Source organism: Miniopterus schreibersii (genome assembly GCF_964146895.1).
Source record: "Miniopterus schreibersii genome assembly, chromosome: 12".
Taxonomy (NCBI): Eukaryota; Metazoa; Chordata; class Mammalia; order Chiroptera; family Miniopteridae; genus Miniopterus; species Miniopterus schreibersii.
The window spans coordinates 1,206,545-1,441,173 of NC_138112.1; the positions used below are offsets into that span (position 1 = coordinate 1,206,545).

The following is a 234,629-nucleotide window of genomic DNA, read 5'->3' on the forward strand; positions in this document are numbered from 1 at the left end:
CTTATGACTCCTAGAGTCCGTCTTTCATACCCACCGTTTCACATGGGATGATTGTCACCTGAGAGGAACTCAAAAGAATTAAGCAGGAGGCTCAAAGGCAATCCTAGGTCCTGGGGGAGGTTCCCTAGAAGAAAACAGAAACTGAATAGAACAATCTTTTCCCACAAACAGGCCAGAGTGGAACCTGAATACTTCCGCAGGTAGGGATGCATTGAACAGTTTTTACCCCTACTTCCTAGCAGGCCTAAAAAGGGTGTCTAGAAAACCAATTAACCTATCCAAAGTAACTGCAGTTTCCCAAAGCCCTAGAAATCGCCCACAGCATTTCTGGATATGTTACAGGAAGCCTATCAAGTCTACACTCCAATAGATCCTGCCACCCCAGAGAAGAGCAGGGCAGTCGATCTAGGTTTTGTCACACAATCAGCACCTGATATTAGGAGGAAATTACAAAAATTAGAAGGATTTCGGGGAATGAACTTAACTAGTAGAGGTAGCTCAGAAAGTTACCTCTGAAAAACAAGAAAAGAGACTTGCGAGAGTAGTAGTAGTGGCCCTAAAGGAGTCTAGTAATCAGCAACCAAGAGAACTAAAGGAAGAGGGAAGCCAGGGCCTATAAGCCAGAAAAAGAGCCCTCATAGCCAAGGGAGTCCACAACTAGGGGAAAAACAGTGTGCTGATTTTAAGGAAGAGGGACTCTGGAAAAACGAGTGCCCGGACAAGCCAGAGAAAAAACAAAAGATCCTAAACCTGAACACCGATTGAAGAGGCCAGGTGTGCATTCCACTAAGCCCCAAGGAACCGATGGTAACTCTTAGCATAGGGGGCAACCCGGTAGAGCTCCTAGTAGATACTGGAGCTACACACTCTGTTCTCACCACTCCCCTAGGGCCCCTTTCCAAACTCTGCACAATACCTTGGACCCCCCAACCGAGTGTTGACCTAGGAAAAAGTACTGTTACGCAGTCTTTTCTTATAATCCCAGACTGTCCCTACCCACCTCTAGGAAGAGACCTCCTCCCAAAAACTCCAGGCCACTATATCTTTCACAGAGGATTCAGCTACCCTAAACCTTCCAGAACAGCAGGCTACCCGAATCATGGTTTCTCTTCCCCTTTCTGAGGACTCTTTTCTACAAGGTAATTCTCTTACTCAGACTAACACTGATCCTTATCTGTTAGAGCTGTAGCAGCGCTACCCTAAAGTCTGGGCCGAGACAGACGCCCCGGGGTTAGCTACACATCAACCCCCAGTACTCGTTCAGTTCCAGGCAAATGCCACACCAGTCAGGATACATCAGTATCCTATGAGTCAGGAGGCAAGGCAGGGAATAGCCTCACACATCAACCACCTGAGGCTGGCCGGAATCCTAGTTCCTTGCCAATCCCCATGGAACCCCCCATTACTACTGATACCCAAACCTGGGATGAATGACTATCAGCCAGTACAAGACTTACGGGAGGTAAACCTTTGGGTTGAAACCATACACCCCACTGTACCCAACCCATATGCCCTCCTCAGCCTCTCACCGCCTAACCAGCATCATTATTCCGTTTTTTACCTCAAGGACCCTTTCTTCACTGTCGCAACCTCCTGTCAGCCAACCAATCTTTGCTTTCCAATGGTTAGACCGTGTTTCTGGATTCTCTGGTCAGCTTACTTGGACAGGGCTACACTAGGGATTCAAAAATTCCCCTACGTAATTTGACAACGCACTAAGCCAGGACCTCATTGATTTCAGGGAGAACAATTCTCCCTGTACCTTACTACAGTATGTAGATGATCTACTCCTAGCTGCAGACTCGAGAAAAGAGTACAAAACAGCAACGGAGGATTTGCTACAACACCTACAGGCTCTTGGATATCGTGTCCCAGCCAAGAAGGCCCAACTCTGCACCGCATCAGTAACAAACCTTGGCTACCAGCTCCAGGGAGGTAAGCGAACACTTTTGGACAGCCGAAAGCAAACCATCCTCCAAATTCCTACACCTACCACCAAACAACAGGTACGGGAATTCTTAGGAGCTAACAAATATTGCCGACTCTGGATTCCTGGATTTGCAGAGTTAGCAAAACCCCTTTATACCCTAACTGGAGGGGAAAAGCATCTAGACTGGACTGAGACTGAACAAAAGGCTTTGGAAAACCTAAAGCAGGCCCTTATATCAGCACCAGCCTTGGCCTTACCAGATTTATCTAAGGCATTCCAATTGTTCATTCATGAGTCAAAAGGAATTGTTAAAGGGGTCTTACGGTAGACTCAAGGACTGTGGAGAAGGCCTGTTGCTTACCTGTCAAAGAGGCTTGATCCTGTAGCATCAGGACAGGCGGCTTGCTTAAGGGCAATAGCAGCTACAGCTATTCTAATTAAGGAGGCTGATAAACTGACTCTTGGGCAACAACTCACCCTCACTGCCCCACATGCAGTTGAAACTCTTCTAAAAGGAAGCCCAGAGAAATGGATATCCAACTCACGGGTAGCCCAGTACCAGGCTCTCTTCAATCAGCTGTTCATCCACTTTAGTAAGACGCAGGTTCTGAACCCAGCAACCCTGATGATAATCCAGTACCCCCGATACAAAACTGTGAGGATCTCCTAGATTTCACTCAGCAGGTCAGGCCAGATCTTACAGATGTAGCATTCACCAATCCTGACACAGAATTATATACAGATGGAAGCAGTTTTATAGAAAAGGGAATTCGGTTTGCCGGGGCTGCTGTAGTCACACAGGAAGAAACCATATGGGCCCAGGCCCTACCTCATGACACCTCTGCCCAAAAAGCCAAATTAATCGCCCTAACACAGGCGCTCAGATGAGCAATGGACAAAACTGTCAATATCTACACAGACAGTTGGTTTGCTTTTGCTACAGCCCACAACCATGCTAATATTTACAAGGAAAGAGAACTATTAACTTCAGGGGGAAAGGAAATTAAAAACAAGACTGAATTCTAGCCCTCCTATAAGCTATATGGCTCCCTAAAAGGTTAGCCTTAATACACTGCCCAGGGTATCAGAAAGGACAATCCAAAGAAGCAAGGGGAAAGAGAGCCACTGACCTGGCAGCAAAGAAGCTGCAAAACTCCCCATCCTGTCACTAGACATCATTCTAACCTTACCAGACCCAGTCCTACCTGAATGCCCCCATTATTCTCCAGAGGAAGTAAAACTAGCCACACCTAGGCAGGCCACTAAACATAGAGGATGGTTTCACTAACCTTCAGACCAGGTATTTCTATCAGAAGCTCTAGGAAAAACACCTGTATCCCAATTATAACAGAGCTCTCACCTACGGCAGTTTAAGTTATCAGAGCTCCTCAGAGATAGATACTTCTTTACTAACCAGAAGTCCATAACTGAGTCTACCACTTCCAGGTGCCTAGCCTGCACTCAAGACAATGCTAGACAAGGAAAGCCTCCCCGGTTAGGAATACGGTCACGAGGATCCACATCAGAAGAACACTGGGAGCTTGACTTTACTGAAGTCAACCCCCCGTCTGACAGGAATAAGTACCACCTAGTACTTGTAGAAAACTTTTTGGGCTGGGTCAATGCTTTCCCCACCTGAAATGAAACCACCATCACAGTACTCCAGAAACTCCTATCCGAAATAATTCCGAGATTTGGCTTACCCTCTTCCCTCAGGTCAGACAACAGATCAGCCTTCACAGCCAAAATATCCCAACTCATAACAAAAGCCTTACAAATTAATTGCAAACTCCAATGCTCCTACCGACCTCAGAGCTCAAGGTAGGTTGAACACATGAATAAGACTCTAAAAGAGACCCTAACTAAGCTCATTCTAGAAACCAGTGAAAATTGGACCAGTCTTTTACCCCTAGCTCTCCTATGAGTCAGATGTACTCCCTACAAAGCGGGCTTTACCCCCTTCGAGATTATGTTTGGGAGATCACCCCCTCTTCTCCCTAGGCTACAGGCAGAGCTGTTAGCTGAAATCCATAACACCTCTCTACTCAAGTTTCTCCAATCCTTACAGGATACACAGACTAAAGTACATCGTTAAGTTTGCCAGTTCCTCCCCCTACGTTCCTTGGACCCTGTACACCCGTTCCAATGCTGGGACTTGGTGTGGGTTAAAACTCACCTAAAGGACAAACTACAACCTACCTGGAAAAGGCCCTTCCTCATCATTTTAACCATGCCTACAGCAGTCAAGGTCGAACACCTCTCCACCTGGATCCATCACTCCTGCCTCAAGGCAGCAGATTCCAGATGGACATCCCAGCCGACTGGCAACCTACAAAAAATAAGGCTCAAGAAAGGGGGTTCTCCTTCTTAATATCTATAACCATCGTTTGTCTCACTCGGTCCTCGGTACCTACATCTGGAATATCCTATTATTGGGAAGTTTGAAATGGAATTTCGGGAGCAATTCTAGCTAACCAGACAGATCCTAGCCCCAGCACAAACCTCACCATTCAGATTGAGCTATATGCCCTTTTCAAAAATTTTCTCCCCTCAGATACCCTTAGCAACCCATAGTACTAGTACTCCTGGGTGTGGGCACCCCTTCCCAGAGTGAAGTTTACAATCTATTGATTAATCCCTCACAGTACTGCTGCCCTAGCTGGGGTTGGGAAACTGTTGCTCCCTGGAGTAAAGACATGGACAAGTTTCTAAAACTTAGGAGAACCTCAAGACCCACCAAATGCATGCTAGGACAATGTAAACCTCTTTCCCTCCATCCCCAGGATAGAAGCCACTCCTTTTGGCTCACAGACCGGACGTGGGGAATCTGGTTCTGTTGAACTGGTTATGATATTGGGTCCCTTCTTACCATCCAGAAGAGACCATGTCTCTGACCGAAAAGGCCCATAGGTCCCATAGGCGAGCTATAGCATGACCAAAACCTACTACCCTAAACCATCTAAGTCAACAGTATAGGGCTACTAATCCAGCACCTGCAGAGGTGCCTCTACACTCCCTCTTGACACCTATACACCACATAATCAATTCTACACACCCTGACTTAGCATCCAACTGTTGGCTATGTTTAGCCTCTAAACCCACTTACTATTCAGGCATAGGGGTATCTTTCCCTCTTACCTTGACTTCAGATCAGTCCAATTTCCATCAAGAGCCCTATCGACTTACATTAGGAGATACACAAGGCCCAAGACTATGCCTCCTCACTGGAAACAGTGATATTCCCAAACCATATTCTAGCCTCTGCAACACAACATTATACGTCAACTCCTCTTTCCCCTCCTCTAGACAGCATTTTCCGGCCCCAAACAATACATGGTTTGCATGCACCATGGGCCTAACTTGCTGTCTCAATTCTGAGGAACTACAAGACCCCCGTAATCCTGTTTCTTTGTCTCCTTCTGTATGTCTTACCACAGGTCTCTATTTACAGTGAGTAGGAAGGGTCCACCCTTAATTTTCCACCTGAAAGTTTAACTCTTTGGATACTAGTGATGCTCCTCCTCCTGCCTGTTCTAGCTGGACTCAGCATAGGTGGATCCACAGCCATAAGTTCAGCTGCCAGAGTGACCTCTGATCTCCACATCTGCAAACTAATTGAACAGGTTAATACAGATCTTAGCCACTTAGAAGCCTCAATATCTGCCCTTAATGACCAGATAGAATCCTTAGCAGAAGCAGTCCTCCAAAACCACAGGGGGCTAGACCTTCTCTTCCTATAGCAAGGCCGCCTCTGTGCCGCCCTAGGGGAAACATGTTGCTTCTACGCCAACAACACTGGTATCATCCAGAAATCTCTATCCCTTGTCTGGAAAAATATTGAGGAACACAGAAGGCAGCTCGAGAGCTCGCAATCTTGGCATCACCGTGTATTGAACGGTCCCCTTGGATCACAACCCTTTTATCTGAAACAGCTGGAACCCTAGTCCTCCACATACTCACCCTTATCATAGGTCCCTGCCTCCTTAATTGTCTGGCTTCTTGCGTTAGAGATAGAATCAACTCTGTAAAATTAATGCTTCTTAGAACCGAGTTTAATTCTCTACCCCCCAAAGAAGAATCAAGGATTTAATTCTCATCAAAATTTAGAAACAGGACTGGGGAATGAAGCATGTAACTGTCATTTTTCAATCATGAAGCATGGAACCCTCATTTTTAATCTGTCAACCCTGTTCTATAGCCCTGAACAGAGTTACAAGCTTGTGCCAGGAAATAGCCAACCGTAAAGGTTAAACAATGCTCACCTTGGCTTCTGTATGTTGCTTTGCTATGTTCGTACCCCTCTCCATGCCAACCAGGGTGCAGTTTTGCCTTTAAATTATCCCTGTGAAGACAGTTTGGGGCTGCGAGTTTGTTTACGGCAGGAGCCCACTCGCAGCCACCAGCTAATATATTTCCAACACTCAATATGGTCTCTGTGAATTAATCTCTCGAAAACTGGGAATAAAAAAACTATAGAAAAACTATCCTGAATAACCAACTGCAACTGAAGACAAGCTGGAGAGCACCCTCATAACCAAGGGGGAGAAGGAGAGACCACATAGAGAAGTGTAGGAAGTGCGGAGGCAAGAGAGGGCTGGCTGGGCTCTCACAGGCAGCAGCTGAAGGTCCGCAGGGAGATCTCAGCTGTGGGGGATTCCCACTGAGGACTCTGGGGCCTAAACCCATGGTGAGGATCACCAGACCTGAGACAGGGGCCCACATAACATCTGGCCCTGACAAGCATCTGGGTTTCTATCTGCTAGGGAGAGATGGCTGGAAATGCAGGCACCCTCTTAAAGAGCCAACACACAAAGTTTCATGTGCAGCCACTCACCTTGGGTTCCAGAAGAGGGAGGGAAAAGTGGACTGGACCTGTGTGAGGAGAACCTATGGCTGTGGGCCCTGGACATGGAGCTCAAAGGGCACCCCTCTGGATTTCTGTGCTGAGTCACTCCCTCATACTGCAGAGGCACATTTTCCTTCCCAGCAGCTTTTGCCTGAGGAGGAAGCAATTGCCCCACCCTGCAAGAAAACCTCTAGTCCTACCCCCTGGACTTTCTACAACCTGAGGCTCAATAAGAGAATCAGATTAATCAGCGTGTAGGCAGAGGCAGAGCTCAGAGTGCTTTGAGTCTTTGCCTAATCTGCTTCTGGATGTGGGCCGTGGAAAAGCAGACTTTGGTGTGCATCTCTGTCCTGTCCAAGCACACTCAGCTCCAACAGAGGGGACTTCAAGCTGTGGGTTGCCGATAGCTCCAAACAGGACACTCAAGGCCACTCACAAACAGCGTCTAGCATTGGCCTACGTTATAGACCCTCCACAAGGACAGCTTGCCCTAGGAGGCCAACCTAATGAATAGAAACAAATAGGCAGCTATTACGGCAAGCTTCAGTGGCTAACTGACCCTGACATGGACCCTAACACAAAACCTAAACCAAACTTTTATCCTAACACTAAACTAACCTTACCCTAAACACTATCCCTAAACCAAAACTTACCCCTAGACGTAAACCTAATTCCAACTCTAACCTTAAACCTAACCCTAACACTAGAAATAACCATAACACTAATCCTAACCCTAAACCTAGCCCTGACTCTAACCCTCGCACTAGACAAACATATAGCCCTAGCCCTAGCCCTATCCCTAAACCTAACCCTAGCCCAGGACTGCAGTATACCTAACCTTAAAACCTACCCCTAACCTTACTCCTACCCTTAAGTCTACCCCTACCCCTGACCTTAAACATACCTCTAACCCTAACCCTAGCCCTAACCCTAAACCTAACCCCTGAACTTAGCCCTAGCCCTAACCACAATAGCCCTAACCCTAACAAAAACCCTAACCCTAACACTACCCTAACCCTAATCCTAACCCTAACCCTAATACTAACCCTAACCTATCCATAACCTTAACCCTAATCCTGACCCTAGCCATAACCCTAAGCCTAAGCCTAGCCCTAACTCACATTATAGCCCTACCCCAAGCCCTAGCCTTAGCCCTATCCTTGGCCGTAGCCCTTATGGTTGTCTTAACCCAAAAAATTCTAACCCTTATGGTTGTCTTAATCCAAACACCTAGCCCTAGCCCTTGCTCTAGCCCAAACCCTAGCCCTAGCTCTGGCCCTAGCCCTAACTAACCCTAATGCTAGCCTTACTCCAAACACCTAGTCCAAACCCTAGTCCTAGCCATAACCATAACCCTAACCCTAACGCAAACTGTAGTCCTCACTCTAACCCTAACCCTAACTTTATCCCCAGCCCTAACCCTAACCCTAACCCTAACTCTAGCCATAACCCTAGGCCTAAACCTAGCCTTAACTCAAACTATAGCCTTAACCCAAGCCCTAGCCCTAGTCCTATCCTTGGCTGTAGCCCTAATTATAACCCTTACAGTAGTATTAATTCAAACACCTAGCCCTAGCCCTTGCCCTAGCCCAAACACTAGCCCTTAGACCTAGACCTAGCTCTGGCCCTAGCCTTAACTCTAAACCTAATGCTAGCCTTAGCCATAATCATAACCTTAACCCAAACTATAGTCCTAACTCTAACCCTAACTTTAGCCCTAACCTTAACCCTAACCCTAACCCTAACCCTAACCCTAGATGTAGCCATAGCCCTCATCTTAGTCCTAACTCTAACCTAAACTTACTCCAGCATGGGGCCTAAAACCAAGCAGGGGGTGAACAGATTCATGTTCAACATCAGAGAACCATTGAATACCCTGCCTTCCATTCAACTGTTACCCTTCACATCTATTCCTTATGCTTATCTACGCCACTCGATTGGAAAATAGGCTCCCCAGACTTCACTGGCCTCTAGCTTTCAGCTAAGTTTGTCCAACAGGAGGCACTGGCAGGGGTCTCCTAAACAGGAGGATGGGATGACGTGGAACATTTCTTTCCTGCTCTACTTTAGAGGATTCTCTGGAAGCTTCTGGGCCCCCTTTGGTCTACTTTGGTGCATTCTCTGGAAGCTGAAGGGGACTAGAATCTTCCAGAGAATCCACCAAACCTGCAGTGGCTCCTGCTTCCAGGAGTGGCTTCAAGTTCCCCAGAAAGAACACGTCCTGTGCCTCCTTCCCCCCTCAGTCCCTCTAGCCCCAGGGTCACTAGCAATCCCTTCATTGTGCAGATATCTGCCTTCAGTCACATCCTTTGTCTAATTTTCAGCTCTTTCCTCTCATGTACCATTATCTGTGCTAAATTTACTGGTGAAAACCACATAAAATTGCTGATACTAAATTGAATGTTTTCAAAAATTACAATCACGGCTGTTTGAGGAGACATCCAGGGAGATGGGGAGGGCTCTCTCTCAAAGAGGAAACAAGGGAGAAAACAAGTTCACTGTAATTTTGAGATAGATATTGTTTGAGAGATAGGAATGAAAGGTAACACACTTCTTGGGTTTTGATAACTGGAATTTGGAAGCCCATGCAGAGCACATCCCTGGAGATCTCCAGGAGACCCTGAGAACATGGGGTTTGAGCTCAGAGGGTAGATTTCCTGTGAACCACTCCCATCTCATTTTCCACTGTGACTTAGGGTGAAGTACTTGGCTTTCTCAGCTGCAGGTTTCTTATCTGTAAGATGTGGTGGTCAGAAAAGTTTCCATGGCTTGTTGGAGGATGAAAGATAGAAGCCATGTAAAAGAGCTTAGTGTCTGGTGCTAAAATTATTTACTATCTGGTGTTTGTCATCATGGTTACTACAGCTGTCCTGAGCAAGTCGTGTAAAACGTGAGGTGGGATTCTTCACTTCCTCCCTAAATGTTCTCCTTATTCAGGTGTGCAGCAAAGAAATCCTCAGAAAAATGAGGGCAGGAAAACAATTCTCAGCAAAAGGATTTAAAGGGTATAGAAAATTTAACTTCAAAATAAAAATCTAAGGCCCTGGCTGGGTGCTCGGATGCTTAGAGCATCTTCCCGCCACACCAATCGTCAGGGCACATACAAGAATCAATCAGTGACCTCGTAAATAAGTGGAACAACAAATGTATGTTTCCCTGTCTCTCCTTCTCTCCCTTGCTCTGTCTCCCTAGATCTGACTTGCTCTCTATCTAAAAATTAATAAAAACATATCCTCGGATGGGAATTAAAACAATAAATAAAAGGGATTTTTGAGTAAAGAACTTGATGAAGGGTAAATGACAACTTCTGTACATTATTAATTTGTTGCTAGAGTTGAATTGATACATGAGCTAGAATGGTTTCTACTTCTTCACAATGGTCCAGTCCTGAGAGAGTGCTCTTAGACGGATGCGTGAGATCGTTGAGTTCAACACTGTGCTCTTTGGACTATAATGCTGAATCTTGAATGAATATTTTGAATATTGCAAAAAAGTCAAGATATTTCTGTAATTTTTTTGGTGTGGTTTTATTTGTTTTTCAATTTATTTTCCTTCCTTTTCTTGAAAGTGTAATCGAGAATATCTAGCTATTCTGTTCTTCTGCATCATAACATTTTCTCAATAATCAGTGCTATTTTAATCCTCAGACTTGGTACATTTGTTCTTGTGCAAATACACACTAATTATAAATAATTAATGTGCCCTTGCCTCAAAATGTACCTATGTGTAATATGATAAGTATTTGGCACTGTGAAATCCAAACCTCACATTTCTGTATTTCCTCTCTACAAGGAGATGAATGGGGTGCTCTTCCCTGCCATCTCCACTGAAAACAAATTCTCTAATGGCAGTATACAGGAAATAGCTGTCCCAACAAGGACCAAAATGGTACCCAGAGAGGCCGAACCCATGGACATGCACTCTCCCCATCATCAACAGCATCTTGCTACCCAACAGAGATTTAGTGATGTGTGCTCCCTTGTCCTGCCTTGAGCATGTTCACCAGTCAGCCTCTGGTCAACCCATCCACTATGTCTGTCTTCTGTGGGGAGAGTGTGGGCCACCTTCCATTGTGTCCCAAGAGGGGTTCATATAGGCCAATGGCCCTGTGTGAGCCTACAGGTGGGTCCAGCTGGTCAGGAGGATCCTCTACCCATTATTGATAGTGTGTTCACTTCTGAAAACACCTTGGAACCGCATGTGGGTTAACTCTCTCTCTCTCTCTTTTTGAGTTTGTTTTTTGTGTGGATGTGTTTATTTTTCTCCTCAATCACTCATTCCACCCCTTCCTACCCCCCTCCCCAGTCCCTTTCCACACCATTCTCTATGTCCTTGGGTTGTGCATATATGCATATAAATTCTTTGGTTAATCTCTCCCCCTCCACCCATCCACCCTCCTCTGTCGCTCTGAGATTTGTCAGTCTGATCCATGCTTCCATGTCATTGAATCTATTCTGTTCATCAGTTTATTAAGTTCTTTAGATTCCACATATAATTGAGATCATGTGATGTTTTTCTTTCTCTGCCTAGTTTATTTTGCTTAGCATAATATTCTCCAAGTCCATCCATATTGTGCCAAAGGGTTTGAGGTCCTTCTTCTTTACAGCTGCGTAGTATTCCATGGTGTAAATGTCCCACAGCTTTTTATCTACTCGTCTACTGTTGGGCACTAGGGCTGTTTCCAGATCTTAGCTCTTGTAAACTGTGCTGCTATGAACATAGGGGTGCATATATTCTTTCTGATTAGTGTTTTAGGATTCTTAGGATATATTCCTAGAAGTGGGATCAGTGGGTCAAAAGGCAACTCCATTTCTAATTGTTTGAGGAACCTCCACACTGTTTTCCATAGTGGCTGCACCAGTCTGCATTCCCACCAGCAGGGTACTAGGGCTCCCCTTTCTCCACACCCTTGCCAGCACATGTCGTTTGTTGATTTGTTGATGGAGCCATTCTGACAGGTGTGAGGTGATACCTCATTGTGGTTTTAATTTGCATCTCTGATGATTAGCGACGTTGAGCATTTTCTCATGTGTCTCTTGGCATCTGTATGTCCTCTTTGGAGAAGTGTCTATTTCAGTCTTTTGCCCATTTCTTAATTGGGTTGTTTGTCTTCCTCTTGCTGAGTAGTATGAGTTCTTCGTACACTTGGAAATTAGCCCCTTATCAGATACATCCTGGGCAAATATGTTATCCCAGACCGTGGGGTTCCTTTGTATTTTGAGGCTGTTTTTTTTGTTTGTTTGTTTTTTTGCTGTGCAGAGCTTTTTAGTTTCACGTAGTCCCATTTGTTTATTTTTCTTTTGTTTCTCTTGCCCTAGGAGATGTATCAGTGAAAATTCCACTGCGTGGGGTGTCTGTGACTTTACTGCCTTTGTTTTCTTCCAGGAATTTTATGGTTTCGTGACTTACATTTAAGTCTTTTATCCATTTGGGTTTATTTTTCTGTATGGTGAAAGTTGGTGGTCTAGTTTCATTTTTCTACATGTATCTGTCCAATTTTCCCAGCACCACATATTGAAGAGACTGTCTTTACTCCATTGTATGCTCTTGCCTCCTTTGTCAAATATTAACTGACCATAGCGGCATGGGTCTATTTCTGGGGTCTCTGTTCTGTTCCATTGATCTATGTCTTTTGTTGTACAATACCAGGCTGTTTTGATTATATGATGGCTTTGTAGTACAGCTTGAGGTCCAGTGAAGTTATCCCTCCCACTCTGTTCTTTTTCTCAAGATGGCTGAAGCTATTCGGCGTTGGTTTTGGTTCCATATAAATGTTCAAAATGTTTGTTCTAGGTCTGTGAAATATGCTGTTGGTATTTTAATAGGAATTGTATTGAATCTATAAATTGCTTTGGGTAGTATGGACATTTTAATGGTATTAATTCTTCCAATCCATGAGCATGGTATATTCTTCCACTTGTTTATATCTTCCTCTATTTCTTTTTTCAGTGTCCTGTAGTTTTCCAAGTACAGGTCTTTCACATCCTTGGTTAAGTTTATTCCTAGGTATCTTAATTTTTTAGTTACAATGGTAAATGGTATTATTTTTTTAGTTTCTCTCTCTGAAAGTTCATTGTTGGTGTATAAGAATGCCATTGATTTCCAGATGTTGATTTTGTATCCAGCTACCTTGCCAAATTCGTTTATCAAATCTAGAAGTACTTTGAGGGAGTCTTTAGGGTTTTCTATGTACAATATCATGTCATCTGCAAATAATGACAGTTTTACCTCCTCCTTTCCAATTTGGATGCCTTTTATGTTTTCTTCCTGTCTGATGGCTGTGTCGAGGACTTCCAGTACTATGTTGAATAAGAGGGTGAAAGTGGACATCCCTGTCTTGTTCCGGTTTTTAATGGAAGTGGTTTTAGTTTTTGCCCATTGAGTATGATGTTGGCTGTAAGGTTGTCATATATGGCCTTTATTATGTTGAGGTATGATCCCTCTATTCCCACTTTGCTGAGAGTTTTTATCAGAAATGGGTGCTTGATTTTGTCAAATGCTTTTTCTGCATCTATTGATATAATAATATGATTTTTGTCCTTCATTTTGTTTATGTGATGTATCACGTTTATTGATTTGCAGATGTTGTACCAGCCTTGCATCCCTGGAATAAATCCCACTTGGTCGTGGTATATGATCTTTTTAATATATTGCTATATCCGGTTTGCTAGTATTTTAGTGAGGATTTTAGCATCTATGTTCATCAGGGATATTGGCCTGTAATTTTCTTTCTTTGTAGTACCTTTATCTGGTTTTGGGATTAGGATGATGCTGGCCTCAAAAAGAGTTTGGGAGCCTTCCCTCCTCTTGAATTTTCTGGAACAGTTTGAATAGAATAGGTGTTAAATCTTCTTTGAATGTTTGGTAAAACTCTCTTGTAAATCCATCTGGTCCAGGACTTTTGTTTGCTGGGCGTCTTTTGATTACTGTTTCAATTTCATTAGTTGTTATCGGCCTATTCAGGTTTTCTGCCTCTTCTTGATTCAGCTTTGGAAGGTTGTATGCTTCTAGGAATTTGCCCATTTCACCCATGTTGTCCAGTTTGTTAGCATATAGTTGCTCATAGTATTTTCTTACAATCTTTTGTGTTTCTGTTGGGTCAGTTGTTATATTGCCTCTTTCATTTCTGATTTTATTTATTTGGGTCCTTTCTCTTTGTTTCTTAGTGAGTCTGGCTAAAGGTGCATCAATCTTATTTATCTTTTCAAAGAACCAGCTCTTGGTTTCATTGATTTTTTGTATTGTGGTGTGTATTTTTTGTTTGTTTGTTGTTGTTGTTGTTTTTAGTCTCTATGTCATTAATTTCTGCTCTGATCTTTATTATTTCCTTCCTTCCACTTCCTCAGGGATTTTCTTGCTGTTCTCGTTCCAGTTCTTTTTGTTGTGGTGGTAGATGGTTCATTACAGCTTTTTCTTGTTTCCTGAGATAGGCCTGTAATGGTATGAATTTTCCTCTCAGGACTGCTTTCCCTGTGTCCCATAGTTTTTGTGTTATTGTTTGTTCATTTTCATTTTTTTTGAAGAAGTGTTTGATTTCTTCCTTGATCTCATTGGTAACCCATTCATTGTTTAATAACATGCTATTTAGCCTCCATGTGTTTGAATATTTTTGAGTTTTCTATAGTGGTTGATTTCTAGTTTCATGGCATTGTGATCTGAAAAGATGCTTGATATGATTTCAGTCTTCTTGAATTTGTAGAGACTTGCCTTGTGCTCTAACATGTGGTTTATTTGTGAGAATGTTCCACATGCACTGGAGAAGAATGTGTATTCTGCTGCTTTGGGGTGAAATGTTCTGTAAATGTCAATTAAATCCCTTAGGTCTAGTGAGTCATTTAAGGTCTGTGTTTCCCTGTTGACTTTTTGTCTTGATGATCTCTCCAATGCTGACAGTGGGGTGTTAAAGTCCCCTACTATGATTGTGTTGTTGTCAATCTCCCCCTTAAAGTCACCCGAGAAATATTTTAAATACTTAGGTGTTTCTATATTGGGTGCATAAATGTTTATAGGGTTATTTCCTCCTGTTGGATTGATCCCTTTAGTATTCTGTAGTGACCATCTTTGTCTCTTGTTATGGTCTTTGTTTTGAAGTCTATTTTGTCAGAAATAAGAATTGCTTCTCCAGCTTTCTTTTCCTTTCCATTTGCATGGAATATTTTACTCCATCCCTTCATTTTTAGCCTGTGTGTTTTGCTCTCACGTGGGTCTCTTGTAGACAGCATATATTTGGGTCCTGTTTTCTTATCCATTCAGCTACTCTATGTCTCTTGATTGGACCATTTATTCTGTTTACATTTAAGGTTACTATTGATATCAACTTATTTAATGCCATTTTCCCCCATATGCTAACATACCTTTCACTATTCCTTCCTTTTTTTTAGAGCAGTCCTTTTAGCATTTCTTGTAGTGCTGGTTTGGTGGTACTGAATTCCTTTAGTCTTTTTTTGTCTGGGAAGCTCTTTATTTCACCTTCAATTTTAAATGATAGCCTTGCTGGATAAAGCAACCTTGGTTGCATGTTCTTGCTTTTCATTACTTTGAGAACTTCATGCCACTCCCTTCTGGCCGGAATAGTCTCTGTTGAGAAATCAGCTGTCAGCCTTATGGGGGTTCCCTTGTAGGTAACTGCTTGTCTCTCTCTTGCAGCCTTTAATGTTTTCTCTTTGTCCTTGACACTTGCCATTTTAATTATGATGTGTCTTGGTGTGGGTGTCTTTGGGTCCCTTTTGTTTGGAACCCTCTGTGCTTCCTGAACTTGTGTGGCTTTGTGTGTCACCAGCCTAGGGAAGTTTTCTGTCATTATTTCCTCCAAGTTCTCTATCCCTTGCTCTCTTTACTGCCCCTCTGGCATTGCTATAATGCGAATGTTTTTTCACTTCATGTTGTCCCAAAGCTCCCTTAGACTGTCCTCATGCTTTTTCAGTGGGGGGGTAGGGGTGTGTGTGTGTTTTTGCTGCTCTGATTGAGCAATTTTTTCTATCTTGTCGTCTAAGTCATTTATTCTCCCCTCTGCTTCATTGAGCCTGCTTTTAATTCCTTCCAGTGTATTCTTGATATCAGATACAGCATTCTTTATTTCTGTCTGATGTTTACATTATGTATCTATTTTTTCATGTTTTCACTAAGTTCCTTGATCTTACCATTTTTTGCCTTGTTTTTCTCATTAATTTCCTTGAACATCTTTATAATCATTATTCTGAATTTTGTTTCTGATAACTTGCTTAACTCCATCTTATCAAAGTCTTTTTATGGCAATTTTTGTTTTTCTTTAATTTGGGGGTTGTTTCTTTGTCTCCCCATTTTGGTGGCTCTTAGTGTTTGTATCTATATATTAGATATGTTTGCTGTCTCCCAGTATTATGGGGAAGGATTTTGTATTGTGAGTCCAGTGGAGCCCAGAGACGTGTTTTTCTTATACTTCTGAGCTCTTTGTTCTAGGTGTGTCCCTCTTGTGGGTGTCCCTTTTGTGGGTTCTTTGGGCTCTCCTGTTGTAGTCGGGTGTAGATTGTTATTGACCATCCTTGGGAGGACTCTTCTCTCAGGTTGGCTAACTGTGTCTCAACCTCAACCTCGTCGTGTAAGCTGATGTACAGGTGCTGGCAAGGCAGGACAATACACAACTAAACTTCCAGGAAACAAGGGGTATCTTACAAAATATCTTGACAATCACAATGAAGGCAACCCAAGAGAAAACAGAACTGGATGAAGGGAGAACACAAACTCTCCAGTACAAAAAAAAAAAAAAAAGGTTAAAAAAAAAGAGAGTAAGAAAAGTAAAGCTTAGAGAGAGAAAAGTATATTGTTGCTAATAGTGATGAAAATTTAGAAAATAATAATAAACTAAAATGTAAAAAATAGAGAAGCTAATGGGAGATAATAGAGGCAAAGAAAAGATTCTGAAAGAAGGGCCAGCAAAAAATTAAGGGAGAGAATAAGAATAGGATAAAAGTTGAAAATGAAAAAATAAAAATACAATAAAGAGAGTAAGAGAAACTAACAATTGAACAAAAAGACTGGAAGACAGAAGGTAGAAAAACAAAAGAAAGAAAGAAAGAAAGAAAGAAAGAAAGAAAGAAAGAAAGAAAGAAAGAAAGAAAGAAAGAAAGAAAGAAAGAAAGAAGAAAGAAAGAAGAAAGAAAGAAAGAAAGAAAGAGAGAGAGAGAGAGAGAGAGGGAGAGAGAGAGAGAGAAAGAAAGAAAGAAAGAAAGAAAGAAAGAAAGAAAGAAAGAAAGAAAGAAAGAAAGAAAGAAAGAAGAAAGAGAGAGAGAGAGAGAGAGAGAGAGAGAGAGAGAGAGAGAGAAAGAAAGAAAGAAAGAAAGAAAGAAAGAAAGAAAGAAAGAAAAAATAATTAAAAATTATACCAATGGATTGAGAGAAGAGAGAGAGAGATGATGCCCAGGCAGGGAGGGAGTCCAATAAAAGATTTGGGGGAAACTATATAGGAAAGCTGTAAACTTGGTTATAAAGTCCCAGCAATTAAGCAGGGATATCAAGAAAGTCTTGATAGTAGAAGCAAGGGTAAAACAAAACAAAACATAGAAACAAAACCAAACAAAGAAACAAAACAAAAAAAGGTAAGCAAAATAAAAATCTTTAAAAAAAAGAAAAGGAAAAAATGTTAAAAATTTTTTTTATTATAAAATTAAAAAAAAAAAAATTTCCCCCTTTCTCTTCTTCCTAAGGGAAAAGGAGAAAATAATTTAAAAAATTAATAAAAATAAAAATAAAATAAAAAATAGGGAAAAAAAAGACAATCAGGTGAGTCTTTTCTGGGCAGCTTGTGTTGTCTGCGAGTCACTGTTTTGTGGGCTGATTTCTGTTCTCCTGGGAGGTGCTTGTGTATCAGCCAATGTGAGGAGCATCCAGGTTTGGCTCTGGTGTCCTTAGGTAGATGGTTGATCTGAGGCTCTCCGTGGACCATCTCCTCTTGTCAGCTATTTTGCAACCTTGTAGTTGCCTGGTCTTACTCCAGAGCCTTCTGTAGAGTCTTCAGGGTGCAGGGTGGCTAGTGTAGCCCAGGGTATCACTCCCCTTAGAGGTGTCGCTGTCAGGTGCTCACTCTGCGGGAGTTAGACTCTGCTCCACCGCCAGCTCCTCAGTCCCCACCCTGTCCTCTGGTTCTAGTTCCCCAGGCTCTGGCCTGCTGCAGCTTCAGATTGATTTCAGCCTGTTGCCTTTTCTGTGTGGGTCGTTTCAGCAGCCTGGGCTCAGGAATGTTAAAAAACATTCCAGTAAGCCCTTTGCCTGCCCAGCCCCCAGCAGGGGTTTTCAGCGTTTCCTCCAGCTCCCAAACAACAGTCCCTGACAGTCTTATTCTTGTGATGTCCTCCTGTGAGCTGCTTGCCCTTCCCCCTCAGGACTGTGCCCTGTGGGGGTGTCTGGGGCCTCTGTGACCTGGGCCAGCCCCTTTCCTGTTGGGGGTGGTGCTCCTGGCTGTGGGAAAGGCCGTGGGGCTCTGCCCCTCCCTGCTCAACTCTGGTTGGCTGGTCGCACCAGGCCCCCCTCTCAGACCGTGTACTGTGCAGACCCCAATCCCAGCCTCCGCTGGTCTGGGCGCAGTGCATCCTGGGAAGGTGGGAGCCAGTTCAGCAATCAAAGCTCAAAAGCTCGCAAAGCAACACACAGGCAGAGAGTCCGCCCTGCAGGGTCCCACCGTCCGCGTGCCAAGGCCCTCAGCGGAGGGGACGCACAGTCAGCTCCACGCAGCTCCCTGCATCACAGGTCTCAGCAAAGCTCAGGTGGCTTCACTCGCCATCATGGCATCCTCAGGGCTGGTCACAGATCCCAGACTCTCCGCACTGGGAGCTCAGGGTGGGAGGGCTTCTCCCCTCCCCCGCGCCATGCAGGTTCAGTGCTTTCTGGGGCTCAACACAATGCCTTATGGGGGGCAGAGGGTCCCCGTGTGCGGCTGCTCAGTGCACCTCTGGTTCTTTACTACTCGGGTGCCACATGCTTTGGCACAGCCTTTCCTATCGGCAGCCTGAGTGTAAGATGCCGATCCTGGCCACCATGAGAAGCTTTGTTTCCTAGGAAGGTGCCGTCCCCTCCTCAGGGACACCCTGCTGCCCTTGGTCGCTCTGCGCTCCGCAGGGCGCTCCTTCCCCTCTCCTGCGCTTGGGGTGTGAGATCCCTGCTTGGATGCCCGTCCGCCCTCCCGAAGGGGAGGGAACTTTTCAGCCTCCAAAGCCTCGGGGCTCAGAGCCCCGCATAGGCTTCAGGGGAGGACTCCCCCTTCCTACGCCCCCCCCTTTACCAGACTCTATGATGTTTCTTCAGTGCACCCCACTTGCAATATGTCCACTCACGTATGTTTCTCTATAGTTTTTCCAAGCTGGTTATGCAGTATTTTAGGAGTAAATCGAGTCCGTGGCTGGGAGCAGGGGCGCTCTGCTTCTCACAGTGCTGCCATCCTCCCTCTTCCATGGACTATTTCTAGCTCCATTTTATGGCCTCTGTTGACCTATTACCAATAGTTTTATTAGGAGTATTTATATTGTTTTTAGGAATATTATTCAGTCATTGGTCTAAGGTTTATCATATTTGTCTTTAACTTATTGAAGCCTATCTTCACATAATAATATGCTACTTCACATACACTATTAAAAACTTATAATACCGTACTTCTGTTTTCTCCTGCATTGTCCTTTTTGCTGTATCTTACATCTATATATGTGATAACACCATGATTTGTAGTTATTTTAAATTTAATCAGCCAATTTTCACTGAAAGATAGTTTAAAAAAATAATTTTTAGTTTCCACATTTTACTATTTTTAGTGATTCATATTTTATCATTTATGGCACTTTTATTTTTAAATTTTTTTCAGTTTAGACTTTTTGTCAGAATATAATAGTTAATGTATACTTCACATTGTGTTGTGACAAGAGGGATGCCGAGTTTGATAACTTCATTAGGTGGCTCCGTCCAGATTTATACATTAAAAAATACCTTGAGTTTATTAATATTTCTGTTCCCCAATTAACTTGTATCCACTGGCTATAGCACCCACTGATGATTCTTGCCTGAATAAATTATGATATCAGTGATTGCAAAAGGGTGATTTTGTAATATCATTAATTACATCTTTTTTCACCCAACATTCTTCTGGAGCAAAACATGTTCCCTTCTCCCTCCCTTCTCTCTGTTGGTGGGTTCCTAAACTTATTGTTATTCACTGTGTTAAAATTCATTGTAACTAGGTTGTTTTTATATTTAAATTCATTTTCTCCATTTTCTGCATTCTCCAATCTCTCCTCATTCTCTCAGTGCAGTGTTAGAATTAGGGTTAGGACTAGGTTTCAGGCTGTGGTTAGGTTTAGAGTTAGATTTAGTGTTAGGATTAGGGTTATGGGATGGTTAGTGTTAGGTTTTGAGTTAGGGCTAAGGCTAGTGTTACTGTTAAGGTTAGGTGGTTAGGTATAGTGTTAGGGCTAAGGCTATTGTAAAGGTTAAGATTAATGCTAGGCCTAGGATTTGAATGAAGGTTAGGGCTAGAGCTAGGTTGTATTCAGATTAAGGTTAGGGTTAAGGCTAGGGTTAGGGATAGGTTTAAAGTTAAGACTAGATTTGGTGTTAAGATTAGGACAAGGTTTAGGGTAGGGTTAAGGTGAGGGCTAGGGCAAGCTCTATGCCTAAGGCTAGAGTTAGAGTTAGGGTTAGGGCTAGGGTTAGGTTTAGTGTTAGGGTTACAGCTAGGGTTAGGTTTACGTATAGGGTGAGGGCTAGGACTAGGACTAGGACTAGGGTTTGATTTAGAGTTAGAGCTAGAGTTAAGGCTGGGCCTACATTTTAAGTCTATGGATAGTGTTAAGAGTTAGGGTTAGTGTTAGTGTTAGGGCTAGGGCTAGGCTAGTATTAAGTTTACAGTTATGTTTAGGTTTGGGGTTAGGACTAGCATTAGTGTTAGGATTATGGTTAAAATTAGGTCTAGGCTTTAGGTTATAGTTAGAGCTGGAACTAGTTTTAGGTTTAGTGTTAGTGTTAGGATTAGGTTTAATGTTAGGTCTGGGGATAGGTTAAGGGCAAAAGCTAGGGCCATGGTTAGATTTAGGGTTAGGTTTATAGATAAGGATAGTGTTAAGAATGGGGTGTTAGGGTTAGGTCTAAGGTTGTTAGGATTAAGGTCAGGTTTATGGCTAGTGTTAGGGGTATTGTTATTGTTAGGGGTATTGTTGGGTAGGGTTAGGTCTAGGGCAGGGTTAGTGTTAAGGTTAGGGTTAATTTTAAGGCTAGGGCGGGAGCTAATGTTTGGTCTTGGGTTAGGTCAAGGTTAGGACTAGATCTACGTTTAAGATTAGTGTTAGATTAAGGCTAGGGCTAAATTTAGGGTTAGTGTTAGGGTTAGAATTTGGGTCAGGGTTAGGTTTTGGGTTAGCCCTAGGTATAAGGCTAGGACTAGGGCTACGATTAGGGTTAGTTTTAGGGTTAAGGTTTGGTTTGGGTCTATGGCTAGGGTTAGTGTTAAGATTAGGGTTAGGCCTAAGGATAAGGATAGGGTTAGGGTTAGGGTTAGGTTTTTGCTAGGTCTGTGGTTAGGTTAGGGTTAGTGTTAGTAATAGGGTTAGACATAGGGTAACGGTTGTTAGATTTATGTTTATGGTTAGGTCTATGGCTATGGCCAGGGTTAGGGCTGGAACAGGGTTTCGGGTTAGTGCTCAGTTTTGGGTTAGGGTTAGGTTTGTATTAGGACTAGGGCTAGGGCTAAATCTAGGATTAGGGTTAGGGTTAGGTATAGTGTTAAGGTTAGGCCTAGGGCTGGTGTTAGGTCTATGTCTAGTGATATGGATAGGGTTTTAATTAGATTTAGGTTTAAGACTAGGTCTAGTGTTAGAGTTAGGGTTAAAGTTAGACCTTAGAGCTTGAGCTAGTTCTAGGGTTAGGTTAGAGTTAGGATTAGTGTTTGTGTTAGCATTAGAGTTAGGGAATAATTTGGTTAGAGTTTGTACAGTGTGAGGGCTAGGGTTAGGGTCATGTTAAAGTTAGGTTAAATTTTAGTGTTAGTGTTAGGTTATGGCTATGACTGGGACTAGGGTTAGGTTTAGAATTAGGGTTAGGTTTTGGTGTAGAGTTATGGTTAGGTTTAGGGCTAGGATTAGGATTTGTTTCAGGTCTAGGGCTATAGCTTGGGCTTGGGTTAGCATTAAGGTTAGAGATAAGTTTAGGAATAAATCTAGGGCTTGTGCTAGGGATGGGGTTAAATTTAGGGTTAGGGTTAGGTATTGGGTATAGTGTTAGGGCTAGGACTAGGTCTCAGATTATGATTAGGCCTAGGGTTAGGGTGAGGGCTAGGGGTAGGTTGTGATTAGGGATAGAGATAGGGCTACAGGTAGTGCTAGGATTATGGTTAGGTTTAGGGTTAGGGCTAAGGTTAAGGTTAGTTTTAGAGTTATAACTAGGGTTACAGTTAGGGTAAAGTTTATGGTTAGGAATACAGCTAGGGCTAGGTCTAGAATTAGTGTTATGTTTATGGTTAATTTATACCAAATGGGATGTGTGTTTATTTTTATTAATTCTCACCTGAGGATTTTTATTTTATAGAGATTTTAGAGAGAGAAAAACATCTATGTGAGAACATTGGTCTGTTGCCTCCTATACATGCTCCCAGCAAGGACAGAACCCTCAACCTGGGCATGTGCCCTGACCAGGATTTTGCAAACCATTTCAAGCACAGAATATAATCACTTAAAGAAACCTCTGCTAATTATGTAATACATATCCCAACATGCTCCCTCATTAAATGGCATTATATTGTAATATTTCAAAAAAGATACCAGCATTCCATACACTAGGTTTAGCAGAGCATTCTTTCACAGTGTGAAACACATTCCCACTAGGGAATGCATGTGGTAGTCTATGACACAATGTATAATCAATACTTTTATAAATGCTATGAGCTGTGTCTAGAACAGTTTACCTTTAGTATTAAATCTGTTTTGCACTGTGTAAAATCTGTAGTGAATTGTTTGAACACTCTTAAAATTAATCCATACCAAATGAGATGTTGGCAAACTGTTTCCAGCCCAGAATACAGTCACTGAATGAAAGTCCTACTAATTACGTAATGAATGCTCTAAAATGCTCCCCCAGTAATTGGCATTACATTATAATATTTCAAGGAAGCTAACAGCATTTCAACATTAAGTTCAGTTGTGTATTCTTCTGATGCAAAAATCCTCAACAAAGTATTAGCAAACTAAATTCAGCAATACATTAAAAAGATTACACACCACAATCAAGTGGTTTTTATTCCTGAGATGCAAGGTTGGTATAATATCTTTGAATCAATGTGACACACCTCATTAATGAAATAAAAAATAGAAATCATATGATTGTCCATAGCTGCAAAAAAAGCATTTGACAAAATCCAGCACCTATTTATTATTAAAAATCTCAGCAAAGTGAGAATAGAGAGGACATACCTCAACATAATAAAGACCATGTACAACAAACCCACAGTTAATATACTCAAGGGGTAAAAACTAAAATCATTTCCCTAAGATGAGGAAGACAGGGGTGTCCACTCTCACCACTCTCACTCACACAGGACTGGAAGGCCTATCCACAACAAGCAGACAAGAAGAGAAATAAAAGGCAACCAAATTGGAAAGAAGTAGAATTTTCATTATTTGCAGATGAGATAGTACTGTATATAAAGGACCCTAAAGATTCCACCTAAAAACTACTAAAACTGATGAAATTTAATAAAGTATCAAGATACAAAATAAATATTCAGAAATAGGTTGCACTTTTATACACCTATAATGAACCATCAGAAAGGGAAATTAAGAAAATGATCCCATTTATAATTGCCTACAACAAACAAACAAAAAACGTGGAATAAATTTAACCAAGAAGGTAAAAGATATGCCCTCAGAATATTATAAGACACTGAGAAAAGAAATTAAAGAAGATATAAATACATGGAAGCATATATCATGCTCATGGATATAAATTAACATAATTAAAATGTCCACACTACCCAAAGCAATCTATAGATTCAACACAATTCTTATAAAAATACCAATGGTGTATTTCACAGAACTAAAACAAACAATCCAAAAACTGACATGGAATCACAACAGACCCCAAATAGACACAACAATCTTTAGAAAGAACAAAGTTAGAGGAATCATGCTACCTGATATCAAAATATACTACTAGTCTGCAGTAATCAAAACAGCATGGTACAGGCATAAAAAACAGACACGTAGATCAATGGAACAGAATGGACATCCCCGAAATAAACCAAGAACTATATGGTCAATTAATATTTGACAAAGAAGGCATAAACATACAATATGGTAAAGACACTCTATTCAATAAACTGTTTTGGGAAAGTTGGACAGGTACATGTAAAAAACTGGAACTAGACCACCTTCTTACAATAATAAATGCAAAATGAATTAAAAACTTAAATGCAATACCTCAAACCATAAAACTGCTAAAAGAAAACAGGCAGTAAAATCTCAGACATTTCTCTTAGCTATATTTTTCTGACATATCTCCTCTAGCAAAAAAAAAAAAAAGAAGAAACAAACAAATGGGACATCAAACTAAAAAGTTATTTCACAGCAAGGAAACCATCAGCAAAACAAAAAGACAGCCTACCAAATGGGAGAACATATTTGTCAATGATACATCTGATATCGGGTTAATATCCAAAATTTATAAAGAACTCAGAAAACTCTACACCAGAAAAACAACCCAATTAAAAATGGGCAGAAGACCTGAATAGACACTTCTTCAAAGAGGACATACAGATGCCAAGAGACATATGAAAAGTTGGTCAACATCACTAATTATCAGAGAGATGCAAATCAAAACCACAATGAGATGCCTTTTCACACGTCTCAGAAAAGCAATCATCGGTAAATCAACAAACAAGTGTTGGCAAGAACATGAATAAAAGTGAGCCTTTGTGCACTGCTGGTGGGAATGCAGACTGGTGCAGCCACTGTGGAAAACAGTGTTGAGGTTCCTCAAAAATGAAAAATGGAGCTTCCATTTGACCCAGCAATTCCACTTCTGGGTATGTTTGAAGAAGCCCAAAACACTAATTTGAAAGTGCACTCCCATGTTCATACTAGATATAGAATCAACCCAAGTGTCCATCAATAGACCACAAATAGACAAGTAGATGAAAATGTTGTGGTACATAAATACGATGGAATTTTACTCAGCCATAAAAAGAATAGAACCTTACCACTTGCAACAGCTTGGATGGACCATACAGGGTATTATGCTAAGTGAAATAAACCAGACAAAGTTAAATGCCATATAATATCACTTACATGTGGGATCCAAAAAAATAAACCAACAAACAAAATAGAAAGAGTTACAGATACAGAGAACAACTGATGGCCAGGGGAAAGGGGTGTTGGGGGAACACCACCACCACCACCACCACATGTTGGAATTGAGAAGTAGTAATTGATAGTTACAAAATAGGCATGGGGATGTAAGGTAAAGCTAGGAAATGTAGTTAACAGTATTGTAATAACTACCTGTGGTGCCAGGTGGGCACCTGAATTATTGGAGGGACCCCTTTGTAACTTAAATGAATATCTGTGCACCTGAAGCCAATAGAAAAAGGTGTTGAATACAAACTGTAATAAAAAATAGAATTAAAACAATTATATAATTGGATTTTTTTTGCTACACACACAGAACAGTATTAGAAGAAAAAACATTTACATCTATGGAAGTATCAGAATCATACTCAGATTTACAAAGAAACAATAATCTGTTTATTGTGTAACTAGCCATTTGTGAAATTTTAACAGTTAATAGAACAAAATTTTTATGAACATAGTACTAATGTGTAGCAAATTACACCAATTAAATAAGCAGCTCAGATTTATAAAGGGTAAAAACCCAACATCCCTGAATTTCCAAGCATTTGCCTGAATGTTAACTTTGTTTCATCTAAATGTTATGTGTTTAGAAGAGATGCTTAAACATTGCTCCCCTTACATTGCCATACTTTCAGAAGTGGAAAGGGAACAATTCAGTTTCCCTATCATTTTTACCATTTCCATGAATCTGATATTAGTTTTATTGCCATTTAGGCAAAATTAAGTCCTCTAAAGTATCCTGTGAATTTAATATCTTGGTTCTGAAATTAAGCCTGTCTATCAGAAATCCATGTCCCTGGTTGAAACATTTCCTGGATCATTGATTGAGAAGCTAAGGCCAGCTGCCAATGAAGACAGTCTCCTGTCAGCTGAGAGAGAGAACTTTTCTATCACATTAAAATTTCTTAGTGAACAGGATTATGTCTCATTTTTTTCCTGTATCCTCTGTAGCACCTACTAAAGTGTTGTGGGCCTGAGGACCACTTGGTGGACAATATCTGGAAAAGGATTTTTCTTTTTGCTTCAAAGAAAACACCAATCCACCATATGAGATACTTTAACTCCAATAACACAACTTACAAATTCATTAAAAATCAAATTAAATAGTATCCATAATGATTCTCTCTGACATCACTTGAAATTCATTTCAATATTCAAACATTGGCATGAGATATAAAATAATCCACAGAGGGAAGTATCCTCAAAATACTGAACTCAGTTTAAAGCCATTAGCCGGGAGGGAAGTGAAAAGATACAGCTTAATGTATTCTGAAAAAGGAGAATACATATTGTAAAATATTCATAAAGATTATGTAACAGATGTTTTGTTTTAGCCATCAAGTTTATGTTGCCATTTTCCCTAAATCACCTCGATGGGAATATAGGGCCTCTTCACTTGAATAACTGATCGAATATGAATACAGGGTTTAAAACTCTAGCAAGATAAAAGAAATTATCCACATTTAAAATAATGTACTTTTCATAAACTAGCAGCACTCCACTGTACCAAAACATACAGATTTTGCTTCATGGACAAGGGAAAATGTGTATAGGTCCAAAACAGCTCACTGCACAAGGGAAATGTGAGGCTACAATTTTTCCTTAATAACTCTCTCAGGTGATGTGAAATTACTGAGACGTTAACTTGCTGGTAGAGAGGCGGGAGCGTGCTGAGGAGGGCTGTTTCCTGCCACAGTGGCTTTACAGAGGGGATTTTGTAAAGTGAACAGTAAAATTAGGGACAGTTGAAAAATGCTGACAGGAATAACTATGGCATCACCAGTTTTCCCAGCGGTGGAGGCAGGCATCGGACGGCACTCCAGCACACGATGGTTCCTGTGCAGACTAAGATTTGAAAGCATTGCATCATAACACTTTTATGCCAAGGTGTGCCGGTTAGAAATGTTAAAACAGCAAAAATTAGGAAGTGCTATATAGTTGAGGGCTAATAATATGAAATCTTTAGTACAATCTAAACATAGGGAAGGTAACCAACTTGTCACAAGAGAATTAGGAACTTTAACACACTTAGGAATATGACAACTATGAAATAAACATAAGGCTCACACAGCTTGAGCTGAGTTTACTAGTTTGGTCCCAGGTCTTAGGAAAGACTGTCTGCCATGAATGCCATCTGTTTTGCCCAAGCAGTTGTATGCTCTGGACAACTTCAATTTGAGGTATTCTATAGGCTGGGATGTCCAGTCAGGCAAATGAGGTGCAAGTTTTTTAAGTGAAAAACATAAATCCATGAATCAATTCTGTTTAACTTTGCAATGCAGGGATTTTTTTAAACATTGCTCATTGTGTTCCCTTCTAGGGAGACGGGGGTGAGCCCTTGTGGAGATATTCCTCTCCATGGGCCATATCTCCAGATTTGGGGATGCACCGTTTGGTGTCCTTGTTTACCAGGAGTATGCTGTGAAAGGATTGCTCTATAAACTTTGAATTAATTTCCAGAGCTTTTCTAAAAAGTTCTTCACAAAGTCAAAAGTTATTAATAAGGCAGATTTGTACATTCCCTGATCTAGCTTCATAGTTGTTACAGTAACAATTTCAAAATGGACATTTGATGTTTACCTAAAGGAGTAGATTTTAAGTTAAGCAATACCAAGAGAAGGACTTTAGGATAAGGCAAAGTAAGAGTTAACAAGTTTTGCCCATTGTATTTTAACTACCTTGTTGGTTTGCTCTATAAAACCAAAGGACTGGGGATGATAAGTGCAACAGAAATGTTGCAATTTTGGCCAAAGTTTGCATACCTGGTTTAGAATTTGTCATTTAAAGTGGGTCCGCTGATTGCTATGGGGCTCTGAAATTTTCAAGCAGGAAGAATCCTTTCTGAAGTATTTTAGCGATGCTGTGGATGTGCCCTTTAACATGGGAATGCCTCTATCCAACACGAATACTTGTACATGCAAATCACCACCAGTACATCTTTATTCTTGAAACGGTGGAAAATGAATTGAAATCCACTTTCCAAACCTCAAATAGGCCGACTTATATTATTTCACCCTTTTGTAGAGAGAGATTCCTTCTTTTATCCATTTAATCATGGTGACAAACACATGAAAGCAATTATAAACTTTTAAATGGTTAGAAGAAAAATTTAGTTCTTTTGGAATTAGAAAGGTTTGGTTTACCCAAGCAAAGATCTGATGAGACAGAGCATAAGAAATATTCAGACAAACACAAAATCTTTACTTTTCCCTTACCCAGAACACACCATTAGTACAGGAAAACTTTGTCCTTTTAACAGAGAAATAAACTCAAATTGTATCTGTACCAGTGTATTTTTTGAAATTACAATCTTGGCCAGTCTGACCATACCCAGTATTTCTTCCATCAAGACCCTTCCCCACGGACCTGCAACTCGCACAAACCTTTCAACTGCTGTCCATTTTCCTTTCTCATCGTAGAGCAATCATTTTATTCTAGAACAAAATCATTCTCTGTTCCTTTAACAAATGCACATCTGTATTCATTATACCTTCTCTTACCAAGCACATTGCTTATTTTCCATATGCCATTTTTTTCACTCACCATAACACCTCAATCAGGTCTCATCACTAGTATCTGGATCTTAATGAGACATTTTGTGGCCCCATAGCCTTGCAAGATGACACACAGTTTCCAAACTTGTTATCCCACTTCTCATCTTGTCTGCCAGCTAGCAGAGCAGTGGACAACCAGTATTTTTAAGCTTGTTTTTATTTACTAAGGACTAATCGTAGATGACATGCACTTGAAAAGCAACTGGGTTAGTTTCTGTTATTTCTCCAATTTGTATGAGCACTAATTTGTTTTAAGCCAACTGAACAGGGCTCCTTTAAAACCTCATTTTGAAATTACAATTTTGGCAATGCCATTCAGCATCATAAATGTACCTTACCTATTACATGCATACATAGACACACATAAACACAGACAGCACAACAATACAAAACTCAAAAGAAAATTAGATCTAAATTATATTTTCTGGTTGATTAAGTTAAGGTTTTGCTGAGATGAAAGTTTTTGTATGTTATGAGAATTCCTTTAAAGATATTTTAAAATAAAAATGCATTATACTGTCTGAGAGGCCTGAGCCTCTTGTTCAAAAGTGCCCCTTAACAGGTAGGTGGGGGGAAGTGTTGAGCAGGTTCAAGTGTTGTTGGGTGCAGAAGGGCTATAGAAACTTGCTAGAGCAAGAACACCCACAGACAATACTTAAGGTTAGAAAGAATATTAAATCCTTCTATACCTGTCACACTATCATGAGGACAGAAAAAGGCTGTGAAGATGGCAGCAGATTAAGTGGAAGCTACTCTGACACTCTTCCAGGACCAAACTGAATTACAACTAAAATAGAGAAAAAACATTCTGAATAATCAACTGAAGACGAGCTAGGGAGCACACTCATAACAGAGGACCTAAAGCAGAAACCATATAGAGGCTAGTAGAAAGTGCGGAGGCACGAGAGGGCTGGCTGGGCTCCCAAAGGCAGCAGCTGAAGGTTCAGAGGGATATCTCAGCTGTGGACTCTGGGGTCTAAACCACAGGCTGGGTTCCCCAGCCCAGAGCAACAGAACTAAGAAAAGTACCCACATAATACCTGATTGTGAAAAACAGTGGGGGTTTCTGTCTGCCACGGAGAGATGGCTGGAAATGCAGGCACCCTCTTAAAAAGCCAATGCACAAAGTTTCATTTGCAGCCACTTACCTTGGGCTCCAGCAGAGGGAGGGTAGAATGCACTAGAGCTGTGTGAGAAGAATCCATGTTAGGGGGCCCTGGGGACAGAGCTCGGATTTCTGTGCTGGGTCATTCCCCAAGACTGCAGAGGACATCTTTCTCAGGCAGACTTATACCATCCAGGAAGCTTTTGCCTGGGGGGGTGGGGGGGGAGTAAATGCCACACCCTGTTGGAAAACCTCTTGCCCTACCCTGTGGAGTTTATTCCTTGCTGTGGTCTACAGCATGGGGCTCATTCAGAGACTGAGAATAACAATCAGCCTGCAAAAAAGTGTGGATCTGTGGGTGCTCTGAATCTTTGCTTAATCTGCTTCTGGACCCGGGGCTAGGAAAAGCAGACCTTGGTGCACATACTGGTCCTTCCCAAATGCACACAGCCACAGCAGAGGGAGCCACAAGCTGTGGATCACGGACAGCTCCAAACAGGGTATTCAAGGCCAGTCACAAACAGCATCTGACAATGACCTGCACCACAGATCACCCAAAAACACTGGGAGGCCTACAATCCCTACCTAATACATATAAACAAACCCAAACTCGCAGCCAAAATGGGGAGACAAAAAACAATCCATAAATGAAAGAACAAAAGAATTCTCCAGGAGAAGAGCTAAATGAAATGGAGATAAGCAATCTATCAGATACAGAGTTTGGAATACTGATCATAAGGATGCTCAACAGCATGAGAAAAGATATGGAAACTATGAAGGAATTAAGAATGACATAGAAAAAATAAAGAATACATTACAAGGAATAAACACCAGATTAGGGGTAGCTGAGGATTGGATCAGCAAATTAGAAGACAGGGTAGGAAAAAAAATCACTCAATCAGAGACTCAAAAAGAAAAAAAATTAAAAACAGGTGGACAGCTTAAGGGAGGTGTGGGACAACATAAATCATAAAAATATTCACATAATAAGAAACCAGAAGGTGAAGAAAGTGAGCAAGGTATAGAGAACCTGTTTGAACAAATAATGGCAGAAAACTTCCCTAATCTGGTGAAGGAAAAAGTCACATGAGTTCAAGAGACACAGAGAGTCCCAAGCAAGAAGAATCCAAACAGGCCCACACCCAGATATATCATAATTAAAATGCCAAAAATTCAAGACAAAGAGAGAATATTAAAGGCAGCAAGAGAAAAGCAATCTGTTACCTACAAAGGAGTTCCCATAAGGCTGTCAGCTGACTTCTCATCAGAAACTCTACAGGCCAGAAGGGAATGGCATGAAGTATTCAAGGTAATGCAAAACAGGATCTGAAACGAAGACTACTCTATCCAGCAAAGCTATCAGGCAAAATAGATGTGAAATAAAGAGCTTCCCAGACAAAAAAAAAAAAAAAAAAGGCTAAAAGAGTTTATTACCACCAAACCAGCATTGCAGGAAATGTTAAAGGGACTGCTGTAGTAATAAGAAGAAGAAATAGAGAAACATAGGCATAAAGAATTAAAATGGCAATAAATAAGGACCTATCAATAACAACCATAAATGTAAATGGATTAAATTTTCTAATCAGAAGACATAGGGTAGTTGAATGGATTAGAAAACATGACCCAAATATATGCTGTCTACAAGAGACCCCCTCAGAACAAAAGACACACAGGATGAAAGTGAAGGGATGGGAAAAATTTTTCCATGCAAATGGAAACCAATAAATAAATAAATAAATAAATAAATAAATAAATAAATAAAGCTGGGGTATCAATACTCATATCTGACAAAACAGATTTCAAAATGAAGGCTATAAGAAGATACAAGAAAGGTCACTATATAATACTAAACAGATCAATCCAACAAGAGGATATAACTCTGATAAACATATAGGCACCCAATATAGATGCACTGAAATATATGAAAAAACTTCTGGAGGACTTTAACACCCGCTGACTTCACTGGGTAGATATTCCAGACAAAAATCAACAAGAAAACAGTAACTCTAAATGGCACACTAATCAGATGGATTTAACTGACATTTACAGAACATTCCTCTGTAGCAACAGAATATACATTCCTCTCAAGTGCATATAGAACATTCTCAAAGATAGACCACATGTTAGGGCACAAAACAAGTCTCTACAAGTTCAAGAAGATTGAAATCATATCAAGCATCTCAGATCAAAAGGGCATTAAATTAGAAATCAACTACAGTAAAAACACACAAAAACATTCAAACACAGGGAAGCTAAATAACATGTTTTTAAACAATGAAAGGGTTATCTAAGAGATCAAGGAAGAAATAAAAAACTTCCTGGAAGCCAATGAAAATGAACACAAAACAATCCAAAATCTATGGGACATAGCAAAAGCAGTCCTGAGATGGAAGTTCATAGCACTGCAAGCCTATCTCAAAAAGCAAGAAGAGCCTTAGTCAGTTTGGTTCAGTGGCTAAAGCATTGGCCTGCAGGCTGAAGGATCCCGGCTTCAATTTCAGCCAAGGGCATGTACCTTGGTTGCAGGCTCAATTCCTGGCCCTGGTTGGGAGGCAACCAATTGATGTCTCTCTCTCACATCGGTGTTTCTCTCTCTTTCTCCCCCTTCCACTCTCTCTGAAAAGCAATGGAAAAAATATCCTCAGGTGAATATTTAAAAAAAAGCAAGAACAATTTTTTAAAAACTACTGAACTCTACAACTTAAAGACTTAGAAAGAGAACAACAAGAAAGAAAGTCACAGAGATAAGAGCAGAAATAAGTTACATACAGACTAAAAATCAATATAAAAGATCAATGAATCCAAGAGCTGGTTCTTTGAAAAGATAAACAAGACTGATGAACCTTTAGCCAGATTCATCAAGAAACAAAGGGAGAGGACGCAAATAAACAAAATCAGAAATGAAAGAGGCGATATAACAACCAACCCAACAGAAATACAAAGAATTGTTAGAAAATACCATGAACAGCTATACGCCACCAAGCTGGAAACCTGGATGAAATGGACAAATTCCTAGAAAAATACAACCTTCAAAAACTCAGTCAGGAAGAGTCAGAAAACCTGAATAGTCTGACAAATGCTGATGAGGTTGATGCAGTAATCAAAGGGCTCCCAGCACACGAAAGCCCTGGTATGGATGGCTTCACAGTGGAGTTCTACCAAACATTCACACAACTAACACCTGTCCTCCTCAAACTATTTCAAAAAATCTAAGAGGAAGGGACACTTCCAAGCTCTTTTTATGAGGCCAGCATTACCCTAATTCCAAAATCAGATAAAGACACTACATAAAAACACAATTCCAGACCAATATCCCTGATAAACATAGATGCTAAAGTCCTCAACAAATATTAGCAAATCGAATCCAGCAATACATTAAAAAGGTCATACACCATAACCAAGTGAAATTTACTCCAGGGATGCAAGGCTGGTACAATATTCACAAATCAATAAATGTGATAGATCACATAAGTAAATTGAAAAACAAATATCACATAAAGATATCAATAGACTCAGGAAAACCATTGACAAAATCCAGGCCCCATTTTTGATAAAAACTCTCAGCTAAGTGGGAATAGATGGAACATACCTCAACATAATAAAGGCCATATATGACAAACCTACAGCCAATATCATACTCAATGGTCAAAAACTAAAACCATTTCCCCTAAGAACAGGAACAAGACAGGGTTGTCTGCTTTCACATAGTAAATTCAACATAGTACTGGAAGTCCTTGCCACAGCCATCAGACAGGAAGAAAACATAAAAGGCATCTAAATTGGAAAGGAGGAAGCAAAACTGTCGTTATTTGCAGATAACATAATATTCTACATGGAGAACCCTAAAGACTCCACCAAAAAACTACTAGATTTAATAAATGAATTTGGCAATGTAGCAGGATACAAAATTAACAACCAGAAATCAAAGGAATTTTTATACACCAATAATAAACTCTCAGAAAGTGAAGCTAAAAAAACAACCCCATTTACCACTGCAACAGCAAAAAAATTAAGATACTTAGGAATAAACTTAAACAAGGAGGTAAAAGGCCTCAGAAAACTTCAGGATGTTGCAAAAAGAGATAGAAGAAGGTATAATCAAGTGGAAGAATATACCATGTTCATGGATTGGAAGAATTAACATCATTAAAATGTCCATCCTCCCCAAAGTAATCTATAGATTCAATGTAATTCCTATCAAAATACCAATGGCATATTTCACAGAACTAGAACAAATATTCCTAAAATTTATATGGAACCAAAAACAACCCCGAATAGTCTCCACAATCTTGAAAAAGAAGGACAAAGTTGGAGGGGTCACAATACTGGATATCAATTTATACTACAAAGCCACTGTCATCAAAGCAGCCTGGTACTGGCACAAGAACAGACACATAGGTCAGTAGAACAGAACAGAGAACCCAGAAATCAACCCAAGCCATTATGGTCAATTAATATTTGACAAAGGAGGCAAGAGCATCCAATGGAGTAAAGACAGTCTCTTCAATAAGTGGTGCTGGGAAAATTGGACAGATACATGCAAAAAAATGAAACTAGACCACCAACTTTCACCATACACAAGAACAAATTCAAAATGGATAAAAGACTTAAATGTAAAACATGAAACCATGAAAATATTAGAAGAAAATGTAGGCAGCAAAATCTCAGACATCTCTCATAGCGATATATTTGCTGATATATCTCCTAGGGCAAGGAAAACAAAGGAGAAAGTAAACAAATGGGACTGCATCAAAACAAAAAGCTTCTGCACAGCAAAAGAAACCATCAACAAAACGGAAAGGGAGCCCACTGTTGGGAGAACATATTTACCAATGACACATCTGATAAGGGGTTAATTTCCAAAATATATAAAGAGCTCATATAACTTAACAAAAAGAAAACAAACAATCCAATTAAAAAATGGGCAAAGGACCTGAATAGACACTTCTCCAAAGAGGACATACAGGTGGCCAAGAGACATATGAAAAGATGCTCAGTCACTAATCATCAGGGAGGTGCAAATTAAAACCACAATGAGGTATCACTTCACACCTGTCAGAATGGCTCCATCAACAAGTCAACAAATGACATGTGCTGGCGAGGATGTGGAGAAAGGGGAAGCCTAGTGCACTGCTGGTGGGGTGCAGACTGGTGCAGCCACTATGGAAAACAGTAATGGAGGGTCCTCAAAAAATTAAAAATGGAGCTGCCTTTTGACCCAGTGATCCCACTTCTAGGAATATATCCTAAGAATCCCGAAACACCAACCGGAAAGAATATATGCACCCCGATGTTCATAGCAGCACAGTTTACAATAGCTAAGATCAGGAAACAGCCCAAGTGCCCATCATTAGCTGAGTGGATAAAAAGCTGTGGGACATTTACACAATGGAATACTATGCAGCTGTAAAGAAGGATTTCTTACCCTTTGGGACAGCATGGAAGGGACCTGCAGGATATTATGCTAAGTGAAATAAGCCAGTTACAAAACGACAAGTATCACATGATCTCACTCATATGTGGAATCTAAAGAACAAAATAAACTGATATAAACTGATGAACAAAATAGATCCAGAGACATAGAAGCATGGAACAGACTGAGAGATCTCAGAGGGAAGACAGGGGGTGGGGTGGGGTGGGAAGAGAGTAACCAAAGAAAGTTACATGCATATATGCATAACTCAGACACAGACAATAGTGTGGTGAAGGCCTGGGGTGGGGTGGGTATGAGGTGGAGGGGGTCAATGGGGGAAAATGGGGCACATCTGTAATACTTCCAGTAATAAATTTAAAAAAATAAAAAATAAACAAAAGTGCCCCTTAAGGTAGACTTTTCAACAAACACAAACAAAATAATATGGACAGCAAGTGTGCGTAATAAAGTTAGAAAGCTCAGAATGCAGAGAGCGGCATCAGAAGGCTTGAATTTAAAAGGAGGACTTCCCTCAAGGAAGGAAGGTGGCACTCGGGGCAGAGCCTGAGCACAAACAGCTGCTGCTAACCTCCCCCTCTGAGAGGCAGAGAATATGGGGGGGCGCTCAGAAGCCATTTAAAATATGCATAACACTTTGTTTTACTTTAGAGCTCTGGAAGTACTAGTTTAAAAAGACTTCTCATTGTTTTGGGAGATATAGTATTTCCTTTGTTCTGATTGAGAATGCAAATAAACAAGCTCTGGGGTTCAAAAGGAGCCTCATTTTGACCAACAAAGCTTAAGATTGTTCCATATAGTTTTCCCAGAGGTCTAGCCAATTACAATTCTCTGGACTTAATTTTTGCTGTACATGTAATCAGCCAAATACCCCACTGCTGCCAACAGGAGGCAGCTGACTAACATGAGAATTTTAAAGCATGTGTACCCATTTGGCAACTCTCCTTATGGGTGGCATCCCCACCCCTTGGTGCTCCTCAGCATGAGAGTCCCACAAACCTTATGGACAAGGCCGAATCTTAATCTTCAGAACCCTCCCAGGTACCAAACAAAACTGGAGGATACCCTCTCTAGGCACCAAATGCAATGGAATAAAGGTGAACCTGAATCTTATGGAGGGGCCTTCTTTGTTCAAACATATGAACCATGTCGCCAAATGAGGGTCCCCTACCTAAACTGAACAGAATCTCTAAGACTTCAACCAAAAGCATGGGAGATCCTGGATCTGAGAGGACTTATCCAAAACCCTCCCGGTGCTGCTGGGAATATAACTGAGCTCAAGGGGCCATGCAGATGCCAAAGCACCGCTTTAAGGTGGCCCTGAGAGGAAAGTCTAGCTGTCACTTCAGATCCCACCACTGCCACCTTGTAATGTCAACAGATGGTCCTTGGTGCCAACTCAGTGCCAACAAGAATCCCCAATTTGGAATGTGGTGAAGGGGGAGATATATTCAGTGCAAAGAGCTCAGTTGTGATACAGCTCAGTTGTAGAACAGCATGGCTATGAGGCAGCCCTGGGCATGAGGTGGTCCTCATGGAAGGCGGCCCTTGAGCAAGGCAGCCCTGGTGTTGCAACTCAGCCCCTCTGGTGAGCTTCCCTCTGCCCCACTCCAGTGAGAGAGTTTTGGTGTCACAGCTCCAGCAAGGGTTCCCACAGCAGAAAGGAGGGCTGACTTAGATGTCCTCACCCTGGTAGAAATTCGGTATTAGGAACTCCCTTATAAAGGTTGTCTCAGGTGGCGGGAGCACAGTGCAGGAGGCAGGCAGCCTGCTCTGTGGCTCCACCCTGAAATGCAGCCTGCATGAGGGACCTCTGTAATCAATGGCTGATAGACTCCAGTTATGAATTTGAGCCCCGTTAACCACAATGAGTTCTTTTTGACAGGTAATTTTTCGCTGGGTCAACAGAAAGTAACCTACTTAGTAGTAAATTATGAACCTTCAAGTTGTATTTTCTGATATAGGCCAGAAAATTACCCTCCTGCTGTGGCTATGTTTAACAACCACTCTGCCATTCTGTTTTTGTTTTTTAATTTATCGTTATTGTTGAGAGTATTACAGGTGTCCCATTTCCCTCCCCCCCAATTGACCTCCTCCACTTCACTCCCACTCCCTCCCCAGGCCTTCACCCCGTTATTGACTGTGTCCATGGGTTATGCATATATGCATATAACTTCTTTGGTTAATCTCTTCCCACCCTCCACCCCCCTTCCCTCTTTCCTCTGAAATACGATTGTCTGTTGCCTGTGTCAATGTCTCTGGATCTATTTAGTTCGTCAGAGTCTTTTGTTCATTAGCTTCTTCTTAAAGAAGACCCTTCAACTTTTCCTGTAGTGCTGGTCTGGTGGTGATGAATTCCTTTGGCTTTTCCTTGTCTGAGAAGCTCTTTATCTGACCTTCAATTCTAAATGATAGCTTTGCTGGGTAGAGCAATGTTGGTCGTAGTTCCATGTTTTTCATCACTTTGAATATTTCTTGCCACTCCCTTCTGGCCTGCAAAGTTTCTGTTGAGAAATCAGCTGACAGTCTTATGGGAGCTCCCTTGTAGGTAACTGCTTTTCTCTTGCTGCTTTTAAGATTCTCTCTTTGTCTTTAACCTTTGCCATTTTAATTACAATGTGTCTTGCTGTGGGCCTCTTTGGGCTCCTCTTGTTTGGGACCCTCTGTGCTTCCTGCACTTGTAAGTCTATTTCTTTCCCCAGGTAGGGGAAGTTTTCTGTAATTATTTTTTCAAACAGGTTCTCAATTTCTTGGTCTCTTCCTTCCCCTTCTGGCACCCCAATAATACAAATGTTGGGCCTCTTGAAGTTGTCCCAGAAGCTCCTTATGCTATCTTCATATTTCTGAATTCTTTTTTTTTGCTCTTCTGGTTGGGTGTTTTTTGTTTCCTCATGTTCCAAATTGCTGATTTGATTCTCAGCGTCCTCTACTCTACTGTTGATTCCATGTAAATTATTCATTTCAGTTCGTGTAGCCTTCATTTCAAATTGGTACTTTATTATGTTTTGATTTTCTCAGTTATTTCCCTAATAGTCTGCTTAAACATCCTTATAAACAAAATTCTGAACTCTGTATCTGTTAGCTTGCTTGGATCTATTTCATTTAGTTCCTTTTCTAGAGATTTCTTGTTATTTCCTTTGTGACATGTTTCTTTGCCTCCACATTTTGGCTTCCAGGTGTTTGTTTCTAGGCATTAGGTAGAGCTGCTATGTCTCCTGGAATTTGTAGAGTGGCTTTGTGTAGTAGGTGTCCTGTAGGGTCCAGTGACTCAGCCTCCTCCGTCCCCTGAGCTGGGCCTTCTAGGTGCTCCCCTGTGTGGGCTGTGTGCACTGTTCTGTTGTAGTTGAGCCTTGGTTGCTGTTGGCATCACTGGGAGGAATTGACCCCCTGGCCAATCAGCCGTGAGGACCAGCTGCAACTACAGCCAGAGAGCTGCTGTGCTGGAGACACCCCTATGGAGCAGGATTTACTTCAGTGGAGCTTTGGTGCTCACCAGTGCACCCCTTGAGTGTGTCACTCGTGGATGTGGTGGGGCTGTAATCCAGCGTGGTCAAGTCTGACCACCGGGTGCACCGTCTCTGGGGCCTCCTGGGAGGTGCAAAGTCAGCCTGTGCCAGTGCCTTGCCCAGGGCCACCCAGCATGAGCTACACAGCAAACCGTAGTTGGCAGCTACTTGTGCTGGGCTTGGCGGTGTCCAGGAGAGGCCAAGCTATGAGCCAGCGCAGGCTGCCGCTAGTGCAAGGCCTGGGGCCGCTTATCAAGCTGTATGGGGCCTGCTGCTGCTTGTTTGAGAGATTTTAGGAAAGTCCTAAGCAGGACGCTGGAGAGGCCACTTGCACAGAAAAGCCCCTGGAAACAGCCTTGGTGAGCCTGCAGGTGGGGAGGGGAGGGGCCTCCGGGAATCACGGGGCGGGGCCAAAGGTGAGAGTCAGGTGCTGGAGACTCAAATATGACGCCTGCCTGCCGGCTGTGGGTGGGGGGGGGCTCGCCAAAGGAGCCAGGGCCTCTGCCAGCTCCTCTGTCTGGGAGGAAGCTACCCCTCCGCCTCTTGCCCCAATTTCAGGCAGGTTAGTTCCTCCACAAGTGTCCCAGGTCCTTTTAAGCTGCTGGCCCGTGCTGGGCTCAGTGGCAGCGTGTCCTAGTGAGTCCGTGAGCGAGCCCTTAAGCCTGGGGATCCAGCAGCCTCTGCAACCCTCAGCCACAGTCCCCACTGGTTTCACAGCCCGGAGTTGTGGGGACCTCTCTTCCCTGTCCTGGAGCCCAGGGCTGGGACCCCTCCCTCCTCCGGGAAACCTCCGCCCCTGAGATTCCCTCCCGGGTTTAACCCCGGCACTGCGTGTGGGCCCGGGGTGAGTCTCCAGGATTCAGCCCTGATCCGCCTGCGTCTCCACCCCTCCTACCGGTCTTGGTGTTTCTTCAGTTCCCTGGTTGTAGGGCTTCTGCGCAGCCAGATTTCAGAAGGTTCTGAGTGGTGGAGGTTCTGTATTTTAGTTCTAATTCTGATGTGGTTGCGGGAGGGGGCGGGTGCAGCTGTTACCTACGCAGCCAGCTTGTTCCTCCCCCGCCATTCTGTTTTACTACATGTATAACCTCAGGTACAAAGTATTTAACTTAACAAAACTATGCCATTTCTTGTCTAAGCTACAATCCAAACTCGTGCTCCTTCAAGTTCAAGGCTTTTTCCTTGTAATGCAGCCAAGTCACTCACTTTCCCTTGGGCCAAATAAGATCTGAACATTTTTTTGGGAATGAAACACATAGGTAAAACCAAAATAGCTGAAAAATTCAACCTAATAGCAAAATTCAATCTAAGAGTAAAAATTAAACCTTCTAAATCTTACCTTTAAAGTAAATTCCAGTGCATTTTAGTTATCTCCCTTATTTAATGCCTTGTTTTAAGTCTCCTCTAGGTGCAGAGTTTAATGTTTATTAACTTAACAGAAAACATCTGGAAACATCCCCTAGGATGGCACACACTGCATACACTACAGTTTTCAATCACTATGGCTGGAACTAAACTCACGTGCATCCTAGATTCTTAACTGAGGCAGAACCATGCTATTCTTTGTGTTTAGCAGAGCATATGGTTGATATTTAATAAATGTTAGATAAAATAAAAATAGAAGCAGTACTTCAAAGTAACTATTTTAAGAATCTCATTAATCACAAAGTAAGGTAAACCAGCTACCATCGCCCATTTGGATTTGTAGACAGGGACATTCCTCCAGCTATTACAGGAGCTGGAATCCCACCAGACATGCTGGACAGTATTTCTTACCCAATAACATGGAGGGAAAAAGAAAACATAGGCTCTTTTGTTCAGGTCTCTTTCCTAATTATACCCTGGATATAAAAAAACACAGTATACATAATCAAAAATAATTTAGAAATGAAAAGCAATGCAGTGGAGGGTTTAATTACATTATCAGTGGCAGGGTTGGAGGAAATGACAGAAGGGAGTGTCAAATTATGTACAATGACATGAAACAGAGACAGGGATTAAATATCAGAGATGAGTCAAGAAATTAAGCTTGGTTTTCATGTTAATTCAGAACTGTTTGTGGGCTGAAGCAGCCCTGAAAATTCCAGCAGGAAACCTGCTTATTAATATCCTAGCAAAAACAATAACCTTACAAAGTGGGAAATAGTATGATGTCTCCAGAGAACAGAAAGAAATTCATGTTTACCCTCCCTCCATGGAGTTCAATTAATAGAGCATACTCAACAGAGCTGAATAAATACCAACAAGGTTAAAACACTGATTAGGGGAAGTACTTCCCACTGGACATTTGGGAAAACACGAACCAGCTGAAAAAGCCAGCGGGAGATTTAGGTTGTTCTACTCCTGATTTGTGGCTGCAGCTGCCCAGGGGGGAAATGAGCTCTGGGTGGGAAGCAGAATCGGAGGGAGGGAGAGAGGAGGGGACACTCCTCTGCTGCAGAGCTAAGAGGCTGCCACTGTTGGGTCAGTGTTTATGCAGCAATACAAGAGACTCCCCAGGCACCGTCAGCTAACACCAGGAGTGCACTAGACACTTAATGTAACAGACAGCTTACAGAAGGTTACCACATCATACAGGTAAATGAACCTAAATAAATCGCCTCCTGTCCAGGACTTGGGTAACCACATTATGGTACTTGTCTAACCTTAGCTGAAGCAAGGATAATACGTCTGCGGTGAGGACAAGAATCTAGGAAAGAACTCCTCCTTACTTTAACACACTTTACAAACTATCTTTCTGTTTATATCTTTTAGTAACCAAAGAGCATTGAGATATTAGAAAAGTTTGGGTCAGCTGCCTTTGCTAAATGAGGCTGCTCTCATCTCTCCACATCCCTGTATCTGTTGTGGATGGGGAGACACTGATGCTGAATGCAAAGGCGTCTCTCAACTATCATGCTGCTGTGGAGATCCAACATCACCCGCCTCTGGCCACACTGCGCACATGCCTCAGGAAGGAAGAAAATTCGGGCAAGTTGACCTCACTAACAGTAAAACATCAGTAGGTTCTATCAAGATTCTTAAAAAACAAAACTACTAACAAACCCTGTATTTTCACAGCTTATTCAAAAAGTGTCATTGCCCTATGCTTCTTAGCTTGTTGCTGTACTTTTTGGGCGATGGGACAATGGAAACACAAAGCAGTCATTGAGCTCTCACTAGGGATTGGGTGCTGTATGTAGTAAAGGGCAGGCAAGCAACTGCAAAAAACTCAGTTACCACTTACCCAGGGTTTACGATGTGCTAGACACTACGTGCTGTACACACATCGTTTCATCAGTAAAACCCCAGGAGGGAATGACTGTGATTACCCTCATTCTGCAGATGATAACACTGAGCCTTGGTGAAGTTAACTAACTTGCTCAGTGTCACAGGAGTGAGTGGCAGAGCCAGGGCTCTCTAATGTCTGAAATCCATGTTCTTTATCCGCTATGCCAAATGACACCAACCAGAGCCCAAGTGGAGCTGGTTACTGTGGGAGACAGCTCCCTACAAGAGATGTTCAAGCATTTTCAGTGTACGGGTGGGCAAAGGCATTGTACCACTGGCATGGGGACAGAGTGGGTGATCTCTTGGGGTAATTTTTTATTCCGTTTTAAAGATGTAATTTACATGCCAACATTCACTCTTTTAGACTACACAGGTCAATGGATTTTAGAATATCTGCAAGGCTGTGTAATGACCTAATTCCAGAACATTTCCATCACTACCAAACATTCCAGACTATTTTAACCCCTTATATCCATTAGCGTTCTCTCTTGTCTGTACTCTCGGTCTGAACAGATTTACCTGAGGGCATCTCACGTAAGCGAGCATGGAGCACGGGGTCCACCCTGTAAGGAAGTGCCCCCCTCCCTGTAAGGACCTGCCACACTTGTTGACCCCCCCATCAGTTGGTGCACTCTAAGCACTTTCAACTTTTGAGGTTTTTATGAATACAGTCTCCTGTCCTCACATTGTATGACCCAACTCAATTCAGCTCCAGGACCCCGTGTGCAACTTCTTGGACACCCTTAAGTTGATATGCTATTGCCTGACACTCAGCATGGCCAAATTAAAGGAATCCTCCCCTCAAAGTCGATCTGTCTTCTGTGTTTCCCCACTTCCATTGTCAGGTTCATCAAAGTCATTTTTTTCTACTCCTCCCTCTCCTGTATGTTGCATATTAACTTACATGCAAACATCTGTAAATTCTACTTCAACAATATCATTTTCCCCCAATTCTTCACTTTACCAATTCTTAAAAGTTTTTACTTTTAGTTTAGAGAGGAAGGGAGGGATTGACAGAGGGAAGGAGGCAGGGGGAGAGGGGGAGAGGGGAAGACGGGGGAGGGGAGACGGGGAGGGGGGCATCAATCAGTTGCCTCCCTTAGGCACCCTGCCCCAGAATCTAACCCACCACCCTTCTGGTGTAGAGGACGACTCTCAACTGAACCACATGGGCAAGGGCTCGCCTTACCATTTTAAGCCTCATATTGGACGTTACAGTAGCCTTCCATTAGTCTACCTTCTGACTGTCCCTTTATGCTCTATCCTACTCATGGTAATTCAGTTGCAGAATTAATCTTTATGTTCGGCTGTGTCCAAACCACTCCCAAGATCAAACACCTTAAATAAAGAGCAAATTTCTGCCTTAGTCCAATGTAACTGCTATTTAGAAAGGAATGAAGGAAGAAGAGTGATGATATTCATGTAATTGTTTTCTCCATTTGAATTGTAAATACTTTTAAGGGCAGAAACTATTTTCACAGCAGGGTAATAAAGACAAAGCTCTGGTGGAGGTTAGACGTTGTCTTAAATTCTGGCGGTTCCACGAAGGGCATCGTAATCCCCACTAGCTTCACTTGTTACCTAATCTGCAAAGAAAGGAGAAAAGCCACTTACATCAGAGGTGATGTACATAAAGGGTGCAGCCCCCGACATGCTGCTCACACTCCATAAACGGCAGCTACCACCTTTCATACTCATCGCTGAAACCTCCACAAGGTACTAACCTGCACAAAGCGTGTCCTCAAAAATACTTACATTGCTAAGTGGAAATGCAAGTCAGGTGTGGTGTGAGGGAAACCACAGCTGCAGGGGGAATTAGGCAAAGAGGCCAGTAACTAGCGGTTCAGGAACTGAAAAGGTGAACTTGAAAAGATGAGTAGAATATGCACAGACAGGGTAGGAGGAGGTCACTTAACAGACATAAAAAGCAAAGGCTGAGGTAGAACCTGGAATGGTAGGCGAGGGAGACGTGGAGGGAGCTGAGGCCCACGGGAGGACAGCTGGAGATGCCTAGCAGAGGGAAACAAAGCTGGTTAAACCATCTCCAGCGGCAATGACCTTAAAGCCATTGTAAGTTCTTGGGCAGCAAGTGACATGAGGGGTCGTGCTTCTGGAAAACCAGATGGGCAGCCGTGTGCATAACGGGAGGATGGGGGAGGCCGTTAGGAGGCTGTCTTAGACCCACGCGAGGCAGAAGAGGAAGGGTAGAGCAGGCAGGCACTTTTTGGGGGGAAAAACCCCACAAAACCATATGCCCTGGTACAAACACTGTAAATGATCCTAACCTTTAGCCTCCTTTCCCTAAGGCCTACATTTTATTTTTTCTCAAACCATCTTCGAACACCGTTTCTCCAAGTCTTTGTTTTTCTAAACCAAACTGGAAATAAGTTAACCAATTACTTAAACAACTTTTTAGCCACTGCTGCCAATGTATTCTGGTGCAAGACAGAGAGATTCCTGCTGATTTTACTCTGCCTAGGTGAGCCTAGTCTTAATTGTAGTTTGGCTCATACTTTCTCTGGAGAGGAAGAAAGCTGAGAACGTAAGCAAACCAATCATAGCCCATGTTTAAAGAATCTTCCCTACTTGGTCCTATGAATATTGCTAAAATAGTCCCACGGGAAGCAAACTCTGTATGTAATGCAGCTAAATGTCACTAACTCAGGTCAGAATCTGTCCCAGAGGCCCACTTCTAAGAGGAAAGCAGCAGGATACTTGGATGTGCCGTCTTCTACTATCAGGAGGCGGCAGAGCAGCACCTCACCCCACCTGCCGGCCTTTCACTTGAGCTGTTGGTTGATAAAAGCTTCGGAGTTCGCTGGGATTCATTCTTGCTGGCTAGACGAGTATTTCTGATGGTGCATTTGCTTGCTAAGTAATGGACCCAGCTAGCTCATGTTCTGGGCACTCAGCTTTTGTGAATTCCCTAAACTTCATAAACTTTTCGGAACAGGCCATTGCTCAGGACATGAGCTGGAATGGAGATAAAAGCTGTCAGTCTCTCCTCAGCCAACATTCAAGTCCCTTCTGAACCAGAAATGTAAAATCTTCTTGCACAAAAGCCCCCATTTCTTGTAAACTGGTAGTGAGATCAGGATAAAAGAAAAAATTGAAAATAATGCTGTCATTAGACTGTAGGTAATAATGAACTAGAGAAAACTATCAAAAGAAAGAGATTCCACAGAAGAATGAGACATTTCCAGGGACAAACTTTAGCAAATGATATTAACATTATACCCTTATTTGGAGCAAGCGCCAAGGTTGATTAGCGCTTACCTGACACTACCCAGTGAGCAGGAGGTAAACTCCACCTTGATGTCCCTGTTGTCTCGGAGAGAATCGCCACCCAATCTCTTCAGGAGGCCCAGATAAAGTAAATGGCTGGTTCTAAGTGTGATGGCCAGCTAGTCTCAGAACAGAGAGCTCAAAGGCTCATTTCATTTCGTCATGTTCCCTTGTTCCTGTCGACGGCCCTCTCCCAGCGGGCAAGAAGGGAAGATGGAGAAACCCCAGAAACCCTGCCACACCCCACTTCAGGCCATGATGTCTGGGCTGTAGGGCTTGGGGTCTTCGGAAACAGTCTCAAAGTGCAACCGGGATTTGAATATGAAAACTGCTTAGATCTCTAGTGCAGGAGACATGTAGTCAATGCATTTTTAGTAAGTAAAATACAACACTCACCAGTAACCACGCTGTGACTCAGTCTCCTATTAATTAAAAAGAATGAAAGCAGTTCATATACTTTGAGAATAAAAATTGTTTCAAAACTGCCAAGATCTAGCTTTGACTGGAAGATAAACCCATATTAGCACAGAAGTTTCTGGAACATTTCCTACCACCACACTCCCCCCTATAACAGTAGCCCCCAAACAGCACAAATCCAATGTACAGGTTTCTCAAAAGCCGATGTTCTTACTGAACCATATAGTTTTTTCTGTTACATTTTAAAGAACAATTAGGTTAGTATGTTATTACAGGTCAGGATAACTTTTTACAAAATGCACACACCACATACATCCACACCCCGAGCCCACAGTTTAGACACATAAAACCATTATAAAACATGAAATATGACTGCATTAGTAAAAGATATTTACATATTCTACATTCACTAACCATTTTTCACCTTTCCTAAGTACTCAGACCCCAGGATGAAAAATAAACTTTGGAGACACACCAATCACATCCTTGGTAATTTATTCCGCACAACTCTAGTGGATTAAGTATTATTTACCCTAATTTATAGAGGAGAACATGAAAATCGAGAGGGTAACCTTCTCAAGGTCACGCAGCAAGAAAAACTGGAGCTAAATTAGTCTTTCTTTGCCACATCAACAGTTTCCAATGTGGTCCGCAAAGCCCTGGGATTTCCGACTCTTGAGGGGATCCAAGGAGTCAAATCTATTTTCATAAGGCTACTAAGACACCATCTGCCTCTCACCGTGTTAACATCTGTACTAACAGTGAAAGGGCAACGGAAGGCGAGGCTGAGGGGCTGAGCCAGAATCAGGCAGTGGCACCAAACCTCAGGGACAGTCTTCACTGCTCCTCACTTGCAGTGTAGACAGGGCCAGGTTCAGTTAGGGATGCCCTTGATCCAGCAGCAAACATTAACAGTAATTCTATTAAAGCTGAACCCCGGGCTACATGTCTTTTTACTACTTTGTGACTGAGAAGCATGTGTAAGGTACCTTGGTTGTGCCTGGAGGAAAAGACTGTTTAGTAGTTAGAGCCAAGAGCTAAGCTGGCTTTTTTGGTATTTCAAACGACACTTTACAGAACGGTAAGCGATGGCTACTCAGACTTTCTCAAAAGTGAAGAAAGTGAGCCTGTTCTTGAAGGAAAATAACTGTTAGTATTTGTTGCCAATGATAAAATCTGAGCTTTCAAGCAACACTTAGTTGTTTTAGAAATATGCATCCAACACCAGTAGACTTTTCTGATGAGCTAGGTTGCTGGTATTAACAAATGTGATTTTTTTGGTATTATAAACAGAAGTGTGCCAATATTTGGAAGACCTGCATGATTCAGTAAACCAACAATACAGGTATTACAGAACCATGCATGGGCAAAGGATTCCATTCTCCACACACGTACAGCATGAAAGGGACGGGTGAATTTTAGAGGGACCCAGCACAAACGTTTCATTGATGTGGCTGCCGATCCTACTGCAGCAACAGGACCTACCATGTGTCAAGTTTCAGTGTAGCGTCAAGAGTAACATCCATAATGACCGGAAAAGGTTATTAATATTCATTCCCTTTTTAAAAATGTGTTTGTGTGAGGCTGGATTTTCTTCACAGACTTCAACCAAAACAACATTATCACACCAGACTGCAAGCAGGAGAAATGGGAGGGAGGATCCACTTGTCTTCTGTGATGCGAGACAGTAAAGAGACTTGAAAAACTATAAAACACTCGTCTCAACAAACATTTTGATTGTGGAAAATAGAGTAATTTTTCATAAAAACATGCAATGGGTTTACCATTATTTTTAAATGAATTCATATTTTTATAAATTTTCTTTTTAATGTCTAATAAATATACAGATACAATCCACATGAAGGTTAGCTTCACCATATGGTCCCCAATAATTCTTAAGATGCAATGCTGTCCTAGATGAAAAAAGATTTGGAACTGATGCATTGCGTCATACTATCTGCCTTTAATATGTATTTAAAATAACAGTGGACATTAAAAAAATACTCTCCATATAGATAGTTCTCCAAAAACTTTTAAAAGATTACCAAGATGTAACCTAATTATTGTTACTGTTCATAACGTGTTAAGGCAGCCCCAATCCTGTGGTCACATGTACAAAGAAAGGGATTCCCTGAAATAAAATGCTATAAAGGAAGCCTTAAATTGTAGGCGGATCCAAAAACACTCTCATCAAATCAGGAGAAAAGACCAGAATAGAGAGAGAGCTAGACCTACCTTACATGATTTCAAACCAAGGCCTCAGCTGACATCCAGGGAATGATTTCTCACTAGAAATAACAGGCGGCCAAGCAAACATATTCCCTAACAGCTAAAATCGAGGAAGTGTTTTCAATTAGTAACTAGAACTATACCTGACACTACAGAAAAAATGAGAACACTTACATCTAACTGTTTATCTGTAATGTTCTATGACATTCATCATAGTAGGGAGATGTCAAGTTCAACTGAAAAGCAACTTCATCAGGATAGATCCTCTTATCTTTCAAGTCGGTATTAACCTTTGGTGAACCAGTCACTTGGAAGCAACTGCTCACATGCAGACAGACTTACCTCCTCCATTCCTAGTACACACGGCCATCTAGGAGCAAGAAGAGATGATATAGGTCTTTATTTGTTCTACTAGTTATATTTGTAAACAGAGAACTAAGAGTATAAACAGGTTAATTCTGCAAAGTACATCTGAATAATACTTAATTTTTAAAAGTTCAAACTAAAAGACCACACAAAATACTAAGCATTTTTGTTATGCTTATTAGATCTATCAGCCAAATGTGCCCGAGTGACTGAAAACTAAAATATCATCCCACAATAAGTCAAGTTATCCCTCTATGTCAGAACCAACAAAAAAGCTTCAGCTCAGCGAGTCATCTGAGCTGGAATGAAATCCATAACAGGATCCAGCCCTGGGGATAAGAGTGGCAACAGACATCATGCTTTCATTCAGGGGAGCACCAAACAAAAGTTACCTTCAAGTGAGTCATAAAGACTGCCCCATTAGCCCCACTGAATTGTACACTTACAAATAACTCAAAGGACAAATTTTACGTTACATATATTTCACCACAATTTAAAACACATAATGTAATATACCCAAAGTCATTGCACTGTACACTTTAGCCGAGTGAATTTTATACATGAATTATATCTCAATAAAGCTGTTTTAAGAAAACAACAAAGTTGCAAAGATGGTGAGGCAGTCCCAGCTCCTGGTGTCCTCACCGAAGCTTACACACTGCGGGAGCCTCACTAGTAAAGATGCTCTAATAAGCTGGAAGATGCTGAATCACCACTGCCAGGCAGGTTAATTAAGACCTCCTTTGCACCTAAACTTTTCTGGAATTTGTGTAAGACAAATCAAGAATGCAAATAAAAAGTCACATACTTGGTTCCTTTAAGCATATTTAATATTTGAACTTTCATTTTCTATTTTCCCAGACCCCAGAAAAAAAGTTTTTAGATGACCAGTATTTTGTTCCAGAAACATACAGCCTTATCAGCTAATTCATAAAAGAGCTATTTTACAAAGGTACATCTGGACAATTAGAACAATAAAGTCTTTTAGGTATTTCAAAATATGATGAGTAAAAATACATGATTATTAATAAAGTTTTTTTGAAGATAGTTCCAGATTTTTACAAGTAATTTCTGTTAAGAGCACATGATTGTAGGCTGAACAAGGAGAACCAATGTTCTGGGAGGAAGAGGAGCACTGGCCACCAGCAGGGCACCCACAGCTGTCCCGCGGCACCTCTGCCTAGGTGTGGGCCTGGAGCCCGCAGGCAGCGCTTCCTTGTAGGTCCATTTTTCCCGCCCAGTTATTATCAACACCATCAGAACCAGTGGGGAGGCATAAGGAATGAAGCAAAGGAACTCTTCTCGAGGAAAGAACAATTTTGCAGAACGTTTTGAAAAGGGGCAGGAAAGTGTGAACAAAACATGATTTACAAAACAAAAATTGTAATATTAGGAAGGAAAAGCCAGCAGAGATGATAGAATGCCCTGTGATTGTCTGTTTCCAGGTCCTCTGTGCTCAGTTTCAATGGTGCCTCAGTGACCTCCAGGGACGGAAATACTGACCAGAGCTCCAGCAGTTCAGAGTAACACCGCACCACCCACCATCAGAGCTTCCGGCCACCACACAGGAGCTCGTGTAGCACACCAAATGTACCAACATCAAAAAGGAAAAAGTATACAAACTAAAGACAACCCATAAAACGTATTTTCTTTAGCTTCTAAAAATAAGAAAAAACAGATTTTCCTCCTCTGCTCTCACCTTAGTTCCCTACCCTCGCCTCCAAAATCAAATAAAAACTTCTTTCCCTTTGTGCCGAAATTGTAACTGTTTATTACTCTGCAAGACAGGTACATTTCATAAAAAAGCAAAAAGCTTATGAGATATACCTCCCCTGCCGGGCAATAGTTACGGTTTAGGCTCGACAAGCCAAGATGACTGGAGCAGTGCAGGGGAGTGGGCGTCCAGGTCTGTAAGGCGCGCGGCGCCCAGGGCAGTCGTCGTATCTTCAATTAGAGCACCCTGAGTGCTGACGGGCCTGCTTTGACTAACTCTTGTTCTCTGTTCTTACTTAAAATGTAACTTGCCACTTAACAGCAAAGGAGCCGCTAGGCCCTGACGTGAGCGCACAGGCCACAGCAGCCCGCCAGGCGCTAAGCCCCTCTCCTGCCTGGGGACGTGGCTCTGCCCTACCCTGGGATTCTTCTGTATGGAAGCGATTCCAACTGCTAGTCTTGTGACTTTGAGAAAATGACTCTGATTACCATTTCCACTCAAGGACAGGATGAATCCCATCATCCTGAAAGGCAGATATAATGTCAAAGTAAAATGGACGTGATTACAGTGGCCAAAATAAAATGGAAGGTGCGGGCGGCCAGGCTAGAGAGAAGGAGGGAAGAAATTCAGCTGGTAAGATAAAAAGAACACTCAAAATTGTGGGATCTTTTCAAAATTAGACTTCACTTTGGGACTTTGTTTGAAAATCTAGATATAAATTTATTTGGAAGTACTAGAGCTGTGGTCAAAGTATGTTCCCAGTGAGCCCTGTTATGGTTCCAAGGAAAGGCTAAACTGCAGGGAAAGGAAAGCAAACCGTTGCAAAAGACAAGATATTGGTCGAGCCAGAAGAGAAACCAAAACTTTGCTAACCTACAAAGTTTCTTAAATGCATGCTAGGGAATTATGTAATTTCCCTGTAGTGTCTGAAGGTAAGATGAAAGTTCTATTTATATTTACCTTTCTCCTGATTAACTGTCCATTGATGGCATTAGTGTCAAGTGGCGAAGGTGGAACCCTTTAAGTTGGGAGTGAATGCATTATCTCCAGCAGCACAACATAACCATTTAGTTTCTACTTGCTTCTCTTAAGAGATCAGAAAGTTCAAGTTCCACTTACATAGGAGTTTCTGCTTCTAAAATTTTAAATCCCACTCTGATGTAATTTATACTTGGTCTACAATCCAAAATATGATTCTAATTTATAAATGAGGGTCCAACAATTCAAGCTGGTCAGTCTACTTAAAAACAGATCAGTTTTGAAAAGATAAAAGCAGGAATCTGGACACTGATGAGTCTATTATAAGTTGTAGTGGTGTTTATAAAAGTAATGGGAATCCTTACCATTTGTGATGAGTACACACACACATACACACACATTTGGACTGCAGAGAATAATAAAATTACATCCTGACTACCTGGAGTTCAGAGGGCACAACTGAGAGATAAGAGCAGTGGATGAACTCCCTGCATATTAACTGAATTTTAAGATTTGATGAATGATTTAGTTTTAGTTGGCAAAACTACTCCAAAACATATATACCTGATGCACCAAGAAAGTCACAGAAAACCAATATAATTGAAGGAGTTCTCGAGTTACAAATCTGAAACATTTATCCCCTGTAGGGCGGTTACCAACACCCTGCCTGCAGGGTCCAGTGTGTCTGGTTTGCAATGTTCACCGTTGGTCAGGCACCAGTGTGGACACAGTTCCAGCAGCAAAGGCAGAGGAGGTGCTTCTGAGCTGGTCTGAGCAGCACTGCTTTCTCCCCACATCTCTCCACTCCACTCTTGGCTCTCCTTCTAACTCAAAGAGCCCTTTGGCACCATCAGTGCAAAAATTAGAGTCAAACCTCCAGGTACTAAAATTTTACTGGCCATATAATCAGCAGTACCTGTGGCTAATGACAGCCATTGTTCAACTCAGTAGTGATTCAGTTACATCAGCTTCCCAAACCCTTTTACCTGCTCCCACCCCACCCTTCCTCGGCAAACCCCCCCCCCGCCGCCACCATCTGAAACATCTCTATTTGCTTTTTATTTTTACTTCCTGCACAATCTGCAGGAATAATTGTACACAAGTGCTGAAGTCCAATGTATAATTATAAAAAATGAAACAATGTTAAGAAAAACAAATTTACAGTCAAGAAAATAAAATTTGCTTTCCTTTCCCTCCCAAATCCCAACCCTCAATAGAAAAGAAAACAACAGAAGAAAACACCCATTTTCAAGTGTCTGCTGTTTAGTACATTTGAGGATTCTTGTCACTGGGGGCTGATTCCAGCTAGAGAAGAGGTGCTTGCCTCAGATGGGAGGAAACCACCTACTCTCCGCCCACCTGGGTGGCAGACAGCTCAAGGCCCCTGCACACACGAGCCACAGGCACTAACACGCCTTTGAGGTCAGGGTCAGCAAGCAGCCTCCGGGACAGCAGAGGGCATGGGGTACAGTGCAGAAGGCTGCTGCTCCTCCCTTCTCACTGCCTTCCCTTCTCTTCCTCTCTAGTCAACCTCCTAGTATCCCGTCCTGAACTCTCTGCTTCAGGCGCGACTGATTCTTGGGTGTACTAAATATAAAGGGCTAAAATTCTCACTATGCAATTAAAACAAAACACAGCAAAATTAAAATTAAAATGTGCCTTCAAATTTGGAATGAAGTCAAATAAATACATCTGATTTTATCATTTTCTTAAGTCTAAATAAAATTTCATATCCTACACCCAAAAATCTATACATTTGGTTTTTGTTCTGAATCAAAATGAATTTCTGATAGTGAGGAGAGCAGAGTAGGGAATGGACTCCCTCAGTGACAGAGCAGTGCACCTGCCAGGCTGTGAAGAACTAGTCCTGCTTGGGCCCCTGGGCATGGCCAACCCCAGGGGCTTCACAGGCAGATGCTCTGTCACGCTCTCTGTTCATCCACGCTGGGGCCAGGATGTGCTGGTACATGGCCGATGCGCAAAATCCGACAGCTTCTAGGACACGCAGCTCTAGCTTTTTTCTGGGAAGAATAAAGATAAATGGGGATAAAATTAAGAAGAAACAAATCAACACTCAGAGAATACCTATGAAATCTGTGGGCGGGGTTATATCCTCGTTTCTGGATCACAACAGCCTCATCCAAGAGCAAATGAATACAAATGGCTACACTGGACACATCCCCCTGCAGTCCTGGGGAGACAAACGGGCAGCAAGGCCTGAGGAGGCCAAGCTCCCACCGCCAGGCAGTGACCGGAGCACTGGCAAACCTCATGGGGAGTTAGCGTCACCAGGCTCACTGCCACTCTGCCTTCTGCTTTGCCAACGAGAAGAGGGGGTGGTTTTTGATGTTTGGAAACAAAGTTTTTAAAGACAAAAAAGAAAAGGAATCTCATAAGGCTTCTGCTTTAAAGAGAAATCATTTCATCCAATGTATTGGTTCAGGCAGAACAATCCTAGAGTTGGAATCGACAACTTCCACGTACCTGAGTGTTTGTCTGTGAGGGCTGATCCTGCGAGCCTTTGGCAAAGAATGGTATAACTTTCCTCCACCTTCTGCAAAGTAAAACCCATAGGTTTTTCATCTGAATGCCATAAAAAATTATTTTTGAAAATAATAAAAATGTTTTTTAATATTACAGGTACGTATGCTTCCAAATTTTAACATAAACACATATAAAATTTTGTTAGTGGAGGAAAAAAGTAAATTTCTTTCCTTTTCCCTGTTTATGCCTTAAACGAGTAACCTAAAAAGAAAGTAGAGGAGAGAGCAACTGGTAGAAGTGACCAGTGACTCGCCCACCCCCAGGAGTTGCATGGCCTTTTTAGATGCCCCCTCTCATCAGCCCCAGGATGGCACTCCCACGTGAAGAAGGGGAATCTATCGCTGGAAGTTAAAAGAAATACTAACAGAGACCAGCCTTTAGCTACAGGCTAAGAACATTTTTAACACTGTCCCTCAAGCCTACAACTGGATGATGTGATGAAAAGACAGATGGGCTCTGGCAGCTGTCCTCCTGACGCACACTTTAAATGAAGTCCTTTCCTCAGAAGTCACCAAGTCTGTCAATTTTGAAAAGGAGGCTAGTGCATTGACAACTTCAACTACAAATTTACAAAAATCTCATTCATGCCCAGGTCTTTAGATGACGGGAGCCACAGGGGCTGGTTGCTATTTTTACAGCCTCTGGGAAACCAGCACTATCACCTGATAACTCAGCCTAGACTCGTAGCTGCACAACCCACTGATCTCAGCTATTTGTTCACCTCTTCTCACCGTGGCCGGCCAACAACCTCAAAAGCACTTAGGTTCTTAAATTTAGACCCCACCCCTCCCATAAATAGTTGACAGTGCTACAACTTTTTCTGTTTTTGTGATTTGTAAACAGATGAACAATGCTAATTTCAGCTTTTCATGCTGGCCCTTCCATGGCTAACGGTCAGAGAAAACATACAAATTCACAATCTTAACGAGTTTATTACCATCCTATTTCAATCCCTCTATCCTTCCTCTCTATTAAATGTGTTTTGCCTAACTGAGTCCTAAGGATGCTGGAGTCTGAGGTACCTTTAGGTGTTCGAGGTCAGCTTCTATCTTACAAATGTACTCCAGGACCTGGTCTTGTGAAGCTGCACAAGTGGGGGGCCTCTGCATCTCAAAGCAGGAGTCCCCTGTTGCTCCCCAGTGCTGCAGAGCCAGGGATTCTGGGGTGAGTGGTGAAGTTGTGTCATCAGAAAAAGCATTCTGGGGAGAATGCTGCTGCTGCTGAGTAGGGTCCACAGAGGGAAGGCCTGCGGTGGGCTGCAGGGTGAGTGAGGAAGCAGCCTCCTCGTCGGTGCAGCTCTCCTGCACTGTTTCATAGCCATCGAGGATCAAGTAGTTTCCTGGTGACAGAGACAGAACAGTTTGTGAGATGAGCGGTGCCATCCACACCCCAGAAAATAGAAATAGGGTGATATGGTGACAACTTTAAAAGCTATTAAAGAGGGTGAAGGCATGAATTCCCAAATTCCTGTTTACTTTTAAGTACTAACAGAATTTTCTCACTTCAGGTTTAAGGTAAACTTAGCGAACTCTCATGGTACTTTTTGAACAATTTCAGGTAAGTTAGCATTCTAGAAGTTAAAAGCTGAAAACTACAAAGCCCTTATATGATCCTGCTACCACTTCCCTTGCCAAATACCTCTCTTGCCTCACCTCTACCATTTTTTCTCCCGCACCGTGTCCTCCAACCACGAAGCGCCTGCTCTCCGCACAGCCTGTACTCTCCTTGGCTGGAGCTCTGCTCAGCCACCGGGAGCTTCTTCCTGGGTCTCCCTCCGCTCCCTGCTACCTCATCAGAGGCCCCTTCCCCGGTCACCCTGTCTGCCCCCGTTACTCTCTGCTCCCGAGTCTGTGAGCTATTTTTCCTGTGAATACTTCTTCTATCTTACGTCTACTTACTTGTTTACTTATTTATCATTACTCTCTCCCCTACCAGCACTCAAGCTTCATGAGAATAGTTGATTTTTATGTTTACTGAATTCTGTATCTCCCAGCACCTAGAGTCGATTCAATAATTATGGAGTGAAATAAAGAATGCCACACACACACACATAGCACTCGCAGGCCCAGTGTGTGGCAATCAAAGTCAAGGTGTAGATGAAAGAACTCGCCTGAGATGTGTAGGGTAACACCCTTCTCTTCCTTTTGAACTGCTCCATCGCCTCCTGGTGAATAATCATCACTATGCACTTCACGGGCATCAAAAAAGTGCTCTCCACTCTCATCCAGACCTCCTTCTGGCTCTGCAGGAGGAGCCTCTGGGGTCACCACCATGGGGCTCGTTACTGAAACGCCGCTTGCCTGGCTATGGTGGAACGCCAGTGCCACAGAATCCCGTGGAGCACAAGACTCAGCTGAAGTCCGTGGACTGTAGCAAGTTGAAATGACACCAGTTCCAGTTCTAAGGGGCATCTGTCTTTCACCAGGAGGATAGGCCTTAATCATTTCACAGTTCTGGGTTCCCCTGTCTGCCTGCACCCCTGGAGAGGCCATTCTGTATCTTGAGAACTGTGGCCAGTCTTCTTGAGTGCTCTTCTCAGCGAGACACAGCTTCTGTACCAGCAGCTGCTTCAACAAACCCACTGAAAGATTTAGGAAGGAGGGAAAATGCAGGTTCACAGCTGTAAACTCAGACTGCCAAAACTAAATCAGTGCAATTAGCAGTTATCTCTAAAAGTAAGCACCTTTTAGTAACACAGAGTCAAAATATTAATTTCATATATTATTTGTTTTGTTTGAAAAATGAAATAAAGCACCATCTACAGATAATAGAATATTAAACGAGGCTCGAAACACCTAGATATTTGTGACATGGAGGGCTTCTCCTCAGACCTGCTCAAGAACCAATACCATGTCTTCTTGTATTTCTTTCTTCCATGTAACTGAAATAATACCTAAGGATGTTGAAAAAGTTTGTTAAGCTAGACAAAAATACCCTGAAAGTTCTACTTTTCCAGAAGCAGACACTATACACACAGGCATTATTTTTTCTAATTTTATTAGACACACAGAATATAAATTTTATCACTTGTAATAACCTAAAGAATTTCCTTAAATGGTGAAGTAGAAAATAAACTTTCCTGAAAAGAAAAAAAAATTAATTCTAATGATTTGGCAGTGTGTATAATTTCAACAGATAAGGAAATATTAGGTTTTAAAAATGACCTTACTCATGGTGTAGCTTCCTTAGGTAGTTAAAAATAGAACCAATTTAACTTTGAATGGGCAAGTGTAAGCTGTAAGGTCATTCATACAATAATAGTTACTGGGACAAGGTCCGTCAAACCATCAGAAATCCTAATTGTACTTATAAATGCCTAACCACTATGTCATACACCTGAACTAATGTAATACTAAATGTTAACTGGAATAGATTAATAATAACAAAAATTAAAAAAAGAAATCATTATCAATGTTAATTCAGGAGAATCTAGAATTAGTCAGGTTTTAGAGAACTATACTAACTCCCTACTTTCAACTTTGGCTTAATCTCTATCTTCTGTTTCTCCCAAAGGTCTGAGTCTCTGACCCTGTCTTTCTGCCTGAGAGGGGCCCAGAATGCTTACGGCTTTGACATGCAAATCCATCCCTCTCACTAGCCCCTCTCCAAAGTTCCAATCTTAAACTCCAATTTCCTGCTCATCACTTCCTCTTAAATGGTTCGCCATGCATTATCTTAAACTCGACATGTTTTAAAATTAAGCCCATAATCTCTGGCAAATTAAAAAATGGGGGGAAAGGGTGATGGTGGGCAGTGGTGGTTCTTTCTTTTATTTCCGATAACAATACTAAAATTATCTCTAACTATTTCCTTTCCTTTGTCCTCACATCCACACAAGTCAATTGTTCTGAATACCTGCTGAACCCTCACTTTATGTTTATCCCTCGGACACAGTTCTAGTTCAGACCATTCGCCTCGAGCCCAGGCTACTATACAAGTCTAAAAGTGATGGTGTCACTTCAACCTCCTTCCATTAATCTGTTCACAGCTCTCAGTCACACTAACCTTTTTCATTTGTCATAACCTTAAGAACTTAAAGTGCATCTCCACAGCTAGAGCACTCGTTCTCAGCCTCTCTCCAACTCCAATATGCCTGAGAATGTGGCACACTCCCACTTGTAACTGACTGTCAACGGCTGGAAAGGAAGGGGTAGCTCACAGAGCAGCCAGGACCATCCACACTCCTAGGGATGTGCACGTGCACAGATGCGTGTGTATGTCTGTGTGTGAAAAGGGTGGGACTTGGCAGAGGTCACTACAATTTCCACAAGAATATTAGAAGACTAATCTGTAGTTTGAAAAAGCCCTCTAAACAGTGTGATGTGCCATCCTAAAGTTCAGAAGACTCAATCTCATATCAAGGCTCACCAGCTGGGCTCAAAAACACATCTGGCTGCCTTTACAACCTTGCCTCCCACAGCTCCTGTGACAGACACGTCTACCACAGGCAACTGGTCCACTCACCGCTCCCGGAACACCCTCAGCGTCGCTCTCCTCTGTGCTTTTGTCCTACCATTATTCTTGTCTGAACAACTTCTATTCTTCTAAATACCCATCAGTAACTTCCCCATTCTCCAAGGCATTAATCACACCTCTCGTTTCCTGACGCTTCTCTTCCCTGGTCACCCCAACCAGATCACCTCTGACACACCTGTATTGTCTGTTTACGTAAAAAGATGGGCAAAGTTTCTATCATCTTCCCAACTAGATTGTGAAATTCTTGCAGAAAAATGTCAGTTATACTTCTATGGATTCTCCCTAAATGACTGCAGAGTACATTATACAACTCTGGTACTTAGTATCTGTATTAACTTACAAATAAAACTTACAATTCCGTAGTGCATCCAATGCCCACCGCTCTTCTGAGATGGGTAAGTGTGGATCTGGGATTGTGACTTGATAATTTACTCCAACTTCCTTTACAGTTCCATCTGCATGCTGCTCCTTTGCGAAATGTCTCTCAGCCACAAAGAGATCGTCTATCTCTGACTTCCCAGAGAAGCCTAGTGAATGAGAATGAGGTTTCCATGATATTAAGGGAGACTCTAATACCAAATCTCTGTCTGTTCAATGGAATAGAAAAAGTAAAATATATCTTTTAACTTTTAACATGAAGCATTCAGGAAATACTTGGAGGAAGATAACCACACAAACTACGGAGCTTGTCTGTTGAGTGAGACACAGTGAGAACAGGGCTACAGTGGCACACAGAAGGGTCATAGGCAGAGTTTGCTAAAGTGAACAGCTGATGCCAGAACCTGCCTAAACACAAAGAGTTAAAGGTTTCTGTGCATTTTAGTAAGTAATACATGGACTGAACTCTCCCAGGTAAATAAACAGGCACGTTTACCTGGGCTCTGCGGGCCAGTGACCGACGCGCCCTGATCCTCCACTTTTAACTTTGGAGGCTCTTCATCATTGTCTCCTCTGCAGAAGAAACAAAACCATCTTTAATCTTCACCAGGTGCCTGAATGTCATCGCAACAAAACGCAAAAATTACCCATTCCTTTTCTGACCAAAAGAGGACAAACAAAGTCAGTCCTCACACAGGGACACTCACTCGCAAGGTGGCGGCTGTGGCAGTGGGATGGGCCTCGTGGATTGCTCCTTCACTGACGCAGCCATCTGGCAGATTAGGTCCTGCCAGCTGTGGGATTGTGAAAAGAATCCAAAATACAAAGGGGGAAGGAGAAAAAAAAAGTCCTTTAAATACACTGAGAAAGCAAAAATAAAAACAAATATACCAGAAACCAAAACAAACCAAACCAACAAACAAAAAACTCTACTTCTGCCAGAGAATATATTTATTTTGGCAATAACTATTAAGCAGAGATTACAAATACTCTACACTTTAAAGAAAAACCTAACGATATAATGGATATACTACCCATTAAAAAAATCCACTTGGCCCTTCTGAATCTTTTCTTTAGAAAATATACTTTCAGTAGAACAGAATCAAAATAAAAAACATCAATCTAAGAAGTAACAAGTTCTTAGAAGAACATATCTAAAAGAATATAGAGAAACTGCTTGTTTTTTGGTTTTCAAAGTCCTATTGCAAAAACAATGTTAAGTTTGTAAAAGATTATATTCAGGGTATTACAAATTTTAGAGCACCAGGGGTGGGGGTAGGAGAGGGTAAAGGGGGTCAAATACATGGCGATGGAAAGAGACCTGGCTTTGGGTGGTGGGCACACAATGCAGTATACAGATGATGTATCACAGAACTGTACACCTGAAACCTATACAATCTTATTAACCAATGTCACTCCAATACATATAATTAAAAAATTAAAGAAATGTATCTATATTTAATACATACACAGTTTTTTCAGAAACTGTCTGTGCCACCAGTTCATAAATTTGGGCTCCATTGTCTGACATGGAGATGACGAAGAAAGCTTTGTTATCTGGAAAAAACACGACAAAAATTACTCTCCTAATATGACCGACAGAGGCCATTTCTAGGGTCCTTATTATTCTGCATCTTAATCTAGGTAAAGGTTACATATGTTCACTTTGTGAACATGTGTTCACTCTATAAAAATTCACCAAGCTATAAACTTAAAATGTGTGCAACACAGATGTTATACTGTGTTTATTATACTGCTATAAAGCAAACATGATACAAACTAGCGCTGATTTCTCAGTAATTTATTCTAAACAAAAAGTCAAAGTATCTACATTACTAAACTAAACACTGATTCTTTTGCATTTATTCTGAACTGCCCTTTTGCTAAACAGTTGGTTAATATTCAGTGTCTGTTAGAAAACAGAGGTCATAAATCTACCCTGCCATCATGGAACTAACGCGTTTTATAAAGGATCTCATTTTTAGTACTGTTAATATATAATCTGCTAAATTAAACTGATTTCAAAAACCCAAGCTACACACACCTCTTCAGGTTTTGCCCTTTTTTCCCTCCACCAAATCAAAATGCATACCACTCTAATGAAAGGCTTTTGTCTGTCAATTACCTGAACATGGAAAAAAAGGTCAAAGTGATATGCAGAGATTTTTTTTTTTCAAATGCCAAAAATTACTGAGAGTCTAGGTATCCTCATTTGGGAGTATAAACTCTCTGTTAATTTTTCCAGGCAGTCAGTAAATTTCATTTAATTTGCATAAGAATATATAAAGAACAAAACTTGATGGCAGTTGTTCTATTTAAATAACACTAAACATCTTATGCAACTTTACAATGAACCTGAAGGTCAGCAACACTCAGACACACTCGCCTGTGGCCACCTGTCGAACCAGCACTGTGCTCAAGGTAATGACAGGGCTGAAGGTGTGCCTGCTGTCACCCGTGGATGCCAGGACCTTACTGTGGCACCTCAACACCAGCCTGTCATCCTGCTTCTGTAGCAACACGAGGATGTCCTCCAGCAGCAGTGTATACAGATCTAGACAGAAAAGCGCAGGAAAAGGTGATTCGTACAGAAATGGAGATGCGTTTTATAAACTTTATAAAAATTCGACATTTCTGTAAAAAAGTGATTTGTTATTGTCTTTTTAAATAATTCTTTTTTACTGTGTGACACTATTACACTGAAGTATTAGTCTGTGACCCAGACGGCTTTAGATTTTGTGATCTAATGAAATCCCAGACTTATTCGAATGCGAGAATGATGGAGACAGGACTGATGGAGTTTCCTGCTTCCCCCTTAAACGACTACACAACACACTTCACATATGACAAAATCGCATGAATGATACAAAGTAGCACTGCTAGCTGCTGTAACTGGAAACTGAATGGCTCTGTCCTTCTAGAAACTTTCCTACTCTCCTTTCTTCACTCTCCCCACAGCGGACAGACACCAGACCTACCGATGGTTTTATCTCTGTTCACCTTCCAAACCAATGGCCCTTCATGAATCATCTTCCTTTTTGTTAGATCCAAATTCTGTCAAAATAAAAAGAATTATACACAAGTTATTTCCAAGCACTTAGTGAGAAATATTTCAGTCTCTTTTCAAGAAATTCTTGGTATAAAAATACCATTTACATTCACTATTATTATTGATATCTGACAACTATTGAAAATGAACTGAAGAGCAAGTTAAAAAGTTAAAGTAAGATGCATAACTTTTTCTAAACAGGAAAGGTACCCTAACGACCATTCGGGAGCACTGCCTTCTAAACCTCACTCTAAACAGGTGACGTGAGCTTATAGAAATTAAGCTGTAAGCAGTCAGGCGTCAGATTCTCAGCCCACCTTGAATTTCTCTGTACGTAACTAGACGAGGGTGATGCACAGCTGGCTTGTGAGAGGCTTCTGAGTTCCAGACTCTGGTACCAAAGAAACTTCTAAGGAATAGCATTTAGAAAAAGTCCGGGGAGTACTCAGGTTTGCTCTAAATATTATTAACTTAGTAAGAGAATCATCTTTTAGAATAAGCAGCTCCAGAAAAACCTCGTGCTCTGGTCAGGGCGCAGCGCATTAGCAAGCTTCTTGATGAGCTGCTCTATGTGACACAGAACTGCATTTTAACAGCCACCAAATAAATCTGTCAAAACCACCACCTCGTCAGACAGTGTAAGGAAGATTAAAAATCCTAAGTAGTTATCAATAGAAAAGCCTCATGTACTAGACGTGACAATCAGTATTTTACTATCACTCCCATAACGGTTTCAGCTTTCTGAAGAGCTTCATGGAAAAATAATTGTTACCTTGCTTTACTCAATAATCTGGAAAGTTTCCATAGTAAACAGCCCTACTCGTCTTTAAACTATACAACACAATAACATTAAACTTAATAAGAAATGTTTAGTCTTCTGCAAATTTTTGTCAAAAAAGTTAGTCTCACAGAAAATATTCCTTTAGTGAAAGACTAAAATATTCCTTTAGTGAAAGCAACCCTCACACAGATGAAACACTTGAAAGAAAGAAGAGAATCATGGTACAAGAGCTCCTTCAGCTGATGTTCCCACTGAGATGTTAGTAAATTTTATTTAAAAAATTATTGTTAGACCATCTCTCACCCTGAGCTCTTCAACATTTAGGTACTCTGAGAACTTCAGATTGGAGGTATCAAGGCGACGCTGGTAATCTTCTAAACGCTGAAAATCAGACAGGATAGAGTGACGGTTACCGCTTTGGATATCAATGACCTCCCTGTTCCTAAATCAAATGGACATTCTAAAACTACATCTTACTAAGCTCTGTGCAGTATTAGACAAAACTGACAACTTAATCTTTCTTAAAGTTTTCCTTTGGTTTTGAAAAGTCTCTCCTAGTTTTTGTCCTATCTCTTTGGCTGTTCTTTTCCAATCTTTTCAAATTCACTGGCCTCTAACTAGTTTGTATTTATTTTCTGAACATGTAAATCACCTACATGGTACAAAAATCAGAAGGTGCTGCAAGGCGCACAATAAAATGTCAGCCTCCCTCCAACCCTGTTCTCTTGCCTCCCCACACCCAATTTTCTCTAAAGGAATACCCATTTCTTGGGTAGCCTATGAGACAAATAGAACACATGTGTATGCTTGTCTCTGTAGGTGTTGTGTGTATATAGCCTTCAACAAGAAGATATGGCAGCAAATATACTTGTATACACCTTTCCCTGTCTGTCTGCCACTGATCACTTTCTCTGGGAGACTGCCCACGTTTACCACCCAGACAGCGCTCCTGTGTTTTAATGGCTGCATGTACTCAGCTCCGAGCGAACTACAGCTTATTTAACGACAGCTTACTGATGGCAATGGGGTGACTTCAAATCTCCTAAACCACCAATACTACAGTGAAACGGTCTCACACGTGTACTTCTGTGCACGTGCAGACAGAGCTGTAGAATAAATCCCTGAAGGAAGAACTGTTACATCAAAGGGTCTGTGTATTTCCCCAAGATTATAAAAAGTCCCACACACCCAGGGAAGTTTGGATGTGTACACTGAATACCCACCGCCCGCCTTGTATAATTAACACTCGCTTCTGTTCTGTCGTCTGTCCATCCACCTAGTCATTCCTCTACCTACCCATCAATCCATTTTATATTTTGGATGCTATTTCAAAACAAGTTACAGACATAAGCATGCTTTAGCTCTAAACATTTTAGCATTCCTGTAATTAACAAGAGTTCAATTATTTGTTCATAGCTTTTTATAATAAAATTTACAAACAGTGAAATGCACACATTTTAAATGTACCTTCCCACAAGTTTTTATACCTGTGCAAACTCCTATGAAGATATAAAATATTATCACTGCCCTCACACTCTTTCCTAATTAATATCTGTCCCCACATGCCCAGTGACAACTACTTTTCTGACTTTTTCCCCCTACCAGATTAGTTTAGCCTGTTATGGAAGTTTATATAAATAGAATTATATGTATAGACTCTTTGTTTTAATCCTTACCTGAGGAAATATTTTCATTGATTTTAGAGAGAAAGGGGAAGGAGAGAGAGGAACATCCTTGTGAGAGAGACACATCCATCAGTTGCCTCTCGTACGCGTTCCAACTGACTGGGGGTCAAACCAGCAATCCAGGCGTGTCCTGACTGGGAGTCGAACCTGCACCCTTTCAGTGCAAGCATGATGCGCCAACCAGCCGAGCCACCAGGCCAGGCTGTGTGCACCCTCGAGTCTGGTGTCTGTCACTCAGGGTCGTGTTTGTGGGGTTCATCTGTGTTGTTTCTAGCAGTGGTCACTCCTTTTTATTGCTGGTATTACTTTCATTTATGATTATGCCACATTTAGTTTATGTTACAAAAATTCTTGTACAGGTCTCTGGGCGTAACTTCACTTCTCTTGGGTAAGTAAGCAGGAAAAGAATTGCTGGGCCAAAGAATGTATGAATATGTGTGTGTTTAATTTAGATAAGTGTTGCCAAATTATCCTCTGGGGTTTAATTATTTTATACTCCAAGCAATACAATTGGAAATACCCATTTACCTATAGCCTCACCAACAGAGCCGTCATCACACTCAATTCCTGAAAGCTATGCCAGGCCCATGGCCATGCTGCCGTCTTACCTCCAGTGCTGTGCTGAGAGGCGGGTCCCTGTGGCATTGTCACCTGATATCACAAACTGCACTCAGAACCTGCCTCACAAATCTGGGGCTTCTCCACTCATCCTGTTCATCCAAATGTGCACACCAGAGACCTTGGATTTATTCCTCACACCACCTCTCTTCAATCCTTCTCTAAATCAGGCACCAAGTACTGTCAATTTTGTCTTCTAAATACTTTTCCAAGTCTTGCACTTCTCTGAGCCACCACCATCAATCCTGGACTGCTGAGAGAAGACTAAGGGAGCTCTTCTGTCCATACTTCTCTCTTTTCAATCCACCCTCCACAGAGTAGATGCGTGATACTTATGAAGTGACGAACCTGAGCATGTCACTCTCCTTCCAGAATGTCTACAATGAAGTCCTACCGTTCTTAGAATAAAAACCAAAATCTTTAACATAGTCTACAGGGCCTGTAGGTCTGGCCCCACCCTACTGCATCTCACTTTATATCACTACGACTGCGTTTCAGTATGATGCACACTGATCTCATCTTGCAGCTCCTCAAACAGACCATACTTCTTTTCACCCCAAGACTTTTCTACAGGCTGTTTCCTCCACCTGTAAGGCTGCCCCTTCCACATCATTTTGTTTCATTGCCACTCATCCTTCAGAGCTTGGTATATGTCAATTCCCCAAGGAAGTTTTCTCTGACAACCACCACCTACCATCCTCAAATGAGATAATCCTGCCCCCCAAGTTATACTCCTGGCATCCTGAAATTCTCCTTCACAGCAGCCATCGCAACTGATATAAAATACTCACACTCTACTCTGTCCAGTGACATTCTATCCTGCTGGAAAACAAGCTCCGTGTGGGCAATTTCTGCACTCCTTTTTGTAAGCACTCTATACCCCACCCTCAGCAGACAGCTATCGTCACCAACTCAATGAATAAATGAGCAGACATGCAGCTAGAGAGGCTCACAAAGGTCAAATAAAACGTGGATGTTCTGTCACAAGTTGATAGAGACCCATCTGCTACATGAACAGTTGACAAATGTCTACCTTCAATTATGTAATGAGACTTTCAGTTATTGTTGCCAGACTGAGGGCAACACTGACCTAATATCCTCACTGCATCTTTTATTTTCCCTTCTTACCTGCTTGTTTTCTGCCTCTTTGACAGCCTGATTTACATAATTTAAGATCTGACGACAGTGATCTGCAGCTTTCTTGACCTTCTCTCTTTCTGTCGGCCACTCTAAATAAGGGCAAGAACCAGAAATATAAAATGGAGGAAATCAGAAAAAAAAAGCATATATGTGATATCATTTTAACAGTTATAAGGCCATAATAAGACCTTGAATATTTTTATACCAGGCTGAACCTATGTCAGAATCTCAATTCAGGTAGTCTTTAGACAGGTAAAACCTCTTACGACAGTACTTCAAAATGTAAATACTACTCTTTAAAAAGAAACCATAGTATAGAAAACCAAACCCAAGGACAGACACTTTACATCAAGTATCAAGCCCACTATGTTTGTTTGGTTTTTTTAAAATATATCTTTATTGATTTCAGAGAGAGGAAAGGAGAGGGAGAGAGAGAGGTAGAAACATCAATGATGAGAGAGTCACTGATCAAGCCCGCAACCCGGGCAGTGCCCTGACCGGGAATCGAACCCCGATCGCCTGGATCCCAGGTCGACCCTCAACCGCTGAGCCACGCCCGGCCGGGCAAGCCCACTATGTCACACACTCCAGGGAGTGGGTCTCATTACATTGTAAGCAGTGTAAGTGGGGCCCTCCCCCTAGAATTTCAGTGCACAGCCTATGTGATTATGTCCAGTGCACTTGTTAAGCAGTATTTTTTTTTAATGGAAATACAATTCAAAGTAACTCCAAAATAAGTTTATTTGAATTCGAGGTTATATTTGAAGAATGAAAATACATGAGGACATTCATATCATTAAAAGATGAAACTCCCCACAATGTGGTGTGGTTACAAGGAGGTCTACAATGTAAATACCAAAATCAGAATATTCGAAATTACAATCGTCCAAACACAGTCCAACTATAATGAGCAGATATATTAAAGTATAAAATTTAACGTGTATGATCGTTTTCAAATTCTCAGGCATAAGAAATAGGAATTTGATTGTACAGAATTATTAATGAGTGGGGTGGGGTGGGGTTGATGGGGCCAATGGAGAGAAAAAGAGACATCTGTAATATTTTGAATTAAAAAAATTTAAAAAAGCGCCTAAAGCTCAACTGACAAATTTGAATTCATTACATGCTTTAAAACAGGAGAGTTGGAATTATGAAGCTAATGAAAATACATGTATAGACACAAAATACCTCTTCAATCCAGTACAGGCCTTCTTCAAAGGAAATACGATACATGCTAGAGGAAGAACTGGCAACTTCCATGAAGGGCCAGTAATAAATATTCTACAGTTTGCAGGACAAATGGTCTGTGTCGTAACTACTCAATTCTGCCGTCGTAGTGCGAAAGCAGTCAGAGTCCAAGGCCAACAAGTGAGCATGACCAGAGTCTAATAAACCTCACAGAAACAGGTGAAGAGCTAGATCTGGCCCACAATCCACAGACTGCCAAACCCTGCACCAGACTCACTAATGGAGTTCATTCAATCAAATACCCTGAACTGGACTGAATCTTATTAACAAATTTTGCTCTACTATTTGGAAACCTCCAGGCACCAGAATGCTGTGAGAGAATTCTGGTTTTTTTCCCCTAAGCTTTTTAATTTCCACGAAAGTGCTGTACCTGTGTATTTAGCAATGTTGTCCAACAGAAGAGGGTACTTGGTGAGCCTCTGCATTTGGGTGGGAATGATATCCTTGAGCTGCAGACGACGGCACAATGGATTACTCTCAGCATCCTAAAATTAAAGTGAAACAAGTGAATTTATAACTGCTATTAGGAATATACCTAACGCACCATATATTCATCATATAAGTGTCTACAGCATCACAGTTCAGCAATTAAATAAAACTTACAACATGCCGAGACAGACCACTGCCACACTACACTTCTGCTTTCCCTTTCTATCACTAACCCAATGGATTCTTTGTCATCTGTTTAAACAATGACTTAGAGCATCCACAATCAACGCGGAGAATCACTTTCTCAGGATAAAACAGTTTTATCTTCACATGTTCAGGAAATCTAGTCACATCTGCTTACAACTGGCATTCCTACCGAAGTCATGTTAGCTAATACGCTGGCCACCATTCCAAGTAGGCACAATGGATCCCGTCTGGATATACCAGCTCCTCTAGAACAGGTCTGCAGCCTTTTCAGTCAAGTGCCAGACAGTAAATACTGCAGGCTCTGCAGGTCCTACAGTCTGTCGCAACTCTCAACTCTGCTGTTTTAGAACAAAAGCAGCCACAGATAATACGTAAAGGAATCCACATGGCTAAACTAAGTGTATTAAAAGTTCTAACATGGCCCCCCAAATTCCCTCTCTAGTATACACAACCTACATAACCTTTCCCTCACATGTGGACAGAACCTGGCATATGATGGGATATCACACCTGTGATTAGGTTACTATCAGTTGACTTGAAGACTGTCTTCGGTGAGTCTGACTTAATCAGAGGATCTTTGCTTTAAAAGAAAGCTCTGTCAGGGAGATGCATCCTTGCTGGCTTGGAAGAAAGCAAACATCCATCTTGTAAACTGCCTACAGGGGCCGTAAGGCAAACAAATATGGGCCTTCTCCAGGAACCAAGAGTAGTCTGTAGCCGACAATATCAGGACAAGGATCTTGCTTACACACTTAGGGCGACGTGAGCTCTGCTAACAGCAAGGGAGCTTAGAAGAGGACCCAGGTCCCAGGCAAGAGCCACAGCATGAAAGGAGGGCCCACCTGAACTATACCTGCCCTCCTCTCCACAAATAATACGTTTGCATTGTTTTAAGTTGCTATGCTTATTGTAATTTACTATATGGCAATAAAAAACTAGTACTGTTTTCCAATAAAACTGTTTACAAAAACAGGCAAGAGGCTGGATATAGCCCATGGGCTGTAGTTTACTGACCCTAGATCTATACCAATATATACTTCGACAAGTATGAGTGCTGTTATGTTCTTCCCTGGGCTTGACATAAACCCATTCTCAGGTTTTGATGACATTATTTTAGTAGTGTACATGGACCATTTCCGGACAATGTCTCCATGGCAATGTGAATGGCTATGTCAGGCATTATGATCAGGTTGTATTCTCTTTATTTCTCAACATTCCAAAATCTTTATACCATCTAGTAATTTAAGAGAGCAGTGATAGCTTTAAAAAACATTAACATAAATATAACCCTTGTAAAAGACTTTAGTCTTAGAATTCTCCCAGTTTATTCTATAATTGATTAAAAAACTGCATTATTTTTTCTCTTCCAGGACACACACAACTCACTTGCACAAAAGTCTGGAATCGAGAATCCTTTTTCTGACGAGATTTGATCATTTCCAGGGCAAAAGGCTGGTTACTGCAGAAGGTCGCTGCTGCCTGCTTCAGCCTCTCCTCCCCCGGCCCACTGAACTGCAGGGAGGAGGAAAGAGCACAACAGGGAAGGGGGTGCAGAGCTGATCAAAAGGCCAGACAAAGTGAGAGAGAACCACAATCCTTTTGAAACTCCAATAAGTATTCTCAAAAGACAGGAAACAGAGCTACATGTACATGTGGAGTATGGCTGTGTCTATCAGAAACACCTGACACACCCAAGCCTTTTCTAATTATATTCTAATGTTTTCCTCCTTGCAGCCTCCCATACTTATAACCTGTTCAGCCTACACCACTTCTCTATTAGACAGAAAGGCTGACACTGGGGAATTATGAGACATAAAACACTTAAAAAAGACTTTGGGTGGTGGGCACACAATGCCACATACAGATAATGTGTCATAGAGATGTACACTTGAACCCTATATAATTTTATTAACTAATGTCACTGCAATAATTTTAATTAAAATAAAGTGTAAAAATAATGAGATTATAATTTCATTTTCTTAGAATCTGACACTGTCACAAAAATGACTCTCCTGTTGCTCTGGGAAGAAAATCCTCAAGATCAGAGCTGCCTTCTTACTGTGAAACCTAGGTCAGGTTAAAACTTTTTGAGGTTGCAATAAAACTAAATCACCCATTGTTTCACTGTGCAGAGTCCAGACATCCATGCCACCCACCTCTCTTGGGGAAGATCCATGAGCCTATGAATCTCTTTTGCTAAAAATTATACCTTTTTTTTTAACTGATATTTTTAATTTATAAATTTAAGTTTGTATATGCCCTAATTTTAAAGTTTCTGATGAAACATCTGATAGTGCTTTACTCATAATAGGCAATCTTATAAGTAGAGGTCAGATAAGTTTTTTTAACAGGCTTTATATTTGTAACAATTGCTTTTATGATTTACAAATGAACTTTTCCTACAACCTTCCCTTTAAATCCGTATTTCCAAAAGTTTGTACATGAAGATATTTTGTTAAAAATCTTTTTGTAGTGCACTTGCAGATAAATTCAGAGTATTTTTTCAACTAGGACACATACAAAGTGACATCTTAATAGGCTGCCCCAATGCTGTATACATACTCTATTGCAAATGTGACACTCAACATATTAAAAGGAGAGACTGACAGCACTTTGGAATTTTAATTCTCTCACAAAAATATGAACAGCAGCTGGGTTTACAAAAGAAAATAAATGCCCCTCAAACTCAAGCAGTTTTAGAGTAGTTGGTATCCCTAAGGTGATATTAATGGATAAGTACAAAAAAAATAGTCTCCAAAAGTACTTCAAAACAGAGTAAATTTAAAGGTCTATTTATGATTTTTGCTTTTACTATTTCTGGCTGTTTTCCTCTAAATTAACCATCTATACCTAACAGTTACTAACTAGATTGGCTGGTCCTTTCCAATATTTTTACAGGTACATCACACTGGTCAAAAACGCACTTCTCTTGGGAGAGCCAAGATGGTGGTGGAGGAGGTGAGAGTAACACTCACCTCCTCCCAGGCCCAAACCGGAATCACCGCTACATCGCAGAACAGTCATCCTGAATAACCAACTGAGAACCAGCTGAACACAAGTCTTATAACCAAGGATTTACAGAGGAAGCCACATGGAGACAGGTAGGAAGGCTGGAGATGCAAAAGGCTGGCCCTGCTCCCATGTGCAGAGGTTGAGAATCTGGAGGAATGCCACAGCTGCAAAGTCCCTCAAGGAGTGAGGGGTCTCAACCCCACACTGGGTTCCCCATCCCAGAGCATCAGAGCCGGGAAGCAGTGCCCACATAACATCTTGTGTAAATCAGTGGGGATTCTGCTAGAAACTCAGGCACCCTCTGAAAGGTCCAACACACAAAATCTTGTTAGCGACCACTCTTCCTGGGCTCCGGTGGAGGGCAGACAGCTTGGAGTGGACTGGAGCCATAAAGGGAGAGACTGAGTTATGTGGCTTCAGGGAAAGGGTTGAAGGGACAGCCACCAAGGTCCCTGTGCTGAATTGCACTCCAACATGGCCCACAGATGCCATCTGTCCTGGGCTGAGCACTCCCTCCATAAAGCATTACCCTGCAGAAATGCAGTAGCTCTTCCTACCGACTTCCTGTGGCCCAGCCCTGCCAAACTGGTGTCCAGCAGAGAAGTATGCAGGAAGTGTAAAACCTGGACCCACAGTGCACACTTTCTTGGAAGGCTCTTGAGGAGGTTGGGGAAAATGCAGACTGTGTCAGAGACTCACAGGGCAAGACTGAGTAGTGTGGCAATAGGGAGTGGGCCATTTCCCTTGTCCCACTGACCAGCACCACTCTTCCAATGCAAAGCCCTCCTTCCATACAGTCAAATCTTTGTCTCTTTCAGCCTGATGAACTCTACTGGCTTCATGCTAACGAATCCCGAGATCCCACCCAACCACAAAAGTCCACGGGTGGCGCTGGCCTTGGTGTACCCTGAAACTTTTGCTGAGTGACCTCAGACCCAACACTGGTGCCAAGTTTGAATCTGTATCAACCTAGTGGGCACCACTTGTCCTACCTGATACTCACTAAGAACCTATCTCATACAACTCGAGGACTGCCAGAGGCTCTTTCAGTGATGGCCCAACAAGCAGCCAGTAGGTAGAGATAGACCTTGGGCTGTCCTGGGCCTTTTGCTGAACTGCCCCTGGGCTAGGAGCCAACGGAAGCTGGCTTTGTCACACAGTTCTGTCCCTCCCCCACACACAGGCCCAGCGGCAGATACAAACTGTGGATCTCTTCATAGCTCAAAGCAGGTAATCCAGAGCCAGTCACAGACTCTGATACTGACCTGCACTGGATTCCCTACCAAAATCCCCATAAGCAAACACACGGTGGTGAGCTCCAGACCAAATCAGAGCATAGTCGAATTGGCTCCACAAGAAGCTCACCCAAAAGGAGATCTCTGTAAGCACCAGACCCTGATGGGGGGAATTCTACTTCATGGGGTCAGACCCAAAACAGCAGACCATACACTGTGGGTGGGGTCAATTCTCACAGTCGGCGAGCATGAGACAACTCCACAGCAGCAGAGAAGTGAATGGGAGCCAGTGTGCCGTCAAGCAGCGGGAATCGGCGGGGATCCCGTCCACCCAGGAGACTCAGACCACAGCATCCCAGACAGAGAGGGTGGTCTTTGTTCTACCACCAGCCCGGGAAGTTAGCTCCAATCCGGGACTGCTGGAGGAGCCAGGCAGCAGAGCTCTGGGCCAGCCAGAGGGGTCTGCCTGTACACCCAGGCGGCTCTGAGGGGCTTCTGCTGTCTGGAGGCACTCTGGGAAGGGGTGCTGGACTGTGGCTTGGGAAAGGGGCGTGGCCTGCCGCTCGAGGGCACGGGCAGCACGGCGCCCCCCTGCCCAGCGGCTGGGTCTGCCCCCCCTGCCCAGCGGCTGGGTCTGCCCCCCCTGCCCAGCGGCTGGGTCTGCCCCCCTGCCCAGCGGCTGGGTCTGCCCCCCTGCCCAGCGGCTGGGTCTGCCCCCCCTGCCCAGCGGCTGGGTCTGCCCCCCCTGCCCAGCGGCTGGGTCTGCCCCCCCTGCCCAGCGGCTGGGTCTGCCCCCCCTGCCCAGCGGCTGGGTCTGCCCCCCTGCCCAGCGGCTGGGTCTGCCCCCCTGCCCAGCGGCTGGGTCTGCCCCCCCTGCCCAGCGGCTGGGTCTGCCCCCCCTGCCCAGCGGCTGGGTCTGCCCCCCTGCCCAGCGGCTGGGTCTGCCCCCCCTGCCCAGCGGCTGGGTCTGCCCCCCCTGCCCAGCGGCTGGGTCTGCCCCCCTGCCCAGCGGCTGGGTCTGCCCCCCCTGCCCAGCGGCTGGGTCTGCCCCCCTGCCCAGCGGCTGGGTCTGCCCCCCCTGCCCAGCGGCTGGGTCTGCCCCCCTGCCCAGCGGCTGGGTCTGCCCCCCCTGCCCAGCGGCTGGGTCTGCCCCCCCTGCCCAGCGGCTGGGTCTGCCCCCCTGCCCAGCGGCTGGGTCTGCCCCCCTGCCCAGCGGCTGGGTCTGCCCCCCTGCCCAGCGGCTGGGTCTGCCCCCCCTGCCCAGCGGCTGGGTCTGCCCCCCCTGCCCAGCGGCTGGGTCTGCCCCCCCTGCCCAGCGGCTGGGTCTGCCCCCCTGCCCAGCGGCTGGGTCTGCCCCCCTGCCCAGCGGCTGGGTCTGCCCCCCCTGCCCAGCGGCTGGGTCTGCCCCCCTGCCCAGCGGCTGGGTCTGCCCCCCCTGCCCAGCGGCTGGGTCTGCCCCCCCTGCCCAGCGGCTGGGTCTGCCCCCCTGCCCAGCGGCTGGGTCTGCCCCCCCTGCCGAGCGGCTGGGTCTGCCCCCCTGCCCAGCGGCTGGGTCTGCCCCCCTGCCGAGCGGCTGGGTCTGCCCCCCCTGCCCAGCGGCTGGGTCTGCCCCCCCTGCCCAGCGGCTGGGTCTGCCCGGCTGGGTCTGCCCCCCCTGCCGAGCGGCTGGGTCTGCCCCCCTGCCCAGCGGCTGGGTCTGCCCCCCCTGCCCAGCGGCTGGGTCTGCCCCCCCTGCCCAGCGGCTGGGTCTGCCCCCCTGCCGAGCGGCTGGGTCTGCCCCCCCTGCCCAGCGGCTGGGTCTGCCCCCCCTGCCGAGCGGCTGGGTCTGCCCGCCCCGCTGCGATCGAGACGGGGACGCACCGGGCGGGGATCTGAGGGCTCCTGGGGGCCGAGCATCTGGCCCAATTGTCAGAGGCCTTGTCCAGCAGGGAGCCAGCCACAAAGAGATTAGAGCGCTAAGGGGAGCCAGTTATTTCTTTAAGTCCACAACCAAAGACACTTTTCATTGACTTGAGAGAGAAACATGGATCAGCTGCCTCCTGTACACACCCCGACGGGGGACTGAACCTGCAGCCTAGGTGCGTGCCCTGACTAGGAGTCAAACCTGCAGCCTTATTGGTGTACAGAAGTACACTCGACCAGCGGAGCCATCCGGCTGGGTGCTTATTTTTTTGATCCCCTCCTACTCGGTTTGGTGGCAAAGGAGGGTGCCAGGGAGCCAGGAAGAGCTGTGTCTCCAGGTGGGCTTCTGTCTGGGAAGAGGCAGGAGTGTGCTGGGCCCTGTGGTAGAATTACGGGGACGCAGATGCGAGCTCCCCAATGAGTTCAGGCCAAACAGCCCTGGGAAGGAGAGGAAGTACCCGCCCCTCCTATGGGTTACAGGCACCACTCCCACCAGGGCACAGATACCTCCAGAGTGCAAATCTGTGGGGGAAGGTAGCACAACTCAGAACAGGGACATTCAAGGTGGGAGGCCCAAGGAAGATCGAGCCTCTGGGCTACAGAAGCCCCACTCGCCTGACGATTAGGGCTCTGCCCTGCCAAGCTGCAGACAGGTTAGTGAGGGCCAGGCAGGGATAGCAAGTGACATTGGTTTGCACCAGATAACTACCCAAGGGCCCGGGACTGGCTGGCACACCGGGTGACCAGTTTCAGACGACATTTGAGAATGATCCTGCGAGTTCCACAAGTAACCTATCCAAAGTGTGATCACAGGAGGCACCAAGATCTGCTGAGAAAAACCCTGCCTTTTATTTCTACACTTCTTATTTTCCTGCTCTTTCCAGTTTTCTCTCCATTCTTTCCTCTCTTATTTCTCTTTCTTTCCTTATTCCATTTTCCTTCTTTCTTACTTTTTTACTGTTTTACTTTTCCTACTCTACATTTTATTATTACTTTAAAATTATTTCATTATTTATTTATTTAAAATGCCATTAATACATCTACTTTTAATTATTTTTTTGCTAATCCTCCCCAGAGGATTTTTTTTTCTATTGCTTTTTCAGAGGGTGGGGTGGGGAGAGAAGGAGAGAAGGAGAGACAGAGGCAGAGATATCGACTGGTTACCTACCACATGCGCCCCGACTAGGTCCAGGTATTGAACCTGCAACCCAGGTATGTGCCCTGCCTTTGACCAGGAATTGAACCCATGACCCTTTGGTGCAAGGGTCAACACTCTAACCAGAGACGCACCAGCTAGGGCTTTATTTCTTATTTTTATTATTTTACTTTCCTTTTTCCCTTTATATGCTCTGTATTGCTTTCTTTTATAAAATTTGTCTTTATTGTTTAAAGTATTAGATATCCCCTCTTTTTCCCCTCCCATGATCCCTTCCACCCCACATTCACGCTGCCACTCCCCCCAGGCCTTCACCACACTATTGTCCATGTCCATGGGTTATGCATATATGCATATAAGTTCTTTGGTTAATCTCTCCCCATCGACTCTCCTACCCCCGCCTTCCCACTGAGATCCCTCAGTCTGTTCCAAGTTTCTATGTCTCTGGATCTATTGTGTTCCTTAGTCTGTTTTGTTTATTAGATTCCACGTATGAGTGAATATGTGAAACTGAATAGGGAAGAATCAGAAAACCTGAACAGGCCAATAACTGATGAAATCGAAGCAGCAATAAAAAAACGCCCAGCAAAGAAAAGCCCTGGTCTGGAAGGCTTCACAGGGGAACTTTCTAATTCTTTAAGTTATAGAGTCAGATAGTTTACTAAACATTTTTCTTGCTTTTTGAGGTAGGACTGTAGTGCTATGAATTTCCCCCTTAGGATTGCTTTCCCTGTGTCCCATAGATTTTGGGTTGTGTGTTCATTTTCATTTGTTTCCAGGAAGTTCTTGATTTCTTTCTTGATCTCATTGGTAACCCATTCATTGTTTAATAACATGCTATTTAGCCTCCATGTGTTTGAATGTTTTTACTGTAGTTGATTCCCAATTTCATGCCATTGTGATCCGAGGTGCTTGATCTGATTTCAATCTTCTCGAACATTTAAAAATCCCTTAGAATTGTTAAATTAAGGTGTTGGGGCCTTTCCCTCTCTTCCATCCTGAAACCCTGGTTATTCAGAAATCCTTATTATATTCAAAGGTCCTGATGACTGACATTTGCCTATGCTGAGGCCACTTCAAAAGGCCCTAGGCATGAGCTCAGACACTGGCTCCATCTCAGAAACCAGGCCCAAGAAATCACTCCCTATTGCTTTCTTTTATTCCTCTCTAATGCTTTCCCCTTGTCTTTTACTGCTGTTTTTCTTCTCCTTTTTTCTCTTCTTATTCCTTATCTCTGTTGTTGTTGTTTTTTCTGGCTGTTGGGTTTTTTTTCATGTTATTTTTGGTTTGGTCTTCTGTTGTCTTGTTTTGTTCTGTCAAAACCTGTACAACAGTTTGCACGACGTAGTCAGGGCTGAACCTCAGAGTCAGCCAGCCCACGAGCCCAGCCCATCCACGAACAGGACAACAGCCATCAAGACCCAGTACAACATGGGGACCCACATAGCCCATACAAGAGACATTCCTAGAACACCCAGGCAAGTTGATCAAGGAAACTACACCACCAGACAACACAGGACAGCCACTATAGTAGGACACCCTACCAAGGCTGCGAGTCATGGCAGTTCTACCTAATACATAGAAACAAACACAAAGAAAACAGCAAAAGTGGGGAAACAAAGAAACAGGTCTCAAATGAAAGAACAGGAGAAACCCTTAGAAAAAGAGCTCAGTGAAATGGAGGCAAGCAATTTATTCAAAATGGAGTTCAAAGTAATGGTTTTAAGAATGCTCGACAGCATGAGAAACCTTAAAAAAAAACAAAAAGCCCACTCAGAAATGAGGAATAACGTATCTGAAATAAAAAAAGACAATGGAAAAACAAACAGATTAAGCAGATTAGATGAAGTAGAGGATCAATCAAGGAATTAGAAGACAAGGTAGAAAAAAATGACTCAATCAAAGGAGCAAAAAGAAAAGAATTAAATAGCCTGAGCATTGTTTTAGGGAACTTTGGGACAATGTGAAGTTGAACAACATCCACATCATAGGAAAACAGAAGAGGAAAAAGGTGAGCAGGGCATAGAGAACTTATTTAAAGAAATAATGACAGAAAAATTCCCTAACTTGGTGAAGGAAAATCTCACATAAGTTCAGGAGGCACAGAGAGTCCCAAGCAAAAAGAACCCAAAGAGGCCCACAACAAAATGTAATAATTAAAATGGCAAAGGTTAAACACAAAGAGAGAATCTTAAAGGCAGCAAGAGAGAAACAGTCAGTTACCTACAATTTAGTCCTCATAATGCTTCCAGCGCATCTCTCACCAGAAACACTTCGGGCCAGGAGGAAATGGCACGAAGTATTCAAAGTAATGAAAGCAAGGATCTGAAACCAAGACTACTCTATCCAGCAAGGTTATCATTTAAACTTGGATGTGAAATAACGAGTTTCCCAGGCCAAATACAAAAAGGCTAAAGGAATTCATTATCACCAAATCAGCACTGCAATAAATGTTAAAGGGACTGCTGAAAGAAGAAGAAATACACAGAGGAACACAGGCATAAAGAATAAAAACTGCAATATAGAAGTACCTATCAATAATAACCTTAAATGTAAATGGATTAAATGCTCCAAATAAAAGGCACAGGGGTGGCTGAGTGGATAAGAAAACATGACTGATCTATATGCTGTCTACACGAGACCCACATTGGAACACAAGACTCACAGGGTGAGAGTGAGAGGGCAAAAAAATACTCCATGCAAATGGCACTGAGAAAAGGTAAAGCTGGGGTAGCAATACGTGTATCTGACAAAAGAGACATCAAAACAAAGACCATAAAAGAAACAAAAAAGGTCACTACATAATACCAAAAGGATCAATCCAGCCTGGCCACTGTGGCTCAGGGGTTGAGCGGTGATTCCATGAACCAGGAGGTCAGGGTTTGATTCCTGGTCAGGGCACATGCCTGAGTTGCAGGCTCAATCCCCAGTAGGGGGCGTGCAGGAGACAGCCGATCACTGATTCTCTCTCATCATTGATGCTTCTATCTCTCTCCCCCTCTACTTTCCTCTCTGAAATAAATAAAAACATATTTAAAACAACAACAACAAACACTAAGCAGATCGATCCAACAAGGCGATATAACCCTGGTCAATATATATACAACCAATATAGAAGCACCCAAATACATAAAAAAAATTTGTTGTGGACTTTAACACCCAAATGTCATCCATGCAGAGATCTTCCAGACAAAAAAATCAAGGAAACAGTGATCTTAAACAACACACTAGGTCAGATGGATTTAACTGGTATTTATAAAACATTTTATCCCAAAGCTGCAGAATATACATTCCTCTCAAGTGCACATCGGTTATTCTCAAAGACAGACCACTTTGTTAGGACACAAAACAAGTCTCTACAAGTTCAAGAAGATTGAAATCATATCAAGCATCTCAGATCACAATGGCATGAAATTAGAAATCAACTACAGTAAAAACACTCAAACACATGGAGGCTAAATGGCATGTTATTAAACAATGAATGGGTTACCAATGAGATCAAGAAAGAAATCAAGAACTTTCTGGAAACAAATGAAAATGAACACACAACAAACCCAAAATCTATGGGACACAGGGAAAGCAGTCCTGAAAGGGAAGTTCATTGCATACAAACAAGTAGAAGCATATACCATGTTTATGGACTGAAAGAATTAACATCATTAAATATCCATAATAATAAAAGCAATCTATACATTCAATGCAATTCCTACTAAAATGCCACTGGCATATTTCACAGATCTAGAAAAAATATTCCAAAATTTTACATGGAACCAAAAATACACCAAATAGCCTCAGCAATCTTGAGAAAGAAGAACAAAATTAGAGGGACCACAATACCAGATACCAAGTTATATTACAAAGCCACTGTAATCAAAACAGCCTGGTACTAATATAAAAACAGGCATATAGGTCAGTGGAACAGAACAGAGAGCCCAGAAATCAACCCACGCCTTTATGGTCAATTAATATTTAACAAAAGAAGCAAGAGCATACAATGGAGTAAAGACAGTCTCTTCAATAAATGGTGCTGAGAAAATTGGACAGATACATGCAAAAAAATGAAACTAGACCAACAACTTACACCACACACAAGAATAAACTTAAAATGGATAAAACACTTAAATAAATATAAGTTGTGAAATCATAAAAATCCTAGAAGAAGACATAGGCAATAACATTTCAGACATCTCTTGCAGTAATATTTTTGCTGATATAACTCTGAGGGCAAGGGAAACAAAGGAAGAAATAAACAAATAGGACTACATCAAACTAAAAAGCTTCCTCACAGCAAAAGAAACCATCAACAAAATGAAAACGAAAACCACTATATGGGAGAACATATTCGCCAATGATAGTCCTGATAAGGGGTTAATATCCAAAATATATAAAGAACTTACACAACTCAACACCAGAGAGACAAACAATCCAATTAAGAATGGACAAAGGACCTGAAGAGACACTTCTCCAAAGAGGACACACATATAAATAGCCAGCAGACAGATGAGAAAATGCTCTGCCCATTTCATCTGGTTGGAGCGTCGTCCTGTACACAGAAAGGCAGCAGGTTCAATGCCTAGTCAGGGCACATACCCAGGCTGCTGGTTCAATCCTTGGTCAGGGCGATGAGGGAGGCAACCATTGATGTTTCTCTCTCTCTCTCTCTAAAAAAAAAAAAAAAAAAAAAGCTCAACGCCACTAATCATCAGAGAGATGTAAATTAAAACAACAATGAGATATCACCTCACACTTGTCAGACTGGCTCCATCAACAAATCAACAAACAAGTGCTGGTGAGGGTGTGGAGAAATGGGAGCCTTGGTGCACTGTTGAGGGAAAGCAGACTGGTGCAGTCCCTGTGGAAACAGTAAGGAGTTTCCTTAAAAAATTAAAAATGGAACTGCTGTTTGACCCAGTGATACTACTTCTGTGAATATATCCTAAAAATCCTGAAACACCAATCAGAAAAAAATACATGCAGCCCTATGTTCATAGCAACATTATTTACATAGCTAAGATATGAAAACATCCCAAATGCTCATCAGTAGATGAGTGGATAAAAAAGATGCGGTACATTTACACAATGGAATACTATGCATCTATAAAAAGAAGGAAGTCTTACCCTTTGTGACAACATGGATGGACCTGGAAATTATTACGCCAAGCAAAATACGCCAGTCAGAGGAAGAAAAATACCACTTTATCTCACTTATGTGTGGAATTTAATGAACAAAATAAACTGATGAACAAAACAGGACCAGAGGCATTGGATACATGTAGCGGACTGACAGATCTCAGAAGGGAGTGAGGTGGAGAACACTCAAAGACATTAACCAAAGAACACATATGTATATATGAATAGCCCATGGAAACAGACAATAATGTGGTGAAGACTGGGGGGGGAAGGGGGAGGTGATGGGGCTGCATAGAAGGGGCAAAGGGGTGGGAGAGAGAACATATGTAACAGTGTCAACAATAAAAAAAATATTTCATGCAAATGGAAATGAAAAAAAGCAGGTTCGGCAATACTGATATCAGATAAAACAGACTTTAAAATACAGGCCATAACAAGAGACAAAGAAGGACACTACATAAAGATAAAGGGAGCAATCCAACTAGAGGGTATAACTCTGGAAAACATTTATGCACCAAACACAGGAGCTCCTAAATATATAAAGCAAATGCTGACAGATGTAAAGGGAGAGATCAACAGTCATACAGTCATACTAGCAATTTTAAACACCCCATCTATCAGTGCAGAGATCTTCCAGACAGAAAATGAACAAGTAAACAAAGGCCTTGAAAGACACACTAAACCAAATGGATATAACTGATATTTTCTGAGCATTTAACCCAAAAGCAGCAGAATATACATTGTTTTCAAGTACACAGAAAGACCACATGTTGGGACACAAAACAAGTCTCAATAAATTTAAGATTTTGAAATCATCAAGCATTTTCTCTGACTACAATGGTATGAAACTAGATATCAATTTTAAAAATAAATAAATAAAACAAAACAGAAAAACACAAACACATGTTGGCTAAATAACATTTTACTAAACAATGAATGGGTTAACAATGAGATCAAGGTAGAAACCAAAAGATACCATGAAACAAATAAAAATAAAAACTGTACAACAATCCAAAATCTATGGGACACAGAGAAAGCAGTCCTATGAGGAAAATTCTTAACAGCATAGGCCTACTTCAATAAACAATAAAAATCTCAAATAAACTATCTAACCTTACACCAAGAGAAAAATGAGGGAAATTATAAATATTAGAGTGAAAATAAACAAAATAAAGTCTAAAAAACAATTCAAAATATCAATAATATCAAGAGCTGGTTCTTTGAAAAGATAAACAAGACTGATAAACCTTTAAGCAGACTCATCAAGACGGAAAGAGAGAGGACCCAAATAAAATCAGAAATGAAAAAGGAGAAGCAACAACTTACACCAAAAAAAATGCATAGAATTCTAAGAAAATATTATGAACAACTATATGCCAACAAATCCAACAATCCAGAAGAAATGGATAAATTCCTAGAAACATACAACCTTCCAAAACTGAATCAAGAAACAGAAAATTTGAACAGACTGATTACAACTAATAAAACTGAAGCAGTAATTAAAAAAACAAACAAACAAAAAAACACCTCCCAAGAACTAGCACCTACTTTTCTTAAACTTTTCCAAAAATTTCAAGAGGTGGGAAGAGTCTCAAGCTCATTTTACAAGGCAAGCATTATTCTAAATCCAAAACCAGATAAAGACACTACAAAGGAAGAAATTTATAGACCAATATCCCTGTTGAACACAGATGCAAAAGTCCTCAACAAAATTATTAGCAAATTGAATCCAGCAATACATGAAAAAAGATCATACACCTCCACCAAGTGGAACTGTATTTCTGGGATGAAAGGCTGGTATAACATCCACAAATCAATAAATGTGGTATACATCACATAAACAGAATGAAGGACAAAAATCACATGATCATATCAATAGATGCAGAAAAAACATTAGACAAAATCCAGGACCCATTTATGATAAAAACTCTCAGAAAAGTGAAAACAGAGGGAACATATCTCAACAAAACAAAGGCCTTTTATAACAAACCCTCAGCCAACATCATATTCAACAGGGAAAAACTAAACGCATTTTAAGATCAGGAACAAAACAGAAATGTCCACTTTCCACCATGGTTACTCAGCAGAGTACTGGAAGTCCTGGCCACAGTGATCAGACCAGAAAAAATAAAAAGCATTCAAAATGAAATGGAAGAAGTAAAATATCATTACTTGCAGATGACATGATACTGTACATAGAGAATCCAAAAGATTCCACCAAAAAACTACTAGAACTGATGAATGAATTCAGTAAAGTAGCAGGATACAAAACTAATATTCAGAAATTGGTTGCACTTTTATAAACCAATAATGAACTATCAGAAAGGAAAACTAAAAAAACAATCCAATTTACAATTGCCTCAAAATAATAAAATACCGCCTGGCCGGGTGTGGCTCAGCAGTTGAGCATTGACCTAGGATCCAGGCGATCGGGGTTCGATTCCCGGTCAGGGCACATGCCCAGGTTGCGGGCTCGATCCCCAACCTCGGGGGCGTGCAGGAGGTGGCCAATCAATGACTCTCACATCATTGATGTTTCTCTCTCTCTCTCTCCCTCTCCTTTCCTCTCTCTGAAATCAATAAAGATATATTTTAAAAAATAAAAAATATCTAGGAATAAATTTAACCAAGGAGGTAAAAGACCTGAATTAGACACTGAAGAAAGAAACTGAAAAAAATATAAATAAAAGCATATACTGTGCTCATGGATAGGAAAAATTAACATCATTTAAATGTTCATACTACCCAAAGCAATTTATAAATTCAACTCAATTCCTATATCAAGATATTAATGGTGTGTTTCACAGAACTAGAAAAAAATAATCCAAAAATTTCTATGGAACCACAATAGACCCCAAATAGCCACAGCAATCTTAAGAACAAAGTTGGAGGAATCATGCAACCTGATATCAGACTATACAACAAGGTTAGAGTAATTAAAACAGCAGGGTACTGGCATAAAAACAGGCGCTGGTCAATGGAACAGAATAGGAAGCCCAGAAATAAACCAACACCTACACGATCACTTAATATTTGACAAAGGAGGGTAAAAACCACCTATTCAATAAAGGGTGCTGGGAATACTGGACCGATACATGCAAAAAAATTTAAACCAGACCATCTTACAACACACACAAGAATAAACTCAAAAAGAATTAAAGACTTAAATGTAAGACCCTAAACCATAAAACTCCTAGAAGAAAACATAGGCAGTAAAATCTCTGGTATATCTTTTAGCAATATATTTTCTGACTTATGTCCCTGGGCAAAAGAAAAAAATAAACAAATAGGACTACATCAAACTAAAAAGTTTTGCACAGCAAGGGAAACCACCAAGAAAACAAAAAGACAACCTACTGAATGGGAGAAGATATTTGCCAATGATACATCTGATGAGGGGTTAATATCCAAAATTTATGAAGAACTCGACATCTCAATGCCAAAAAACCACAAACAATTCGATTAAAAAATGGACAGGGGAACTGAATAGACATTTCTCCAAACGGGACATAGAGATGGCCAACAGACATTTTAAAAGATGCTCAAGGTCACTAATCATCAGAGAAATGCGAATTAAACCACAACGAGATACCACCTCACACCTGTCAGAATGGCTCCATCAACAAATCACCAAACAAATGCTGACAAGGAAGTGGAGAAAGGGAGCCCTAGGGCACTGCTGGTGGGAATGCAAATTGGTGTAGCCACTGTGGAAAGGAACATGGAGGTTTGCCAAACTATTAAAAATGAAACTACCTTATAACCTAGCAATGCCACTCCTGGGTATATACCCAAAGAAACTCAAAACACTAATTTGAAAGAATACACGCACCCCTATGTTCATTGCAGCATTATTTACAATGTAATAGCCAAGATATGGAAGCAGCCCAAGTGTCTATCTATAGATGAGTGGATAAAAAGATGTGGTACATATGTATACAAAGGAATATTACTCAGCCATATAAAAGAAGGAAATCTTACCATTGGCGACAGCATGAATGAACCTAGAAGGTATTATTGCTAAGTGAAACAGTCAGGGAAAGACAAATACTATGTTACTTCACTTATATGTGAAATCTAAAGAGCAAAATAAAGAAACAAAACAGAAACAGACTCATAGACACAGAGAACAGACTGACAGTCGACAGAGGGAAGGGAGTGTTAGGGGACTGGGTGAAAAAGGTGAAGGGATTAAGGAGTACAAATTGGTGGTTATAAAATAGTCATGGAGACATAAAGTACAGCACAGGGAATATAGTCAATAATTTGTAATAACTATGTATGGTGCTGGGGGTACTGAATATACCAGGGCAACACTGTCTAACCACTATGCTGTGCACCTGAAGCTAATACAAAATAATACTGAATGTAAACTGTAAACTGAAAAATAAAATTAAAAGAAGAATACACTTCTTTTCACACATACTAAAATAATTTTTTCGTCCCACTCTGTTAACAGGGTTCTCCACTTTGTTTCAACATGTAGATGAATTTATGCAGTCCAATGGACTCTGAGGAGAGGACCAACTGCACTCAGACCCTAATAATGATGAATCTCACTGGAGACTTGGTTTAAATACTATTTTATATGTGGTGCAAATTAAACTGCTTAGGAATCAAGACTGTATCAAGTCCACATGGCTTACAACTTTTTCATCCACATTATGACATGAAAATTGACGCTATACTATGTTGTACTACAGATTTTTGATTCAAGTTGAGTAGTCTACTAAGAAGCCAACAGAACTCAGTTATAACTTTCACTGCTACACTGACATCATGAAACAAAGTGAGTCAGACTATCACAGAGTAGTCACAGAATAAGCTGAACTTTTCAAAGGAGTAAACTCCTTAATAACAATAATTCTAGAGTGGGCCTAAGGGAGAAAATGCTTTGGAAGGTTCAGTAAATGCAAGATAAGACTGGAATATGACTCCCTAACCCTGTTCTGTGAGTCAAGTGGCAAAGAGGAGACCTATGAGTGGATTAGTAGATTCTAGGCCACGATTCCAGCATCAATGAAAGCAGTAAGGTAAAGATTCTTTTAGTGAACTACTAGTATTTAATCTTTTAAAAATTTATCATTGTAGAATTACCAAAGTCTTATGGCAGCTACATATTGAAGTAAATGTCTATGGGCGTATCTAAACAGTTTATGTTCAAACCTGTGTTAAGACTTTGCAGACTACGTGATGTACTTTACTATTATCCATAGCCTTAACTATAGTGCTTTCTGTAAATGTTTGAATCAAACCCCCTTTCCCGTAGGAAGATTTTCTGTATGATCTAGTTTAGGCCTTCCTGCTATACGTTCCTATAACAACCTGTACTTTCCCCTTCTAACACGCATCAAGCTTGAAATAACTAACAACAGTTTTCCCATTAATTACAAGCTTTGCGAGGGAAGAAGCCCTGTCCGCTTTGATTCCTGCTGTACTCCTCAGCACAGTGCTTGGTACACCGGTATATATTGTGGGGTACATACTGACAAATAGGGGAAAAATAAACACAACTTGATAAAGAGCTACAAGTCTCTGAACTCTTATATCATAAATAAGATGAAGTAATTCTGACTCTCCTTCTGTTGTAATGGTAGTTCTGGATCGACACTGTCTAATGCTGTGCAGGATAATTCTGAGACTTGGACAACAGAAGAGAGCTTAAAATTCTACATCAGGTGAATTATTTTTATGAAGATCCATTTTATGCTACATTCTTTAAAACACAAAGAACCAGTCCTTTAATTTGGTGAAAAAAGAGCACTTTGATTGAGCACTTAATAGAAGACATTAACCACAGAATACATACTGTGGATTCTTCTCATCTTTACATTAGCTTTACAAAGTGGATGACTTTGCATATTTGGAAAGGTTAATTACTTATCCTTGAATCTAAGAACTAAATATCTATAAAAATATTAGAAAATAGCAAATTTCCTTACCCAGGTCAGCAAATCTTCCCCAATTTGATCAATAACAGAAGTCTCATTTCTCTTTCGAACAGTCTTCATTTGCTCATTCAACCCAACTCAAGGGGAAAAATAAAATGGAAAAAATTAAGCATATACTCATTTCAGGCTGTTACTGGCAGTACCAAGAACTTAAATTTTCAAAAAAACCAAACAAACAGATTCATAGTAGTACAGCTACTTCTAATCTCCTTAAATATGAATCTAGACACAATTCTTATACATCTAGATATCTGTGAGCTCTGAGAAACAGATGGCAAAGCACAAAACAATGTGAACGCTAGCAAATTACATACAGGATAGGTACATCAAATATTCATTTAACTTCAAGACTCCATCTATAACCATGCTTGTAAAGCACTTAAATTTAAATAATGCAGGTGATTCTGCCCACTGTTCACAGGCAGTGGATATATCAAGCCTGAGCCAGTCAGGGCAAGCTGGTGAAACACCCCCACTGCCCAAAGGAGTAAAAGGCACTAATTTGGTGGGCAGGTGTTGAAAGATGATGATGGCACCCTGATAAAAGAAAGGTGAAACATTAGAGGTCATGGAGAAACAGTGACTTATAAAGAGAAACTGATACTACTGACTACAAAGTCTGAGATGAGTACAACCTGGGAAAGCCAGCAAGAAAGAACTTTCCTATATTTACTCAAGTGTTCCAAGCAAAAACAAAGAATAATTTAATTCTGAAAAAGGTACCATCATGGGGTTATATACTATATATTACTATTTTCAAAATGCATTTATAAATATGTATTATATGGGATATATATTTTTAAAAACATATACACTGTAACTGATAGGGAATTTTCAAGGGTAATTTTGACTACTCATGTTTTTCATCTAAGACACTGACATTAGATCCCAAGTCTTGTGTGAACACTGAATATAAAAGGCTGGTACGGGATTAGGGTGGAGGGGATATTCAAAGATCCAATCATTTCTTTATGTTGTGCTTACATACATAATTTCAGGAAAACTAACATGGGTACATTTACAAGATTTTACTGTTATGGTACCTTTACATACTCACAATATTTTATATATTGAAAATGTTAGGGACAAAGATCAGAGTCAATCTCTTACTGTGAAGTTGAAGAATATCTTCCAAGTTTGAAAAAATTTTCCGTATTTCTGAAGGTGACAGAATTCCTTCTCTGGACACTCGCTGATAGAACACTTGATCAAGAACCTTTAGTGTTCGAACATGAGCTCTTTCAGTATAAAACAATTCTAAACAGAAAAAAGGTAAATATAAAAGGTTGCCTTACTTAGAATAATTCCATGAAAAGTCTAGTACCTATCTTACACCATACATAGTTATTACAATATTATTGATTATATTCCTATAGGCTTTAGCTAGAATTAGCTAGCAAATAAGTTATATTTATTTATAGTTTAGAAAAGATATAGTATCTCTGAAGTCACTTTCTTGATTCCACAGAACTCTTCTACAAATTGGCTCTAAGAGTTTAATACTGGCAAATGAAAAATACCATTAAAAACTGTTTTGTACTTAAAAGTTAACAGTGTATTCTAAAACTTACCTGTCTTTTTACACTACTTCCCACCAATCGTAACTACATTAGAAACTGTCAGCCCCACATCATAGGTTTAAGCTGGGCCCTCCTCATACACAACAGTACTCTTGGTTACCTAGCTTGTCTGTAAGCCCTCATTTCTGAGGCCAGACCTGTAATTTCACTATGTCTCAATGTTATCAGGGACAAGAAGATATTCATTCAAGTCATATCCTAAAGACAGTAGAGGGTGCAGCACCCAGGTCACGTCTGTCACACACACGCTTGGGTAAATAAAGAACGCTGCATTCAGGTGAAGGAGACCTGGAGACTAGTTTTCTCCCTATCACCTACTAGCTGTATGTTCTTGATTCATTCAAACCACCACTCTGAGCCTTAGCATTCTCACTTATAATCTATCAACAAAAGTCTGATAGTAAAGTCTGAAAGTAAAGTCACGGGGCAAATGTCTCAGTGATTTTTCTAGTTTTAAAGTTCAAGGATCATCTATATAGTTTAATTTCCTCTTTGTTTAAAACAAAAGGCAAGCTGAAACTTGGAAGCAAACACCAACACTCCAGGTATTTTCTGCTCTAATAAAACTCAGTATATATGAACAACAAAAACTAATTAAACTCACCATTAATTACTTCCTGCCTTTTGATTTCACAAGGCTTTAGTCCCAATAACACTTCTCGACTAACGAGCTGTTGCCAGTTGGGTGGATCTGTCTCTAAGTCATTTTCAAACTGTTCATCCTCACTTTGACTTTCTCCAAAAGCTATGCTGTCTAACCTAATAAAGAAAAAAATGATGATGAATCCTATTTGAGGACATCAAATGGACAATGGAAAACAGCATAAGTTTTTACATTATAGTAAATCAGTCTGACAGATTGTGTAGTGTTTCTTTTCTTTTAAAAACTTATTTTTCAATGACAGTTGACATACAATATTTTATTAGGTTCAGTTGTACAACAGTGATTAGATGTTCATATAACTTGCAAAGTGATCATCACCCTGATAAGTCTATCTTACACCACACAGTTACTAACTATATTCCCGACGGTGTACTTAATATTTCCATGACAATTTTATAACTTAACCCCTTCACCTTTTTCACCCATCACACCAACCCCACTCTCATATGGCAATCATCTATTTGTTGTTTGAATTTGTGGATTTGTTTGTTTTGTTTGTTCATTTATTTTGTTTTTTAGATTCCACATATAACTGAAATCACATGGTATCTGTCTTTCTCTGTCTGACTTATTTCACTTAGCATAATACCCTCTGGATCCATCCATGTCACAAATAGCAAGATTTCATTCGTTTTATGGCTGAGTCATATTCCATTGTGTATATGTTCCACATCTTCTCTATCACTCATCTACTGATGGGCACTTAGGTTGCTTCCATATCTTGGCTATTGTACATAATGCTGTAATGAATATAGGGGTGCATATATCTTTTCAAATTAGTGCTTTGAAATACCCAGAAATGAAATTGCTGGGCACATGGTAGTTCTATATTTAAACTTTTGAGGAACATCCACAGTTTTCCATAGCAGTACACAAGAATTCCTTCTGTTCCACATCCTCTCCAGAACTGTTTGTGGATTTCTTGATGGTAGTCATTTTGAGGGATGTGAGGTGATATCTCATTGGGGTTTTAATTTGCATGTCCCTGATGATTAGTGAAATTGAGCAACTTTTCATGTATCTATTGACCATCCTTTTTCTGGTGTTAATATGTATGATTTCCCTATATATTTGGATATTAACCACGTATGGGATGTATCATTAGAGAATATTTTCTCCCATTCAGTAAGCTTTTTGTTTTGTTGATGGTTCCCTTCACTGGACAAAAAGTTTTTAGTTTCATATAGTCCCATTTGCTTATTTTTTCGTTTCCCTTGCCTGAGAAGACATATCCAAAAACCTATTTACTAAGAGCGGTATCAAAGAGTTTACTACCTATAATTTCTTCTAAAAGTTTTATGGTTTGGGGTCTTAAAGTCTTTAATCCATTTTGAGTTTATTCTTGTATACGGCCTAAGAAAGTTATCCAGTTTCATTCTTTTGCATGTATCCTTCAAGTTTGTCTAACACCATTTATTGAATAGACTCTCTTTACCCCATGGTATATTCTTGCCTCCTGTCATAGATTAATTGGTCATAAAGGCATGGGTTTATTATTTCTGGGTTCTCTATTCTGTTTCATTGATCTATGTGTTTTTTATGCCAGTACCATGCTGTTATTACTACAGCCCAGTAGTATAGTTTGATATCAGGTAGTGTGATACCTCCAATTTTGTTCTTTCTAAAGTGGTTCCATATAAATTTTAAGATTATTTGTTCTAATTTGGTGAAAAATGACACTGGTATTTTGATATGATTGTATTGAATCTGTAGATTGCTTTGGGGAAGTATTAACATTTTAATGATGTTAATTCTTCCTATACATGAGCATGGTTTACACTTAACTTATTTGTATTTTCTTTAATGTCTTACAGTTTTCTGAGTACAGGGTATAGGTCTTTTACCTCCTTGGTTGACTTTATTCCTAGGTATTTAATTTCTTTATGGTGCAACTGTAAATGGGATTGTTTTCTTAATTTCTCTTTAAGAAATAATTGTTCATTATTATTGGTGTATAAAAATGCAACTGATTTTTCTAAACATTAATTTTGTATCTTTCTATTTTATTGAATTCATTTATTAGCCTAATAGTTTTTTGGCAGAACATTTTAGGGTTTTTTATATACAGTATTATGTCATTGGCAAATAATGAGTTTTCCTTACTCCTTTCCAAATTGGATGCCTTTTATTTATTTTTCTTGTCTGATTGCTGTGGCTAGCAATTCCAATACAATGTGGAATAAAAGTGGTGAAAGTGGATATTCTTGTTTTGTTCTTGATTTTAAAGAAAAGAGCTTCAGCTTTTTCTGCTGAGTATGTTAGCTATGGGTTTGTCATATATGGCCTTTATGTTGAGGTATGTTCCCTATATCACGACTTTGCTGACAGTTTTTATTACAAATGAACATTGCATTTTGTCAAGACTTTTCTACATCTACTGATGGGATCATACAGTTTTTAACCTTCATTTTGTGTATGTGGTATGTAACCTTAAATGATTTGCAGATATGAACCAACCTCGAGTGACAGAGCTAAATCTAACTAGATCATGGTGTATGACCTTTTCACTGTATTGCTGTATTTGGTTTGCTAATATTTTGTTGAGGAATTTTGCATCTAGGTTTATCAGGGATATCGGCCTATAATTTTCCTTTTTTGCAGTGTTTGTCTGGTTTAGGTATCAGGGTAATGCTGGCTTCGTAAAATGATTTTGGGAGCCTTCCCTCCTTCCATTTTTTTAGAATAGTTTGAGAACAGGTATTTCTTTGAATGTTTGGTAAAATTTTACTCTGACTCCATCTGGTCCAATGCTTTTGTTTGTTAGAGAGTTTTTTTATTACTAATTCGATTTCCTTAGTTATTGGTTTGTTCAGATTTGTTTCCTCCTGATTCAACCTTGGAAGATTGTATGTTTCTAAAAATTTACTGATTTCTTCCACGTTATCCAATTTGTTGCAATAAACCTGTTTGTAGTACTTCTTTATAAACTTTTGTATTTCTGTGGTGTTAGTTGTCTCTTCTCTTTCATGTCTAGTTTTATTTGCCTCCCCCTCCCCGCTTTTGTTGTTGTTGACGAGTCTAGCTAAGGGTTTATCAATTTTATCTTTTCAAAGAACTAGATCTTGGTTTCATTGAGTCTTCCTTTTTCCTTTTCTTTTTTTAAATTCTATTTCATTTATTTCACCACTGATCTTTAATTTTTCCATCCTTCTCCTCACTTTGGGGTTTACTTCTTCTTCTCTGTCTAGTTCCTTTAGGTGTATAGTTAAGATTGTCTGAGATTTTTTTTTTCTTGAGGTATGCCTGTATTGCTATAAATTTACCTGTTAGAACTGCTTTGCCCCAGAGATTTTTGGTCATTATGTTTTCATTTTCATTTGTCTCAAGGTATCTTTTGATTTATTCCTTGATCTTGTTGTTCATTCATTCATTGTTTAGTACCATGTTAATTAGCCTCCCTCTGCTTGTGGTTTTCAGCTTTTTTCTTGTTATTAATTTCTAGTTTTGTACTTCTATTATCGGAGAAGATAATTATCTCTGTCTTAAATTTATTGCGACTTGTTTTGTGGCCTAACGTAGTTTGTCCTGGAAAATGTTCCATATGCACTTGAGAAGAATGTATATTCTATTCCATGCATCCATGTCTCCGGACCGACGGAACATACTGACAGATCTCAGAGGGGAGGGAATTGGGGGGGAATGGAAAGAGATTAACCGAAGAACATATATGCATAGCCCATGGGCACAGACATAGTGTGACGAAGGCCTGGGGTGGGGTAGGGGTTGAGTGGAGCGGGGCAATTGGGGGGGAAATCAGGAACACCTGTAATACTGTCAACAATAAAAAAAAAAAAAGTAGGGGAGAAAAAATAAAGAATGTATATTCTGTTGCTTTGGGTTGAAATGTCATAGGTATCAATTAACTCCATCTGACCTAATGTGTCATTTAAGGCTACTGTTTTCCCTGTTGATTTACTCTCTGGATTATCTATCCAGTCATGTAAATGAGGTGTTAACATCCCCTAGTACTATTATCTTATTATCAACCTCTCTGTACTTGTCTATCACTATGTATTTTATATAGATATTCGTACATTGGGTATGTATATGTTTACAAGAGTTATGCCCTCTTGTTGATCCCTTTATCATTATGAAATGCCCTCTTTGTCTCATTACAGCCCTTGTTTAAATTCTACTTTCTCTAAGTATTGCTATACCAGCTTTTATTTTCTTCATTTCCATTTGCAGAGAATGCCATCTTCTATCTTTTTACGTTCATTCTGTGTGTGTCTTTAGATCTGACGTGGGTCTTATTTTTTTTATCCATTCATCTACCCTATGTGTTTTGCTTGGCACATTTAGTACATTCACATTTAAAGTAATTATTGATATAGGTATGCAGTTACTGTCATTTTATTAATGGTTTTCTAATTGTTTTTGTCATTATTCTCTGTTTCTTGCCTATTCTCTTCTTATATGTTGATGGCTTTCTACAGATTTATGTTTGGATTCATTTATTTACTTATTGTATATCTCATAGATTTTTGGTATGTGGTTACCACTTGCTTCATATATATCAAGGCTGTTTATAGCAGTCTATTCTAAGACATTCTAATACCACTACAATTTTTACTCAACCCCCCCTCCATATTTGTTTTTGTCATTAGTTTTTACTTGTTTCATGTGTGCCTTTGTGTGTATCCCTTAATTTATTGTTATAATTACACATGATCTTCCTACTTTTGCCTTTTATACTTTGTACTAGCTTTATAGTTGATCTTCGGCTTTTACTAAGTATTTGCCTTTGTCAGTGAGAAGTTTTTCTTTCCTATATTTTCTTAGTTTTATTTTTTATCTTTTCTTTTCTACTTATATAAATCCCTTTAAGATTTTTTACAATGTGGGTTTATTAGTGATAAAGTCTTTTAGCTTCTATTTGTCTAGAGAGCTCTTTCTTTCTCCTTCAATTCTAAATGATAACTTTGCTGGGCAGTGTAATCTTGGTTGTGGGCCCTTGCTTTTCATCACTTTGAATATTTTGTGACAGTCCCTTCTGGCCTGAAAAGTTTCTGTTGAGAAATCAGATGAAAGTCTTATGGGAGCTCCTTTGGACATAACTGCTTTTCTCTTGATCCTTTTAAGATTGCCTTTTACCTTTGGTATTTTAATTATGACGTGTCTTGGTGTGGGCCTCTTTGGGCTCCTCTTGTTTGGGACTCTCTGCACTTCCTGGGGCTGTAAGTCTATTTCCTTCTCAAGGCTAGGGAAGTTTTCCGTCATTATTTCTTCAAATAGGTTTCCAATTCCTTGCTCCCCCTCTTCTCCTTCTGGAATCCGCATGATGTGGATGCTGATACACTTGTTGCTGTCCACATACCATCCTCATTCTTTGTTCCTTTTGCTTTCTGCTGCCTTGTTTTCCAGATTGAAGATTTGATCCTCTTCTTCAATCTGCTGTTGACTCTTCCAGTGTTTTCTTCATTTCACTCCTGTGTTCTTCAGTTCCAACTGGTTCTTTTTTATGTTTTCTATCTCCTTATTTATCTCTTTATTTATGTATCCTCTCTCTGTTAATTTCTCACTGAATTCATCTACTCTTCTCCTAAGTCCATTGAGCATCCTCATAACCAGTGTTTTGAACTCTGAGTCTGGCAGATTATTTGTCTCCATTTTGTTTAGTTCTTTTTCTAGAGTTTTGTCCTAGTCTTTCTTTTCAAATATACTATTTCTTTGTCTCTTCATTTTGGCTGACTCCCCATGTTTGTTTCTACATATTAAGTAGATCTGCTGTCTCCCATTCTTGGCAGAGTGGCCTTATGCAGTAGGTGTCCTATGAGGCCCAGATGTGCAGTCTCCCTGGTAACCTGAGGGGGGTGCTCTTGGGGTGTCTTCTGTGTGGGTTGTGTGTGTCCTCCTGTTGTAGTTGAGTCTTGATTGCTATTGGCACATCAGTGGTGGGACTAATCCCTAGGCCAACTGGATGTGAGGGCTGGCCATGACTTTATCAGATGAGCTGTTGTGCGAGGGCAGGGCTGTGGTGGCAGCTAAATCCACCCTTTGAATTTGTTGTTTGTGGAGCTGGTTGGGTACTGCTCTGGTGTGTTCTGAAGCCGGCCACGGGGTATGTTGGTTCTGGAGCCTCATGCAGTCTTAAGTCAGCCGCTGTTTATGCTCAGTTTGTGCCACCTAATGGGAGCTATAAAGCACTCTGTGGTTGGCTGCCTCTTATGCTGGAGCTGGAGACACTTTGAAGAGGTTATGCTGCAACACAAAGTTGGCTGTCAATAATGCCAGGCTTGAGAACCTCTGGTGGTCACCATGATGTGAACTGGGGCCAGTGGCCACTTGTGCTAGGCTTGTGACCACTCAGTTGAAGCTACTTTCCAAGCCAACACTGGCCACAGCTTATGCCAGATTTGGGGCTACCTGATGGGAATTACAATGCAAGTTGAGACTGACTGCTGGTTGAACTGTGCTTGGGGCCACTTAGCCAGTGGTACAGGGTATGCCATGGCCAGCCCCTACTTGTTTGAGGTTTGGGGACCCTTCAGAGATTTTAGGAAAATCTGCAGCATGAGCTAAGGCAGATGGCTTGTATGGAAAAGTTGCTGGAAGTGGCTGAGGCTGCCAGTGTAAGTTGCGTGGGGCAGTGTCTGAGTGAATCAACACGGCCGGGAGAACAATGTTAGCCAGGTTCATAGAGAGCACAGGTTTGCAGCCAACCTGAGCCTGCCAGATAGGTGGGGGAGGAGTCAACAAAGGAACTGTGGTGCCTGCCAGCACTTCTGTCCCTAGAGAGTGTTGTTCTGATCTCTGTTCTTCTAGCTCTCAACCCTAACCTACTCAATTTAGTTCCTCCCCATATGTCCCTGGCACTTCTTGAACTGCTGTTCCTGTGTGGAGTCCAGAGTGAGTGAATTCATGAGTGAGTCAGTACATGGTCCTCTCAAGAGGAATGCCTGGGACTCTAGCAGACCTCTGCTTCACTCAGATTCAATTCCTGTTGGTTTTCACAGCCCAGTGTTATGGGGACTCCTCTTCTCAGCACTGCAGTCCCAGGCTGGAAAGCCCAGTGTGGTCCTCATTCCTTACCAGAGATTTCCATAACGAGATATCCGTTCTGATTCTTAATCACCACACTGTAGGTGTGGGACCTGCCCACTTTCTGTCTCTACTCCTATCAGTCTCAACAGGGCTTCGTTATATTCTTAGCACTTCTAAGTTCAGCTAGTCTTCAGGTAGTTCTCAATGATGGTTGTTCTATAATTTAGTTGTAACCTGATACGGTCATGGGAGGAAGCAAGCACAGCATTTACCTATTCTACCATCTTGACCAGAAGTCCTGAGTCTCTTTTCCTTTAAAACAGGATGTCAGGGCAAGAAAATGTATTTCTTAAAATATGCCCTATTAAAAGCTACTTTAGGGTTACTTACTTTCGAAAGGGCTTTGGTGTCCCATGTTCAGTCATTCTAAAACAATGGAAAATAAAGAGTCAACATAAAAACAAAATAGTAATCAAGAAATTTATGCCAAAGTATTCAAAACTGGGTTAAACTACAGTGACTGATAAATAATTCTTCTGGATATTTTAGATTAATATCAAGTAAACTGAAAAACATTTAGTATCTTTCCAATATTTACTACCAATTAAAGTTCTAGTTCCTTCCCCAAAAAACCACATTTGGGGAAAACTATGTAAAACATAAACATATTATACAATCAAAAAACTTGAAGCAATGTCCTAAACTTAAACCTAAGTTATTACTGAATTACCTTTCTACTTCCCATTCCTCCTCTTGCACCTGGTCTAATGGAGGAGGCAGAAAATCAAAGACGGTATTGGAAGTACGAGGTGTGCCATCTAAGGAGTCTCCAGATGCTGGTGCTTCTCCAACTTGCTTTGATCCTGAGAAGACAAATGTCAGACACTTAATTCGGGTTATATACATGTAACAGTATATACATATTAAGATGATGATTACACGAAATATATTAGTACCAAAAGAGCTTCAACCTAATCCATAGTCATATTCGTATTTAAACAATTGTGGGTTAGGTAGAATCAAAATTCTAATATATAAAATTTTAAAATACACTAAAAAATAAGAAAATCACTTTTAAACAGCTTTTAAATGTCAACACAAGACACGGCAACAACTCAGAAGAGCATATGATGTGAGAAACAGTCTCTCACCGATCCTTTTCTACCCCAGTCCTTTCCATTCACATTTCAGATACTATGGTGATACAACAGTGAACAGTAACTTCATGCTTCTGTTTTTACTTTATTATCCTTAAGGAATAGCTACTTCTTGCTCATTCATGTTTCCTACCTTCAATTTTCCATTTCTTCCTAATTTCAATAATTATATTATTAGTTAGGTTAATGGTTATTACCTAAGTTTAAACAATATAATTATATCTATATTTTTGTTCCTTGGAGAAATTTGCATCTTAACTTATGTCAGATAAGGTATTCAGTGTACATTTCCTTCCTTCTAATTATATTTCTTTACTTCTACCTTCATTTCTTTCAACTTCAATTTTACTTGTACGATTAAGAGGACTTCTTACATTTCCATTCTGATCTGTAGCCACAACTAAATATATATTCTGGGCTTTGCTTAAGAGGCTGATTCTAAAAGTCTGAAAACCAATATAGTGCTTACAATGTTACGACAATAAATACATATTGTCATATACAACATACATACACATTATTCCTGCCAGGTTAAAAGGTATGCTAGTTAGGATTATATGTTCTTTTCTTCTGATCCAATGATGTAATTCCTGGACCATTTGAAATAAAATATTTATTATATTAAAGTCTTATACTCCATCAATTACTTTAGGATTATGCCACTTATTTTGCTTCATGTTTAAAATCATGACTTAACTTTCTGAACAACTGTTTTTCTAAGTGCTTTTCTATTATTACTGCCAAAGTAATATAATTTCATCAAGTGTCAAATGTTTTCATCAGCCCCATCATACAACAGTGTGCTTAACATCCTTGTGTTCCAATCTGAACAGCTTCTCCCTTGGGCCGTGACACAATTATCACCCTAGAACTGCCCTTCACCACTCTCCTGGGTTGTTTCCACTTTTTCCTGGATTTCATGACATTTTCTTTCTTAATATTACTCTCAATTTGCGGAAGTGGGATCTTCAAATAATTTTTAAGTAAAAGGCCATGTCAGTTAAACTTAATCCTGGCATATCTGAAAATGTCTGTATATCTTTCTTCATATTTTATGGATAGTCTGAGTGAATAGAGAATTCTAAGTTCAATACCATTTTCTTTCAGCAAGTTGAAGACTCTGCTCTTTGTATTCAAGCACCTTGTGTTCTAATGAGAAATGTGATGCAGTATAATCCCATTCATTCTCTTAAAAGCTTTTAGGATTCTTTTTTTTTAATCTTTGGTGCATGGACATTTCCAGGTATTTTAGGTACGGATCTTTTATTTTTATTATTCACTGTAGTTGGTTCCAAGTGAGCTCTTTCTATCTGAAAATGTGTACTCTTCTTCAACTCTGGGAAGGTTTCTTCTGTCATTTCTCTGTAGCTTCTCCATTTCATCTACTGATGTTTTGTGAAAGAGGCCTGTAGTGATTGATTTTCTACATAATTCTCGTCTCTTTAATTTCTATCTCTTGATACACATTCTGAAATATCTCCTTGACGTTCTTTTCAGAGACTATTTTTTTTCTTTACATATGGGCAATCTGAGAATATGTCCATATATTCTTTGATACTCTCCTATTCCGTGGTAAAGCCTACTTTTTCTGTCCTGAGTGTGTACTAGGGTTAGTGACTTGATTCTAACTTGCTAAGGTGACAGTACGAACCCACAGACTAAAGTCATGAAGGACACGGGGGTTTCTTTCTTGCTCTTTCTTTTGGCTCATTCTGGGGAAAGTCAGCTACCATGTCATGGAACACTCAAGCAGTTCTATGCGGAAGTCCACGTGGTAAGAAACTATTAATATAATAATTATTGTACTGTATGTAGTAGCTTATATTAAAACTTTTTAGGTCTCTGAATGCTTTTTCATAGCATCCTATTCTTGTTTTATAGATATAAGTGGAGCTCTGGTTCTGGAACTTAATTCATTCTGGAAGGTTGTTCAAGAACTGACTTGTTCAAAAACCAAGTCAGTAGCAAAAGCAAAAACACTCGAAATATTCACAGGAAAATTTCCTGAGATACTAACAATGTGAGGTGTGGCGGTAAACTGACTCATACTCACACATTCTCTTTTGTCTCCTGAGACACACGTGAATAATCATACAGGTATCAGCATGAAAGGGTTTTCAGGTCAAGAACCGAAAGTTTTGTTCAACAACTGAGACTTTTTCCCGTGAACAACTTGGTCAAGAACCAAACTGTTCAAGATGGGAGATGTTCCAGAACTGAGGTTTGATTGTAATAACCTTTCTTTTCCCCAAGTATACTATCTAACTGAAAAGGCATTATTTCGAGTTCTTGTCTATTATGAAAATTATTATTTTCTGCGAGGGGCAGTTTTTCTGTTCATTTTGGATTCTCTTTTTTATACCACTGTCTAATATGCTTGGCATTATACATTATCTTAGATGTTGACGCTAAGAAGCACATTTTGCCAAGAGGGAGTAATGCTGTTCATACTTAAGAATGCAAGACCTGGCAAATGATGTGGCTTTCATCTGTGCTATGTGGAAGTAGATCCATTTCAACTGGGATTCTCTAAGCAGAGTGAGTCCCTGGCATTTCTACTGTCAGGTTTTAGGCCCCCAAATGTTAGAACTCCAGGACATCATACTGTGGAGACTTAACTCTCTCTACACAATTCATTCAGCTTCCCTAAAACAGAGCACACTTGCTTGCTTCAGGTACATAAACGACAGACTGCTTATATTCTACAATGCAAGGATCAGAAGCTGCTGACATAATTGTTTTGATTATAGTTTCAACTTATTCATCCTTTCCAGCTTTCCTTCTTAGTCACGTACCCAAAACCCATGCCAGCTCTGAACCTGAAGTCTCTACAGGGCACACTGGCTACCACCTTGGATTCCTTAAACAAATTATGGGCTCCAGTTTCCTTTATGTTGTTTTATTCATCAAAGCACTATTGTCCTCTTTCAATCTCCCAACCATCTGTTGAAATCTCTTACTTGTTGATAACATCTTATTTTCCTCTCCTTTTCTCTTTACGGTTTTTGTTTATTTGCTACTTTCCATGTTTGTATTTCAGTGAGACACGGGAGCCATGAGTTAAAGCATGCACATAATTCAGCATCTTCAGAGTTCTGCATCAGACAAGATCTCCATACTTCTTTGTCTTAAATAAAAACCTGCCTAATCCATGGGGAAGCTACTTTATTTGCAACAGCCCTCTCAAATGGAGGCTTGTTTCAGTCACCCACTGTGGACATGAGGGTAGAGATGATGGATACCCTTCTTCCTCAGTACGTTTTAGAGCATTACTTTGCTTTCTTGTAAAAGCCCCCTTGCTCCCTGGATGTTACAGGTATCATCTAGTAACAACGAACCTTTGGCTACTGTCTCAAAGTTTTCTTCTTCATGCTAACATCACACGAAGTGACCTCAAAACCCACATACATACTAAAAGTGACTCCTGTCTCCTCAGCTTCTTACCTTCCTTTGTCTCTAGCAACCTCCTCTATGCCACCTGAATGACACTCCACAGCTTCATCCTTGATCTTGATCATCAGAAACTGAACTGCCTCCCAAATCACTCACATAGGCATTCCCTTCTTCAAATAAAACCACCTTTCTCCCAGCTCACTTGGTTAAGAAACCCGTTATAACAAGTATAAAGAAATATGACAATTAAGCTCTTTTCCCAGTTTCACAATTCCTTCCCCTCTCTCTGTCCGTTAAACCCTGTTCTCCCACCCGAGCCCACTCCTGGGGCACAATGCGTCTCTCACATGAACAGTGCATCGCACGCCTCTCTCCTCTTCAAAACTTTGTTCTGCTGGTTACAGTTTATCTCCTGCAGCTTCAACCTCTTCCTTACAAGTGGTTTCTCCTTAGCATTTAAAAGACATCTCCAGTGTCTTATTTTTAAAGTCATCTTTAGACCTCCCACATCTACCCAAACACTTGACTAGTCCCCTCAACACTCCCCTTACCTTTCCTCTGCTGGACTTGGCACAATCTGAATTTGTCTGTATATCACTCTCTCCTCATGAGACTGAGCTGCGTGGGGCGTGAGCCTATGTATAATTATCCTATGCTAACATCCAGTATGAGCTGATGCCTAACAGAAAGCTCAGTAAGTATTTTTTGAACGGATGAGAACTTAAAAAATTACCATTTGGCACAGATTTGCCACTAGCTGCTGAATATTAAAATACTAAAACTAAATTTAACTGGGATAATCTGCCACTCTATTTCTTAGTTAGTGTGACTGTTTTAAAATCCTGATACTTAGTTAGCTGAACTACAGCTCACCCATATCATTCTCTTTCCCTCCGTCTTGGGAAAGAGTGGCCACTGTGGCCACCGAGGACATGGGACTGGCCTGCAGGTACCCAGCGTCTGCTCCTTCACTTGCCAGCCCGCTCTGGCGTGACTTAGCAGCATCCTGGGGTTCAGGACTCACAGGTGAGGGTGTGGATAAATGCTTAGGGTGGCGCTGCTTCTGTAGCTCCATGGCTCTGCCAACTGAACAGAAAGAAGAGGTCAACAATTTGTGTTTCCAAACAGCTAAAAAAAAGATGTAAAATATCTGGAAAAATGTCTAAAACATGGTGGAGCCAGGAAAATATAGGGCTAATTATTACACAGTGAGAAGGGAAAGGAAAGGGAAGTGAGGAAGACAGAAAGAAATGAAAATAAGAGAAAGGCAGAGGAAGGTGGAGCAGGCAAGACGAGGGGAAAAGGGAAAGAAAGGGAGATGGTGCAGCACGATGGGAGGAGAAGGGGGAGGAAAAGGTGAGTCATGAGAAAAGGAGAGGAGAGCGCGGGAGGAGGGGAGAGGGAATGCTGAGAGACCCGGCAGACACGTGTGGACTGGACTCATCTGTAAGAGTGAGGACGAAGCCTTTTAGCTCTGTGACTCTTGGAAGCTGCCCATTCTCCAGAACTCACAACTGCATCATCACACCCTGCCTCAGACACCATCAGGCGAATCCAGGCCTGTTCCCATCTCTGTTGCACCAGTCACACCACAGAGGTCAACCCCTCTCAGGTCATCCTCCTCCAGAGCACTGCACGTCCTCACAGAGCTTTCATAGCACTAATCCTAAAATTCTTCCTTCTTAATTCCAAAATTCTTCTTCTGCATCCCCTGGAACGCACGGTTAGCATCTGTGAAACACTCCATCTGCTCAATTTCTTCTCTAAAAATTTCCTCCGTCTTCTCAGTGTTTCTTGACAAGTGCACCCAGGGCACTGGGCGGGGAGGCCCCACTGCGTAGGACACTAGTGCCACCACACCACACCATCCCCACTCCAAACACACCAACATATTCAAACGTGGCACTGCACCGCTCCCTGAGCCAGCTTCTTCCCACAGCACCACTGTTCCCGTTTCTCCCGCAGCCCTCGCTAGTGGGCTGATCTCTCAGGAGGCCGGATGGTGAGGGAGGTCAGAAAATAGAGCACAACGGAGACGTGAAAAACTGTACAATTATGGAAAAAGTAACATATGTATAAAAAGATTAAACAAAGTATGGCGGGGAGACCCATTCACATTTTGTGTTCATTTTATGTTTTTGTTTTTAATTTCATAACCAGGACAGGTGGATAAATTATCTTATGAATAACTAACGGAATGCTCTGCTGCCACCAAAGAAGATGTTTACAACAATTATGCAGCCACGGGGGGGGGGGGGGTTTAGTTCAGATATAATATTGAGGGGAAACAAGGAAGTTCACTGGAATCACGTCAAGAACACTTTTATCCAGCAACTCATTCTAGCTGGACGGGCCTAACAAGAGGCGGCCGGGAGGAGCAGGAATGCGGCTCCCCAAGCACAACGTACTTGCGTTGTTGTCATGACGGCTTGGTCTCCTTGGGGGTCCCAGGATGCTGGAGAATCCTCTTCGCTTCCCTTTTTCTTCGCCTTCCCTATCTTTCTTCATACTTTGCTAGAGTTGAGGTACAATCAGAGAGATAAGGAATACGTAACATTGTTGCTTTCAAACACAGAAATGAAATTCCAATGGTCATTTCAAAGAAATTGGTTAAATGTAAATGAAAGACACACACACAACACTCATTAGAAACTGGCACACAGTACTGTGTACCCATCCAACTGAAGATATCTGTGGGGAGGTGGAGGAGTGCACATGGGCGATAGACGGTGATGGAAGGAGACGAGACCTGGGGTGCTGAATGTGTAACACAAGATACAGGTGATGTGTTACAGGATTGTACACTTGAAATATATAATTTTAATAACCAATGTCACCCCAATAAATTTTAAAAAAAACCTTAAGATATTTTTTCAAACGCTTTAGAGCTGATAATTTTGGAAAATATAAAGGTAGTTTTGTAACACGTTTACTGGGAGCTTGTCTAAATGATTCATTTATCCACTGAACAAATATTTACCAAGCTCATAAAATGTGAATGCACTGTGCTAAAAGCTGGGGATGCAATGATGAAGGAGCTCCTTGCCCTCATAGAGCTTGACTAATAAAAATTAAGCAAAACAAATGATCACAAGCGGTGGCGGCACCGCAAAAGAGAAGGACGCGGCCCAGGAGCGCGGCCGGCACACGGCGTGGGCTGCTCCCGCCAGCTCCTCGTGTCTGCTGGTTAGCGCGCACGCCGCATTTCTCACTAGATTCTCGGTTTCTTGACAGCAGGAGCCACTTCTCATCTAATAAGCATGCCTACCACCAATTTGCTGAAAAGTAAATTACTAAGAAGGAAAGCACTGCACCAAACCTGAGGACGCGCAGAGGCTCTTCCAGCCGTACCTTGATTTTTGGAAGGAATCCAATCCGACCCCGCTTATGCTCCAAATTTCGAGGTTCTTTCACTTTTACTCCCAAATGCTTCATGTACATGAAAATAACATACTGCATGGTTGAACTGGAGGAGAACAGATTAAGTAAAATAACACTTCTGAAAAAGGAGGGTGGGTAAAATAAAGATAGCAAATGACTTTCAAAACCTCAATGATGAAATTCTTGGAATTCATTCATTAAATAAAAAATAAGGAATTACCAGAAAAGAATTCTACTCAAGACACTAGAATATTAGTCAAATAAAATACAGGCCACCAGAAGGGGACAGTCTATGTTTTTTAAGTTAAAAGAAAGAAAATATAATTTAGGACTGATAAAAGAAAATATAGTTTATCTTTTTTCTTAAAATCCAGAAAAAAGCAGTTATATTACCTCTTATCTTCTTCTATAGCCTGAGCAGTCATCCTAAAAATAAAACATTTACAAATGAAATATTAAAGTTTAAAAAGAAGAGTTGCTATTAAATCCAGATACCTGAAACAACAGGGCGGAGCTGAATGCTCTGGGAGCCCCTCTGCATCTCTGCCACATGGAATGTAATTTCAGAAACCCTCTAATCCCCAAAGGAGCTGCCTGCTTCTCACTCTCATGTCATCAACTGTAAGTGTCTTATAGAAAGAAATATTATTTCCAGAATCTCTGAATTTAAACCAATGAAAGTATTCAACCTGTTTTTGATCAGTTAGAAATTTTGTAGTTGCTCATTTTGCTAATACCCAGAAATAGAAACTCAAGAACTTTACTTAAAATAAAATATCATCAAAAATATAACAAATTCCAGTTTCTCAAGTGTTATGACAAAAGAAATAGCTCCACATACCTAATCTGATACCCTTCTAAATTTGTTCAAAGTATACTTTCAGCATAATTAGCATCTAAGGAGAGAGGGCATTTTCACATATGCTTCTGTTACTTACAACACTTCTTCAATTTTGGCAACAATCTGTTCTGCACATGCCCGTTCCTTCTCCAAAGTTACCCGGTCCTTGTCTCGCTCTACATCAAGCTTAGTCAGTTCGCTTTCAGCCAAGGTCAGGCCCATGCTCCGTTTCTGCCTAAAGGGAATAGGAGGAATTTTCTGAGGCAGCCGAGAGAAAAACTCTCCCCCTCGTTAGAGTTTCCATAGCTACGGGCGGGTTTCTAGCAACAGGCAAAATGTCAGTTTTTTACTTCAGAACACCATGTCACCTAGGACAACAGAGGCAATCACTCAACAGAACACATATCCTGAAGGAGCATACTTAGCAGAGACAAAGTACTGAGCTCAAATGCTGGAATCACATGGAATGGGAACCAGGAACTCTCTACTATTCTAACACTTTGACTCCAGATGTTTACTATGTTTTAATAACAGTGATAAAGACCACATGCTAAACCAAGGATTTACTGTGTAACCTTTACTATGTAAAAAAAAATTAATTCAGAATAACCACATCAGCTTATATCACCAAGCTTACCGAAAATCTTCCAAGTGCCTCTGAATTTCTGGGTGGACTCTTTCTTGCATAGTTTGAATATAGTGGCGATGTAGATCCTCAGGAATTAGCTCGGGTCTTCTTTTTTCTGAAAAAAGAAATGGGTAAGAATTACTTGATCTAAAGGTATAATCTGTGCATTTTAACTGGCAACACATCAATGCTATGTGGTGCAAACTTATCTTGGAGTAAGACAAAGAGAGCTTCTTCAATTCAACTTGTGTATCCCATCTCTCATTCAGATTTCATTCACCCTTAAATGTGGAGGCCTAGTTGCCACATGACACACAAAACCTTTAGAAATGAGCTGAACTACACAATTATTGAGATATAATTCTCCAGGATACTGGTGCTCCAAACTTACCTAAATCTACTGATATTTCATCAGGAACAGGAACTTTCAAGTGCTATAACAAAAATGAAATGAAAAAATGAGACAGCAGTAAGGAATTTGCAAGATATAGATAAGTGTCTGTATAAAGTAAATTAGTAGAACTTAGACACCTATTTTACAAACATATTCATGTAAAAGTTCATTTACTGTGCTCCTCCCATCCAAATTTCACAGCTCTGGTAAGTTCTGCTGTTTAAACTTGAAAATAAGCCCTTTCCCAAGGATCATGCTATAAAGGAAATACCTGCAGTATTTACCAGATGACTAAGTGCTTCTGTGCCTTACTTACTTTCACTGGCCTCAGCCTTCTGGAATGAGTGAACATGGGCTTTGGCTTCCTAGAGTCACTGGTTAATCTACATTATTTGAATGTAGGTAAAAACTAAGTTATGTGTATATATTATCACATGAAAAACTTACTCATATATAACCCTACTATCTGTTGTACTTGAGACACTCCCACTACAGATCATGATGCTCCCAGTCACTTTCCTTAAAGAACCTTCACAATAGTCACACTCCCAATCAGAGTACTGGATGTCAATTCTGAGAATTTGGAGACTTAAATACCTAGTAACCATCTGTAGTACTTACACTATGAACTAATTATAGTACCTGTGTCATACTTTAGTTCTTTATAGCTAGGATTTTCCCCATAATAATTGCAGTTTCCGGTACCACTATCAGTTAACAGTGTTTTCCTTCCCATCAATTTGGGAAATGTCTTGAAATACATATATATTTTGCATTTACAAGAAATATCTTAACCTCTGTACACTTACTTTGTATTGTACACCTACTTAAGTCATATACTTCCAGAATTTAAACAATTCTTGTAAGATCTGAAGTTTTATATTTGAAAATAAGTCACTGCTAAAAATGATGAGATCTCTAACATTCATTTGAAGGGCAGGGAAGTGGATTTCAAAGCATTCTCTTTGACTGAAGCTGCCATGCTGTGGCTCAAATCAACCTTCCTGAAAGTATTTCTAGCACAGATGCAAAAAAGTAAATAAATGTTCATTTATGTATGTGGGTACTTGTGTGAAAAAAGTATCACCTGTGGTTTAAAAATAATTATCAAATTAATCAAGGTTCTTACACTTCAATGTTAATAATCTTATATAGAATATAAATTATAAAGTTTTAATTATAAAGTTTAGAAATATAAAATATATGAAATATAAAATATAAAGTTTTAACTTAGCATGGAGCTCTCTTTAAAAATGTGTGGGGTAGAAGAGGTCGCTGGGGGAAAATGGAGACATGTAATACTTTCAACAATAAAGATAAAAAAATAGTCTGTGATCATAAAAAAAAAAAGTGAAATTCAAATACACTTCAATATACTGTCATTTATTCACGGAAGCAAATTATCTTAATAAATATAATGTATAATATTTTACACAATGGCAGTAAAATCAGAATCCTAACTAATTCATTCAAAAAGTATCTGAATGACCACTCTGTACCCCAATCTATGAATACTGGGGAAACAGCCGAGAACGCACAGAATACAAATGTCTGCCCTGATGCAGCTTACATTCTGGGCAGAGCAGGAACACAAGTAAACAAAATAAGTTAATAAGATGTAAGATCTATGGACAAAAATAACAGGCGTGATAACATAAAGTGAAGGATAGTGTTAAGTAGGCTGGTCAGAGCAGGCCTCAGTGAGAAGGTGATTATGTTCAGCAGTGTAGGCAACTTTGCAAAGGAATGCAAAGAAAATGGGAGCTGGAGAAAGAAGCGGAGCCACAATGTCTCTGTGCGTGTCTATTTGCTTCAGGATAGGAGAACTAACAACGTTTGCATGCGAACGTAAACGACTCAACAGAAAACAAAAAACTAGTGATGCAGGAGAGAAGGGGCTGCAGTTAAAGTAGCATCTTTCAGTAAGTACAAAGAAACACAATGCACATGATGATGTATCTGTAGAAGTGCACTTCCTTACACTATTTTAAATTTCTCAAAGAAAGAGCCAGGCCACGAGCTGAGAAAGGACTGGAAAAGAAGGTTGAAACAGTTATATAGAGAACTGCAAATGTGAAAGAACCAGGGACATGCACAATGGCAATCCAGGAAGCATTAAGGGCTAATTCTTCTTTAAACTATAGCAAAACTAGTAACAAAACTCTTAATTTAAAAATGTATTAAGATTTCAATTTACTGTCATTTACGTGAATAAGATCTTTTCCACCACCTTTGAAACTTGTACCTACAAACTTCCAAGGGGCCAAAAGAGTTACTCTTTGGACCCTACCATGTAAACGCGCATCATCTGTGTTCTCTTCTTACTCCTTCATCCTGACCACACATGTACAACCCAAATATACATACACATCCCTCAACACCTGTGACGGTTTATATGCCTAAAACTAATCTAGAAATGATAAAAAAAAACAGTCAATAGTAATCAATAAGTGACAGATGCTACAAAGCACAATAAAGTCCAAAAACACGGGAGGGAGCCCTGGCTGGTGTGGCTCAGTTGGTTGGAATGTTGTCCTGTACACCAAAAGGTGGCGGGTTCAATTTCTGGCCAGACCACATACCCAGGTTGTGGGTTCGACCCCAGGTCAGGGCATGTGCAGAAGGCAGCTAATCGATGTTTCTCTCACATCAATGTTTATCTCTCTCTCCCTTCCTCTCTCTAAAATCATAAATTATAAAAAATGTCAAAAACAAAACAAAACGTGGGAGGGAAAACTGGAAGTAGGAGCCCAATAATTCTATGTACTGGAACAAAGAGTTTAATATTAAGTTGGTAACTTACTGCAGATCGATCCAGGAAGAACTGATGAAACTCGAGGAAGACACGCCGAGTCTCCTTGGAATTGGTCTGTTTATAAAGGTCTGAGTAGAGATAACAGAGCTGTAGTAAAGAAGAAAAAGGAAACGATAAAGTGAGAAATCTTGAAAAATGTAATCTGTATAATTCCCACAGCGTATGAATGTTTGGAACAGGTAAGTCAACATAAACAATGTAGCTACTAACATTCAACCAAGTGTTTAAAAAAATAACATTTTAAGTATCTTTCTAAACATCCTTATATGTTTAGAAAAACAGAAAGAAGTCTGTTTGCTTATTTTGCAGGAATGAAAAGTTTTATGGTTTATGAATCAATGTAAAAACTCTAAATTTGTTAAATCGTAAAATGTATTACCAATGTTGCAGGGTCAAACTGTGACACTACATGGTGTACAAAAACAGCCAAGTGAGCAGGGCGAGATTTTAGCAGTTCAATGCTCTGGAAGCAGCTGCACTGCCCATTGATCTAGAAAAAGAAACAATTATACATCAATAACTCCAACACAGATGCAAAATATAATGTAAGTTCAACTAAACCTAACTATTGAAATTTCACTTTGATCTACCCTAAAAAATTCAAGGTTTAAAAAACGTCACTAGAATTTATTAGCAACACAGACTATGGAATCTCTCCCTCTGAAATGAATAATTTCTTGGGGATAGGCTGGAAGTAAGACCATCTTGGGAGAATGCAAATTTAGAAGATGATTATAAAGGAGCTGAGATATCTACAAATCAGTATTAAAAAAATTGTCTAACAACAGTTCTAAAAATGTGGTAGAAGGCTCTTTGTCTAATAATGAAATAGCTGTGTTCCTTTTCTTTTGGGCTGATCACAGAAATGGTGGTAGAAAATGGAGTTGTATGATTTTAAGTAAGACACCACCTACAATGCATGTATATATTCCCTAACCTACACTGAAAACAGAATGCGGTAATAGTTAAAATTAAGGTAACTAGAATCACAGTTTTCATATAATTTTTCATATTTAAATAAAGTGAGACTTAATCTAAACAAACAATACCAATTCTACACAATCTCTTCCAGGAAACACAAGAGGAGGTGATACTTCTTACTCATTCCAAGCAGCCAGCAATATCCAGCTATCAAAACAAAGAAATTACCAAAAAACCCCAAAACTACACACCAATATCCCCCATAAACACAGACACAATCCATACCTAAAAAGGACATTACATTATGACCAATTAGGGTTTATCCCCAGAATGTAAAGCTGGCTCAACATGCTAACATCAATCCATGTAATTTACCATATTAGGGACTAATACAATGATCTGACTCATTCAATAAAATTCAATATCCATTCATGATAAAAACTCTTAACGAACTAGGAACAGAAGGAAATGTCCTTAACCTATAATAAATAATATCTATGAAAAACCTACAGCTAACTTTATTATACTTTATGGTGAAAGATTAACCTTTCTTCCTAAGATTAGTAATAAAGCAAAGATGCACTGTCTCACCACTCCAATTCAACCTCATGCTGGAAGTCTTAATTGGTGCAATGAAGATAATGACAAGAAATAAAAGATAAAAAGATTGGAAACAAAAAAATAAAAAATTGTCTCTATTCATAGACAATGGTTGTCTATGTAGAAAATTGCAAAAGTTATTTTCCAAAGCTCCCAGAAGTACTAAGGGCAAAAATCAAGCCAATGATATTCCTCTATACTATCAGTAAACAACTGGAATTTGAAATAAAATTTAAAAACCTTTACAATAACACCCCCTCCCCAAATGAAGTACTCATTGACTTCTTATCAGTTTTAAAAGGAAAGCCATTTCTATTGATTAAAAATAAAATAAGCCACTAACTCATGGTATTAACCAATTAATCTTAGTTCTAAGATTGAGCTTCAAATCCTTAAAAATATGTCAATCTCCAGAAAGTATTCATTTTTACTAAATCAAACATCTCAGAAAATTAATGGGTTTTTTAGAAAAAATATCATCACCTGCTCATGTTCAGTACCAAAATCATCATCCTCTGCTCCAATAATATGAGGTGCTACACGGGTCGAGGGACTCATGGTAAGTGACTGAGTGTCCTGGTAATATTCAGAGAGAAGAAACAGAAAAATTATCTGGTTGTCAAATTCAGAGAAAGAATAAAGCCAAAGCAAAAGCCAAAAGACGTGGTTCACCAAACATGGGACGTCTTCACTTATTATTTTATACATATCTAGACCTTGTTATAAAGAAAAATAGTTTCTATAAATTGTTAAGATTTTTAAAAGTTAGATTTTTGAGTGAAGACAACAGGACAAAGGAAAAATGAGAGTAGAAATGATAAGACAAAGTTAGGAGAAGTTAATACAAAGATTTATATTAATGTCACATACTGAAAGCTGTCAGTAAACCCTATTTTATCATTTTTAATTCTTTTCCCTAAGTACATAATGCTGGGTTTTTCAACCCTGGCACTGTTCATATTTTGGGCCAGATACCTCTTTGCTGTGGGAGCTGCCCTGGACATTGTGAGGTATTTAGCAGCATCCTTGGCCTCTACATACCCACTAGATGCCAGAAACAGCCTCCCAGTAGTGACACTCAAAAATGTTTCCAGACTTTACCAAATGTCCCCAGGGACAAAATCACTCCTGGCTGAAAATCACAGGCACAAGGCAAAATAAAATTTAAAGTAATCACATAAAACACTGCTACAGAAACAAAAATGACCAAATTACAAAAATAAATTACAATCTCACTCCATGCAATAGACTGACCATTTGTCAACTCTCACAGTAAAATGTAGCATGAAATAGGCAATGTAGAAGCATTAATGTATAATTTAAAAAATATGGAATTTTGAAAGACCACAAATACTAAATTCAAAGACCAGAGAGCATGAAGAAAAATAAAAATTTTGGAAGAAATAGAAAAGAATGAGTTTGGCTTACACCTGACAGCAGTTAGCACGGAAGATCTGCAGCTGAGCAAAGAGTAGGCTGTAATGATTTAGGAGTCAACTGCAATGTAATTATAACTGAAACTATGTAAATAGTCCAGCAAGCTATAAATTAAGTAAATAATATGTAGCTATAGTTCTTCCTCTTTAAGTGCTATCCTGACACTATGTATCTGCATCTCCTAAACTTGATTCTGCCTTTTTTACTACTTGATTTTTAAACCTCAAGGCGGTAATAATTTAAGAAAAAAATCAGGTGAAATAATAGAAATGTGTTTATAGTAGCAGCAGACAAATTTTGATTTCTCTGGTTTTTAAATTTGTAGCTAATAATCAATGTATCACAATATGACGTTGACTTTTACTATGAAACTTTATACAATTCAATTAAAATTAAAATCAAAATGCTAAAAGTATTTAGTTAATAATATACAAGATCCAGCATTTCCACTTCTGAGTATATACCCAAAAGAACTGAAAGAACTTGAACAGAAATTTGCACAGCCATGATCACAGTAGCATATTCACAACAGCCAAAAGGCAGAAACATCCCAAGTGCTCACTGACGAATGGATAAATAAAATGTGGTCTACGCACACGATGGATTCTGCTTGAAAAGGGCGGAAATTATGACACATGCTACAATATGGATGGACCTTGAAGACACTGTGCTAAGTGAAGCAGGCTGGTCAACAAGAGGACAAATATGGTATGATGCCACTTATATGAGGTTCCTAGGGTAGTCAAGGGCACTGAGACAGAAGGAGGAATGTTGGTTCCTGAGGCTGGAAGGAGAGGCTGGTGTTTAATGAGGACCGAGTCTCAGCTGTGGGCAGATGAGAAGGCCCCAGAGATGAATGCTGTGACGGCTGCACAGTGTGAAGGTAACCTATGCCAATGAACTGTATACTTAAAAATAATTAAATGGTAAATTTGGTTATGGATATTGTACTACAATAAAAAAAATTAAACCACCTAATAATACTAACTATGGAGTAGCCCTCCATTATCAAAAAAATGTATTAAATTCCTTTAAAGCTTAAGCTAATTCTCTCAAAAATAAACAAACAAACAAACAAACAAACAAACAAATAAATACAAGCAGAGGGTGTGCCTGTCACTTTAAGCACAAGGAAAGCACTATGATCTATCAGATGTCGTACTCACAGTGTCCTGAATTACTTCATTTTTCTCTGGGTTTTCCTCGAGATAAGTCCTCTCTTTCAGGCCACTCCTAGGATTCTAATATAAAAGAAAAAAAAAAGATACTCAGTTCATTTCAACAAGCTCACCAAAAGGACAGGAAAAAAATGTGAAAAAATAATATTCTGACTTTCATGTATGTATCTGAAGGTACTAAATATCTTTCATATAATACCTTGCTCTGATAATTTTTTTCCCTGACTTTGGCAAATCAGCTATTCCCTCAGCTTTTTAGTTTAATATTGATAAAACAATACAGAACCGCCCTGGATGGTGTTTCTCAGTGGTGAGAGCGCTGGACCACACACCGAGGGGTTTCGGGTTTGATTCCAAGTCAAGGCACATACCTGGGTTGCAGGTTAAATCCTGGCCTGGTCGGGGTGCATTTGGGAGGAAACCAATTGATATGTCTCTCTCACACTGATGTTTCTCTCTCTCTCTCTTCCCCATACCCTCCCCCTCCTTTCTACTCTCTCTAAAATTCAATGGAAAAAATGCCTTTGGGTGATGATTAACAAAAAACACACAAAATAGAACCAACGCAATAGCTTTACTTCAACTCCAGGCCTAAGGGCATATTTCTATCAAATAACTTTAACTAGATGTATTACAAATCTCAAACTCATTATATCAAAATAAATATCTCTATCCACTTCCTCTAATCCTCTCTGTCCCAAGTAAAAAACATTGTAGACTATTTATATCAATGAAATTAAGCTTCTATTTTGCTGTTACTAGCTCATGTGAAACAGATACGTGGATTTTTATAAAATTTACATGGTGTGTTTGATGACCTTATGCAAAACACAATTTTGGGAGACAGGGAATACCCCAAAGAAATGGGAGCCACTCTTCAGAGCAATTGAAAATAAAGCACAAGAGACTTGTGTGTGACTGCCAGCAGGGAAGATACATGCTATCTGTACAAATACCAAAATACCACGAGGTGGAGAAAATGGTAAAACTACCCAATCTACTGGGGAGTCATATCAAAGAATACAGAAGACAATCTGAGGGGGCTCCACTGGCCAAAAAAAGAACAATTTAAGCATAAAAAAGTATAATGACTGCGATGGAACGAAACACACTAAGCCAGTATGTTAAAGTCTATGAACACAAAGTATCATGCACAAGAGTGAGTTTGCACATGCATCCCCACGCTGGAGCCTCTGGAGTTGTCAGGGCACCCACGCTTCTAAAACAGACGCGTGACGGAGAGGATCAAACAGGCACCCGAATTTCCTACAGAAGCAGTATTTTAGGGTAATCTAAAGACCATTAAGGGAAAACTATCCTTTATACAGTAATTCCATCTAGTATGTAAAGGAGAAATGACAAAACCATAATATTATCATTTTGAAAAAACTAATGAAATAATGGATGCAGGCATTTTCGCCATTAGGGGAAGGTAAAAACATGAGATAAAAGCTTAAGCAGAATCCCAGGCAAGATGAATCCAAAGAGGCCCACATCCAGACACACCATAATTAAAACGGCAAATGTTAAAGACAAAGAGAGAATCTTAAAGGCAGCAAGAGACAGAGAGTTACTTACAAACGGAGCTCCCATTAGACTGTCAGCTGATTTCTCAACAGCAACACTTCAGGCCAGAAGGGAGTGGCACAAAGCTTACAAAGTATAGAAAAGCAAGGATCTGAAACCAAGACTACTTTATCCAGCAAGGCTATCATTTAAAATAGATGGTGATAAAGAGCTTCCCAGACAAAAAAAGGCTAAAGGAGCTTATCACCACCAAACCATTAAAATGGCGCCCGGCAGGGAGTGGCTCAGTGGTTGAGCATCCACCTAGGATCCAGGCGATTGGGGTTCAATTCCCGGTCACAGCACATGCCTGGGTTTCGGGCTCAATCCCCAGTGGGGGCTGTGCAGGAGGCAGCCGATCAATGACTCTCTCATCCTTGAAGTTTCTATCTCTCTCTCTCCCTCTCCCTTTCTCTTGCTGAAATCAATAAAGATACATTAAAAAAAAAGAATTAAAATGGCAATAAATAAAGACCTATCAATAATAACCTTAAATGTAAACAGCTTAAATGTTCCAATCAAAGGACACAGGGTAGCTGAATGGATAAGAAAACATGATTCATATATATACTGTCTACAAGAGACCCACCTCAGCAAAAAAGACTCACACAGGATGACAGTGAAGGGATGTAAAAAAAATTTCCATGCAAATGGTAACGAAAAAAACACCCTGGGGTAGCAACACTCATATTAGACACAACAGACTTCAAAATGAAGACCATAACAAGAGGAAAGAAAGGTCACTACATAATACTAAAGAGATCAAGACAAGAGGATATAACGCTTGTAACCATATAGGTACCCAATATAGGAACACCTAAATATACCAAAACAACTTCTGGAGGACTTTAAGGAAGAGATTGACAGCAATACAGTCATACTAGGGGACTTTAACACCCCACTGACATCACTGGATAGATGTTTCAGACGAAAAAACCAACAAGGAATCAGTGACCCTAAATGACACACTACATCAGATGGATTTAACAGATGGATTTAACAGATGGATTTACAGAACATTTCACCCCAAAGCTGCAGAATATACATTCCTCTCAAGTGCACATGGGTCATTCTCAAAGATAGTCCACACGTTAGGACACAAAACAAGTCTCTACAAATTCAAGAAGACTGAAATCATATCACGCATCTTCTTGGATCACAATGGCATGAAGTTACATATGAACCACAATAAAAAGACTAAAAAACATTCAAACACACGGATGCTAAATAGCATGTTATTAAACAATGAATGGGTTATCAATGAGATCAAGGAAGAAATAAAAAACTTCCTGGAAACAAATGAAAATAAACACACAACAACCCAAAATCTATGGGGCACAATGAAAGCAGTCCTGAGAAGGAAGTTCATAGTATTACAGGCCTGCCTCAAAAAGCAAGAAACCTTTTTAGTAAACTATCTAACCCTACAATTTAAAGACTTAGAAAGAGAACAGCAAGAAAAGCCCAGGGTAAGTAGAAGGAAAGAAATAATAAAGATCAGAGCATAAATACATGACACAGAGACTAAAAAAACAATACAAAAGATCAATGAAACCAAGAGCTGGTTCTTTAACAAGACTGATGAACCTTTGGCCAAATTCATCAAGAAACAAGGAGAGGGCCCAAATAAACAAAACCAGAGACGAAAGAGGTGAAATAACAACTGACCCAACAGAAATACAAAGGATTGTAAGAAAATACTATGAACAACTAACTATATGTCACCAAGCTGGAAACCTGGATGAAATGGACAAATTCCTAGGAACATACAACCTTCCAAAACTCAATGAGGAAGAGTCAGAAAATTTAAATAGGCCGGTAACTGCTGATGAAGTTGAAACAATAATCAAAGGGCTCCAGACACACAAATGCCCCGGATGGATGGCTTCACAGGGGAGTTTTACCAAACATTCAAAGAACTAACACCTACACTCCTCAAACTATTCCAAAAAACCCAGGAGGAAGGAACACTTTCAAGCCCTTTTAAGACACCAGCATTATCCTAATTCCAAAATCAGAAAAAGACACTACAAAGAAAGAGAATTACAGGCCCAAACCCCGGATGAACATAGATGCTAAAATCCTCAAGAAAATGTTAGTAAATCGGGTCCAGCAATATATTAAAAAGATCATACACTATCACCAAGTGGGACTTATTCCAGGGATGCAAGGTTGGAAAATATTTGCAAATCAATAAATGTGATTCATCACATAAACAAAGTGAAAGACAAAAATCACATGATTGTATCAATAGACACAGAAAAAGCATTGGACAAAATCCAACGCCCATTTTTGATAGAAACTCTCAGCCAAGTGGGAATAGAGGGATCATACCTCAACATAATAAAGGCCACATATGACAAACCTACAGCCAACATCATACTTAATGGGCAAAAATTAAAACCATTTCTCCTGAGAACAGGAACAAAACAGGGATGTCCACCCACCACTCATTCAACATAGTACTGAAGTTCTAGCCACAGCAATCAGCCAAGAAGAAAAAATAAAAGGCACCCAAACTGGAAAGGAGGAAGTTATGTACATACACAACCCTAAAGGCTCCACCAAAAAACCTACTAGATTTAATAAATGAATTCAGCAAAGTAGCAGGATACAAAATCAACAACCAGAAATCCATGGCATTTTTATACACTAATAATGAACTCTCAGACACAGGGGTGCATATATTCTATCTGATTAGTGTTTCAGGATTCTTAGGATATATTCCCAGAAGTGGGATCACTGGGTCAAAAGGCAACTCCATTTTTAATTTTTTGAGGAAACTCCACACTGTTTTCTGTAGTGGTTGTACCAGTCTGCATTCCCACTAGCAGTGTACTAGGGCTCCCTTTTCTCCACAGCCTCACCAGCACATGTTGTTTGTTGATATATTGATAGTAGCCATTCTGACAGGTGTGAAGTGACACCTCACTGTGGTTTTAATTTGCATCTCTGACGATTAGCAACATGAGCTTTTTCTCACATGTCTCTTGGCCGTCTGTATGTCTTCTTTGGAGAAGTGTCTATTCAGGCCCTTTGCCCATTTTTTAACTGAATTGACTGTATTCCTGGTGTTGAGTTGTATGAGTTCTTTATATATTTTGGATATTAACCCTTTATCAGATGCATCGTTGGCAAATATGTTCTCCCACACAGTGGGTTCTTTTTTCACTTAGTTGATGGTTTCTTTGCTGTGCAGAATCTTTTTAGCTTGATGCAGTCCCATTTGTTTATTTTTCCTGGGTTTCCCTTGCCTTCAGAATCCTATTGGCAAATATGTTGCTAAGAAAGATGTCTGAAATTTTATTGCCTATGTTTTCTTCTAAGATTTTTATGGTTTTGTGACTTACATTTAAGTCTTTTATCCATTTCAAGTTTATTCCTGTGTGTGGTGAAAGTTGGTGGTTTGGTTTCCCTTTTTTTGCACGCATCTGACCAATTTTCCCAACACCATTTATTGAAGAGATCGTCTTTACTCCAATATATGTTCTTGCCTACTTTCTCAAATATTGACTATAAAAGTGTAGGTTGGCTTCTGGGCTTTCTGTTGTGTTCCATTGGCCTATATGCCTGTTCTTATGTGGAAACCAGGCTGTTCTAATTTCTATGGCCTTGTAGTATAGTTTAATATCCAGTGCTGTGATCCCTCAAACTTTGTTCTTCTTTCTCAAGATTAGTGAGGCTATACAGGGTCTTTTTTGGGTCCATATGAATTTTTGGAAATTTCTTTCTAGATCTGTGAAATATGTCATTGGTATCTGAAGAGGAATTGTGTTGAATCTATAGATTGCTTTGGGAGGTATGGACATTTTAATGATGCTAATTCTCCCAGTCCATGAACATGGTATATGCTTCCACTTGCTTGTATCTTCCTCTATTTCTTACTTCAGTGTCATATAGTTCTCTGAGTACAGGTTTTTTAACCCCTTGGTCAAATTTATTCCTAAGTATGTTATTATTTTTTTTATTGCAATAGTAAATGGGGTTGTTTTCTTAGCATCCATTTCTGATCATTCATCTTTGGTATATAAAAATCCCACTGATTTTTGGATGTTGACTTTATATCCAGCAACACTTTGGATTTATTAAATCTAGTAGTTTTTGGTTGAGTCTTTTGAATTCTCTATATACAGTATCATGTTAATAATGGCAGTTTTACTTACTCCTTTCCAATTTGGATGCTGTTTATTTCTTCTTCCTCTTTGCTGATAGCTATGGTACAACTTCTGGTACTATGTTGAATAACAGTGGTTAAAGTGGACACCCCTGTCTTGTTCCTGATCTTAAAGGAAATGCTTCTAGTTTTTGCCCATTGAGTATGATGTTGGCTTTGTCATATATGGCCTTTATTACACTGAGGTATGATCCCTCTATTCCCACTTTGCTGAGAGTTTTTATCATGAATGGGTGCTGGATTCTGTCAAATGCTTTTTCTACATCTATTGATATGACCATGCGATTTTTGTCTTTCAGTTTGTTTATGTGATCTATCACGTTCATTCATTTGCAAATACTGTACCAAACTAGCATCCATGGAATAAATGCCACTTGGTAACGGTATATGATCTTTTTAATGTATTGCTGGGTCTGATTTGCTAATATTTTTTTGAGGATTTTAGCATCTATGTTCATGAGGGATTTTGACCTATAATTTTCTTTGTAGTGTCTTTATAGGGTTTTGGAATTAGAATAATGTTGGCCTTGTAAAAAGAGCCTGGAAGTCCTCTTTCCTCTTGAATTGTTTGGAATAGTTTGAGGAGGATAGGTGTTCGTTCTTTTTTGAATGTTTGGTAAAACTCCCCCGTGAAGCCATCTGGACCAACATTTTTGCTGGGAGTTTTTTGGTTACTGCTTCAATTACATTAGTTTTTAATCCATTTATTATATTTTCTGATTCTTCCTGATTTTTAGAAGACTGTATGTTTCTAGGAATTCGCCCATTTTGAACAGGTTGTCTATTCTGTTGGCATAGTTGTTCAAAATATTTTCTTACAATCATTTGTATTTCTGTGATGTCAGTTGTTACGTCTCCTCTTTCATTTCTAATTTATTTATTTATTTGGGTCCTCTCTCTGTTTTTTGATGAGTCTGGCTAAAGGTTTATCAATCTTGTTTATCCTTTCAAAGTATCAGCTTTTGGATTCAGTGACCTTTTATATTGTTTTTTTATTTTCTATGTCATTTCTTTGTGCTGTGATTTTTACCATTTCCATCCTTCTACTTACTCTCAGCTTTTCCTGCTACTTTTCTTTTCCTATTTTTTAGATCCAGGGTTAGATTATTTACTAGAGATTTTTCTTGCTTCTTGAGGTAGGCTTGTAATGACAGGAACTTCCCTTTCAATACTTCTTTCACCATGTCCCATAGATTTTGGGTTGTGTACTAATTTTCGTTTGTTGCCAGGTCATGTTTTATTTCTTCCTTGATCTCCCTGGCAGCCTGTTTGTCCTTTAGGAACATGCTGTTGAGCCATCACGTGTTTGAATGTGTTTCCTTCTTTATTGTGGTTGATTCCGTTTCATGCCATTGTGATCTGAGAAGATGCTCGATACGATTTCATTCTTCTTAAACTTGTTGAGACCTGTTTTGTGCCCTAACATGTGGTCCATCTTTGAGAACGACCCATGTGCACTTGAGAATGTATATTCTGCTGCTTTGGGATGAAATGTCCTGTAAATATCCATTAAATCCATCTGATCTAGTGTGTCACTTAGAGTCACTGTTTCTTTGTTAATGTTTTGTCTGGAAGATCTACCAACAGATGACATTTGGGTGTTCAAGTCCCCTACTACTCCTGTATTGCTGTTAATCTCTCCCTTAAAATCCACCAAAAGTTTTTAAATATAATTAGGTGCTCCTGTATTGGGTGCATATATGTATCCTCCTGTTGGATCAATCCCTTCATTACTATGTAGTGACCTTCTTCATCTCTTTTATGGCCTAATTTTGAAGTCTATTTTGTCAGATATAAGTATTGCTACTCCAGCTTTTTTTGTTCATTTGTTTCCATTTGCATGGAATATTTTCCCCCATCCCTTCACTTTCAGCCTGTGTGTATCTTTTGTTTTGAGGTGGGTCTTTTGCAGGCAGCATATATATGGACTGTGTGTTTTTTTTCTTTTCTTTTTAAAAATATGTCTTTATTGATTTCAGAGAAAGGAAGAAGGAGAGAAAGAGAAACATCAATGATGAGAGAGTCATTGACCGGCTGCCTCCTACACGCCCCCGACTGGGGACTGAGCCCACAACCCAGGCATGTGCCCTGACCAGGAATCAAACCCCGATCGCCTGGATCCTAAGTCGATGCTCAACCACAGAGCCACGCCCGGCCCGGGGGACCGTGTTTTCTTGTCCACTCGCTATCCTATGTCTTTTATTGGAGCATTTGATACACTTATATTTAAAGTTTCTCTTGATAGGTACTTATTGATTGCATTTTCTTTAATGCCTATTCCCCCGCCCCCTCTACTCCACACAGTCCCTTTAGCATTCATGCAGTGCTGGCTTGGTGGTGATGAACTCTTTTACTTTTCTTTTGTATTGGAAGCTCTTTTCTTCACTTTCCGTTTTAAACGACATCCTTTCTGAATAGAGCAGTCTTGCTCATAGGTCCTTGCTTTTCATTTCTTTGAATACATCATGCCCATCTCTTCTGTTCTAAAGTGTTTCTGGTGAGAGATCATCTAATAGCCTATGGGAACTCCCTTCTAGGTAACTGTTTCTCTCTTGCTGCCTTTAAGATCCTCTCTTTGACTTTACTCTTGGCCATTTTAATTATGATGGTGTTACGGTATGGGTCTATTTTGATTCATATTGATTAGGACTCTGTGCTTCCTGACTTGTGCGACATTTTCCTTCAACAGGGTAGGAAAGTTTTGTTATTAATTCTTCAAACAGGTTCTCTATCCCTTGCTCACTTTCTTCTCCTCTTGGTAGCCCTAAGAAGTGAATGTTGTTATGTTTCTTGTTGCCCCAAAGGTCCCTTAAACTATCCTTTTTAATTATTCTGTCATTTTTCTGTTGATTGCGTAACTTTTTTCCTAGTTTGTCTTGCGATCCATTGATTCAACCCTCTGCCCCACCCAGCCTGCTGGCTCCTGCTCTCGGTGTTTCTGCGCTTCAGACACAGCGCTCTTCCCTTCCAGCCAACTTTTCCTCACGGTCTCTGTTCTTGTTCCTGCTGCTGCCCTCAGGTCCTTGGGCATCCTTATGTCCATTACCTTGAACTCTCTATCTGATAGATTACTTGCCTCCATTTCATTTAGCTCTTTTACTGAAGTTTCCTCTTGTTCTTTAATTTGGGGACTGTTTCTTTGTCTCCTCATGTTGGCTGTCACTTTATGTTTACTTCTGTCTTAGATAGCCCTGCTATGACTCCCAGCCTTGGTGGGTGGCCCTCTGTAGTAGGTGTCCTGTGGCTCCTAGCGGTGAGCCTCTTTGATCTCTTGAGCTGGATCCTCTAGGAATGTCTCTTGTGTGGGTTGTTTGGACCCTGCTGTTGTAACTGGGTCTTAATTGCTGATGGCCCTTTTGTGGTTGGGATCGACTCTCAGGTTGGCTGACTCTGAGGCTCAGTCCTGACCATGGCGTACAAACTGCTATGCAGGCGCAGTCTTGAGGTGTCTTGATGGGCTCAGTGGCACAATCGTTAAGCCTTCAGACTAGGTGGCTATAGAGGTGAACCTTTATCACCATGTATTAGACACTGTGCAGGGGCTCCCCACAAAGCAAGGTTGTTTCCAGCTGGGTCTGGAGCCTGCCAGGATCCACCTTTGGGTGTGTCAATTGTGTGTATAGTTGGGTTGAGCTCTGGTATGGTCTGAGGCCCACCACTGGTCATGCAGGTTCTGGGCCTTTTGGGTGGGTTTCAGATCAGGTCACTGTCACACATTTGTAACTGGCCTTGGGCTACCTGCGTGTAGTTACCACTCTGTTCACTGTTTGTGTCTGCATCTACTTGACCTATGTCTTCACGGGAGGGGGCATTCTATGTAAATGGGTTAGCTTCTTTTAGCTTAGAGTCGAGGGCAGATCTGTGGTTGGACCAAGGCTCCCTGAAGTCTGTCTTCACATGTCACCTATTCTGCCTTCCCCATGAGGTTTCCTGGTCTTCCTCCAGAGCCTTCGGAGGACAGTCTGTAGGGTGGACACAGGCTAACCTAGCTCACACCAATGGGTCCTCTGCTTGTAGATTACAGGGTCAGGCATTCAATGAGGGAAAATCAGTCTCTGCTTCAAAGCCAAACTCCTCAGTCTTTACCAGAGATTCCAACTCTAGTTCCCCCCAAGTGGGCTTGCTGCAGATTCAGGTTGGGTACAGCCTGCACTCCTTTGCAGGTGCAGTTTCAGCTACTCTGGGCTGGGGAGCATTGATCAAGAGTCTTTGGTTGAAGATGTTGTTGGCCCAGCCCACAGGAGAGGGCTAAGCACTTCCTCCAGTCCCAGAAAATAGCCTCTGAGGGTCTCACACTTGAATTGTCCTGCACAGAACTGTGCCCAGCAGGGAAATCTGGAACTTCATAGAGCTGAACCAGTCTCCTGTTTGGGGGGGGGGGGGAAGGGGGTGTCCACAGCCTGCAGGTGGTGGAGATGAATTCAACCTCTCCTTCCTGGGGCTGCCTGGCCAAACTCACAGGGAGTTCAGGTCAGCATCCCCACAATGCAGTCACTGAGTCCAGCACTAGCTCCTGTCTCCCCAATAGAAGACCCCTGGGGGATACAGTCCAAAAATCCCAGCTCTGTGCAGAACCAGTGCCCTCATACCGCCAGTCCAAGCAGGAGGGGTTATAAAATCAGCTCCCCACAGAACTCTAATCTCTCTGTGCAGCTGATCTCAGGAGAGCTCCACTTGTGCTCTGAACTCTGCAGCATGGGCTAAAAATCCCCAACCTGCTCTGCTCCCCCGTGCTGTCAACCCAGCAGGATGGAGCAGTCGAGGGTCCACAGATCAGGGAAAGGGTTCCAACCCCACACTTGAGGTGGGAGAATCCTTTCCCCTTTCCCTAAGCCAAACAGTTTAGTCACTAACTGGGGATCTGCACAACGCCTTTTTTAATTTTTATTTTTTAATATATCTTTATTGATTTCAGAGAGAGGAAGGGAGAGGGACAGAGAGAGATAGAAACATCAGTGGTGAGTCATTGATCGGCTCCCTCCTGCACGCCCTCCACTGGGGATCGAGCCTGCAACCCGGGCATGTGCCCTGACCTCGATTTCCTGGATCCTAGGTCAATGCTCAACTGCTGAGCCACACCCGGTCGGGCTGGCACAATGCCTTTTAAGAAAGAAAAGGGCCCCACAAAGTCACTGCTGGACATAGCACGCAGGCCCCTCCACTGGACCCAAACACAGCAGCGGAGCCTTTCCAGTAGTCAAGAGCCCAAGCAAACTTCTCAGACTGGGACTGCTAATTATAGGAGTACTCCTTCACTGGGAAGCTGAGGTCTCCATCTCCGAGGCAGACAGAATTCCCCTGGTTCCCTCTGCCTGATGCCACACGTGCTCTTCTTGCCATCTCTGCTGCTCGGGGTTTGGGATCCCTGAGCGGGGTTGAGACCGCACATTCCCAGGGGGAGGGAGTTCTGCAGTCAATATCCCTTGGTCCTGTCAGCTGCTGGCACCCCTTTCCATGACTCCTCTCCTTTTACCAGTTTCTACATGGCTTCTTGTCCAATCAGCTACATTTCACTTGGTTTTTCAAGTTGACTGCATAGTATTTTAGCTGTAAATCTGGTCCCTACCTGGGAGCAAGGGCACGCAGCCTGCAGCTACTCTGCGGCCATATTGCCTTTCTCCTGGCTAAATTTTTAAGTCTTCTTTTCTCTTAAAGATGCATATTAATGAACTAATGTCTTGTATTTTACTTTAAAACAATGTAATATTTGGCCCGGCCAGGTGTGGCTCAGCAGTTGAGCCATAGGATCCAGGAGATTGCAGTTCGATTCCCGGTCAGGGCACATGTCCAGGTTACAGGCCCCATCTCCAGTTGGGGGCGTGCAGGAGGCAGCCGATCAATGATGACTCTGTCATCACTTATGTTTCTCTCTCTCTCCCCCTCACCCTTCCTCTCTCTGAAGTCAATAAAGATATGTTAAAAAAAAAAAAAAGCAATATGTGGAGAGTGAAGAATGGGAGGTTTGAGCACCTGTTGATGACTGCTGAGGCTGGGTAATTAGGTACATGAAGGGGACCATTATGCTAGTCTCTACTTTTCAATAGGTTTAAAACTTCTCATAAGATATTTTTTAACTCAATTACAAATTGAAAATCAGACAGTCACATGCTCTGAATTTTAGATGATTCTTTGTGAGAACTGGGTATGTGAGTATTCTTTAAAGTCACCTCTGAGGTGGACAAAGGCAGGGGATTTTGCAATGAGAATGGTATCACAAACACCACAAGGAGGTTACTCTGCAAAAATGAGCAGAAAGAGGCAAAAATTAAAAGCATTGATTTAAAAGATAAAAACACTGACTGGTTCCTACAATCTTAATATAGTACCACTGAAACAAACATGAAAACCCATAAGCTAAAAAAAGCAGCACATCTTAGCTTCAAAAACACACATGTAGAAGTTAAGCTAGTTAGTTATGTGTTCAGTAAATATCCTAGTCTACAATATATCATCTCTCACCTGGATTTCTACATAATCCATTTATTTATTTGGTCTCAATTTCATCTATAAAATGCTAATATTGTTTCTTGAAGATTATTATGAGAGCTAAAAAGAGTGTGTAAAGTATTAGGTACAACTGCTTACACAACACAGGTATTCAATAAATGATAACCATTTTTTAGCCATTCAACACACATTTGTTAATTTCTTACTAAGCCAAGCACTCATCATCACCCGAGGATATGTTTATTGATTTTTAGAGAGAAAGGAAGGGAGGTAGACTAAGAAAATAATAATTATATATATATCTTCAATAGGTATCTATATATGGGGGGAGGGGAGAGAGAAACATCAATGTTAGAAACATCGATCGGCTGCCTCCTGTACACACCTGACCACAGATGTGCCTGCAATCTTTTGGTGTGTAGCATGACACTCCACTACTGAGCGGCCCGGCCAGGGCAGCAGTCTTCCTCTCTCACAGATCTCCCTGTCTCTACTGCAGTTCATCTTCCACACTGACATGTTTGTGACTGTGTCTGTCTTTTGCATGTAAGACAAAACCCAAACTCTCTAATCATTCACTCTGCTGTTCATTCAAATACTTAAAAACACTAATTACATGTCAAACAGTCTTAATTCATTGGAATGCCTGTTTCTACATTTGCTAATTCTCTCTTTCTTATAAAGGTATGTATCTATGCCACAGATTTTATTGTAACACTCGTCTAAACACAAAATAGAATTCAAATTTTTCTTTCTTATCACTTGTTCTAAATTCCTACAATCTGCCAGGCTTTGGAAACATAAAGGTAATAGGACAGGCCCTGTGCCCTCAGAAACTTGCCATCTAATGGTAGAACCAAGCCATGAAAACAGAAGGAAGTAGCACTAAAATATAAAAACGAATATGAGAATTCCCAAAACCAATACTGCTAGAACAAGTTAAAGCTCTGGACTCAAGACTGTTTCTAAGATAAACTATAGGCAGAAATTTTACATTGTTAAATATAGTATGTGGGTGTGTCTCTGTACGTGTGTATACATATATATACACACCCACACACATATATACATATATATACAAGAGTCACAAGAAGTAACACCACTTCTACATGTAAAGCACTCTTATTTCCTATTCTTTTTTTTAATATGCTGGTTCCAACCAAAGTGATTTCATGAATGACATTTTTAAAAACACTGGTTTAGACTACTTTCCTCGTTACTTTTAAAGAGGGCAATCTACTTGTAAGTCCTTGTTCCTATCACTGCATGCTACTTACAAAGCTATGCTGAGTGACAGTGGACTTAGCTTTAAGTATTCATATGACTATGAAGCCACAGTAAATTCAACTTAAAATATGTTATCTTTTAACAAATATCTATGTCCCATCTGGCGATTTCTGGGTTATGAAGAAAGTGTCACTAAACATGGGCTCTAATTGAAGCCTGTCTAACAGAAAGACGTCTCTTCCTTTCCTTAATGCAAAGTGCCCATATTTCAAGACTGAGTCACTCTGACCACAAATGGAATATTAACATGTTCTTAAAGATATCAACAACGGGCCTCTCCATTCAGTAAGAAAGCACTAGCATTATTAACTTTTCTACCCTCAAATAAGATGCCTTCTGGGAAATTCCATCTCCTGTAAAGAGACATTTGGCAATGGGTGTTGAAGGGAAAACGTGAACTCTGGAATTAAAAGCTCATACACAGTGTTCAGAATTTCTGCTACATTAAAGATGGCAATGACAAAAGGTTATAAGCAGTAAGAGAACACAACTCTACTCATGTAACTTGAAACTAAAGAGAGGCTTTAAGAAGAACAGAAGATAAAGATGTGGAACACTTACATCCGCATGGTCACTACTGGGCCATGAAGCATCTCCACTGCTACAGTCAACTCGGCCCAGTCCATCCCCAGGGTCTGCTTCGACCTCACTGACTGCTGGCGTATCACCTCCAGGCTTGGAGGGTATAATTACGGTTCCATCCTGAAACAGGTTAGACACACACAAACACATTAAACTTTCATTAGGGACTGCATAAACAGACAGAGCTGTGCTGCAAATCTAAAGAAGACTCCTAAAATTTGGCCAGTTTGATGTGATCAAGGATGCTTAAAGATCTAAAAGTTAAAAACATAAATAACTACTAATTCTGTGGTTGTAAAATGGCAATGACAAAAGACAGTTTAGTAAGAGGGGAAAGTCTGAACTTCCACATAGAACATAAAGATAAAACAGTTTGTTGAATTATATTACTTCTATTTCCTGCCCATTGGTAAAGACTATTACACTATAACATCTGGTCCACTGCCTTTTAACACTTTAGAACTTCAGTAAATCACAAATACTATAACATGATTATAAGCTTTTAGACCAGCAACCACATTTTTACTATTTGAAATGGGTAAGAATGTTGCCTTTGCTCAGTAATGACAACTTAAAACTGTCAACATTACTGAAGCATAATTCTCAAAACTTCATCTATTTAATGGGACTGAAAGTGATGAAAAAATAAGTAACGTATAACAGAAAGTAGACCAAACTAGCAACGCAGGACACCTTGTAACTGTGACCTTGTACAGGTCACAAAACCAGTTTAGGCCCTAGTTTTCACAAACATTTTAATTGGGCTAGATGATCTCAAGTTCCTTCAGTGCCATGAATCTGCTCACCGACAGACCTAACCGAGGAGGAGCAAATCCACGGTTTCTACTCGTTTTAAATGGTACAGGCAATTTATTTTGCTTTAAAATGAAGTAAAAGGAGCTTTTTTCATATCCCAAATCTGACTATTACAGACTATAAATCTGGTTGAGATATAAATACTGAGCTATTTTTTTCTAATGACACCATCACCTCCATACTTATACCTATGTAGCAAATTCTGTTGAAATCTATTTTAAAACTACAATGAAAATATAGTCATTAAGAATGTGAATGGGCTTTGAATTCATCAGATTGGGCTTAAATTCCAGTTCCATTGCTTCTGAGCTACATGATCTCAGCAAATTATTTAGTCTGTCTGAGTTTCTTTAAGTGTATCTGTAAAATGGGGGGAAAGAACAGAGTATCTAATCTCAGAGGGCTGTTGTGCAGACTAAGAAAAATAAATGCTTGTCCAAGTACTTAGCACAATACCTGTCAATTTGTAAAATCTTATATCCATACTTAAAAACATAATTATAGGAGGAACCTCAAAAATATAAATATATGTATCTAAATATATTTTAGTAATTTGTGACATCAAAGCCAAAGCATTCTTTTTAAAATTACTGTGGAAAAAAGAAACATTAAATTATGAACAAGGCAATAATCAAAGTCCACATTTCTTTTAAATAATCATTATTTCTGTAAGTCCTACGAAGGACCTCCTGTTAGAAAGTAACTATTACAAAAGGCAACTGCAACATTCTCTGACCCACTCACAGAAGACTATGCTCCAGCAAAAAGCTGGGTCGGGTTTTTAACAGTGATGCTACCTGAGCAGAGCCCGTGGCTTTGGATAACTGCTCTTGCAGCTGAGGAATGTGTTTCTTGGCCTCTTGGATCTCTTTTAGCAATCTTTGGGCAGGGGTTCGGTTGTAATCTTCCTGCAGTAACTGAAAAGTTATAAAAACATTTTGGTAATTGGTTAGTTATGTCAAGAAAATATAGGAAGACTATTCTTAAACAGCAATGGCACTGATCATGAGAAATACCCACTCACATCTGACTGGCCTGTAAATAGCCCTTTCCTAATTCAGTACCTGTAGCCGTTCCTGTTCTTTCTGTAACATTTTCCTCAGAATTTCTACTTTCTGGTTATGAACCACATTGTTTTCCTCCTAGAAAAGATAAAAAACCAACAAACAAAAAAGAACTGATACAGGGAAAGCGAAGCTAAAATAAATAGCGAAAACAAGACGTATAATGTTATGCCCCAGCTCTAATTTTCAATATCTGTTAAGATTTTCTTTATTTCCAGCACTTATAAGGACAAACTTTTAGACATGACACTAAAGATAAAAGATTACAGGGAAATTTCAGCCCTTTTCACTTTTACTAAACTAGGTTCAAGAAAACATTAAATACTGATATTAGCTGGGAAAATGAAGTTGGCTTAAGTATAAGAATAATACTTCTACTTTCCCTTCCTTAGATCTTTACTACCAGTCCCCATGCATGGCTCACATCCTAGTACTTCCCACCTGAAATATTAAGGCAGCTCCCTAGCTCACCACATGCCATCTCTCCTTGTTCCATAACCCTTTATTTAATCAAATTAGTCTTCCTAAAATCTTGTTATAATCACATTACTCTGTTGCTCAAAAGAAATTTTAATGGGTCTCACTGACTATCTAGTTACATGTAAAGTAGCCTGGGAGTTGTGGATTTATTTATTTATTTATTTATTTATTATTTATTTATTTATTTATTTATCTTTATTGATTTCAAAGAGAGAAAAGGAAAGGGAGAGAGACAGAAACATCAATGATGAGAGAGTCACTGATCAGCTGCCTTCTGCACACCCCCCACTGGGGATGGAGCCCGCAACCCGGGCCTGTGCCCTGACCGGGAATCGAACCCCGATCTCCTAGATCCTAGGTCGATGCTCAACCGCTGAGCAACGACGGGCTGGACAGGTGTGATTTTTTAAAAGAAATAGCCTTGCTTTTTTCAAGCTCCTCTCCCACTACATAAATTCTTTAACAAGCACCAGACGAAGAAGAGTCTTAGCTACTTCCCAAAACACTTGGTGCTTCCTTGACTTTACCTCTCCTTCCTCTACCTGGGTTGCCGTCATTTCCATTCCCACCACTTACATGGTACCTGTTTTCAAGGCGCAATTAAAAAATAGCTTTCCACAAGCACTTCCTTATCACAACTGGATGTACTTTTCCCTCCTCTGAATTCTTATAGAACTTAATATTTTTTCCCTAATGTCACATTCTGCCTTTGTAATTACTTGAATATTCTGGATTCAATCTCAAACAAAGGTTTATTAAGCACCTACTATATGCCAAGCACTAGGTATTTTTTTTCAGGCCCTAGGGACTCAACAATACACAAAACAAACAAACAAGCAAACAAACAAGTAAACAAAAAAACCCTGTGTCCTTTTAAAGTATATATTCTAAGATAATAAAGACCTTGAACAAAGGATATCTTAAATATTTTTGTGAGTGGCAAACTGTTTTGTGTATAGAAGGTGTTTAATATTTGTTGAATTAAATCTCCTATCCCCATACTCAGTAATCATCCCAAATTACAGTTGACCTTTGAATAATGTGGGGTTAGGAGTGCCAACCCCCTGTGCAGTCGAAAATCTGCATGTGACTTTCACTCCCCCAAAACTTAACTAATAATATCCTATTACTGACTGGAAGCCTTTCCAATAACATAAACAGCCGATTAACACCTATTTTAACAGGTATGTTACCTGTATTAAATGCTGAATTCTCACAGTAAAGTAAGCTAGAGGGAAGAAAGTGCTATTAAGAAATACATAGGAAGAGAAAGTCCATTTACACTGCTGTGTGTAGTCACTGAAAACATCCGTGTTATTCAAGGGTCAACTGCATTACGTGAATATTATAAAGTTATTTTTTAGAATCTTGAACTTAAATTTGTTTATCAGTTCAATACTTCAAAATTCTGAACATATAGCGGAGGAATTACGCAACTGAGCATTTACAAAGAAGTGTTCCCACTCTTACCCCCATGAGCACAGGACTGGTGATTCTCTCCATATTCCCCGATGCTCCCGGTGAGTGAGGGGATGTCGTGATGGGCGACAGACGTCCGGTGGCTGACGGCTCTACTTCAGAATCAGCAAGTGGAATCTGGGGCATCCCAGGTGGGCGTCCCTGAACAGTGAGGGCTACATAGGAACCAGCTTGGGGTGGGGAGATAAAAGAAAGGGAAGCGAAAATAACATTGTAAAAAAGCTTTTACAGCATTTCACTACTCAGTCTGTGACAATTCTAAAAACATCCAGTCATGTGAGAAAGCGCCATCATCTGCTAACCACTTATCTACATAAAAAGAACCCAATTTGTCTTTTTTATAAATCCTATAAGAATCTAAAAGAACAGTGTCATTTTCAGATAGCAAGTTACTACTACTATTACTTAAAAGCAAATAAAATGTATAGCCCCCAATTTTTTAATTAGAAAAGAGTGAATTAATATTAACCACCTACTAATAACTATGTTTAATTACTTTCTTAAATGCAAATTTAAAAGTCATATTTTAAGATGATATTAATTAGGCAGAATTTAACTAATTTTATGGAACATAATGATGCAATTTTAAAATTAATTTACAAAGTAAAACTGACAAAAAATATCCCACAAAAACATGAAAAAACCCTCAGTAAATTAGTGAGTTTTAATTTTAAAAACCTGGAGAACACAGAGCGGGGCAAGATGGCTGGGTACTAGCAGGAGGCTGCTGCCCTTCCTCCCAGCCACAGACTGATTTACAACTAAAACAACGTATGGTCAGCTTGGAAAACAAGAGCAGTGTAGCTGACTGGACACATTCGTCTAAAGAGAACTGAAGAAACAACGTAGAGGCCAGTATACGGAAGAGAGTCGTGGAAAGGGAGGGCCCCCTGGAGCTGGGATGAGAGGCCCGAGGGATAGTGCAAAGCTCCCTCCCCTTGGGGGTGTGGGACTCGAGCCCATGCCAGAATCTCAAACCCGGAGCAGCAGAGACTGGAAGGAAAGCCTGTGTAGCATCGGGCAGAGGGATCCTGGGGAAGTGTCTGCCTGGGAGGCTGGGTTCGTCCCTTCCTAGAGAAGGAGCACACCGGACGCTGGCAGCCTAGCAGGTGAGGTTCTCCTCCGGCTCTGACTGATGGAAAGGCTGTGCCCCGCTGTGCGGCTCCAGAAATAAGGGGGGCCTGAGGGCTGCACCCGGCAGGCGCTTTGAGGGGCCCTCTGCTTTCCTGAAAGGCAATGTGCCTAGCCCCAGAAAGTGACTAAACTGGTGTTGCATGAGGAAGGGAGAGACGATTCTTCCAACTCGAGTGTGGGGTTGGAGCCCCTCCCCCCACCTGTGGAGCCCAAGGACTGTCCAGCCTGTGGGGTCAGTGGCAGGGCAAATCGAGACGCTGAACCTGCACTGAGGAGAGCTGGGAGTGTGAGCGGAGCTGGGACTCTCGGCCCCAGCTTTACTGAGTGAGACCAGATGTGCAGAGAGATCAGAGTCCTGCTTAGAGATGTGGCACAAGGGTGCCTGGTCCTAGCAGAGCTGAGTTTTTTTGATGGCATCCCACAGCACCCCCCAGGAAGGCTTATATTGGGGAGACAGTGGAATAAGAGTTGGGCTTTGTGAGTACATGGTGGGGAGGCTGATCCGAGTGCCGCAAGTTCAGCCAGCCAGGCCCTGGAAGGAGGGGTGGAAGCCTCTCCTGCAGGCTGGGAACACCACCACTAACAGAAAACTGTTTGGATTGGCTCTCTGAAGCCCTAGACGCCCCCAGTGGATGCAGTTTGGTGGGGGTTGGGAGAACAGCTCAGAGCAGATCATTCGAATAGTAAGACCCTCAAAGGCTATTGTCTGGGACTAGGAAATGCTTAGCCCCTCCTGTGGGCTGGGCAGGCAACATTGTCCACCAGAGTCTCTTTTATTCAATTACCCTGAGCCCAGGGCAGCGGAAACTTCTCCTGCAGAAAAGGTAGCAGGATGCATCCAACCTGAACCTGCAGCAGGCCAGCTGAGGGGGCACTACAGCTGCAGGATATGGTGGAGGCTGAGGAGCTGGCTTTGAGGCAGAGGTTCATGTCCCCCCAGGGAGTGCCTGACGGTGAAGCCTCTGAGTAAGGAGCCCACTAGCCTGAGCTACGCCAGCCTGGCTCCACCCTGAAGACTCTCTTGGGAAGACCAGGCACCCTGGGGGGGCAAAGTCGCTGACAGGAGGAGGGGTGCTACAGCACCTCAGGCTGACGGGCACGCCAGGACTCCAGGATCCAAGTGTGGACAGCTCCTGGCATTGGCGAGCACAAACCCCGCACTGCACCTGCCTGGACGAACCTCACCAGGCTGGATTCTGTTCTCTTACGGCACTTTCCTCCTTTACTCCTCAGCAGTGTTGCTGATGTTGCTTCTCCTCTCTCGTCTCATTCCCTGCACTGGCCTCCTTCCTCTCCTCACCTTTTCCTTCCCTTCCCCTTTCTCTCTCTGCGTCACCTCTCTCTCCTTTGAACCACTGCATAGCGTTTTTTCTTCTTTTCTGTCTTATCTTTTTTTACCTTTTTCTTTTCCTACTCTCTACTCGTATTTTTTGCTCTCCCTTCTTTCAGAATCTTTTTTTCTGCTGCTTTTCTCTTTATTTTTTATCTTATTGTTAGTGATACTATCTTTTCCTCTCTTCTTTGTTTACTGCTTTTGTTCTCCTTACTCTTGCCTAATTCTCTTCTCTTTTGTGCTGTTTCAACAGCAGTGCTGTTGTCGGGATCTACTGTATGCTGTTTGTTTGGTTTGGTTTTGTGTTCCCCTGTCAGCACCTGTACAACACCTTGCACAGCATGGTTGTGGCTGAGCTTTACAGTGAGCCATCCTGAGAGAAGAGCCTACCCACAAATGGCACAACAATCAAGACCTAATTGCTAAAGGAGAGCCCAAAGAACCCACAAAGGGTCACTCCTAGAACATCCACCTCAGGAGTTCAAGGAGACCACACAATGGGGTCCCACAGGACATTCACTACAAAAGCCCACCCCACGAAGACTGCGAGTCCCAGCAGGTATATCTGATAGACAGATACAAACACAAAGAGACACATAAAATGAGGAGACAAAGCAACAACCCCCAAATTAAAGGAAAGGAGGGACAGCCAGAAAAACACCTAAAAGAGATTGAGGTAAGAACATTATCAGACACCGAGTTCAGAGTAATGGCTATAAAGATGCCCAAGGAACAGTAAGAACTACAAGAAACTAAATGGGAACTAAAAAGAACTCAGTGGAAACTACAAGAAACTTAGTGGGAACTACATTAGCATGAAAAAGGACATCGAAACTATGAATAAGAACCAGCTGGAAATGAAGAACACTGTATCTGACATCAAGAATATGCTGGAAAGAATTAAAAAGCAGGCTTGATGAAGCAGAGAATTGAAAAAGCAATTTGGAAAAAAGATAGAAAAAACGCTCAATCAGAGCAGTAAAAAGAAAAACACTTAAAACACATGAGGACAGTTTAAAGAAACTTTGGACAACATTAAACATTACAACATCCGCATCATAGGGACACCAGAGAGAGAAGTGAGCAAGGAGTAGACAGCCTGTTTAAAGAAACGATGACGGAAAACTTCACTAACCTGGTGAAGGAAGCACAGAGAGTCCCAGTCAAGATGAACCCAAAGAGCCCTCGCCGGTCTGGCTCAGTGGTTACTGAGGGTCTCCAGTTCCACCCTGCCCTCAGCTGCAGACTCGACCCCAGCCCCGGGCAGGGCGAGTGCGGGAGGCACCCAAACGATGCCCCCCCCCACTATCTGAGAGGCAACGAAAAAACATCCCTGGGTGAGGATTAAAAAAAAGATGAACCCAAAGAGACTCACCCCAAGACACGTCATAATTACAATGGCAAACGTTAAAGACAATTTTTGAAAAAAAATATGACTTTATTGATCTCAGAGACAGAGAGGAAGAGAGAGAGAAATGTCAATGATGAGAGTCATGGATCGGCTGCCCCCTGCACGCCCCCCCTGGGGATCGAGCCCGCAGCCCGGGCATGTGCCCCGACAGGGAACCAAACCTCAATCTCCTGGATCCCAGGTCAATGCTCAACCAGCCTCTGAGCCACGTCAACCAGGCCAAAGGGACAATCTTAAGGGCAGCAAGAGAGAGACTGTCAGTGAGCTGCAAGGCCGCTGCCCTGAGACTGTCAGCTGATCTCTCCACAGAAACACTACAGGCCAGAGGGAATGGCATGAAGTATTTAAAGTAATGAAAAGCAAGGATCAAAACTAAGACTACTCTATCTAGCAAGGCAATTATTCAAAATTAAAGGTGAAATAAAGAACTTCCCAGACAAAAAAAACAAGTCTAAAGAAGTTATCACCACCAAACCTGCAAATGCAAGAAATGTTAAAGGGACTGCTGTAATAAAAAGTAGAGAGAGAGGAACATGGCCATAAAGAATGAAAACGGCAAGAATAACTATCGATAACCTTAAATGTAAATGGATTAAATGTTCTAAATCAAAAGACAGAGAGGGTGGCTGAATGGATAAGAAAACAAGACCCAAATATATGCTGTCTACAAGAGACCCACCTCAGAACAAAAGACTCACCCAGGCTGAAACTGAAGGGATGGCAAAAATTTCCATGCAAACAGAAACAGCAACACTTATATCAAGAAGAAATGAGACTTTCCAAATAAATGACTTCTTTAGGTAACTGACCTTTGACAAAAATCTTTCTCTTCGACTTTTCAATAGAACTTTTAAATGTATTTCACAACTTGTTTGCAATTTAAGCCTACCATGGAACTCACTGTAAGTTATTTCACAATGTTTGAGGTTCTGAAAACTATTTTTCTTTTTATACTTAATGGTCACAAGTGCTATGCTTCGGGGGAATTTTTTAAAGGTTTTCCAGTTCATTTGGCCACTGTGTCCAGTTTCTCAATCTCCTCCCTCTCAGGTGGCTTAGACATTTCTTTCAAATATATGCTTTCAATGTTACCAAGATGACAAGGATATTATAATCAACCACATATAATGCAATTATTTAGTTACGAATTTTCACCTCAGACTTTCCTTTAATGCAGGAGTCATCAAACTCTAGCCAAGGGACTTAACCTAGCCCACAGACTGTTTTGGCAAATAAAGTTTTATTGAAACACAGCCAAGTTCATTCATTTACATACTGTCCATGGTTGTTTTTCTGCTACAACGACAGAGTCAAGTAGTAAACCACGGGGCCCACAAAGCCTAAAATACTGTCTGGTCTATTATAGGAAACGTGTGCTGATCCTTGCTTCAGGGTTTCAGAAAACAATTAAAACAATAACATTCACCTACATTTGATTAACTTCACCACCTCCACGTGATTTGAATGAGTCACCAGAGTCCCATTCACCTGCAGGAAAATGAAACAGTGTGTGTGAGATGCATTCTATTGACACAATGGGCAATGTGATTTCAGGAATTATTATATGGAGTATACCCAGTTATAATACAGCAGGTGGGGCTATGTAGATATTAAAATATGCATATATCTGATTCAATACTCACTTTTTCCACTATTCCATAAGGCATACTCAGCAACAAAACGAACTTGAATGCAAAGTAAGCCTTGATTGAAAGGGCGTTACAATGTATTCCCATGACAGGCAACCAAACGTACCACTGAACAGATTTACAAATCCTTCACAGTCGAGGGTCTTGCAAACAGAAAGTATCTCTTTGCTTTTAATTACAAATTCAGTGATTTGTCAAAATCATAATGTACTTTTAAAAGATGAAAAAATAAATATTTCCAAAATGATATTCAACTTGCTTTTAGTTTCCCAAGTATGACCTAAATCTTTACAATGAAATTTATTTTTCGGAGAGGCTAAAGGTAGGAAATGTTATGCAAAGTCTTCACTAAACAAAACAAATTAAGGTAAAAACATTAAACATGGATCTAACATGAAATTTTTTTTTCTCTGACACAATACTGGTTTTATTAAGTTCAATGCTATCAGTGTACAAAATAGAAGTAAAGGTGTACTCATCACGCCCAACAGAAACGACCACTGTTAACATGGTTATTCTAGCATATACATATCACATGCACAGACACATATACATATAAATTATAACTGCCTTTTTTCTGCAAATAAATAAATGCCTTTTACTGTATTGTGGGTATCTTTCATTATAGATACACACATTTTTAAAAGCTGCAAATAAAATGTAACTTATTTCTCCAGCCCTCAGATTATGCATATTTAGGTTGTTTATAAGTTTTCAATATGATGAAGCCAAAATGAATTTCCCTGTATATATATCATTTCACATATGTACACTTATTTCCTTTAGACATGTTCCTAAAAGCAAAATTGTTGGTCAAAGGTTATATACTTAAAGTATGTAACTTTTGATACATGTTCACAAATTTCCATCCAAACATATTTTACCTAACTTATACTCATTACAAGCTTCTGACTGTAGCCATTTACCACAACCAAACTATACCTACTGTGTATTATCAATCTCTAAAATTTCTGACAACCAAATGTATTTTCACCTACCTTTATCAGTGAGGCTGGGGAATTGCCTGATAAAATTATCTGCCCATTTTCCTATTAGTTTATTCTTTTCTTAGTAACTGAAGAGTGCTCTTTATAATTAAGGATACATTCTGTAATATGTTTCAAATACTTTTTTCCAGATTGTGGTTTGTAAATATGTTTATGGTGTCTTTTCCTGTATAGTAATTTTGTTTCAAGAAATCAAATGAATCAACTGTCTCAAGAGTAATTACTGACTCATTGTTTCCTTACTGGTCAGAATTGAAGGCCTGATTCTGGATTTGTTCCACTGATAGGTCTATACCTAGACTAGTCACTTGCTTTAGATAATCCACACCATGTCACCTCACACAAACCTATATTTATAAATAACATACTTTTTTCATTAGCTATTTTTATACCTTTGTGAAGTTCATTTGAAAGAATAATCAGTTTAAGTAACAGCACACCTTCCCAATTTTAATAGTATATTTTGATGAGAATTACTTGCAGAAATATTAATACGGAGAGGAATGATCTTCACAACAGTGAGTTACCATCCTATCAGGAACATATATGACTCCATTTAGTCAGACCTTTTATGGTGCCTTTCAATATAGGGTAATATTAATTTTTTAATAAATAAAATAGCCCGGCCGGGTGTGGCTCAGCAGTTGAGCATCGACCTAGGATCCAGGCGATCGGGGTTCAATTCCCCGTCAGAGCACATGCCCAGGTTGCAGGCTTGATCCCCAGTCCGGGGCATGCAGGAGGCAGCCGATCAATGACTCTCTCATAACTGATGTTTCTCTCTCTCTCTCTCCCTCTCCTTTCCTCTCTCTGAGATCAATAAAGACATATAAAAAAAATTAAAAAAAAATAAAAGTTTTATAGCCCACAAATCCATCATATGCACTGCTTTTTCAAAAATTCAAGTGAAAAAAATCAAAATATGGCTAATACATGCTGTTTTTTTAAATTCTACCATAAACTCTTTAATAGTTTTTTCCTTACCTTGATGATTCGATCACCTGTCTGTACTCCGGCCCGCATGGCTGCTCCATCTGTGAGAGAAATTCATTACTGAAAGTGTAACTTACTTGCACTCACGACAACCTTCTGGGAAGAGGGGCGGCACAGCAACGTGCTCAGGAACATGTGCTGAAAGTCAGACAGACGGGTTCAAGTGCCACCCCTGCCACTCGCTAGCTGTGTGGCCTTGGGCTGATTTTATGCTTTTCACTCTAAGCCTCAATATCTCCTATAAAATCGGTATAAAAAATACCTACCTCAAATTACAGCACCCAACATAAAAGAAGTATTCAATATATCGTAATAGCAGTAAAAGGTATTATTGTTGTTCTGGAAAAAGAATGGATATTTTTGAGCCTATAACCGTTTGTTTAATCTGTCTCTACCAAAATATCTCTAAAGAAGTAATATTCCACAAACTTCTATAAGTGATGATGCATAAAGTATCATGACCAAAGAGTCATATGATTTCTAAAACTTTAAAGCACAAAGAAAACCAACTGGGGGAGATTCATGCCCAAAACTGCGACACTGAAGATAAATCTAGCACCAAAGGCACCTAACCTGCAATATATATGATTATTTTATTCTGGGCAATACATACATTTCATTTAAACTTTTCTATTCTACTCTGTTTGCTCTTAAGTGACAAGACAGTTTTAAAAAAATGCCTTGCCTTCTTTGACAGACTGTACGAAGACTGGATTGTCTCCACTGACCGTCAGCCCAAATCCATTGTCATCCTTCTGGATGATCACACAGCGCTGAACAAGACCTGCACAGGAACCATGAGACAGAGAAAAGGAAGAGAAAAACAGAGAAAAATGATAATAATTACATATTAGCAATGAACTGTACTCTTTCTCAAGAAATACAAGGGAGCACATGAAACCCATATATAAAATAAGAGCACTAACCCCATGAACAAAAGAAACACAAGAATATCACAAAGTCATATATATCAGTGTCTCACTGGAGAGGCAGAGTGGAATTCCTCCAAGATTAAAAACAGCTATGGCAAACTGGAAAAGATGAAGTATTAGAGAGGAGACAGGTATAAGAAAAGCCCATTCATATCTATGCTATTATTTGTAATATAAAATCCTCCCCTACCACCCTGGGTTTTGGTGTTCTTACTGGTGTTTCACCACCCTCCCCCCGCAGCCAAAAATCAAAATATTTTGGGACATTAAGCTGGAAGTATCCCAAAGTAAATTCTAGAGAAATTCAATCTCACTCTCAGGAAAATATACTCAGAAAAACAGATTATATAAAGGGGAAAAAAAAGTGGGACATTTACACCATGGAATACTATACAGCAGTCAAAAAGAAGGATCTCTTGCCCTATGACGCAGCATGGAGACCTGGAGAGTATTATGCTAAGTGAAATAAACCACTCAAAGAAAGACAAGTATCACATGATCTCACTCATATGTGGAATCTAATGAACAAAATAAACTGATGAACAAAACAGACCCAGAGACATTGAAGCATGGAACAGACTGACGTTCTTCAGAGGGAAAGGGGGAGGGGAAAGGGAGGTGGGAAGAGATTAACCTAGGAACTTATATGCATATACACATAGCCCATGGACACAGGCTTTTGGTGAAAACCTGGGAACGGGGTCAATGGGGGGAAAAGGGGGAACATTTGTAAAACTTTCAACAATAATTATTTTTAAAAAAGGAGATGCTTGCAGAGCACCAAGAGTGCTTCTCCTGAAAAAGAGAGAAAAAGTTCAAAGGGAAGAAAGACCTTGGCTCAAAGAAAAAGCAAACAGAAAGGAGAAAAAATAGAAAAGATAAAGAATCTGTGAGCTCAACCAATTATTTTATCTCTTTCATATACTGACCTGATTCCTACAGGAGAATTTATTTTCCTTCTAGTTAAATAGCAAACAAAAGCTGTCAAGGCAAGGTGAGAAAAAGAGGGTCCAATCAAAGGAACAGGGACGTCCCATAAGAGAAGCACCTTAACACCCAGCTCTTTTATTATGGGTCAGATATGAAGATCCTGAACTCTGTGTTAAGCAAAGATTTAATATATACTTTCAGTTTTACAGAATCTAATCACTTCACCAAAAATCAGTATATAGCCCTGGCCAGTGTGGCTCAGTTGGTGGAGAGTCACCCCACGAGTCAGACGTTGCCGGTTCAACTCCGGTCAGGGCACAGGCCCAGGTGGCCAGTGCAACCCCCAGTAAGGGGCATGGAGGAGGCAGCCGATCCATGTTTCTCTCCCTCTCCCTTCCTCTCTCTCTAAAGTCAATAAAAACATATAAAAATAAATATATTAATACACGTAAAATAACAAGTATAATGATTAGGAAATATTCTTCAAAATACAGACTTTTATACAGAGTCATGATCTTTTACAAAACAAACCTAAAACTTTTCATGAGAAAACACAGAAATAAATCTTCAAGACCTTAGGGTAGGAAGAGATCATTTAGGATGCAAAATGCACCAACTATAAAAGAAAAGAACTGGTAAACTGGACTCAAAATTTAGAACATCTGCTCTTCTAAAAGACACCAAGAAAATGAAAAGGCAAGCCACAGACTGGGAGAAAATATTCACAAAACAAGTATCTGATGAAGAACTTATATCCAAATTATATTTTTAAAAACAACAATTCTATTATTCAAATATGGAAGACATTTTAAAAGGGACAAAGCCCGGCCGGGCGTGGCTCAGCGGCTGAGCGTCGACCTGGGATCCAGGCGATTGGGGTCCGATTCCCGGTCAGGGCACATGCCCGGGTTGCGGGCTCGATCAATGACTCTCTCATCATTGATGTTTCTGTCTCTCTCTCTCCCTCTCCTTTCCTCTCTCTGAAATCAATGAAGATATATTTTAAAAATAAAAAAAATAAAAAAATAAAAGGGACAAAGATTTGAATAAACACATCACAAAGAAAGAAATACTAATGGGCAATAAGCACATGCAAAAGTGCTCAATATCTGCAGTCATTAGAAAAATTCAAATTAAAGTTACATTGAGATACCACTATAGACTAACTGAAATGGCTAAAAAAAAAAAAAAAAAGAAAGAAAGAAAAGAGTGACAATATCAAGTGCTGACCGACGTGGAGCAACTGGAAAGCTCACACATCCCGGTGGAGTGTAAAATGGTACACTTTGAAAAACAGTTCAGAAACTTCTTAGAAAGTTAAGCATGTATTTACATATGACCCAACAATTTCATTCCCAAGAGAAATTAAAACTCATGTCCACATAAAGACTGGTAAACAAATGTTTATAACAATTTTTTGTTCATAAAAGCCCAAAACTAGAAAATAAAACAAGAACTAGTCATACATGCAACAAACATGAATGTATCACAGAAACATTATGCTAAGGGAAAGACAGTAGATACAAAAGACAGTAAACACTACCTGATTCCAATATAAAACAGACAAAACTAAACTACAGTAACGAAAACCAGATTAGTGGTAGCCCACGGACAGGGTGGGGAGAATGACTGCAAAGGAACATTAAGGAATTGGGGGGGGTGGAAATGCCCTATATCTTAATTAAGGTAATGGTTACATGAGTACGTTCATTTGTCAAAACTTACTGAACTGCACACCTAAAATGGGTGCATCTTATTTTATGTAAATTACACCCCAAGATTAAAAAAATGCGTTACCCCTTAACTCAAGAAACTACTAAATTCTGAAAAGTATTTGAATTCACCACTCCCACAAAACAGTCAATTGTAATGGGGCAGGGGAAAGACAGCCCATCAGAACTTAACCTTTTTCCTTTGTTTAATGTTGCTCCCTTCAAGTAACTAGGAAAAACTATAAATGGAATGGATATGAATACATAAAAACAAGAAAAAAGGCATTCTTTATAAAGTTCTAATACAGAATGCAACAAATATATGAATCAGAGAACTTCAAAATAGATTAAGAGCAGCGTTTTATAGGAATCTTTTAAAAATCCTGTGTTTTGAAAACATAAATATCCGATGTCCTCCTTTACAGTTATTTGAAATTTCAAAATGAATTATAGTCCAGCTGGTGTGGCTCAGTGGTTGAGCATCGACCTAAGATACAGGAGGTCACAGGTGGTATTCCCGGTCAGGGCACATGCCCAAGTTTCAGGCTCGATCCCCAGCAGGGGGCGTTCGGGAGGCAGCTGATCAATGACTCTCATCATTGATGTTTCTAACTCTCCCTCTTCCTTCCTCACTCTGAAATCAATAAAAATATATATAAAAAAGGAATTGCACATTGTAACTTTAAATAAAAGTCGGGACAACTGCAAAACTGAATATATATTTTTTTCATACTATATCCATCTCTCCCAGTTCTCCCAAGAGCTGCAAATCAGTGAATTAACGAATATTGGTGTTCATTGTGCTAAGCCACTGGGCAGACTCAGTTTCAGGTCACTCTAGAGAACAGGGTGCTTGTAAAAAACGAGGGTGAGCAGTAGTGAGGGTTAAGAGTCTGCATGTTTGTGTATTTCACTTTAATATAATGAACATAAGGTAATCAGCTTAATGCCTAACACATGCTAAGGGCTCATAAATGTTAAGTATTATTTTATTATGATTGAAGGTAGGTTGCCCTTGGATTTTCCCAATCAGAAATGTATCAACTAAAAATCAGTTAAGAACACTTTTGTGTTCACAAACTCCTGTCGTTTTTGCAAATTCTTCTTTAAAAGGATCAATCCTCATTTATGTCTTTGTCTAAATTTTGTTTTAACAGACAAGCAAAGCCGTTTTAAATGGGGCAGGGAGAGAAGGAACATTTAATAGAGCAGGGCTTCTTGTGACAGGTAACTTCAGGAGATGAGAGACAACAGGAAAGCTTTAAGCAACTTATCACTGCCTCTTATACGCTTTCCCTGAATACCCAGACTGGGTTAGTGAGTCCCTGCAGACTCCCGCCACACCTCTATTTACTCAACAGTACCACCTGATCCATCTCTGTTTCTACCCTTTCATTGGATTATATGCTCCTAGAAAGAGAACAGGGGCCCTATCTTGTTTACAATCTTATGTCAGGACCTGGCATATGTCCCGGCATAGAAAAACTGTTTTAAAAATTGCTAATAAATGAATGCAAATTGGAAAAGTAGGAGTCCAGGGATGGACAGAATCTCAGAAAGGAAGGTGATCTAGAATAAAAAATACCAGCATGCACAGTCAACTTCACCAAATATGCCCAAGGTGCAACCAGACTTAAGGACTAAGTAAACACTACAAACCTGTTTTCTCCAATTCAAAACTGTTCAGCCTGGTAACTTCCCCTTTTAATTCTACATCCAGAGGAGAAGGTGGGGAGCAGAGGGTGACGAGGAAAGGAGGAAGGGCATGTGCACAGCCCACGCACCCTTCTCCTCCTCCCAGCTCCACCACATTGTCCATTTATTATATCCGCTAATCTGAGATTCTGATGTACTTTAAACATAAGAATTACTAGACCAATACAAAAAGAAAACATACCTTACACATACAGCCAATTCAGAATCTATGAAATTCAAATTAATGATACTATTCTGTCCTATGAATCTATGCCATCTGCACAAACTTAGATAAGTAACTGAAAACTAAGCTGTCACATCATTCAAAATTCAGAAATCCAGCCTCTCAAATGCTTAGATCTATTATGTTCCTTCCCATTCAAAATCAAATAAGCTGTTTTTCTTTCTCGAGAGTGATTTCTTTCTATCTGTTGTAGACCAGAAGCTGTTTTAACCCACCACACACAACAAGATCACCCTTAACGCTGAAATCACCAATACTGACTAAATTAGGGTATCTTTGACACGTCCTTTTTGACACACAAAAAAAATCCACTTCTTTGTTTTAGCAAGTTTGTACTGACTGTCTGACTTTAGTTATTTAAAACTGCAGTCTGCAGATGCTGTGAATACAAAACTACTACAAGTATGATCTCAAAAGACTTAAAATCTCAGCAGGGAGAACCACAGAGAAATGACAAGGAAACAATGACAATGTTCTAGTAAGAACCAGACCATGGTACAGACAACAGGCCCTGTGTTATTTAAAAAAAAAAAAAAAGGCGGGGGGGGGGGGCGGAATAGAAGTGGACTACTAACTCCAAAAGAGCCATTTTCAAATTTCATTTTTCACTTTCTCTGATTTTAACAAACACACAGAGTCCATGGTTTGTTGGTTTGTTTTGTTAAATCCTTTATTGTCTGGTATACATATTAATAACTATAATTGCCATATAAATGTGTTTATCTTTCAATATGAATTAGATTTCTGTGGGCAGTATCCAAGCACTTTGCGTGAACACAGGCAGAAAAAGTGTTCAACAAGAGAGTAGGGCCCAGACCTCCCTGAAACTGTCACAGGAGTACTTCATTCTCATCGATCTTAGGGCCAGAGGAAGACTGTTCCACAACTATGTTTTAAGTACATGTAAAGTGTTAGTAAACTAGTGTATATCTCTATTACTGTACTTACCAAAATGTACTGCAATTCTTTCTTTTATGCTAGATTGTGAACTTCCAGAAAACAGCAACGGTCTCCTAGTATCTTTGCACCCCTATGACTTACAGTGCATGGCATATAATAGGTGCTTAATGAATATTTACTAAGTAAATCTAAATGCATTTTAAATAAAATAAATTTTAAATAAATCATACCCAATCACTTTTGGAGAAAACGTAAAGTCATAGATCTGAAAACTATGCAAAGTAGAGAAATACTTCTATAAGGACACTAACCTTCTGCCCTCGCTAAATTCTAACTAAAATAATGATTCCCATCTATTTTAAAATAACACATTTGTCTAGTTACAAATACATTTTTAAATTTTCTATTTTTTAAGGATTATGATATCTCACCTGGAAGCTAATAATTAGGTATCAGGCTCCATCATCAGTGACATAAAGATGATCCATCAGCTTTATATAAACACTACCCTTTCCCAAATCTCATTTCCTCTTTCTAACAAAGGACTTTTTCCCCTTTTATAATAATGTGGTATGTGAAAACCAACATAAAAAGACTGTTTCTACCCAGCTGGTGTGGCTCAGTGGCTGAGCGCCATCCATGCACCAAGAGGTGACCGGTTCAATTCCCAGCCAGGGCACATGCCTGGGCTGCTGGCTTGGTCCCCAGCAGGGGGCCTGCAGGAGGCAGCCGATCAATGTTTCTTTCTCATTGATGTTTCTCTCTCTCTCCAAAAAAAAAAAAAAAATTAATAAGATTGTTTCTTACTCAAAAGATAATTACCAAGAATTATATTTTTAAAATGAAAAAAATTAGGTCTTTGTAATGCTTTGGAGTGGGGAAGGGAAGAAGACATAAAAAGGTATTCAAAAAGGTGAGAAAGTTCCACTATAATACAGTCCTAGAAAAATGTAACAGCCATACTGCCAAACAGCAAATTAATGAAAATGCAGTGTTAAATTGCTGCCAGACATACATGTTCTATGAGTAAGACCTCAGGCAATCCTTTAAGGAGACTCTTGATTCTAAATGCACAATACTGCTGGCAAGAGGTGCTGTAAGTTCCGAGTATGCTGATTTCACTCTTTTGACTATTACTACCAACAGTAAAGTCTCTTTTCTAAGTTACATTTTCTTCTACCTTAAAATTTTTCAGAAGAAAAATCCAATGAATGAATCCACCAATTCTCTTTACTAAAATACTCATCCCAATTTCAAAAATCCATCAAAACTGAGTGAGTGCCTCCAGTGTGTCAAGCGTTACGGGAGATGTGAAGATGAATATAAGTACAAATAACTAGATAAAAAGCAGGATGTCAAGCTCAGATGACCAAAGAAGCTGAAAAGATCTAGGAAAGTCCGAGGAAGGAGGCAGTATTGGAATGGAGCCTGGAAGGGTGAGGAGGATTCTAACAGGAAGTTATAGGAGGCATAAACCTTTCAAGATACGGAAAGGGCATCAGTCAAGAACGAACACCAAGCCATACTCTGGAAATGACAATCTGGAGGAGAGCCTGGTACATTAGGTGGATAGGAAGTTAAGGTAGAATGATAAACTGGAAACAAATTACAGCACATCTTAATAACTTTTTGAAATTCCTAGCAAGTGAATGCCGAAATCCTTACTTCAGTGATACTAATCTGACAAAATATACAATAATGGAGAATAGGGAGTGAATCAATGTGAAATCAAAGTGAAAGTAAGTTATCAGTCTATTAACATATTCAAATGAAATGAAGAGAAACTGAATAAAGCCGTGGGGCCGGAACCAAATAGTGCAGGATGAGGAACACGGTGATGGTAGAATCAATGGGGCCTCGCAAACAGCTGACCGGAAAGGGCAAGGTAAAGGGAGAAGTCAAAAATAACTATAAAAAAGGCTAGTTTAACAGAACAATGGCAGTGCCACTAAAAGATTCAGGAAAATCAAGAAGAAGCTTTATTTCTAGCCATAGGGAACAATGATGAATTTCAGATTGTCATTCTGAATTTGAAGGACAGTTAGAGTGAAAGTATTCAGAAAACAGTTAAAAATATGGAACTGGTAACAGAAATATCAGAGACAAAAACTCAGGTCATGTCCACTTTTGTAAGAGTTAAGAGCAACCAAGTAAAGAAAAGACAAAATTATAAAGAATAAAGAACCAGGTTGATACAATATTGTAGAAACCAAAGGAAGGGCATCAGCACTGTCAAATGGTTCAGAGAGAAGGTGAGAACTGAGAATAAGTTCATAGGTTTTCAAGTAAATTTTCTAGTTTACCTTCCAGATTGCATGTGTTAAGATGTCGAATTTCAAGAGGTTAAGAAGCGAATGATTTATAAGGAATAGAAGGTTCACACTGTAGAATGCTCTTTGCAAAGTTGAAAAGGAAAGCAGAGAATCGTAACTTGGTGAGAGTAAGAATCAAACCAAGAGCTTTTCTTTTTACAATATGAGCTTATATAAGAAATAAAATATGGGGAGGGAGGGAGGGAGGAGAGAGTAAAGGGGACTGAGGGATAAATGGTGATGGAAGGAGACTGGACTCCGGGGTGGTGAACACACAATACAATGTACAGATGATGTGTTACAGGATGTACACCTGAAACCTATATAAGTTTATTAACCAGTGTCACCCCAATAAAGTCAATAAAAATACATTTTAAAAAAAGAAAAATATATGAATTTAAAAAATATATACTCTGAAATATCCAAGCCAGGATATCTCAAGTGCTAACACTTTGCCTCTGTTATGGACTGTATGTTTGTATCCCCCACAAAATTCATATGTTGAGTGAGCCAAAGCAAGCCAGAAGAGCTCTTACCAGAACCCAACCATGTTGGCACCCTGATCTCATACTTCTAGCCTCCAAAACAGTGAGAAAATAATTAAATTTCTGTTGCTTAGACCGAGTCTCTGGTATTTTGTTACAGCAGCCCCAGGAGAGTAAGAGTTCAAAATGGCACTGCTTATTTTCCTGGACAAAATACTATCGCTGGACTCTGCTCATGAAGCCAGGACTGAAGTTAGGAAGACCACAGTCTAACCCACAATCCCCTTGTTCAATCTCACTCCCCACCCACAAAAGCCACAAAACTTCTCCATCACAATATTAGTGAGAAAAATAGAAAATTAAGTATCATTAAAACTGCAAATCAGACAATACACCTGTATATGATCAACAGACTCCAAAAGGTACAGGGGGAAAAATAAGGTGATAGGGAACAAATACTGACCTACTATATTAGGTAGAAAATTAACAAAAGAAGTGAATACAAAACAAACACTTGGTTTCCTTTTAAAATAAGCAAAGTTTTGGGGTGGTGGGCACACAATGCAATATATAGATCTTGTAACATAGAAACCTACACCTGAAACCTGTATGATCCTATTAACCAATGTTGCCCCAAAAACTTAATAAAAAAAGAAAAAGAAAATGAGCAAAGTAAATCTATCTGATAAAACAGCTATAAAAATGGCTTAGAAAGTTGGTGGTCTAGTTTCATTCTTTTGCATGTATCTGTCCAGTTTTCCCAGCACCACTTATTGAAGAGACTGTCCTTACTCCATTGGATGCTCTTGCCTCCTTTGTCGAATATTAACTGACCATAATGGCGTGGGTCTATTTCTAGGGTCTCTGTTCTGTTCCATTGATCTATATGCCTGTTGTTGTACCAATACCAGGCCGTTTTGATTACAGTGGCTTTGTAGTACAGTTTGAAGTCTGGTAATGTGATCCCTCCCACTCTGCCTTTTTTTCTCAAGATGGTTGCAGCTATTCGGGGTCTTTTTTGGTTCCATATAAATTTTCGAAATGTTTGTGCTACATCTGTGAAATATGCTGTTGGTATTTTAATAGGAATTGCATTGAATTTATAAATTGCTTTGGGTAGTATGGACATTTTAATGATATTAATTCTTCCAATCCATGAGCATGGTATCTTCTTCCACTTGTTTATATTTTCCTCTATTTCTTTTTTCACTGTCCCGTAGTTTTCTGAGTACAGGTCTTTTACATTCTTGGTTAAGTTTATTCCTAGGTATCTTATTTTTTTAGTTGCAATGGTAAATGGTGTTTTTTTTTAGTTTATCTCTCTGCAAGTTCATTGTTGGTGTATAAGAATGCCATTGATTTCCAGATGTTGATTTTGTATACAGCTACCTTCCAAATTCGTTTATCAAATCTAATAATACTCTGATGGAGTCTTTAGGGTTTTCTATGTACAGTATCATGTCATCTGCAAATAATGACAGTTTTACTTCCTCCTTTCCAATTTGGATACCTTTTATGTTTTCTTCCTGTCTGATGGCTTTGGAGAGGACTTCCAGTAGTATGTTGAGTAAGAGGGTGAAAGTGGACATCCCTGTCTTGTTCCTGTTTTTAATGGAAATGGTTTTAGTTTTTGCCCATTGAGTATGATGTTGGCTGTAGGTCTGTCATATATGGCCTTTATTATGTTGAGGTTGATCCCTCTATTCCCACTTTGCTGTGCTTTCACCATACACAAAAATAAACTCAAAATGGATAGAAGACTTAAATGTAAGTCACGAAACCGTAAAAATCCTGGAAGAAAACATAGGTAGTAAAGTCACAGACATCGCACGCAGTGGAATTTTCACTGATACATCTCCTAGGGCAAGAGAAACAAAAGAAAAAATAAACATATGGGACTACATCAAACTGAAAAGCTTCTGTACAGAAAAAAAAAAAAAAACAGCCTCAAAATACAAAGGAACCCCACAGTCTGGGAAAACATATTTGCCCAGGATGCATCTGATAAGGGGCTAATTTCCAAACTGTACAAAGAACTCATAGCACTCAGCAAGAGGAAGACAAACCACCCAATTAAGAAATGGGCAAAGGACCTGAATAGACACTTCTCCAAAGAGGACACACAGATGGCTAAGAGACACATGAGAAAATGCTCAACGTCGCTAATCATCAGAGATGCAAATTAAAACCACAATAAGGTGTCACCTCACACCTGTCAGAATGGCTCCATCAACAAATCAACAAACGACTTGTGCTGGCGAGGGTGTGGAGAAAGGGGAGCCCTGGTGCACTGCTGGTGGGAATGCAGACTGGGGCAGCCACCATGGAAAACAGTGTGGAGGTTCCTCAAAAAATTAAAAATGGAGCTGCCTTTTGACCCAGTGATCCCACTTCTAGGAATATACCCTAAGAATCCTGAAACATTAATCAGAAAGAATATATGCACCCCTATGTTCACAGCAGTGCAGTTCACAATAGCTAAGATCTGGAAACAGCCCAAGTGCCCATCAGTAGATGAGTGGATAAAAAGCTGTGGGATATTCACACCATGGAATACTACGCAGCTGTAAAGAAGAAGAATCTCGTACCCTTTGGGTCAGTATGGATGGAACTGGAGAATATTATGCTAAGTGAAATAAGCCAGGCAGAGAAAGACAAACATCACATGATCTCACTTATACGTGGAATCTAAAGAACTTAATAAACTGATGAACACAATAGATTCAATGACATGGAAGCATAGATGAGTCTGACGAATGTCAGAGGGATGGAGGAGGCAGGTGGGTGGAGGGGGGGGAGAGTAACCAAAGAATTTATGTGCATATATACACAACCCAAGGACACGGACAATGGTGGGGAGAGGGACTGGGGAGGGGGTGGAACAGGTCATTGGGGAGAAAAAGGGACATCTGTAATATTTGAAACAAAAATAAAATTTAAAAATATTTTTAAAAAATCGCTTAGAAAGTTTAAACAATTTGTAAGTGAATAAACTGGCATTTGTGTTAAGTGTCCAGTTAGTGAATTTTACTCCAAGACAATGTATAATCTCCAAAGTTAGAAGCTGGCTTGTTGAGAGACCCTACACTAAAGCAATGTGACCGGTCGCTTTGTTCTACTCTCATACTCCAGTATGTCCAAGCTTTCCTTGGCTCCCTAAAGATTAGAGAGATTCTTTTTCACCCATGCTAACTGCTCACAGTCTGAGGAAGTCTATTCATCAAAGAGGTGATAAAATATTTGTAATGTCTAAGAGATTTAAGTTAAAATGCTCCCTCAGTTCTGATAAACTCATCCTTCTCTAAGTGCTTTTTGGGGACTCATGGCTCAGTTCCTTCCAAAAAAGGCATTTCAAGGGTTCTCAATAAACAAATACCCAAAGAATCCACACCCTGCTTCCCTATTACTACCAGGCTAACGGTAGGTCGGCACGCGTGTCAGTATCACTGGAATACTAACACCCAAATCAAACAGAAGCTTTCATACATACCTATCACCTTATTATCCAAAGCAAACATCCTATCATCTTAAGCAAACAGCAAGCTTTTGCATGCATTGCACAGATCCACAGATCTAGGAAAATGGGTGCATGTGTGTAAAATACAAAATTGCAAAGGTTACTAGAAATGAGTGGGGCTATATCGTGTTCCCACTCCTAAGGAGAGGATCGTCAATCAGAAACTCTCTATAGAGATCAGAGTAAGAGTCTTGAGAAATTCAGAAGCTACTTCTTACTTATGTGGAGCTCAATACTTAGGAAGAAAAAACATAAACCTGACATGTGTTTGGCATGGTACACATTCCTTGTTCAACTACTGTACTGTAAAAGGCTTAATTATATAGAAAAAACACTCACCACAAAAACCCAAGCAAAGAACTATCTAACAAAGAAGCATTTACCGCTTTATAACCAAACACTGAGGCCTCGTAATATTTAAAAGTAACTGATATTACAAGCTGAAGTCTCAGGAGATATAAACTGTAAAATGTCTTGAGGGTTAGGGAAATTTTCACATATTATTTCCCTTTCATGTTTATCAAGCTAGGACACAGCTATACCTGGGAAACTTCTATTTGATAGACTTTGGCTCTATTAGAGAAGACATGATTTTCCTTTGATGCCAAATCTGGAATTTTCTTTAAAAAAAATAACTTCTTAGTCTTTCAGAGATTATTTTTAAAGTCTTGGTTCCAGGCCCTGCTTCTCCTATTCACTTTTCTCAAAAAACAAATTAGATATCAAAACAAGGCCAGAGGGAAAGAAAAAGTAGGAAAAGGAAAAATATGTATGAACTTCACAAATATGGTTTATAGTACCCTTGGAAGACAGGACACAATCTGGAAATATTAGTGTTTCAATCATCTGTTATAAAAGTTGACCATTCTGGTTAAACCTACTCTTTATAAAGATTACTTTAAGAAGGTGCCATTTTGAAATTTTCCCACGCAGAATAAGCTTTGGGGAAACTTATGAAAGGCACAGGCAAATTCTTCAAGTTACAAAAATAAAATACTTAAGGTATTTTTGCTGGTGTGGATAAATTATGTAAGAACAGCATTTCCAGAAGATGAGGCAATTAAAAATAAACAAATAAAAAGTAAAATAAAAATTCCAAAGAACTGCTACCACACATTAAATTACACTAGCACTATACTTAGCGGAAAAGACTGGTAGCATGGATGAAATTCTGCATGATCCAAACTCTGCATGGGGCATGGGAAGAAGTTAAGGAGGATTCCACGCCTATTTGTGTTCTACGGAGGACCTCACTCAAAGATTCTAGAGATAATCACTTTCCGAACATGGACAAAATGAAAGAGATGAGGAGTAGTGTGACCTATTCTTACTCTGCAATGTTAGTTTCTAGCAACCTTAAGCTTCCACATCACAGCCACATTAAAACCCCAGGCTCCCTTTCCCTGCAGATCATGCCATGCAGAGCAGACACGGGAAGGCTGCAGTTGTTTTAAAAAAGGAAAGGGCATGAAGCAAGCTCCAAAGGTGCAAGGCTGAATTCGCTATATAAGCTTACCATATATCTCGGATCTACTCTCCTCTGAACTAGACTTTGTCTTCTTGGAGGAGCTATCTGCACAAGAGCGGGAGAAAAGGAGAGAGATATAGAAAATATGGAGACCAATGTAAGGGAAAAATTCATGGGGGAAAAAGAATGAATCATGATCAAGTTAAATCGTGCAAACATAAAGTACGAACATCACAGGTGACAGCACTTCAGAATAGTCACGAACAGTACAAGTAATGACATATTTTAAAGATTTACCAAAGAAAAGACAGTGCTAATAAAAATATGTTCAAACAAAATAACACAAGAATAGTCTACAAAATATATCATCTGACAATTTTAGAGACAGAAAAGCGCTAAAAGCTCTAATTATCTCATTATGAAGCACTGCGTATCACTTTGCTAAACCTGTCACATCACAGATGAACAATACGGAGTAAGTCAATCTAAAGAGACCGTGATACTTTCATGAACATAGGGCAGAAAACTGTGACCCTCATTATCAAGAGAGTAAGTAATCATGTAAATAAAAGCCTCTGAGCCCCATGATGTCAAAATTAGGTGTCAGAAATTAAAAATTATCGTTTAATGGAGACCCATTATCTTTAATGTAATATGTAGTATGTTACATATCATATACTCCTACCACCAAAACCTCCTAAATTGATGATTGAGGTTTCATTTTTTACCTACTACCAAAGATGCAGGTAAATTATTAGCTATTCACTTCCTATGCTTTCCTTCTTAGATAATAAAAATAAAAGCATAAAGCATCTTAATTAGATACAAAAAATATACTTACTCTCTATTAAAAATTAAAAATTTTATTTCTAAATGAAAATATCTAAAAACAGATACATTGTATTTATGTATCTGGGAACTTTAGCATTCACTTACTTTACCTTTTGTCACAGCAACATAAAATAGTATATGCACAAACAACACATCAGTTTCAAATGATGGAAGCAAAATTATCAAGCAATTTTTATAAATTAAATCCTTGGTAAATTTACAAGAAGAAAGCAAAAGCCTATATTTTATAAGAGGAGTTCAAACTATGTGTATAAATTACAGAATATAAATAGTAAAAAGTCTGCTAACATAAAACTCTAGGAAAGAGCAACACTACTGAGGTTGAAAGACAGCTCTGAGGTCAGGATACTTTTTCCTGAAGAAAAAGGGATTTCTTCATTTGCTTACTCTAAAATGAGATGATAATTAATTTTGAAGTTGCATTTTACCTACTCCAGACTTGAATTTTTAAATGACTAAGGAAATTGGTAGTTGTTATAGACTTGATTTTATGACATACTACTGGTTCATACCTATGATTTATCTTAATACTAGGTCCTTGGTTTTAACAAAATACCTAATTATGGCCTGGCCAGTGTGGCTCAATTGGTTAAGTGTCATCCCATGCACCAAGAGATCACTGGTTCAATTCCCCCTTGGGGCACATGCCCAGGTTACAGGCTCAATCCCCAGTAGGGGTCGTGCAGGAGGCAGCTGATCAATAATGCTTCTCTCTCATCGGTATTTCTATCTCTCTCTCTCTCTAAAATCAATAAAAACATTTTTAAAAAACCAATTATAATGCAAAAACTCTTTCTATTATCATCACTATATTTAAATATAATACACTTTACAATGATGTTTCCATAGTGGAATCCATAGTATTGAAAGTTAAAAATGTTTGCATTTCTCCTGAATGCAAAGGGTTTATGTTGTATAATTGAAGAGGAAGGAGAGTCCTAAACAGAAGTCCTGCTTCTTAAACCGGTGTTTTGGGGAGTTATGTAGCTTAAGCTGTAGTATCCTCAAGTTTACTCCTTTCAATATCCTTTGGAAGAACAAACAGTGTTTTTACCTGTGGGGTCAAAATCATGGGATGCACTGCGCTCAACTTTCTGCTTCTTATCTGTTGGTGACTCTCGGTTCAAAATACTTCCATGCCTAAATTAAATCAAAGCAATCAAACAGTTACTACAAAACAGTCAGAATAAAAACTCGGTTTAAAAATCTCAAGTGTGTCTTACAGAGAGAAACCAAGATATCAGTTTACCTTATACAGTCCCATAAACCTCTCTAATTTATATTTTTCAAGAAGTTTTAAAATTCAGTCTGTGCTACATGTTACTCAGAGTCTAGTTACCTGGTTATAAAAAGTACTTAAAAATTATAAAAATAGTATTCCGTAATAAAGCCTGTTTTATTCTTAGATATAACTGCTTAAATTCTTTCAGTGGTTTTCAAAGGCTAATCATTATTATTTCCATTCAACAGAAAAGAAAACTGTGCCTACAAGTAATTCAGTACATTTCCCAAGCCTATATACCATGGTCAGATCTAAAATCACTGTGTAAATATAGCACTGATGTCAGCCATTGAAAAAAATCTCGGGGAAGCCGCACTTAAAGCCTGCCTAGAGTTCTAGTCACAGTTGTCTTAGCCAAGCCCCAATGACACTACAATTATTATTATTTTGCTTATGGGCTACCAAATTATACTGATCAGATAATGGCTGGGCAGTAAATAAGACCATGACTATAAATACATACTCTACTAATTAATTGTAATGCCAAGATTAACAATGCCAAGATAAACTATGGTGTCATTAAAAATGTTAATTAGGAATGACATGCTACCTACATTTTAAACAATATTTATGACAAGATGAGAGAGATGCTTCAAAGTTCTGAGGAAGAGGCATTTAATCCTGGCAAATTAATAAATGTGGAGACACGGATATGGGTACAGACATTTGAACATTTTGGATTTTTTCCTTTACTGTCTTAAAGCAGTTAAGATTGATCCAGTTTGCCAAAGTTCATTAACTAAAAGCAGATGATAAAACACATCAAAAACTGGAATCCATTTACACTCCCTACGCTATTCACAAGTGAAAATAGTCACAACAGATTAAAATCTGTAAGAGAGACAACAATAAAAATAAATATAAGAAGAAGAAAAGCAGGAAAGGGGGGAAAAATAAAAGAAAAAAAAATTAAACCTCCTCATAGGGAGTGACCTTAAGTACCAATTTGAACAAACTTTTAAAATGCTTATATTAAAAATACTGAAATTATCAAAACAATGCCATCTTCAAGAAAAAATAGTAACACCTGTTACATTTTAAATTTGTAAAATATTTTGAAATTTTAAACTAAAATCCACTTTTTAAAACAAACAAATACCCCAAATGCACCATAATTTCAAAGGAATGCTTCCAATTAAAATTTAACCTAAATGTATGAAGTACAACTGAACAACTTACCTTATAGGTTTTTTGAGGGGAAACCTGAAACAAAGTAAAAAAAAAAAAGAAGAAACAAAGGATAAATGTAATTATTTCACTTGTAAGACCGTCATTAAATTTATTGTATTCTATTAAACCAGACTAAAAGATTTAAATTTTATGCTAACTTCCCCAAAGCAATTCAACAAACAGGTGAAGTAAGAAGCTGGATACCATTTTTAATATCCTAAATACTTTGTTAAATAGTAAACTGCAGGTGTATTTACCATCAGCTGTCCCTGAGTATGGGTTCTCTTTTTAAAAATCCAAATAATAATAGCAACAATTAAATGTATGGAGGACTTACTAAACAGTAAGCTCTACTCTAAACTGTTTACATGTATTATCTTATTTAATCCTAAAAAATAACCATGAAGATAGGCAAAGAGAAATATTTTACCATTAAAATATTATACTTAGTTTCCCTAGCAAGAAAATGTTCCTTCTTATCCATCACCTCTCTTCACCCCTTAAAATATCTGGGTGCTGATTACTTGCTCTATTGATCTGTCTACCCTTTGATCATAATCAGATCACAATCCTCAATTATGTATGTTTAGCTTTAATAACAGAAATCTAGAAAAAAATTACCATTGGAGTATTATCAGTTATTAAAAATACGTTCCTAAAGTAGAAAACAAAAGGTATGTTTTTCTTTTTTCAGTTCTGTAAGCTAAAAGAACGAAATCATTTCCTCTTGGCTGTCTTTTCTAAAAGGAGTATTACTGGAGGCTTCTTGGTAAGAGTTTGAGGCTACACATGAAATGCTAATCTAAGTCTAAAATGAGTTCTCAAATTTCCTCCCCTTCCTCTTTATCTCTGTCCGTTGCAGAAATTATCTCAACCTATGGTATTTCATGTAAGATTATTTATTCTAGATAATAAGAACAGGGTTTATTATAAATATCAGTAAAATTGGGATTTTGAAAAAGTGTATTAGTAAAGACAGTAAGAAATATAAAACCATGATACTTAAATGACTATTTTATTTGGTATGGAGGTAGTTTAGTTAACAGAAAAATGTACAAGTTTAATTACAATTCCCTTTAACTACTATATAAATCACAATTGATTCTAAGAAGACTAAGAATCTAAAAACTTCCCTAATAACATGTTATATGGCATGTTAACTCACAACAAAGTCGGGGACAACAAGGAAAGGGGGCCCTGGGGTAAGAGAACACTGCTCTAGAGGGTACACTGATTGCAAAGATGACGAAATCTTCAGAAGTAAATGTTCCTAAGTAGTCCATCCTTACTTGTGGGGGGAGGGGTTAGGAACATGTTTTTTAATTCACAGATGAAGAATATGAGAGTTGGCAGAAAAAAAAAGAATTTCCAACTGAGTTTCTGCAAAGGATAACACTTGCAGTCAGCAACCTCAGTCACTCTGCCTGAGACTCATTACAGAAGTTCCTCCTCCAAAGCAATGCTGCGTGTGTGGGGACTGCAACCTCCAGGGAGGTTCTGGTCAAGAAGCCCGAAGTTCCCGGATTAGTGCCTGTAGGACAGCTTCCTGAGCTGTTTTCTCTTGCAAGGGAAGGAAGAGGGAGTGTATAAAAGAGGGTAAGACTGGAACGAGAAGAGGAAGGACAAGGACCACCCTACAGCGTAACCTGCTTATCATAACATGCTCACTACATTCATAAAATCCAGATAAAGAACTTTAAACAAACAAAAATTTTTAAATCATAACATTTTTTCTCTAGTCACTAAATTCCACTTTAAATTATGTGGTAAAACAAATATGTATGTTCATATGTATGTGTAGTTGTAGCTGTATATACACGTATCTAACGATGGCAAGGGCCTTCCTGGCTATTTCACTTGTTCCAGCTAAAAAAAATCACCTACCACTGCTTGATATTGAGATGGAGATAAAATTAGATAGCTGGAAGCAGGAAGCTAGTAGGAAAAAAGCCTAAGGAATAAGAGCATGGTTTACTGTAAGTACCACTAAAATTGGGTTTTTTAAATTGTTTTTTAGAGTCTGTGGATCTGAGGAATCCACCCCTGGGTGTTCGCTAAAATCTGAAACAGCACGTAAAGCTGAAGGATCAAATCCTGGGGGGGGCGGCCGTGGGGGCGACTAGCTTCTGAATGACTGTGAACGTGGGACCCAATACAGATTAAGAAGATAAATAAAAAAAGAGTTGTCATAGAGGCCAAGAAAGAAGGGATAATACTATCAAATGCTGCAAAAATGCTGGTATAAAGGCTAATAATTGGCCATATTCTAAGCAACAAATCAGCCCAATACTAGGCTGATAAAACAATTCTGGTGTTCAAAACTCTGTATTTTCAAGTCCCTGTCTATTGTGTAGTAAATAATAAAATCGCAATAATCTCCTTTGGTTAGATATTTACGTAAAACAGCTATATTTGAACGCTGATATAATGTTATATGTGCCTATTCAAACTGTGTCTGCCTTTTGAAAATATCACACTGATGACTTGGACATTTAGCCAACAATGAACATGTCTGTGCACCTATTTACATATTTATGTATGTAGGTATTTTTCCAGATATGAGACAAAATCAAAGTACCGAAATAAATTACCATAATAAATAAAGAAAAAGATTATCAGGAATTTGAGCCATTGGTATAAGGTGACTAGACACCCTTTATTTTAACTATACTAGTGATTTTCAACTGGTGAGCCACAAGAATTTTTAAAACATGCAATACCTGACTATTCAGTCAGGAGCACTGACCTCTTTCCCCTTAGGCTGTCAAATAAAAAAATGACCACAGCCAGCACACAACAGCCATCTGGTGTGAATGAATCCAAATTATACCTATTTTTGTCAGATTGGCAAAAAATTTATTTTTTAGTGTGCCAAATTTTAGTACTTAGTTTATGTGTTCCATGAGATGGAAAAGGTTGAAAATCACTGACCTATACTAAGCATACTCATACGCCAGAAATCCTAACTAAGGATAGATGCCTTTTTCTTGTTAGTTAGAAAGGAAGGGGGGAGAGAGAAGGGGATACATTTATTTTTAGAGAGGCAGGGGGGCAGAGAGAGAGACCAATTGGTTGCCTCCCATATGCGCCTGGAGGAGAAATCAAACCAGAAACCCAAAACCCTTTTTTGGTGTATGGGATTAACCCGAACCAACTGAGCCATCTGGCCAGGGCCCAAATTTTTTATTTTTACACTCTCCCCAATATGCTATTACTGTGCAGAGGGAAATGCGATTAGGTAATTAAATATTAACCCCAAAATTATATAATGAGTAAAACTGCCATTTTTAACCAGGTTTAACTATTCTACAACATATTTACACATACCAGATCTTATGACTGAAATATTCCTTTAAGAATGGTAAACAGAATTTCTTCTGGATTAAAAAATTGCAAAGGACTGCAAAAGTTTTGTGTTATCACATATTGATTATAATAAATAGTTTAATAAAAATCTTATTTTTCTTTTATTGATTTTGACACTACCGTACTCCAGTGAAAAGTGTTCTGAAAGAAGAAATAGCGGTATCACACTCAGACCTGAATTCCTATCCTATCTCTGCTCCCAAGGTTTAAATATTTTCTCCCCTGGGTTCAGTTATAATGAGAAATTTGGGAGTCTAGATGATTCTTAATAAGGGATGATTGAAACGAAAGGGAGGAAGTTAAGGAAATTTTACTACAGTGGACAGTGGTCAAGCTTTCATTAGCATTCAAACAATGTTAACTACTAAATTTAGAATTCTCAAAACTCCATTGTAAAATACATCCTGATTTTAGATTTTAGCAATGTTAAAATGCAAGGGTAAGACCCTGTGCATTTTAAGAGTCAATGAAATATAGCACTATTTTATTGGAATTCACTCCAGTGAGGAGAGTTAGTGGATAAAGCACTCTGCAAAATAGGTAACAACTAAGTTAATTCTAAGGCTCAATACTTGTAAATTGATGATAACCATCAGTGCAAAAAAATACTATTCCAATATTGTTACAGTCAATGAAAATTACACGTGAGCAAGGACTCCTCAGGAAAAAAGTTAACTAGCCACATATTCTAATGCACAATTTAAAAAATGCTTGAACTTGGCTAAGTTGCTTAATCTCTATAAGCATCATCTGTAAAATAGTGATAATACTAGTACCTACCTCAAATTTATTTTGAGAATTAAATTAGAAAATAAGCATTAAATGAGAAGCACTACCAAGGCACATAGTAACCACATAATTATTATTAGCTATTAGGAAGAACAAAAATAAAATCTGAACCTTTGTGGCATGACTTCAAATTAAATAGAAAAGAAAAATAAACTTAAAAGACTAACAATATTCAAATAGGTTTTTAGCTCAGTAAAATCCACAGAAAGGCATAATTCAAAGCCAGTAATACATTCAACTCACCAAGTCCTGTTATAATATTATATAAAAGTAACATCAATACTCAAGTTAATAAAATTCCCATATGCTTCAGGGTAAGAAAAAAGATCAGGTTACAACCAAAGCGTTAAATTTTCCTGGTAATTAGCTTTAATGATTTTTTTTTTTTAAGCTAGCAAAATTGTGTTGACTACACCTGACACTAAGCAAAAAAAGTCTGTTACCTCTCATCTCTCTTAAAATATCAAGAATGATTAAGACATTCTGTATCCTGCATGTAAGTCAAGTTTTTCGTTTATCTACTGCTACAAAATAATTCAACAGCGTGAAGCAGAACAATTAAATTACTCTAATATGAATATGAACCAGCTAGCTCTATTATTCTATTATTTTTCACAAAATAACTTAAAGGGTATTTGTAAACAACACAGAAATGCCCTTAAAGTATAGGTATTTAGAATATAGCACTGATGTCAGCTGAACTGTTAATTCAATCTTTAGATCTCTGGACAGTAAGATTAACAGAACTAAAAGTAATAAATGGCCCCTCCCTCGAAAAGAACCCCAGTCATAAATCCTTTCACCACCAATAATTTATAACTGGTCTAGCTTAGAGTCACTTAAAGAACTAAAAATTATGAAACTATCAAAAAAAAAAACACCTGAATGTCGCCTACCTTGGTAGTTTGTTAGCATATCGAGCGGAAGCAATGAAAAGTTGGCAGAGCTGGCAGTAAAACATTACGTTAGAAAGGCTCTGACGCAGAAGCTACGGCTGACAGATGACTCATGGAGGATTTTTCACCATGTTATTAGTTTTAAAACTCTGGACCTTGCAATACAAACCACAGAATGACTAGGACCAAGGAGCTTAGTTCTTGTGTAAAATCCAAAAGTGATTCACTCAAATGCAATGGAAGATTTCAAATTAACATCTTAAATACAGCTTAGTACAAAGAACTTAAACACATGGCAGACCCTTACTATGACATACTGTGACAAATCAAATGGTAAATTCTAGATTATTTTAATTCCCTCTGCCAGAGCTATGATAAATTGGATATTGGTTATTTCTCAACTGGGAAAAGTAGTTCACAATAAAAGTAACAGCTTATTAAAGGCTTTCATTTCCTTATTGACAAACTGGGACATTATCACTTTTGTGAGTACATCCTATAAGGTTTCTAAAATAACTTCCTTTGAGATAATCACTATTAAGTTATATAGTGTCTTTTTAGACTTTAAACTATTCACCTCAAAAAGACAAGAGAAAGAAGAGCCAGAAGAAAGTATAAGGCCTTCCAACTACTTAAGTATGCTCATCCCATTCAACACCATCCAAACCACCAAATCCATGTTAACAGGAGATGTCAATATCATTCCACAAATATAAGTAATAAACTGGACTCTACAATATAACCTCATGATTTGTAAAGTAGGGACAATATATGTTTTTCATTTGATAGGGATTTAAACCTTAATCTTGTTTCACAAACACCTGTTAGAGGATATGTATGTGAAAATAATAAAAATGAAAGGGGGAAAAAGAAGCCCTCTTAATCTGGGATGGGTTTATTTTCCAACAAGATTTTACATAAAATATATTGAGATTAAAGTTCAGATTTTGTAAACTAAAGTGAGAACTCTGCAAAATTTGTTAGGACAAGCTGTTTTCTGCAAATTTGCCAAAAGATACAATCATGCTTCTGAAAAAGTAGAATGTCTTGGTTAGCTTTAACCTTTCACATTGAGGTGTCATTGAGATAAACTCCAGCATTAATCTGATCATGACAATATTACTAAAATGTAAAATTAAAATATGAAAGATGTCAAATAACATTTTATTTTTCTAATATAAAAAAGTTCTACTCAAAATGTTTTCTTTAAATCACATGTATGATGCATTTGCAGTTTGTTTGCATTATTTTATGAAAGAAAAAATTTAAAGCATCAATAAAAATGGTATTCTGTAGCAAGGAATACTGACTGAACAAGAAAGCAAATGATAATAAATTTATCATAAACATTTCTAAACATTTCTATCAAGTACCAACATAATGAAAGGAACAGGAGTCTTTTATTTCTAAAGTCTTAGAAGGAAAAACAAACAAAAGCACACAGTGTTACTAATGGTATCTGCCTATTTTAAGGCATTGTACTTAATATGCATTCATCCCTGAACACAAAAAAACTAATCATCACCTATCCATACCTACAAAGCTAAACAGATAGGATTTGCCCAAAACTCACAATCCAAAGAAACACAAGGAACCACAATTCCCATATACTCACAATTATCTTGAAATAAACCTACATAGGTCGATTCCTTGTGAAGAAATAAAAAACCTCATACACTTTCCAGGAAAATATCTAAAGGAATAGGATATCCCATGTTTTCTACTTTCACATTTTTAAAACTGTATAAGAAATACATTATGGGTAAGTATTCTGATTGCATACCCTTAAATTCATCTAAGTTACATTCCTTAACTGGTGAAACAGTTCTATAAATAAATAAAATTTACAGGCTACATAAATTTTAAATATAGGCAAAGCCTACTAAAAAACTAATCATAGTCAGTACCATTTACAGTTGAAACTTCTACAAAATACACGTTCCATATCCATCAAAGTGTTTTATTTTCTTCTAAAGCAATTGTTTCGAGACAGCAAAGTAGGTAAACTCTGTGCTTGCCTTCTCCCACAACCACATTAAAATTACAACTAAATTATAGAACAACCATCATTGAGAGCCATCTGCAGACTAGCTGGAAGGAAGTCCTGTAACTGAGGATATAAAGGAGCAGCCATATCCAGACTGATAAGAGAGGTAGAGACACATAACAAGCAGGTCCCACATCCACAGAATGGTGATTAAGAATCAGGAGGGTAACTTGGCTGAGGAAATCCCCCTGGGGAGTGAAGAGGCCCAGCCCTACAATGGGTTCCCCAACCCAGGGCATGTGCCAGGAAGGGGAGTCCCCATAACATCAGGCTGGGAAAACCAGCAGAGATTGCATCCCATAAAGAGAAAAGGCTGCTAGACACCAAGATGCTGCAGGTCACTAACAAACTCACTCGCTCTGGGGTCCAATGCAGAGAGAGCAGCTCAAAAAAGCAACTGCAACGTATGGGAAGGAAGTAAACTGACTAACTACAGGGCCAGGACTGGAGGAACAGGAGTCAAGGTAACTTCCTCTGGGGACTGAAGAGCTGGCAGATACCACTGTTGCTATGTTAACCCTCTCCCCACCCAAACAGTGTAGCACAAGTAGGCACCAAATCTGAGTATTCATTAACCTGGCTAACATTATTTACCCCTGCCCCAGTGACCCCCTGAAATCCAGCCCCACCCAAATCACTCCCTGGGAGCTAGCCTATTCCAGCAGCTCCTCCACAAAAGTGGCAAACCTAGGCTTATGATATAGATTTCCCAAAACCTCTCACAGGTGCACAAACCCCAACAAGCAGTGGCCAGCTTCAGCGTGCTATGGGGCACTTGATAAGTGGCCACTAGACTAGCACAAGCAGTACCACTGAAACTTGCATCACAACTCCCTTCAGGTGGCCTTAAGCCTGGCATAAGCAGTAGCTACTCTTGGGCTCGAATGCAGGTTGAATTAAGTGGCCACAAGCACAGCAGACTGGTGGCTGGACTCAGCTATCACTGTGGTATCCACAAAAAGGTCTCAAACCCAGCAAAAGAGGCAGACTGCCTCGATATGCAAACACAGACTCTCCCCAGAGCCTCCAAATCCAGCATAAGGACTAGCAACTGCAGATCACTTTGTAGCTCCTACCAAGAGGCCGAAAGCCCAACACAAGTGGAGGCTGACCTTGGCCTGCACAAGAGCCCCTCTCAAGAGGTTCCAGAACCAACACATCTGGTGGGGCTGGCTTCAGACCACAATAGAGCGCCAACCAACTAGCTCCACAAATGACACACCCGAAAGGTGAACTCAGAGGGAACCACAACCCCAATAAAGCGACTCCCACTCAATGAATTCAGCCTATGCACAACAGTTCCTTATGGCCCACACCAAAAGCCAGTCAGCCTCAGAGTCAAAAACACTGATTGAGTAGCAACAGTAATCTAGGCTCATCTAAAACAGGAGGGTACACACAACCCAAAAAAAAGGATACCCCTGGAACACCAAATTTGGGTGACCAGGGAGACTGTGGCACTGAGGCAGAAAAAACACCTTCTACTTAAGGCCACCATGTCAAGACTGGGAGACATAGCAGATCTACCTGATACGCAGAAACAAAAACAGGGAGTCGGCCAAAATGAGGAGACAAAGAAGCATGTCCCAAATGAAACAACAGGACAAAACTCCACACAAAAAACAAAATGGAGACAAGCAATCTCCAGATACAGAATTCAAAACACATTTATAGTGATGCTCAGTGAACTCAGGGGAAGAATAGCTGAACACAGTGAGAACTTCAACAAAGAGACAGAAGAGGTGAATAAGGAGAATTTACGATACAGAGAATCAACAGATTAGTTGAAACAGAGGATCAAATCAGTGATAAGGAAAAAAGGTAGTGAGGGAAAAATTACAGCAGCTCAAAGAAAAAATGAATTAAAAATAATGAAGATAGTTTAAGGAGACTCTGGGACAACATCAAGCATACCAACATCTGCATCATACAGGTATCAGAAGAAGGAGAGAGAGCGAGCAAGGAACTGAAAACCTATTTGAAGATACAATGACTGAAAATTTCCCTAACCTGGCAAAGGAAATAGACATAGGAGTCGAGGAAGCACAGAGAGTCCCAAACAAGATGAACCCAAAGAGGCCCACACCAAAATACAACATAATTAAAATGCCAAAGGTTAAAGACAGAGAATTTTAAAAGCAGCAAGAGAAAAAAAACAATTAATTAGGTACAAGGGTCCACCCATAAGACTATCAGCTGATTTCTCAACAGAAACTTTGCAGACCAGAAGGGATTAGAAAGAAATGTTCAAAGTGATGAAATCCAAAGACCCACAGTCAAGATTATTCTACCCAGCAAGGCTATCATTTAGAATTGAAGGAGAGATAAAGAGTTTTCAAGAAAAGCTGCTGAAGGAATTCATCACCATACACCAGTATTACATGAAATGTTAAAGGGACTTTTTTAAGAAAATAAAAAAAGTAAAGATCGAAAATATGAAAAAGAAAATATAAGAAAAAATTTCTCACTGACAAAGGCAAATATTTAGTAAAAGCAGTGGATCAACCAACTATGATAATAGTACAAGGGTTAAAAGACAAAAGTAGGAAGAGCTATATAAACACACTGATAAATTAGAGCAGCACTTTTCAACCGGTATGCCACAAGAATTTTTATTTATTTTTTATTTTTAAATATATCTTTATTGATTTCAGAGTGAGGAAAGGAGAGGGAGAGACAGAGATAGAAACATCAATGATGAAAGAGTCACTGATTGAGCCCGCAACCCGGGCATGTGCCCCGACAGGGAATCGAACCCCGATCGCCTGGATCCTAGGCTGACACTCAACCGCTGAGCCACACCCCGCCAGGCACCACAAGAATTTTTAAAACATGCAGTTACCTAGCTATTTAGTCAGGAGCACTGCCCTCTTCTCCCTTAGATTGTCAAATAAAAAAATGACAACAGCCAACATAACAATAGACCTCAGGTGTGAATGAATCAAAATTAGATCTACTTTTTTGTCAGATCAGCAGAGTAAATAATTTCTGGTGTGCCACATAATTTCAGTAATTAGTTTATGTTTGCCATGAGATGAAAAAGGTTGAAAATGGCTGAATTAGAGATATACACAAGCATACAAAAAAAGTAAAAAATGACAAAAACATAAATGTGGAGGTGAATAAAAATTGTAGTGATTTTAGAAAGTGTATGGACTTAAGAGACCAACAGTTTAAAATAGACTTTGCTATAAACAGGCTTGGTATGTATGAAGCACATGGTAACCACAAACCAAAATCTGTAAGAGTGGTACAATAAAGAGAAAGAAATCCAAACATAGCACTACAGAAAGCCATTTACATGAGAAGAAAGCAAGAGTTTAAGAAAGAGAGAAGAACAATTTAAAAAATCAGAAAACTATTAATAAAATGGCAATAGCTACGTACCTATCAATAATTACAGTGGAATCTCAGTTCTGGAACCTAATCCGTTCTGGAAGGCTGTTTGAGAAGTGATTTGTTGGAAAACCAAATCATTTTTTCCCATTAGAAATAACATAAGCTGAGTAACTGGTTCCAGATCCTCAAAAGCAAAAAAACAACAACATGAATATATTCACAGCACAATTTCCTGTGATGTTAACAACTTGAGCAGTAAACTGAATTGTACTCCGAGCATTCTCTCCTTTGTTGGTCTCCTGAGAGACACATGACTGATCATACAGGTATCAGCATGAAACAGTTGTCAGGTCAAGAACTGAAGTTTCGTTTGACAACTGAGACATTTTTTCTGCAAACAACTTGGTGTAGAAACAAATTGTTTGAGATGGAAGATGGTGAAAAACTGAGGTTTGACTGTGCTTTAAATGAAAATGGATTAAAAGTTCCAATCAACAGACCTAGGATAGCTAAATGGGTAAGAAAACAAGGCCCATACGTATGCTGTTTTCAAGGGATCCACTTCAGATCAAAAGACACACAGAGACTTAAAGTAAAGGGATGAAAAAAGGTATTTCATGCAAATAGAAATGAAAAAAAAACAGTCTGTTATATCAGGCAAAACAGATTTTAAACAAAGGCTGTAACAAGATATAGAAGAGAATTTCATGATACAGCAATCAATCCAACAAGAGGATATATTCTTGTAAACATCTATGCAACCAACATAGAAACACCCAGACATATAAAACAAATATTGGTGGACATAAAGAGAGAGACTGACAGTAAGACAACAATAGTAGGGGAACTTAACACTCTATTGACATCAATAGACAGATTATCCAGACAGAAAATCAACAAGGAAACAATAGCCTTAAATGACACATTAGGCAACATGGACTTAATCTATGGTATGTTCAGGACATTACACTCCAAGGCAGCATAATATACATTCTTTTCAAGAGCACATGGAACATTTTCCAGAATACACCACACGTTAAGACACAAAACAAGTGTCAGCCCTGGCTGGTTTTGATCAGTGGTTAGAACATCGACCTGCAGACTGAAGGACCTTGGGTTTGATTCCAGCCAAGGGCACATAACTCGGTTGGCAGGCCTGATCCCCGACGCTGGTTAAGGTGCATGCGGGAGGCAGCCAGTCGATGTCTCTGTCTCTGTCTTTGTCTCTGTCTCTCCGTCTCTCTCTCTCTTCCTTTCTCTCCCTCCCTCTCTCCCTTCCACTCTCTGAAAAGTAATGGAAAAAAATATCCTCGGTGAGAATTAAAAAAAAAACACATACAAAACAACAAGCATCAATAAATTTAAGAAGGAGGAAATCATTCATCTTCTGTAATACAATGGTATAAAACTAGAAATCAATTACAAGAAGAAAACTAAGACAAGCACGTGGAAGCTAAAAAAACATACTAATAAACAATGAATGTGTTAACAATGAGATCAAGGAAGAAATCAAAAGATACCTTGAGACAAATGAAAATAAAAATACAACCACCCAAAATTTACAGGACACAGCCAAAACAGGTCTAAGAGGGAAAGTCATAGCAATACTGACCTACTTCTAGAAGCAAAAAAAAACCTCATTAACAATCTAACTTAAACTCTACAGCAAACAAAACCAAAACTGGTAGAAGAGAGAAAATAATAAAGACCAAAGCAGAAGAAATAAGTGAAACAGAGTCCAAAAAAATAATTGAAATGATCAATGAAACAAGAGCCAATTCTTTGAAAACAAACAAAATTGGTAAACCTTTAGCCAGACTAACTAAAGGGGGGGGGGAAAAAGAGAGTAGGGCCAAATAAATTTAAAAAATCAGAAATTAAGAAGAAGTGACAACTGATCCCTCCCCCGAAAAAACAAAGGATTATTAAAAAATACAATGAACAATTATATGCCAACAAACTGGATACGCTGCAAGGAATGGATAAGTTCTTAGAAATATAAAATCTTCCATGACTGAATCAAGAGAAACAGAAAATCTGAACAAACCAATAACTACTAATGAAATCAAACAAGTAATTTAAAAAATCCCATTTCAACAAACAAAAGACCTGGGCCAAATGACTTCACAGGCAAACTTGACCTAAGTTTCAAAAAATTAGTATCTATCTGCCTCAAAGTATTCCAAAAAATTGAAAAAGAGGGTAGGCTCCCATACTCTATTTTACCAGGTGAGCACTACCCTGACACCAAAACCAGACAAGACATTACCAAAAAAAGATAATTATAGATAAAGATAATATCCCTGATAAACAAAGATGCAAAAATCCTCAACAAAATATTAGCAATCCAAATTTAGCAACACATTAAAAAGATCATACACCAGGGCTACCTGTTCAGGACCCCTCTCGCTGTGGCAGGAGCTTTTGTCTCTCCTTCAATAAACTTTTGCTTTCACTTAAAAAATAATAATAAAAATTAAAAAAAATAAATAAAAAGATCATACACCATGATCAAGTAGGATTTATTCCTGGGAAGCAAGGCTGGTTCAATATCCACAAAACAATCAATGTGATAACCCACATAAACAAAGTAAAGAATAAAAATCACGTGATCAACACTCTTAGAACACTGTACACATAGAGTATTTGGAAACATAGATTTTTAGCACAAACTACATGTAATAAATGAAAATCCAAAATATGTATTAAAAAATTTAAATTAAAAATTAAAAATAAATTAAAAAGTCACATGATCATATCAATAGATGCAGTAAAATCATGTGACAAATCCAACATCCATTTATGATTAAAAACTCTCAGCAAAGTGGAGATACAGGGGACATACCTCAACATAATAAAGGCCACATATGACAAATCTAGAGCCAACATCATACTCAACAAAGACAAACTGAAGCTTTTTCTTTAAGAGCAGGAACAAGACAAGGATGTCCCTTTCACCACTCTTATTCAACATTGTACTGGCAGTCCTGGCCACAGCGACCAGACAAGAGAAGAAATAAAAGAATCTAAATTGAAAAGGAAGAGGTAAAATTGCCATTATTTGCAGATGACATCATACTATATAGACAACCCTAGAAATTCCACTAAAATAACCCTATTAGAACTGATAAATGAATCCAATAAAGTAGCAGGATATAAAATTAACATTCAGAAATCACCTGCAATTTTATACACCAATAACAAATTATCAGAAAGAGGAATTAAGAAAACAATCAATCCTAGCCCTAGCCAGGTGGCTCAGTTGGTTGGAGCACTGTTCTGAACACCAAAAGGTTGCAGGTTCGAATCCCAGTCATGGCATATATCTAGGTTGCAGGTTCAATCCCCAGTCAGGGAGCATACAGGAGGCAACCAACTGATGCTTCTCTCTCACATCAATGTTTCTCTCTCTCAAAATCAATAAACATATCCTTGGGTGAGGATTAAAAAAGGAGAAAATAATCCATTTACAGCTGCATCAAAAAGAATAAAATACTTTGGAATAAATTTAACCAAGGAAGTAAAAAAACAAACTGTACTCAGAAAATTGTAAGACACTGAAGAAATTAAAGAATATACAAATAAATGAAAGGATACACCATGTGCAAGGATAAGAAGAATTAACATTGTTACAATGTCTATATACCTAAAGCAATCCACAGATTCAATGTAATCCCAATCAAAATATCAATAACATTTTTCACCGAACTAGAACAAATGATCCTAAAATTTATATAGAACCACAAAAGACCCCAAATAGCCAATTCAATATTGAAAAAGAAGAACAAAGTTGGAGATATCATGCTACCTGATATCAAACTATACAACAAGGCTATAAAAATCAAAACAGCAATGGCAGTGGCGTAACAACAGACATATAAATCAATGGAACAAAATAGAGTCCAGAAATAAACCCGCACCTACATGGTCAGTCACTCTATGACAACGGAGGCAAGAGCACACCACAGGGTAAAGACAGCCTCTCCAGTAAGTGGTGCTGGGAACACTGTCATAACTACGTATGGTGGCAGACGGGTACTAGGCTTACTGGGGTGAGCACTTCACAAGGTATGTAAATATCTAATCACTTAAGCTATACACCTAAAACTAGAATTATATGCCAACTGCAGTTGAAAAATAAATTTTAAAAAACATTATAGAAAATAAATTCATTTTCATTTTTTTCTTTATTTTTATTGTTGACACTATTAGAGATGTCCCCATTCCCCCTCACCTGTCTCCCTCCACCTTGCCCCCACCCCATTTCCCTTTGGTTATCACCACACTGTCGTCTGTGTCTATGTCTTATGTATATATATTCTTTGGCTAATTCCTTCACCTTCTTTCATCCAGGTGGCCCCCTCACTCCTCCCCTCTGACAGATGTCAGTCTGTTCCATGTATCCATGGCTCTGTTTCCATTTTGTCACTTTATTTTGTTCATTCAATTCCACATATAAGTGAGATGATATGGTATTTGTCTTTCTCTGACTGGCTTATTTCGCTCAGCATAATAATCTCCAGGTCCATCCATGCTGCTCAAAGGGTAAGGCTTCCTTCTTTTTACGGCTGCGTAGTATTCCACTATGTAAATACACCACAGCTTTTTTTTAATCTCCTCACCTGCTCATGGGCACTTGGACTGTTTCTAGATCTTGGGTACTGTAAACAACACTAAAATAGAGAGACAACTCTTCACAAATGCTTTGGTTCTGGCCTCAAGTACTAATAATTCCTCCTAGCTATCCACTTAGTTTACCATGAAACCATACTTTCTGCTGCCAAATCTGAATTCCCTAAAATTTCAAACCACCACAAAAAAAAAAAAGACCTCTGATTTCACAGGGAAAATGTGATAAAATTAGTTATATGCATTCCATCTTACACTTTCTTCTACAAGAATTTTCCCAAAACCAAGGAATTAGAGCTGGGGTATTCTCTTATCAGTAACAATGGCTCATCACAGCACTGAATTTGGAAAGTTGGAGGGAAGAGGTGTGTTAATTATTTTGACATTCCTCTTAGATCATCCCAGAATTGGGAATCACTAGTTTAGAGTTAAGTTCATTTTATTTTATTATTTTTAATCCTCACCCGAGGATATGTTTTCACTGATTTTTAGAGAGAGGAGAAGGGGGGGGGGGGGGAGGGAGATCAATCGGCCATCACCCATACATGCCCTCACCAGGGATCAAACCCACAACCTAGGTATGTGGCGCGACCAGGAATTGAACCCACAACCTTTGGTACATAGGACAACGCTCCAACCAACTGAGCCATCGGCCAGGGCAAAGTTAAGTCTAACTCAGGGGAACATGGAATCACTACATGCACTTAGTACAATTCCCATACTGCATAACTGATGCATCTTCCACGTCTACATGTACATTGTTCCAAATGTAATGATGGCGTTGTAATAAATAAAATACAGACTCACTTGAAAATATGAATTCATTGTAGCTTTTTGGCATTTATTCACTTTGCCTAGACTATACCTCTATCTACTATCATGTAATCCCTGTTTTGTTTTTACTTTATAGAGTCTCTCTCACCTATTTTGTGCCCTACTTTGTTACTCTGGCACCAAAGTAATGTTATGTTTGTCTTCAAAGGTCTATTCTCAAAAGAGCTTCTTCAGATTCTTGTGGTGTCTTTACCTATGGGTTAGGCACAAGTCCACGGGAACAGGCTAGAGGACTAGTGCGTCCTCTCTTTTCTGTTTATCTGGGACACATACAAACTCTTTTCTTCCAGTTCAAACGCACTTGTGGATTCCTTGCTAAAGATAAATTCATGCTAAGAAGTAGTCAAGAGAGAACACATAACTAGAGTTACAAGGATATTTTATTACAACTCTGATTATACTGAAAAACTGTACCTAGCCTAAAATATTTACAAAAGTGAATTGGTTAAATTAATTAAATAGCCATATCCCAAAGCACTTTGCAGCTATTAAGAGTTATTCACAGAGCTCTGTTTTTCAAATCTTTATCTCATTTGGAAGTTCAATATATAAAATAAAAGCTTAGCAGCTCTAATGTATGAGGAACCTAGAGCTCCCAATGCCCACTTTTGCTCTCTGAGGGACCTCTTTTGAACCCCTAGGATTCAATGCAGCACAATTTAAAACCGATGCTGTAGCAAAATATTTAATGATGTAAAATTATGTTGATGTTTACTAGGTTAAAAAAGCTACCAAACAGTGTGTCCAGTATGCTTTAATGTATTTTTTTTAATATGTCTTTATGGATTTGAGAGGAAGGGGGAGGGAGAGAGAGAGAGAAACATCAATGATGAGGGAGTTGTCACTGATGGGCTGCCTCCAGCACACAGGCCAGTGCCCTGACCAGGAATTGAACCTCAATCTCCTGGATCCTAAGCAATGCCTGACCAGGCTGCTTTAATTTTTATAAAAGAAATTTTATACACTGTGTTTCTACTATATACAAATATAGAAATCTCTCTCTACCTTGAGAAAAGATAGAGGAAATATTCATTAAAATGCTGGTTATTGAGATTATGGGTGATTTTCTCCTATAAGTTTAATGACTTTCGATTTTACTTTTAGGTCTATGATATATTTTTTAATTTTTTTACATATGGATATCCCACTGCTGTTACTAGGATATCACTGTTTCTAAGTCCTATCAGCAAACAGAGCTTGGAATCTACACACACCTGTAATTGTTTCTGTATCTATCCCTCTCTATATAAAACTCCAAACCATATTTCAATCTAAATTGTTAAATTTATTGGCATAAAGTTATTCATAGTATTGCCTTATTGTCTCTTAATATCTGTAGATGTAGTGATGACACTTCTTTCATTTCTGAGATTGGTAATGTTTACCTTCTCTTTTATTCTTGACCAGCCTGGTTAGAGGGTTAACAATTTTATTGATATTCTCAAAAGAAGCAACTTTTGCTTCCATTGATTTTCTCTAGTTTTCCTATTTCTACTTCATTGACTCCTACTCTGACCTTTAATATTTTTCTTCTGCTTACTTTGATTTTAATTTGCTCTTATTTTTTTATTTTTTAAAATGAAAGCTGATGTCATTGACTTTAGATCTTTCTTCTCTTCTAATAGATGTTTAATGCTAAAACCTTCTAAGTAATGCTTAGTAGCATCCCACAAATTCTAATATGTTGTATTTTCATTTTCATTCAGCACAAAATAATTTCCCATTTCCTTTTAATTTTAATATTCTGCTAACTTGTATGACTGCCTAGAACTTATATTATCTGAAGGTAAGTACCATGTTCTATCTGATTTTGTATTCTAATTAACTAGTATAGTGCCGAGCATATACCTGACAATTCAATACATGTTTACTAAATGAATTCATTCATTCAAAAATTTTTATTTTGAATTATAGATGCTATAAGGATATAAGGACTTCTCAATCCAGAAATCACATCCTTCTAAGAAAACCTCAATTTTATTCAGCTATCTTCTACTTTCCTCAGAGGAAGCTGACCCCATCATGTGCAGCAACAGAGATGGGCTTTTTTGGCTGAATGGTAACTCCATTCTTGGGTAAATAATTGGTTCAGAAAGAAACAATGAGGACAGAAACAAAGTTTACTGGAAGCATCTGTGAAAGTATTTTCTTTCTCTTAAGAGAGAACCAAAAGAAACTTATTTTCCTCTCTCCCACTAGCAGGGTTGGGGAACCTTTTTTCTGCCAAGGGCCATTTGGATATTTAAACATCATTCGCAGGCCATACAAAATTATCAACTTAAAAACTGACTATGAAAAAAGCTCCTAAATGTATTGAATTCTGAGTCCCACATGTGGTTTTCTTGGCAGGGCCAGACCAAATGATTTTGTGGGCTGATGTTCCCCACCCGATCTAGAGGAAAACAAGTAGTCCTGACTGCTACTCAGCATCCATCCTCAAGATCCAGTTTGGATGAAGCTAACACTGATTGTAAAGAGTTGAAAAATGCAAAGAACCTGGGCCCTTGATAGTTAAGGCACTAAATCAAGAATCTCCTACCTCTAGACTTCTTTTTATGTGAGCCAATTAATGTCCTTACTGCTTGTCAGTTTGACTTAGGTTTCCTGTTACAGTGAGCCAAATGCATACTGAGTTACACAAACAGCAATCTGTGCCAAGTACTGTTCCAGACACTGAAGTGAACAAATAAGGCCTCAGCTCTCAAGAATCTTATATTCTACAGAAGACAAAGTAAACAAACAAATAATTGTACCAAATAATTTCAGATAGTGGTAAGTGCTATGAGAAAAATAACAGAGATGCGACCATGACTCAATGAATTGAGTTTATTCAAAGAAGATCTCTAAGGCATTTGATTTGAGACCTAGATGAGGCGGCGGAGCTAGTCATGAGAAGCGTTATAAGCAAAGGCAATAGCTGGTACAAGGGTCACAGGGAAAAGCAGTTAGTGTATCTGAAAAATGCAGGCTCCACTATACACTGGAGCACAGAGAATGACCAAAAGAGTAAGGAGATCAACTGGTGTACACAGTGGCCAGATAATTTAAGAATGTGAGCCATGTAACAAACTGAGATTTTATTCAAAACCCCCCACTGGAGGGTTTCAAGTCATGACCTGACTTGTGTCTTAAAGGAGAGCTCTGGTGAATGAATAAACCTTTATAGTCAGTCCATAGATTTGAATGCTAAAAGTCAAACTCATTCTATGCTTACAGTTAACAGTGTACTTGGCCCCAAATATCAAACACTTATGATGTGCCTAACATGTGGAGAACACTATGCAAAGTGTATAATGCTGGTACGTCCTGTCCTCACCAAAGCATGAATTCCACATTATCTTGAGCTTAGATTTTAGTTAGGAAAAGAAATACAATGAGGATAAACTAACAAAACATGGAAGTGGGATGTTAACTTGTTCTTTCTATCCTAAATTCCTCTAGATAATGTCTGAAACTTGCAGGGTTTTTTTAAGCATAACATGACAGAGAGGCAACTTAGAACTAGAGTCCAGCCACCTACCTATCTCTGCCCAGGCAAGTGTTTCAGCCCTGCTCTAACACAAGTATTTGGATTTTTCCAAGAGCTGATGTCAGGATTTTTTCACAGAAACAGAACAGCATTTACAAGCCAGAGAAGAAAAAAGGGTTTTCCCAGCAGCTATGTTCAATGTGGCCTTTGTACTGCTCTACTGCTAAGGGCAGGAAGACATTGCTAGATAAAACTATTCAGTTCCTGAAACAAATTCTACCCTGGTGTGTGTGTGGGTGGGTGTGTCCAGATTCCCCATTAAGGGAACTCATCTCTGTTCTCTATCAGTGTTCAAGCCTAAAGTTAAATGGGCTCATCAACAGAACAAAGGTTTCTGAATTCTTCTGGGGAAAAAAAACACACACCAAAAAACCAGCCAATCAAAAAAAGACACAAATCATTCTGCTGAACTTGTATTTAAAGAGGAGGTGAGCCCTGGCCTGTTTTCTAAGTGGTTAGAGCCTCAGCCCATGGACTAAAAGGGTCCCAGGTTCCATTCTGGCCAAGGGCACATACCTCAGTTGCCGGCTCAATCTCTGGCTCTGGTCAGGGCTTGTGCAGGAGGCAACCAATCGATGTGTCTGTCTCACATCGATGTTTCTCTCTCTCCCCCACCCCTCCTTTCCATTCTCTCTGAAAAAGTAATGGAAAAAATATCCTCAGGTGAGGAGTAAAAAAATAAAAATAAAATAAAGAGGAGGTGAATTGGCTAAAAACAAACGTAAATTAGAGAGGTAAAGAATAACACAGTAAGCTTTCCATACTTCCCATGGTGGATTCCGGAAAAACACTCATTTGGGAAGAATGATTAGTTGAGGAACATGTGATGCCTTGAAGTTATACTTGGTAGTCAAAAATTATGCTAGGCAGATTGATCTAAATATATGTCCTCCATTATCCATGATAACAATGATTAACAATTAAAATCATGGTAATAACATATAAAAGTTATTTGAGTAGCTTTACTTGTGTACTTACCATAGCCAGTCTCTGTACTGAGTAGTTTACACATATTACTTAATTTAGTTCTAACAATTAATTCTAAAACATATATATTATTTTAGCCTCATTTTATAGCAGAAAAAATGTGAGGTTCAAATAAGTTACGTAACTTACACAAGGTATATTACTAGATGAAAAACTTTTGATTGAAACCCTCACACTCAAAGGAGAGGCCCTGCTCCTCAGCTTCTAGACCCCTACCTTTCCACAAAATATTATCTTCCCTTTGTGTAGTTTTTCCACAGTTAACTAAAAGTTTTCACATGCGTGAGACTCAGAAAACTAGATCTGAGTTTTTTGGTACAACTACAAAATATTTAGCTAGGAAATTATTCAGATCCTTTATATAGTTTCAGGCAAAGATAAGCCAATATAAACTGGTTACAAAAACTTCCAATCCCACAAAATATGTCTCTCTAAATCCCAAAGCTCAGTGAATTCAGTTAATATACACCCGTTAACATGGGTGACTTGCCAGCTACACCTAAAGATTTCCACCTGAATATGTTTCTTCATGGCAACATTCTCACAAATCATGCGTTCCTTCAATATGCATTAAATTCCAGGTAAAGATAAAAGAGAGTAAAAGCAATTTTATTCTACTAGCCTTCCTCAACACTAACAGAAAAAATAGAAGAAAAATTCATCTCCCATGAAAGGGAATGATTATAACCTTAAAATACTAACAACAAAACATACTTGCCAGATCAATTAAATCCTGAATCCATACATAACAAGGAAGGCTTGACAGACTTAAAAAGAAAACAGACTTCCCAAAACATGAGATCACAGATCTGAAATGTAGATCTAACTATCCTTTCATTAGAAAGGCAATACCCAGGTATATGGATAGACCCAGAACAGGAGGAGATAAAATTAAAGGGAAAAACGCTGACACATTCCTAGGTTTGGGGTGCCACTGGAGGTACAGTAGAGATAATGAAGGACAGACAAGTGCCACCAGGACACCAAGAGAACCTGCGACCTCAAGAAATTTGCTGTGAGCAACACCGGCCTTTTGAACACGGGTAAAAACAAACAGTTAAGTAATAGAAAAGTGGAAATGCTAATAACTAACACTTACTGTGCATGTATAACTGCATTACACATATTAACTCACTTAATTCTTAGTGTGTACTGTTATCCCTGATTCACAGAAGAAACTAAGGCACAGAAAGATTACGGAGCTTGCCCAAGGTAAGACCATAAGCAGAGAAGCTGAGGTGTGAACCCAGACCTTATAGTTCTAGAACCTTGTTCTCAATCATTATGATGCTTTACAGGAATAAAAAGAATATTTTAAAAATACTACAAAAAAATTATTTAAAAATACAGAATAATTTGAATGTGAAGACAGAAAGAGCATGCTGTACCCTAAATACAGACACAAAATAATCAACACTACCACATAAACTGTTAGTTATGAAAATTTAAGATTTAAAAATAAAAACCCATATAAGCACCTAGATTAAAAAAAAAAAGCTTAAGTCATGTACAAGTGAGAAAGATTCAATTAGCCTCAAGATTTCTCCACAATAATATTCCACATACTAGAAGATAGGACTCTAATGTAAGACAATGTCTAAAATTTCTTTTTAAAGGTTTTATGCATACTGAAAAGACGGATGTAAGGAATATTTAGAGAAGAAAATAAAGCACCTACAAGCCATTTGTGGAGGGAGGAAAACTACTTGAAGACAAAATCCATTCAATAAAAATATAATCAAAATAAAAAACTCAGGAATGTAGAAACCAAGGTAAAACACTGAAGGTAAGCCCTGGATCGATTAACATACAGAAACTAATAAATACAGTTGACCCGTAAACAATGTAGGGGTTCCAATCCCTCTGAGTGGAAACTCTCGTATAACTTTTGACCTCTGTGGATTGGTGCCAGAACTCTCATATACACCAAAATCTATGGATGCTCAAGTCCCTTACATAAAATGGTGTGTAGAACAATGCAGACAGTCAGCCCTCTACCTCCAGGAACTCCCAACTGTGGATCGAAAATACTGTTTCAATCACCTTGGTTAGCTGAATCCATGGATGTGCAATCAGGGGATAGAGAGGTCTAACTGTGTACTCATTGAAAAAAACTCTGCCTGTAAGTGAACCTGCACAGTTCAAACTCGTGTTGTTCAAGGGTCAACTACACCCGTAATCAAAATCACCAGCCCCCACTGCCACCCAGTAAACACTAGTGTTAGCTCAATGGTGATTTCGTGTTGACTCTGTACCCTTACTATACCTCAGATGGTACCTCTCTGCTCACAGTACTCAACAAATAAACACTTTTTAAAAAATGGTAATTTGATATGTCACTCACTCAACCCTCAACTTCACAGAACATCATCTCTTTGATGGCAGGATCCCTGGTTCACTGTTAAATCCCAGGAGAGTGCTACACATAGAGTGATGCCCAGTAAATATTTGTCATGGGCATATGGACTTGCTCTATCTTCTGGGTTCTAACCAACTGTCACCTGGGCATATCCATTTAGATATACCACTGGCATCTCAAATTCAATAAATCCAAAACTAAATTCTTACTCTGCTTCTCAAAACTCGCTTCTCCATCTCAAAAGACATTCATCCACCTACCTGACACCTTCCTCTCCCTCAGGCCTAATATCTGAAACATCCAACTCTCCATCCAGCCAATAAAATTTTTGAGCATTTATTATATACCAGGCACTGCTCTAAAGGATGAGACACAAAATAAATAAAATTCCCCATTTTCATGGAGTTAACATCCATCATCGATGTTATACTGATTTTATCTGAAATACGTATCTCAAATTTGTCTATTTCTGACCTTTGCCAATGCTAGCCTAGAGCTAGCCGCCTGACTCATCGCAAGCCTAGACAGGCAGTAGTTTACTAGGTCTTCCCACATCCTCCAATTCATTTTCCTATACAGCAAACTGTAACATTGAAACACAAATCTTATTGTGTCCTTCCCCTGCTTAAATTCTTTCAATAGCTTCCCACTGCATTTAGGAAAAAAATCCAAACACCAAACATGACATGCAAGGCCCAAATATAAAATATAGCTTTTGTTGCCTGTCTAATCACTCACTGTGCTCCAGCCAGTGGCCTCCTTCAGTGCTTCATACCCTGCATGTTGCTCTTTCTATCTAGGACATTCTACCGACCAACCCAACCCCTAACTATACTTTAGGCATTTGCTTAAAGAGTGCTACCTCAGAAAGGCCTTTCCTGACTTCTGTTCCTCAATTTAAATTAGGTCCTTCCTGTTACTGTCTCCCATAATATCCCTGTCTTCTGTTTTAACCATTTGCCACATTTTATAATTACTGTCAAATAATTAATGTCAGAAGTATTACAGCAAAGAAAATACTACAAATGTTTAGTTATGACTTCCCTTGCAATTCCAGAATACTGACAGTGGTAGAATTCACTTGTTAAAAGACAGGGATATCTGCACTCACCATGTTTACTCAACACTGTACTGTTCTCGCCAGTACAGTATGGCAAAGAATTTTTAAAAAACATCCAGATTGGAAAGAAAGAAGTAAAATGGTCTTTATTCACTGATTACATGATGGTCTATGTAGAAAACTATAAAATCACCAAAAGAGCTACTAGAACTAACTGGTAAGTTAACAAGGTTGGAGAATTGAAAAGGAATTGTGGTTGTGTTTTGTACTAGCAATAAACAATCAGAAATTGAAATAGAGCCTGGATGGGCATGGCTCAGCAGTTGAGCATCGACCTAGGATCCAGGCGATCGGGGTTCGATTCCCGGTCAGGGCACATGCCCGGGTTGCGGGCTCGATCAATGACTCTCTCATCATTGATGTTTCTATTTCTCTCTCTCTCCCTCTCCTTTCCTCTCTCTGAAATCAATAAAGATATATTTAAACAAAGAAAAAGAAAGAAAAGAAAATCTGAAATTGAAAAAACAATACCATTTATAATAGCATTAAAATACTAAACAGGTTAAATCTGCCAAAAGACGTGCAAGACCTGTAAAACTGAAAACTAGAAAACATGGTTCAGAGAACCTAAGATCTAAATAAATGGAGCAGTATACTGTGTTCATGGATTGGAAAACTCAGTATTGTTAAGATGACATTTACACACAAATTGATCTATGGATTCAAGGCAATTCCATAAAAAATCCCAACAGGCTTTTTTTCAGAAACTGGAAAACTGATTCTAAAGTTCATATGGAAATGCAAAGAATGTAGAAGAGCCAACAAGTCTGAAAAAGAAGAACAAAGTTGGAGGACTAACAAAACAGTATGGGACTGGGGTCAAGATAGACAAAAAGATCAACAGAACAGAACAGAGACTCCCATGTACAACTGACTTATGACAAAGGTGCAAAGGCAATCAGTGGAGAAAAGTTAAGTCTTTTCAACAAATGGTACTAGGATATTTGGATATCCATACGCAAAGAAGATATAATTCAATCTATACCTCATATCCTATTTAAAAATTATTTCAAAATGTATCAGAGACCAAAAGTAAAGTTAAAACTATAAAACTTCTAAAAGCAAACCTAGGAGAAAATATTGGTTATACAAATATTTCTTGAATATACCAAGTATATAATTCATGAAAAAATAACTGACATTGGAATTCAAAGTTAAAACTTCTGATCTTTGAAATGTGAATGATAGCTCAATAAATCTGTTTTTATTAAAAAGAGAGAAATTACTAAGAGAATGAAAGAATAAGCTGCAGACTGGGGAAAAATATTTCCAAATCATTTATCTAATGTAGTCCAAAGAAAACTACAATATGATACCATTCCCCACCCACTAAAATGGCTAAAATTAAAAATGCTAAAAATACCAAGTATTGGTGAGACTGTGGAGTAACTGCTGGTGGGACTGTAACAATACAGCCACTTCAGAAAACAGTGTGGCAGTTTCTTAAAAAGTTAAACACACTCCTACCACACTCCTAGGTGAAATGAAAACAAATGTCCATTCAAAGACTTATATGTCCAAAGAAAACTGTTTCTTGGTCCAAAGCTAGAACGCAAATGTCCATCAATGGATGAATGAACAAACTGGCATATCCATGTACTGAAATATTACTACTAATAAAAAGGTATGAACTATTGGTACACACAACATGGACATACCTTAAAATAATTATGCAGAATTAAAGAAGTCAAACAAAAAAGAGCACATATTGTAAGATTCCAATTATATAACTCAAGAAAACACAAACTAATTCTATAATGACAAAAAACAAGAAAATTCAAACTAATTCTATAATAACAATATCAGTGGGTACCTGGGGATGGGTGGAGAGGTTGGGAGAAAAGAATTACAAAAGGCAAGAAATTTTGGGAGGATGGATATGTTTATTATCTTGATTGTGGTGAACAGCTTTCCAGTTGTATATATATGTTAAAACCTATCAAACTGTATACTTTAAACATAAACAGTTTATTATATACCAATTATACCTCAATAAAGCTGATAAAATCTCAAAAAGCCTAATGTTCAAACGAACCAAAACTACCAGTAATCATTATGTCACACTTCATTACATATCTTTTAAATATAAGATTCAATGGTCTAAATATTATGTACTTCTTATAAATAGCATTTGAATTAAATTAACAGATAAAAAGGAGCTTTGCTACCATGTTTTTCTTTGTATATGTGGAAAAAGCATCTAATAATGCTTTAGGAAAGTATTTTTAAATGGAATGTTGGGTAAACCTATGGTTATCAAGTTCTATACTATCAATTATTTTGTATGGGGAAATTCCAGCAAACTTAAGTTTACTTGCCTAAACTTAACTATTGTGTAGGTTTTCTTCTTTTTAATACTCACACTAATTAGTTCCTTAAAGGATCACTGTAATAGTAAAGTGAATAATTTTAGCCCCAAGAGAATCTGTTAGTATTAAAAAGTATGAAGTTACTTAAATATTTTGCCAATGTACTACACAAATACATCATTCGTGAATTTATAACTGCATATTATGTAGCCAGGCACTAGTCTACATCCTTGAAATATACTTGGGAAAAGGAAAGAGGAAGACAACAGACAGTAATCATCTTAATAGATAAATGTATACTGTAGTATATTAGAAGGTGATATGGATTACAGGTACCACCCCCTCCTCAAAGGGAAAAAGCACACAGTAAAGCAGACTATGAAGGATTAGGAATGAAAATTAAATGTATTTATAATAAAAACTTCAAAGTAGTGAGTCTTGTTTTGATAAACCATACGTGAAAATCTCTTACACTGAACAGAAGAGTCATGTAATGTTCTAACTGAACTTTAGGTGACCTAGTTCAACCCTCACACTTTACAGATGATGTCAAATTACTCAGTTTTTGGCAGAGATTAAGATCTCTATCTCCTGTTCACTCTATTGGCATCACTCTTTGTGATGTCAAATACTTATGATACAAGTAATTGTGACATCAAAAAGTTATGTTTTAATCTGCTGATACGGAAACAGTGGAAAGAGTTTTAAAGTTTGGCCTGAGCTTCATCGCTTTATGGTTTTGTTCCTTATGGTAAATTACTTAGCCGGTCGAAATACAAATTTTACCATCTATAAAAGAGGGACGGTGATAATTTTGTTCCTGGATTGTTAGGAGGATTAAAAACAGTTTACATATTTTACATATCAGTATGTAAGTATATAACCAATACTTGTAAACTAGCACCAAAAATAGTACATCATATTCATATTTATCAGAAGATATTTTTATATCCTCTGCTAGACTACAAACTAATTTGTTAATATTCTGAGGGGTCAACCAGCTTTCAAAACATTACAAACATTGTGATAACTCTTATCACTAAGGTGGAGATAATGAAATTAACTGAAAGTTTCAGAGTATGCTTACAGTATTTTTGACCTATCTTTTCTAAACAGAGAAGTATGTAGCACTAAACACTTTTTCAGTGTCAGAAAAACTACTGTCCTGGGTCTTTCTGTCCACAAGAAAATAACTTCCACCATGAAAAAACACCTTAGGAGAAAACAAAAAAGCCTACAGCATTTTATACTATGACTACTTTTCATATTCATGCCTCTGTGCCTGTATTCACAGATATAAATGAAAAAACAAAACAAAACAATGAAATCCTGCCAATGTCATCACATAGTAATCCTGCAGCTTCTTCATATTTATAACCATCATTTCAGCTGACAACAGCAAAATAACCACAAACTGAACAAAGGGTAAAATATTTCAAACGGTTAAGTGTTAGGTGCCATGTATATCACCTTTTCCAAATGACTGTATATTCTGATTTAGTTTCAAATAAAAAACAATCATGAAGATTGCTTAGTAAAAACATTCCCTTCCCCTACTACAAGATTAATTCCTACCCCCAACCCCCAATATCCCATCCAGTGTTCCTTGCGTATAAAAGGGAAACACCATCCCGAAGCTTCAGGTAATTACGTCACAATTCACAGAATAATCTATCGAAGTCCCTCCCTAGCTAAGATTTACGAGAAGTTATGTCAATTCAGTTCTAAAAAAGTAAAAGGAGGCTGTTGCTTCCTTTCCTTTTGAATAAAAAAATACCCCTGCAATGCTGGATATTAAAACCTTTGTTCTCAAGCTAAGCAATTAAAGCACAGGTTTTCAAAACTAGAAATTTTCCTCCCTGAGGCGTTTTAAAACACGAAGGAACCTTAAAAGCTATTTTAAGAATAATACAAAAATACCCTCGTCCTTTTTAATTTTATTCCTTTGTAACAGACACATCCCTTTCACTAAAGTTATTTTTTCTACCGTTTTGCTAAATTTCACACACCACAGAGAAAACAAAGTATTGATTACCTGGACCACTGGACAAGTCAGCAAACAAGTAAAAGCTCAAAGGTCCACTTCCATGGAGCAGAGGAAAGGGGCGTCCTCACCCAAGCGCCCGTCTTAACAACCCCAGCGCTTTCCCTTACACTTGAGATCTTAGGAAGGCACCTGTCTGATGATATTGCTGACCACAAGAGGGGTTACATGAAAAAACCCCACCTCTTCTCCCACCACAATCAGGCACCATAATCGAGTGAAAGCCAACACTGTACTGTTAATGGAAAGGCAAAGACCAGCGTCCATGCACACTGCCCTAGAAGACCACACTGTGAAAGATACATAAACGATATAAGAAAGCAAAGACTTAGCTGACAATTTTCTAAGAGTGCAAGCCAAACAGCTCCCACAAAATTAAAAATATTTGTTAAAGATCCAATTATAAAGCCACAAAATATTAATTTTTGTCAGAATTTCCTGAATAAAGTATGATTTTTAGAAAAATATATAGTGTCCGTACAAACAATGGAGGTCCTCAAATATCTTAAAAGTTTTGTTGTTGCCCAGCCGGGCGTGGCTCAACGGTTGAGCGTCGACCTAGGATCCAGGCAACCGGGGTTCAATTCCTGGTCGAGGCACATGCCTGGGTTGCGGGCTTGAGGCAGCCGATCAATGACTCTCTTATCATTGATGTTTCTCTCTCTCTCTCCCTCTCCTTTCCTCTCTCTGAAATCAGTAAAGATATATTTTAAAAAAAAAGTTTTGTTGTTGCTACTGCTCTTTCCCTAAAGCCAAATAAACCAGAAAAATGGATATTTATAAATCAAAAAAAAACACTCCTTTTGTTGGTAGCGTAACCCCTTCAAAGATAATTTGGGGTAGGAAGTGGGAATGAAGAAACAGATTAAAAAAATGGAAGGAGGAAAAACATTTTCTGCTCCTAAAAGCCTAATTGAATTTATAAGCAAGGCTGGGAGGATTGAAATTTCTTCATGCTATTCTGTCAGTCTGTGTTTGATTATTGTAAATCTTTCTCATCTCCAACAACGCGCCAGGCATTATGATGTCTGGCATTCTGTAAACTAGTATCCCTGCCACTTACAGTAAAATAAGGGAGGGACAAGAGACATACTCATTCAGTCTAATCCCTAGAAGCCCTGTAAATTTGCTAAAACAGTAATCTGCTTCCAACCCTGCTGTCTAACAAACGCACTGCACATGAAGACGACTCACTTAGCCTCCACTTTCCTTTCCTGAAACATCAACCCAATTGTCCACATTGACAATATGGATACATATAAGTCCTGGGATCAATATGTTAATGATGAAAAACATATTTTTTGTTTTATAAAACACAGTCCCTAAAATATTTTAATGTATCCAATTTTAAGTTTAAACCCAGTAATCATTTCACTCACATAAACTACTGCCTAAGGTTCTGTGAATTTATAACAGAACCATAGTTAGTGATCTACGATGAATCAGTTTCCAAGGAATCACAATGGCAAATGTAGTTTGTAAAAAATAAAAAAAGAACCAAAAGACAGGTAGATGAGTAGATTTTCTAAACTAAAGACCAACAACTTTAATGTTCTTCTTGGGAATTATTAAAGAACTAATTTATTGAGTTTATGGTTTATAAGTAGTGATACAACTTATCATACAACCATATGACCCAGAAATCGCACTTTTTAGGTGTTTATCCAAGTGATGTGAATGTTTATGCCCACACAAAAATCTGTCCCTGAATATTTATAGCAGCTTTACTCATAATTGCTAAAAATGAAGTAACCACAATGTCTTTCAAGGGGGAATAAAGAAATATGATTCATCCATAAAGTGGAATACTCTTAACAATTTAAAATGGACAAACTATTAATTCACACAACAATATCGACAGACCTTAGACACATTTTACTACGTATAAGAAAGCAGTTGCAAAATCCAAAGATTTTCATATCATTCTACTCATACAACACTCTGGAAAATGCAAAATTAGCCCTAGTGGGGTAGCTCAGTTGGTTAGAGCGTCGTCCCAATACACTAAGGTTGCAGGTGCAACACCCAGTCAGGGCACGTAGAAGAAGCTACCAAGGAGTGCTTAAATAAGTGGAACAGCAAAATGTTTCTCTCTCTCTCTGCTCTCTCTCAAATCAGTAATTTTTTAAAAATTTAAAGGAAAGGAAAGAAAATGCAAAATTAAAAAAGGATTAGACCAAAAAAACAAAACAAAAACACATTTGCAGTTACTAGGGAGTTAGGGTGGTAGAGGTAGGACTCTAATCTTTGTGAGAACCCACAGAACATTACAAAGAGTGAATTTCAATGAATGTTGACCAAACAACTAAAAAACCATCAACCAGAGTGTTGGAAGATTCCAAGATGAAATGTGGACTATGACAAATGAATCTACCTACATTACAATTAAAGGAGTGGAGGGAAAATGAGCTCACCTAACTAACTTTGGAAAACAATGTTCTGACTAGAAATTATAAAGCTAACAACAAAAATAAACACTATACTCTAGTTGGAAAATTTGTTTTTCATGGGCACGTGATTAGTAGTCCTGAGATAGCTTTTCATGTATACTGGGCTCAAACAAATAAGCAAAGCAATGGGTACTATATGGTTGGAGCCAGGTTTCTCCCCATCAGACTGCAAAGTCATGTACAAACAAGGAAGAAAGATGAGACACAGAACCCTATAACCCTGCAGATTGGATTAAAATCGGAGACATAAATATGAACTCATGCTTAACATAAATATAAAAATGGATACAGAAACAATTATAAATATGTGGGTGAACATAGGTTGGTACATATCCATACATTACCTAGCTCGTCCCTTGGAAAGGCCTACAAGTAATGGCACCTCAATAACAATGAGCACACCCAGCACCCACATTTTGGTTTCTAAACACCATCCCCCAATAAAAGGAATCATAGTTCCTTGGTAAAAGGTTTATTCTATAACAAGGGTAAAGAAAATACAAGATGAACCTGGAGCATCTTCTAGTACCAAAAAGTAAGTACTCAAAAAACAAATGGACAAGTGCCAATCTGAAAGTTTTTCCAATGCTCAAAAAGTTGCAAAAATACGAGCAACAAAATAAAAACGTAGTATTGGATTAGAACTCAAAGTATAAAATAAATATACAGTAGCTCATACTGATATAATTGAATAAATAATAGAGGAAAACACAAATTTTCTTTACAGAAGGATTCCAAATCATACATGTAGATACTTCCTCCTCCCTCAAGTGTGGATTGGACTTGCTTCTAAAACATAGAATATGGAAAGAGAGAAAAAAAAAGAGTACCTATAGAGTGGAGAGACCTGGCAAACAGCACCTTAGCCAAGTGGCCACGGTTAATATGATGTCATGCTGACATCACATATCCCTGATACGGTGAAAGAAAAAGGCAATTTGCCTCTCCTGTATTCTTCCCAAAAATGTGTAATCCTAATAATGAGAAGCAGCAGCAGATTCAGGCGAGAGAATAGTCTAAAAATTATCTGGCCCATACTCTGGCATGAAAAACAAAGTAAAACTGAGAAACTGTCACAAACCAACCAGAAGAGACTAGGGAAACATGAAAACCAAATGCTCTGCGACATCCTACACTGGATCCTAAAACAGAAAGAGGCCATTCAAGGAAAAGCTGGTGAGATCCAAATAAAGTCCAATCTAAAGTAGTTTAGTTAATACCAACATCAGTTTCTTACTTTTGACAGATGTACTGGAGTAATGTAAGATGTTAACAATGAGGAAAAGTAGATGTGAAATACACTATCTATACTACTTTTGTAACTTTTCTGTAAATTTAAAATTATTCCAAAATAAGAAAGTTATTGAGTAGTTCTTCTCTGATGCTAAAAGTCAGAATATTAGGTGCTCTCAGGTAGTACATCAATTGTTGGTTAAAAACATTCCCACAAAAAAAACCCACTCTGGAGACTTCTCACACACATTTAAAGGGAAAGACAATAACATCCTACACAAACTCTTCCTTTCTGAAAACAGGTGACATTTCCCAACTCATATATCAAAACAAGGCAATGACATTACAAGATAATAAAAAGCAAATCCCTTGTGAACACAGATGTAAAATTTTCATCAAAATATTAGCAAGCCAAATCTATCAATATATACAAACAATAATAAATAATAACTAAATGGAGTTTAACCCAGGAATGTAAGGTTGGCTCAACATTTTTGGCTCAACATTCTAATTAAATATAATTCATCATATCACCAGTCTGAAAAAGAAAACCGTATTATCTCAACAGATGCAACAACAGCACTTTACAAAATTCAATACCCATTAATGATAAAATTCTAACAAACTAAGAGAGATGGTAACTTTCCAAAGCTGATAAAGGGCATCTATATAAAACACACACAAAATATCACACTTAATAGTAACAGACTGAATGCCTTTCCTCTAAAATGGAAAACAGCGCAAGGATATCCACATGCCCACTCGCACAGAGTCTACTTAACATGCTAGCCAGAGGAGTAAGTCAGGCACATACAGAGAGGTACAGACTGAAAAGAAAAAAGTGCCATTGTCTTTAATCACAGATAACGTGATCATCCATGTAAAAAACCCAAAGGAGTAAGTTTAGCAAGGTAAGAGTACACAAGATCAATATACAAAAAGCAACTGTAGCCCAGCCAGGCATGGCTCAGCAGTTGAGCATCGACCTAGGATCCAGGAGATCGCGGTTCGATTCCCCGTCAGGGCACACACCTGGGTTGTGGGCTTGATCCCCAGTAGGGGGCGTGCAGGAGGCAGCCGATCCATGACTCTCTTATCATTGACATTTCTATCTCTCTCTCTCCTTTCCTCTCTCTAAGATCAATAAAGATACATTAAAAAAAAAAAAGCAACTGTATTTCTATGCATTAGCAAAAAATTAAAAATTAATTGTAAACACCACTTAAACTAACCTCAAAACACATGAAATAATAGAGATGAAGTTAAGCTCCATGCAAGTCCTATATGCTGAAAACTATAGAATCTTTTGAGAGAAATTAAAACCTCATAAAATGAAGAGTGGGATTATGTTCATGGATCAGAAGACTCATACTTTGGAGATGTCGATTCTCCCCAACCTGATCTAGATTCAAAGAATCATAATCAAAATCAAAGCATGTTTTTTTAAACAGAAATTAATATGCTGATTCTAAAATTCATATGGAAATACAAAGGATCTAAAAGAGTCAAAACAATTTTTAGGGAAACAACAAAGTTGGAGACTTACACCACTTTAAAGATTTAAAGTAATCAAGACATAAGAATGGGCATATTGATCAAAAGAACATAATAGAGAGAGAATAAATAGACCATATGCACATGGCTGACTGAGTGTTTAACACAAATGCCAAGGTATTCAACAGGGAAAGAATAGTCTTTTCTATAAATAGTACTGAAAGGTATGCCAAAACACATACAAAGCTCAACCCTTACCTCACACTGCATACAGATGTTAATTGGTGTGGACCCTGAGAAAGAAGAGAACTATTAAGAAGGGCTCCTGGTGGTTAACTGGGCTCCAATTTTAAAAAACAGAGCCCAGCAGCCATTTCTGCACAGGGATCTCTCATGCAAATGGCACTCGGGGAGAAGCCTGTGCTGAACTACCTGTCTCTGCACTGAACTGCCCCCCTGCACTGTTTCTCTGTCATCTGAACCAGCCCTTATAAAGCAGTTCCTGGAATCCTATTTCAATCAGTGGGGCTGAGGCTTTCCCCATCCTATTGGAGCTGTGCAGCTACAGCCCCATCACCAACCAGGCGGAACAGCTCCATTCTGGCCAATCAGGAAAGTCCCTTTTGGACCAACCAAACTCAAGGATTGAGTCCTCATTTGCACGTGGACATACCAATCAAAAACCAGGGGCAGGGACTTCTGTCTACAGGATGTCCCAAAAAAATGTATACACAGTGTAACAGCTGATAGCTCAATTTTGAAAATGAAATGTATTTTAATAAACACTGCCTTTATAATTACTCAAAGGGTGTGTACATTTTTGGGGACACCCTATATATAAGCCAGCTCCCTTCTGGCTCTAGGAGGGCATCTGCCTTTCCACTGAAGACTGTTTCCCCCACTGAGCTGAAACACTGAAGATGTCTTGCCAGACCAGAGCGGACCAGAACGCGGCGCAGCAGACCGGCACGGAGCAAGGAGCAGAGCAGAGCTGCCCAGCTGGGAGGGGCCGCCTCAAACCCGGGCTATTCCCCAGCCTTGCTGTATCACAACTGAGCTACTCTGCACTGAATACACTTTCCTTTCACTGCACCCCAAATTGGGGATTTCTGTTGGTGCTGAATTGGTGCCAGCCAACGACCATTGGTTTTCACGTGGTACATATCATAGGACTAAACATAAAAGCTAAACTCTTGCCCTGGCCAGGGTGGCTCAGTTGGCTGAGCATCGTCTCATGCACCAAGAAGTCGCCAGTTCAATTGCTGGTCGGGGCACCTGCCTGGGATGCAGGGCCTGATCCCTGCGGGGGATGTGCAGGAGGCAGCCAATCAATGTTTCTCTCTCTCCCTCTCCCTCTCCGTTCATTTCTCTAAAATCAATTAAAAAAATATTTTAAAAAATTAAAGCTAAACTCTTAAACTTCTGAAAAAGTTAGAATTAATTTCTTAAGACCCTGAGTTAGGTCAGGATTTTTCAGATAGAACTCAAAAGGCAACAACATAAAAGAAAAAGTTGATAAACTGAACTTCATCAAAATTTTTTTAAAAACTTCTCTTCTTTGAAAGATACTGTTAAGAAAGTAAAAGGACAAGTTGCAAACTGGGAAAAAAAATTTCAAAACACATACCTGAAAAAGACTCGTATCTTACATTTCAATAAGACCTAAACAGGCATTTCACAAAAGAAAACAATGGCAAAAAGCACCTGAAACATCATCAACCATAAGAGAAAAACTTATCAAAGCAGATCAGAGCAGCAAACATTTCTTCTGTAGTGCTAGTGTGACTGGATGAATTCACTTGTAATTTATAAGACATTTTTACTGTAGTACTACTACTTATCTAGTGTCCTCTTTCTAAAAAAATTTATTTTTATTGTTGAAAGTATTAAAGATGTCCCCTTTTTTTCCCCCACTGACCCCTCCACCCTGCTCCTGCCCCCTCCCCAGACGTTCCCCAAACTACTGTCTGTCCATGGGCTATACATATATGTTCACTGGTTAATTCACCTCCCCGAAGTACATTGGTCTGTTCCATGCTTTCACATCTCTGGATTTTTTTAGTTCATCAGTTTATTTTGATCATTAGATTCCACATATGAGTGAGATCATGTGATATCACACATATTGTCTTTCTCTGCCTGGCTTATTTCACTTAGCATAATACTCTCCGGGTCCCTCCATGCTGTCTCAAAGAGTAAGAGACCCTTCTTTTTTACAGCTGCATAGTATTCCATGGTGTAAATGTACCACAGCCTTTTAATCTACTGATGGGCACTTGGGCTGTTTCTCTAGTGTTCTCTTGAAAGTTTTAGCGGTTTTAAGGATGCCACCAAAAATTCCAATATTCAAAAGTATGACAGTAAACCAAAAATAAAGTCATAGATTATAATCCAACTTAGTGCCTTATAAATTACATTATAAAAAAAGTAGCACTTGTTTAGTCCACCCAAAGAATTAGTTTTGGTGAATTAACCTTTATGCTATTCCTTCAGTATTTTACTAACAGTCATTAGAAAAGACATTAAAAAAGTTGCTTATAACTTGTTATGAAACTCTTGTGAGAGGTACTGTCCCCAGTATTGTCTTAAACACATGTGAATAATAATTTTTATAAATTGAATTTTAATGGAATGTTTATGATTTTTTAAAGTTGGTTTCCTTGTTACAAAGAAGAAAATATACCCGACTAACAGCCAAATTATATTTACTTTTTTCCCACAGCCTTCTGAAAGCAGACAGGCTTAATCCCAATGGCTGTATAACTGTCATATTTCCATTTACCTCACTGTAACAACTTGATTTTCCACTTTTATTTTAATGTCTTTAATTGTAATATGTATGTACATGCATGTGTTCTTTTTTTATACACCACTTCACATCCATTTTGTAGAAGTGGGGTATAAGCATTATAAATAATTTTTTAAAGTAAAAATAAGTTTATATATTCAGATAATTTCCTTGAATAATTAAGTATTGATTTTAATAAATATCTAGTCTGATTTTGGGGAAATGGACTCCCCGCCTAGAAATAATTCCTTTTTTCGTCAAGTTTTTAATTAAGGAAATATCAAATCTCATTTGACCCTGTGTGGTGGATATTATAAAAAGTAAACACTATTCTCCCTGTACAGATTAGAAGAGTTAGACTCATAAAAACATCAAGAGAAAGTTGGCTTAATTGTCATTTCAAGCTTGAGGGACAAAACTGGGATTCCTTTCTGGCAATTCGGACACTCATATGCGTTCCTCTACACCACACTATCCTAAATAGAACTTTCACCCAAGACAACACAAAAGTAAAGCATCTGGTAATAAAGGAGGAAGGAGATAAGAATAGGAAAGGGGAAAGAAGAGGGAGGGGAGGAAGGGAGGGGGAAGAAGAGAGGAGGAGACCAACTGACAACTGTTTAGAACAGCAGCAAAGATCATAAAGCACCTAGGGATAAACTTAACAAAAAATGTTTAAAGAGCTTATGGCTAAAATTACAACTTATTATTGAAGAACAGAAGATTTGAAATTTCTGAAGAAATGCCATGTTCACATATAGGAAAACAATATAATAAAAATGTCCATTTCCCCCAAACTACACTAAATATTCAATTTAATTACAAAAAATAAAAATAAAAATAACAGAACTTTTTATGAAATTTGATAAGCTGATTCCAAAATCTGTATTTTAAAAAAGCCAAACACTGGCCAATGTGGCTCAGTTGGTTGGAACATTGTTCTATAGATGGAAAGGTCACGGGTCTGATTCCAGGTCAGGGCACATATCTACGTTAGGTGTTCAATCCCTGGTAGGGGCAGGTGTGGAAGGCAGCCTATGGATGTTTCTGTCTCACATTGATCTTTTTTTCTCTCTCTCTCCCTTCCTTTGCCTAAAATAAATAAATAAAAGTCAATTTAAAAAAAAAAAAAAAAAAAACAAGAATAGTGAGGAAAATTTTGAAAATGAAAAAACTGGGTAAAAGAGACTTACTCTGCGTAGAGAGTAAATTTGGACAGTTTGCTGCTGGTATACAACATATAAACCAATGAAACAGAACAGATAGTTCAGAGGCAAACCCACAAAATAGGGAAAACATGACATATGACAAAGATGGCACTGCAAATCAATGGGTTAAAGGTAGACTGCACACAAATAGGGCAAGGCAACTGGTTATCCATAAGGAAAAATAAAACTCAATCTCTACTTCATACTATTTTCACATTTTATTAATTTAAAAACACCAGTAGGCAAAATATATGCAACATAAATTCAATTTTTATAAAGTAAAAAAAAAGATTAAAGATGGCAGCAGACTGAGTGGAAGCTACACTGACACTCTCCTGGGACCAAACTGGAATGACAACTAAACTATAGAAAAGCCATCCTGAATAATCAACTGCAAGTGAAGACAAGCTGGAGAGAACCCTCATAACCAAGGAGGAGAAGGAGAGACCACATAGAGACTGGCAGGAAGTGTGGAGGTGTGAGAGGGCTGGCTGGGCTCCCACAGGCAGCAGCTGAAGGTCTGGAGGGATATCTCAGCTGTGGGGGTTCCCACTGAAGACTCTGGGGCCTAAAGACCAGGCTGGGCTTCCCAGCCAAGAGCACCAGTACTGAGAAAGGTGCCCACATAACATCTGGCTGTGAAAAGCATCCAGGTTTCTGTCTGCCAGGGAGAAATTGCTGGAAATGCAGGCACCCTCTTAAAGGACCAACACACAAAGTTTCGTGTGCAGCCACTTATGTTGCACTCCAGCAGAGGGAGGGCAGTGGACTGGAGCTGTGTGAAGAGAATCTAGAGTTGTGGGCTCTGGAAAGGGAGCTCAGAGGGGACCCCTCCATATTCCTGTGCCAAGTCATTCTTCCATACCCTAGAGGCAGACATTTACCTTCCAAGCAGCTTTCCCCTGAGGAGGAAGCAATTGTCCCAACCTGGTGGAAAAAACTCTCCCCCTACCCTGTGGAGTTTCTACAGCCTGAGGCTCATTAAAAGACTGATAACAATCAGCCACCCCTCCCTGTGAAGTTTCTACAGCCTAAGGCTCATTAAGAGAATCAGATTAATCAACCTGCAGGCAGAGGCACACCTTAGAGTGCTTTGAGTCTTTGCCAGATCTGCTTCTGGACCCATGCCTTGGTAAAGCAGGCTTTGGTGTGCATCTTGGTCCTGTCCAAACATACCCAGCCCCAACAGGGAGGACCTCAAACCATGGGTTGCTGATAGCTCCGAAAGGGTCCTCAAGGCCAGTCACAAACAGCGGCTGACATTGGCCTGCAATAGAGACGTTCCGAAAAGACTGAGAGATCCACCAAATACATAGAAACACACCCAAATAGGCAGTCAAAATGGGGAGACAAAAAAACAAGCCCCAAATGAAAGAACAAGAGAAGTCTCCAGAAAAAGAGCTAAATGAAATGGAGATAAGCAATCTCTCAGATATAGAGTTCAGAATACTGATCATAAGAATGCTCAACAGCATGAGATAAGATATGGAAACTATGAAAAATGATCAGTCAGAAATGAAGAATGACATAGCAGAAATAAAGAATAAACTGAATGGAATAAACAGCAGATTAGAGGGAGCTGAGGATCTGATCAGCGAATTAGAAGACAGGGTAGAAAAAAATCACTCAATCAGAGATCCAAAAAGAAAAAACAATTAAAAAACAGGACAGTCTAAGGGAGCTGTCAGACAACTTGAAACATAACAATGTTTCATAACAATGTTTGCATCATAGGAGTGCCAGAGGAGGTCGAAAGAAAGCAAGGATTAGAGAACCTGTTTGAAGAAATAATGGCAGGTTTCCTAACATGGTCAAGGAAAAAGTCACACCAGTTCAGGAGGCACAGAGAGTCCCAAGCAAGAAGAATCCAAAGAGACCCATGCCCAGACACATCATCATTAAAGTGCCAAAAATTCAAGACAAAGAGAAAATCTTGAAAACAGCAAGAGAAAAGCAATCTGTTTCCTACAAAGGAGCTCCCATAAGGCTGTCAGCTGGCTTCTTATCAGAAACTACACAGGCCAGCCTGGCTGGGTGTGGTTCAGCGGTTGAGCCTCAACCTGGGATCCAGGTGATCGGGGTTCGATTCCCGGTCAGGGCTCATGCCCGGGTTGCGGGCTCGATCAATGACTCTCTCATCACTGATGTTTCTATCTCTCTCTCCCCCTCTCCTTTCCTCTCTCTGAAAGCAATAAAGATATAAAATAAATAAAAATTAGAAACTATATAGGCCAAAAGGGAATGGCATGAAATATTCAAGATAATGCAAAACAGGATCTGAAACCAAGACTACTCTATCCAGCAAGGCTATCATTCAAAATAGATGGTGAAATAAAGAGCTTCCCAGACAAAAAAAGGCTAAAGGAGTTTATCACCACCAAACCAGCATTGCAGGAAATGTTAAAGGGACTGCTGTAATAAGAAATAGAGATAAACTTAGGCATAAAGAATTAAAATGGCAATAAATAAGGACCTATAAATAAATCCTTAAGGAATTTAAGGGAGAGATTTACAGCAATGCAGTCAGAGTCATGGACTTTAACACCCCACTGACTTCACTGGATAGGTCTTCCATACAAAAAGTCAACACAGAAACAGTGACTCTAAATGACACACTAGATCAGATGGATTTAATTGACATTTACTGAACATTTCACCCCAAAGCTGCAGAATATACATTCCTCTCAAGTGCAGATAGAACATTCTCAAAGATAGGCCACATGTTATGATACAAAACAAGTCTCTACAAGTTCAAGAAGACTGAAATCATATCAAGCATCTCAGATCACAAGGGCATAAAGTTAGAAATCAACTACAGTAAAAACACTCAAAAACATTCAAACATATGGAGACTAAATAACATGTTATTAAACAATAAATGTGTTACCAATAAGATCAAGAAAGAAATCAAAAACTTCCTGGAAACAAATGAAAATGAACACAAAACCCCAAATCTATGGAACACAGTGAAAGCAGTCCTGAAAGGGAAGTTAAAAGCACTATAGGTCTACCTCAAAAAGCAAGAAAAATTTTTAGCAAACTATCTAACTCTACAACCTAAAGAATTAGAAAGCTCCCCTGTGAAGCCATCCAGACCAGGTCGTTTGTTTGCTGGTGTTTTTTTTTTATTGCTGCTTCATTTCATCAACTGTTATTAGCCTATGCAGGTTTTCTGATTCTTCCTGATTCAGTTTTACATGATCTCACTCACATGTGGAATTTAAAGAACAAAACAGACTGAGGAACAAAACAGATCCAGATACACAGAAGCATGGAACAGATTGAGGGATCTCAGTGGGAAGTCGGGGGTGGGTGGGGAGAGATTAATCAAAGAACTTATATGCATATATGCATAACCCATGGACACAGACAATAGTGTGGTAAAGGCTGTGGGGGGCAGATGCGGGATGGAGGGGATCAATGGGGAAAAAAAGTATTGTTGTAATACTTTCCACAATAAAAATAAATTTAAAAATAAAAATAAATAAAACATAAAAATAAAAAAACATAAAAAAAAAATCGCCCAGTCTGTGAGGCTCAGTTGGTTGAGTGTCATCTTCTGTACCAAGTGGCCCTGGGTTCGATTCCCAGTCAGGGCACATGCCCAGTTTATGGGATTGATCCCCAATAGGGGGCACACAGGTGACAACCAATCAATGAGTTTCTCATTGATGTTTCTCTCTCTCCTCCCCTCTTCCTTCTATAAAATCAATAAAAATATATTTTTGAAAAAAAACAGTCCCTAAAGTAAAAAAAATCTGTCCCCAAAAAAACTATGTTTGAAGATGCATAACTATATAGCAAAAATGTAAAAACAAGTACAAAAGCAAAAAAACACCAAATTTATCATTGTGCCTACTTATGCAGAGGAAGAGAACAGGATGAGGGAAAAATACATAGGAATCAGTCCCAACTTTATCTGTAATATTTATTTCTTCCTTCCCCCCCAAAAAAGATGCTGGTAGGTAGTAGTTACATACATAACGTTCATTAGATTGTTTGTTTTTTTTTAATTTATGCTTGCAATAGTTCACAACGAGTAAAATGATGGGAAAAATAAAAGTTAAAAATTATGTTGTGCCCAGCAGGCGTGGCTCAGTGGTTGAGCATCAACCTATGATCCAGGAGCTCGAGGTTTGATTTCTGGTCAGGGTACATGCCAGGGTTGTGGGTTAGATCCCCTGCAGGGGGCGTGCAGGAGGCAGCCAATCAATGACTCACTCATTGTTGATGTTGCCTTCTCTCTCTCTTCCTCTCTAATTACCTTCCTCAATAAAGGTAATTAAAAATAAATTAAAATTAGACATTGTACCTAGGTGAGACTTATATTTAACACCACTGAAAACACAGGTGTGTTTTTTTCCCTTTTTAAAATTTAGAATTAATTCATTTAAAGAATAAAACATGCATATAGACCTCCCCATAAGCACCATGCCTCAGGTCCCACTACAGACTTTCCTGAAATCTCACAAAGGTCCACAAACACCAAAAAAAGCAGTTACTGGCGTCAGCGCACCTTGTAGCTCTTGCTAAGTGGCCCTGAGCCCAGCACAAGTGGTGAATGATCTCAACCTGCACTGTAATTCCAATCAGATGGCCCCAAGACAGTCATAAGCAGCAGAATCTTGACCAGAAACGATTCTACTAAGCAACCACCAGTCCAGCACAAATGCCAGCAGGCCTAGGTTTGCAGCATAGCCTCTCCCAGGCACCTCCAAACCCAGCCTAAGGACAACCAACTGCAAATCACTTTGTAGCTCCTACCAAGAGGCCCCAAGCCCAGCACAAATGGAGCCTGATATTGGCCTATGCAGAAATCCCTTCCAAAAGGTTTCAAAAACACCATACCTGGTGGCAGGCTTCAAACCAAAGCAGAGCCCCACCCACCAGCTCCACAAATGACATTCCCAAAGTTCAAGATCATCAGGCCAGAGAGCAATGCTAATGCGACTCCCACTTCGTGGGATGGACAACCACACACCACCTTGTACTCTGTAGTCAAGGGCAAACCTCACAGCCAGTCAGCCTGACAGTCACCCCAACTACTGTCATGCCAACAGCAATTGAGGCTCAACTACAACAGGAGGGTACACATAACGTACACAGGGGAAACACAGGAGCACCAGCTCAGGTAACCAGAGAGACACATCACTGAGCCCCACATGACACCTTCTATATAGGGCCACTGTGTCAAGACTGGGAGAAATAGCAGACCTACCTAATATATAGAAACAAACACAAGGAGGCTGCCAAATTGAGGAGACAAAGAAGCATGTCCCAAATGAAAGAACAGGACAAAACTCCAGTAAAAGAACTAAATAAAATGGAGACAAGCAACCTACCAGATGCAAAGTTCAAAACACTGTTATAAGGCTGCTCAATGAACTCAGGTAAAAACTAGCTGAACACAGTGAGAGCTTCAACAAAGACACAGAGATAGAAAACATGAATAAGGAGATAGAAAACATGAATAAGGAGATAGAAAACATAAAAAAGAACTGGTCAGAAGTGAAGAATAAAATAACTGAAATAAAGAATACACTGGAGAAAATCAATAGCAGATTAGATGAAGCAGAGCATCGAATCGGTGACCTGGAAGACAAGGTAGCAAAAAACACCCAATCAGAACAGCAAAAAAAGAAGGAAAAAAAAAAGATAATCTGAGTGACCTCTAAAACAATATCAAACATACCAATATTCTCATCATAAGGGTATGAGAGGAAAAGAAAGAGAGCAAGGGATTAAAAACCTGTTTGAAGAAATTACTGACACTTCCTTAACCTGGTGAAGAAAACAGACATAAAAGACCAGGAAGCACAGAGTCCCAAATTAGATGAATTTGATGAGGCCCAGAGCAAAACACAACATAATTAAAATGCCAAAGGTTAAAGAAAGAGAACATTAAAGCAACAAGACAAAAGCAGTTATATACAAGGGAGCTCCCATAAGACTATTAACTGATTTCTCAACAGAAACTTTGCAGGCCAGAAGGGACTGGCACGAAATATTCAAAGTGAGGAAAAGCAAGTACCTACAACCAAGGTTACTCTACCCAATAAAGCTATTATTTAGAGTAGAAGTACAGACAAAGGGCTTCCAGGACAAGAAGCTGAAGGAGTTCATCATCACTAAACCACTATTCTAAAAAATGTAAAAAGGACTTCTTTAAGAAAAAATCAATATGAAAAAAATATAGGAAAGAATAAAATTCTCACTGACAAAGGCAAGGCAAATACCTAGTAAAAGCAGTGGTCTTACCAACTATAAAAATAGTAAAAGACAAAATGAGAAAAATCATGTATAATTACAAAAATAAACTTGGAAATACATACAAACAAAAAACTAACAAAAGAGGTAAAAATAATAACAAAAAACATATAAGACATGAGTAAAAATTGTAATGATTTTAGAATGTGTTCAAATTTAAGCAACCTCAACCTAAAATAGACTGCTATAAATATATGTGTTTATTGGTCTATAAGAAGCACATGGTAACCACAAATGAAAAATCTATAAGAGATACAAAAAATAGAGACATACAAAAAATTAAAAGACTCCTAACATAACAATATAGAGAGTCATCAACATGCAAGAGAATAAGAAACGAAGAACTACAAAAACAAGAAGATGGTCATAACTACGTACCAATCAACAATTACTTTAAATATAAATGGACTAAATGTGCCAATAAAAAGACACAGGGTGGCTAAATGGATTAAAAAACAAGCCCTGAACTGATAGCTCAGTTGGTTGGAGCATAGCTCCATGTACCAAAGGGTTGCGGGTTCGATCCCCGGTTGCAGCATATACAGGAGGCAACTGATGGATGTTTCACTCTCTCGCTCTCTCTTCTCCTCTCTCTAAAAATGAATAAAAACCTATACTCAAGTGAAGATTTAAAAAAAAAAAAAAAAAAGACCCATACATCTACTACCTACAAGAGACCCACTTCAGACAGAAAGACACACAGAATGAAAGCAAAGGAATGGGAAAAGATAATTCGGGCAAATGGAAACAAAAAGAAAGCAAGCTTTCAAGAGACAAAATAGACTTTAAAACATAGACTATACCGAAAGACAAAGAAAAACATTATGTAATGATAAAGGGATCAATCCAACAAAAGGATATAATTCTTGTAAATACCTATGCACAAAAGGTAGGAGCACTAAATATATACAGCAAATACTGATGACATAAAGGAAGGAACTGAAAATAAGACAATAATAGTAGGACTTTAACATCAAATGGACATCAATAGATAGATCATCCAGACAGAAAATCAACAGGGAAATAGTGGCCTTAAATGACACATTAGACCAGATATACTTAATTGATATTTTTAGGACATTTCACCCAAAAGCAGCATAATATACATTCTTCCAAGTACACATGGAACATCCTCCAGGATAGACAACATGTCAGGTCACAAAACATGTCTCAATAAATTTAGTAAGACTGAAATAATAGCAAGCATCTTCTCTGATCAAAATGCTATGAAAGCAGAAAACAATTACAAGAAGAAAACTGAAAAACACAAAAACACATTGTGTTATTGAGGCTAAATAACATGTGGAGGCTATTTAAACAATTGAATGTGTTAACAACGAGATCAAGGAAGAAACTGAAAGATATTTGAGACCAATGAATATGAAAATACAACCCCAAATCTATGGGAAACAGCCAAGGCAAGTTCTAAGACGGAAATTCAAGGAAATACATGCCCACCTCAGGAAACAAAAAAAAAATCTCACCTAAACAATATAACATTACACCTATAGGAACCAGATAAAGAATGAACAGAGCCCAAAGTGATTAAAAGACATAATAAAAATCCAAGCAGAAATAAATGGAGTCTTAAAAAAAAATAAAATCAACAAAACCAAGACCTAGTTCTTTGAAAAGATAAAGAAAATTGAAAATAATTTAGCCAGACTCATAAAGAAAAAAAGTGAGAGGGCCCAAATAAAAAATGAAAGACGAGACATGACCAACACCACAGAAATACAAAGGGTAATTAAAGAATACTATGAACAATTTTATATGCCAACAGACTGGACAGCCCAGAAGAAATACATTTCTAGAAACATACTATCCTTCAATGCTGAAACAGGAAGAAAAAATTCTGAAGGACCAATAACTACTAATGAAACTGAATCAGTAATCAAAAAACACCCAACAAACAAAAGCCCTGGACCAGATGACTTCACAGGCAAATTTTACCAAACATTCAAGGAAGTAGTAGTAATACTTCTCAAAGTATTCCAAAAAACTGAAGAGGAGGGTGGACTCCCAAACGCATTTTGTGAAGCGAGCATTACCCTTACACTGAAACCAGACAAAGACACCACCAAAAAAGAGAAACATAGGCCAAGATCCCTGACGAACACAGATGCAAAAATCCTTGACAAAATATTAACAAACCAAATTAACTAACACATTAAAAACACACAGTCAAATGGAATTTATCCCTGGGACGCAAGGTTGGTTGAACAACAGTCCACCTGTACGGCAGACCACATACACAAAATGGACAAACATCACACGGCCACATCAAAGCATGCGGAAAATGCATCTGACAAAGTCCAACATTTATGATAAAAAAATTTCAGCAAGGTGGGGATACAGGGGACATATCTCAACATAGTAAAGGCCACAGATGACAAACTCACAGCTAACATCATACTCAACAGGGAGGAGCTGAAAGCTTTTTTCTCTTTAAGATCAGGAACAAGACAAGGGAGTCCACTCTCACCACATTTATTCAAAATGGTACTGGGAGTCCTAGCCACAGCCATCAGACAATAAAGAAATAACAGGCATCCAATTTGAAAAGGAAGAAGTAAAACTGTCATTATCTGCAGATGACATGATACTACATAGAGAACCCTAAATATTCTGCCAAAAAACTATCAGAACTAATAAATGAATTCAGCAAAGTAGAATACAAAATTAACATTCAGACATGGTTGCAATTTTATACACCAATAACAAACTAGCAGAAAGAAAAATTAAGAAACAATCCTATTCACAACTGCATCAAAAAAGATAAAATACGTAAGAATAAATTTAACCGAAGAGGTAAAAAATCCGTACTTGGAAAATTATAAAACACTGAAGAAAGAAACTGAACAAGATAGAAATAAGTGGAGCATGTATCATACTGATGGGTAGGAAGAACTAACACCATTAAAATGTCCACACCACCCAAAGCAACTCACAAATTCACTGTAATCCCTATCAAAATACCAACGGCATTTATCACAGAACTAAAACAACCCTAACTTTATACAGGAGCACAAAAGATCCTGAATAGCCAAAGCAATATTGAGAAAGAAGAACAAAGTTGGAGGTAGCACGCTACCTGATATCCAACTATAAGGCCGTAGTAATCAAAACAGCATAGTAAAGGCACAAAAACAGACACACAGATCAATGGGTCAGAACAGAGAGCCCAGAAATAAACCCACACCTATATGGTCATTTAATCTACAACAGAGGAGGCAAGAATATATAATGGGGTAAAGACAGTCTCTTCAATGTATGCTGCTGGGAAAAGTGGATGAATACATGTAAAAAAATGAAACCAAACTACTTTCTTACACCACATACAAAGCTAAACTGAAAATGAATTATAAAGACTTAAATGTAAGACCTAAAACCATAAATTCCCAGAAGAAATCAAAGACAGTAGACTATCTGACATCACTCTTAGCAATATTTTTTTGGATATGTCTTCCCAGGCAAGGGAAACAAGAGAAAAAATAAATAAGACTACATCAAATTATAAAGTTTTTTCACAGAGAAGGAAACCATCAACAAAACAAAAAGACAACCTACTGAATGGGAGAAGATATTTGCCAACGATATATCCAATATGGGGTTAATATCCAAAATATGAGGAACTCATGCAACTGAACACCGAAAGAACAAACACTACAATTAAAAAACTCGCAGAGGACCTGAATAGGCATTTCTCCAAAGAAGACATACCGATGGATATTAGACATATGAAGAGGACATGCAGAGGAAAACCACAATGAGTTATTACCTCACACCTTTCAGAATGGCTGTGATCAATGAGTCCACAGACAAGCGTTGGCAAGGGTGTGGATGGAGAAAAGGGAACCCTTTGCACTGCTGGTCAGATTGCAAGTCGGTGCAGAAACTATTTTAAAAAGTATGGACATTCCTCCAAAAATTAAAAATAGAACTACCATATGACCCAGCAGTTACAGTTCTGGGTATTTATCTGAAAAAATCCAAAACACTAATTTGAAAAGATATATGCCCTCCTATGTCCACCGCAGCATTACGTACAACAGCCAAGATACGGAAGCAACCTCAGTGTCCACTGCTAGACAGATAAAGACAAAATGAAACATAAATATAATGAAATATTACTCAGCCATAAAAAAGAATGAAATCTTAACATTTGTAACAACATGGGTGGACCTAGAAGGTATTATACTGAGTGAAATAAGTCAGACAGAGAAAGACAAATACCATCTGATTTCACTCATCTGTGGAATCTAAAAAAAAACACAACAAAATAAATGAACAAAACAAAACAAATACATAGATACAAAGAACAAACTGATGATTGCTAGATGGGAGGGGGCTTCGGGGCACAGGTGAACAGGTGAAGGGATTAAGAAGTACAACTTGCCAAATATAAAAACAGTCAGGCGTAGAAAACACGGCATAGAACACACAGGCAGCAATACTGTAATGACTCTGTGTGGTGGTGTCAGACGAGCACTGGACTTGTCGGGGTGATGCTTTTATGAGGTGCACAAATGTCTGATCGCTATACTGTACACCTGAAGGTAATACAATATTGTACGTCAACTGTCTAGTACAACTTCTTTTTCTTTTATTGACTTTTATTTATTTATTTTTTAATTGAATTTACTGGGGTGACATTGGTTAATAAAATTACATAGGTTTCAAGTGCACAACCCCACAACACATCATCTGTATGTGGTGCTGTGCGTTCACCACCGCAATCCAGTCTCCTGGGGCCATTTCCCTACACCTTCTCCTACCTGCCCGCCCCCTCTCCCTCCAGTAATCTCCAAGCTGTTGTCTGTCTCTATGAGACTGTTTTAGGACTTTCTGCAATGATTAAAATGTTCTGTGTCCAATGTCCAATACAGTAGCCACTGGCTACATGTGGCTACTGAACACTTAAATGCGGTTAGTGTGACTGAGGAACTAAATTTTCCATCTTAATTCACTTTAATTAACTGGCTACCGTGTTGGATCACAAGCTGATTTACGCTTTGGAATCACCTCTCACGCTGTAAAACAGAGTTCGGCGCCTTGGACTCAGTCTGTCCGGCACTACAATCTGACCCCTTCCGCACCTTTCCTCCTGCCAGATGCACGGACGTAACGAAGCAAGGCCACGCTGACTCCCACTTGCTGGCGCCCCAGGTGGCTATCCCCGTGGTGAGTGGTACGCACGCCCGATATCCAAACCCGAAAGGCCCTCACTTTCATCACCCACCCTTTCCATATGACTGGCATTCTTAATATCTTAATTTGTCTCTAAATACCTCTATTTGTCTCTTCTATTTTAAACTGTTACAACAAACTGTTTTTACAACTCCAGCTTAGTTGTATTTCTACAACTCACTTCAGGCTGTCATCATTTTTCATCTGGATTATTGAAAAGTGTCCCCTTATTGGTCTCTCCCCTCCTAAAACTTTCTCAAGACTAACCTATCCCTCACGCTGCACTGCAGGATCTCTCTATAACCTAACACTGATCTTACTACCCTTTGATTAAAGGCCTTCAGTAGCTCCCCCAATCCAGAGGAAAAACATAAACTCCTCAGAAAAACATAAGAACGACCTGGTACGTCTCATTACTGCAACATCGCCAACTGCGGCACCCATCATCAACCTCCACGCTTTCACTACACAGCTATGCGTGTTTCTAGGAAATGTGAGCTATCGCACCCTGTGCCTTTTGTTCACGTTGCTACTTCGACCTTGAATGTTCTTCTATCCCTCACTTGTGTGGTAGCTACATTCCATCTTTCAGGATTCAATGAAGAATTCATCTCCTCTAAGCGGTTCCTAACCTATCCACAGAGTATTCACTCTCCTTCGAATCCCCACTGCACCGTGTGCACACAGCTGCCCACATGTCTGTCTCCCTCTTTCAGACTACAAGTTCCTAGAGAGGCAGAGGGAGAGAGAAACTGTCAACAAAACAAAACGGCAACCAACCGAATGGGACAAAATATTTGCAAACACCACCTCTGATATGGGGTTAATATCCAAAATATATGAAGAATTCATACAACTTAACAAACAATCCAATTAAATGGGCAGAGGACCTGAGCCTCGCCCAAGGAGACAAATGAACAGCCAGTGGAGATACGAGAAGACGTTCAGCCCCACCAGCAGGTAGGGAAATGCACATCAAAACTACGCAGAGACGGCACCTCACGCCTGTCAGGGTGGCTGCTGTCCACGAGACAGGAACAAGTGCCGACGAGGCCGTGGGGAGAAGGGAGCCCTCCCTCGCCGCTGTGGGGACGGAGGCTGGGGCAGCCGCTGCGGAGAGCGGTCTGGCGACTCCTCAAAACATTAAGAACGGAGCTACCACAGACCAGCCATCCCTCTCCTGGGCATGAGCCAGGAACACTCGGAAACAGGCACACACGCACCCCATGCTCACTGCGGCGTTACTCACGTGGCTGAGACACGGGACAACCAGTGTCCTGCGGGAGGGGACGGGACAAAGACGTGGGACGTGGACAGTGGGATACACTCAGCCATGGGAAAGAACGGAACACTGCCATTTGTGACAACATGGATGGACCCTGAGAATACCATGCTGAGTGAAGTCAGTCAGGAAAAGCTAAGAACCGGATGATTTGTGGGATATAAAACTGGAAACAACAATGAACAAAGACGACAAACAAAAAAGCAGAGGCAGGGACAACAGGGTGGCGACCCGGGGGAGGGGCAGTGACAGCAGCAGGGAGAGGAGGCTGGGCTCTGCGTGACAGGGGCGCAACGTGCAGATAATGTGTTACAGAACTGTGCCCCTGGAACCCGTAGGGTTTTATCAACCCAATCACCCCCAAAATTTAATAAAAAACAAAATTAATATTTTTTTACAAAGAGCAGAAACAGTACCTGATTCAAGGCTCACTGCACCTGGCAGTACAGCAGTGTTTGGGAGGGCAGGACGGGGAGGGAGACAGACTCCGGCTAAAGTCCCAGAGTTACACTCAACAGGCATGCTGCCGAAAACCTGTAAAATGGAGGTCATGTAATAAAGCCTATTACCTCAAAAGGTAATTGTGAGAAAGTAAAACATGTAGAAAATGTTGAATGGGGAGATTAATGGTTGGGTTACCACCTGCTAGGTAGGTAAAGGAAAGGGTGAGAAAGGTCAAAATAGAAAGTATCATCTTTGAAATAACCTTTGCTAGGCTACTCTAAAGAAAAATAATAAGTAATCCAGGAAGCCTATTGGGTATCTACTATGTCATCAGTAAATTGCAGGGAATGGCAAAAGGACTCAACTAGAAATAGATTAAAGGCTGAAGAACAGAGGCCACAGATGGGGTCACACAGGAGAGTTTAGAAGTCCAGTGATGGCAATAAAGGCAAAGAGTACATGTAAAAATGGGGGCGAAGTAGTAGTAGAGGTTGAGAAATAGAAAAACACAAAGTCTGAAAGCAGAACCCTCCAAGCAATGACAATACCTAAGATGTAGTCATATTGATAGATAACTCCAGGATAAATCACACGAAATTGCAAATATTGGATGTTTTTGATTAATAGTTTGAACCATTTTTTAAATAGTAAATTGGATCTTTTTAAAATAATAAAAGTGGGGAGGGGTTACACGTTAATTCCATTTTACATTCTACCTTTTGCTTGAGTGCCTAACATAATGCAGGGCTCTTAGGACAATTTGGCAAAACGAAAAGTTACATTACTATTAAAGTGTCCTCCACGTTCCCAGAACACAATTTAAAAGCCGCTACTGTAATTTATATTAAAAGACAAGAGACTAAATAAATAACCTTCTTTGGCTGAAACTTCTCATTTGAATTTTATACTTTGTATTTGAATTGTAACTTCAGAAAAATGATAGCTACTGTAAATAGTGTACAGTATCAAATAAAATGAACCAAGAGCCAAAAGACCTGGATTTTTTTTTTAGAGAGGGGGAGGGAGGGAGGGAGGGAGGGCAAGAGAGAGAGAGACACGTGTACTCACCCTGACCAGGGAATGAACTTGAAACCTGGGTATGTGCCCTGACCAGAAATAGAATCTGCCACCTCTGGTGTACCAAAGGATGCTCCAACCAACTGAACCACACCGGCCAGGGTAAAAGGCCTGTATTTTATCTTTTTTGTTTAAAGTATTATATACGTCCCCTTTTTTTCCACTGACCCCTCCACTCAGTCTCCCCAGGCATTCACTGTACTATTGTCTGTGTCCGTGGGTTATGCAAATATGCAAATAAGTTCTTTATTTTTAAACCTGGTTCCAAAAATGTACTAGCTAGAAAATACTGGACTAGTTAATGAATGTCTTTGAATCTAAGTTTTTCTTCACTTGAAAATGAAAATAACATCTGCATTGTAGTGTTGTTATATTTATTAAATATAATAACCATAAAGCACCTAGAACAATGCTTAATAAATAGAAGCTGCCCGGCCGGGCATGGCTCAGCGGCTGAGTATCGACCTAGGATCCAGGAGATTCTGGTTCGATTCCCATTCAGGGAACATGCCGGGGTTGAGGCTCGGACCCCGGGTTGGCATGCAGGGAGCAGCCGACCAATGACAACTCTCTAATCATTGACGTTTCTATCTCTCTCTCCCTCTCCCTTCCTCTCTCTGAAATCAATAAAGATATATTTAAAAATAAATAAATAAAAGCTGTCTGCTATTGTTATTAAATGAGTTAACAGTTGCAAAGGTATAGTAAATGTAATTTAATAGTATCATACAAATAAATATATGAAAGTGACAATAATTTGACTTGTTAGATGTGACAAGACTGAAGTTAATTATACTATTTGATAATAATCTTTTCACTTTTAAATACGGAAATATAAGCATGGACAAATGTTTCTACAATAACCAGATTATTTACGACTGTGAATGGGTTGTTTACCTCCTCATTATTTTTTCCGATCTGATATTTTAACTTCACCAACCCTCAAATATAACAGAACATTCTCCAGACTAGGCACATCAATAATAGTATATTTCTCAAGTTGGATAAGCAAAGATTTCCTTATTGCTAACAGTGTAAGGAAGCAACACTAGCTAAGATGAGATATGGTAAATATTTATGCAAAATTAACAGACCTTTACCCCACAGGCTGGCAGTGAGCATGGGAAAAAGCAGCTTCCCAGGACTCAGCATAGTGGACGTCTGTGAAACTCCCTAAGGGCTATAAGAATGCTTCAGAGGGCACTGCTTTTTGCATGTAGCCTCTTTGTAAGTCTTAAGCCTAGTAATATTCTCAAATTATAATTCTCTAGTCTTTCTCTACTGAGAAACAGTAGTTATTCATTAAAAGATTTAGTTCGTGAACTTCTTTTAAACCAACTATCTGCCTACCTCTGTTGTGGCTACTCTGGGGTTACTAAGAAAATGCAAGAAAACAATTTATAGTTAAAAGGGTTAAGTTAAAAAATTATGCACTTAAATATCTCTTAAGCAAATTTTCTTTCTAATATTATGGCATAAAAAGTAGCTAAAGTGATTCACACCACAGAATTCTAGTAGCAGAAAAAAAACACTTACAAGGAAGAATGAAGGTTAAAAGTAACAATGTTTCATGGCTCAGAAGATAAATCTAGAGCTAGAATCAAAAAGATTACTTATCTAACTGACAAAATATAAACTAAATGGCACAGGGAAGGTCATTACTGTATAGCAAGAAATCTTGAAAAAGAAAACATCTCCAGCCCAGCCGGCATGGCTCAGCAGTTGAGCACTGACCTAGGGTCCAGGAGGTCACAGGTTCAATTCCGGGTCAAGGAGGGCACGTGCCCGGGGTTGGGGGCTCAATCCCCAGTAGGGGGTGTGCAGGAGGTGGCCGATCAGTGACTCTCATCATTGATGTTTGTATCTCTCTCTCCCCGCTCCCTTCCTCTCTCTGAAATCAATAAAGATATATTAAAAAAAAGAAAACATCTCCACTGCCACTTAAGCATAGACTCTTGCTAAGAAACTTAAACCAAATTTGTTTAAATTGTTTATGTTTCACAAGGCCTATTATTAAAATCACTCGTTGCCTTTTCTTCCTCTTACATACTCAGTATAACAATTTTGTGAGTCACTTCTTACGACTTCATGTGCCTATAATACAAACAAAAAAACAAAAACTCCACAAAACTTGTATTAGATGGACCTTAAACTTATGAGAACTTTAGTTATAACAGAAAATGATTCATAAGCAACATATATTAAGCTTCAAAAAAGTTCAATGTTTACAGGTGTGTGTATATCTAAAGCAATGAATTAAAAAACCAAGCCCTGGCTGGTGTGGCTTGGTGGTTAGAGCGTTGGCCCATGCACCCAAGGGTCTCAGGTTGAATTCTCGGTCAAGGGCAGGGCATGTACCAGGATTGCAGGTTCGATCCCTGGCCCCAGTCTGGGCTAGTGCAGGAGGCAACCAGTAGAAGTGTCATTCACATTGATGCTTCCCTCTCCACCCCCCATTCCACTTTCTAAAAATCAATGGGAAAAATACCCTCATTCACTCCTAGGGTGAGGATGAGCAGGGAGGGAGGGAGAGAGGGTAGGAGGGAGGGATGGAGGGAGGGAGGGTAGGAGGGAGGGACAGAGGGAGGGAGAGAGGGAGGGACGGAGGGAGGGAGGGAGGGAATGTCTTAAAGCTTCATTTCTCTCTCTTTTAAAATGAGGACAATATTTAACTTACGCAGTCGAGATTTAAAAAGATAATGCACAGAAAGTAGTCCGTAAGACAGTGCCCAGAACTTAGTATGCATTCAATAAACATAAAATCCTTTACCATATCCCAAATTTCTTTGTAACATTAAATTTCATCTATTTTTAAGTGCTCATTTCCACCTACATTCATCTTGACACCTTTCTGAAATGTAAAATATTAGAGAAAGGAGTCAACATACTTAAGCATTGCCCTCCTGTCATTTTCAGAATCCTTCTCTGATCAAGTCACCACTGTATTTATCACTGGATCTACCGACTGGTTAATGGGTTGCTATCTTCAAAGACATAGCTAATGAGTAGAGAGGTTCTCCTTCAAGTAGTGACTAAAGCAAAGCACATCAACAAAATGTGATTCCTTCTATTCAAAAGCAATGAACACCTAAAGTTTCTTAAATTTCAACTTATACCACGTACTTTTCTTTTTACTTTATGTAACTCAACAAAATATAATTAAAAGAAAATAAATAAATAAATGGTATGTATTAGGAGGTAACATTAATTTTTTTAATTAGGAAAAAAGAAATTCAATCATTAATTATGATTTACATACCACTACTTCCCCAAAATACACATGACTTCTCACCTTTATCTTCAGCACTAATCAATAAATATCACTCTCAAGAGGCAAATTTCTTAATTCTTAAACATAAATCAACAAATAACAAGAGCTTTGCCAAAACAATGACCTGTACAGAGCAGGCATTAAATAAATAAACAAGCTAATGTTGTAAAGATAGAACTGGACAAATCCTGAGTGACTGAAGGCAGATTTAAAAGTTGATTAACAATCCCAAAAATCTTTCCAATCCTGCAACTCGAGATGTTACTGTATCACAGTCTTAGCTGAAATAACTGTATCTCTTAAATCTCTTCTTCACTTCCAAATGTACCTTAATTTTAAAAACTGCCTATATTATGAAACATAAAAGGACTATTTTCACAAGGAAAAAACAGTCACAACACCAGCAAGTACACACGAATTCAAAATCATTTTACATGCATAGATCAAAGTTTTAGAAAAACATAACTGATTTCTGAGGTTTAAACAGTAACAGCTACTATAATCTACTGACCTTTATGTGCTAGGCATTTAAATACATTCTCATTTAATCTTCATGACAACTCTGCAAATTAAGAAGTATGGAAGAAAAAGAGCCACATGCTAACCTGATTAGTTCAGGGGAGGCCTGTGTGGCAGCCTTGCAAACTCAGAGACCTAAAGTAACCACAGATGGTCTGAAATTAAAACCTATTTAACTAAAAGCAGTTTAGGGTGGGTAGTCATGCCCTAGGCCAGTATCTTCCCTGACAAAGGTCCATCTTTACCTTAACTGAACCTGTCTATTGTCTTTTTCTATCTACAGTAACATACCATGGGAATGTCAGAGTAATTTTCCTTTTTCGGGACCCCTCAGAGCACAGGCACCACTCTTCGGAGACCACACGTCTCCTTGTTGTTATTAATTGTTGTCTGTTAACTATCCTGCACCAAACTAAGTACGACTCTACTTTTTATCCAATCTCAGAGGCTTCCCTGCTTTGCTTTCTCCCGCCTCCCTAATCCATCACCAGTGGACTTCATGTAACCCACTTGCATCTCCTCTTTTGACTGTAATGTACAGAACAAGGTGAGAAACAGCCATTCTGCGGGGCGTTATCTCAATGCGCTGAGAGCCTGCTTCCCGGCACCAATAAACTCACAAAAATTCTTCACAGGTTGGAATGTTTCTTACATTGACAGTATTACCATTACTCTCAGATTTACTGCTGAGAGAACTACACTGTTTGCTCAGGGAGGTAAGTCTGCCTAAGGCCTCTCAGCTGGTAAGCAGCAGACAAGCCTGACACAAAACCCAGGCTGTTCGCTCTGCATCCACCTCGTTCAGTCCCCATCTGCTGCTCCTCTGACAAGACTGAAACTAACATACATAAAATTAAGAGTGGAAACAACTTTTCCTTTAAGAGTTACTTTTTATCTATGACAAACAGGATAGCCTCAGGAACAACTTTGTCAGGGAATAAAAATTAATATAAATACTAATATTTATCCACATAATATTTTACTTAATTTGTATTTTTGGAAACAGAATTGTACCTTGTATCCTAATCCTATTAAGCAATAATTGCAGTGATAAGATTTTTTTTTCCTCACTACCCACAGGCAACATAACCAATTTACCTTCATTTAAACCCTGTCTCGAGAATTGTGATCCTGTAGGGCTTCTGGACAAATATAGTAACTGAAACCATGAACCTTTCCCCAAATTGCGCAGCTAACAAATACAACTAAAATAAAAACAAAATACAAACGTGTGTGTGTTTGTGTGTATTCTAAAGTATTCTAAAGTATAGCAAACTATCTCTGAAAATAAATGTTTTTCAATCATGATACAACATAAAAATAATATGAACAATGGCAAGTCAGAGTTACACTCCATGGAAAAAAACTATTTCTATTTTAAACGGACTATATTGTACCAAGCAGCCAAAGTCGAAGTCAATTCAATGCCAAGAAAAACTCAATTAAGTAAGAATCTTATTTATAAGTCAATGGCAGCGGTTTTCTACTGCAGTCACATGGACTCTGAAAGGAGCTTAACAGCACACACATCCAAAACTGTGCAGATACCTAGAAAGACCACTTTAAATGTCTCTATACAGTGAAAGATGCCAGTCAAAAAAAACAGAATTAGACAGTAGTGAACTATTTTCATGTTACATACAATCGTGTGTTTATTCACTTGCTGTATAAATCCTCTCTGATCACCTCATTGTCACCTGCCAATCTACAAACTAAAGAGGGGATCGAGGCCGTTTTATTTGTTTCCCACTGCTGATTACATAACACACCCTCGCCAAACAACGTCCTGTGAAACCGATGATCCTCGATCCACCATGTAATGCCAGTTACTCCCGACAGCCACAGACGTGACAAGGAAAGGTGTTGTGTTACACCGCATGCTGATAAAATCTGAGCAGTCTGCAGCGAAAGCGGAGGGCTAACAAACTAACAGGAGCCGCTGCGAGTGGCCTTACCCGTGGAAGGAGTCTGGACATGGGGCGATAAACACCACAGTGTACAGGTGATGTATTGTAGCACTGTATACCTGAAACCTGTAAAATTTTATTAACCAGTGTCACCCCAATAAATTCAACTAAAATAAAATAAAATCAGATAGACTCCTTTCCTTACTTTCATGGCATCCTAAGGATCTCCTTAAGATCTGACAGAGCCGTTTTCTGCACAGCAGGTAGCACAGGTGAACACAGGGCTGTTATAAATGACTCCGATATTCCCCTCCAGTCAACACACCCCTGACTGGGAACTCCCCACAGACTTGGAGCTGTTAAGGGCTGGGATGCCTTTCAAATGGCATCATTCATTTCAACAGACACTCAGTGAGAAACGAGACCTCCTGCAAATCAAATCTGTTGCAATGTTATTTTTTCCAGAGGCTTATTACCTGCTTCTCTACACACACACACACACACACACATTCTCTCTCTGGGAGAAAAGATGATGCTGGAAAAATAGATGATATTCTGCTGTAAACTTCCTCCAGAAATACTCAAAATGAAACAAATAAATTACTGGCTGTCACTTCCTGGACATCCTCTGCTGCTTGACACCTGTCAATCCACAGTGCCATCATCTCAACCTACTAGGCAGTGAGAATTTACTAAAAGAAGTGATGCCTTATCTTTCAGAGAGAATAAAATATATTTTTTTAATATATCTCTATTGATTTCAGAGAGAGGAAAGGAGAGGGGGAGAGAGAGAGAAACATCAATGATGAGAGAATCATCGATCGGCTGCAGCCTGCAACCTGGGCATGTGCCCTGACCGGTAATCGAACCCCGATCTCCTGGATCCTAGGTCTATGCTCAATCACTGAGCCACGCCCAGCCGGGCGAGAATAAAATATTTATGAGTAAAATTATGATATCCAGAAACTGCTTCAAAATCCAGTGGAGAAGCCGAGCAAGGAAACAGGTGAACCAAGATTGCCCACGCAGACGACGACTACAGCTAATGGTGTGCACAACACGGGGTCCATCACACTATTCCCCGCACTTCTGTGTATGTTCGAAATATTCCATTAAAAAAACATCCACAGATTCAAAACAATGCACTGACCAAACCCTTAGTGAGCACTTCCCTTTGGAAATACATTCTTGTTCCCAATGCTTCTCCCTCCCCTTCTTAAGAGGGTTTACATGAGAACATGCTGAGCAATGCCGCCTGGGAGAGGAGGGTGCATCCCTGGTCCGCGGACAGTGAGCCCGGCCATACCTGTGTGAGCTGATGGGACTGACGTACACGGTGACTGAGCAGAAACTTTAAGAGCCATCATATGCTCGCATCAGTTTTCCTGCTCTCCCCTCTAACAGGACAATGGAATATCCCAGAGAGGGGCAGTCCCTTCAGCCAGCGTTCCAAAAGCGCTGCAGCCAATCCAGAGCTGACGTGATATAATATAAGCAAGAAATAAACCACTGATGTAAGCCACTGAAATTTGAAGGTGTGGCTATGGTAGCAGAACCTAGCAAAAGCTGACTGACGCATCTACTAGAGGTTAAGTACCTGTGTATGTCTTTAAAACCTGAACAACATCTAGGTACCTGGGTAATTTGAGCTATTTTTTCTTATGATTTTTAATATTAAAAAATAACAATACTATAAAGCAAATAATAATTACTTAAAAATGATTAAGAACTATCCTCCTACCCTTGAGAAACTAAAAAATTAGTTGATAATTTAGCTTTTAAAAAGCCTCTTCCAAAAGGACCAATCATTGTTAATTTTTTAGGATGGCAAAGACTGAATAAAAAAATATATATATGTATAGGAGTATGACATAGGTTTCAGCAAAGCAAATATAGGGTCTTGTATATGGGTTATGCGGCTACTGATCTCAAAGGAAATTCTCTCAATTACATTACTTTAGTATGCCAGTTAAACTGGTGAAGAGGCTTGCTCTAGGCATTAAGTTTTCTGAACAAGCCTAAACCAGGACTACTACAGACAAGGTACTTTACTCTACTAAGTTAGCCCATGTAGGTTAAAATTATTAAAAAGAGTTAGAAGGGAGGGAAAAAAGGAAAAAATTCTAACCATGATTCTTGCAGTGATTAAACAACACTTGAATGGTTATAGAAGTCAAGTTCCGTAGAGTAGGACTTTACTACACAAACACATTTTTACTTAAATTTGAGCAATATTTGAACACAGCAGTACCCTGCAAGTATGACTAGGAAATGTCCGCACTTTTCAGGCTAGCATCTCAAAGCGCTTCACAAGCACTGACCCTCATGTCACCTGAGAGGGAGATATCACACAGCATTATAATCATCTGTCCTTTCACTACAAAATATGTAAATACCCCATCAGCAGTATTTGCCCTGAGAAGGTCTTGCCCATACAGCCAATAAAACAGGAAATAAGCTGACAGTGCCTGTGCCACCAACAATCTCTGAAAAGATCAGACCTTCACCCACAAGAAACACTTCCTCTGAGCAAACCACAGACTGCACAGGGCAAACCACAATGTCTCAGTGTGTGTCTGAACACAGATAGACAACTCATCTAAAATCTGTGGAAGAATACCTCTGAGCACCTTCACAAGATTTCCTTCATGTTTTAAGTGTACTGAGGAGTTATTACTCTTCTGGACAAGATTACTCTTCTGCATTACATGATCAATTTCATAGTTTCTTCAGATGCCAATGAAGTCTTCAGTTTTTCAAACAATAGAATAATCTCCATTTTCTAAATCCACAGCAGACCTACAAAATCTTCTTTAATGTTTTGTATGTGAATCTAAAATCAGTATTTAAACATAACATTTGACCAAAACTGTAGTCTCGGAGCAGTATCTTTAAATGACAATAGGCTATATAACATCAAAAGGAAAAGAGTGTGTCAAATGACTAACTATAAGCATTAACTAAACCAGATTTTCTTATATATTTTCAATTTCTTCATGAACTTGTACTCACAGTCCCAAGATAGGAAATCCAATTTTTCACTGGCCATTATATTTGAATGTTTCTCAACACTAGGAAGTCAGTAAGAATCTAAACTGTCAACTACGCTGGTGCATGCTAATTCAGTAAGGTAAACTTAGTGTATCTCTCCTTTTATTAAAAGTCAATAATGTCTGCTTACGAAATTTAGGCAAAGCCTCTGGCCTTGGGCATCACCATGTTTTACCTCTGCAGAAGCAAAAAGTTGAAAATTATTCTAGGCATTAGCTTCAAGGGCTTTTCTTAGAAGCTATATTAGAAGCTAACAAAAGTTAGAAGCTGTCTTATAAACTTCTTTCATACACGTCTATCTTGGTACTCTAGATACTCTAAGTTAAAAAAAGTAAAATGCCCTAAATCTGGCATTTTTCCAAAATTCTAAACTTTGAGGACAGAGTCAATAACAAAAGCATCCTGATTACAAGATCAGACTGCTGTGGAGTCTCCTGAGGAAGTGGCCTAGAGGTACTTAAAATTAGAAAGGATAGGTACTAAAAAGTATCCTGTTAGAGACAAAATCCCACTCAGACTCGGTCAGGTTGGAAAGTTATTAAAGGAAAATAGGAAAGAAAAAATAATGTATATAGAAAGACAATAATTTAGAGTGAAAAAGTAGAGAACTTGAGAGCCAAAAAACCTAGATTAAAATCTTGGGTCTGTCCTTTTCAGTTTTATAATCTTGACTTAAACTTTATGAGTTGCCTAAGGTACAAATGGTGATCTGCCCTATGCTGAGTTGAAAACATTGTAGATGCTAAAGAATTACAGGATATCAGTTTATGTATAAGGGCATTTTACTCAAAAGATAAAATATTTACAATTTTGCTGATTTTATAAATTTAAATGGCACTATTTTGAAGAGTTAATTATTAAAAGGTGAAGGAATATGTCTTCAAATGAAACTTAAAAGCCAAGTTTTAATGGATGAGACAAATGAAGTTAACCTCCCTATTCCTGAAAATATGGCACGGTCAATTTCTAGGAGATAAGAAATTATTTAATAAGAAACATTTCTATTAACTTTGTCAAACAACTATGATGTAAAAGAGTTTCTCCAATTACCTCTGGAACCTCATTAAAATACCTGCTGTTTCTGTGACCATATCACTTTAGTAGGCAATTCACAGCCATCTCCAGATAGAACCAGATGTGCTTATGCAAAGATTTTTCCCAACTGTTTTCCCTGGAATCACAATGCTCCACAGAAAAATACATAAAACACACCACTTATGGATTCCATCAATGTCTGCCTTGAATTTCATTTTTTAAATTGAAAACTCAAACTTAGTTTTTAAATAACCCTATATGTTAACTCAATACTATATAAACTTTAACAATTGGAAACCACGAATGTGTTTGTTATGCGGTATTGCCAGGTTAACGTATTTTTGTACTGATTCAAATAAAGCTTCTCTTGTCATCTCATTGAACAAATATGAAAATCTAGTAAATGTGCCATTTTTCAGGAAGACTACAGCTCTATATTTTTTTTTAATTTACTTCGGATGGTACATGTTTCTCATGTAAAACTGTACAAGTGGGATGTACTACCGCATACCTATATGAATCAGGGTTTTATACTGAACTATTAGAAAAAAAGATAACTGGGATCCTGATTCCCAATTTCAATTTTGTATTTATCAAATGACTGACTTTTTAAGTAAATATTACAAATAATTTCACCCTACAGATTATTTAGGCAACCTTCAAAACAGCACACTTAGTTTTTTTGTTTTGTTTTTTAATCAAAAGCATTATATGGCAACGTTGGCAGAAAAAGTATCATGAATGAAAATGCTAATTACTGGGTATATGCATATAAAGTCAAGGGTTTCCACATTCACTTTTAAAGTTTACTTAAGTTAAACAAGCTTAACCCTTTGCGGTCGCTTGTCTACTCTCAGCCACCACAGCAAGGAACCCTACGAATATTAACTCCATTCATGTTTCAGTTCATAAATCCTGTTTATCCTTCATAATCTTGCATGTTATGTATCACTGCTCTTTCAATGGAAATTAATTCCGACCAGTACGACACCCATGTCCAAATTTAATACGACCGCAAAGGGTTAAAGCTGAACTCAGTACTAAGAAAATACCAATACATCAAAAACCTTTGTTTATCTACAAATCAAAACAACAACAAAATCCGTAAGTCCAAGACAAGACAAAGGTACATTTATTTCAAGGAAGACCCTTATAACAAAATCCCACCTGTGTTGTCCCTAAAAATTCACTGTTCTAGAATCTAGCCTGAAATCATTTACTGAGTCCCCCCAAAAAATCATTCTCTTCTTTCTCTCAGAAGAAATTCCAATTGCCGTAAGACCCCTAAATTCTCAGGGACAGAAGGCAGGCATCTAGCAGGATTGTAAACAACGTATGTTTTAGGACTGAATGTGGTAATCAACACAAACTGAAAAGCAGCAATCAGATATTTCTACCACTTTTATTTATCTTTATTGTTGAAAGTATTACAGATATCACCTTTTTCTCCCCCTTTGATCCCCTCCAGGCCTTGACCATACTATGGTCTGTGTCCATGTGTTATGCATATATGCATCTAAGTTCTTTGGTTAATCTCTCCCCTGCAACTCCCCCACCCACCCACCTTCCCTCTGAGATCCCTCAGTCTGTTCCATGCTTCTGTTTCTATGGATCTATTCTGTTCATCAATTTTGTTCTTTAGATTCCACATGAGTGAGATCATGTGATACTTGTCTTTCTCTGGCTGGCTTATTTCGCTTAGCATTATACTCTCCAGGTCCAAAAGTTGAAAAACTGTAGTCTCCAGGTCTCACAGAAGTTACAAAGCAAGAGACTGGAAGGTAAGCTACTTATATATATTTTTAAGCTGTTCAGATGTACTACATAAAAACAGTAACTACCATAATCATAGTTTGGGTTTTTAAATGATAAGTATGCCTTTAAAAAGTGAGGTGGGAGGTTTAGGGAGTAGATGAAAAGGAGAAAAAGAGAGTAAATAAATGTGCTAATTTAACTGCACAATAATAACAGGATATTAGTTCTGAGTATCCAACGTGGACCAATCACAGCCTAAACATGGCTGAATTCATCCCAGCCCCAGCACTTCCCCAAGACAAGTAAAAAACTTTATCTTGTTCAGGCATGTGTCCCCTGCCACAAGCTGCAAAACAGAGTAACGTCCCAAACCAGCTAGTCTGATTTCAACTAAAGGCAGACTGACTCTAGCCAGAAGCACCACAATGAAAGAACTCTAACTCTCACAGCTGGCCCAGTGGGTCTGTACACTCTACAAAACAAAGCCAGATCGCGTAACAGTGCTTCGAACTTGAAAGGATTTTTAAAACGCTACACTAGCACTATTAATTTGCCAACAGCTCTAGAATCAGCAAGAGAGACCTCCGTACATGCAGTTAGTGAGAAAGAGGGTGAGGTCCACAAGGCTGAGAAAGCAGGAACTATTTCATTAGCTTGTTAAGGCATCCTGGCACAGAAATAGTAACACTAAACCAGACTTTCGCCCCACATACATTCAAATCAGGGACAATTACTCTCCTAAAGAGCAAACAAATGCTGGATATTTATGGGATATGTTTAAAGAAAAAGTAATGATCAAGTATGAATAATTCTTATTTAAAAAAACTATCAGTAAATTTCCAAGAAACAGGTTTCCATACTGTCTCAGTAGAGCTTCTTAAATTAAGTGATCTTTAAAGTTTTTTTTTCTTCTTTTAAAAAATATGTAAAATCGGGCAACACTTGAACCAATTCAAGGATATTAATATCCAAACCAATGTGCAGATTCATCTTATACTTAGAATCCTCATCTTTTAATTCTTTGGGCGTAGCACAATGCCCGGCAAAGAACAGGCATTCATTCACGGCATCTTTATTGTATATTTATAGCTCATTGAAGTTATAAAAAAAGGCACAAGTACCAAGATTTTATTTCCAAGATAATGGAAATAGTAAAAAATCTCTGAGAAGCAAAGAAAAAGAAAGGTCATTACTGGGGGGGGGGGGGGCTTGCAGGTGACTTTTGTGTGGAATGAACTGACAACTCTAAATTCTGTTTCTACACCCCTATTATCACAATTAAAACTACCAACAGTACATTAGTTCCTAACAAGACTTCTTGTCCACAGGTTCAACAGAGTGGGAGGGAGCTGAACAAACCAGGATAACATTTACCCACACACCCATGGAAATGATTTCTCAGAAGCAAAACACCCTGAGAAGGAATTTGGAGAACTAGAAGAAATCAAGGTGAGTGCTGCTACTCATGTTAAGTGTATTTTCAAAAAGTTGAAAATTATTTCATTTCATTGAAAACTAAAACATTTTTTAAAATATGCAATCTAAAAATAAATACAGTTTAAATATTTAATGTTATCTTTTTTAGGTAAACATTCACTTGACCCTGGAAAGCATCAACAGGAACAGGAAGTTCTGTTTCTGGAGTAGCTATTATGGTATGATAATGGAATTTGGCTCCTTTAAAATCAACAAATGAGTCTTACAATTAGGTGAAACTCTTTTAGGAAATTCAACTATTTTCGGCAGGAGCACTATTGTTGCAGTTTTCATCAAAGAGCTTTCACTGGCCCCTAATTCAGTTATTTGATCTTTTTTTAACGATGTAACAGTTTGAAGGGTGACTGAGAAAAGCAAGCTGAAATCTGGGACAAGGACACAGTGTCATAATTAAATCGAGAAGATTCTTTTACTGCTTAACCTTATATTCAAAAGAATAACTATCAAGAGAACGCCACTTAAACCACAAACGGTCTAGCAAATTCACCAGCCACCCCGGCAACACACAGTCCCGCACAAGGCGCACAGAGCCTCACAATCCACCTGCCATGCTCGCGCCACACCATTCGCTTGGGGTTTGTACGCCTTAAATGCAAATGTTTGGGGAAGATAAAATGCTAATAATGCAATAATTAAAATACATAAAAGCCCCATGATTTTCCCTCACTTTTTTAAAGCTCCTTGATATTGTCCCCAGCGAGCGTCTGTGATTTACTGGTAACTTCAACATTCTGGAAAATTATTTGATAAACACTGCGCAGGAAAATACTTGAGAGATCAAGTTCATACATCATCACGCAGCAGTCTCATAAGGAAGTTCAAAAACAGAAATTCCTAGAGCGTCTAGAGAACCAAGGGCAGGAGTGAAACGGCCGCCGACCTCCCCCCAGGCCGCCGCCCTCGGGTCCCGGCCGCGCACGGGCCCAGCGCACCCTCCGCGGGCGGCGCGCGGCCTCCGACGGGCGCCTGCCCTGGGACTCGGGAGGAGCTGCATTTCCGACCTCCGTCGGCCAGGACGCGGCCGGCGCGGGGCGAGCGCGGGCGTCCACCCACCTGTCGGTGGCAGCGGGCTGTGTGCCGCTCATTGGGCCGTGGCGAGAGGTCCTCCTTTACCCAACGTGCATTTTACAGCGGCAGCTCCACCTATCCCGCGGCTCTGGGGTCGGCCCGGCTCCGTAACGGACAGAAAGTCCACCTCGAGGCCGCCTCGGTCATCCGGCGCCGGCGGCGCGGCGAGTCCCGGGCGCGCGCCGCTCGGCCGCGGAAACGCCGCGGGGTGCGGTCGTGGCGCGGTCGTGGCGCGGGGCAGGGCTCGGGCCGCTCGGGCGGGCAGGGTCGGCCCCGGCGGCGTCCGCTCGGCGCCCGCTCGCCGCCTCTATCTGGGGCCGGCGGGCGCTCGGGGCCGCGGCCTCGGCCGCGTCTCTGGCCGGCCCGCGCCGGGCTCGCGCGGCCCCATGTCCCGCCCGGGCTCGCTGTCGTCCTCCTGCCCCCGCGCGGGCTCCAGGCGGGGCGCGGTGCGGGGCGCGGGGTCGCGCGGCGGTGACAGCAGCCGCCTCTCGCGCCGCGGCCGCTGCCCGCTCGCCAGGCCCGGCTTCCGCAGTCGCGGGGCGGCGCCGGCTCCGCCCAGCCGGCGGCGCGGGATCCCGCGAGAGGCGCGGGCCGGCCCGGTCCGGCCAGGGGCGGGGCGGCTCGCGGGCGGCCTCGGGTCGCAGCCTCGCGGGAGCTGGCGGGGGGCGGGGGCGCGAGGGGAGGGGGAGGGGAGCGGCGGCCGCCGGCGCGCCGAGTTCCGGTTCCGGCGCTGTCTCGGCGGCGCTCGGCGAGCGGGCGCGTCCCTCCCACGCTCCCCGCCGGCGCCCGGCGCTCCGACGTCGGGCGGCGCCGGCCCGGATCCCTCCGCCGGGGCCGCCCCTCCCGACGGGCGCCTCCGCCACGGCCCCGCTCGGGGAGCGAAAAAGTAGTTCCCGGGGCGGGGGAGGGGCGGGGGAGGGCGCGCCCGGGAGCCCCGCGCACCACCCTCGGCCGCCCCAGCCCCGGGCGGGCCGGAGACCCGTGTTTTCGAGCCCGGATCTGCCGAGACCGCCAAAGGGCACCCCCCAACCCCCGGGAATTGCAGGGTGAGGCTCTGGTCCTAGGCGCTTTCCTTCTTTTAGGGGATGCCCGCGCGCGCCTTCTTTCCCGTCCCGCGGGTGGACTGCTCCTGACCGACGGAGACGCCACGTCGGGGCCTGCGCGCCGTCGGCGCTCCGCGCACCTGGCGGAGCCGGGCCTGGCGTGGGCGCCTCACCTGGGCACCTGCTGGCCCGGCCCCGACAGGGCCCCCCGCCCAAGTCCTGGGAAGGGCTGGAGGGCCGAGGGTGTAGGGCTGGGGAGAAAGAACGTTTGGAGTCAGGATTGCTTAGTAAAAATATGGCTTTGGCTGCTTCTGCTCTGGCAAAGTAGAACGCATTATTTGCCAGATTCAGAAAGCATGGTGCTTTCCACAGCGACTTAACAAGCTTGCTGTGGAAAGAAATGGGAGTAGGAAATAAAGCGTATTTATCAAGTAACTAGCAATAGTTCTGAAGATTTTGCAAAATAAAAATTCGTGCTCCCCCCCAACCGGGTAGAATTAGATAGCCATCTAGTTTTGTAATTGCATAATTAGGTATAGTAACAATTTAAGTAACTGTACCACATACAACGTAGTTCCTTAATTCTTGCAAACATCTCAAGTGGCTATACTTTCATCCAAATTTTTTCAGATTTTTGAGTTTAAACCTGTGCTGATGGGTACTGAACCTCAACGTTTTTGTGGAAGTCAGGTGGCAAAGCAAATATAGTAAACAGTGGATGTGGAGAGGGGAAACAATTACCTCTAAACACTGCTGTTTCTAAAAGTCAGTCCCCAACAGTTCATGCTTTAAAGGATCATTATCCCAGAACAGATATAAGAACTAAGGCTGGCATTAGAAGGGTTAAGAAACAAAAAGGAAAGGATAAACAGAGGCCAAAGATGACTCTTTATTGCTTGAGTTTTTTAAGTTCAGGGCACAGCCAGCTAATTTTGTAATGTTTATTTTGGGAAAGAATAGGAGGAGCTGGGGTTCTAGGCCACTTTCCTAATGATCAGACCAGGACACATTGCCACCTGCTGGTAGCGTGACGATTCTATCCTGAAAACACTGAATTGTTTTTCTACATGTCACTGGAAAGAGTTCCATCCATGTACAATGACCAAAATGCAAACCTTATCCCCAAATTTGTATCTTTCTTACACGTACTAAATACGTATCTTTTTCTGCCCTGTCATAATTTTACAGAGGCCCCAATGACTCATCAAATCATGCATTTTAAAAAAGAGTTCCTATTTCCCTTAAAGAATGCCTCACTACTTGAGCTTCGGGAATAAAACAAACTGGGAACGTTTCCTGATTCGCCTTCTTTTCCTTGCATACAAAACCTCTTGGCAGACCGTTCTCAAGATCTCTCCAAAGTTAAACAGACCCAAAGTTCTAGCTGTGAGCAAAGGCCTTTGCTGTGGGAAAATTTCACAAGATGGTAAGCGAAGGATTTAATTAAGCCAGTTGTTATTCATTCCAGAACTATTTTTTAAATAAGGAATCTCTGTATTCGCCTACAAAGCTCTTACGGTAAAAATGTCCCTGAAAGCTTCTTTACAGGTGTTGGTAGCTCTAGATTGTTCTAAAGGCTCTATCTGTACAATCCTGTCAGAAAGTCACAACACACTCTCCTGTCATTAGTTCTTTATCTAGAAAAGCAACAGTGGTGACCCAATTCACTGCACATGCTCTTTGAGGTTTTACAGTGGAGCTTATTCTAAACCACACTCTGGTCTTACCCATTTTTTCAACGAGTTTATTGAACACCTACTACTTAACACTGTTGTGGGCATTGGAAGTACAGTTCTGAAGAGAGCCAAAGGCCCGGTTTTCATGGAGCCCACTCAATATCATTTTCAAGCAACTACCCAAATGGGGCAAAATAAGAAAAATTAAGTTCTTCCTCTCTTGCCACAGTTTCCTATATATGAATTGCTGCTCCCAAAAGTAAAGAATATTAGTAATGGTTGATGACAAGCAGCAGGTAAGAGGTATTTCAAGAAGCCCGACCGGCATGGCTCAGCAGTTGAGCTTCAGCCTATGATCTAGCAGATTGAGGTTTGATTCTGGTCAGGGCACATGCCTGAGTTTCCGGCTCTATCCCTACTGGGAGTGCAGGAGGCAGCCGGTCAATGACTCATCATAAATGTTTCTCTCTCTTTCCCTCTCCCTTCCTCTCTCTGAAATCAATAAAGACATATTAAAAATGGGTATTTCACGGATACGTATAAACATTTTACAGGCCAAAAGACTTTTTTTAAACATGGCAAAACCACAACAAAGATAAAAAGGCAGACTCTGGACTGATAAAAAGTTGTTTATTTTTATAAAACAATACAAATCTTATTGAAATACAAATCCTCTTGAGCAGTATTACTACACAGTAATCCAAATGCCAATGAGTACTTCGTTTTATCTGACTATACCATGTGTTAACTAGCCCTTCATTTACCTGTGATGTGAAAACTCAGCATCTTAACTGCTGGTCATCTTCATTTCACATTTTTCTCTCAGAGAGTTTCCTTCATAGTTATTAGTTACAACATCAAGAAAAACTTTAGGTTTCTCAAAATTCAAAAGAGCTACTTCCATTCACGAGAGTACCCCAAAACAGCAAGATCTGCAATCCCCAATCCCTTTACTTGTGAGGAGAGCTGGTACCAGATTAAGCCTATTCACGAGTCTGGTATGGAACAGGTTGCACTGTGCCAAAATTTAAGAGCCAGCTTTTTTTTTAAAGCTCACGCTCCAAGCCACTTTTTGCTAGGCTCTTGCTAAACTCAGCATTCCCCAGGATCCTACTTTGACCACAATTTTGTTGGAAAGAAATTAGCATTTTAGGGATTCTGAACATAGAAAAAAAGAGATGGAGATATTACTATTAGATTATTTCCATGTCCAGCAAAACTCTTTAACCAAATGACAGTCATTTTAAAAAGATCCACTGTTAACATGCCTTTCAAGTTGCTTTTCCCAGAGCAATGATGACTTTATGTGGTTCCAACCACTCTGCCCTGCATGGCCAGTGACATCCATTTCCAAGAACTCTCATAAGGTTAATATTACCAGTGACCTAGGATGAGCTGACACTGCCCACTGACCTTCAGCCTTTACTTCAATAGCCTTGTACACTTGTGTTCACCAACAAAGCTAGTCCATCACCACTGATCTAAGTAACATAAACAAATAGCAAAGACATAAATAATGCTTCATTTTTTCATAAAAGCCCTCCATTAAAGAAACACTACATGTCTCTATGAAATGCACAATGGGGTATTTCATTCATTCACAACAGGATTTACACTGAGGCAAAGAGTAAGTGACCTGCCTAAATGATTGGGCCAGTGAGTAGCAAAATCTGTAAAAGAACCCAGGAGTTCTTGATTCCAAACTTCCAGTCCTTAGGCTTACATTCTGGCTTTTCCTAGGTGAGATTACAGTGTATCTCACTGAATTTTTTTTCCTTTCTAGACTGGCCTTGTCATAATATTTTGTCCACAGATAGTGGTACCTTTTCCAGAGAAAAGAAAAAATAGTAAGAGGACTAAAAGGGAATGTATCCAAAATGAAAAAACTAGTCTCATTACCCTGAGGCCAATTCATACTTTCATCTTTGGTTCTAGTTTGCAGCAAGCAGAGCAGACCTGAAAACTCAGCTGCCATGTATCTCAAGCACAGTGGAGTCCACAAAGTAAATCCCTATAGAATTTAGTCACTGCCCCTCATGCCTAGGAGATTAATGCAGAAAAGCCCTGACAACTGGCATTTTTTTCCTGGTAGAGCAGAACCCATACAACAGGGCTTGGTAAGTTTGCCCACACCTCATTCATCTCTCATCCGAGCCCCAGCTCTGTGGTTTTTGTGCAGAAGAGTTAACATAACAGGCCTGAACTGCTGTCCGGGGAAAGGCTGGACCTTGGCTGGCAACTGGGAACACAGATTTGGGGAGGGCGCCAACCATTAACTGATCGGACTGTCTCACTGTGCCTAAGCTGTCTGTGCAAACAATATGGTTTCTGCTGAACACCTGCTTCCCTGCTGGGAGTCAGGAATTTTATTACATGCCAGGCAAAGGCTGCCTACGTGACCAGCCCCCAATAAAAGCTGAGTCTCTAATGAGCTTCCTGGGTAGATACTCCGCACGAACTGTCACAAATCACTGTTGGAGGAGTTAGCACATCCCGTGTGGTCCCACTGAGAGAAGGCTTGGGGAGTCTGGGCCTGGGTTTCCCCTGGACTCTGCTGCTCCGGGAGCCTTTTCCTTTCACTGATCTTTGTGTCCTTGCACTGCAATAAATCAAAGCTATGAGTACAACTACATGCTGAGTCCTGGGAGTCCTCTCAGTGAAGTACCAAACCTAATGGTGGTCTTGGGGACCCCAACATAGTTGGAATAGTGAGGCTAAATAAATAGCCCACCACCACTGCCAGCTTCACCCCCATCTTCTCTGTCTTCCTCCCTCCCTCCGTTTAAGCAGATCCAGTTCTGATTCAACGCTCAAAATTCCAAAGGCATGTATCTTCCTAAAAGTTACTCACTTTATAGTAAACGGCGTAAATTTATTTAAATTGCTGCATGGACAGCAAGGTGGTGTTTGTTGAAGTCGTCACCTCTCAAAGGAATAAGGAAGACCTAGCACTCCTCTTTTTCAAGTTCCTTTCTAAGCTGTCTGAGCGTCAAGCTTCCCGGGAACACCACCCCCCAGAATCACCACAAACTAATAGGAATGCGGTTCTGATTCACTGAAACTACCACTTATTAGTCCGACTTCCTACCACTGTACCAGTGTAGAAATTAGTGTTTTAATGCTGGTATGTGCTCCACTTGAAAACTGATCGATAAATTTAGCCCCCTTTTGAAACCTGAGTTTGTTACATAAGCACGACTCCGTAACAGCCGGATTTCCAACCTCGCTCCCAGAGCTAACTTAACCCAATCCATTAACTGCAGTAAACATTGGCTAGTGTGTCTTGAGATGTCCATTATGTTTTAGTTGCTGCTCCTCACGCCTCCTGCTTCTCCAGGCATGGTACTTTTTTATGCTTTTCCTCCAGGCAAAGCGCCAGATGCTTAGCATGAAACACCAAGACACAGCATACATAGCTATCCCCCCAGCCTTCATAAACCACTTGGGCTTGGGTGAGACTATTTCACAGAAAAGGAGGTGGGCTCCTAAGCCAATCCTCACTCCAGTGAACAGGGCCACAAAGAGGAAGTCCACCACATCTCCAGTGAAACTGTGGTAGTGCCCTGTTTCACGAAGAAACCAGCGCATCTGTAGCAAGGGGTTGGTAATCTCACTTCCAAACAGGACTGCATTGACCTCTGTGCCTGACTCTCCAAGCACCAGGGCCATGATGATGCCTAAGATACTCAGCGTGTGGTGGGCCAGCATCAGGACACTCTCGGACTGGAAGTAGATGCACCAGCCCAAGTCAAAGATGAAGTAGCCCAAGGTGAGACACAGAACATACACTTGAAGAGGTGTATTGGGTGAGCCTGAAATAAACCAAGACAGAAACAAATTGAATGACTGGGGATTGTGCTGCTTTATACAGGGATCCTGTTATTGTCTCTCAAACCTTTTTAAAATATTGAAATAAAATGTAACGGTAATCACATGCTTTTTAAATGACAACGAAAGAAAGACTAAAATCTAAAACCTTGGTCTTTATCAAACCAAACAATGTTCCAGTCCCCAGAAATGCTGTTCCAATGAATCAGATCTCTCTCAATAAATGATTTAGGCACCAGCAATGATCTCAATATCCTCTCTACGTAGCAGCATAAAATCAAGGTATTTTGTTCTTTCAATTAAAATCCTAGTTTTTTTTCTTTTTCTTTTTTTTTTTTTACCAGCTAAAGTTCTGTTTCCAAAGCTTTTAGTTATCCTGTCCTGAATGTCATACTAATTTCATAATTTACTGAGTTAGACTGCTGGACAATGGTGACCCTAACCCATCTTAAAATTGGACTTTGGAAAGAACCCCAGAAATTAGGGTGTTCCATGTCCAAGAACATAGGGTGCAAGGATCTGACATGTTCAAATCCATTAAGAACCTTCAGATAAAACACAAAGCTTTAAGATGCTTTCATATCAGTTTGACAGTTAAGAGGGAAACTCAGAAGTTCAATGTGGAAATCTAAGAAAATTTAAAGAATCTTAAGTATTTTTTAAAATCTTATTCTAGGGAACTTATGGACTGAATTATGTCACCCCAAAATGCTGTGTTGAAGCCCTAACCCCCAGAACCTGAGAATGTGACTGCATTTGGATATAGGGCCTTTAAGGAGGTAATTAAGTTAAAATAGGGTCCTTACAGTGGGCCCTAATCCAATGTGGCCGGTGTCCTTATAAAACAAGATTAGGACAAAGACATGCACAAAAAAGGGGAGACCCTGGGAGGACCCAGCAAGAAGGCAGCCACCTGCAAAGGAGCAAAGCCTCAGAAGAAGCCAATCCAGCCAACACCTTGATCTTGAATTTCTAGCCTCCAAAACTGTGAAAAAAATAAATTTCTGTTGTTTAAGCTACCTAGTGTGTAGTATTTTCTGATGGCAGCCCCAACAAATAAAGCAAGGGGATACAATTTTTGCATTCTAAGAAAGTAACACTTGTAGTACAGCAGCTGAAAAGTTGATACAACTGCCCCAACTAACGAGGCATTGGTTAAATAAATGATGGTAAATGCGTACAATACAATATTACTTAATAATTAAAAAGAAAAAGGAAGATCTATACACGTAAATGTGGAAAGATGATGTCCTCTGAATACACAATCAAGTAAAAATTGCAAGTGACCCCAAAGCATGCGCAATGCTGTCCATTTCTGTCTGTCTGGGCGCTGTCAGATGTTGATATCAGCTTCGTTTCACACGTTTTGATGGGTTACATTATAACAAGCATTTAAAATTTGTTTTTGAGATAGAGGGTTATGAAAAGCAGACACAATAAGTGACATATACAATATCAGAGTTAAAAATGAGGACGGCCGATACACATCATCGTGGTGACTGTTTCAGTGTCTTCGACGCTACAAACCGCAAGCCCCTCGGGGAGAAGCCCTGCCTCCGCCTACCTGGGTGGGTGAAGGGCCAGGGCCCGTCCACGAAGCCGACGTGGGCCGAGAGGCCGACGGCCAGCACGCCGTGGACGAGCGCGACCAGCCGGCAGCTCCACTCGCGGCTCCGGTGCCCGTGCGCGCGGCGGAAGGCGGCGTAGAGCGCGAGCCAGGCGCCCAGGCTGCCCAGCGCGCGCAGGCCCGCGGCGGGCGCCATCTGCGGAGCACAGCCGGGACCCGCGCCTCCAGGGCGCAGCTTCCTCGCGCCCCGCCCCTCGGGCGCTCGGGGGCACCTGGGCGGCGGGAGGCCGGGTCAGGGCGCAGGCGGAGGGCGGCTCGGCGGCCCGGCCCCGGGAACCGTCCTGGGGACGCCGCCGCCCGCCGGCCGCTCACAGGGCGCACGAGTCCAGGCGGGGTCGCGCTGCCCCAGGCTCCCCGAGGCCCGGCCGGGCGACAGCCGTCAGCGGGACCCGCGGCCGAGCCGAGCCCGAAGGCGGCCGCAGCGGTCGGCGTCCTGGGGAGCCCGGGCGCTCGGCTCAGGCCCACTCCGGCGGGCGGGCGGGAAGCGAGGCCTGGAGGTGCAAGTGGGACATTTTTGTTGATATAAAAATGTCTTTAAAAATATATACCTTTAAGACAATTATTTTACTGAAAAGGAAACAAAACTGCACTTTGGGGTTCTGGCTGCTGATAAAGACACGGGGACGGGAGTGACGTAGGGAGTCCGCTCGGCCGCGGCCCGGATCGAGGACCCCGGGGCGCCGCGGGGACTCGGCTCCTCCCGCCCCGCGCCCCGCGCCCCGCGCCCCGCGCCCCGCGCCCCGCGCCCCGCGCCCCGCGCCCCGCGCCCCGCGCCCCGCGCCCCGCGCCCCGCGCCCCGCGCCCCGCGCCCGCCCGCCGGCGGAGCCTCAGCCGCGACCCACACGGCGACGCCGAGGACGGGGCCTCTCGCGTCTCCCCCGAGGTGGAACCTAAAGAGTAAAACAAAAGCAAACCACAGGCGCCGACTCCCAGGCAGCGCCTTCGGGCCGGGGACCTGGGGCGGCCCGCGGGGCGCCGGGTGCAGCCGCCGGGGACCACGGAGCCATCGCGTGAGCACGGGCGCGTCCCCGCCACGCACAGGAACCGGCAGCAACGACCGCGCGTGCATTTGGGGGGCGCCCCATATAATAAGACTGAGCGTCAAACGTCATGGGAAACATTTTTAATGGACACGTTAAGAAGAGAGAAGAGAGCGGGTCTGCGATGCGGCCCCGCCCCGAGTGAGAGGCTGCGGGCGCCCCGGGGAGAAGCACCCGCGCCCGGCCCTCAGGGCCCCGCCCGCGGCCCCCAGCGCGGGACCGCGCTCCCGCTCGGAGCCCCGCCCGCCGCCCGCCCGCCGCCCGCCCGCCCGCGCCGTTACCTGGCCGCGCTCCTCCCCGCCGGTGGGCGGTGGCCGCGGCCGGAACAGGAAGCGGGGGAAGAGCGGCGGCGCCGCGCGGCCGGGAGGACGGAGCGCAGAGCCGCGCGGGCGGCGGGCGGGGCTCCCGCGGCCTGGAGACGGGCCCGCGGCGGCCGCCCCTGCACCCCCGTCGCCCCGGCGCCGGCTGGTCGCGCGCCCCCCTCCCGGGCCCGCCGCGTGCTGCGCCCCGCGCCCCAGGTCCCACGGCCCCTCGCGGCGCCCGGGCGCTCGGCCCGCGCGTCAGGGGTCGGTCCTCGCGTCACCCGCCGCGGGGCCCGGGCGCAGCGTGAGACGGGAAGGCCCGGCCCGAGGGCGCCCGGCTCCCGCCCCCGTGCCCCGCGGCCGCCGCCCGTCGGGTCGCGGCGGGGGCTGCACGCGCGTCACGCGCGCGAAGCGCTGGGACCGGGGCGGGTGCGAGGCGCCGTCGCTTTGGGTAAAGCCGCCGTTCCCGCGGGGGGCCGAGCGGAGACCCGAGGGCGCGGGGCGCGGGCGGGCGGGCGCCCTGAAGGCGGGCGGAGCCCCCGTTCCGGGCCCGGGGCGGGCGGTCAGCGGCCTTATCCCGGCCCCGGCCGGCCGGCCCTTCGGGCTCCTCTGTGTCCCGGAGCCGGCCGCGCGGGCTCTGCGCAGTTGCGGGTCGGCGGGAGGGGGGTGGACGGAGGCAGCGCCCGGCCGCAGGGGCCGCGTGGACGGGCTCGTGCAGCGCCCGGTGCGCCCCCGCGGAGGACGTGCCCGGGTGGGCCGTGGGGGCCGGGAACCCGTCCCTCCCGCCCGCCCGGTCCGCCGGCGGCCATCGGTGTCCGGAGCCGCGCGGGACCGCCGACGGGAGGTGCGCGCCGGGGGCGGCCCGTGGCCCGCGTCCCAGGCTCCACGCCCTCGCTCCCGCCGCGCGTGGGGCCAGAGAGTCCCGGGCCGAGGGTTTCTGAGGCGCAGCCTCGGACCCCAGTCGACCTGCCGGGCGCGGCCGCAGGGCTCCGGCCCGATGGCGCCGGTCCCCCGTGTCCTGCCCACCCCAGGGAGCCCGCGCCCTGCGGGGCGACCCGAGGGGCAGCCGGCGGCAGGACTCGGCTCCACAGACACCAGCCGGACACACCGGGAAAGCTGGTGGACAGTCTGGAATCCTCCCCGGGACCCGCCCTGGAGCTCGCGCCCTGGACCCCGAGGACCGAGGCTCCGCGCTGTGCGCAGCTCGCCGCGCGCGGCCCCTTCCCCAGGCGCCTCCCTTCACCTTCCCCTAGGCCCCGAGGGCCCTTCTGCCTCTGTAAGTTGTCTCCCGACGCCATGCGCAGCTGGCTCACTTTTCCCACTTCTGTAATTTTGTAAATAAATTGTCTCCTATAGTTTGAGCCTTGGCTGTGAATTCTTTCTTAGCTAGAACTCAAGCAGAGGCTGCTGAACTTGAGGTCTGTCTGACTCCCGGCCTAACGCCTGCTGCCGGTTCTCCACCAGCAGTGCCAAGCACTTTACATACAGTAACTCTTTTAATTCTCACAACTCTTCAGGTTCCTCTATTGTTACCCCCATTTTACAAGCAAAAAACTGAGGGACAGAGCTTGCCCAAGGTGACTGATGAGTGGGCGGCAGGTTGGGGTATGAACCCAGGCAGTGTGGCTCTGGAGGTCATGGTTTTAATCACCAAGATACACCCGCTACTGGACGAGAATCTCCCCAGATATGTACTGGATTTTTCCGTATTCACAGCTCCTTACCTTAGTGACGGGCATTAGAAGGGCATTAGAAGTTGTTTAAAGAAAAGTAATAAATTCAATTTTGAAAAATCTTAGTTGCCTATCATATACTAGTCACAATGCCAGCCATGGGTCTACAAAGGCAGAGAGACAGCCTCAGCCACAAGGAGCCCCCACAGGAGAAGCTGCGGAGTCAGCAAAGGTGCTGCAGAAGATACAACAGGAGCGGCCCGAGTGCACAGCAGGACAGGCCTGCATGGCCCTGCGTGCTCAGGGCGGGACTCCTAATTTGAGACCTGCGGCTAAGCTCATTCTCTGAGTTGGACCAAAAATCCTTAGTCTTAGGACCCCACAGCGGGGCCCACAGATCTTGAGTCAACTGAAGATCTAAGTATGAGATTTGAGAAGCGACAGCAACAGTTTTCCCCCTTTCTTTCCCCAACAACAATGACTGGTTGTTGGCCTTAGATTCACTTAGATTCACTTTTGCCTGATTAGATGCTGAAGAAGCTAACCAAGCTTTGGTTAAACTTTACTGGAATTGTGAGTTTTATGGAATCATGCAGCATAAAATGCTAATCAACGCTCACTTTCAGGTTTGAATCTATTCGACAACCGTCCAAGTCAATGGATAGTGAAAGTACTAGAGGCTGAGCAGTTAGACTATAATTCTGTTTTGTTTTGTTTCTTCATTAAAAACCATGGTCAAGCCCTCACTGGCTGGCTCAGTTGGTTAGAGCATTGTCCCATAAACCAAAAAGTTGTGAGTTCAATTCCTGGCTAAGGGACATACCTAGGTTGCGGGTTTGACCCCTGGTTGTGGTGCATATGGGAGGGAGCCAATCGATGTTTTTCACATCAGTGTTTCCCTCTCTCACTCTCTCGCTCTCTCTCCCCCCCCATTCCTTTCTCTCTAAAAAAAATCAATTAAAAAACAGATCCTTGGGTAATTATTTAAAAAACCTAATCATGACCAAATAAAGAGCCCCAAAATAGACCCCCATAAATAGTCTCAGCTGATCTTTGACCAAGGAGCTAAGGCAATATAATGGAGAAATTATAGTCTTCAACGAATGGTGCTGGAACAACTGGACATCCACCTGCAAAAAAAAAAAATCTAGACAGACTTTACAGCCTTCACAAAAATGAACTCGAATGATAGACCTAAAGGTAAAAAATAAAACTCCTAGCCTGGCTGACATGGCTCAGCGGTTCAGCATCAACCCAGGATCCAGGAGATCATGGTTCGACTCCCTGTCGGGGAACATGTCAGGGTTTCGGGTTTGATCCCCAGTAGGGAGTGTGCAAGGGCAGCCGACCAATGACTCTCTCATCATTGATGCTTCTACCTCTCCCTCCCTTTCTCTTCCTCTCTGAAATCAATAAAGATATATTTAAAATAAAATAAAACTCCTAGAAGATAACATGGGAGAAAACCTAGATGACTCCGGCTATGATGACGACTTTTTAGATACAACACCAAAGACATGATCCATGCAATAAATAATTGAAAGTTGGACTTCATTATAATTAAAAACTTCTGCTCTGCAAAAGAAAATATCAAGATAATTAGAAGACAAGCCACAGATTTGACAGAAAATATTTTCAGAAGACATGTAGGACAAAGGAACATTATCTAAAATATACACAGAATTCTTAAAACTCAACAGTAAGAAACAACTGGGTTGAAAAGTGGGCCAAAGACCTTCACAGACAGCTCACCAAAAAGGTACACAGATGGAAATAATGCATAAGAAGATGCTCCACACCATATGTCACCAGGGAATTGCAAGCTAAAACAACAGTGAGATACCATTACACACCTTCCAGAAAGGCCCAAATCTGGAACAAGTCAACAGCAGATGCCGACACGGGTGCAGAGCAGCAGTAACTCTCGCTCCTCACTGGTGGGAATGCACCGTGGAGCAGCCATTCTGAAAGCCAGCTTGGCAGTTTCTTATAAAACTAAATGTACTCTAGGCTCTTACCATACAATCCAGCAATCATGCTCCTTGGTATTCACTCAAAGGAACTGAAATTTTATATTCACACAAAAACCTGCATACAGGTGTTTATAGAAGCTTTATTTATAATAGCCCAAAGCTGGAAGAAACCAAGATGTCATGTCCTTCAGCAGGTGGACAAATGGTAACTAAACAGTGGTACATCCAGGCGAGAGAACGCTATTCAGAGCTAAAAAGAAATGAGCTCTCAAGCCCGAAGACACGGAGGAACCTTAAATGCCTATGACTAAGTGAAAATCAATCTGAAAAGGCTACACACTGTATAATTCCAACTGTATAACCTCTGAAAAAGGCAAAACTGTGGAGACAGTAGAGAAGTCAGTGGTAGGCAAGGGTGTAGGGAGCAGAGACAAACAGGCAGAGCACGGGACCTTCAGGGCACTGGCGACCGTCAGTATGATATGACGATGACGAACGTGTTCTGCTTTGTCCAGGTCTAGAATGCACAACCAGCACGAACGCTAAGGCAAACACAGACTTTGAGTGATTATGTGTCAACGTACATTCATCCTTCGTTAAAAAAAAAGTACTTCCTGATGAGTGATATTGATAACGGGGGAGGCTGTGCGTGTGGGGACAGGCGGTGTGTGAGAAATCTCTATGTCATCTCAATTTTGTTGTAAATCTAAAACTGCTATAAAAATAATGTATTATTTTAAAGTTCAAATGGATGTAAACCAGAGTCTTGGACAGTGCAGATCAACTTTTAGCACTCACCTGAGCAAGCTGTCAGGGTGGCCAGGGTTTCTGCAGGGAAGGCCCGCTGGGCGCGGGAGCGTGGGGCGA

General features: G+C 40.3%; 2 protein-coding genes across 3 annotated transcripts; both read right to left on the minus strand.

The window, feature by feature from the left end:
* Positions 1–49,101: 49,101 nt before the first annotated feature.
* On the minus strand, positions 49,102–220,705 carry ARHGEF12 (Rho guanine nucleotide exchange factor 12). 2 transcript variants are annotated; one of them, XM_081152833.1, is made up of 41 exons: positions 220,586–220,705; positions 154,826–154,849; positions 153,419–153,504; positions 151,561–151,617; positions 138,003–138,101; positions 137,309–137,358; positions 135,099–135,156; positions 129,782–129,960; positions 127,832–127,909; positions 127,565–127,684; positions 125,931–126,071; positions 111,884–111,958; positions 109,764–109,856; positions 108,139–108,249; positions 107,748–107,846; positions 104,942–104,984; positions 104,560–104,665; positions 104,020–104,157; positions 103,475–103,507; positions 103,052–103,166; positions 102,109–102,214; positions 100,574–100,786; positions 95,881–96,013; positions 95,541–95,576; positions 88,107–88,261; positions 87,033–87,179; positions 85,914–85,999; positions 68,923–69,048; positions 67,271–67,385; positions 65,641–65,741; positions 62,513–62,590; positions 61,358–61,433; positions 60,766–60,933; positions 59,849–59,936; positions 59,087–59,173; positions 58,876–58,952; positions 58,355–58,528; positions 55,636–56,106; positions 54,548–54,864; positions 53,466–53,535; positions 49,102–53,002 (listed from the first exon to the last, which is right to left on the minus strand). In XM_081152833.1, the coding sequence occupies exons 1-41, from the start codon at positions 220,615–220,617 to the stop codon at positions 52,992–52,994; spliced, it is 4,572 nt and encodes a 1,523-aa protein (XP_081008959.1). In that variant the 5' UTR covers positions 220,618–220,705; the 3' UTR covers positions 49,102–52,991. The 2 variants fall into 2 exon arrangements, with proteins under 2 accessions (XP_081008959.1, XP_081008960.1); XM_081152834.1 differs by lacking the exon at positions 151,561–151,617.
* A 3,227-nt stretch (positions 220,706–223,932) lies between these two features.
* TLCD5 (TLC domain containing 5) lies at positions 223,933–228,960 on the minus strand. The gene is made up of 2 exons (XM_081155258.1): positions 228,712–228,960; positions 223,933–227,131 (listed from the first exon to the last, which is right to left on the minus strand). Exons 1-2 carry the CDS (start codon positions 228,908–228,910, stop codon positions 226,593–226,595), a joined length of 738 nt encoding a protein of 245 aa, XP_081011384.1. The 5' UTR covers positions 228,911–228,960; the 3' UTR covers positions 223,933–226,592.
* Positions 228,961–234,629: the final 5,669 nt, after the last annotated feature.

Bases quoted from the DNA above. Each gene is read 5' to 3' on its own strand.
- ARHGEF12 (XM_081152833.1), bottom strand. From the start codon at position 220,617: ATGAGCGGCACACAGCCCGCTGCCACCGACAG. The intron at 154,850-220,585 runs GTGGGTGGACGC...ACTTTGTTTCAG, and splicing joins CAGCCCGCTGCCACCGACAG to GTTTCCCCTCAAAAAACCTA. The intron at 100,787-102,108 runs GTACGTTGTGCT...CTTTCTGTTCAG, and splicing joins CCGTCATGACAACAACGCAA to TTGGCAGAGCCATGGAGCTA.
- TLCD5 (XM_081155258.1), bottom strand. From the start codon at position 228,910: ATGGCGCCCGCCGCGGGCCTGCGCGCGCTGGGCAGCCTGGGCGCCTGG. The intron at 227,132-228,711 runs GTAGGCGGAGGC...GGTTTATTTCAG, and splicing joins CTGGCCCTTCACCCACCCAG to GCTCACCCAATACACCTCTT.